Source organism: Leptodactylus fuscus, chromosome 7 (genome assembly GCF_031893055.1).
Source record: "Leptodactylus fuscus isolate aLepFus1 chromosome 7, aLepFus1.hap2, whole genome shotgun sequence".
NCBI lineage: Eukaryota > Metazoa > Chordata > Amphibia > Anura > Leptodactylidae > Leptodactylus > Leptodactylus fuscus.
This window is the reverse complement of record NC_134271.1, coordinates 18,217,069-18,505,426: the sequence shown is the minus strand read 5'-3', so window position 1 is coordinate 18,505,426 and position 288,358 is coordinate 18,217,069. Positions and strand designations below refer to the sequence as shown.

The 288,358-nt window shown below is 43.3% G+C and overlaps 3 protein-coding genes across 6 annotated transcripts; all 3 read right to left on the bottom strand.

Annotated features, from left to right (window-relative positions):
* Positions 1-90,099: 90,099 nt before the first annotated feature.
* On the bottom strand, positions 90,100-91,950 carry RASSF10 (Ras association domain family member 10). Its single transcript, XM_075281307.1, has one exon. The coding sequence runs from the start codon at positions 91,714-91,716 to the stop codon at positions 90,376-90,378; it is 1,341 nt and encodes a 446-aa protein (XP_075137408.1). The 5' UTR covers positions 91,717-91,950; the 3' UTR covers positions 90,100-90,375.
* A 24,227-nt stretch (positions 91,951-116,177) lies between these two features.
* Positions 116,178-120,378, bottom strand: LOC142213112 (alpha-1,6-mannosyl-glycoprotein 4-beta-N-acetylglucosaminyltransferase-like). Its single transcript, XM_075281306.1, has 3 exons — positions 120,251-120,378; positions 120,016-120,121; positions 116,178-117,559 (listed from the first exon to the last, which is right to left on the bottom strand). The coding sequence occupies exons 1-3, from the start codon at positions 120,371-120,373 to the stop codon at positions 116,367-116,369; spliced, it is 1,422 nt and encodes a 473-aa protein (XP_075137407.1). The 5' UTR covers positions 120,374-120,378; the 3' UTR covers positions 116,178-116,366.
* A 26,098-nt stretch (positions 120,379-146,476) lies between these two features.
* Positions 146,477-273,991, bottom strand: TEAD1 (TEA domain transcription factor 1). 4 transcript variants are annotated; one of them, XM_075281308.1, is made up of 15 exons: positions 273,796-273,991; positions 272,951-273,071; positions 230,477-230,730; positions 186,508-186,572; positions 182,122-182,184; positions 181,970-182,032; positions 177,700-177,711; positions 175,976-176,110; positions 174,872-174,918; positions 173,804-173,865; positions 172,553-172,677; positions 164,733-164,906; positions 156,796-156,936; positions 156,039-156,191; positions 146,477-154,560 (listed from the first exon to the last, which is right to left on the bottom strand). In XM_075281308.1, the coding sequence occupies exons 3-15, from the start codon at positions 230,622-230,624 to the stop codon at positions 154,447-154,449; spliced, it is 1,302 nt and encodes a 433-aa protein (XP_075137409.1). In that variant the 5' UTR covers positions 230,625-230,730; positions 272,951-273,071; positions 273,796-273,991; the 3' UTR covers positions 146,477-154,446. The 4 variants fall into 4 exon arrangements, with proteins under 4 accessions (XP_075137409.1, XP_075137410.1, XP_075137411.1 ...); XM_075281309.1 differs by lacking the exon at positions 177,700-177,711; XM_075281310.1 differs by lacking the exon at positions 182,122-182,184.
* Between the last annotated feature and the right edge of the window lie 14,367 nt (positions 273,992-288,358).

The window sequence follows — 288,358 nt, the reverse complement described above, 5'->3', positions numbered from 1 at the left end:
CTTAGGACTGGCAAAAATATCTGACCCGTCGGGGCTGAGCGTCGGTTTCTTCAGAGGTCCAGTGTACAACTGTTCTATACACGTCACAGGGCTGGAAATAGATAGCTCCAGGCTCGGTATAGTGGCGGGCTGGCGGTACTGCACCTCACCTCTCATTGACTTGAATGGAAACGGAGCTGCAGTACTGGCACACGACCACTAGATAGGGCATGGAGTCAACCACTTAGAGCGGCTCCGTATAGCTGATCGGCGCAGGGGCTGCCTATAGGCCCCTACCGATCAGATATTATCCTAAAGAATAAAAAAGTGTAGTACTGTAACTCTACAGCCTATACTGCTGCAGACATAAGAATTGCATGGTAAATTATACAATAATCCTCCCCTTCCCCTTAGTAATTACTGAAAACCGAAACTCTTTCTTCTAGGCATGATAACATTTTGCCGGCTGCACGCCCACTGTCCTGGAGATTAACAAACTAAGACACGTCTGTTTGTAAATGTGAGGCTTCACCTGACAGCCGGGCCTGTGAATGATCCTCTCCCAATCTTGTCATCAATCTTCCTATTAAAGCAACATAACCGAATTTATCAGCGATCCACACGGCATGTCATAGGTGTATAATCTCTAGGGTATCAACTGCGGAGACCTTCGATGATAAGGAAAACATGGATCCCCGAGTCCCTCATGTGAATGGACAAGGTGTGACCAGTCTCAACTTTTAGGGAATGGTCACTTCTAGCACTTCATCTGCCCCATAGAAGTGAATATTGCTAGTCACAGGGAAAGAAAATGAGAATACATCATATGCTATAACAATTCTGATTGGAAGCCGCACCCTAAAGGCATCATTTCCATTGGATGGAGCTTCGATTTAACTGATAAAATCGGTTACCATAAAGTAAATGGATGCTGTGAGGTCTAAAGATTTCACACATACTATGGAGCTTTGTGTCGTATCGTCCCTCCAGCTAGAATCAATCATCCCGACCCCCATAGGTTACTTAAGAATTGGAAGCTCATGAACAATAACGTGAAATCCTTAGTTTGTGGATCGTAACTAAATTCTACCACAACAATACAGTCATGAGAAAAGCAAAGTCCATCTTTAAATTTTATCGTTTTCCATATCAAGACATAATAAATTTATCTGGGCCTTGGGAGGTCTTAAAATTAGGTCAATACAACTACAGATGAGCAACAGCAGATGACAAATTCCTCCGCATTATTTGATCATCAGCAATGCGACCGGAGGACAGACATCAGCAATGATCTTAGGGAGCGTTCACACTACCATCTGTGTCCGACAGGTAGTGTCCGTTCAAAATCTGGCACGGTCATTAGGAGCGGACACTAGCTGTGTCCGTGACACCTGTCATTTATTTAAATGGCGATCGGGTGAGTTCTTTTGCACTCCGTGACCTTCCTTCAGTGTCCGCATGTAAAGATACCAATGAAAAAAGAAGAAAAAGTGTCCGGCAGCTCTCCGATAAAATATAACTTTTATTAGCGATTATTTTTAGGGGGTTTATGATTTCTTTTTCTTTGTTATGAAATTGTAACATCAATTTTTGGTCATTTTATGACGAATCGCTAATAAAATAATAATATATTTTATCGGAGAACTGCCGGACACTTTTTCTTCTTTTTTCATTGGAATTTGGACACAGACACTCATGGAGTAGAGTGTTTTACCGTGCACCCCGAACTAATGTGCGTTATAAAGCCGATGGAATCAAGCATCATATGGGTGAGCTGAACTTTTTCTTTTTTATATTATTGCGCATGTAAAGATGTCCGACTTTTCAAGCGGACAGAAAAACCCTTTACATGCGGACAGTGAAGGAAGGGCATGGAGTGCAAAAGAACGCACCCGATCGCCATTTAAATAAATGACAGGTGTCACGGACACAGCTAGTGTCCACTGCTGATGTCCGTGCCAGATTTTGAACGGACACTAGGAGCGGACACTACCTGTCGGACACAGACGGTAGTGTGAACGCCCCCTTAGAGAATTAATTGTTGCTGACCATCCAACTGGGAAGGGTTACAAGGCCATTTCCAAACAACATGAAGTCTGGAATATGACACTCCATGCAGCTCAATGTTTTTAGTGGTCAATAATGGTTCCATGCATAAGGACTAAAGGTGCCTATAAACTTTCAATAGCTTTCAGCCAAGCAAGCAGTTCTCCCTGGCTATTCCTCCTAGGTCAGATGGGATAGGTCTTTCTTTCTTTTGGAGGAACCACTAGGTTTCTGTAAAAGCAGGCATTGAGCCTTAAAGGGGTATTCCCACATCTCATACTCACCAGTTTTCGATCGGGAAATTCTTCTTTCTTCCGGCTTTGTTGCGTCATTGGTGGGCGGGGTTACATATGCAAAGCCAGCGGCGAGAAGTCGTCGCTTCTATGCCGCTAGCCCTGCGTGTGCGCTCCTGGACATACAGCCTTCACAATGCAATTTAGACCCGGCATCTGCTGTAATAGAGAGGCGGATGCCGGGGAGTGTTAGACGCCGGCACAGGTGCCTGCAACATCGCTACGCTCCTGCCCTGCATGAACCCAGTAGCGACAGGAGCGATGCTGCTATTCCGCTCCTCCTAAAGGGATTGTCCAGTCCCAAAATAATGTTTCATATTCATAACCTATCCACAGGATTGTTCATCCGTATGTGATCCGTGGGGGTCTGACACCCAGACCATGTACAGATCAACTGTACCAGCAATCTCCGGGCACAAGAAGTTATAAGAATAGACAGGAAGCGTGTACAGTTCTCTGCAATTCCCCTGGACCCATCACTACACAGTGGATGCTCCTACAGTGCTGCTCCTATTACTTTAATAGGTCATCAGTATGAAAAATTCTTTTGGGGTCAGAAAACCCATTTTAGCCCATTTTTGCCTTTAATTCTTATGATAGTATCCCACAGGGAATAAGTGGAAAAATATAAACCCTACAAATGCAAAGTGTAAACCTAAGTACATGTTCTCTGTTGTACGCTTCCTCCGCATCTTATCTCCTTAAGAAGTTCTATCAGTTATGACTTGATAATCCTCTTCACCTGCCGTGTGTTGTGATACTCTCACCAAACTCCTTGTATTGCCATAGACCGGCGGAACTCTAAGACGAGCTTTGCAGCTTGTCAGTAAAGTCGCCAAGAATTGAAGGATTTCCCCCAACTAAACCCTTTGAAGACGTCAAATTACAAATAAGTGTTTAGCATGTAAGTGAAGTCTTGTAATTGCACCCACAAGAGCTAATCCAGGTGCGCTTTGAAGGGGTCTTGTCTGGACTGAACATTATGGCTGGTTATAGGTTTAGGGCCCGGCCTAGTGCTGGAATGAAGCCTGCCACAATGATCCAGCTAGACAAACTTAACACCTTAATGAGATCATCCAGAATATATGTCACCTGCTCCTTTCCCAAGTGCAGACGAACAAGATAATAGCATCGGGGGTTAATTTCGGCTGTCTGTCATCCTAATAATACTCTCAGAATTTCACTGATTTTTCCACGCAACTACTTCCCTATTACAATCAATCCAAACGTCTGAGACATTTCTATGGCAACAATCGGATCTTGTCACTATGCTTCAAACTTCCACGACTGATACCAGCGCCGACGGGTTGTCACTTTCTACAAACCCAATATAACCATAATGGGGCAGATTTATTAAAGTGGTCTAAGGCCTCGTTTACATCTGCATCGGTAATCCATTCGGGGAGTCCCCCCAAACGGACCATCGAATGCATTGACAAGCGGTATGCAGTGAAAGCACACGGACCCCATTACAGTCTATGGGGTCGTGTGCTTTCACTGCATACCGCTTGTCAATGCTTCCCACAGGTCTCCGCACGGAACATGCGGACAGAAAAGTAGTTCACAATCTACTTTCCTGTCCTCATGACTTGTGCGTAGATCATGCGGAAAGCACAAGGACCCCATTATAATCTATGGGGTCCGTGTGCTTTCACTGCACACCCCTTGTTAATGCGTTCGATAGTCCATTCGGGGGATCCCCATGCGGACTCCCACGAATGGATTACCGACGCAGATGTGAACGCAGCCTAAGGCTTTATACACACAAACTACTTTGCAATCTGCGTTTTATCCGATATTTTGATTCCGATTTCATTTAGAATATTCAGATCCATATTCACGGACCTGAATCGCCTTTTCAAATCAATGTATGTTCAGGGCCCCATGTTGCAAAAATGCAACGTTTTGGCTGCCGCGGAAAGTCTGTAACAAAAAAATGCAGCGTTTTACAGTACCTGCAAACTGGATGTGATTCTCGCTAATCCCATCCACACAATGCAGAAAAAAAAAATGCAGCGGAAAAGCTGCGTTTTCAATTCTACATGTCATTTACACCTAAGGAAATGCTGGCGTTCACCGTTTAGGTATAATACAAGCAAAAAGTCTTCAGAGGAAAACTCTGCGCACTTTCTGTGCAAAATCACTGCGGAATAAAATAGCTTTGCATTTCCGCTCTCGTTGCTATTTGAGGCCTTAGCCTAAGGCTCTATTCCCACGGAGTAACGTGCCGCTCATTCTGACATGTAAACATGTGTCAAAGTGAGGCGCTTCAAAATAGATCCCATTGACTTCAATGGGTGCCGGCTTACACGTGCTACCCATTGAACTCAATGGGAGGATTTTTTACACGCGTATGACATTGAAACCAATAGGTAAAAAAGCCTCGCATTGAGTTCAATGGGTAGCACGTGTAAGACCGAACCCATTGAAGTCAATGGGATTCTGTTTTACTGTGCTCAGTCTAACACGTGTTTACGTGTCAGAATGAGCGGCGTGTTTCTCCATGTGACTGGAGCCTTAAAAGAAAGACTCTTGGATTACAAAACCTGCCATGTGAGTGAAGCCTTGAAGAGAAACTGTTTGTGTTACCCATATCAACCAATCACAGTGCAGCTTTCATTTTGTATTCTGTTCTTGAAAAATGAAAGCTGCACCCCGACAGGTTGCAATGGGCAACTACAACAGATCTACCCCAGTGGAGCAGATTTATGAAAAGTCTTTGTCTTGCCCATAGCAACCAATCACAGAGCAGCTTGCCTTCTTCAAATGCAGTATACAAAATGGAAGCTGTGTTGTGATAGGTCGTTATTGGCAACACAAACAGTTTTGCTATTAGACGGTTTGATAAGTTTACGCCATCTGTACATAAATCTGAATAAGAGTCTATTCACATGGCCAACCTTCATAGCTGAGTGCAGTCAATGGTCCATGAAAAAAATAGAGCATGCTCTTTTGCAAGCCCAATTCTCCCATTGAGGGATCAGAAGCTGTACAGAGCCAATATTTCACTAGATACTTGAGACCGAAACCAGCAGAGACAAGCCTCCCCTCCTTTATGGGATCTGTGTTTCTTACAAGGACTAGACAGATGGGGATGTTGAAAAGATGAAAAAATGTGCAGAAAAATGTAAATTGCCTGATCAAACAGAACTATGAGCTATAGATGAGATTTTTTTAGCGTCTATTGCCCATATACACCAGCAGGGGGCAGACTAGCACAGACCATGATGATACTTGTGTGTACAAGACATAATAAAAGTAACCAATTCAAAAGGAAAAAATGTAACCTAAAGGAGTTTTCCAGAGAAATTACATTTAAATGACTCCGGCAGTGGTCCCGTACAGTTTAATGTTCCCCAGCAGTGGCCCTGTACAGTTTAATGTCCCCAAGCAGTGATTGTGTACAGTCTAATGTCCCTTAGCATTGGCCCCATCCAGTCTAATGTCCCCCATAGTGGCCCCGTACAGTCTTTTGTCACCCAGCAGTGGCACCATACATTTTAATGTCCCCCAGCAGTGGCCACGTACAGTCTAATGTCCCCCAGCAGTGGCCCCGTACAGTCTCATGTCACCCAGCAGTGACGCCATACAGTTTAATGTCTCCCAGCAGTGGCCACGTACAGTCTAATGTCCCCCAGCAGTGGCCCCGTACAGTCTAATGCCCCCCATAGTGGCCCCGTACAGTCTCATGTCACCCAGCAGTGACGCCATACAGTTTAATGTCCCCCAGCAGTGGCCACGTACAGTCTAATGTCCCCCAGCAGTGGCCACGTACAGTCTAATGCCCCCCAGCAGTGGCCCCATACAGTCTAATGCCCCCCAGCAGTGGCTCTGTACAGTCTAATGTCCCCCAGCAGTGGCTCCGTACAGTCTAATGACCCCCAGCAGTGGCCACGTATGGTCTAATGTCCCCCAGCAGTGGCCACGTATGGTCTAATGTCCCCCAGCAGTGGCCACGTATGGTCTAATGTCCCCCAGCAGTGGCCACGTATGGTCTAATGCCCCCCATAGTGGCCCCGTACAGTCTAATGCCCCCCATAGTGGCCCCGTACAGTCTAATGTCCCCCAGCAGTGGCTCTGTACAGTCTAATGTCCCCCAGCAGTGGCCACATATGGTCTAATGTCCCCCAGCAGTGGCCACGTATGGTCTAATGTCCCCCAGCAGTGGCCACGTATTGTCTAAAGTCCCCCCAACACTGGCCCCATACAGTCTAATGTCCCCAGCAGTGGCCCCGTACAACCTCGTGTTCCCCAGCAGTGGCCCCACACAGTCTAATGTCTCCCAGAAGTGGCTCCGTACGGTCTAATTCCCCCCAGCAGTGGCCCCACACAGTCTAAAGTCCCCCAGCAGTGGCCCCGTTCAACCTAGTGTCCCCAGCAGCGGCCCCAAATAGGTTAATGACCCCATATGGTATAATGTTCTCCAGCTTTGGCCCTAAATAGGTTAATGGATGCAGCAATGACCCCATATAGTTTAATGTCCCCCCCCTAGTCCCACACTACATATATATATAACTGGTATTACCTCAGGTAGTTATTCCCTTCTATCTGAATACTCAGGGGCTTCTCCATCACTTTGGGGTCATGTGACCTCAGGACTTCACCTCAGGCCACAGACCCTTCTAGATGATTCGCACAGCATGGACTGTACCACATAGGCTGTCCACGGGGAGACACGATCTGCTATCACTAGCCACTGCTGATATAAAACGGCTCATGTTACACACCTATAATGGAGGAGCCTCCCTGACTGTAGATTTTTGGTTGCTTTGATTATTTAGGATAATATGTAAAGAAAAGGATAATTCCACTGACCCTCAGGTTCAGTGATGGTACAGTCCTGTAGCTAGTCAGGTAATGCTGTACTGAGGCATCATGGGATGGAGAGCAGAGCAAAGAGAGAAGAAATATGAAAACAAGATGGCGCCAGGACCTGAGGAGAAGCTGGACTGTAAGGATATGAGGGCAGAAAATATGGAGCAAGCCTGGAAGGTGACCAACAGTCAGGTGAGGGGGCCGGGGTGACAAAGGGTTTTGCCTGGAGGCCTGTTTGAGGGGTTTTCCAGGACTTATATATTGATATGAGATCATTGGGGGACACTCAGGACCCCCCCCCCCCAAACAGCTGCTAAAAGTGGTGAATACCAAGCACAGCGCCGTACATATGGCAGTGGTTGTGCTTGGTATTTCAGCTCAGCCCCATTCATTTGAATGGGACTGAGTAGCTGATGTACTATGTGACATGGAGGATGACGCCGCCATGGTGAGTGTGCCAGCTTCCCTAAACCGCTGATCTGTGGGGGTTCTAAGTTTATTGTTATCCATATGTAAGTCCTAATGCCCCATTAGGCGTTTCTGTAGATATAATGGACATGCTGCGATTTACAAAACCACGCCGGTTTTTGGAAATCGCAGCGTGTCCCTGCTGCGGTTTTAAACGCAAAGTAGGCATGGAATTCGCATGAATCCCATCCACTTTGGTAGTATTGTAAAACGCCATGACTGAATGAGTGAACCCGCTTGGATTGAACCAAATTTTCCAAAAGTTTTGGGTTCAACTCCAGGGTATCATAATTCATTATTATTTTATTAATTTTTGGGCTGAACCGTCCAAACCTGAAACAAATCTTCAGAGGTTCTCTACTCAGTGGCGATCCTACAGAGGTCTGTGCGCCACGGAATCTGTGTCAAAATATGGTATCGAGGAGGCCTAAAGACAATACATAGCACCCCTGGAGTTGAAAGAGTTAAAAAAAAAAAAAATTAAAGTGATTTTTAGAGTTGCCCTCCAGGCATCGTGTGCCTGCAGAGAATTGCATTCTGACCTCTACATTCTGGGGAGCTTCAGATGGCATTGTCCCCATTATAACACAATAAGATCTCCGCTCAGTGTCGATGAGATGCTTGAGCGACCTCAGACACAGGATCCTGGGTGGTAATTCCCTAAAAATAGGGATTTGTAACCATCTGAACTGCCGGCAAAGAAAATGCGGCCACTGCAATTATTCTGTGATGTGTTCTTGTCAAAGGAGATAACACAAAATTACAGGCGACTTTGTATTTAGCTGAAAGTGGAGAACAAATAATGAGCTAATGAAATTTGTCCCGTGGGCCCAGGCCACCCTGATACATGAGGGGGAGGATCTGTAGGAAGTCCTTGAGCCCCTATGCAAAATCTTTCCACTCCCCCCACGACCATTACATGTAATAGCGTGCTTTAAAAAAAGTATTTGATAAATTCTTCTATTTTTGCTGTTTTTGTTCTCTAAAGCTATTTTCACACTGGCTTTTCTTAGTCTGTTGTTCTGATCCGTCATAGTTGCACATTTTAATTTTAGCACATGGGACCTTGGAAGAGACGCGAGAATTCATGGCACAATTATTCAGGTGCATCTAGTGCCAGTGAGTGAATAAAGAGAGGCAGGGACTTATTTAGGTATATTTAGTATTCATTAGTCCTTATTATAGCTTCCCTGGGACCCTGAAAGACAAATCTGGAAAGGTATGGCACATTTATGTAAAAAGGGGTATGATATATTTAGGTAAATGTGTGATGTTACGCCGCTTTCCCAAAACCCTGAAAGGAAAATCTGGCATGGTTTCAGAGCAAGCAGGGGGATTTATTTGGGTATACTAGGTATATATAGAATTCAGTAGTCCCTATTACAGCATTACATTTTATTAGAGATGAGCGAACACTGGCCGGTCGGTGTCACAGGTGCTTCCATTCATTTCTATGGGTGCGCGCTGTTCGGATCGGCTGATCCGAACAGTGTTCGCTCCTCTCTACATTTTATGTTATCTAGCTTTCCTGGGATCCTGAAAGGTAAATATGACACAATTTTGTCACAAGAAGGGTAAGTGTTTAGGTAGATTGTGTATTCAGCAGTCCCAGCTACCCAGCTTTCCCTAAATACAATATTAAAAATTTGTCACTGCAGATTCATATCAATTCTTACACAGCTTTTCCAGGTTCCTGGATAAGAAATCAGGCAAGTTATTCTACAATATGAGAGCTAGTGATTCATCACTGTATAAGGATAGACAGTTCCGGTATTCCGCAGTCTGGGAAAGCTGGGTAACCATGTCAGCTGGGCTGTGTTGTTCTGTGCAGGTTGTCTAGTGCGGACACCCTACAGTGGACCTGTCCTATAGCCGTAGAATATGCAAACATAGATAAAACACACATATTTCGAGGGCCAACACTCTTTGGGGTTTTATGGTCATTCCTTAATCCAGAACATATAAGAATATTTCACATCTGGAACCTTCTGTTCCGCATAAGAGATGTATGCCATTATAGTGATCCAATATAAACTATGCCATGCGGCCCTGCCCTTGGCATGACTATCTGATAAGCCCATACACGAGTTCTTGCTGTATGTCTCATAGTCCTCGTGCGTTGTCTTTGGGAGTTTATAAAAACAGTCTTTGCACCTTCTTAAGATAAACTCAAATGACAGAATATTTATCATCTGTACACACAACAAAGGAAACTAGAACATGGTCACAAGTACATACCTGACTGAGCAAACACGCGGGAGCCCGGTGTATGATACACGTCTCTTCAGCTGAACTCTTACACTTTTTGATCTTGGGTAAAAACTTCATAAAAATAAAAATTTATTTTTTAAGAATTTTTTTTAAATAAAATTTCAGCTCTTGCTTCTTTTCCTATTGTAACTGGAAACAGGAAGTTGTAACTATTGTCGGCCATGTTGTGGTCCGTGGAGAGCTCCAGTTAGTCACATGGTCGCCCAACATTTATGAATGTACTAGCCTCTGCCCGCGACTTCATCTGCGTGTTGTTGGAGTAGATGATCCGCCTATGTTCAGCAAATTTCCGCCGGCGATGGTTTGCCTACTTCGGCGTTTTGGCAGCTCTTAAGCTGTCCTGCTGCTGAACTTGTTCCTCGCACTGTGCCTGTGATTGTTCCGGCATCTCAGTAGCTCGTGGGGACGCCATATAATGAGCGTGTTGTTGGCGTTGATGATCGGCATGCTCCGGCGTTTCAGCAATTCTCAAGCTGGCCTGGCGCTGAATTGGTTCCTTACACTGTGCCCATGATTGTTACGGCATCTCAGCAGTTCGCAGGGACGTCATATATTGAGCGTGTTGTTGGCATTGATGAACGGCATGCTCCGGCGTTTCGGCAACTCTCAAGCTGGACTGGCACTGAAGTTGTTCTTTGCACTGTGCCTGTAATTGTTCCGGCATCTCAGCAGCTCGCTGTAACACCATTTAATGCATGTGTTGTTGGCGTCGATGATCCCTGTCAGCTCCACTTATGGAGAGCTCTGTGACTTCTGTCTCCTTCATAGCTCTCCTTGTTTGCGACAAATTAGATTTTCTTTTTCCAGGCATGTTTAAAATTGACAAACTGCCAATTTGGATTAAAGGGGTTTGCCCATGTCAGTGTGTCAGTACTGCCTAGAGCAGATCTGATAATATGCAATTGTGTGTAGACAAACCACTGAAGGTTAGTGTGTGTTTACTCATAGCCCTGGGACCTGAGATAAGGCTGCTGCAGCAGCAGTGTAATATAGTATATGAACATAAATTCATAACAGTTGGGAAACCATGTAATTTACCGGGATAAAAAGTAGCCTATGTGTTAATCGAGGTTACAATCTATCTATATGCCAAATTTCATTCAAATCCGTTCGGCCGTTTTTGCGTGATTGACTAACTAATATTAGTTATTAGTAGGATAACAAAGATTGTAATGGGGCCAAGGGGCTGTAGGAACAAGGATGGAGGTTATATAGGGGTGAATATGTGTATATACTGGCTGTTTTATTCCATAAGAGGCTGTCATAAAAAACTGAAGAGTAGAGATGAGTGAACCAGTTTGTAATAATCTGAGTTTGTTACAAATTTTCTAAAAATTTCCAGTTCAGCCATTTGTAAATTTTAGAGGTTTGCCACTCACTAACCACTATTATACTTTGGGGTCACTACAGACCCCAGGATATAATAAGCCTAGGCCCAGGGATGGTGTGTTAAGAAGCCACATTATCACCCACCTACACCAGAAAATTGATGATAAATTCCCCCATTGTTTTCCAAAAATCCCTTATAGTAAAATAAATTTTTTTTAAAAAACCCCATCCCACGTAACGCTTTAACACGATCCTTGGAAACCAGTGAAGTAAGTTCCTCTCGTAAAGTAATTTTACAGCCGGACTTTGCTTTTAGAGAAACTGATCCTCCGAAACTGCCATTGGCCTTATTCTCACAAATCACAAAATTATTAATTTTCTTTGGCGAATGTTCACTGTAGAATTGGCAGAACCTTGCGTAAGTCAATTTCAGAGACCTGTGGCCATAAATCTGTTAACACATCGCCATGGATATTGAAGAATTTACACAAATAGTGAAATCTTATATGCGGCTTCCAGCATAATCCTGCAATATGAGAATCTGCCGAGAAGGATTCAGAAAAACGAAAAGGCGAAATGGCTGCAAGTCAGAAGGCTAGATAAATAATTGAGATAAAATGACATTGCTACGTCTCCATAAGTATGTGACCCCATGATGCTAGTAGGTCTAGCTAAGCTTAGCCTCTCCCAATGTCAAGTGTACTGCAAGGCAATCTCCATAGACAAACATTAGAAGGAGAGCTGGTTGTTCCAAAGAGCTTAAAAGGGTTCAATGTAGCATTATGTGCTGGCCTTAGGATCCGGCAACTGGCGCTTAAAAAAATAAAGGGAACACTTAAAGGGATCCTACCATTAAAATAAATTTTTTTGGTGATCACATGTAGGAATAGCCTTAAGAAAGGTTATTCTTCTCCTACCTTTAGATGCTTTCTCCGCGCCGCCGCAGAGCCGTCTCGGGCCGCTTACAAGAAAAATGGCCGCTTACACAGCAAGTAAGCAGCAATCTCTTCTTGTGACCTGTGGGCATGCACAGTCGCCTCTGCCCGAGTCCTAGAAGTTTGACCCCAGCGCTGGAAGAAGGCGCGTGAAGAGGCCGTTCCTGAAGAAGATGGAGGCGGCGCTAGAGATTACTTTCGCAGCAGTGGGGGCGCCCCCAGTGCTGCTAGAGAACTCATTTGCATACCGCCGAAAACCGGGATTTCTACTGAACGGCGGTGCGGAGAAGACCTCTAACGGTAGGAGAAGAATAGCCTTTCTTAAGGCTATTCCTACGTGTGATCGACAAAAATTCGATTTTAATGGTAGAATCCCTTTAAAGAGGACCTTTCATCAAATCGGGCACATGCAGTTTTATATACTGCTGGAAAGCTGACCGTGCGCTGAATTCAGCGCACTGTCAGCTTTCCCGATCTGTGCCCGGTGTAAAGCGCTATCGGTACCGTAGCGCTTTAGTGTCAGAAGGGCGTTTCTGACTGTTAGCCAGGAACGTCCTTCTGCCTCGCGGCGCCTATCGCGCTGTACTGTGGAGCGGGGAGGAACGCCCCCTCCCTCTCCTTATAATACTCGTCTATGGACGAGCACTGTGAGCAGAGGGAGGGGGCGTTCCTCCCCGCTCCACAGTACAGCGCGATAGGCGCCGCGAGGCAGAAGGACGTTCCTGGCTAACTGTCAGAAACGCCCTTCTGACACTAAAGCGCTACGGTCCCGGGACCGATAGCGCTTTACATCGGGCACGGATCGGGAGAGCCGACAGTGCGCTGAATTCAGTGCACTGTCAGCTTTCCAGCAGTATATAAAACTGCATGTGCCCGATTTGATGAAAGGTCCTCTTTAAGCAACACTGATTGATAATTTCACATACTGTTGTGCAAATGTAATAGTCAACAGAAATTATTGGCAACTATCGAGACACACTCAATAAAGGAGGGTTCCTGTAGGTGGGGACCACAGACCACATCTCAGTACCAATTCTTTCTGGCTGATGTTTTGGTAAATTTTGAATATTAGTATGCTACGACTAAGAGACACACAGTCTCGAAACGCGTTGGCATTATTTAGATTTTTAGATTTCTTTTTTCCTATGTTTGCATTTTTTTATTTTTTGAATATGGATTACAAGTTATATTTGAATACACTCAGTGAGATCCTGGATTTTTCCTGTTTGCATGCTACTACATTGTGCTTCAAGAGTCCAGAAGCAGCTTGTGCACCCTGAGGACGGTTATGGACGGTGAGCTTTGAAACTTTTTCTCTTTTTTTCTGTTGTTTGATAGCCGCTGTTCCTAGGCTACACGGCCTGGACTGAATATTATGTAGAAGGGGAAGGGAAAACAACAAAAACTATTCCGGAAAACGGCAAATACAGCAATTGTCCTCTGACCTTGTTTAGCTTTTACCAAGCTCATTTCCATAAGGCTCTGGACACACAGCTGTTATTGTAGCCCTCGTGTCTGTTCAATTTCCAAGAAACAACTACAAGTGCATGAGATGAGTCAGATAATATAGTCAGTGATCCTACGATTCTTGGGCAAGTAATACAGGGGGCATCTCTGTGAATGAAGATGACTGAGTGCCTTCTGCTTCTTCAATCCGTCATTTAGATACCCAGGCTTGAGAAAGTTAGATCTAGAGCCAAAATGGATTGCAGATCATTTATATTGGACAGAGAGAGGCAAGCGAACGCCAGCCAAAATATACCGATGCAAAGGTTTATGTAATTTACCAAAGATGTGGAGAAAATGCTGCAAGGTAAGAATGATCAGAAGCAGAAGGGTTAATAGTTTATTTTATGAAGTGAATGAAGAATAGAGAATGTAACTCCCATCAATATTTGGTGTGACCTTTGCCTTCTTTCAATTCTTCTTGGTACACTTGCAGACAGTTTTTTTGGCAGGTAGGCCATTCCTGCCGCCATCTTGGAGAACTAAGCACAGATCTTTTGTGGATGTAGACTTGCTCCAATCCGTCTGTCTCTTCATGTCATCCCAGACAGACTGAATGATCATGAGATCAGGGCTATATCTTTGGGGGCCATATCATCACTTCCAGGATTCCTCCTCCAAAGGGCAAAAATTATACCAATTATTGATGGCATTTATATTTCTCTTTTCTTCATTCACTTCATTTTGGGTAATTGATGAAAATGAACTATTAACCCTTCTATATCTGAAGCATTCTTGTAGCATTTTTTTACACACCTACCTATAGCTTTTGCACTGTACTGTATATGTGCATTGTCGAATGAGACTACTCTGCTTTTCTTTCCGACCTAATCTCTCACTTACGGTATATTTGCTGGCAGCGCTCGGTGAACAACAGCACATTCTAGAATCTCTTGCTTGGAGTTTAGGGAACAAGAGTCAGACAGGAGATCCCATCATCACTAAGAAGTGAGACCTTGTATGGAGAAAAGCCTCGGTATAAGGCAGATCTCTGCATGCATTTCCCAAGGCGTCCGTGACAATGGCCCCATTCACTGCACTCTCTGCACCTTCCTGCTGTTCAGCCTTTGTATAGAGAACGTTCTTGGGTTTCAGGCCTGTTGGAGAAGCCTGACTTGGCCGGGATGCAGGTATTTGAGACGTATGAGCAAGGCACATACATGTGAGCACCTGAATAGGCCGTCACCAGGTCTAAGATCTTGTGCAATGAAGAAGACTGGAAGAGAAATGAGTATTGGGAAGAATAAATATCCCTCCAGGATACAGAGTTATATACAGTATATATGTACTTTGTACTTCAGAGAAGAAATATTTGTGGGTTCTTATTGATACACCCATGAAGGTAACCCAAAAAGTATTGGAGGGAGTTGATACAACTACGTTGGTACTTTCTATCTCAACTAAAGTTGTTTCCAACATTTTATATTTTATCTCTACCTCTCCGTTTCTATGCTATCTATCTATACACAAAGGGTCAATCTATAGCTGCTATGGTGGTAGTTCCGCCACTGTGGTCCATACTATCACAGTATTTTTAGGTGGCCCATGCTCCTGCAGCATCCTTTAGGTGGACCATGCTCCCACAGCATGCTTTAGGTGGCCCATCCCTCCCGCAGCATCCTTAGGTGGCCCATTCCTCCCGCAGCATCCTTAGGTGGCCCATTCCTCCCGCAGCACCCTTAGGTGGCCCATTCCTCCCGCAGCACCCTTAGGTGGCCCATTCCTCCCGCAGCACCCTTAGGTGGCCCATTCCTCCCGCAGCACCCTTAGGTGGCCCATTCCTCCCGCAGCATCCTTAGGTGGCCCATGCCTCCCGCAGCATCCTTTAGGTGGCCCATGCCTCCCGCAGCATCCTTTAGGTGGCCCATGCCTCCCGCAGCATCCTTTAGGTGGCCCATGCCTCCCGCAGCATCCTTTAGGTGGCCCATGCCTCCCGCAGCATCCTTTAGGTGGCCCATGCCTCCCGCAGCATCCTTTAGGTGGCCCATGCCTCCCGCAGCATCCTTTAGGTGGCCCATGCCTCCCGCAGCATCCTTTAGGTGGCCCATGCCTCCCGCAGCATCCTTTAGGTGGCCCATGCCTCCCGCAGCATCCTTTAGGTGGCCCATGCCTCCCGCAGCATCCTTTAGGTGGCCCATGCCTCCCGCAGCATCCTTTAGGTGGCCCATGCCTCCCGCAGCATCCTTTAGGTGGCCCATGCCTCCCGCAGCATCCTTTAGGTGGCCCATGCCTCCCGCAGCATCCTTTAGGTGGCCCATGCCTCCCGCAGCATCCTTTAGGTGGCCCATGCCTCCCGCAGCATCCTTTAGGTGGCCCATGCCTCCCGCAGCATCCTTTAGGTGGCCCATGCCTCCCGCAGCATCCTTTAGGTGGCCCATGCCTCCCGCAGCATCCTTTAGGTGGACCATGCTCCCGCAGCATCCTTAGGTGGCCCATATTACCATATGCACAGGTGTATTCTCTCATAATAGGCTCAATACAAAGGACTGGAGGCATTTTCTTGCCATGATATAATATGACCACGAGCGTGAACAGATCACATTTCTCCATTTTCCAAATGGTGACAAATCCAGATCATTAGGAGAGGTCAAGCACTGGCACATTAATGGTCGCATTCTGCACTGAACAATAGACAGTCACCTGTGTGCGACGAAACGGAATGAATAGCAAAAAATACAGGGACCACTAAGAACGCGAGGACTGCCTGGCGCCTGCCAGGTGTCCCTTTACTAATACAATACCTCGTGTGTAAACCTGAGAAGACATGAATGGTTATTAGTGTATATATATAAATCTTACCTAATTCTGAGTCTGTAGTAAGTGTGCCTGACATATACCACTATAACTTGTTATAATATACATAAATTTTCTGCTCCTGGAAAAGCTGAACCATGATCAAACTGGCTAACAATACAGGACAGGCACCCAATATCCTTAGATTCTGGAATAGATAATCTGTCTCTGTATGATTTCCACCCAGCTTTTCCATAAATAGATGTAAATCGTGGCAAGCAGAGGGCGGCGATATCCTCTCAGAAGGAAAAGGATAAATTGATCTTTATAATCTAATCTAAACAGGAAACCCCTTTAAGTGTCTGATCGCTGGGGTTGCTTGAGAATGAGAACCTGCAAATGGGCGCTCTATGTGAATGGATCGGTGGCCACCTCTCCATTCATTTCTATTGGTCTGCCAGGATGGCGAACTCCGACCTAATCTCTACATTGTGAATACCTCTTTAATAAATCTCCACCCCAGTAAGAGAAACATTTACATAGAATTTTCAGAAACCAGGAAAAGGAAGAAAAAAGATCGTAACGCCCCAGGCTGCACTATATCTGCATTTCTATGGCAGTCCGAGGAGGACGGATTCTGTCTGTTTGCTTAAAACTATGAGACACGTTTAACTTTCTGCTCTGAAGATATTAACACCTTGGTTTTTTTTAGATTGTGCATATGTGTCAGGTAAAGAGTCTTACTGACAGGTAGTACTTGACAGACTCAACACCTCTCTCTACCAGGATACGCTTGAAGCCTTCATGTGGTTCCAGGAATCCACTGAGGCTGCTCTTGTGCAAGTGAAGAGCTCTGCAGTCTCTAACAATATCCAATACTAGCGTCATTCAGTACATTTACTGTGCGGACAAGGCTCATATACTTCTAGAGCGTATTGTTACTATGTAGCACCTTACAGCAGCAGGCGGTAGTGCAGTGAATACTGATCCCTCACCTACATTGTTACCAACGTTAACATTCTTGTCCTTCCATCCTAGTGCTGTGTTCACATATAGCGGAAATGTTGCAGATTTCTGTCTGGATTTGCAGGGAGATACACTTGCAGCAAAGCGGATTTTAAAAATACCCACTTGTAAAATGACACGAGGTGCAGATTTTATATCTTCAACTTCAAGTCTTTCCCCTTTGAATTCTGTGCACAATTTTGACCAAGTTATAGAAAATTCCAGCAGTATTTGCACCAAAATCCACAATAGATTTTTTTAATTTTTTTTGTCCAATGTTGATATACCCTATGTGCTGCTGTGGGATTAAAAAAAAGAGTTTCTATGTCATAATGGCTACATTCAGCATTCTGCTTGTTGCAGCATGGAATCTGTCAATAGTGTGCTGACAGATCTAACCCTACAAGCAGCTCTTTTCTCTCCGCATGTTTTGTGGGGAAACCACACGGACCCCATTATAGGCTATGGAGTCCTCAGGGTTTCCCATGTAACTGCTTTTTAATGCATATAGGTGTCCATTCGGGGGGTTCCCAAGCGGACTATCCAAACGGAAACCTGAACGCAGATGTGAACCGGGCCTTAAGGTTCTTTCTGCAGCGCTTTTAAGAGAAAGTTCAGAGTTTTCCTCCACGGACTTTCTCTTAACACTATAACTACGGGAAAGCCGCTGGTGTTTCTGTAGATATAATTGACATGCTGCGATTTGCAAAGCCGCTAAGGCTTTGCAAATCGTGGCATGTCCGCGCTGCGATTTCTTCTGCAAAGTCGGCATGGGATTTGCATGAATCCCATCCCCATTTGCTTGCACTGTACAACGCTGCGATTTTTCCCACAGCATCTCCGCTGCAGGCAAATGCGGTCCGTCCCATGGGGCCCCGCCTTATGTCTTTTTCACCTTTCCCTGTTGCCAAACCCACTCCTGGTTTTGGATCAGTAAAATCTGCAACAAAAAATTCAGCTTTTCTGGAACATGTGGCCTTAACCTAAAGGGGTCTTCCCATGTGGGCAGGTTACTCCCGCAGAATAGAAGATAACTTGTACCTTGGTGATACATTTATCAGGAGAATGGGGGGACACTCTTTGGGAAGATGGAGAAACCCTCTTTAATTTAACCCCCCCTCCACAAAAAAAAAACTGAATTCTGATTACAGCTCTGGAGGTGACTAAGGCAAACACGCTGCAAACCTATCTTTCCAGAGCGTGTGTGGCATATAAATGATGCCAAGGTATAACCACCTCTGGGTGTATCACCGACGCTGGTTATATAACTGCTGTATTAGTTGCTAGATCAGCATTTAATAACATTATATCAGCAGAACTTCCTGACAAGTTGTTATATTAACCCAAAGAGGAAACCGGGAGTAGGAAAAAATACAAGGAATAATATAACAGGTGGAGAATGAGGAAGGGCGGACAATGGTGATCACAGCGGGGGACTCGGTATCCATAGAAAGCTCCTCTGTCAAATGGCCTAAATTAGTGAGTAACATTTCTCTATAAAGTATATGCCCCCTTACATGTATGAGAAGGGTGACTGAGACTCGGCACCCCCTGATATCAGTGTATGTAGCACTATAAACTGTGAATATAGAACAGTCCCAATGTGTATACCCCCTTCATTCCCACTGCGTGAATTGCCACCTGGACAGAAGTCTCTACAGTAGAGTACAGTAAGTATAGCCATATATTGCAGTGCCTATAATGAAGCTCCTGGTTCCTAATACAAAATCTGTATGCTTTCTCCTGGTTGCTGGGGATCCATGATCCTCTGTCCTTTGGATAGGGAGTCGGTGTCATTGCAGTGGCACAATTCCTTTAAGCAATGAGCTCCCTCTAGTGGTGGCTTCAGGAAGATGGAATTTTATCATTTAACTCTGGAGCCTGTAACAAAAAATAATCGGCACAGAATTATGGACCTTTAGGTTACAAAATACAGTCAAGGTAATGTCCAAAGTTGGTCACGGACTATAAGTCATAGCGGATCCTTGTGTGCCCTGATGACTGAACATCTGTCCTGTCACATAGACCTCAGCAGTCAGTGCATCCTATTAGAGGTCCGTAGTATCTGTCCACCTATATAGTGTATATTCTATACCGCCTTGACTGGAGAATTATTGTGCAATATTTAGATGTGGCATAAAGTAAAACTATTCCTTTCAGCTCAGATCACTTTGGAATGCAAAGAAATGTCAAAGCCGACGGCAGAAGAAAATCGCTATCCACTTATTTCTGTCAAAACAGGTCATTTGCCTTATTCCACACAAACACGCAATATCGAGCTTCTGTTACATCTAGTATTTCGCGATGTCTTGATATACGATGCCGCAGACACGTATAGGGCTGTATTTTGTCTACAGCTCTGATAGGCAGAGCAATAATAACAAGGACAGAAGCCATACTCGCGTGCAGGGATTGAGAATATTCGGAGCCGCGCTGTTTACAAGCTTAGCCTGCTCTTAACTATGACTGAACCCAGCATTAGTCTCAATGGGCTCCGAGAAGCGGCCCTTTAATGGATGCGACTAGGGTGACGCATGTTATTCCAGACTCAGACACACGGCAAGAACAGGTTGTTACGACATGTAATGTACCAGCCAGAAGGACATCGCTTAACAAGGCCTGTCTAGTGGGTTAGTCAGAGATACCACAAATCAAGGCAGGCGTTGTTAGCGATGTTGGTGAAGTTTGCTGACACCCCTCTATTGTATATTCAGTATATACACAAACTGTGATGACATCACATTATACCTGTATACAGAATCTGCTCCCATTTAAATCAAGCGACATGCTCATTCTTTCAGGCGGATTCGCCTTGCGACATCCGCCTGAAGACACTCCCTCCCTTCCAGGCCCATTCATTTGCGCTTAATCCGGAGCAGAGTGCGCGACTGGAGGCCAGTGCACTGCACCGGCAACCAGTCGCAGCTTCCTGCATTTTGGTCCGGAACCTGAGGCGGCCTCCGCCTCAGGTTCCAGACGAAAAAACCTTGTGTGAACTTACCCTAACATTGCCTCTATGTTATACAGAATCTATCAGGGGACCCCAACGATGGAGAGGCGGACCTCTAAAACAGTGGTTACACACAGAGCCCAGTGGACTCCATTGACTATAATGAGGCGCTTTGGATGTCTGTTATTTATAAACTGAAACCGGCAGAGAAAAAATTGCTCTATGTAAGACTTTTTACCTGCATCAATTTTCGTTGGACACTGTGAGTCCCCAGATGTGAACACAGCCTTAGTGAAAAATTGCTAAATATAGTACTTTTTGAAAATATACATAGTGGCTTAGAATTTTTTTAAAAAATTCTTTAAAAATGGATTAAATATAAAAACTTAGGGTTTGTTCACACTTGCGCTCGGTGTCCGGTGTGTGCATTCCACCGGGCTTCCATCCTCAGCCCCGGCAAAAGTGGACAGAGGATGGAAACTTTCTTTTGCTAACCTTTGTTGAATTCTCTGCTGACCTAATCCTAGTATTTTGCTCAGCCATGCAGCTAAATGTGACCAGGCTCTTACAGCATATTTGAGGTTTGCGATAGGATCAGCCAGAGGCGTCCTAAGGACAGTCACCATAATTGGCAGGGATTACAGCGCAGGGCGTGATCCCAGGGAAAGGTCACGGCCTTACCTGTGCACATGCTGCAAATACTTTGTATTTGTCTACAAGAAATTTTACACTGTAAATAGCAACCTCGCATAATGGCGAGGATCAGCCGCTTGGCTCGAGCCAACGCTTCCATTTTTTTTTTTTATTATATCCTGTTTACCATGAGTTTCTGTATACCCAGGTGACAGATGTTGGCACGGGCGCAGGGCATTCTTTGGCTCTGAGAATGATCCACCTGTTTATAGTGCTACATTTGTATATACCTCTAGTAATATAGTAACGCGAGGTGTGTCTTTCTGCTTAGTCTTAGATGGATAGCTTGTATCCATTTATTGGCAGCTTCATTGTATATTTGACGTAGGCAGAAATTGGGCAAAGTGGAGCATTTTATGGCCAAAAAATTGTGACAAAAAAATGTACCACTTTCACACCAGAAAACTAACGTGAACATTTTAATAAATCAAGTTAAATCCTACATTGGCAGTGGCGTAACTAGTAATGGCGGGGCCCCGTGGCGAACTTTTGACATGCCCCCCCCCCCCCCCCCCCGACCGACACCGATGCTGAATACCTCGACCAACCCCCTCCTACACATTCCTGCGCGCTCTATTATGTCCCATAGCGGCCCCTACACACACTATTATGCTCCACTGTGGACACCCATAAACAATTATTATACTCTGGGGTCTTTTCAGACCCCAGAGTATAATAATCGGAGACTCGGGGGAGAAAAACATAAAAAAACACTTTACTCACCTATCTCCCAGATCTGCTGCAGGCCTCCGCTGTAGTCCATCTTCAATGACGTCAGACGTCACATGACCCGGGACGCAGGCCGGGGTCATCAGATGTCAAGCGACTAGGCCTGAAGCCTGCCTGGATCGTGGAGAGGTAAGTAACAATGTTTATGTATTTATGTTTCTTACCTCTCCCGGGCCTCCAATCATTATACTCGGGGGTCTGAAAAGACCCCCGAGTATAATGATAGTGTTTGTGGGGCACACGGTGTCACTTACCAATCCCGACCCCTGCCAGGATCGGTAAGTAAATAGGGCCCTTTACTGGCTGGAGTAAATCCAGCCGGTAACGACCTATTAAAAAAAAAAAAAAAATGCAGCGGTGGCGGCTGTCGCTGGGCCCCCTAATGTCCCAGGCCCTGTGGCAGCTGCCTCTGCTGCTATGCCGGTAGTTACGCCACTGATTTGAGGATTACATAATGTCATGCGCATGCACCAAAGGTATCAGGTATCCCTAGAACTCTACTTAAAGGGGTTGTCCAGGACCCAGTGCCGCAACCTAACGGAGAGAGAACAAGAGGATTGGAGTGGTAGTTGTGGTGGTGATATTACTGGTAGGCCAAAGACTCTCATTTGAATATTTGCAATATATAGCCATATAAATAGCAGGACGGTGGCCATGGAAGTCGGAATCCGCTAAGGAGTGTGTAACAACTCACCCGCTGAATCAACTCCCTGGTACTGGAGCTTTGGGACCATACCTGACTGTCACCGGCGATGAGCTACACCTGCAGGGGCTGGGCCACGACGAGTAGGAGGGCTGCCGTAGTTAGCATGGAAGCCCCAGGTGAGGGCCTGGACGAGGCCACCCCGGGTGCAGATCTTGGTGGTAGTAGAAAATATTCAAAGGAGAACATTAAAGGCCAAAGACTCTAGGTGACTTGTCTTCCCTCCGGGGGGAGAGGGACTCCTAGCAGTATAGTTATCTATGATACCATGAGTCCTGCCTCCCAGCGACATACGGTCTCGTACTCCAGATTCGATTTCCTGGCCCAAACTTGGCTGCGTGAAACCAGCCTAATACATTTGACCTTTACATTGTAGCAGAATTTTTAGTAATCCTTATTATTCTCACATGTTGTGAGTACCGCGCTGAAATTTTTTTTTTTTTTCTTTTTTTTTTCTACTTCGCATTTCTTGTATGGCATTAAAGTTTTACACACTCAGATCCAGTAATGAAAATAACTTAATAAGGATAAGTACACACTGCCAAGTCTGTAAACTGAGATATAATTATTACTTATAGCAAGAAATGCTGAGTTAAGTCATTGTAGGATTGAAGTTGTACGGCTGACGATCCTTCGCTTGCATTACGTCATTTAGTCATCTTATAGCCAAGCCAATGGCCCGCAGCTGGAAACATACCCAGTTGGCACTTTCTCTCTGGATCCAGGTTTCCCCCCCAGCTGCAGGTTACACATCCCCTGGAACAAAATTTTAAGATCTGGCATCCAATATCACAAAACAAGTTACAACAATCTGTGTATCCTACTAGATAATGAGAATTTTATGTCTTTTATTTTATTACGTTTTATCTATCTTTCATTAGGCGTGATCTTATTAAATATTGTCACAGTCATAAAGTTGAATGAAAAAAATTCTGCCTGTAACCACCCGGGGGGCAATTTTATAGGTTTATTGGGGGGAATTTAGGATCTGTAAGGTAGTAGCAAATGTTTTGCAACCCAGCATATCAAGCTAGAATTGCAAATAGGTTAGTGTCACCGGAACCAGTATATCACTCCAGTCCTGCAGATAGATAGGTTAGTGTCACCAGAACCAGCATATCACCCCAGCCCTGCAGCTAGATAGGTTAGTGTCACCAGAACCAGCATATCACCCCAGCCTTGCAGATAGATAGGTTAGTGTCACCGGAACCAGCATATCACTCCAGCCCTGCAGATACATATGTTAGGGTCACCAGAACCAGCATATCACCTCAGCACTACAGATAGATAGGTTAGTGTCACCAGATCCAGCATATCACCCCAGCCCTGCAGATAAATAGGTTACTGTCACCAGAACCAGCATATCACCCCAGCCCTGCAGATAGATAGGTTACTGTCACCAGAACCAGCATATTACTCCAGCCCTGCAGATAGATATGTTAGTGTCACCAGAACCCATCATATCACTCCATCATATGCTGTTTCTGGTGACACTAACCTATCTGTCTGTAGGACCACGATGATATACTGGGTTCTGGTGACAGACCCCCTTTAAATATAGCAGTTCATTGGTAGTATCTCTATCATTCATCCCTGTACTCTTTGCATTTGTCAGCAGCACATTGCCATATACGCTGACTACTATCTATCATTGTTTTTGTGACATAACCTATGGTAGCGTTTGCCCATTTCTCAGGTGATCTTTGGTATGGCTGTTCCTGATGGTTGCCACTAAAACTGCTCCATGCAACAGGGCAAACTTTTTTTGCAGTGGGAAAATCCCTGTAATGATTACCATTACATTTACGGCCACAGCTAATACGTTTCTTCCTTCTGTTTCTACCTACCATTCACCTGATCGTGATCCTTAACATTAGTATTTAGGCCAGCGGCCTCCTAATCCTCCATTGTGTAAACAGATGAAGGTGAGTAGACTTTACCTGTAGCAGATGGGTAATAATTGACGGAGAGTAATGAATGGTTTCTTTGATGGTATCGATATACAATGTAGGTCAGTAAACTCGGGAAATAAATGCAGCCTTCATTGTCTGCTGCCCCAGGATGTGCACTTGTATTCACTCCTGACATAGCTGCAAAACTAAAACTCACATTTCATTTTAATGGGTTAAAAATCCTCCCGTTGATTTCAATGTGTAGCGCCCGTAAGCCGACACACATTGAAGTCAATGGGACCTGTTTTGAAGCGTCTCGCTCTTACACGTTTACGCGTCTAAATGAGCGGCGTGTTACTCCGTGAGAACGAGGCCTTAGGGTGCATCAATATGTTCTACGCAAAATGGCCAATCCTGGTATGATTGTCATTGGTCACTGCTGACTTCTGGCTGCATGCAGAAGCCATAATGTGTAGACATGCCTTTAAAAGGTATGTACACTTTGCAAATATTTGTTATTTTATTTGCTATAAGTCATCCAAAGTTAGAAATAAACCAATTCTTCAATAGTCCAGATATCGAAATTTCCTCCTACTGTATGTTTACAGCTTCTATGCAGATCATTGTTTCTCCATGGTAAAGGACTACAAAACACCCCTGCGTGTAGTCTGATCCTGCAGTCGTGTTACTACATTTCTTCTGTCTTCTCAGAATAAAACACCCACACCATTTTGTTCTGCGTAATGTTGTGCGTTATTGCATTGGATTGACCTCAGCAAACCCCTTGGCAGCAGACCCCCCCTGCAACCTACTGAAGCCGACAGATCATCAGACAGATGTTGGTTGGCTTTTTGGATGTTTTAAGCAGGCATAAGATTACTTACTGGTGGGCAGCGCTGCCGACATGTCGGAACTGTATGGAGAATAAATGACGACGGTAGAAAATGATCCACCTCCATGGGGTTTGAGCAGACTGTGGAAATAAAGTTGCAATCCGTACCAGGCCATGGAGTCTGAGGGGGCACAGACTTCTCTGTAACATAAAACACAAGTATTATAAATAGTATAAGGTAAGTTGGGGCCCAATTACAAATTCTGCATTGGCAGGGGCTTCAAACTATAACTCTGTTGGTTATCCTGCTCGACAGACTGGAACACTTGACTTCGGGATCAGACTACATAAGATTTGTTTGTAGTCTGTCACAATGGCTACTCATGGGTCCTTATACAAGCTGTATATACTCTTTCTGTAGAATCAAATCAGTTAAACAGAAACCTAATAAATGGATGTGTATGACAGATATTGTCACCTATAACAAAAAAGTGTGGACGTGAGCCCGCTCAATTGCGCATAAATGAGCGTAGCAATTAATGGGGCGGTCATAGTTACCACACTATCCAGCCACATCTTCACGCATGGGTAAGACTAACTATATTCTGTTTCTTCTGTCTACAGAGTATTGAACTCACTCCGAATAACTCCTTAGTTAATAAAATAAAAAACAAAATCCAAAAATAGAATACGTGGAGAGAGCAGGCAAACAAAATAGCCAAATCATAAGGGTTGGGGCAACTTTATACAAATAAAAAATTCAATCATTGTGCAATAGAACATTCCGCAAATATCTAACGGAGTAACGCGCCGTGCATTCAGACACGTATTACACGTGTCAGAGTGTGAGCGCTCAAAACAGATCCCATTCACTTCAATGGGTGCCGGCTTACGGGCGCTACACATTGAAATCGATGGGAAGCTTTATAACCCATTGATTTCAATGTGTAGCGCGCATAAGCCGGCACCCATTGAAGTCAATGGGATCTGTTTTGAAGCGCCGCGCTCTGACACGTGTTTATGTGTCTAAATCAGTGGCATGTTACTCCGTGGGAACGGGGCCTAAGGTTGAGTCCACAAGGCACGCCAGTGGTTATCCCACTGTACCCACAAAATCTCATTGATGTGTTACATTAAAAATGTACAGCATGGTGTAGATTAGGTCAATTTAGGGTTTTTACAGCACTTTTTTTGTTTACGCTTTGCATTGCAAATATTAAAAGGAACAGGACACTTGCTACAATGACCCTAGGAGTTCTGTAGCAAAATCCACCCCATTTGCATTCAGAGGACTCCATTGAATGGAAAACCAGCAGCGAAGTCGTCCCAAGTAGATAAAGCGTAAAGTTCTCTGTAGCCATGGCGTATCTGTCTACTATGGCTCTGGATCAGTAATAAGACCTGTGGTGTTACATCTGGTTGCACATGAGTATAATAACTGGTCATCCAGTAAATTTATCTGCGTAATAATAGTGTTAATCTATGACCAGGTGAGAGCGCCGGAGAGAAAAGGATCTAAGGCTGAGTTCACATGGGGTATTTTGGTCAGGATTTTGAGGCTGTATCCACCTTAAAATCCTGACCAAAAAGACAGCTCCCATTGAAATCATTGGAGGCGCATACAGCTTCACCAACAATTCCAGCTTTGTATTCAATGACATAAAAGTCTGACCCCCAGGATTAGTTGTTGTCCTGGTGAAACTTTCTCAGTGCAATGATGATCTATAGAAGTGATATCAATATTGCAACCAGATGAGGATGAAGGTTACTGGGGAGAATTGGATGCAGACTCTAGGACCCTGTTGGCGTCTCTAGATTGGATACAAGATGAGATGCAGCAGGACATGGAGGTATACAGGTTCTGTATGGTATCCAGTGGCAAATTTACCCACATTTGTTACAGCTGGGCCTGTAGATCCTGCACACTGAGAACAGCTGTCCTCACAGTTGGTCTCATAAATGCTGGATTTGCAATAAAAATGGTGACCGGGCAGGTCAAGGAAGTGTTATCTGGTGGAGGGGGTGTAATGAAAGAGACGGGGTGTAATGACGAGACAGTGGGGTGAAATAAAGTCAGCCCGTGTCTAGATGGTAGACAAGGAAACTGTAGGGGCTGCTTGTTCTTGTTGTTGGTCTGTCTGGGCCAGGAAGGAGAAAAACATGGCTTCCCAAGGACACCGTCAAAGAAATGGCATGATAAATGTGAGCCCAATATTGGAACAAATCCAGTTGACCTCATCGCTGAACCACATAACTATAACATGTCCCTGGCATCTTCATCGCCGCTGTCTTGAATGCTGTTTAGTGACTTTTTTTTTTTTTTTGCTTTAGCATGGGCTGTATATTACCTGAATTAATAGATGGTCACTTTGACCCAGGATTAGGAAATGTTCTCACTCCCTGCATTCATGTGAATCCTCCCGTCCTCCTGCTGAGATCACTGTCTGTATAAATAAAGCTGGAACGTTCCTTTCGGGAGGGTTTGTTTTACTTCGTACGCCCTTTGGAACGTGCTGGGTATAATTTGACTCTCATAATGACTCTGGTGTTTTCTTGGATGTGATCATAGTTCTGGGTGATGGCGGCTCTGCGATAGCTCATCTGCAGGCTGTCTTGTTTTTTTTCGGAGGGGGCGAGCAGATACAAGACATTACTCCTTCATAACATCACATTGTATAACTTTGGAATTTAAAGGGACACGGGAAAGTAATATGCATGAATGCAGGAAAGGAGCAGGAAGTGATCACAAATGATCACTCCTAGGAACGGCCATTCCCGATTATTGTCTGTGCAATGGATTATTGTTAGAAAACATGTATAGGCTCGAAGCGCAATCTGAACACCTCCTTATATTGGACGTTACCCACATCTCGCAGACATTGTTATTACAGTAGACGATAATTACAGAGAAAATCATCTTCTTACTGTATGTGAGAACCTCCTGTGATCATCGCGCATGAATACTTAACCATTTCCTTACCATATTATCTACTAGCCTCTGCCCGCGACTTCATCTGCATGTTGTTGGCGTCGATGATCCGCCTATATTCAGCAAATTGCTGCCGTTGATGGTTTGCCTGCTCTGGCGTTTCAGCAGCTCTTCAGTTGTCCTGCTGCTGAACTTGTTCCTCACGCCGTGCCTGTGTTTGTTCCGGCATCTCAGCATCTCGCTGGGATGCCATATAATTATCGTGTTGTTGGTGTTGATAATCTGCATGCTCCGGCGTTTCAGTAGCTGTGAAGCTGGTCTGCCGCTGAACTTGTTCCTCACGCCGTGCCTGTGATTGTTCCAGCATTTCAGCAGCTCACTGGGATGCCATATAACGAGCGTGTTGTTGGTGCCAGTGATCCCCATCCGCTCCGCTTGAGGAGAACTCTGTTGAATTCTGGGTAACCTCATAGCTCTTGTTATTTAAGAATTTTGCAACAAATTAGATTTTTTTTTTTGTTAACACTTGGAATGTATAAACCTATGAAAATATGTTGGAATGGGTACAGGGGTGAGGTCAGCAGCGGTGGGGGTTAAAGCTGAGGCCAGCTAGCAGATATAATTCAGTTAGGACCATAGAGAGACAAAGCAAGGACTTAATCATCAGACTGGATAATGAGGAGCAAAGAAGGGAGAAGAACAGGTTAAAAGGTCAAGGAATCTCAGAACAGAAGCAGAAGGCACTAATGCTATCATTGGCACAGTCTCATTGACAAAGCTTAAAGAGGACCTTTCATGGTTTGGGGCACAGGCAGTTCCATATACTGCTGCAAAGCCGACAGTGTGCTGAATGTAGTGCACTGTCGGCTTTCCCGATCTGTGCCCCAGTTAAAGAGTTATTGGTTCCCGTACCGTAGCTCTTTACAGCCAGAAGGGCGTTCCTGACAGTCTGTCAAGTACGGCCTTCTTCAAAGCAGCGCCTATTACGCTGTACTGTATGAGCGAGGAGGAACGCCCCTTCCCCTCCTGATAATACTTGTCTATGGACGAGCACTGTGAGCAGAGGGAGGGGGGGGGGCGTTCCTCCCCGCTCACACTGTACAGTGCTATTGGAGCTGCTGTGAAGAAGGACGTACCTGACAGACTGTCAGAAACGCCCTTCTGACTGTAACGAGCTAGTTGAATTGAATGGTGGAGCAGGATGCCTTTAACTTCCTGCTCCACCATTCAGGCATTTGCTATTGATGTCTCAGTGGAGACCTGAAGCCACTGAGGGGAATTTTTAGGTGCCTGGGGAGCCGTATGCTGGGGCACCGTAGACCATGCTAGTATGTAAGGGTCAGTAAGGGATCATGGTAATAGTGTAAGAAGGGTGCTTTCGTACATTGCAGTTTTATTACAGTTCAAACAGCTTCAAAATTGCATTGGGGAAAAAAAAAGCATGCAGTTTTTATTTTTTGGTGAGATTTTGCAAGTAAAACAAAGGAATTTAACTTTCAGCTATAAATATAAAAAAACCTCTAAAACTATTTCATTGCGAAGCCAACAGAATTTATTTTATTAGAATTTATTTTCACTGGTATACAGGACGGTAGAGCTCCAAGGAAGCAGGGATACCTATCATCATATGCTTGGGGTCTGGGTTGCGGATAGCGAAATCTTGCCATAGTACAGACTGTATTTACCCGTATGCAGGAGGCCTTACAGAATCAGGTCCGCTTTGCAGTCTGCAGATTATAATATGACATTATAACTCTGTGGAATTGTTAGAAGTTCTCTATGTGATGGTCCCGGGAAGAAGGGCTCAGATAACGCTCTTCCATTTCCTTCCCACGACCTCTGACTGCATACTGTGTGATTTCAAGCAAGTCCCTGAATCGGCCCAGTGCTCTTGGCTCGGGGAAAGTCATTTATCAGAGATCATTTATTACAGGCTGCGTAGGTCCAGTGACAAACCGCTCCGCTCCTGCCAAGTCTCTCTGCTCACGTCTTATCAAGTTATTCGCTTCATGTCCTGACCGGCCTCATCATATCCATTTCACTGCTAATGAGTTAATGGTTACATATATGTATACTATGAGAAGATCGCTCGCAGGGTCCTGTACAAACCGCGGTTAATGGGGTATTTAGGAGCGGGATGACTTATTAAGGTGTCATGGACTTAAGTATTACTGTAAAGTGTTAATAGGTTTCCTTTAGATGTGTTATACTACTGTACTACTAAGTAATCTGAACTTTGTCACTAAATATTGGCCAGGATGGATCACTGAATTAAAGGAAATGTGTTACCAATTTTTATTTATTTATTTATTTATTTATTTAATTTAATAATTAAAGGGATTTTTTCGGGAATAAAAAAAAAATTCATTTTTCAAAAAAGGTCTGTCAGTGCTATTAATAGGTTAATAAGTGCACCCAAATACCTTTAGCAGTGTTTGAGTGATTTATTGGTTTCTCTGGGAGCTTCTGCATTTGTTTACTCTTTTTGATCTGTGTTCATACAACTACCATGATGCCTTAGGCTTCACTCAGAGCTGACTCCCCTCTCTCACTCACTGGGCAGGCTGATACCACCCAGTTGTCAATTTCCAGAGTATATAACAGAGGAACAGCAGAACAGAATTTGGGCAAATGCACTGTAGATGAACAGCAGACCTGACCTGTGTAGATGTACAACTACCATGATGCCTTAGGCTTCACTCAGAGCTGACTCCTCTCTCTCTCTCTCTCTCTCTCTCTCTCTCTCTCTCTCTCTCTCTCTCTCTCTCTCTCTCTCTCACTCTCTCACTCTCTCACTCTCTCACTCTCTCACTCTCTCACTCTCTCACTCTCTCACTCTCTCACTCTCTCACTCACTCTCTCACTTCCTCCATCTCTCACTCCCTCCATCTCTCACTCCCTCCACCTCCCTTTCTCAGTCACACCCCATCCCTGTTTCCCTAGCTAGCCTTCCCACTACTAGCCCTTCCTAACTAACTCAACCCCCCACACCACACCATCATACTTACCTGCCTTCTGGGCAAGATATTGTCGGCAAGGGACTTCACTTATTCTGAACTGGCCGCCCATGCCTGCACAGTAGAGATTTAGATTTATCCTGGACAACCCCTTTAAATCTAGATAGTGAAATCTATGATGTTATCTAGACAGGTGTTATTCCCATTGTAATTCTGTTTATGATGTAAATGATTGCTACACTATTGGCAAGTGTTAGGCTATTCGGCTTAATGTCGAGAGAATTTAGTAATTATTCTTAAATATATATATAGTGAAATGGAATTTTAATTTAAAAAAACAAACAAACAAAAAACTGACCCCCCCCCCTTGACAAGTGGGCTGGTACCACCCAGTAGGCAATTTCTAGGGTATAGCACAGAGGAACGGCACAACAAAATTCGGGCAAATGCGCTGCAGATCAACATCATACCTGACCTGTGTAGATGTACCCTTAGGGTATATTCACACACAGCAAGAATAGAACTAATTTTCAGTCACAAAAATGTCAAATCTGACATGTGTGAATACACCCTTAAAAAAAACATGCGCAACCCTGCACTTAAATACAGACATTGCAACGACCCATAGCAATAGGCAATTGGCTTCTGTCTATACTTGGAGGTCAATTTATGTTCGGTGGCCCAGTCTGGCACAAAGTAGATGGATGTCTTGAGATAACTACAGGCTGCGCAGACCTGAATACTTGCTTAGACATGTTTCAAAGTAAGTTTTCATTTTCCAATGCAAGCTTATTAAAATATGATGAAAGAGCGGAGATTATAGAGCGAGGTATATCACAAACCATCAAATTTATATTATTATACCATAAATAATCACCTTTAATATTCCAGTGCATTAAAAAAAGTCAAATGAAAGGCAATTTGTCACCAGAAAATGACTCTGGCCACTAAGCCAATTCAAGTCAATTGCACCAATGTGGAGGGTGGGGGGGTTCGACGATGGTGTAGAAAATCTGGGGTCAACCCTTGCAAAAATAACCTTTTGTCGGCAACACAAACTGTATGGGGACACGCCTCAGGAAAGTAACTTGAGGAGGGGCAGAGGTTGCAGTTGTATCTGAGATCAGGGGCCTTAGGTGGCCCAAAAGTTGTCTTTTCTAAATATTAGGAGACTAGTTCTATGAATGATACATTCTAGTTGGGGAGCCCTGTACGGTTTCTGCATTGGGGATCAAAAGCTTCATCTTATACCCTATCTATATGATATGATTTAGCAAGTGGATCAGCACTTGTTTTAGGCCTGATATTGTGTGAAAGGACCCTAAGGGCCGTAATCGCCTCAAAACCCTGACCAAAAAGACAGCTTCCATTAAAGTGAATGGGAGCCTCTCAGGACCTTTTTCCTGGAGCCGTTTATTCCGGCTCCCGGAAAAAAGAAGCCAAATGTTCATTGTTCAGGCCGAGTCGCCTGTTCAATGAGCCTAATCCGGAGAAGAGCGCGCGGCTGAATGCCGGTGCAGTGCATCGGCTTTCAGTCGCGGCGACCCGGCTTTTGGATTGGAACCTGAGGTGGAGGCCGCCTCAGGTTCCGATGCAAAAAACTACGTGTGCAGTTACACTTATAGTCGATGGACCCATAGTCTAAGCTCACACAGAGTTCTTTTTTTGGATCTGAACCTGAGACGTCCTCCGCCTCCAGGTTCGGATCCAAAAGCCGGGTTGCCACGACTGAAAGGGGCCTAGCTGGGAGGAGGGAGGGTCTTCAGGCGGATGTCACGATGCAAATCCGCCTGAAAGAATGAGCATGTCGCTTCTTTTCTCCGAGAGCAGGGAACAAACAGCTCCCGTAAAAAAAGAACTGACCCGTTCCAATTGATTTCAATGGGAGCTGTCTTTATGGTCAGAATTTTGAGGTGGATACAGCCTCAAAATCCTGACCAAAAAACCCTGTGTGAACATACCCTTAGCATTGCAGGTAAATCATGTTAGATAAATGTGTTTATCCATAAAATTAGGGCATTGTACAAAAACAGCTTCTTAACTGCATGATGTTTTTTTCAGATGCAGGTTTAAGTGCTCCAAATTGCACCATGTGAATGCACCCTTAATGTCAGCCAAAAAGTCATTGAGTGCACATTTATTTTGTTATTTTGACTTGTATGAAGTAGGTGTATGGATAGAATACACCCTGTTGTCAGGGATGATGTCACCATCTTGTAGATTACATTTACACTTTACTAACATTCCCATTTGCTGAATTAATTATTTCTCTTTGATTTCACCAGATGTATTTATAGTCTGTTTGTAGTTTGCAGCACTTCAGGATCCAGACCTCCCACTGCGGGAGCTTCCTTATCTGACAAATCTCCATGACACGTTTTCGGTCGCTCCTCTCAGATCTTGATTTACCATGTTTATGGGTGGGGTCCAATATATGAACATGTCCATACTGGTAGTATCTGAAAATGATGGAAAATAGTATGGGTGTTCTCATGATCCATCGCCTTACAAACGTTTTTGGTCATATAATACTAACTCATCAGCAATATTCTATCAGTTTAATTTGTCTCATCCACATCCATTTTGAACCCCTTCATTGCGGTTATGTGATCCCCTTCTGACCACTTGTACAAATCTTGCTCTCATGTGTAGACACAATGTTTTGCATAGTTGACTTCCTGTGAACTATGGGATTATATCAATATCTTTCATATCCCCTCCATGTTTGAGTGCTGTGTGCTGAATTTACAGTGTATTCTATGAGATTTAGCTTCAAACTGCTATCCTGCCTCCTAGTTGTAAGAGATAGACTCAGAGCAAAGCAGTGTGCTGAAGGGTTGCAGATAAGAGGAACTGTACGTTGTATTAGGAAAATGCTATCTGGGGGAAGCAGGAGCAGAGATTGTGGTCAGCCTAGAAACCTTACATCAACTTAAAGAGGTATACCAGGTATACCCAAGTTTTGCACAAATGCAGCAAAGATGTACCCATCTATTCCACATGACTGCTTCGGACAGTATTTTGCTGCAGAGTTATAAAACTCTCCCATTTACACTAACTCTTTGCTATTTGCAAGTGCTGTGTGCAGAATTTCCAGTGTATTCTGTAAGAAAGCTTCGCCCTGTTCCCCTGCCTCCTGGGACCTGATGTCATCGCTGGTTTGGATGGATGAGGGTAGGCTGCTGCTGGGACAGCACAATGAAGAAATGGAGGAACATTTTTTCATTTTAACCCATTGTTTGTTCTTAGCATATACACACACACACACACTAACTATATATATATATATATATATATATATATATATATATATATATATATATTTAATTTTTTTTTTTTTTTTCATGAAAAAGTATTACTTTTTAGAAGACTGAACTTGCTTCCTCAATATTAGACATGTGATAATGAGAACACGGAGCTGAATAACATTTAATGAGAGATATAATCCAGGCCCTCAGGTGCTTCCAGGTGGTTTAACGGATTACCATGCTACGCTATGTAGTGGATCCGTGACGTAACCTGCAGATCTAAAATCAATTAAGGTTTCCCGAAGGATAAAAAAAAATATTTATTTTTTATGAAGCTTAAGGTTAAATTATAGCTTTTACACCTATATCTGGCTTCCATCCTGGTATATAGACCTGCTTCAAAGTCATATGTCCAAGAAAGATGAATAAAATATACCACTGCCAGAAATGGAGTCATCACATTAAACATCAAATAGTGAATTAAATCTAATCATATGTTATGTTAACTAAAGGTACGTGTCCAATAAAGTCGTATACAAGTGTGTACTTAAGTTCAAACATATAGTTATGTAATAGCATCAAATGACAAGTCCTGTATACTCATACATGTGACATAATAAACGGCCAATTATACTATAAAGCTATAGGGAGATTATAACGTAGCCCACATGCGAGAGGATAAACACTTTGCACTCCTACCAACCATAAAGGGTTACCGCTGTAGGGAAATGATCACATAACTAGTAAGCAACCCAGTGATCAAGGGTATGTGGTCACTGTTTGGGTAGGTATAAATAGTAGTAATGCCCATGGATATAAATAAAATGGTATATAAAAAGAGAAAGCTCTTGAGACGATGATGAACAACGATTTGGCAAGTGGGAATGCCCAAAAAGTGATAGTGACCTGAATTGGCACCAGGTAGGAGGCTTTTGGAGTAGAAGGTGCAAGTCCTGTTATGCCTAGACATAGCGCTAAACAATTAAGAGTGGAAATAATAAAAAATGAAAAATAAATACAAAATAAATAACGTTCATAATAATCATAAATGTAGTCATCATAAATAATACATAACAAATATTTTAATAATTGTAATAATAATTACATAAATCATAATCAAAAAATAAAATAGAATTATACAATAATAGCAATGCTATTGACGGCAATGAAACTCTATTGTGTATCTCATTGAAATAAGTAAACTTGCCATTCAAAGGGGCTGTCCCGTCTACAAAATCCATAGTCCTCTTAATTAAGGAATTTCGAGTTAATAGAAGAGGATCTCTATTCAGGATTCTCAACTGTTTTTCAGAGAGGACATCAGTTGCAAAGAGAATCACCCGCTGGATTATTTTGCATTATGTAGGAAACTCATTAAGGGGGCGTTCACACTTGCACCCGAAACAATGCACAATGTTGAAATTCAACGTGCCTGATTCTTCTGCTGAGAGTTGGGGCACCACACACAGGAGAAAGATCCTACTAAATCTGATGGGATTGGACTAGAGATGAGCGAACACTGTTCGGATCAGCCAATCCGAACAGCACGCTCCCATAGAAATGAATGGAAGCACCTGTGACGCCGGCCGGCCGCCGGCAAAGTCAGCGTCACAGGTGCTTTCATTCATTTCTATGGGAGCGTGCTGTTCGGATCGGCTGATCCGAACAGTGTTCACTCATCTCTAGATTGGACATCCTTTACTCCACCAACTCAAACAGTTTTTTTCATCCTCCTATAGACACCGCTCCACAGATAACATCACAGTTAAAAAAAATTTTCTCTAGCCCCCACCATTCCAGATGAATCGTTAAGGTTAATTTTGGTGCCTGATCTACTAACTAGACTCCCTAGTGTCCTGAGGGTGGTGTCAGGCAGGAAAAGGGGAAACGGGGTGTGGCTAGGAACTGACAGTGCCTGCTTCTGATTGGAGCTCTGAGTCCCGCCCCCATTCCTGCTCCTGCCTGACAGCACCCTCTTAGCATTAGGGAGTCTAGTTATCATATCAAGCACCAAAACTAATTGCACTGACTGGTTGGAAATGGGGGGCTAGAGAGAAAATTCCAACTGTGCCGGAATCAGTGGAGCGGCGCCTATTAAAGGCTGGAAAGAGCTTGAGTTAGTGGAGGTGGTGAAAGGTCCTATTGTCGTTGATTTTAAGATCTTAGTTATTTTCAGTAAGATAACTGGAGACTTAATAGCAGCTAATGAATCTGTTGTGCCTTTGATCAGTGACCTGAATTAGAAGTGTCACTTGATAATGTATTAGTACAACGTAATCGCATTTCACTGGGCACATAATGTAATGTGTGCCTAAACACTGATAAAATTCTGATCTACTAAAGTTATCTCGGTTTCTTACTTTAGGCAGTTCATGGAAGGCAAATAAGAAGTAATAAAAAGAAATGAAAAGTTCTATTTCTCATCATCATATTAAAGGGGTAGTCCTGAATAAACTGTTTTTCCCATGCCGGGGAAGGTTATAACACCAAAAAACTATACTTGCCTGTCCCCGGTTCTTCGGTGATTTCACCTCGGGTCCCCCTTCTCCCAGTATAAGTCCTTGCTTCACGTGACCACTGAGGCTAATCAACAGGAATCGGGGTGCGGGGTGTCACTCATCTACGTCACCTGTAATGTTCCAGGTCCTTTCCTTAGGTCACTAAGGCCTTAGCAGACTCGTGTGGCGAGGACTTTGTCTAGAAGAAAACCCCAGGAGCAGCAGAAGTGGACTGCAGTGGGAGACACCAGAGCATCGGGGACATGTGAGTGTGGGTTTTCGGCTTTTTTCACCTTCCCTGGCCTCCTTGCCAAAAACTGTTTATTGTGGATAACCCCTTTAAATATTCCTGACTACTTAGGGCTTATTCACACATCCACATTTTGCAGAAGTGATGTCTGTTTAAGTCATGGACGGCATGATGTCCTTTTCATCAGTTACATGGTACAGTTGCAGCTTAGTCCCATTCAAGTATGTGGGGCTGAGCTGCAATACCAAGCACAGTGACTATGATAGGTATGGCACTGTGCTTGATATTCAGTAAAGAGGGTGCAGAAGTCACTCAAAAACATTAGCTTGTAACTAGCCGTTCAGTGGGGGTCCCCAATTGTATATTGATGCTTTCTCCTAAGTATGTAACTCCCCCCCCAAAAAAAAACAAAAAAAAAAACAAAAAAAAAACCCCAAAAACCTTTAAGAGTCGATATCCTCCTAGTGAGAAATACTCCTATGAGCATTGTACAGGACTTGCAGAATATCCCCTGTGATGACCAAATACGCTGTATACCAGACACCTGTGTCTCCGCTCTCCGCACCGTGGCTGGATTCACCATTTATTCTCAGCACCATTAAAGGAATTTGTCATCTAAAACCGCGTAACTGGAACTTCAGAAAACAAAAACCTCGGAGAGTTGGGAGGGCAGGGAACAAACTGAGAACTTGGCCGTAGGAGCCGTCGCACAGAAGCTGGATTGTCGGAGGTCATTTGAGACAAATGTCAACAGTTTCACACAATAAGAGCCAGGTATGAAGTATTACTGGTGCAGGTGACTCAGGGCACAACCTAAAAATACTCTCCGACTGCACAAACACAAATCACAGGCATGCACAAAGTAAGCAAGTCCACCAACCTGCCAGATTCAACGGGATGAACGTTGGTGCCTTTGGATATAGTGAAGTAAAGGGCACTGGAATACTTTACATGCCAGTCTACCTGCTGTGCCAGGGTGAGATGTAGGCGACATATTTGCTCTGCTTTATTGTTTTACAATTAGATTAGATGTAAATTATACTTTATTATTCTGTTATCAGTTATGTAAACATAGTCAAGGAATAGTACTGTAACGAATACTGAAAGATGGTAGTGCAAGCAACAGTTTCATTTTATTCCCTTCCCTCCAAGGCTTGGACTGTATCAGGGGGCGATATAGCATGTGGGGTTTCAGTAGATGCAAAGTTATACAGTGTAGGGACCCATATAGAGGGCTGTATACTGTTGCTGCAATATACTTTAAGGGGGTTAGTAAAGGGGACATTCTACTGTGTGGGGGCCAGGAAAGATGGAACGCGTTACGGTGATTAGTTTGATATTAGTTTCATGCTCACAGACTCGCTTTAAGTCTCTGTATATCAACAATATGTCTGAATGCCCTGAATGTGGTGCAGATCCAAAGGGTAAGTTCACACAGGGTTTTTTGGTCAGGATTTTGAGGCGGATAAAATGAAATCAATGGAAACCGCTCATTCTTTCAGGCGGATTCGACCTCGCGACCTCTGCCTGAAGACACTCCCTCTTCCCGACTAGGCCCATTCATTTGGGCCTAAACCAGAGTGGAGTGCGCGACTACCTGTATTTTGGTCCGCCTTAGGTTCCGGTCCAAGAAACCTTGTGTGAACTTACCCAAAAAGGGTGCTCTGTCTCAACTGAGGTGGGGACCATATAACAGTTTCCCTCCTAGTTTCTTTTTGCACACAACATACACAAAATGAGCAGGGATTTCTCCCATCTCCTGACCACAGAAGAACACAATGGCTGGCTTGAATTCAAACCAGTTTTTGCCGAAGTCCATTTGGACAAGGTCTAGGAGGTTGGATGTAGCAGTTGCTGTGGTCACAGTAGCAAGGATTTCTACCAGATCCCCCATTGCTCCTCAGGGCTGGTGCAGTACTGAAGGGATACATCCTAGTAGAAAGCCACTCTGAGCCCGATGGTTGTTGGAGTGCCCGTGATGGCATGTGTAGAATTAAGGAGACGGTTGCAAAATTCAAGATTTACTAGTGATTAAGAGCAAACTTCATCCATATGCTGGAAGCACAATACTTAGGGATACCTACTGCCAACAAACACATAAGGCAATACAATAAACTTTTGTAGTCTTTCACTGAGACATTTATGCACCATTACAGGACACATGTCTGATCCAGCATACAAAACTGGCGACTTTAACAAGGTGCCCCATTATGCCATGTCAAGGAGCTCTTTGAGTGCGGCGATGGCGACACATGTTTGTAAAGAAGGCGATTACACTTAGAGACTCGTAACGTTGACGCAGGTCCCTCGTAAAATGAATCATTACTATGAAGACTATTTGTAGGAACAATTGCTCAGTTTGTTTCCCATTCATACAAGAACCATAGTGACTCACCCCGGCGAAAAACCACCGGACCTAAAACAATTCATGATGAATTACAGCTTTATGGAAACTGGAGCCCGGCGCTTTAAAACGCCCCAGAGTGCCGCGCAAAACAGAAGCTACAGATGACTGAGCCGAGGAAAAGGAAAAGAAAAAAAGCAAATAATAACAAGCAAGAAACGTTAATCATTTAGCGAGCGACTCCGCAGCATTGTTACCTGCTGAAAGAAGAATAAATGTTTGGCAAGCGCCCCAGGAGGAGGAAAAATGTACCCAGGGGGCCGCGAGAGGCGTGTTGGTTTCACACTTGCTCCCCAAGTATATATCCATGAATACAATATTACAATATGCATATATAGTATTGTGCAAAAGTTTTAGGCAGGCATGAAATTCGACAGGTTTCTCCTGCTTGGAGAACTAAGCACAGATCTTCTGTGGGTGAAGGCTCGCTCCAATCCTTCTGCCTCTCCATATCATCCCAGACAGACTGGATGATGGTGAGATCAGGCTATAGCTGTGGGGGCCCTATCATCACTTCCAGGACTCCTCCTCCAAAGGGCAAGGGTCACACCAAATATTGATGGGATTTACTTTTCTCCTTTCTGTATTCACTTCATAAAATATATTAACCCTTCTATTTCTGAAAGCAAAATGACCGTGCAGTGTTTTTTCCCACATCGACTTCAGGGCTGCATTCACAATTCTGCATTTACAAGCCTGAGCTCTTCTAATGCAAACGGAAACATATTTTTATTACCCCTGTCCAGGAATGATAGATTTTGGCCAGGAGGCCAAGGAAGGTTAAAAATTAAAAAAAAACAAAAAAAACCTCTCCCCAATACTCCCCCCTGTCCAGTCCATGTGTCACTCACCTACGTCACCTGTGACATCTCAGTTCCTTAGGCCCGGTTCCATGCAATGAGGACTTCGTTTGGAACAAGGACAAAACATTGTGCAACATTGTTGCAAATTCCGACAACCTTGACCCAAGCATATCTGACTTTCCGATCAAATCTCCCCCATATGTTTTCTATACAGACAAGCGAAGTTCATTTCACTATGTGCGCCCTTAGGCCAAAAAGATTTGTGGTTTTTGAAGTTATGCGCTTGTTTGTTACACTGCTCAGATATTGTAGAAACCATTCCAGGGCTGTCAAACATTCACGTAGGTTGCGGTGGGAAAAGAACAGGGGCGCATTATGATGGAAAAGAGCAACAAAAGCCTCAATCTTATTAGTCGGTTCTAAATTTAGACCGCATGAAACTAGACAAGACAAGAAGAGACTGCTCCAATATTATCACATCTGGAGCACTGCGGACGACTTGTCATGTTTTCTTCCTTACACCACCCCTTGACTGCCCTATTATGTGATTTTTGTTGCTCCTTTTAGTCCCAACCCATATATTTAGACCCTTTCCAAAACATTGTACGAGGGGTAAAAAGTGTCTAAGGCTAAGTTCACATGGGCAGGTTTGGTTTATGAGATACAGAAAGTGTTTTTGTGGACAGAACACTGGACTGGAACCTGCACACCCATCAAATGTTTTACTACATTGACAATGACAAATATATAGCGTATTTTAAATGTCACATTTAGGCCCCGTTCCCACGGAGTAACGCGGCGCTCAATCTGACATGTAAACATGTGTCAGAGCGAGGTGCTTCAAAACGGAATCCCATTGACTTCAATGGGTTCCGTCTTACGCGCGCTACACATTGAAATCAATGGGAGGCTTTTTAACCCATTGATTTCAATTACGCACATTAAACGGAACCCATTGATCTGTTTTGAAGCACCTCGCTCTGACACATGTTTCTGTGTCAGATTGATCGCCACGTTACTCCGTGGGAACGGGACCACACAGTGGGAGCAGCCATCTTGGCTGAGCATCTCCTCTTCTCTGTTAACAGCATTTAGGGAGCATCATGGCCGTAGGCCGACTCATTGAAGTCTATGGGAGAGTTTTCTAGACTTATTCTGTGCAGGGGGGGGGGGGGATAATCTGTGACATCATCTATTGTCAGTAGTGATGTAATGATGGCTCAGTGGTGTTATCTATAGAGTTGTTATCTGATATTCTAATTCTCTTTGTGATGTAAATGAGGTCACTGCTGCAGAGAAAACCTCTACAGAATTAGCACGTGTCAGTCTATTATTAGGTTTAGTGGACAGAGCTAAAAATGTAGGATATTATGTTGTTTTTTTTTTTTATATAGATTGTGACATGGAAAATCAAATAAAATCATTAAAAATTCTTTAAAAATTAGTTTAAATAATCATTTTTGGTGACACATTGCCTTTACAGATTTTTATGTAGTTTTTACATGTTTTTTGCTTCTAATATTAAGAATTGCACAAAATCTCTTTTTAATTCTTTCTAATGCAGTTTTAACTGCATTATGTGAATGAGCCCTTGCCACGAGATTATGCTATTCCCCCATACAGACAGACAGGCGGCCGGGCCCCTCTGTGCACAGGTGGATCTTGTCATTCGGAGGGTGAAACTCTCCGCTCAGCTGTGTTTCATCTGATACGTTTTTGCGGTTATTGCAGTGCTCGGTTACGCTTGTCAGGCTGTTTATTCTTTCCATAGACGTCAGTCATTGAACCTTAAAGAAATGCAGTCTAAAAATCAGATTGTTTTTTTCTGCATGTGAAAAGTCTTGGCGTGCAGGTGTAGGGAACAGGTCAGCCGCCGCGTTTCATGCGTAAAATAAACATATGGCAGTATTTGCACGCTCCTATATAGACACTTAACCCTCACTATGGTTACCGATAACAATACCGCATAGAGGACTGTACACACTATGCCTGAGGCTTGTATGTCTTACTTCTGCAGTAGACATCCGACGTCCTCAATATCTAGGACAGGAAGTGGCGTGTCTGACAACTACCAACAATTAGCATTGTCAGACATGTTTATGACTTCCTTTCTGTCAGAATACTGGGGGTCATGGGAGTCGAATTTGATTCACTATATGTCACATCCCGACTTAGACTGGTGAAAACCTCCTGGCCCCGCGGGACAGAAACGCTGTGATTTGCCTGCGGTGGAAACACTGCGGGAAAAATTGAGGCGTTTTACATTAAGGGCACAGTGGATAGGATTCTAGTGAATAAAAACCGCAGTGCGGACACATTGCAATTTCCAAAACCGCCACAGTTTTAGAAATCACAACATGTCAATTATACCTACGGATACGCCAGCGATTTCCCCATAGGTATAATTGTAACAGAAAGTCCGCGGAGGAAAACTCTGTGAATTTTCTGTCTAAAGCACTGTGGGAAGAAGAACCGTGATGCGTTGCCGCTATGGGACGTCCTGTGGGGGCTTAGCATGATTGTGCATGGGACCTACCGTAGGCCACCAGAATTAAGAGCTAAAAGAGAATTGGGCCTGGACTGGCCCTAACACATCAGACATGGCACTGTACACAAGTCACCCCAACATTGGACATTACCTGGTTCAAGATGGCTCCATTCTTGGTCTGCAGCAGAGCTCGCCCTCTCATTCCTCATTCCTAGCATGACCCCAGCCCTCCTCTTTACTAGTCCCAGCACGATATTCTTTTAACAGTATCCTTCTCATTCTTAGACACCCCCCCCCCCCCCCTACAAGGCCGTCCTCTCATTCCTAGTTTCCTACATGGCCCTGTGTCAATCCTAGACCCCTATATGGCCACCATCTTATGCCTGGATCCTGACATGGATCCCCTCTCATTTGTAGACTCCTGCATGGACTCCTTATTCCTAGACTTATAAATGGCCATCCTTTCATTCCAATACTTCTCCACCCACTCGCTTATTTCAAGACACCTACATGGCCCCCCTCTCATTCCTGGATCCTGACAAGGTTCCCCTCTGATTCCTAGACCCCTACATGGCCCCCCTCTCATTACTGGATCCTGACATGCCCCCCTCTCATTCCTGGATCCCGACATGGCCCCCCTCTCATTCCTAGACCCCTACATGGCCCCCCTCTCATTCCTGGATCCTGACATGGTCCCCCTCTCATTCCTGGATCCTGACATGGTCCCCCTCTCATTCCTGGATCCCTACATGTCCCCCCTCTCATTCCTGGATCCTGACATGGTCCCCCTCTCATTCCTAGACCCCTACATGGCCCTCCTCTCATTCCTGGATCCTGACATGGCCCCCCTCTCATTCCTGGATCCCGACATGGTCCCCCTCTCATTCCTGGATCCTGACATGGTCCCCCTCTCATTCCTAGACCCCTACATGTCCCCCCCTCTCATTCCTAGATCCTGACATGGTCCCCTTCTCATTCCTGGATCCTGACATGGTCCCCCTCTCATTCCTGGATCCTGACATGGTCCCCCTCTCATTTCTAGACCCCTACATGTCCCCCCCTCTCATTCCTGGATCCTGACATGATCCCCCTCTCGTTCCTAGACCCCTACATGGCCCCCTCTCATTCCTGGATCCTGACATGGTCCCCTCTCATTCCTGGATCCTGACATGGTCCCCTTCTCATTCCTAGACCCCTACATGGTCCCCCTCTCATTCCTGGATCCTGACATGGTCCCCCTCTCATTCCTGGATCCTGACATGGTCCCCCTCTCATTCCTAGACCCCTACATGTCCCCCCCTCTCATTCCTGGATCCTGACATGATACCCCTCTCGTTCCTAGACCCCTACATGGCCCCCTCTCATTCCTGGATCCTGACATGGTCCCCTTCTCATTCCTAGACCCCTACATGTCCCCCTCTCATTCCTAGACCCCTACATGTCCCCCTCTCATTCCTAGACCCCTACATGGCCCCCTCTCATTCTTAGACCCCTACATGGCCCCCCTCTCATTCCTGGATCCTGACATGGCCCCTTCTCATTCCTACATGGTCCTCCTCTAATTCCTAGGTACTTACATGGCCCCCTCTCATTGCTAGACCCCCTACATGGCCCCCCTCTTATTCCTACATGGCTCATCTTTCCGTCCCCCACTTCACTACAAATCCAAAACCAGACTCCCCACATAGATTCTGTGCAGATATTTAGTGTGGTCATACACTTGTATGTGTTCCTGTACAATATGGTATTCCTGATGCCTGCACTTTGTTTTTGTTTCGTTACAGTGTGTCACGCGAATCACATTGGCCTCTACATGCCCCACCGTATCTTTTTATTAATTCTTCGCTTTGTTTTTCGTCCATTTACATAAGGACTTTTGTGTCTGTTTTTGTTGGCCGTAGATAAATAGAGCCAGGACGTTTTCTCTGTATTTGAGATCGGCTTTGTGCCTTATCCGGAGAAATAAAAATAAAATACCGACATACTAAATCTCGCCACCCTTTCCTTTCAATAGCAAATATTCACCGGTTGATGCGGTTACTGGTAAACATGCCTATGTATGTGCAAATGAGACCTGGGGGCAAGATTTATCAAAATGGTGCAGTTGCCCATACCAACCAGTGGTCACATGTAGTGGTCGCTGCTTTTCAGGGGCTAAATTTGCAGAAAATGTACTTTGATTTTAGTATAGACGCAGGGAACCTTGGTGCGGTTCGCAGGTTTGCGTATTCTGGCCAAAATGTTAACTAAGACCTTTTATAAAGGCAACATATACAGGTGATCACTCATAGATCCCCCTCTTTGTATTAATATATTATCATCTGGATGTTTTCCAATGGCTAAAAAGCGTTTCTGGGACTTGTAAACCTTGGAAATTATCCATTGGAGTCCAGCTTGGCCAGGACACTTGTCTTATGTATGTGGCTGCCGCACAGCTTGTCCTGGACCAGAGACCTGAGTGTTTGAATCATTCCAGAAAAACTTAATCCAGTCCATTGATTTATGGTTTGCATCGAGCACTTGGGATATTTCTAGACAGTTATTGTGGCTAAAAGCCCAAAACTTGTAGTTCTTTTTTATATACACTCACCGGCCACTTTATTAGGTACACCTGTCCAACTGCTCGTTAACACTTAATTTCTAATCAGCCAATCACATGGCGGCAACTCAGTGCATTTAGGCATGTAGACATGGTCAAGACAATCTCCTGCAGTTCATACCGAGCATCAGTATGGGGAAGAAAGGTGATTTGAGTGCCTTTGAACGTGGCATGGTTGTTGGTGCCAGAAGGGCTGGTCTGAGTATTTCAGAAACTGCTGATCTACTGGGATTTTCACGCACAACCATCTCTAGGGTTTACAGAGAATGGTCCGAAAAAGAAAAAACATCCAGTGAGCGGCAGTTCTGTGGGCGGAAATGCGTTGTTGATGCCAGAGGTCAGAGGAGAATGGCCAGACTGGTTCGAGCTGATAGAAAGGCAACAGTGACTCAAATAGCCACCCGTTACAACCAAGGTAGCCAGAAGAGCATCTCTGAACGCACAGTACGTCGAACTTTGAGGCAGATGAGCTACAACAGCAGAAGACCACACCGGGTGCCACTCCTTTCAGCTAAGAACAGGAAACTGAGGCTACAATTTGCACAAGCTCATCGAAATTGGACAATTGAAGATTGGAAAAACGTTGCCTGGTCTGATGAGTCTCGCTTTCTGCTGCGACATTCGGATGGTAGGGTCAGAATTTGGCGTCAACAACATGAAAGCATGGATCCATCCTGCCTTGTATCAACGGTTCAGGCTGGTGGTGGTGGTGTCATGGTGTGGGGAATATTTTCTTGGCACTCTTTGGACCCCTTGGTACCAATTGAGCATCGTTGCAACGCCAAAGCCTACCTGAGTATTGTTGCTGACCATGTCCATCCCTTTATGACCACAATGTACCCAACATCTGATGGCTACTTTCAGCAGGATAATGCGCCATGTCATAAAGCTGGAATCATCTCAGACTGGTTTCTTGAACATGACAATGAGTTCACTGTACTCCAATGGCCTCCACAGTCACCAGATCTCAACCCAATAGAGCATCTTTGGGATGTGGTGGAACGGGAGATTCGCATCATGGATGTGCAGCCGACAAATTTGCGGCAACTGTGTGATGCCATCATGTCAATATGGACCAAAATCTCTGAGGAATGCTTCCAGCACCTTGTTGAATCTATGCCACGAAGAATTGAGGCAGTTCTGAAGGCAAAAGGGGGTCCAACCCGTTACTAGCATGGTGTACCTAATAAAGTGGCTGGTGAGTGTAGTGTAGTTTATAAGAATCTGCACATGCTTTTTGAGCTTTGACCCTGCTCTACGTTGAAGCCACAGATTGCATAAAAGCTGCATTTTTGTGGTTCACCGTACGTCCTATATAGTACCCATTCCTTTTGTACACAATCTTGACTTCGGTTCAAAAAAGGTGCAACAAAATCCGCAACGCAAAAAATGCTGCGTTTCCAGAATGTGGGGCCCAAGCCTAAGGCAGCAAGCCTCACGTGGCGGAAATGCCGCATTTTGGCGACGGCGGAAATGCCTTGGCAAAAAAACAAAACATTTTACAGTCACTACATAGCGGATACCATCGACACATTGCAGAAAAACAGACGCAGCATAAATGTTGTGATTTCCCAAACCGTTTTTGGTTTTGGAAATCGTATCATGTCCATTATACCTACGGAAACAATGGCGGTTTTCTATAGGTATAATGGAAGCAAAAAGTCTGCATAGGTAACCTCTGCGGACTTTGTCTAAAAAGTGCTGCAAGAAAAACCATCATACGTTGCGACTGTGCTCTTTTTGCTGCAGCCTGCTACATGGGGCCTTAGGCCCTGTACCCACGGAGTAACGCGCCGCTCATTCTGACACGTAAACGTGTTAGAGTGAGCGCTGAAATCAATGGATTAAAAAGCCTCCCATTGATTTTGAATGTGTAGCGCACGTAAGACGGCAGCCATTGAAGTCAATGGGATTCTATTTTACAGCGCTCACTCTGACACGTGTTTACTTGTCAGAATGAGCGGCGTGTTACTCCGTGGGAATGGAGCCTTAGCTGAACAGGGTTAAGAGCATGTCTGTCTCATTTAAAGGCCTGTCTGTATATCAGATTGTCTTTGAAGGGGTTCGGTCATGGCTGCTTTCTTCTACAAATATCGCCACCCCTGTCAATGAGTTGCGTTTGGTATTGCAGATGGAGTCCATTGAAGTCAATGGGGCCGAGTTGCACGGTTGTATTCAGATGTTGCTTTCCTTCGTAAAAAGTCACATTTCTTTTGCCTAAAAAGGTGTCGCACACGTGCCCTTTAAAAAAATAAAATTGAAATGTTTTGCATGTGTTTTTTTTCCAATGCATTTTTAATGAATTTGAGGGGGAAAAAAAATATATAAATCTGTATACAATATAAAATATTTGTCTAGTGCTGGTAATGGAAGTCCACGGAGTCTTTAATCCGTCTCACTGTCTTCTTGTTTAGAAACACTTTCAATCCATCATCGCGGAGCTTTGTTTTCCATTTAGCCTCTTGTTTCTTACATGTTGGGCCCGGCACGCTCTGATGGATTTACCAGTGGAAATTGTGCAACACATTACTGGAATAAACAGCGTTGTATAAATCCAGAGATTTCCTCCTAGGAGTATAAAAATGGTTATTATTGTATATGCGGCTGCACAACAGGGCTTTCTGCTTTTCATGATTCCACAGTCAGACTGGCGAGTCGAGGTTCACTCATCTCCTGTACGTGTATAAATCCCCCCCCCCCCTGCGTACCTTACTTTGTATTCTCAGATTTGCAGTGAAAGTTGTTTTGTGTGTATCTACTTATTTATGCCAGTCTTTATGGCCCGGAGCCGGCGAAGAGCGAGCATCATGTAAGACGAGATGCACGCTTCCTCATAAGACTGGGATACCTTCCTCTGGGCTGTGCATACTCGTAGCTCGTGTACATTTACCCTAGCATGTATGCCAGATTTCTGGTTTGATGGGGCCGACAGCCCCGTCGTCCTCTATCTACCTTTTTGGGGGAAGTTGCAATGACAGTACAGAAATAAAAAATTCCTGTAGTATAATTTCCTTCTTAATGCCCCCGCACATAGTATAGTGACCCCCTAATGCCCCCGCACATAGTATAGTGACCCCCTAATGCCCCCACACATAGTATAGTGACCGCCTAATGCTCCCACACATAGTATAGTGACCCCCTAATGCCCCCACAGATAGTATAGTGACCCCCTAATGCTCCCACACATAGTATAGTGACTGCCTAATGCTCCCACACATAGTATAGTGACCACCCAATGCCCACACACATAGTATAGTGACCGCCTAATGCTCCCACACATAGTATAGTGACTCCCTAATGCCCCCACACATAGTATAGTGACCCCCTTAATGCCCCCAAACATAGTATAATGACCCCCTAATGCTCCCACACATAGTATAGTGACTGCCTAATGCCCCCACAGATAGTATAGTGACCGCCTAATGCCCCCCACACACAGTGGCCCCTATTTACTGTCTATGACCATGAGACCGCTGATGTAAAGAATATCACTAAATGCTGTTAAAATTTCACTCCTGTAGAACGCCCTGTGTTTGGCCATAATGCCTCATATCATATCTTTTTATTTAGTTACATTATTAACCCCGGGTAGATGAACTGCTTTCTGATTTCCTGTACAAACCTTCCTTTGCGCCAAACTATTCCACGTATTTCAGCCATTTTCCCAGTACAAATAAATGCGGCTTTCCAGCTGCTCTACTGACTCACACTAGATGTAAAGAATGTATCAATGTTATCGCGCGGCCTGAGATACAATACAATAGAAATACATGTTTACAAAGTGCATACTTCTGTGATACCACAAAGATTAGATACGCAGTCACAGCGATTTACCATCCACAATGTGGGCAAATGAGAATATTAATGCACAAACCGTAAAATCCTACAGCTAAGCAGGCAGGAGCAGACGGGGGATTACAGGGGCTAATGCAAAGGCAACCACCCGGGCTCCACACTCCAGAGTGTCAGAATTGACTTTACTAATACTCTGATAAAACATCTGCTGACTGACAGCTTCCCCTTCTTTATTGTGGTTACATCCCAGAAAACCGTAAGTCATCATTGTGAGTCTTCGTGTTTAGTGCTGAAACCACAACCAGACGAAAAGAGGTAAAAAGGCTGAAAGTGATAGATATAATATGCATATAAGCTGCTGGTGCAGTCACTGTGTACACACATTACATTACTTATCCTGTACTGATCCTGAGTTACATCCTGTATTATACTCCAGAGCTGCACTCACTATTCTGCTGGTACAGTCACTGTGTACATACATTATATTACTTATCCTGTACTGATCCTGAGTTACATCCTGTATTATACTCCAGAGCTGCACTCACTATTCTGCTGGTACAGTCACTGTGTACATACATTATATTACTTATCCTGTACTGATCCTGAGTTATATCCTGTATTATACTCCAGAGCTGCACTCACTATTCTGCTGGTACAGTCACTGTGTACATACATTACATTACTTATCCTGTACTGATCCTGAGTTACATCCTGTATTATACTCTAGAGCTGCGCTCACTATTCTGCTGGTACAGTCACTGTGTACATACATTACATTACTTATCCTGTATTATACTCCAGAGCCGCGCTCACTATTCTGCTGGTTCAGTCACTGTGTACATACATTACATTACTTATCCTGTACTGATCCTGAGTTACATCCTATATTATACTCCAGAGCTGCGCTCACTATTCTGCTGGTGCAATCACTGTGTACATACATTACATTACTTATCCTGTACTGATCCTGAGTTACATCCTGTATTATACTCTAGAGCTGCACCCACTATTCTGCTGGTTCAGTCACTGTGTACATACATTACATTACTTATCCTGTATTATACTCCAGAGCTGCACTCACTATTCTGCTGGTACAGTCACTGTGTACATACATTACATTACTTATCCTGTACTGATCCTGAGTTACATCCTGTATTATACTCTAGAGCTGCACTCACTATTCTGCTGGTACAGTCACTGTGTACATACATTACATTACTTATCCTGTACTGATCCTGAGTTACATCTTGTATTATACTCCAGAGCTGCACTCACTATTCTGCTGGTGCAGTCTCTGTGTACATACATTACATTACTTATCCTGTACTGATCCTGAGTTACATCCTATATTATACTCCAGAGCTGCACTCACTATTTTGCTGAGCTCCTATATGTACACGTTGACTCCAACAATAGAATAGTGAGTGCAGCTCTTGAGTAGAATGCAGCTCTTGAACATTGCAATATTATTCATGTAATGTATATGGAATTGTTTAGCATTTTATAATGGTTGATTTTTTTTTTCCTCATAATATCTATCTATCTATCTATCTATCTATCTATCTATCTATCTATCTATCTATCTATCTAGATATTATACAACGTAAACATGCTTTTAATAAGCTGTCATTTTCTGCTGATGCATGCCCTTACACAAGGATATACTTGGTGTAAGAGCACGCACGGTGTACATATATATGACATCAGAATGATTTTTCTACGTAAAGGACCTTGTAACCTTTTGTTCCGTAAATGGTTGTTTTGTATATTGAATGGGTGACAATGATCTGCATTGTAGTCCATGGCAGTAGTAACACCATCCAAGTGACACAACCACCGCACATTCCTCACATCTGTCACCGGCTGTTTCGTGTTCTCTCACGTCACATGTATAATATTTAACATCGCCTTTAAAATTGGGAGTTTGCCTTGAACTTCATAGCTGAGACCAAGACCTTTCTAGGGTGATGAAGTCCGCACATTGCGTAACGTACTCCAGCCTGTAACGTGCCCATCTTATAAAGTCAACACATATTGTGAAAGCAGAGGCTGCCGTGAGTAATGGTAAATATACAGAAGATCTATAAAAATCCGGGTGTTCCCTTTAGTGCTCTTATAATCCTCCTGTACTCGCTGATCTCCCACAGCGGAATATTCTGTGTGTTCTGTCATGAGACTTCATTGGGTTGATTCATAAAAGATGCATCTACTTGTAAAACCCTTTAGCCTTGATGTGAAGAGGTAGGGGAAAAGTGACGGGTCTGTGAGATCTGTGAGTTACTATTTCAATAGTGACTGTTTTTGGAAATCACTTCTGAAAAAAAATGCCAATTGGCGTAAACTGGTTAAGACTACTCATGGTCATTCTGGCGACGAGTTGGCGGTGCTCAATATGCTGCGGCTCGCACAGCGCACATGGGATTTCTGTGGATCTTTATCATGATCGTTGGGGATCCCAGTGGTCTGATCTGATAAGAGATAAGTTACACTTTATAGGCTGAGCTCAAATGTTGCAAAACGCTGTGTTTTCTTGTTGCAGATTCATTCTCGTCTTTAACGAAAAAAATTGCAGCAAAATCTGTACCAAAAAATGCAGCCTTTCTGCCATGTGTGACCTCAGCCTAAGAACAACAATACAAATCTCTAAACCTTGTGAGTCTGGGAATAGAGACGTTTCCACTGAAAATTTCTGAAACCCCTCCTGGCAGCTCTCCATGAAACCCTGAGTGTAGACAAGGACATGGAGACTCTATAAGTATACATCACTGACGTCCAGGACGCTGAGCCAAAATCTTCACAATTCTACTTTTCTTTTGGCCCTAGAAAAATATTTCTGAATTGAAGACAGCTGTTACTGCTCCGGGAATGCTGACCACAGAGAGGAAGCCGGGTCAGGCAGTCCAGATCAACCATTTTTCTTTCGTTGCTACATTTTGGGCTGGACGAGGAGCTGAACCCCATGTCATCTGGTAAAAGTGAGTGTCCTGCTATCTACATTACTATAGTGACCTGGAGCAAATGTTGAGGGTGTTACAAAGAGAACCTTTCATGTCCTCGCAGATCGGCGGAATTATATACATCTAGAATTCAGCGCACTGTTAGTATGCACCCGGCTGCCATGGATATCTATGCCTTTAGTTTTGGCACCAATATCCCTCCACTGTCAGAAAGACAGGCCCTGACTGTACAAGGCTATGGAAGAGTACTGCAAGGGGGCATTCATCACAGCCCAGAAATGACAATGAGCAATACGGCCTGCCTTTCTGACAGTGGAGGGATACTGGTGCCAAAAGTAAAGACACCGATGTCTGTGGCACCCGGGTGCATACTGGCAAAGCTGATAAGGAAAGCACGAAGGGGCGAATTCTCAGCAAATCTACGCCATCTAGATATATGATACTGTGTATCATTTTTGGCGCAAGGCAATACACCCCTTCCCACCCCACCTCCTGCACCCCCTCTCCTTAGCCCAATATATCTAATGTAATTTATGACAAATATAATACATGCCACTTCTTGACTGGTGTAAATTTCCATTCTAATCCACAAGCAGCTTCTTAGTAAATCGCGTCTTGCCCGTAAACTACGTAACGCCATTCTTAATAAATCTGCCCCAACGACGGTAAAATAAAGCTGTGTTAGTAAGTAGCACATACTCAGAAAATAGGAAAAAATAACATCTTTCATATATCCTGCGTACAATATGGAGTTAACCCTGAGACAACCTCGCAGATTAAATCAGATGGATTACTAATCCCATTTTCTCCTATTTAGCAGTAATTCTAGTTTGTAAGAGACGTAACGCACATAACATTTCCTTCTTTCTCTGTCCTAATAGATGAGGTCACGTACAGGGGATCTGCTGTCACACGACGGTCACTTTGAGGTCTGACTCCCCTCCTAGGTCACAGCCTGAGTGGTCGGACATAGATCTGTCTCCATTAGGACACGACTGTCGTTTCTTGCCCCTCTGCCCTAGATCTTCCGATATAGGCAAGTAGTATTATATTTACTCCATTACATTACATTCAGAGGCCATTGTTTCCCTTCGCCATTGTGACATCATCACGATTATTAACGTCTGCCCCTAGGCCGCCAGCTTCACCATTAACCATTGCTTGGAATTTTGATTTAGGACTCGACTAATTATAGTGTCGGCGCGTAATTACTATTTCAGAATTGCTGAGCAATTTTCTCATTGAGGAAGCAAATTTACTTTGGTGTAGACTGACATCTATATTCTAGGGATCTGGTGTAAGGAGAATAATTAAGTTTTATCTGGAAATTCATTTATTGAGCATTACTGTCTGAGCGAAGTACTGAGATTAGTCTTATGATTGTTCTGTGTCCTGCTCTACAACCATCACTATGAATATCACTTGTGGGTTTTGAAAGTTTACCTGTGTTAGATACAGTATCTAAACACCCTTTAAAGGGAACCTGTCACTAGAACAAGCATATCACCCCAGCCCTGCAGATAGATAGGTTAGTGTCACCAGAACCAGCATATCACCCCAGCCCTGCAGATAGATAGGTTAGTGTCACCAGACCCAGCATATGACCCCAGCCCTGCAGATAGATAGGTTAGTGTCACCAGACCCAGCATATGACCCCAGCCCTGCAGATAGATAGGTTAGTGTCACCAGAACCAGCATATGACCCCAGCCCTGCAGATAGATAGATTAGTGTCACCAGAACCAGCATATGACCCCAGCCCTGCAGATAGATAGGTTAGTGTCACCAGAACCAGCATATGACCCCAGCCCTGCAGATAGATAGGTTAGGGTCTCTAGAACCCAGCATTGAAAATAGATAGCTTAGGGCAGTGATGGCGAACCTATGGCACGCGTGCTACTGGTGGCACTGAGAGCCATCTCTGTGGGCACCCATCCGTGGAACAGATTATACTGTGTGTGGGTCATTGTGGAGCATATTGTACTGTGTTGGGTCCATTGTGGAGCAGATTGTACTGTGTGGGGGCCACTGTGGAGCAGATTGTACTGTGTGGGGGCCACTGTGGAGCAGATTGTACTGTGTGGGGGCCACTGTGGAGCAGATGGGACTGTGTGGGGGCCACTGTGGAGCAGATTGGACTGTGTCGGGGGCATATTCTTGTGGCCAGCGGGCATGCTCAGTCGGCTTTGCCTGAGGCCTAGAAGTTTGAAGCCAACCCCCGGAAGAAGACGCGTCAAGACTCCGTTCCTGAAGAAGATGGAGGTGGCTGTTTGAGCACTAGAGCCCGCCCCTAGTGCTGTGAGAGAACTCATTTGCATACCGGCGAAAACCAGGATTTCAAGTTAACGGCGGCCCGAAGAAGACATCTAAAGGTAGGAGACGAATAGCCTTTCTTAAGGCTTTCCTACGTGTCAACCAGAAAAAAAAAAAGTCTATGGGGTCTGTGTGCTTTTACTGCACAGCGCTTGCAATTGCGTTTGGTATTCCGTTTAGGGGGTCCCCATGTGGACTCCCCTGGACAGAATACCAACACAAATGTGAACCAAGTATAACACTGTTGTATCTTCAAGATAAGACTCTACTAGAGATGAGTGAATATACTTGTTCGAATACCTCTGTTGCATAGCTCCCGGTGCATAAACACTTCTGGGGCATCAAATTTTTACTGCCCCTCCCACCTTCCCTGGCGCCAGGAGCTATGCGTTGGAGGTATTCGATTGAGTATATTCGCTCATCTCTAGACTCTACCACTGCACAGATTGTGGAAATAAATCAATTAAGGCCTCCTCCTCCTCCCTCCCCTCTCCATAGAGTTCTGAGTGTGAAGTGAGAACAAAGATGGATATTTATTTTAAAAAAAAAAATAAAAAATAATAATGTAGCAAAGGTAAGAAAGCAGAGGGCGGCCTAATAGATAAAGAAACAGATTTCCTTAGTGATATATAATATATAATTCAAACCTTCTTATATTCACCCGTCCTATTCACATATAAAGTTGTCTTATAGTTGGAGGTGAACTTTAAGCTTTAGTAACATAAAATCCAAAAGCCACATTACTGTTCAGCCCTTCTTATTATTGAGCGTCTATATAACCAAAATATCAGAATATAAGAGGTTAAACTTGACATTCTTAAAATTATTAGTAATCGTCCTTCAAGAAAAAGACAAAACAATGGCAGGCTGAAGTGATAAAGACTTCTCCATCTGAAGACACAGTAACAAGGATGCGACTATAGAAGTGAATTTCCAATGTGAAGGTTCTAGATATTTTGATAAAAGTAATAGCACATGATGCCTGAGCTTCTCCTCTGCTCTGTTAACAGCATGTAGTGATCTGCTTTACAGCACAGACATGGCTGTAGGCGATAGACTTATTTAGGTTTGTGGGAGAGTTTTCTATATATGCTCTATGCTTTAAGGGGAGGAGATGAGCTGTGACATCATCTATGGTCAGTAGTGACGTCATGACGGGTTAGTGGTGCTATCTATAGAGGCGTTCTCTTCTATTGTAGTCCTGTTTGTGCTGGAATTGAGGCGACTGCAGCAAAGAAAACCGCAACAGAATTGGCAAGTGTCAGTCTTGTATTAGGATTAGTGACCAGAGTGAAAATTGCAGGATATAGGCCTTAAAAAAAATTTTTTTTTACACATATAACATTTATGAATACAACAGTTTGGCAGTGTTACAGGCTCCTTGTTCATTTGTCGGTGTTTTGCAGCACCCCGCCTATGGCCGCACATGTTATAGGCTTGTAACTATTAGGAGAGGGATAAGGTACGTTGTCTCTCCTTGATGCGTGGTTTCCTCGCTGTCGCTCAGACCTATGACACGTTTTGCTTGGTTCAGCAGATCTCTATAGCTCCACAGGCCTGCTCTCGGCAGGATCTAACTCTATGCCCTTAGAGTCATGTCTAGGCGCCTACTTAAGCAGCCATCTCACCAGGGTCTCACCCTTTTCAGCATGCACTCCCACCTCTTTCCTTTGTCTGCTTGTTACACGATTATAAGGGAACAAAAGCTTGAAAGAATTTTTCGGGACGACGAGGCATTCCGTCCACGCCACAGACCACAAGGAATCGCACCCTACTACTCATGCATATTTGTGGAATAAAGGATCTATAGGACTGCTTGCAAATTGATGTTGAATAGATGCCCACCTGCCCAGTGTATACAAGTTTATTCTGATATGTGTGTATATATAGGTTTGTAATAGTGACCATACAATACTATGAAAAATATTTTTAGAAATAGGATTATTAGTTTTATTTTTGTGAATGAAGAAAAGAGAACTGTAAATCCCATCACTATTTGGTGCGACCTTTGCCCAAATGTAAATTGTGTCACCTTTGCCCTTCAGCTTTTTTCTAGGTACAGACAGTTTTTGGCAGAACTCGGCAAGGAAGTTGTCCCTGCCGCCATCTTGGAGAACTAAGCACAGATCTTCTGTGGGTATAGGCTCGCTCCAATCCGTCTGTCTCTTCATGCCATCCCAGACAGACTGGACGATGCTGAGATCAGTGTTATATCTGTGCAGGCCATATCATCACCTCCAGGACTCCTCCTCCAAAGGGAAAAAGTCACACCAAATATTGATGGGATTTACACTTCCCTTTTTCATTCATTTTGCATAATAATTATCAATCCGTATGAAACCCTGGATCATTGTCTCTTCTCCAAAATTTGAATACCCATAACCTGGAATATTTTTCCTTTTAAGAAGGTATCCAGACCCCTCTTATATTTGTAAAATGAATCCCCCGCCACATACAGCAGCAGTGAGTTCCATGGTCTTACTGCTCTTTCAGTAAAGAATCCCTAGGTCTAACTTTGGCCTGGTTCATATCTGCATTCAATTTTCTCTCCGTATGATTCATGTGGACACCACACAGAAACCCCCCAGACCCCAATATAGTCTATGGGGTCCATGTGATTTCTCAGCTAACCACATTTTAATATGTTCATTATTCCATTCCCCAAGCGGACTCCCTAAACGGCATACCAAACGCAGATGTGAACCAGGCCGTATACATTTCCCTGCACTGATACATTGTAACAATCTTTCTCCAGGACTACAATATGGATCACATTAGGATAGGTCATCTGTATCAGATCAGTCCAGCACCTCACAGATCAGCAGATTGAAGGGGCTGCAGTTCACACAAGTGCTATGGCCTCTTCTTTGCTACCAAGCACAGCACCACACATTGTATAGTGACTATACTTGGTATTACAGCTCAGCCCCTTTATTTGAATGGAACTGAGCTGCAGCATAGTCATGTGACTGATGTACATGATGTCAAAGGAAGTGACGTCACTCAAGAGCTTCAAAAAGTAGATGGTGGGGGTCCCAGTTGTCCAATCTAATAGTGATAATCTGTCCTAAGTATAAGTCATCAAATACCCTAATCCCAGAAAAACCCTTAAAATCCACCATGCTGTATCCGAGTGACGTGCGCCGATCTGTTGCCGTCCTATAGTTGTTCTCACGGGGATGTTCCCCCTGTCGTTGTTGTTCGTGCCACCCAATGATCAGCAGTGGAGCTACCCAGATGAATGCCCCATTGTTGTTGTTATGGACAGACAGCTGTAGGCGAGCATGACGTAGCGGTAAACACTCCGTATCTTCCAAGGGTCTACAAGTCTAGGCTTCTTAATTCTTCAGAGGCTGTAATTATAAGACACAGAGCATTATTTCATTATACAGGAAAATTGCTCTGCATATACCTGCAGCATTGTTGGCTTGTCACATGTTTCTGTCATGACCTCACTCGCTAATTCCTCTCTGGGGTTTGGTGAATATTCCATCTGTGTTTCTACGTTGTGGGAGATTTTAAGGAAAAGTGGTGTTTCCCATTGTAATTAGTATTCAGTATGGTGGGGGGTGGAAATGTTGGATGTTCACTTGTTGCACCTGCGCAGGGGTCCTTTGGTGTATCTGCCCCTGCAAATGTTTCCCATTATATATGGACCATACACACACATAAACACAGCTATACCTGCACACACCAATATGTATGTATGTAACATGACTTACTCCTGACAAATTTTGCACAGGGGGTCGCCATCTCCTTTCTGCCATTTACAATATTTGTATACTTTGTCATAGGGAAATTTGGAGAAATATCCCCTATAGCTAATCCCCTTGAGAAGACTCATCAAAGAAGTCAAAAAAGCCATTGAACCCCATTAAGAGTCACATCAACTCTATGCCACAGGCCACAAGAAAATGGCCGCTTACTTACTGTATAAGCGGCCATTTTACTTGTGGCTGCAGGCATGTGCAGTAGGCTCTGCCCGAGGCCTACAAGTTTCAAAGCCTGCGCCGGAAGAAGATGGAGGCGGCACTGGAAAGTTCTCTGGCAGCATTGGTGACGCCCCTAGTGCTGTTTGAGCGCTGAGGTCCGCCTCCAGTCCTGCGGGAGAACTCATTTGCATACCAGCGAAAACTGGGATTTCTACAGAACGGCAAAGGTAGGAGAAGAATAGACTTTCTTAAGGCTATTCCGACGTGTTAGGGACAAAAAATGGCTTCCGAATGATAGGATATCTTTGAGGGTTTTTGTTTTCTTTGTTTGATATATAAAGTGGGGCAACTGAAAAGGGGCATGAAGCTGTGAGAGCAACTGGGGGGGGGGGGGGGCAATGAAACTGGGGAGGCAAGCTGGAGGGGAGACTTGAAACAGTGGGGGAAACTTGAAGCAGAGACTTGAAACTGTAGGGGCAACTCGAGTGGGATAGGTTAATGTGGGGGGCAAGTTAATGTGTGATGGGTCACTAAGGGGCGTTATATTGTATGGGGCCACTATGGAGACAGTGTGCTATGTGAGGGCCACTGAGGGGCATTATAATTTGGGTGAGTCAGGTATTTCTAAGTGGTGGTGCTGGGGACCCACTTATACACTGGGCCCACCTATGTGTTAAAACATCCCTGCTGAAGCCTTCCTAAAATTTAGTCTCTTGGCCCCTGTAGTGTCTGTAACACGCTTTACTGTAAAGCTGTCAAAATAAATGTCTGAATTGTATCAGGGTTTGGGTAGCTTTATGGGAATGGACGTCGACCATGGACAGAAAACATAATATTGTGTCCTCCTGGTAACTGATCTATAATATGGCGGCATCCTAATGGTATGAGCACGCTCGCTGACCTGTAATATCCTGACAGGCGGGAGTCTGGCGTGTGGTACAGAGCTCCCTAATCTGTCCTGGCAATCTGTTTCCGTCTATTACACGTCAATTTGTTCTGTATCATTTAGTTCCTGAAATTGTGCACTTGGAACATAATAATATCTACATGAGACACGTCAGGACACATTCACTACCTGGAGCCGCTCACTATAACATTAATGGGGGAAAAGGAACCGTATACAATATGATGGAGAGTGTCCGCAACCCTCAGCAAATAAAGATACTAAACCATCATGTAAATTATGTTCTAGATCTGATGTGTAATGTCTGGGGTATCAGTGTTATTACCAGGGTAGAGGGCATAGCAACTGCTGAGGGGCACAACTATGGGAGCTCATATCCATTGAAAACTATAGTACCATTACTGATGGCTATGGATGAAGGGAATGTGTAAAACTGACTGCACCACCATTACTATACTGCACGTGACATCATAATTATTATGTTGTGATGTCATAGTTAGTTATCTTTTTGTACTCTGATATGTACTGTGACATCACTGTGTGTATTATCCCTGTACTGTGACATCACTGTGTGTATTATCTCTGTACTGTGACATCACTGTGTGTATTATCCCTGTACTGTGACATCACTGTGTGTATTATCCCTGTACTGTGACATCACTGTGTATTATCCCTGTACTGTGACATCACTGTGTATTATCTCTGTACTGTGACATCACTGTGTGTATTATCCCTGTACTGTGACATCACTGTGTGTATTATCTCTGTACTGTGACATCACTGTGTGTATTATCCCTGTACTGTGACATCACTGTGTGTATTATCCCTGTACTGTGACATCACTGTGTATTATCCCTGTACTGTGACATCACTGTGTATTATCTCTGTACTGTGACATCACTGTGTGTATTATCCCTGTACTGTGACATCACTGTGTGTATTATCCCTGTACTGTGACATCACTGTGTGTATTATCCCTGTACTGTGACATCACTGTGTGTATTATCCCTGTACTGTGACATCACTGTGTGTATTATCTCTGTACTGTGACATCACTGTGTGTATTATCCCTGTACTGTGACATCACTGTGTGTATTATCTCTGTACTGTGACATCACTGTGTGTATTATCTCTGTACTGTGACATCACTGTGTGTATTATCCTGTACTGCGACATCACTGTGTGTATTATCCTGTACTGCGACATCACTGTGTGTATTATCTCTGTACTGTGACATCACTGTGTGTATTATCCCTGAACTGTGACATCACTGTGTGTATTATCTCTGTACTGTGACATCACTGTGTGTATTATCCTGTACTGTGACATCACTGTGTGTATTATCCCTGTACTGTGACATCACTGTGTGTATTATCCCTGTACTGTGACATCACTGTGTGTATTATCCCTGTACTGTGACATCACTGTGTGTATTATCCCTGTACTGTGACATCACTGTGTGTATTATCTCTGTACTGTGACATCACTGTGTGTATTATCCCTGTACTGTGACATCACTGTGTGTATTATCTCTGTACTGTGACATCACTGTGTGTATTATCTCTGTACTGTGACATCACTGTGTGTATTATCCCTGTACTGTGACATCACTGTGTGTATTATCTCTGTACTGTGACATCACTGTGTGTATTATCCCTGTACTGTGACATCACTGTGTGTATTATCTCTGTACTGTGACATCACTGTGTGTATTATCTCTGTACTGTGACATCACTGTGTGTATTATCTCTGTACTGCGACATCACTGTGTGTATTATCCTGTACTGCGACATCACTGTGTGTATTATCCTGTACTGCGACATCACTGTGTGTATTATCCCTGTGCTGTGACATCACTGTGTGTATTATCCCTGTGCTGTGACATCACTGTGTGTATTATCCTATACTGTGACATCACTGTGTGTATTATCCTGTACTGTGACATCACTGTGTGTATTATCCCTGTACTGTGACATCACTGTGTGTATTCTCCCTGTACTGTGACATCACTGTGTGTATTATCTCTGTACTGTGACATCACTGTGTGTATTATCTCTGTACTGTGACATCACTGTGTGTATTATCTCTGTACTGTGACATCACTGTGTGTATTATCCCTGTACTGTGACATCACTGTGTGTATTATCTCTGTACTGTGACATCACTGTGTGTATTATCCTGTACTGTGACATCACTGTGTGTATTATCTCTGTACTGTGACATCACTGTGTGTATTATCTCTGTACTGTGACATCACTGTGTGTATTATCTCTGTACTGTGACATCACTGTGTGTATTATCCCTGTGCTGTGTTCCAACTTTGGGTAAGGGCATAACCTGCCACCAGAATTTGCTCAAGAACAATGAGGATTGGGCATGCTGAAATCCAGCAGTCCAATCCATCTCTCCCAGATGGATAGATGTAAGCGGTATCGCCCCTGATATTCCATAGAAATCTATTAGTAGCGTGTCAGAGCTCTTCATTCTACAGTGATTGAGCTTTTATTTATATAGGACCCCCCCCCCCATAACATTTCTGTAAAGCCTATTTTTATCTGCTCCATTCCTACTTTTCACTAGTTACTGTTTATTTAGCTTTTCTGTTTCTTTTGCCCCTGTTTTCCTTAGCCATTGTGCGTCTGCTAGTTCTCTCCATCTTGCATACACATCCTCTTTACATACCTGAGTAGGAAGCGCGCTGTTTGCCCAGGTGATAATGGGAATCCCAGTGAATCTGAGATTAGGGGATTTGTAAAGCGAGCCGATGATGGGCGCAGGTCGTGTTATTCTTAGCCCTGGCTGCCTTGTTTTCATTCTATTTCTTGCTGTGATTTCAGCTTCCCCCATATCTGTCTGTGCACATCCCCTTGACAAACAATCCTCATCACCTCTGAGAAATTCCTGTATTTGTCTGGTTTCCGCCCACCTGTACGGATTACATGTTCATGTCACGCTTGGCTTCACCTCATTTCAGACTCCCACCAAAGAGCCATATCTGTGAACTTGGCTTATAAAAATACATTGGCTCATCTGTGATCTTGTGAGACAACGGGCCGGACAGGAGAAGCCATTAAGATATTTTTGAAAAAATTCAAAGGAACGTGCCGCCGTTTTTTTTTCTTTGTTAAAAGCCGATGGTAAAAAATCTCTCAATTTTGTAATCTGTTTTTATTTTTTGATTTGTATGTATATTTTTTTTTAATTCTATTTTAAGTCCATCATTATGATGGGGGTCATCTTGCCTGAGCTTCTCCTTTGCTCCGTTTACATCATTTAGTGATGTGCATGCCTCCCAACTTTTAAAGGACAGAAAGAAGGACAAAATGTGGGTGGGCTGTGGCAAATTTAGCCCCACCCACTTCTAAATTGACTCCACCCATTTATCATTGATTATCCTGCATGCCACATCTTTCCCCTCACAGTACACCCAAGCACCCCACAGTACACCCATACAACCCACATCTCCCTCACACAGTACACACTACACCCCACATCTCTCACCCCACAGTACACCCATGCACCCCACATTTCACCTCTAGCAGTCAACCTTGCACCCCACATCCCCACCACAGTACACCCTTCACCCCACAGTACATCCTGAACCCCACAAAAATAAAAATAAATACACGCTTCAAAAACAACTTTTTTGGAAACTTTTGGGTACCCCCTCGTAAACAAAACTCTTCAGAGGCAGAGAGGGACATGCGATAAGCCATGCAGGACTACGGGACAGGAGTTTAAAATCGGGACTGTCCCATGGAATGCGGGACGGTTGGGAGCTATGGATATGCTTTACAGAATAGTCATGGCAGTAGGCAGCAATAGTCTGGAGCCGACTCATTGAGGTGTATGAGAGAGTTTTCTAGATATGCTCTGTATCGGGAGGTGGGAGGGGATAAGCTGTGACCCTTATCTATTGTCAGTAGTGATGTAATGATGAGTCAGTGGTGTTATCTTCTATTGTAATCCTGTCTGTGATGTAAATGAGGCGACCATTGCAAAGAAAACCCCTACAGAATTTGCAATTAGATTTAGAGATCAGAGTGAAAATTGCAGAATATACTACATTCTTAAAAATCTAGATGATTTGACATATTCTTTAACATATATAATTAAAAATTCCTAAAAAATATGCTTAACCTAGAAATTTGGTTGAAAAATAGATCACTTTCTGGTGACCCATGAATAATATTCCCTTCTTCATTTATTGGGTTTTTCCTAGAGATGAGCGAACACTGTTCAGATCAGCCGATCCGAACAGCACGCACCCATAGAAATGAATGGAAGCACCTGGCACATACACTTTGCCGGCGGCCGGTCGCCGTGCCAGGTGCTTCCATTCATTTCTATGGGTGCGTGCTGTTCGGATCGGCTGATCCTCATCACTCATCTAACTTTTTCCTCCTCCTTTCAGTCACAGATTCTAATTTGTAATAGAACAAAGAAGTCTATGGATAGAAAAGGGGCGAGGAGGCGGTTGCTGTCATGTCATAGAGTATTCTCTAGATAGCACCAAAAGTGCGTGGTTACTGAGTGTAAGTATGTCTTTTCTGGCTCCCCCATAGATTTCTATGTGAGAAGTAACCTGGCCTGATAAATGGGGAAGAAAGCATTTTTCTTTAATAAGCTGTAATACAAAGATTCTTATATTCACCTGTACTGTTCTTTTATGACAAGTGGTTTTACTATTGGAGGTGCACTTTAAGATGTATATGAACAGGATTTGTTGTTATTGTGTTCCTTCTTGGAAAAAAAAAAAAAGGACTCTTGTCATCTCTGTAATTTGTTAATAAAGATTTGCCTGGGAGGTGCAGGGTATGGGACCTTCCAGTCCTGGAATGGGCACATGTAACATGAGCAGCAAGAGGAAGGTTTAGTAATGTATGTACAGTTCTTGGGAGCTGTGGGGGGGCTAGGTCATTAAATTGGGAGAAGACAAGTAGAGCGCCATAGCGCTATCAATCTAGCACTGCCTGCCAATGGAAGCGCAAAATGGTGTAATTGGCAAAAGTAGGATTCGAGGTCACGGAGGTCGTGCAGACACAAGCAGTGCATGGAGAACCAATAAATTACTAACCCACAATCCTTCATTCGTGCCCCATAATCCATGGTTTACACATTATAATTTTGCCCTCAATCTGGTCTAATCTAACCAATTACATACAGGGATAGGCTACAATTACAGGGACACTTTTTGCAGGATTGTACATCTTCCAACAAAATAACCAGCATCCTTTATATTGTGGTTTTCTGACCCAACCATAATGATATACTGTATATGCTCAACAACTGACCTGATCCAGTTCATCGGATTCCATAAAATGTGTGTGGGGGGGGGATATGGGGCCATAGGGCAATAGACTTGAACCGACTCAACAAGGTCATCTATTGCCAGTATGTACTGAGAGATCTGTGGTGTTATCTATAGAGGTGAGAGCTTCCATCTTAATTCCGTTTGTGATATAAATCAAGTGACTGCTGCGAAGAAAACCCCTACAGAAGTGGCAAGTGTCAGTCTATTATTAGGCTTAGTGGCTGCAGTGAATATTGCAGGGTATAGTCCTATTTTTATACATAGACGGTGACATGGAGAAGTTGGTTAACAAACATAACTTTTTGGTGACACTTTGTGCTTGTATTGGCATTATGTTTTATTTTTTTGAGGGGGATTTATTATCCTTTTTGACTGGTGACTCATTCCCTTTAAGGCTCGGAGATTCCTGCTTCCGGGCCGTCACTGTGGTGGTATCTTGTGGTCACGGATCGGAGCTGGGGCCATTACAGCTGAATTTATGTCCCTCAGTGTGTTCCCCGCCATATTGTCGCTGGGTGTGGCTGCTCATTGTGGTTCCCACGTTCTTCCGTATGTTTAAATGCAAATCTACGTATTTTTGTGACATCTGTGTTTGGCGGAGACTTTTCAATATGCTCCACCATCGGCTTGTCGTGTCAGATGTTCTGATCCCGGCTGACTGGACCTTTCATCCCATTGTGAAGTGAAGCGGCCGGTTTTATAGACATGGCAGGCATCAATATCGTGGTGAATCGCGTCTTTCATCCTCTTCATCCTCACGTTAAAGTGATTTGTGTCCGGCTTTTATACTCCTGGCAGAGGCTGCAAGTCCTTTTGTTGTTTTTATGGTGGGTAAAGCCTGCCCTGTGGTCCTGGGGCACACGAGCTGCCATTGAACCTCACTGAATCCCATCTTTTACATTTCTTTCTCTTTTTTTTAATGGCCTTAAATGCGTGAAAATCTGTTCCTAATCTTTTAGAAATGGTCCGGGAGGCAGATGCTGCAATATTCTGGTTTACCAGCGGCAATTTTACTGCTCCATGGAGACAAAACCTCAAACTATGGTAGAAGGTATAGGTAGCATATTGGAAAATCTCCAGAATGTGAAGGGATCTTTTGTGTATTATATCTGTGATTTAAAAACAGATACAAATTCTTCCAGGGAATACAAAACCTGCTACATACTGGATTGTCTTTTTGTACATTGTATCATTGTATTATCTCACACTCTGGAATATAACACAGAATGTAACCAGCAGAATAGTGAGCACAGCTCTGGAGTATAATACAGGATGTAACTCAGGATCAGTACAGGATAAGTAATGTATGTACACAGTGACTGCACCAGCAGAATAGTGAGCGCAGCTCTGGAATATAATACAGGATGTAACTCAGGATCAGTGCAGGATAAGTAATGTAATGTATGTACACAGTGACTGTACCAGCAGAATAGTGAGTGCAACTCTGGAGTATAATACAGGATGTAACTCAGGATCAGTACAGGATAAGTAATGTAATATATGTATACAGTGACTGTACCAGCAGAATAGTGAGTGCAGCTCTGGAGTATAATACAGGATGTAACTCAGGATCAGTACAGGATAAGTAATGTATGTACACAGTGACTGTACCAGCAGAATAGTGAGCGCAGCTCTGGGGTATAATACAGGATGTAACTCAGGATCAGTACAGGCTAAGTAATGTAATGTATGTACACAGTGACTGTACCAGCAGAATAGTGAGTGCAGCTCTGGAGTATAATACAGGATGTAACTCAGGATCAGTACAGGATAAGTAATGTATGTACACAGTGACTGTACCAGCAGAATAGTGAGTGCAGCTCTGGAGTATAATACAGGATATAAGATAAGATAATCCTTTAATAGTCCCACAGTGGGGAAATTTCAGTGTTTCAGCTGCATAGTAATACAGATACATGATAATACACAGTAATTATTTACAGAAGTAGTAGACACACATATGCTGAGAAAGATATACTAGGAGTCCTAAGGAACAGAGCAGCTATGGAACAGAGAAAAAAGGACATTCATAATCATTAGTTCTCTGTGCGGAGTGTCTCCGCTTGGTCTGATGTAGATTATACAGCCTGGTCGTGGTTGGAAGGAAGGACTTGCGATAGCGCTCCTTCTCACACTTGGGGTGAAGCAGACGGTCACTTACAGTGCTGCCAAGTGCCATCAAGGTCCCATACATGGAGTGGGATTTGTTCTCCCGCATGGAGGTCACCACGGACAGTATCCTTCTGTCACCCACCACCTGTACTGGGTCCAAGGGGCTCCCCAGGACAGAGCTGGCCCTCCTGATCAGCCTGTCAACTCAGTATCAGTACAGGATAAGTAATGTAATGTATGTACACAGTGACTGTACCAGCAGAATAGTGAGCGCAGCTCTGGAGTAAAATACAGAATTAACTCAGGATCTGTATGGGAGTCATGAAATAAATTGGGATTAGTAATGTTTCATGTCTTTGTAATTATTAAAATCTGTTAGATAGGATCTATTACACTTCTTTTCATTTGCACACTTATGCACACTCGCTCTGGTTTCTCCATCTATAGTATCTTTCGTTATTCTCCCTTTTTCTTATAGACTCACATTACATTTTTCCACATTCTTTTCTTATGGCTCAGTAACCTTTTGGAATGAGCTGATCCCAGTAGTTGGTGACTATAACAATCGGACAACGTGCTCGGGGGTGTCCATTTTCCACCAAGTATGTTCCATGATTTCATCTCCCGCTGACCCCAATTACTTAACCCCTTTACTTCTGGCAGACCTATAAAGAACAGTTGGAAGGAAGTGGCAATAATGGCAGTGGATGTGATAGCATTCATAGGCAGTGTGTCCCATCATATCCTGAATGGGCGCTATCTCAGGAAGCTCTCAGGATGTAGAGGCGTACGGTGAGCGGCGCTGCCCCCGATATCCACAGTCAGCACCTCATGACGAAAAAATGAAGATTTTACTAAGAGTGTAACAGAGTATATAAAGTACTGGAGGTGTCTGCTAAATATTCACATCTACTGCCGCACATGTATGAATTAGAACATAGCCCTATATTACTCCATCAGGCCAGTAATATCTACTTTTCTCTCTAACTTGTTTTCTCTCAGGAATCTTTTCTGGTCTTGGGCTCAGTCACAACATTCCCCTTATCTCTCTTACTGAAGCTTCTCTGTCTCTGACCTTGATAATGGAATTCTGTTTTCTTGTGAAAAAAATAAGAAATAGATGAAACTGGTCAAGGTTGAGATTTTACTGTAACTGGGGAAATGAGAAAGTTTCTTTATAATTTGTTCAGAAACTTATGGCAACCCCACAATACAGTGGCCGCCAATGGACTCACCAGTGTTTTGTGTCAAGAATTGTACACGGCCTTTAACTTTATTTCTTTGCCCTTCTATTCATTACAAAGACAAATGTCCAGATAAATGATGAGGTTTGTATAATGTTCTTCACAGCTTCGCATCATCACTGGGTGGTAAGGGACACCCTTCTGACAGTTCAGGGCTATGGACAAGTACTGTCAGGAGTTGCAGCCCAGCTAGACTGTCAGGAACGCCCTTCTGACAGTGGGCACACATTGGTAACGGCACTGATATATCTTGCCTGGGGCACATAACGGGAAAGCCGACATTGTGCTGAATTCAGCGACATGTGCCCGAGGACATGAAGGGTCCTCTTTAATCCTAGACAACCCCTTTAAAGGGATCCTATTATTGGATACCCCTTTTTTTTCTCAATAACTCGTAGGAATAGCCTTAAGAAAGGCTATTCTTCTCCTACTTTTAGATGTCTTCTCCACATTCGGGTAGAAATTCGGGTTTTCTTCTGTATGCAAATGAGTTCTCTTGCAGCACTGGGGGCGGTCCCAACGCTCAAACAGCACTGGGGTTGTCTCCAATGCTGCGAGCGAACTCTCCAGCGACACCTCTATCTTCTTTTGGATCAGCCTGTCCGTGTGTCTTCTTCCGTCCTGGGTTTCAATCTTCTAGGTCTCGGGCAGAGCCAACTGCGCATTCCCAGGCCACAAGAAAATGGCCACTTACAAAGTAAGCTGTTGTAAGCGGCCCAGGCATGCGCAGTTGGCTCTGCCCAAGGGCTACAAGAGTGAAACATAGGACGGAAGAAGAAACAGGGACAGGCCGTTCCAGAAGAAGATAGAGGCGTTGCTGGAGAGTTATCTCGCAGCTTTGGGACCACCCCCAGTGCTGCGAGAACTCATTTGCATTCAGAAGAAAACTCTGATTTCTACCAAACGGCGGCGCGGAGAAGATATCTACAGGTAGGAGAAGAATAGCCTTTCTTAAGGCTATTCCTACGTGTTATCGAGAATAAAAGGGTATCCAATGATAGGATCCCTTTAAATGACCTTCAATATTTACCTCCAAATAATTTTTAACGCCTTCACTGCTGGTTTGCTCTATTACACATGAGGCTTCATCCAGGTCGGTCATGTTCTTTCTTTGAGTAGTGTAATAGTTACCACAGAGTCCAGCAATGCACAGTAGACAGTATATAACACTTTATATAGCAATGTATAATTGGAAGCCGTACGAGGTGGGAAATTCCAGTGACTAATGTGCACCGGAGGCTTTTGTTTCTCGGAGGGGGGGAATGCCGCTTAATGTCAATTAAAAAGTGAACTTGTCGTTTCCAGGAAATGTGTATTCAGTGTGATTATTACATTTGTTTCCCTGTCCAGTGCCAGGATTAATTCTTCATCTACCATCGCGTCACTCCTGACAGAAATGCAAACTTTGTGCAATCGGTTCATGGCAGAGAAAATGGGAAATGGGCCTACAGTGGTCTACATAGATGACTTGGGGTATGTTCACATGGAGTTTTTGCAGGCAGATTTTGACACGGAATCCACCTGCAAAAATGTCTTCCGTTCATTTCTATGGGAGTCCCGCGCTTTTTTTCAGCTAGCAGGATAAAGAAGAGACTTGCTCTATCTTCCTGCAGATTCCACGGGAAGATCCCCACCAATCAGACTGTGGATAGGCGTTTATAGTGGAACAACCCCTTTAAGGGTCCCAGCAAAGACATTGGTAGCCTAGTCATAGGATATATCATAAAATGTGGTTGTCACATATAGACTGACATTTGCCCGATAAGGGACCAGATTTGAAGGACTCCCCTTTATGACACTGAACAGATGGCTGTCTTTTAAGTCCGACTAATGGAAACAATGCCAAGAACGTATGGTGGTCCTACTGCAACTCAGCATGGAGGCATGTTCCCTAATCCTCACCGCTCTTTACCAAATGCTCTGTAGGGATCACATTTCCATTTACCTGAATGATGTTGTGGTTGAATTGCAGTGAACATGGCTGTGGTCCTTGACATCAATATGGTGTGGGGGAGTCAATAGGAAAAACTGGGACCTACACTCACCGGCCACTTTATTAGGTACACCTGTCCAACTGCTCGTTAACACTTAATTTCTAATCAGCCAATCACATGGCGGCAACTCATTGCATTTAGGCATGTAGACATGGTCAAGACAATCTCCTGCAGTTTAAACCGAGCATCAGTATGGGGAAGAAAGGTGATTTGAGTGCCTTTGAACGTGGCATGGTTGTTGGTGCCAGAAGGGCTGGTCTGAGTATTTCAGAAACTGCTGATCTACTGGGATTTTCACGCACAACCATCTCTAGGGTTTACAGAGAATGGTCCGAAAAAGAAAAAACATCCAGTGAGCGGCAGTTCTGTGGGCGGAAATGCGTTGTTGATGCCAGAGGTCAGAGGAGAATGGCCAGACTGGTTCGAGCTGATAGAAAGGCAACAGTGACTCAAATAGCCACCCGTTACAACCAAGGTAGCCAGAAGAGCATCTCTGAACGCACAGTACGTCGAACATTGAGGCAGATGGGCTACAGCAGCAGAAGACCACACCGGGTACCACTCCTTTCAGCTAAGAACAGGAAACTGAGGCTACAATTTGCACAAGCTCATCGAAATTGGACAATTGAAGATTGGAAAAACGTTGCCTGGTCTGATGAGTCTCGATTTCTGCTGCGACATTCGGATGGTAGGGTCAGAATTTGGCGTCAACAACATGAAAGCATGGATCCATCCTGCCTTGTATCAAGGGTTCAGGCTGGTGGTGGTGGTGGTGTCATGGTGTGGGGAATATTTTCTTGGCACTCTTTGGGCCCCTTGGTACCAATTGAGCATCGTTGCAACGCCAAAGCCTACCTGAGTATTGTTGCTGACCATGTCCATCCCTTTATGACCACAATGTACCCAACATCTGATGGCTACTTTCAGCAGGATAATGCAATGCCATGTCATAAAGCTGGAATCATCTCAGACTGGTTTCTTGAACATGACAATGAGTTCACTGTACTCCAATGGCCTCCACAGTCACCAGATCTCAATCCAATAGAGCATCTTTGGAATGTGGTGGAACGGGAGATTCGCATCATGGATGTGCAGCCGACAAATCTGCGGCAACTGTGTGATGCCATCATGTCAATATGGACCAAAATCTCTGAGGAATGCTTCCAGCACCTTGTTGTATCTATGCCACGAAGAATTGAGGCAGTTCTGAAGGCAAAAGGGGGTCCAACCCGTTACTAGCATGGTGTACCTAATAAAGTGGCCGGTGAGTGTATTTACCCCTCCACACACAATGTTATGTTCCCTTTTACTTGCCCCAACACAGTGTAATGCTCGATTATATTGCCCCCTACCCAGTTTCTGGCCCCCACTGACTAACATTAGGATGCTACATACTGGATTATTCCAGCGGGTAATGGCCAATATTCACTTGCCCGTCCCGCTGATCCATGAAGCCCGGATGTTGTTCAGTATCGGTAGGTTATGTTCAGTCCCTTCTGGAGGCTGAAGAAGAGGAGGCCATGGGCAGAAGCCTGGAATAATCCAGTAGACCATGCCTGCCTACCTATCAGATGCTGCACCCCCTAATGTTGCACACCGCTATAGCTATTACAATGGTAGTTGTGCCACCCACTGTGCAGTCATTGGTATCTATAGATAAGCCCTTTTGAGTCTGAGACTATCACACCTACGTGAGTCTGGACATTTTTGTGTATTCAAGCAGAATAGTCTTTTTTTAGTTTGTTTTTTTTTCCATTGCAGATTCCTGGCCTGTAAATAATATCTATCGCTGCAGGCGGTTGGACAATAATTATTATATTACACATGAGCTTTTACTTGTTTTGCAGATTTTTGCGATGCTTTGTGCAGGTTTGATGTGACATTCGATCCGCTGTCCTGGCCAAATTGTTCAGGTGATCCTACTTGATGGATGACAGTAATTATTAACTCATTTGTCTCCAGTCCGTATAGTTTAGCTTTCCTAAACTACATCTGTAAAAAGCACAGATGGGACGCAGCTGACGGCTATGAGAAGTTGTACACCCCTGGCCCCCCTGTTATAACTGTGTGACGGTCACCTGTCTACTCATCAATAGAGATGAGCGAGTACTGTTCGGATCAGGCGATCCGAACAGCACGCACGCACGCATTGAAATGAATGGACGTAGCCGACACGCGGGGGGTTATGCGGCCAGCGTCAAAGCGGAAGTACCAGGTGCATCCATTCATTTCAATGTGTGCGTGCTGTTCGGATCGGCTGATCCGAACAGTACTCGCTCATCTTTACTCATCATCAGTAACTGTGATAAGAGTTTCTGACCACTTTGTATACATTCTTGCTATTTTCCATGCTCATCATATACTCATAGATTTACAGTAGGTAGAACAGTGTGTCACTAGACACAAATTCACATTATTACTTGCAACAGCCCTAGTCTGATAAATAGAGGTAAAAGTAAATAGAGACTGACACATGACATACTATAATAGAGCACGTGGAAAACTTTAGTTTGGGTGGAGTGTCCCTTTGCAGGCTCAGAAGCTCCTGCTCCTCTGTTATCATCTTAGTCAGAAGATGGAAAAACAATTTCCTTAATGGAGATGTTTATGTTTTCTTCGGTGTGTTCGGCCCCACTTAGGGGATGTTCGGTTTCTAGTCCTTTCTGAGTTTTAACAGGATCTGAATTGCTTTCCAAAGCTCTTAATCCGCACGGTGTACATTATAACGCTGTGTCATCCCGCCCGGCTGCGTGTTTTGCTGTAGATCAGACAATCGCCGAGCAGGGAGTTGCTTCAAAAACAATTCTGTTTATTTGGAAACGTAGATTGCGACTCTTCCAACCCTGCGAGATGCCGCCGCACAGGCCTGTACGATGAGGGGATTTATAGATCTAGCTATATACGTGTACAGTACATATAATTCAGTCTGATTCATACATTGAAAGGCCACCCTCTGAGCCTGCCCTTCCCCTAACCCCTAGATCATTGATACCAATATATGGGGTTTTTTAAAGCAAAACGCCGGTGTCCGTAAAGCTTTTTGCTTTAAAAACCCATAGAAATTAGTGGGTTTTTAGGCTAAGTCCCCACATTGTGGAAACACAGCTTTTTTGTTGCAGATTTAGCTGCGCTTTTTTTTCTTTTCTTTTTTGAGCCAAAACCAGGAGTGAATTGAGTAAAAGATAAAAGCATGATTATTAGAGATGAACAAACAGCGTTTGATCGAATATCAGGCTGTTCGAGATATTCGATTCCAATCGAATAGGACGCGGCAAACGCTGTAAAAATTCGTATCCCCCTCCCACCTTCTCTGGCGCTTTTTTTGCACCAATAACTGTGCAGGGGAGGTGGGACAGGAACTACGACAACATAGGCATTGAAAAAAAATTGGAAAAAGCCATTGGCTGCAGAAATCAGGTGATCTCCGATTCATAAGAATATTGTCAGCCATGTTTGTCTCATTTTTGTTTTGGAGAGATAGGGAGAGCTTGTTCTCAGGGTGAGAAACAGGTCTTAGCGTTTTCTAGGCAGAAAAACATTCTTATAAAACAGCTCTTTTCAGTGTTAAACTGCAGGAACAGTGTGCACATGCAGTGAACCTGCCAATCATGCAGCAGGGTATCAGCAGGGAACGTGGGCGAGGACGTGGATATCCAGCTGGGCATCCAGTCCACAGTCCAGGTACTGGAGAGGGGCTGCCAGCAGTGCCCCTCGACAGTAGCAGAAGGGGGCGAGGACGTGGACGTGGATATGCAGCTGGGTATCCAGTCCAGGTACTGGAGAGGGGCTGCCAGCACCCAATTCACTCCTCCTCCTCCTCCAATCCCAGCCCCTTCATCCTAATGTAATACTTAAAAAAAACTCATTAATTTTTTTAGGGCTCTCCCCCAAGGGCCTGCAATGCAATTTTTTAGGGCTCCCCCATAGGGGCCTGCAATTCAATGTTTTAGGGGGTCACCCAAGGGCCTAACACTCTGCTGCTACAAGGCTCAATTCACCATAAGGGCCTACCATTCTGCTGGTGCAAGGCTCAACTCACCCCAAGGGCCCAAAACACTGCTGGTTAAAGGCTCAACTCTCCCAAAGGGCCAAAAACTAAATCTCTGCTGGTTAAAGGCTCAACTCACCCAAAGGGCCTAACATTCTGCTGGTGCAATGCTCAACTCAATTAAAAGTGCAACGTTTAGATGGCTTCTTTCCAAACCGCGGGTGATTCCTTTCGGTAAGATGCGATGGCTGTTTCCAGCCCTGATTATCCTGGCACAGCTAAAGTTATATTAAACTACTCCCCAGTTTTAAAATAATACCCTAAAAAAGAATGTGATCAACTTACCCATCGTGCACTGTGGGCGGGCATTCAGGGTCCGCCGTCTTCTTCATCCATGCCTCCTCTTCCTGCGATGTCCTCCGGTCCCATCCTCCTCCGGCGCTTGCGAACTGACATTGCTAAAAAAAAAATGGTCTGGGTGCATGCGCAGTAGCCGTAGTAGAAGCAGCATGCTACTGCGCATGCGCCCAGGCCTTTTTTTTTTTTTTTTTTTTTTAGCAATGTCAGTTCGCAAGCGCCGGAGGAAGACGGGACCCGAGGACATCGCAGGAAGAGGAGGCGTGGATGAAGAAGACGGCGGACCCTGAATGCCCGCCCACCGTGCACGATGGGTAAGTTGATCACATTCTTTTTAGGGTATTATTTTAAAACTGGGGGGTAGTTTAATATAACTTTAGCGGTGCCTGAATAGCCTTTTTAAACGCTATTCACGCATATGTGGGGCTCTATCGGCATGATTTTGCTGATAGAGCCCCTTTAAGTAGCTGATGGCTGATCAACCTACTGTCACTGGGGGAAGCTGCAGCCTGCCGTAAAAGAGCTGCTGCCGAAAAATGTTGTACTCTGTCACTGAAGTGGATAGTTCTGCAACGGGCTTGGTCGGCTCTGACTCCTCCAAATGACGCCCTCTTCTATAAGGTTCATATGGACAGAGGTTGTCTTCACGACCCCCATAAACTATATGTTGGATATATAACCACAACTATTATGAGAGTCAGACAACATGACAGTTCTGTAAAGTATTTTCCCTTTAAGGTAGAAAATGTTTGCGGCATTGGGAAGCGACTTTATAAGATTGTCACGGCTGTTTTTCTATATTTTGCTTTCATGTTCCGCCCCCATTATCCGCAGCGCTAAGATATCTGTTGACACTTTATGAATATTAAGTCAAAAGATAAAACAGAACCTGTGAAAGAGAAGACTTTTATAACTTGTCAGCCGCCGCTTCCACGATCCTTTGCAGCATGTTTTCGATTTCTCTTTTAAGATGATGTGCACATAAAAGTGCCTCTCTCTCCTCGCGCACTTCACATCACTTACACTGCATTGTCTTCCTGACGCTTCCAAAGCTGTAATTTCACTCTATAGGGAAACCTTGATGGATTAATTATGGCGGATAATAAGAATATTCTATCATCTACAGGTGAATACCAGTCATTCCTGTCTGGGCAGGCAGCGCATATAGTGTAATAACACACCCAATTAATGCAGGAGGCAGAGGCAGGAACGATACTGGTTCTGCCATTTGTTGTGAACTTTCCCTTAACTTTTGCTGGGTGTAAACCTGCACCTGTAAAATAGATTTTTATTTTTTGTTTTGCCAAGAGATAGACCGGTCTTGGATTATTCTCAAAATAATTACACAGCAAAGAAGAGACTAATTAGTAATGTTTACTGGATGGGACATAGAAGCTTCTAGTTATGTCATTATGTATCAATCTTTGTGTAATTCTTTGTTTTATGCTTCACAGCTGCATTCATAATTCTGCAAGCTTCAGAATTGAAATTGCATGTACACAGTGACTGCATTAGTGGAATAGTGAGTGCAGCTCTGGAGTATAATACAGGATGTAACTCAGAATCAGTACAGGATAAGTAATGTAATGTATGTACACAGTGATTGTACCAGCAGAATAGTGAGCGCAGCTCTGGAGTATAATACAGGAAATGTAATGTATGTACACAGTGATTGTACCAGCAGAATAGTGAGCACAGCTCTGGAGTATAATACAGGATAAGTAATGTAATGTATGTACACAGTGATTGTACCAGCAGAATAGTGAGCGCAGCTCTGGAGTATAATACAGGATGTAACTCAGGATCAGTACAGGATAAGTTATGTAATGTATGTACACAGTGACTGTACCAGCAGAATAGTGAGTGCAGCTCTGGAGTATAATACAGGATGTAACTCAGGATCAGTACAGGATAAGTAATGTAATGTATGTACACAGTGACTGTACCAGCAGAATAGTGAGTGCAGCTCTGGAGTATAATACAGGATGTAACTCAGGATCAGTACAGGATAAGTAATGTAATGTATGTACACAGTGACTGTACCAGCAGAATAGTGAGTGCAGCTCTGGAGTATAATACAGGATATAACTCAGGATCAGTACAGGATAAGTAATGTAATGTATGTACACAGTGACTGCACCAGCAGAATAGAGAGCGCAGCTCTGGAGTATAATACAGGATGTAACTCAGGATCAGTACAGGATAAGTAATGTAATGTATGTACACAGTGACTGTACCAGCAGAATAGTGAGTGCAGCTCTGGAGTATAATACAGGATGTAACTCAGGATCAGTACAGGATAAGTAATGTAATGTATGTACACACTGACTAAACCAGCAGAATAGTGAGTGCAGCTCTGGAGTATAATACAGGATGTAACTCAGGATCAGTACAGGATAAGTAATGTAATGTATGTACACAGTGACTGTACCAGCAGAATAGTGAGTGCAGCTCTGGAGTATAATACAGGATGTAACTCAGGATCAGTACAGGATAAGTAATGTAATGTATGTACACAGTGACTGTACCAGCAGAATAGTGAGTGCAGCTCTGGAGTATAACTCAGGATCAGTACTCAGGTCTGTACTTTGCCTCCACAAGCACAAGGGTGAGTACATTGTACTTCAGTGATTATGATATAAATGAAATGTTTTCCTTGATCTATATTACACGACCCTTCCTTTACCTCCTGATCACTTCCTTGTCTGTCTCTAGTAATGTCACTGCTGGCCTTTCCTTATGGATATGCCCGGGGTTGTGTCTCTTGTGTTACATTATTAATGACTGACATCCCTGACCTTTCACTTTTTCCCCATTTACAGTAATAAATCCGATACGTTATGTCAGGTGTTTTACTTCATATATATTATAAATTTGCTTCTTTTGTTCCCATGATCTTTCAACTGAAATGAGAAAAATGTGTCACATAAGCAAATACAGTGTTGAATTATTGTGTCGCTTATCAAAGAGAAATCCTTTGCTCACGTGACATACAAGAAACTTAGGTATTACTATCTGTGTGCGCGCCGTGGGAAATACTTACAGTACACTTCAAAGCCATGTCATCTGGGCCGTGCGTTACAGATCTTCATATCCTTCTCTGTGATCAGTATTCATAATACAACTTTATTCAGTATTATATAGAAATATTTTGTCAGCAAATATTGATACAATGTACAGATATCTCAATTAACAGTAGATATCTTTCTAATAACTTTACACCTACGTCCTGTAACCATGATGAGGAGAATTCCTCTACATCTACAACTAAGGGTTTCATCATCGTCTTTGGCAAAGACGGGCTCTTTACTGTAAATCGGTGAGCCTATGGAACTCCATAGCGCAGGATATTGCGATGGTGGATTCATAATATGAGTTCCAAAAGGTCCTTATTAACATAATATTTTGCAATATTATGTTCATGTTACAATATAACAAAATATTGTAAGTTATTAGAACTAGATTTCTGAATATGGGACATTAATCCAAAAATGTATGCGTGGTTGCCCTTCTGCCATTTCTCTCTGCTCGGTGGAATGTTCATAAGGTTTCAATAGGGAGAAATTCTGGCAGCATTGAAAATCAATTGCCTGACCTTTCCCCAATAGCATCTACTGGGGGACGGTCCCCATACACAATACCTGTCCAGTCCTACTAAAATCGTTGGGTTCAGGCAACTTTACTCTAATGTGTATGGGGACTTCCTCCTTCAGAACTAATACTTGGATAACCCGGGTGTGCATGTGTATGGTGGGTGGTGAGGGAGTGCAGAGTTGGGGGAAAACCGTTTGTGACGAGCCGGGTTTGCTAAAAAATTTTCCCGATACCAAATTTTGAGGTTTGCTACTGATGAATAAGTTGATTTATACTTTGAGGCCTCTTCTGGCCCCAATTGGAGGCCAGGGAAGTTGTGTGTGTAAAGGGAGGGGGGAGAAGCATCCTCCAGACTTCTGATCTTCTTGGGCCATCCATCATCTCTTCTGATCCCATAGGTCCTGGGTTGATGGCTTGCAACTCAGTGGTCATGTGAGGGTGTATAGCTTTGGCTCCCAGGTCACCATTGAAGCCTGTGAAGAAGTCAATGCTGCCGATGTGTTTATGGGCCACAGTGGTGACCTGGCGGTTGGAAGGATTGCCATGTTGGAGCCCAGGAAAGGTAAGTGTGATTTATTATTTGATATAACATTCCTGGTCTCCGATTACTCTGAGGTCTGGAAGAGAACATGTCGTATATTACATATACATATATTATATTACATGACGTATATTACATATACATATATATTACATGACTTATTTTACATATACATATATTATATTACATGACGTACATTAGTGCCTCCTGAGTGTTGAACTGTAAAAGTTTTCAAAATTTTGGGAAAATTTGCAATGAATTAGACTTGTTACAATCCAGTTTGCGCGTCTTGAATAATCTCCTTGTCCACCTTAAGTTTTCTTCGTACAGGTATATTATGTAGCAGACGCTGGATGGCCTCTGAGGTCTACCTATGGCCGGCTCTCCGCCATGTTTTGTTACAGTGTAGCAGCTCACACATCAAACATTCTAATGACTCTCTGGTTATAAAATTGTAGGAATTTCTAAAATGATTTGTTAGCAGATGGAAGAGTCAATGCCCCTTTTGAGTTTCTTCTATAAGCTGCTTTTCCCACAAGCCTGGTGTAGCGGCTAAGCAGCTCCCGATGACAGATCGCTCTTTTATCTCTTCTGCTTCTTTCAATTTTCCACTTGTTTCAAAACTCCATCTACAAAGAGATGTGGAAATGCACATTCCTGTGGTCAGCAGAGCAGGTCCCCTCCACCGGCCCATGCAATAGGGTGCTATAGACACTGCCCCTCGATGTAATGGATGTAATGACCTATTGTGATCGCCTCGTACAAAAGAGGTCTCTGTGCAGTCCAGAATAGCACAGGTTACCGTAGAGAGCAAGGCAATGTCACCTACCTGTGGAACGCTGCCCGACCATGCTATAGGAGCCATGTGAGAAACATCAAAAGGGCCTTATGTAAAAATTAAAGGGGTTTTCTGGGATTGTCATATGGATGACCTGTCCTTAGGATAGGACATCATATGAGCAATGGATGTCAGACATCCAGGACCTCTACAGATCAGCATTCAGGTGAGCGCTGCAGTCTCTTCACTCAGTACAGAGCTTACATTGCTTAGTGGCTTAGCTTGGTATTGTATTCAAGTGAACGGGACTGAGCGGCATGCAAGCCACATGACAAATGAGTAAATCTGGAAGAGTCACCGGTGGAGAAGGGCCTGGGTGTACAACAGCACAATGTCATCTGCATCTAAGGCCAACAGGATATTGTCATGTATTAAAAGGGGCATAGACTGGAGGGACAGGAATGTGATATTACCACTTTATAAGTCAATAGGGCAGCCCCTTCTGGTATATGCGATTCACTTCTGGTTACCAATTCGAAGAAAATATGTCTTAGAGTTTGAGAAGGTTTAATGGATGGCCACAAAATTGATTAGGGGCTCACAAGATATCAGTGAGGGGAGAGTGAATTTTTTTTTTAAAGTCTTGAAAGAGGCATAAAATTAATGGCCCATACAAGAAATATAGGGAAAAGCTGTTCCATGTAAAATCCCCTCAAAAGAGTAGAGGCGACAAGTTTTTTCAATGTACGATCCATGAATCTGTGGAATAGCCTACCCCAGGAGCTGATTCTCTATTGTAAGAGCTGTCGATCTGGAGAATAGCCTACCACAGGAGCTGATTCTTTATTGTAAGAGCTGTCGATTTGGAGAATAGCCTACCGCAGGAGCTGATTCTTTATTGTAAGGGCTGTAGATCTGAGGAATAGCCTACCACAGGAGATCATTCTTTATTGTAAGGGCTGTCGATCTGGAGAATAGCCTACCACAGGAGATCATTCTTTATTGTAAGGGCTGTCGATCTGGAGAATAGCCTACCGCAGGAGCTGATTCTTTATTGTAAGAGCTATCGATCTGGGGAATAGCCTAACACAGGAGATCATTCTTTATTGTAAGGGCTGTGGATCTGGGGAATAGTCCACCCCAGGAGCTAGTTCTTTACTGTAATGGCTGTAAAGCTGTGGAGTAGCTTACCCAGGAGCTGGTTGTTTGCTATAAGAGATGTGAATCTGTGGAATATCCTACCCTAGTGGGGGGTCACATGGCCTATGAAGCAGTTGATTTGTGGAAGTCCTAAGTGTCAAACTCGCACATCAAATATTGATGACCTCTCAAGTCCATTACTAGGCTCACATTCTAGTGTATGAGGCTTTTGCTGTACCTATGTATGTCAGATATAATCAGAAAAGAAGTGCCATTCTCCTTTGACTGCATTGTATACTAACATATAAGGAAGCTTTCTATCAGTTTTTGTATGGGGTACAGAAGAAACCAGAGGAATCCCTTAAAAACACATGGAGAACATAAGGAAACTGGGCTTCCATCGTCGTTAGGTTGGCACCTTAGCCACCATGCTTTACATTTCCAAACATTACTTTTACCACCTAGAAATTCTGCCCTATATTCTCTGTAAGATGTCAGTGATCTGCTTTCTTACGGTCATGTGCGTCTGACTTGTGTGAGCAGAATTATCAGAATGACAACATGTAGGAGTTTTGCTCACTGCACCAGACCTGTGATCTGGTAATTACCCCCCTGGCTCCAGCACAATCCTCTGTAAGTATTTAACCATCACGTGGAACAAACCAGCAATTTCAGTGAGCTCAGCCATCCCACTTGTGTAGATGCGCTTACACACACTACTTAGACATCAGTCAGCTTTATACATCTATATAGACACAAGGTTTCCAAAAAAGCTGAACTTGACAAACTTGTACCAATATGATCTATATTCTGTAAATCGAGTGGTTGCAAAGAATGGCTCCTACTCTGGAGGACTTGTCCTGTCCTGTAATACAAGTACAGCCCATTAATGTGAATGGACATAGTGTAATACCCGGTATCCCCTGTGGGGGCATTGCAGAGAAACTAAACACTTGCTACCAGACTCTTCCACAGATTACAGCTGATTGCTTTGTGGTCAACTTATCATTGAACCCTTATAATAAGTAGAAGACCTCATAATCATGTGAATGCAAAAAAAATATGGCGCTATGCGTACAGGAAGTCAAAAACAAACACAAATATAAATTTTGATCTGACCTAAAAGAGTTAAAAAGGACCTTTAAAGAGAACCTTTCATCACTTGGGGCACATGCGGTTTTATATACTGCTAGAAAGCCAACAGTGCACTGAATTCAGCATACTGTCAGCTTTCCTGACTATGTCCCCAGTGAAGAGCTATCTGTGCCAGTACCGTAGCTCTTCACTGTCAGAAGGGCGTTCAGGAACGCCCTTCTTCACAGTAGCGCCTATAGCGCTGTACTGTGAGAGCGGGGTGGAACGCCCTCCCCCCTCCTGATAGTACTCATCCATAGACTAGGGGAGCCATTCCTCCCCGCTCTCACAGTACAGTGCTGTAGGCGCTACTGTAAAGAAGGGCGTTCCTGACTTACTGTCAGGAACGCCCTTCTGACGGTGAAGAGCTTGGTACCGGCACCGATAGCTCTTCAGCGGGGCCACAGATCGTGAAAGCAGAATTCAGCGCACTGTTGGCTTTCTAGCGGTATATAACACCGCATGTGCCCCAAGTGATCAAAGGTCCTCTTTAATCACAGTCATCATCTGAAACTGTTTCATTCAATGGTCGCCTCTCCACTGTTTCCAGCACAGTTGGAATTTTTTCTCTAGCCCTCACCGTTCCTGAGCAATCAGTGCTGTTAGTTTTATCACCCAATATTCTGCTTGGGCTCTCTACTGTCAGGTGGGCCGTCCCTGGTTATGTGTCCCAGTCTAGGACCGCCCTCCTCATAGTAGCAAGTCTGTAGATGTTGAAATATCACTGATTCCTCAGGAACTGTAGGGATTAGAGAAAAAAATTCCAACTGCATCAGAATCCATGGAGAGGCTCCTATTTAAGGATGGAAAGAGGTGGAGGTGATGAAAATCCCCTTTAAACTCATATGAAGCAGAAGAGATCTGGCCAAGATGGTTCACTGATGTCAATGAGCTGCTGGTAAAGCTGCACAATCTCTTCGCTCTATGACACAACCAAGGCCTGTGTAATACTGGCTTATACGGTGACACAGAGTCCTCGTATCAATAAAATCTAGCATAAAAGCAGTTTTATATGATGGGATGCGGCTTCGGGCATCATGAAACAGAATTATAGTTTACCATCCGTTATAAAACTAGAGAGCAGGGAGTTCCCAGGTGACGGGAGCCGCTCGTGTTATATAAAAGTACAGCGCGTTTCTTATAATGGATGTTTTACAACAGTCAGGGTTCGCTTATTTCCTTGTAAAGTTGGATTATCTGCATTTGTTATTTTACAGTAAAGTATTACGGATGATATCTCGGACTCATCAGTGTATTTTTGGGGACTTAAAGGGGTTGTCCCTTCACAAGGATCCTATCTATACTGCTTGTTAATGTGGATGTAAGACTTTTCCTAAATACATTGCTTCAGCAAAACTGCTTTGTTTGTCCACTATCTTACTTTATTCAATTCATTGTTGACACAGCCCTTGACTTATCTGCTCAAAAGTCAAGTGATGTATCTGCCTGCTCTCAGGGGGGAGGGAGGAGGGGCTAAGTGCAGGGAGCGAGCCTGTGTTTCTAGCTATTCCTGTGTCTACACCACATGACCTAGCTTCCTGCTATCAGATAGGGGAGAGGAGCTGCTTTCATTTCTGAACTCGTCTTCTGTTCTCCCAGTTATCAGGCTAGCTAATTCAATTGTGTTCATTATGGCAGAGACAGGCAGTCTCTGTATGTAACACAGAATGGAGTTGCTCCTGCCTGTACTTCATAGTCCAATATTGTGCATATGGTGTTGTTTGAGGACCTTTGATGACATCACAGGCCCTTCAGCCGCCCCATAGAATCACGCTATGTGGTGGGCGTAGCTACACACTAATTTGGGGGCGGAGAGAAATGGCAGGTTGCATGTGAAACCCCGCCCACCAAATGACACAAGAAACTAGGAAGAAAGAAGATTTTACAGCAGTGAAGACTGGTGAGTATGCGACGTGGGTTGTCCGGAATGATGATATTGGTCATTGCCCTAAGTGGGGGCCAGTTATACATATTGCATTGGGGCCCAGGAACTTCCAGTGACCCTCTGAACATCACTATGATATATGGAAAACATTGTGAGCGTTTATTTTCAGTATCTGGAATTGCTTTTGTGAATTTTTCACATTTTTCTGTAGTCAAGACAAGTGCAGAATTATTAGAATTTCTGGATTTTTCAGAAATCTCAGAGATTGACCACCAGTGAGCGCTAAGGGAGGAAGGTGGAAGATTATGTGGGTGACCAGGTGACAGAAAAGCAGCCCCATAAAGGCAAATATGGCCGACGGTAAATAACTGTTACACATCTACCTTCTCTTAGTTATCTTTAGCTAAGGGAGACCTCAGACCTGCCCCTTATACTTTCTAAATTCCGTGTCTTCACCATTCTATAAGGAGACGCTGGATGAACGATGTTTTTCCAGTATCGATAATTACCGAAATCTGTTTTGGCTCCTGTCACCGCCGCCTTCCTTCAACATTCTCTGTACAAAACCTGTTTACTAGAAGCGCCGAGCTTGTACCTACCGCTGACAGCCGGGTGTCAGGTCGATTACTTTGTTCGGTATACTTGACATGTTTTCATGAGGGTGAATTATTTAAGATGACATCATACGATCCCAACATGCAAAGGATTTCTACACGCTGCAATGCTTTGAAGTGCTTGTCTACAACTGCGGAGATGTAAAGTGGTGAATCCGAGCTCCAGGAGGACAATTATCTCCCGATTATATTAAACCACATTCCAGGGCGGACGGATCCAAGGTCTGCGCTACTATAAGAGACAAAACACCTGGCTTCCCCAAAGCTGTCTGTGGACCAGAAGACATCCTTGAACTGAAACATTGGAACAATAGTTGTAAAATATTGCTGACCTATCCTACGGTTAGATCACTATGAGATCGGTAAGGGTCTGACACCGGACACCCCCTCTCCCAATCTCTGATACACAGAGAATGCAGCAGGAAACAGACAGTGACGTTCCCTATGTAGTGGCCAGACCTGGTACTGCAGATTTGCTGTCCTTCTATTGAATGGAAGCTAAACTGCAGTAACCTGGTTTGTCCACTACACAGAGAACAGCGCTATATGCTTCCTGTTCCATTTTCTGTTTGACAGCTGCCCAGAACAACTGACTAGCAAGAACCTCTGCTTTGAGATTTCCATTGATTTGATATTGATGAACTATCCTAAGGATAGATCACCAATATTTTTAGCCTGGAAACACCTATTTAAGGCTTATTAACACATCCACATCCCAGCTTTCCAAAACTACTGAAAATCTGAAAAAGAAGTGACTGATGGCATTTCCCATTCAGAAGCTTGGTGTGCCCACCTCCAGTAGAAGCCGTAAAGGCAGTCATCTTGATTTGCCCCAGGACAAGTGAGCGATAATGAATAGATATGTGTCAGCTGGGGTATAGACAGCATGTATTACACGCTCTGTATCCGGCGAGGCTGTAGTCAGACTGATAACCTCCTCTCCGGAACATAATAATAGCGTATGGCTCCTAGCAGAACGGTATCTAGACAAAAATGTGCTGCTGACACGGCTGAAGCAGATCGTTCTGCGCTTGTCTTCACATGGGCTAAAACAATAGACTTACAATGGAACACGTATCAACAAGTGGCGAATACAGGCGCGCCACAAACACTGCAGGAATGTCAACCGAAAACTGGAATTCTGCTGAGCTGGTCCTGGGGTCCGGATACTGATCCATTGTTATCCTCAAGGAGAGCGGTGCCGATGCTGCAGGTGACATGGAGTACTGAGCGAGTATTTCCAGTGACTATTCTCTGCAATAGAGGAAAATCCAAATTGGGGTCTCAGACCCTACCCTTCATGACTTCTAAATGCTACAGCCCCCCCCAATCCTTTAGGCAGTCTGTCTCCCGAAAATTCAGTATGAAACCAGTCACAGAACACTATACCTAGGACCATCCAGCCTCTAGATAGTACAATAGATGCACCAACCAAATATGCAAATGAGGCTCAAGTGTAAGAGGGCGTGGCTTAGTCTAAAAGGGCTCCAACCTGGAAACTCTTGGCGCATATGTGGGAATTCAACAAGTGGGCCATAGCTGCAGGACAGGGAGAAGTTGTCAATCAGGTGTACAGGGTTGGCTATTCAAATCTGTAGATGGAATCCTTGGAGTCTTTGGCGTCTGGCACGCCCCCATTGCACTTGAGCCTCATTTGCATATATCTAAATGACTTTTCCAAGGAAATCAAGGGAATTCTTCACCTGTTGCTGGGGTCGATTTATCATTTACAAGCGTGGTTTTTGTAGATTTTTTTTTGTTGTTTTTTTCAAAATGTATCATGCCGGTTCATAAGTTTTTGTTGGATCTCTAGCAGGATGGCTTCAGAGTTCACTAAGGATTTTGGGTACCTTTTGTGAAGCCAAGTTAGAAGCGCAGTGTGTTTGTACAAAAATTTTGCAACTTTTTTAAAAAAGTTGCATATAACAAATTTGGGGTATAACTATGCACCTTCGAAACCACACCCACTTAACCGGTCACTTTTGTGAATAGGTTCACCGGGTCAAAGACAGTAGAAAAATGGTGCACATTGCTATATAAAGTAGGTGCAAACTAATAAAAGGGATGCAAAATATTCACCAGAATTCTGGTGCAAACCCAGTAGTGTATCGGCTCGGATGTCGGATTATTTGCACGTTGCGATGTGATGTAACACACAGGTCTCTATGGGGTAAGATTCCTTTATGTTTAAATCTAGTGGTAATGCCAAAAAGTTTAAAGGGGCTCTGGACCCGTCGTCTTCCGTACTCTTGGCCCACATTGGGTCCCACATGAGCAACCAACGTCTGTGACTGATATCATCTACTGTACTATTATAAGCTTTGTAATCTGTAACATAAGCATAAAGTGCAGCAAAGAAGTCGCCCTGACGTGCGCAGAGTAATTTTACTTGTTGGGAAACCGGAATAAGTATGTTAACCCTTCTGATCCCATGGAAACCTCCAAAGCTCATAATAAGTAACTGGGCTGAAGCCAAGCAAAAACCCGTCACGCTCCATCACAGGCACATTGTACGGCTACAATGCAAACAGCACCTTCCAGCCAGGCCAAATTCTCGGGCCTAATATCTTGAACCTTTGCAAACAATGTGTGTTTACTAAGAATTTAGCAAATCTTTGGAGATTGTATTGTCCAGTCCTGATTTATTAGTAAAACAAGGCTGAGCAAATACAAGGGGGGTGGGGGAGGAAGGGGCAGGTAGCCGAAATGTCTGGGACTGCTGAGAGAAGGACTTTTTGGGAAGTGTTAACTATGGACTTTAATTGGTTTTGTCTTTCTGGTTGTGGAAAATAAAAATACCTGTGGCCTGACTGAATCTGGAAATTTGGCAAATATTGGCCTATAGGTCTCTGACCGAAGGCCACCATTAAAAGTAATTGGCCAGATCCTCACCAACTCCCCATTGTGCCCATTCCAACACTTTTGGGTTCCATGCAAACTGCAAACATCCTGGTCCAAATTGGGGGCAGGAAATGGCTGCTCAATGGTCACCTTATTTGTTAGGATGTATTGACCAGTGGGAAGCGTTGGCATGGGAGGAGAAGTATTGTCAAGGTAAGTATTACTACTTTTGTCTTTATTCCATTGTGACCCCTTTTAAAGTGTAACTCCTATTATACAACAGCTTTGTATAAATGAACAGAACAGGTGAATCTAAGAAGTTTTATCAAATATTTTATTAAAGAAATCTGTTTCCTTCTCCGCTTATCAAGAGTTACTTTTAACATTGAAGTCTATGGAGAGGGGAGGGTGGAAAAGATATACTGTGAGAGCTTTGCTGACTCTGCTGTATCTTCAAGATAAGACAATACCACTGCATAGAATGAGGCAATAAATCAATCAATAGGCTCCTCCCACCTCTCCATAGACTTCTATGTAAAAACCGATAAGTGGAGAAGGATACAGATTTCTTTAGTAAGATATATTACAAAGTTTTTTTTTTATATTCACCTGTATTATTCATTTACGTAAAGTTGTTTTAGAATTGTAGGTGCCCTTTAAGTTCACTGTCACACACTGAACTTATTGTAGACGCTTAGGGCTTATTCACTTGACCATGTTCTGTGCATCGTCATCTTCTGGACCCACCATGGTCATGTGAACTCCTAGGGCTTTACGATGCAGTGAGGTCCTGAATGGCTGGAGCACTATTGTAACAAACCCTCAGCTTTATGTCAGTTCAGTACTATAATGCTCCAGCCATTCAGGAGGTCTCTGCATCATAACTCGGTATGAGATCACATGGCCATGGTCAGCCTAGGAAGTGGGCTAGAACCACAGATGCAACACTAGCATGTGAATAGGACATAAATGTACACAGAAATGGTAAGAAAATAGGACAATAACAGGTTAATGCCACGTCATGTAAACGGGCCTTTAAATACAGGAAGCTGGATACCTGTATCTACATGTATGTGAACTTAAAGGAGTGGAATCAATGAATATTGAGAAGTTCAGCAAGTCTGCTGTCAAGGAAACCTGGTTACATTAATACTGTGTCTGGGGATTCCTGGCTAGTTCCAACCCGGGGTCACATGATCAGATACATCAGACGCAACATTTGGCCCCGAGTCGCTCCACTGCCTCCCTACTATTCCTCTTTTGAGGTAACCCAGGCCCAGCATCAGAAAAGCCCTGGAACATAGGATCCCCTGGACAACCCCTTTAAGACCTTATTCACATTTCAGTGCTTTGCATGAGAGTATGGATGCCAAGACCAGAGACTACACAGAAATAAGGTATAATGTGATGATTTACATATGTTCTGGGTTTTCGGCCCTCCACAGGTTTCCGTCTATAAACTTTCAATGTAAAACACTGATGTGTGAATAAGGCCTTAGGCACAGATACTGAATCCAACTTTTAATGGTTTCTATCACATGCAAGTGAATGGGGGTTTGTATACTCTGGGATAAATCTGCCTGGAAAGGTTGGGGATTAGCCCTATTACTGTAAATGGATCATGTGAACCCACTGGTACAGATCCTCGTGTAAATCAATGCAAAACCAAGACATGAGCATGCCCTAATACAGTAATCTTATAGCTGAGAAATGAAACTTATAATGTTCTACTTGGGATATTTTTGTTGACCCGCACAGGGGGTCCTACAGCAGCAAGCATCCCTCAGGAGGACCAAAGACTGTTACAGATTTTGTTATGGGGCCCAGGAGCTGAAAATCTGGACCCAATTGAGTTGTGTCATAATATAATGCAACAAATGGTAACATAATTCAGGCATATGTTACTAAACCAGATGAGGTCAGGCACCGTCTGCAGCACTGAGCGGGTTAAATGTGAGTAATGTTGAATGATTTCAGAAGAGTGGGGTCAGCACTGTGCTTTCCTGACCTTGCATTCATGCAGCTAATCTATGGGATGAGCTTTGCACACTCAGAGCCCTGGAATTTTCATTTATTGCATATGGTCAGATCTGCGCTATCCCAATGACCCCTTTCATTGCTAAGCCCTGTGAAACAAAGTCTAGCACCGAGCAGGAGGACTGCAACAGGAACAAAGGGCTCCACTCCCAAACTGTCACATTACACACCGCCAACGTGCCGGACCACCCAAACACTTCACCATTATCTGTGCATAGACCCCCTTCTCCCTGCAGTACAACAGGCACAACACTCAGGACAACCACCAGGAGGCCCCAATTATTTAGAGCAAAGTCTTTGGCCACAGGGGTTAATAAGTTACCAATTGGCTTACATGTTTTATATACACACAAGCAACGCACCAGGGTCACAACAGTATATACACTAACGTAATACAACACAAAACACTGCAACAATGCAAGCGACGCCATTATCCTGCCTCCCATATCACGGGTTGTTCTATGGTGCCCCGACCAGGACTCACGTCTTGTGCAATGAAAAGTAAGCGACACATAATATATAGCAGTCTGGGGTGTGCAATGTAACAAATTCGGGGTACATGGACACATCTTTAGGTTCTCTGAGCAAAAAAATTACACAAAAAAAAGTAGGTTTTTAAATAAGTCATATATTAAGAATAGCAGCCAAGGCCACTTTGTCAATGACAGTACATGCAAAAATATTCCATACACTTTCAAATAGAGACGGTTGCCACACTGTAACTACAATATCATATCCAGGGCAGGGTAATAAACATTGGCTCCGGCACCAGAGTCTTATTCTCGAAACCAAGATCCTTAACTTGCTGGAACAAACAGAGCTTGTAACTTGGAGACTAACAAGACAGGTAACTAAAGGAATAAGGTCGTCTTTATCTTGGCTGAAGGGCTTTGCAGAGCTCAGGGCAGACTGACCTGGAAACGTTGCATGGAGTTTTGATCCAATTTCTTCATTTTACAGGTGATATTTGTTCGATAAATGTCTGTAAAATGAAGAAACTGCTGCATTAACTGAACCATATATATATTTGCACCCCTAGGACATTGCCCTTTAGTCAATTGCAACATAATTTCAAGTGCAAAAATAAAAATGCAAGTGCTGGGTGCAAATTTTTTTACCCATACCAAGTGTATAGAAGAGTCTAGGGGCCCAATCACTCACTCCAGCCCTCGTGGTCCTTACCTTGCCCATTAGAATTAATAGCACATTCACATAACTAAAAACTTTGCAAATATTTATTTTAAAAAAATAATTTTTCAGAGAATACCAGGTTTTCCCTCGGGCCCGTCAGAGCCAGCCTTGCATTTTGTGAGGCTTGTGCAACAAAGAGTGTGTGGGACCTTTACAATACAACTTAAACACAATCCGAGAGGAGAGTTGCAGGGGTCTGTAGGATGTGTCGGCCTCTGATGTGCAAATAGAAAAAGTGATAAATATTGGAAAGTTTACATCGTGATAAGGATCTGGTGATAAAGAGCAGGGGCCCTTGTAACAATAGGCCCTAGTGAGCATCTGTGAACCCTGAGCATGGCCTTTAGGAAAGGGCAGCTATACCAAGGACTCGCAGACTGGTGTGGAGTCAGAGTCCTGGCTGTGCATAGAGCTTAACCCCGTGTCCGAGTCCTCATCGTTGCCCTCACAGTTGGTACATCGGTTCACGTCCTTTTCAACCCAAACTGATGACCCCTCGGTACATGTCCTCTCTACCACCTGTGAGCAACCAGGCCTGAGCTCCTCACACGTCTCCTGAGACTCTGACACTTCCAAGTCACCAAGGCTGTCCAAGAGACTTTGCAATTCACTCTCCTTTTCATTCCATACTTGTTGGGAATAATCCAAATCCGCCTTAATAGCCTCCAGGTCTGTGTTCAGCCTCAGTCCTATGTAGAGACTGGCACTGAGCTCAGTTTTAACCCTTTCTTGCTCAAGGAGCAATTCGCTTTCACATTCCCCTTCCTCTGCAGTGGTCTCAGTAGGGTCTTGGTCCTTGGAGGACAACTCCTCCTGACGCCTGTCCATCCACCTTTTATTCAGTTCCTCTTGGATCTGGGTGGTAATCTGGTCAATCAGAGCCTCCTGTTGGGTTATTTGATCTTGCAGCAATAAGATCCCCTCACATTTCCGTGCATAGTCCTCAAAGTCTACAAATATTTCTTCTTCGGGACATTTGTCTTCTGCATTGCTGTCACCACCAACCTTGTCCCCGACCATTCCAACCAAATATGTGTCTTGGACATAATTCACACCATGTCTTTTCATTCTGTCAAAGTGAATTTTAGCCTCATACCTCTCAATGTCTCTGTCCAGGTCCTTAATCCTCTGCACCTGTTGTCGGATGGTGTGATCCTGGGACAGGACCAGATGGACCAAGGTCTCCATCTTCTCCACTGCGGTGGACTCTCTGGACAAACTCTCTTCCCTCTTCTTGTTCATCTTGGCCAACTTTCTGAAAGCTTTTCTCACCACCCTGCGCTGTTTCTCATGTGTTAGGGCCATGGTGGCTTTGGTGGCCCCTCTGAAGGGACAAGGGCTTTCCCTGCTGAGGACCACCTTAGCTTCAGCACTTCTAGGTCCAATATTGGGTAGAGAAGCTTCATTCCTGACCAGCACAAACCGCACATTCTCCTGCTCCTCACCCCAAGCTGTCCAGAGCCTCAGAATTTTGGTTTTGTTTGGAAGAATCCTCTCAAAGCCCCTCCACTTTTCCACAATGCAGTAAGACTGTGGTGGTCCCAGCATCATGGACCCCTCAGCGCTTTGCTTCTGGTTATGATCGTCCAGCAGGACCTTAACCACATCTGCACAAGTTGTGCGCCTGGTGAGTCCAGAAACAAGTTTCTCCTCTTCGCAAAGCCAGACAGAAATCTTCCACTCCTCCTCACTCTCCATCTCTCGGGTCAGATCACAACTTGGAGGAGAAGTCAACTATAATCCATAGAGTTTAGGACAGTCGCACAATAAAGTCCACCAAGACCCCTGGATGATACAGTCGGACTACTAATTCCACAAGTGTGCTTGATGTCAGATGATGTGCGCCCCTGGGATAAGCAGCGACGTCTTTGTCCTTGCCCTGCCAGGACAACTTTTTGTGCTCATCCAAAACAGCAGAGTAGGTACAAGTCACTTGTGCGGCGAGTCTTGTGTGACTTCTATGCTCTGAGCACCAGCAGCACCCGCACTGACTCCCTCTGAGCTAGCACAGCTCAGTCTGCTGCTTTTCCTCCAGACACACACAGCTATCCCCGCCCCTACATAGGGATCAGCCAACTCCAGCACAGACAATAAGTCCCTGCCTCATACTATTGTGGAGATCCCAGAGTCACAGGCAGGTAAGGGGAGCCTATAAACTACAAACATGCAGAACTGTTACGCTCCTTCACCTCATTTTCTCTGTTTCTACTTTAGTCCCTTATGTACCGATTAAATTTTTATTTTTGTGTTGTTTTATCATCCACACATTCCAAGTACTTTATTATTATTATTTACATTTTTTATTTTGTTTCATGGAATATGAGCTGGGTCTCTAGACATCCTATTATGTTTAATATATTATCCCCTTCTTGACAACCGCCATCATCATCATCATTAATATATATATATATATATATATATATATATATATATATATATATAACCATTAATTAAATGATGCTGTACAATATTATATATATTCCACGGTGCTGTACATTAATATATTAATCTCATGGTGCTGTACATTATTATATTCCATGGTGCTGTAAATTATTATATTAATCCCATGGGGCTGTACATTATTATATTCCAAGGTGCTGTGCATTATTATATTAATTCCATGGTGCTGTACATTATTATATTAATTCCATGGTGCTGTACATTATATTAATTCCATGGTGCTGTACATTATTATATTCCATGGTGCTGTACATTATTATATTAATCCCATGGTGCTGTACATTATTGTATTAATCCCATGGTGCTGTACATTATTATATTAATCCCATGGTGCTTTACATTATTATATTAATTCCATGGTGCTGTACATTATATTAATTCCATGGTGCTGTACATTATTATATTCCATGTTGCTGTACATTATTATATTCCATGGTGCTGTACATTATTATATTAATCCCATGGTGCTGTACATTATTATATTCCATGGTGCTGTACATTATTATATTCCATGGTGCTGTACATTATTATATTAATCCCATGGTGCTGTACATTATTGTATTAATCCCATGGTGCTGTACATTATTATATTAATCCCATGGTGCTTTACATTATTATATTAATTCCATGGTGCTGTACATTATATTAATTCCATGGTGCTGTACATTATATTAATTCCATGGTGCTGTACATTATTATATTCCATGGTGCTGTACATTATTATATTAATCCCATGGTGCTGTACATTATTATATTAATCCCATGGTGCTGTACATTATTATATTCCATGGTGCTGTACATTATTATATTCCATGGTGCTGTACATTATTATATTAATACCATGGTGCTGTACATTATTATATTCCATGTTGTTGTACATTATTATATTCCGTGGTGGTGTACATAATTATATTTAAGTCCATAGTGCTGTACATTATTATATTAATTCCATGGTGCTGTACATTATATTAATTCCATGGTGCTGTACATTATTATATTCCATGTTGCTGTACATTATTATATTCCATGGTGCTGTACATTATTATATTAATCCCATGGTGCTGTACATTATTATATTAATCCCATGGTGCTGTACATTATTATATTAATCCCATGGTGCTGTACATTATTATATTCCATGGTGCTGTACATTATTATATTAATACCATGGTGCTGTACATTATTATATTCCATGTTGTTGTACATTATTATATTCCGTGGTGGTGTACATAATTATATTTAAGTCCATAGTGCTGTACGTTATTAATTCCATATTGCTGTACATTATTATATTTCATGGTGTTGTACATTATTATATTAATTCCATATATTATCTCTCTATCTATCTATCTATCTATCTTATATCATATCATAACTACATATATGTGATACTCACCAAGAGGTCAAGTATGGGGGATATATTACTTATGTACTAAAGTACTTGTAATGGTGACCACTGTAAGCCGATGGCTGGTCAGGTAATGGAGGGGGCGAAAATGGAGATGAGAAAACTCCAGAAGGATTGTTTGTTCTCAGCAGACAACTTTCATCTGCTGAGCATTGTGGTAAATGCTCAGTATTGGGCTGGATTTTTAGGAATGGCGGGCAGGTTGGTAGTGGGACCTGTCATTCCACCCCCCTCCAGTCCACACTTTGGGGATGTTCCGGCAGCGACTCGGCTGCAGAGAGTCTCCTCATCAAGGAGGCTTAAGAAGTTGCTCCAGCAGCAGACTGGGGGCAGAGCTTGGCTGGAGAGCCAAAGAGAGAGGTCATATTTTTGGAGCTGTGTCCTGAATGATTCTACTGGCTTTTGGATTTCTGTGATTCTAGGTGAGGTAACCTATTCTATGTTTAGTTAGAGCCTAGCCGGGCAGGGATTTATTTTTGTATTCTTTCCTTTTGTTGCTGCACTGCCTTTTTGAGTGAAAATAAAACTCTATCTTTGTTTTGGACTTGTGTGTCTATGCCACCCCACCTAGCAGCCCCAGACCCTGACACCACCAATATATCAGGCGGCAAACACAATAATCCTCTGAATATTCAGTCATACAGGTAACATTGTATCAGCAGCTTCTACTGTATAATTCCTACACAACTGCAATCTGTGCAATATCCCCATAGTGCTTCAATGCATCTCAGGTTTCAGAAATAGATTCCAATTATAGCAATAGATTATAGATTGTACAAATACATAACTCTGATATAATCCATTTATGTCAACATTTCTTATGGCAAGTAGATTATATAGACTTTTACAGCTCCTCAGACCAGTTCAGGTTACCAGTAGACTCAGGTTACAATATATACAACGTACTTTCGATCTACAATGATTGTTCTGGATCAGATTAATATTGTAACCTGTTATTGTTTCCATCTGAGATCAGCGGCGCCAGCAGCGTCCAGTGGCCACTTACCGGGCCTAAGGGATCTTTTATTGAATGCGCACATTTGCTTCAGATTTATTGTGAGTCATTGTGATAGTATAAATGTTTGTAAGAATGTGCACATACAATTATGTTACATTGTAGCATGGCTTATATAATGGAGCAGATCACAATGTTGCATTTCTCCTACTTATCGATCCCTGTTCTTCTCCTTTTCTAGACTCCCAGCAGACGTTCACTCTTCGGTCCTGGATAAGATCCTGTCTCTACCTCCAGGTGAAATCCAGTAACGTGTTATTAAGTTGTCAAGATCTAATTATTGCATCACCAATATAGAGAAAATATTAATTCATTTGTATGATATATTTGTGAATGGGAATCTACACAGCGGCAGGTAAGTAGGTCATATAAGCTGCCCTACAATTATGTCACATGGATACATCAACCACCTATATATTAGCACTGTGTTTCTATAAGGGTGAGGACAAACTTATGTATCAAATGCAAAATTTACTGCAGGGAAATTCTGTAGCGTGTTCTAATGCAAGTTTTCCAGAACTTACATATTGATAGATTAGGGGGTCTGACAGCTGGGACCTCTGCAGATCAGCTCGTAAAAGAAGCCATTGCACCCTCATGCTCTGTGACCTCTTCCCTGTGCTGATGTCAAGTTCACCGGTCACGTGGTACAGCAGCAGCTCAGTCCCATTCAAGTGAATAGGGCTGAGCTGCAATGCCGAGCACAGCCACTACAATATGTACGGTGTTGATAGATGGTGATCGGACCTCCACGGGTCACATATTGGTCAACAATCCTAAGAGTAAGTCATCAGTATGTAGGTCCTGAAAATATCCCTTTAAGTGGACGTGCTCTGGGTTGAAAATCTGGAGCGCAGGTCATTTTGCTCTGAAGTTGCACAGTAGTTTCAGGTCTCTTGCAATCTGCTCATACTGTACATTACAGGCCTGTGGCAACTAATCCACTGCAACCATGTCTTGTGGGAACCTTGCCTTAGGGTTCCTTAAACCACAGCAACAGTAAAGTATCATTGTGTGTCAGATGAAGTCGTACCCTCTGACCTAACTAATTTTCACCTTTACACCTCTTGGGCACTGTCACAATAATACACTGGGCTCTTAACTATGTAGAGGTCACCAGAGAGGAGGCCGAACATTGGGCTTTAAAGAGACAAAAGCCGAAATATTTTCTATAACCTACAATTAGTGGATGAAGAAAAACAGAAGATTAGAAAAAACTCTTATTTTCATTCCTTGCGTGTTTCTATTGTATTATGAGGCAGATGTTGTAGCGGAAAATTACTTGACGTGTTGGACTGGCCTGACTGGGTTACGTTGCGGGTGGGAGCGCGCCGGGTCATCGGCTTGATAGATTATAAAGAGGATTATACTATCAGCAAAAAAGATGTTCATTCTATAATGCAGTAATGAAATGTTCCAGAATATGCTCTCTATTAATCCCCCATGTGTTTCAAGACCTTGGCTTGCTGTCATGTAATTGGAGACTGTGTGTATTATCCTGTACTGTGACATCACACTGTGTATTATCCCTGTACTGTGACATCACTGTGTGTATTATCCCTGTACTGTGACATCACTGTGTGTATTTTCCCTGTCCTGTGACATCACTGCGTATATTGTCTCTATATTATGACCTCACTGCTTTTCATGCCCTGCATATGCTCCTGAAGGCAGTTTTCCTATAGTGGGGTCACCTTACAAGTTTTGCTATGTTGCCCCATGGCTGTATTTTCGGATACTCCCACTATTCCTATAAACTCTAGCTCTAATTTATTCCTCCGAGCCGCCAGGACTGCGCTGCCAGCAGACAAGGTTAACCAGTTGTGTAATTATACAGAGCTCTGTACCCAGTATCTGTGATGTTGAAAGCGCGGACAGATCCGGTGACTCGTCGGGGGCCCTGAACTTGCTTTAACCACAAAGCTGATCAGGTGAAATTTCACTTGCAGTCCAGTTCATGAATATTTGATGGCTGTGAATAACACATGATCCTCCCTATCAAATATAGTCCTGTGCATCCTGGCAGCCATCACCAAGTCCTCCAGGATGAATATGACGACTTGTTAATCTTCTAGAAGTCTTTACTTGAGTTTTAGTCATTCAGATTTGTCTGATCACCTGGGCTGGACAAAAGAAGTAAATGTTACATCTGGGATGGACGGGGTTACACACGATTTCTCAGAAGTCTGTAAATTCTCCTGGAGTTACATTGTGTGTTTATGAGATGGTCACACAGAAAACACCTCTATGGTCACCCAGGGCTGATACATAGTGGACAGAAGGACTCTTAAGGGGAATGTGTCACCAGCGTATTTTATTCAAGTTTTTGTGTTTAAACTGGCTTCTGATAACTTTTTTTTTTTTTTAAGTCCTATATCCAGCAATTTTCACTCTGGCCACTAAGCCTAATAATTCTGACAATAAATGATGTCACAACTTATCCCCTCCCCCTCCCTACACAGATCGTGTCTGAAAACTCTAGCGTAGACTTCAATGAGCTGGTTCCAGGCTATTTCATCCATGGCTTTGACTGTGCTGTAAAGCAGATCACTAAATGCTTTTAACAAAGCGGAGGAGAAGCTCAGGCAAGATGGCCACCCCTATAATCATGGACAGAAAATAGAATTTAAAAAAATCTTCAATCAGAAAATTCAAAAATAACAGGTTTCATTATATATAATGAAGTATATGCAAGTGCTACGGTTTATGGAAAAATCTTATTAATCCTAAAGCCCATCCTATATGTCCCCAGCTGCATCCTACTATTATATGGAAATATTTGGCAGCGATGCTCTGAATAATATGGGGCTACTTCTTTTTTCCAGGGCTGCTGGGACTCTTAAGTATCTGTATAACAAAAGACTCAGTTGCAGGTAATAGAGAGAGGGTCTCAGTAGTTATACCCGGCTCTACCATTAGTCTATAGTGGCGCTGTCTTGGACACAGAGAACAGTATTCTGCAGTGCAGTTGGGAATCCCCACTGATCTGATATTGAGGATCTGAGGCCATCGATATAAAGGACCTGTATATCCCTTTGAAAGTCCATATATATACCATCTACATTGCCACATTGGCACACACAGTGCTTTCAACCTATATTATAGACCCAAGGGCAAAGCTATGTCTCTGCGGCGCCCCCTAAATAAACTCATATCATGCCCCCTTTTTATAGCCTCACCCAGCATAACATTCCTTTTACTGCCCACACACAATATAATGCACGCTTTAAGGCAGTAAAATGCCTGTTCTACCTCCCCCCCCCCCCCCCCACAATACAGTAAATTGCCCCTGTTTATTCGCCCTCACACCCAGGGGACTCCCCAAATGAAATACCAAATGCAGATGTGAACTGGGCCTTATACATCCAACTAATATTATAAATGTGAAAGTTTGTGTGTTTGGATATTTGTTACTCAATTATACAAAGACGGCTGAATGGATTTGGATGAAATTTGGCACATAGATAGTTTGTAACATCGATTAACACATCGGCTACGTTTTATCCTGTTAAATGACATTGCTTCACGACTGTTATGAATTTATGTTCACATGCTATATTGCATTGCTCTTGCTGCCAGGACTATCAGCTAATTGCAGTTTGCTGATAAAGCCAGGTCTGTTATCTGACTATGTAAACACACAGATAACGCTGAGTCCATTGTGTACAGTCATATGCATATTATCTGATCTGCTCCAGTGCTGAGACACGGACATGGGAAAACCACCTTTTTATCCAAATGGTCAGTTTGCCAATTTTGTGGCAAAATTCTAAAACCACGAGAGCTATGAAGGCAGCCAGAAGTCACAGACTTCTCCTCAAGCGGAGCTCAGGGGGATTGAGCAAGCTAGACATCAAGCGGCTCTTAGAGCAGGCTCATCATGGACTCCAACAACACACTCATTATATGGCGTCCCAGCCAGCTCCTGTGATGCCGGAAAAATCACAGGCACGGCGCGAGGAAGTTCAGCAGCAGGCCAGTTTGACAGCTGCTGAAACGCTGGAGCAGGCAGATCATCAACGCCAGTAACAGTTGGGCCCCTGAACATCCCAATCAGGCCTCTGACCAATGCATTTGCATTTGCAAAATAAGGATTATTAGTCAGGCTCGGGGCCCACCGGGGGATTCACCGTTTCCCGGTGAGCCAGTCTATATTGCACTCTTTTTTTTTTTTTTTTTTTTGATAAGTCTCCCTTTACTTGCCCCCCATACAGTGACAATAGGCCGCTACCTTTAGGATTATTTGGCTAGGTAGCAGCTTCTACGCATCAATCCCCACTCCTGCACAGACCCAGCAGGGAGCACTAAGGATTATGTTTTGATGCAACATGTCCTGTGTACAACACTGCAGAATATGTTGGCACCGTATACATTACTAACAACTGGTCCCGTTGGACCCGCTTGAAAAAATGTTGAGAGAAAAGTCCTACAAGCAGGACTATTCTCTCTACTTTTTTTCGGGCGTAAACCTAGCAGACCCCACAGGTAACCGCTTTATAAGGAGGCTAGCTTTCCTTTTTTCAGGTCCACTTGGGAGCGGAAAGCCGAACGCTAGTGTGAACCAAACATAATGCTGCAGTGTATTTGGGTCCTGATGTGTAGTTTTTCGCCTCTATCACTTCTCTAGTAGGTTTTCAGTATCTTCTACCACGTGTCTGCAGTATGACCGGTCTGTGAACTCCTTTATGGTCGGGAGCAATAGTCTGAATAGTTTCGTCACCTTTTATCTGAATGTTTTCACAGCTTCATTCCAGCAATGGGTTTTCCTTCCTATTGCAGACATGTTACCGGCGGTCATAAGTGTTGGTCTGATACTAATATGTCTTATATCTGATACTAATATGTCTTATATCTGATACTAATATGTCTTATATCTGATACTAATATGTCTTATATCTGATACTAATATGTCTATATACCTGATACTAATAAGTCTATATAGCCAATACCAGTATATCTATATCTACTACTGATACTAATATGGGCAGGTTATTCATATATAATGGAGAGAATGAGGCTGAGCTCAGTTACCATACAATATGGCGGAGGATGGTATTTTCTGTATTGCCTCTTCACATATATAGGCCTCACTATTGTAAAGTGGGACTAAGGGGGCATCACTATTGTGAGGGGGGGAATGAGGGGGTCTCCTTACTGTATGGGGGAGAGACTAGGGTACATGACTGTTGTGAGGTGGCATTAAAGGGGCATCACTGTTGTGAAGAGGGCATCCTTATTGTGTGGGGAGAGTCGATAATTGCATAAGAACTTTGAGGAAGGCACAAAGGGGGTACCACTATTTTGGTGGGGGTATTTCTCTTGTGTGGAGAGACACTTTGGGGCATCACAACTGAACAGGGCTTAAATTGGCATCACTATGGTAAGGAGGGCATCCTTACTGTGTGGAGAGAAACCTGTAGGCCATCTATATACTGTGTAGCGCCACTATGGGGGTATCGTTGCTGTGAGGGAGCAGTTGGACTGCTTTATCCATGTGTGGGGTCACTTACTGTATGCCAAATAAAGGACATTGCTACTGTGTAGGGGCACAGAGGGGGCACCATTACTGTACAAAGTAGTGCATTGTCACTATTTTGGATTACAAAGGGGACAGGACAGAATTGTGCAGGGATTGGAAAGGGTTAACAATTTATTCTCATCTGCAATCATTGCAGGGTCTGTGACTGTTTTACAAGGTAAGTGCCCATTATGCACCAAGATTACCTAAATTCACCCTGCTGATCCCATTCAATTTCTTGGTGGTAAACATTTCCTCGGACCCCCTACTGCTACCAGTCCTAATCTCTCCAGCCAGCTTACTTGTACATTATCTCCCCATTTTGCATCTTCTGCCCCTGTACTTGTAGGGTTACCCGCGGGCCCCATACACCTGTTAACTCTACAAGACATGAATGCATGTGAGACACGGCCAGCCTGCTAATAGGATCCATTACAGGTCCTTTGTGGCGTTGGCCCGTCTCTTAAGCTATTTACGCAGTGAAGAGGCCACTTGAAATGACAAATCTCCTTTTCACATGTAGAATTTTATAGATGGGGTAATGGCCGGCTGTAATGAGGGTCTCCTGAAATCCACCTCTCATTGATGCGGCCTCGTCTCGATTGCGGAGACCGTCGGACGTTTTAACACTGGTATCTAAATTGTGCTTCTTTTCTGGGTTTGATGGTGGAACAAAGACGTCTTTTTGGAGCGTCTTGTATAACATGCTCTCTCCCTCTCTCTGGTGGATACTCCTCATAAAACCAGGGCTTTGGCAGCGGCTCTAAAGTGGGTAACTTAATCTTCGACAAAAGTCAAAGGGCCGGTAACCGGCAGAGGAAACGTCCCATTAGAAATGTGTTTTACTTCAACTGCAAAGTGTCTCCGTGTTGGGTATTGGGTGATTCTAAAATTGCTGAGATCTGGTTCATCTGTCAACTTCCACTCTGTGGGATGTTTGTCTATTATTTCCGAGCTTCGCTGTGCATACAATGCTGCTCTGTTATGGGACGTGGGCTTAGTACCGGATCTGTCAGCCTCATATGCTGCCCTGTTATGGGACGTGGGCTTAGTACCGGATCTGTCAGCCTCATATGCTGCCCTGTTATGGGACGTGGGCTTAGTACCGGATCTGTCAGCCTCATATGCTGCCCTGTTATGGGACGTGGGCTTAGTACCGGATCTGTCAGCCTCATATGCTGCCCTGTTATGGGACGTGGGCTTAGTACCGGATCTGTCAGCCTCATATGCTGCCCTGTTATGGGATGTGGGATTAGTTCTGGATCTGTCAAAATAATAGGCTGTCCTGTTGTGGGATGTAGGTTTAGTACCAGATCTGTCCGCTTCATATGAGGCCCTGTTATGGGATGTGGGTGTAGTACCGGATCTGTCAGAATGATATGCTGCCTCGTTGTGGGACGTAGGCTTAGTACTGGATCTGTCAGAATAATACGCTGCCCTGTTATAGGACATAGGCTTGGTAGTACTGGATGTGTCAGAATAATAGGCTGCCCTGTTGTGGGATGTAGGCTTAGTACCGGATCTGTCAGCCTCATATGCTGCCCTGTTATGGGATGTTAGCTTAGTACCGGATCGGTCAGAATAATACGCTGCCCTGTTATAGGACATAGGCTTAGTACCGGATCTATCAGAATAATACGCTGCCCTGTTATAGGACCTAGGCTTAGTACCGGATCTATCAGAATAATACGCTGCCCTGTTATAGGACCTAGGCTTGGTAGTACTGGATCCGTCAGATTAATACGCTGCCCAGTTATGGGACGTAGGCAAGAGGGCGCAGCTACAGACAGTTGGTGTTTGCTGCCTGTCTGAGCTCAGTCCCATTGAGTGGGGGGTCTTAGAACATGTCACATGACACAGCGACCTTTCCTTTGCAGATCTTGGTGCTTGCAGGGGGAATGCAAACGAAACGTCAGATGTGGTCATGTGACCTAAAGATAAAGTATCTAAACGGTGCATAATTTTAATGTAATGTATGCTAGTTATTTAATTATTTTTTAGATTGAAGAATCCTGTCCTTTGAGCTACAATTTTTATAAACTGGATAACCCCTTTAAGACGCCATTCTAGCTGCCTGCCACCACCAGTAGAGGGAGCTCAGGAACCTATTGCTGAACGTCAGAGACTGTCAAAAAGCAAGTGATAACATTCTACCTATGGAAGGCAATTGATCCAATCTCTATAGAAATAAATAAATGTAGTGTAGATGTAGAATAAATGTAGAACATTAGACCTACAGTAACATTAAGCCAAATTTCCAGTAATGTAAATAAATGAATACTAACCGGGGTAAAGTCTCCGGGGACTGAAGACGAGCAATCTGAGCTTTTCACTGTGCAGAGGAATGTGGAACGTGGCATTACTGTTGTGTAGCGGGACAATGGCATGTACACCGGGGGAACAATGGCGGGGACTCTCATACACAGTAACCCAAACCCTGCCAGATCAGACTGCGTGTTGTGTGATACTAAATGTCATCTTAGTAAATTCATCCTGGATTTTCCATATCAAGGATTTATGGCGTAAGCGTTCTCATACTTACGATTACAATTTGCATCATGTTTCAGGCCACAGTAAATGCGATTGTTCTCTGACGCATCATCTTCAGACTTGTTCCAAGTATGAGGAGTACCGTAATAATGTTGCATGTACAATGTATATGACTACAGTATATATGTTACATTTGCACCATTTTGCTCTGTATTTGGACCTAGATTTTTATCTATAAGCAAGTTTAAGGTTTATAAGGAGAGCAGACCATCAAACACTGGGTCAGTGGTCACGTTGGACTCGACACCATCATGATGTCATGAGACCCGAAGGCCTGCACCAGGTCCTTTCTGATTACCTTTTATGGCTACTGACGGTAAATTTATTCCCCCTGCCCTCTGGTGCTCTGAAGGAAGAAGATTTAATACACAGCCCGCCACTGTCAGACAGGAGAGCATAACCTTTTCATGCCAAAACAGCAGTCAGTCATCTCCATATAGTCAAAAAGGGATTCAATGGGGGGGCTGCGACACAAAAAGGAGGCATTTTTACCACTGGGGGCAATGACATGGGGATGATGGGACGCTTGTGTGCACTGACATGGTATGAGCATGTCTTCATGGCGGTCTGGGCCGGATAGAGAAGAAAAGGGAAATACTGGTAAAATGTACAAATGGGACATTTTGTGACTGTTGTGTAAAGAAGGGGCACACGCTGTGTTTTTGCACCTCAGTGTAAGACTTCATACATTCACATCGAGCTACCGGTGTCATTCAGCCCGTAAAACTATACGGATTCCTTTGGGATAAATCTACACCTGGAGGGAAGCAGGAACTAGCGCGCCGAGCCCCGGTTATCTTTTCATTGCTTTCTATCTGGGACACACATTTTTTCATGTGAATAATACACAAAGGCGGCTTTTCTTGTTAGTGAATTGGGCACAGAGCCCACGTAAACCGCACGCTGTGTCAGATTGTTGCCCTTATATGTGTAATAAAGTATCAGTATTTTTTAATTAACTTCTCCCATTAACTGGAATAATGTTCCCCAGGGCAGGAAAAAAAACCTCAACTCAATGTATCAAGTGTTTATTACTGAATGTAACCAGTAAAGCCAAAGAGTCCGCGTCTGAGCCACACGAGGCCTTATAGCGAGGCGCGGCATTATGGCTACAGCCAACTGAGGGTATTGTTCACTGCTCCACAAATACGTATATTGCTTTAATGTATCTATGGGATCAAATGAAGCAACGTGAAAAAAAATAATTTTTGACAACCTTTGGGTTAATGCAGACTGAGCTGCGCTGTCTGAATATGTCAAAGTTCACACATGGCAGCTTTGTTGTAGAAAATCAGTTTGGGTTCTTTGTGCAGCAGGTGCCCGGTCTTCTACAACCCCATTGCATCAAATCTGCTGTACGTGACTACACCCTTAAAGGTACCGAGACATTCCCTGCATTGATATATTGTTGCTTGTAGTAGATGGTCCTCTCCTTTACTGGGCAGCATCATGAATTAGGATACACCTATGTCTTCCTACCTGATGAACTGTATACACCCATCGTCCTATATACTCTGTGTTGTGTATACACCCATCGTCCTATATATGCTATGTGTTGTGTATACACCCAACGTCCTATATATGCTATGTGTTGTGTATACACCCATGGTTCTATATACTGTGTGTTCTGTATATACCCGTCCTCCTGTGTACTGTATGTGTTGTGTATACCTTCATCATTAGGGTTGAGTGATTGGGAAAGATCGGATCCCGATCGGCGATCGAGCAAATTTCACAATTGGGATCGGCTGGAAAATGATCGAAAATCTGATTTTAAAAACAATCCTGAAATCTCAAGATAGGCTCAGCCCTACTCTTCATCCTATGTACTGTGTGTCCTGTATACACTCTTCATCCTATATACTGTGTCCTGCATACACTCATCATCCTATATACTGTGTGTCCTGTATACACTCTTCATCCTATATACTGTGTGTCCTGTATACACTCTTCATCCTATATACTGTGTCCTGCATACACTCATCATCCTATATACTGTGTGTCCTGTATACACTCATCGTCCTATATACCATGTGTCCTGTATACACTCATCATCCTATATACTGTGTGTCCTGTATACACTCATCATCCTATATACTGTGTGTCCTGTATACACTCTTCATCCTATATACTGTGTCCTGTATACACTCTTCATCCTATATACTGTGTCCTGCATACACTCATCATCCTATATACTGTGTGTCCTGTATACACTCATCATCCTATATACCGTTTGTCCTGTATACACTCATCATCCTATATACTGTGTGTCCTGTATACGCTCATCATCCTATATACCGTGTGTCCTGTATACACTCATCATCCTATATACCGTTTGTCCTGTATACACTCATCATCCTATATACCGTGTCCTGTATACACTCATCATCCTTCATACTGTGTGTCCTGTATACACTCATCATCCTATATACTGTGTGTCCTGTATACACCCTTCCTTCTATGTATTGTATGTGTTACAGGGGGTTTAGTGATAGAAATCTTTCATTACACCCTATTAGGACGGATCTGTCAGCACTCCCAGTATTGGATCCATGGCGTGTGACAGTGCTGACAGCGCCATCCTCATAGTCATCTCGTAATTGCTGTTTATGATGCTTAGGAGCTGTAGTCACCGTGTCAGTGTCCTAACCCCAGTGCCATTCACCCTATGAGGGTAAGGACACATGTTCAGTTTTTATGATGGAGTTTTTGATGTAAATTAAGCTTTTCTTTTGCTCCGCTCCTGTTTTTGGCTTTAAACACAAAAAACGTGAACAAGTCTCTTTAGCTACAATAATAATAATAATTTCACGTGGCATAAAAGCTTGTTGTTTTTTTTTGCAGATTTTTCTGTGTTTATCAGGGGGAAGAACTAGAAGAGCCCGCTATATATTCCCCATTCCTTTTGTAGCCACTCTTGGGTTTGGCCTTAAACCCCCCCCAAAAAAACGCAAAATCTGCACCAAAAAATCAGCTTTTCTATAATGTGTGACCTCCGCTGTGAATACCATGGATACTGATGTGAATAATGGGATTAACTACCCCATAGTCCCATGTATGGCGCTATGTCGGCAGATTCTGTCAGGACGTAGGTGCCGAATCCCTGCTAAAATCTTGATGTAATCTTCAGTTTGTGAACGTGGCCACATGTTAGTACTTATCAACGCCAAATTCTTGGCACGTCTTGTACTGCCAGTGTCGCCCGCTGCCCGGATTTGTGTGTCCTCTGGTTAATAATTTTAGAGCAATCTGCGGGTCCTTTAAGGTGAAGTGGATTTCAGTCTGGTGTGATCCAGGAAGATCAGGAAGTCTTGAAGGATATATAGTATATCAAACTTGAAAGCTATTGGTCCCCTATTTAAGTAAGTTAGGGCCTGTGCACATGACAGTACTGTCCAGGTTTTTCCCGGATCGCACACTGACCTGTTCAGAGGTTGGGAGGTTTTCAATTATACCAAACCACCCGCTGTAAGAAGTATTTGGTCATTAGGTCTGTACATGGTATTTAATCAAACAAGACTTATTCCTATTTACTGGCCATTCAGGCATCTAGGAAAGTTGAATCCCCGTGGAAGTTGAACTAGTCGCTACAGATATCAATCACCCAACTTTCCCAGATACAAGCTGTTCTACAGACTCAGGTGAGAACGATTATCCCAGGTTCGTTCCTCGTCGGCCTTGATGATAAGAACAACATTTGTCATTGATTCCTATAAAAGCCATTAATCCGCAGCAGGGGCCGGGCGATGATAAATGACTGACAACACAGGTTGTTACGGGTGCAGTAGTGATGAACATGGATGGCGGCATGTAATGGATGGATCACTAGTGATAGACCTATCAACATTTGATGAGTTGAACACTATTGATAGACAGGGCAGTGCGTAATGGGTTAAGCATCGGTGATAGACACGGACAGTGGGATGTAATGGGTTAATCACTAGTGAAAGAGCAGCGTATAATGTGGCATGTAATGGGTTAAGCTCTAGTGATGGATACAACAGTATATAATGGGTTAAGCACTAGTGGTAGACACGGACGGCAGCATGTAAAGAGTTAAGCACTAGTGAGAACAGCATGTAATGGGTTAAGCAGTATAATGTGGCATGTAATGGGTTAAGCAGTACAATGTGGCATGTAATGGGTTAAGCACTAGTGATGGGCTCCATTCACCCCGATTATTGTCACCGCCGCGGCTTTCGCCATGAGCTCGGCTTACACATTAACATCTGTATAATAGGCAGTTTATCCCTCCGTGTCATTCAGCCAAGAAATCCGCCATCCATCACCGCTCAATGTGGCCGAGCGCCGGCTCATCCTGGCAGCCCTGTGTGCACAGGAGGAAAGGGGATTGTGAGTGGGTGGGAGCCATCTCTATGGGTAGTCAGACCTCTCTGTGGGTAGTCGGACCTCTCTGTGGGTAGTCAGACCCTTCCTGCCTCCTGTCAAGGGCTGGGACAGTCACCTGAATGGCAGTGAATACTCTCTAAAGACGCACTGTCACTAGGCCTTTTATGTCAGATCTGGAGGGGGCCTTTGTGCTTCCTGGATCACGAATAGAATGCAAGAACTGTCAGAAGTACTGACACTGAGCAGGAGCAGAATAGGGGTTGTGGGGGGTAACTTTTTTTGCTAAAATAAAGCATAAGGCTTCAAATTCAAGCTCCTGAAATATCAGGTCTATCCATAATGTGGCCCCTGGGGATAAGCCAGTTTTAAGGGGCCACACTCCTGGATATTGGCTGAATCCCTAAGCGAGGGTTCACACATTTCAGGTTTTTAGATCCAGTTTTTAAAGCCAAAATTAGGCGTGAATCCTAAAAGTATAGAGAGCAGGTGTTACTTCTATGGTTTTGGCTTCAAAAACTGCATCTGAAATCCTGAATGTGTGAAATCACCCAAAAAAGTTATCTGGACTATTATCACTACTTACCCAGCACAGCGCCACATTTATATAGTGGCTGTACTTGGTATTGCAGTTCGGCCCTATTCATTTGAAGAGAAGAGAAGGCGCTCACTATCCTATAGCATGGACGTCCCCTGCAGAGCCAGGCTGCTCCACCTAATACAGGGGCACTCCAACTCCCACTATTTGCTTTAATCGGCCTAAATGACTGTAATGGGGTATATGGAAAGGGGTCACCACAATGCTAGCTGTCCATTTTATTGGCGTTTATTTCTGCTTCCAATATTTCATCAAGCAGATCCATATGGCAGGACACGAGTCTTCCCTAGTATGGAATCACAAGGCCCCTGGAGGATACCATACAGGCCCTGTCAGGTGTCATATACTGTCAGCAGCGCTGTGTGCATGATGCCTGAATCGCTGCTTGTGCAACCAGTGCTGGTGATGTTACAGGCTGATCTCTGCCGCCATCTACTGGAAATGTAAGGTTATGGTACCTGCTGACCTCTCCGTATTATGGAGACAACAAACTTTAACAAAATTTATTGGAGATCATAAACTGTTCACTGTAATGTAAGTGTCATGACATCGGCCCTATCACAGGCCTCAGCAGAGACCCCAGGGTCAAAGACATCACAAAGGAGTCCAGAAGAGGAGCCCCCAGGGGAGTGCAAGTACATCTAGGAGTGGTGAGGACAGATTAGTATAACTCTTCTGTTTCTGTACCTCCCCTGCGCCTTATTATGGTCTGGGGTCTGAAGAGACCTCAGAATATAATCGTTGCACTTCCAGTTTGCAGGTGACAAACCCCCAAAGTTTTGGGTCGAACCTGTAACTTCTGGAAAATTCTTGCAAAACCTGGTTGTAGTTTTATTTTGGTATCATTTCCTGGTATGTACAACTTTGTGATAATTTGGTATTGCTATTTAGATTTAACTTTTGTGTTTTCTACAGTGGGACTTGAACCTGGGATCTCTTGATCCCCTGTACAATGTACTGCAATACTTCTGCATTATAGTACATTGCAAATAGATTTCCTTTGTCTTATAGGGGAAGGCAGGCAAGAAGACCTTGCAACCTTGGGGGACCCAAGGGGAGCGCTGTTACCCCCTAACCACCCAGGGGCGGTAATAGCTTTTAACGCCTGCCTGCTACACTGGGTGTATAACACCTACCTGCTACATCAGGGTGTATAACACCTGCCTGCTACACTGGGTGTGTAACACCTGCCTGCTACACTGGGTGTGTAACACCTGCCTGCTACACCGGATGTATAACACCTGCCTGCTACACCGGATGTATAACACCAGCCTGCTACACCGGATGTATAACACCTGCCTGCTACACTGGGTGTATAACACCAGCCTGCTACACCGGGTGTATAACACCAGCCTGCTACACCGGGTGTATAACACCTGCCTGCTACACCGGGTGTATAACACCAGCCTGCTACACCGGGTGTATAACACCAGCCTGCTACACCGGGTGTATAACACCTGCCTGCTACACCGGGTGTATAACACCTGCCTGCTACACCGGGTGTATAACACCTGCCTGCTACACCGGGTGTATAACACCTGCCTGCTACATCGGGTGTATAACACCTGCCTGCTACACCGGGTGTATAACACCTGCCTGCTACACCGGGTGTATAACACCTGCCTGCTACACCGGGTGTATAACACCTGCCTGCTACACCGGGTGTATAACACCTGCCTGCTACATCGGGTGTATAACACCTGCCTGCTACACCGGGTGTATAACACCTGACTGCTACACCAGATGTATAACATCTGCCTGCTACAGAACTGCACCAAACTATTACAGTACAAGCATTAACTAAAAACTCAGAGCGACATAATAGTACCGCACAGAGTGGGAAGGGGTTAAAGATACATAATCAGCAAATTCCAAAAAAATTTGTACCACCTCTAGACCCACAGTGCACAGTAGTCATAGCACATGTACGTCAATTTATGCTGCAGATTTTACAATACGCAACAATTGTGCACCAACAAATAAGCAAATGTGGCACAAGTTCATGTTTTTGCCGCAGTGCAGCATATTGTAGTTTTTTTTTGTTTTTTTTTGTTTTGTTTTTTTTTGGGGGGGGGGGTTGAAAGGGGGGATGTTGTAACATAAGTGTGCACACATGTATCCGATATTCTGGGCTGCTAGAGAAGGAGCATGAAATTCATTTAAAAAATTTGAAAAGTTACCGTATATACTCAAGTATAAGCTGACTTTTTCAGCACCGTTTTTATGCTTATACTCGAGTCAGGTTCCAACTCAGCACAGGAATGCAAGGACCTGCATAAATTAAGTGAAGGGGGAGTGTCCTTCAGTGGTTGCTACAGTAATGATACAGGACACGCCCCCCTTCATTTAATTTATACAAGTCCTTGCAGTCCTGTGCTGCTTGACTCCATACTTCCCTGGCCTTCTGTCTGCATCGAGGGGAACTGAAAGTGAAAGTAAAACACACAGGTACATACTGGAATTACAATTCCTATTAATGTCAGGCATTTGGGGTTATTAATTTAGTTTCAGTAACTCCATGTGCCTCAAATGCATAGCAGTTAACCCCATCATGTCCCTCATATTAACCCCTGTGTGCCACCTATAAGGGTTACTAATATGTGAGACATATGGGGGTAATAATAAAGTGCCTTAATAATGTTTAATGTAACAATTACCTCCATGTCTCTCACATATCAGTAACTCTTATATGAGGCCCACAGGGGGTTAATGTGAGGAACATGATGGGGTTAACTGCTATTACTATGATCCCCATGGAGTTACAAAGCTGTAATGCACATGGCCAGACTTTATCTGCAATGGTGGATTTCCTCCCCCTAGGCTTATACTCGAGTCAATAAGTTTTCCCAGTTTTTTTGTGGTAAAATTAGGGGCCTCGGCTTATATTCGGGTCGGCTTATACTCAAGTATATACGGTAATTAAAAAAACAGAACACAAATGTTCAAAAAAATATTTTATGATGTAAATCTACTTTACAAAACATTTGTACATTCACAGTAAAAGGTCGGTTCTGACAACAGCTGATCGCCAGGAAGTGATAGACTCCGGACCCTGGGTGGTCCTATGGCTTGGTGTATGTCTCACAGCCGCCTGTGTGTGTTACATTCACACGTGGTCACACAGCAGTGCATAGATATAGCAATAAAATAGAATAATAATCTCTACTGGCCCAAAAGATACAATTCATACAATGAATCTGTTAAAAATGCACTTGTCAAATTACTGTACAGCACCTGGGGTCGAGGTCACTTCTCAGAATGTAAATAGGAGACTGCAAGCTCAGGCGTCTCCGTCCTTCAGACCCCATTGGCTATAATGGGGGTCCACCAAGCGGTGGTGAGAAAAGTCCTCAGTGCAGGTTTCTGCATAGATGTGAGCAAAACTAAGGGAATGTGAGAAGATGTCAGCTCTGCAGGATTGTGAATGCAGCTCTGGAGTATAATACAGAAGATACATCAGGCTCATGTTGACTATTGCAATATACAGAGTAATTCTACCTTTTATGTAGATTATTAATTAATATAGTTATACTAAAATTATGTACAAGGGTCAGTATTGTAAAAGATGGGGAAGGGACAAAGTAACAGCCTGAGAGATAGATTTTAGATTTCTTCAAGAACCAACAGTGCAGCTAAGGTTCGGTTTCACACATCCCCAAATCCGCTTGAAAAATGTGGAGAGAAAAGTCCCTGAAGCAGCACTTTTTTTCTCTCCACGTTTTTCAGGCAGAATCCCGGTAAACACCATAATAGTCTATGTGGTCCTTGGGTAACCACTTTTTAAACAGATTGGGTTTTAGAATTTATCATAATCTGGAGTCACTGAACAAGAGACAAAACAGAGGAATCAATGTAGGGTTGTGTAATGTGTAGTGGCCCTTTAAGATTGTGAAACCACCACTATATCTACTCACTGAACTGTGATATAGCTGCTCATACAGATCACTTATATAGGTAAATATGTTCAGGATGTGCTAACATATCTACCACATCGAGCACTTATCTGTATCCATACTGTCATTATATAGGAGTAGAAGAGACAAGTTAGACATCAGACCTGTTCAGATTCATATTCTTATTCATAGGCGCAGTATTATAGTAGATATATTCTTGTACATAGGAGGCAGTATTATAGTAGTTATATTCTTGTACATAGGAGGTAGTATTATAGTAGTTATATTCTTGTACATAGGAGTAGTATTATAGTAGTTATATTCTTGTAAATAGGAGGTAGTATTATAGTAGTTATATTCTTGTACATAGGAGCAGTATTATAGTAGTTATATTCTTGTACATAGGGGCAGTATTATAGTAGTTATATTCTTGTACATAGGAGCAGTATTATAGTAGTTATATTCTTGTACATAGGGGCAGTATTATAGTAGTAGTTATATTCTTGTACATAGGGGGCAGTATTATAGTAGTTATATTCTTGTACATAGGAGCAGTATTATAGTAGTTATATTCTTGTACATAGGGGCAGTATTATAGTAGTTATATCCTTGTACATAGGGGCAGTATTATAGTAGTAGTTATATTCTTGTACATAGGGGACAGTATTATAGTAGTTATATTCTTGTACATAGGAGCAGTATTATAGTAGTTATATTCTTGTACATAGGGGCAGTATTATAGTAGTTATATCCTTGTACATAGGGGCAGTATTATAGTAGTAGTTATATTCTTGTACATAGGGGGCAGTATTATAGTAGTTATATTCTTGTACATAGGAGCAGTATTATAGTAGTTATATTCTTGTACATAGGGGCAGTATTATAGTAGTTATATCCTTGTACATAGGGGCAGTATTATAGTAGTAGTTATATTCTTGTACATAGGGGGCAGTATTATAGTAGTTATATTCTTGTACATAGGAGCAGTATTATAGTAGTTATATTCTTGTACATAAGGGCAGTATTATAGTAGTTATATTCTTGTACATAAGGGCAGTATTATAGTAGTTATATTCTTGTATATAGGGGTAGTATTATAGTAGTTATATTCTTGTACATAAGGGCAGTATTATAGTAGTTATCGTCTTGTACATTGGGGTAGTATTATAGTAGTTATATTCTTGTACATAGGAGCAGTATTATAGTAGTTATCATCTTGTACATTGGGGCAGTATTATAGTAGTTATATTCTTGTACATAGGAGCAGTATTATAGTAGTTATATTCTTGTACATAGGAGCAGTATTATAGTAGTTATATTCTTGTACATAGGGGGCAGTATTATAGTGGTTATATTCTTGTACATAGGAGGTAGTATTATAGTAGTTATATTCTTGTACATAGGAGTAGTATTATAGTTGCTATATTCTTGTACATGGGAGCAGTATTATAGTAGTTATATTCTTGTACATAGAGGCAGTATTATAGTAGTTATATTCTTGTACATTGGAGGTAGTATTATAGTAGTTATATTCTTGTACATAGGAGGTAGTATTATAGTAGTTATATTCTTGTACATAGGAGTAGTATTATAGTAGTTATATTCTTGTACATAGGGGCAGTATTATAGTTGTTATATTCTTGTACATGGGAGCAGTATTATAGTAGTTATATTCTTGTACATAGGAGTAGTATTATAGTAGTTATATTCTTGTACATAGGGGCAGTATTATAGTAGTTATATTCTTGTACATAGGGGCAGTATTATAGTAGTTATATCCTTACACATTAGGCAGTATTATAGTAGTTATATTCTTGTACATAGGAGCAGTATTATAGTAGTTATATTCTTGTACATAGGAGCAGTATTATAGTAGTTATATTCTTGTACATAGGAGCAGTATTATAGTAGTTATATTCCTGTACATAGGAGCAGTATTATAGTAGTTATATTCCTGTACATAGGAGGCAGTATTATAGTAGTTATATTCTTGTACATAGGAGCAGTATTATAGTAGTTATATTCCTGTACATAGGAGTAGTATTATAGTAGTTATATTCTTGTACATAGGAGCAGTATTATAGTAGTTATATTCTTGTACATAGGAGCAGTATTATAGTAGTTATATTCTTGTACATAGGAGCAGTATTATAGTAGTTATATTCTTGTACATAGGAGCAGTATTATAGTAGTTATATTCCTGTACATAGGAGCAGTATTATAGTAGTTATATTCCTGTACATAGGAGGCAGTATTATAGTAGTTATATTCTTGTACATAGGAGCAGTATTATAGTAGTTATATTCCTGTACATAGGAGTAGTATTATAGTAGTTATATTCTTGTACATAGGAGCAGTATTATAGTAGTTATATTCTTGTACATAGGAGCAGTATTATAGTAGTTATATTCTTGTACATAGGAGCAGTATTATAGTAGTTATATTCTTGTACATAGGAGCAGTATTATAGTAGTTATATTCTTGTACATAAGGGCAGTATTATAGTAGTTATATTCTTGTACATAAGGGCAGTATTATAGTAGTTATATTCTTGTACATAGGGGTAGTATTATAGTAGTTATATTCTTGTACATAAGGGCAGTATTATAGTAGTTATCGTCTTGTACATTGGGGTAGTATTATAGTAGTTATATTCTTGTACATAGGAGCAGTATTATAGTAGTTATCATCTTGTACATTGGGGCAGTATTATAGTAGTTATATTCTTGTACATAGGAGCAGTATTATAGTAGTTATATTCTTGTACATAGGAGCAGTATTATAGTAGTTATATTCTTGTACATAGGGGCAGTATTATAGTGGTTATATTCTTGTACATAGGAGGTAGTATTATAGTAGTTATATTCTTGTACATAGGAGTAGTATTATAGTTGCTATATTCTTGTACATGGGAGCAGTATTATAGTAGTTATATTCTTGTACATAGAGGCAGTATTATAGTAGTTATATTCTTGTACATTGGAGGTAGTATTATAGTAGTTATATTCTTGTACATAGGAGGTAGTATTATAGTAGTTATATTCTTGTACATAGGAGTAGTATTATAGTAGTTATATTCTTGTACATAGGGGCAGTATTATAGTCGTTATATTCTTGTACATGGGAGCAGTATTATAGTAGTTATATTCTTGTACATAGGAGTAGTATTATAGTAGTTATATTCTTGTACATAGGGGCAGTATTATAGTAGTTATATTCTTGTACATAGGGGCAGTATTATAGTAGTTATATCCTTACACATTAGGCAGTATTATAGTAGTTATATTCTTGTACATAGGAGCAGTATTATAGTAGTTATATTCTTGTACATAGGAGCAGTATTATAGTAGTTATATTCTTGTACATAGGAGCAGTATTATAGTAGTTATATTCTTGTACATAGGAGCAGTATTATAGTAGTTATATTCCTGTACATAGGAGCAGTATTATAGTAGTTATATTCTTGTACATAGGAGCAGTATTATAGTAGTTATATTCCTGTACATAGGAGCAGTATTATAGTAGTTATATTCCTGTACATAGGAGGCAGTATTATAGTAGTTATATTCTTGTACATAGGAGCAGTATTATAGTAGTTATATTCCTGTACATAGGAGTAGTATTATAGTAGTTATATTCTTGTACATAGGAGCAGTATTATAGTAGTTATATTCTTGTACATAGGAGCAGTATTATAGTAGTTATATTCTTGTACATAGGAGCAGTATTATAGTAGTTATATTCTTGTACATAGGGGGCAGTATTATAGTGGTTATATTATAGTAGTTATATCCCTACACATAGGGCAGTATTATAGTAGTTATATTCTTGTACATAGGAGTAGTATTATAGTAGTTATATCCTTACACATGGGGCAGTATTATAGTAGTTATAGTCTATCATGGAGGGTAGTCCAATAGTTATTTGTAACTAACTTTAATTTTGTGAGCTGGACATACCAATTGCTGAACAGGCTTTCATTGCGATATCCATTTTTATAATACAGAAAACTGCTCAGAGCAGTTGTCCCTTCCCTTCCCTTTTCAAGTCATCTTGTACAATACACGCTATTTGGCGGATAAAACCAGGAGCCCAGATAACGGCTCCTACCACCAGGAAATAAAATCTACACAGACATGACAGGAGTGACATTTAGAATCATATAAATTAATAAATTAGCAAGAACTTTTACAATATCTTCACAATGTATCAGTTTTGGTACCGTATATCCAGTGTACAGTATTATCACATCGTTACAATGTATCTTTATGTCTATCTAGTACAGACTTGCTCTTTATCTCTATAGGGATTAGCGATCCCATAATGAGCTTATGAAAGCCACAGAAAAAAAACAAGTTATTTTCCTTCAAGTAAACCAAAAAAAATTTGTCCTTTTCTTTAAAATTACAGTTGATTTGTTTAAAATACAAAATGATTACCCGCGGGTTACTTCTATCTCGATGCCGACCATGTCGTGGAGCGCACAATCATATGACTGCTATAGAAATAATGGAGGGGTTTTGTGAAAAGAATGATACAAAAGAGATCAATCACCGTCTTCAAACGGGCAACCTGTAGCTCGACACAACATGAGATGAGGTGCCATTATGTATCGTCTCCTTCCTAACCCAAATACCTACTTTTTGTATTATAAGCCAGTTATCCTGGGGTGCGGAAACCTGAATTTTAAGGCAGTCTATCGCTGTCCCTGTGGTGGGGTCTATATTATCAAGTAAAAAAGTCCCATTTTGAAACTCTCCAATTTTTGTAAACGTATTGCAGGTTTTTCTATTCCGCTCCTTTTGTCTCCCTATATGCACGTTACCCGATTTCAGGATATCAGTGGGATGTTCTCCGGTTCCCGTAAGGATACCAATTTTATGAATGTTGGTGGGTTTATGGAAAACCATTGTGAAATGGTTACCAGAGTTTATTTGCTTTCCCCAAAAGAAGCTGGGACCCGCAAAACAGGCGTTATCTGGAGTGTTGCCTTTGTAGACCGTAATATCGGTAAAGCAAGACGCCAGTGGATGATCTCCGTACAACTCTACAACTTCGACAAAGTCTTTGTCTAGTAACTTATTGAAATTGCCCAGGAATGAGGAATATCTTCCAATGTGTTGGAATAGAGATGGTTGAAATCGGATAATATCCTTCTGAGCTTTGGATTTATAAAATAAGTCTAAGAGCCAATCACATGGCATCTCGTCGTAAAAGAGGAGCAAGAAGCGGGACAATTTTGGAAGGTCTTCGCTATGGTAAAGCTTTCCAATGTATCCCAAGTTGGAAAAGGCCATGGTTGTCCAAGGTAAGCGATACTCCTCAATGTATTTCTTAATCGATGTAAGGAAGTTCATAGAAGAAGTCACATCGTCCTCTAACATCAAGTAATACCGAGACAGGTTGGCACAAAAGTTGACCAGGAAGGCGTAGTCCACGTTCTGCTTTGATCGAAACGTTACTCTATTGGGAGCGTCATCATAGTTCCTTTTTAAGCCAACCAGAGGTGGATAGGCATTGATGTAGCTGCTGATGACCAGGAGTTGACCCCTGGCGATCTCCGAAGGGAAATGCTTTGCTATTTCCTTTGCGGTGTCCTGGTTATCGGAGTGTTTTGTATTGGCCAGGTAGATGACTATCACCAATTCATTCAGCTCATCCTGGTTGCAGTGGCTGAAGATGGACTGGATCGTGGTCATCAGATAATTCTCTTTCTTTCTCTTCACAGAAGATATACCAATCGATAAGTATCCTTAGTAAAAGAAACAAAAAAAAGATATTAATACAATGGGCATTGGATTCCTCTTGGTGCTGAGGATGAAGGGTTTCTTTGGGTTTGGTGCCACTTTTCATAGTGATGACCTATTTTCAAGTGAATGGGAACAGACCTGCCATGCCTTGGCACAACGGCTATACAGAAGACTGAGACTAAAGCTTCCATTTTCGGTTTGGAATAGCTGATCTGTGGGGGGTCCAGGTATCAGACTCCGACCAATCTGACACTGAAGATATATACTCAGTATCAAATAGCCCTCAGTCCAGAAAACTTGTTTCACCTGGATGAAGACCCATTGGGACATCTTTCCTACTTTATTATTCATCGCACAGATCTGCTGTGCTACAGCTCACCTGGAGTTATAGACTATAAGAAAACTAACCTGCTAATAGTGATGTGTACTGCTCTGATGCAAAATATGGGGGCTGGAGGCTCAGAGGATGAGAAAAAAAAATTGCATTATACAGTAACCTGTGCTGTTGATTTTCAGTGTGTCAATTTATAATTCACTAACTTGTATTTGAGTAAAGCACTTGGGGCTATGATAGCAACTTCCTATTTAGCTTCAGCATCAAGTCTGTGTGTCTGCTGCTTCCTTAGTTCCTGCTCACTTGTTTCAACCTATACAATACAAAGGTTAGAGAGACACAATGATTTTTTTTAGCAGATGCAAAATTTCAGAAATTCCAGCCATACAGGCCAAGTGAATGCTAGCAGAGTTGCTGTACCCTAGCACAGCTGCTATACAGTAGGACAGAGACTAAAGCTTCCATTTCCACTTTGGAATAGCTGATCTGTGGGGGGTCTGAATATCAGACTCCCACCAATCTGACACTGAAGACATATACTCTTAGTATCAAATAGCCCCCAGCCCAGAAAACTCTGTAACCTGTGGATGAAAGACCCATTGGGACATTTGTCATTCAAAGCACAGATTTGCTGTACTACAGTTCACCTGGCCTTAGAGTTATAGAGGGTGAAACAAGTGAGCAGGAACGGAGGAAGAAAACAGCAGACACACGGACTGTATGCTGATGCTGAAGTTAAATAGGAAGTTGCTATCACAGCCCAAGTGCTTTATTCAAATACAAATTAATGTATTATAAATTGACACACTGAAAATCAACAGCACAGGTTACTTTGGACTGCATTTTTTTTTTCTCATCTTCTGAGCTCCAGCCCCCATATTTAGCATTTTTTTGCCAACCAAACCAAGGCCAAGAAAACCACTTTAGGTCTTGGTCCCCATGTGGCGTAAACGTCTCAGGGTTGTCTGTGGTGGAAACAGTCACCGCAAAGTTGGTGAGATTCCAGTGAATCCCATCCCCAATTCGCGGTAAAAAAATACGTGCAATGGACATGTAGCGATTGGCAAAAATGTTGCAAATCGCATGTCAGTTATAACTACTGGCAGTTTCCCTATAGGTATAATTGAAGCAGAAAGTTTGCCGAGTAAACCTCTTTGTACTCTCTGTATAATGCACTGTGGGAAAAACCGCTGTGGTTATTATTTGCAGTTTCATTCAGTTCGGACACAACCAAACCAAAATTGTTGTTATTATATGGGGAGGTCTCTTCAGTCTCCAGAGTATAAATGGAGACCCATTGGAGGTGAGGAAACATAAACAAAACCCTGTTTCTCACCTCTCCCGTGTGCTGCCCTGCTGTCTTCAGCACTTCCGGTTGATGTCACTTGGCGTTGCGATGCTTATGTCTATGTGTCATGATTCCATATGAAGTTAAGGCCCAATCAGTGGTCCCTACCGTCAGGCAGGAGCACCGCAGATAGAAGGGAGTTGCGCCTGAACCCAGGAGAGGTGAGTAACACAGTTTTTTTTATGTTCTCTCCCCTCCCCTGGCTATCTGATCATTATACTCTGGGGTCTGAAGATGCCCCACAGTATAACAACAGTTTTGGTCTGGCCTGTATAAGGGGCGTAGTTTAAAAAGGCGTGACTTAAATAATCGCCATTAATCCTAATGGAGGTAAGATGCCTGATTAATCGCAGTTTTGATTTAGGTCATTACCCTAAGTGAAGATCAGTTTGGCAAGGAAGGAGAGCAAGAAGAACAGTCTGATAAATAGAGAAGTATTGCTCTCTAAGGCCTGGTTCACATGTGTGCACGGGTTCCCGTTCGGGGGGTTCGCTTAGAGACCCCCCGAATGGAAACCTAATCCGCACAAAACAATGGTTACCTGGGAAACCTGCGGACCCCATAGACTATAATGGGATACATGTGGTTTCCGTTCGGTTTCCGCCCGAAAAGGGCGAGAAATTCGGAGGGGAAAGGAATCCCCGTACATAACCGGGCACACATTTGAGCCGAGCCTTAGATCAATGACGTTTCTTAAATTCCTCTCTACTGTTGAGTTATGCAAATTGTGTTAAAATGACAGTGACCACTTAAAGGGACGTTACAGATATACTCACTTTTTGCCCCAGACGGTGAACCCAGCATATATTTATAAGGGATGTCAAAACTTTTTAAGGCGTCTTGGTTCACATCAAACAAATGCTTGACTTGAAGTTCTTGTCTCTGTAAACCAAGAAATAGTAGTAAATGGAAACATCTTGAGTCTTGTACAGGCGGACTCGCAGAATTTAATAATGTATGTATGTATGTATTGATCGTGCTGGGGATTTACAGATTTCCTTCATCCATTACCTGAAGATAAGGATCAGAAGGGTCTGGGCACTCTACATCAGCCGGGCCGCGGGTGATCACAACCAAGACACAAAGGCCAAGACACATAACAGAGAGAACTTTCCAGAATTGGGACCTTCTCATCTTCTGGAACCACTAGTGTTCTGTGCTTAGACTAAAAGAGAGACATCCTATTAGATACACACTGATACTGTGAGATACATCTTATGTACATACTATTACATGTGTGTGTATGTATGTGTGTGTGTGTATATATATATATATATATATATATATATATATATATATATATATATATATATACACTCACCGGCCACTTTATTAGGTACACCTGTCCAACTGCTCGTTAACACTTAATTTCTAATCAGCCAATCACATGGCGGCAACTCAGTGCATTTAGGCATGTAGACATGGTCAAGACAATCTCCTGCAGTTCAAACCGAGCATCAGTATGGGGAAGAAAGGTGATTTGAGTGCCTTTGAACGTGGCATGGTTGTTGGTGCCAGAAGGGCTGGTCTGAGTATTTCAGAAACTGCTGATCTACTGGGATTTTCACGCACAACCATCTCTAGGGTTTACAGAGAATGGTCCGAAAAAGAAAAAACATCCAGTGAGCGGCAGTTCTGTGGGCGGAAATGCGTTGTTGATGCCAGAGGTCAGAGGAGAATGGCCAGACTGGTTCGAGCTGATAGAAAGGCAACAGTGACTCAAATAGCCACCCGTTACAACCAAGGTAGCCAGAAGAGCATCTCTGAACGCCGCACAGTACGTCCAACTTTGAGGCAGATGGGCTACAGCAGCAGAAGACCACACCGGGTACCACTCCTTTCAGCTAAGAACAGGAAACTGAAGCTACAATTTGCACAAGCTCATCGAAATTGGACAATTGAAGATTGGAAAAACGTTGCCTGGTCTGATGAGTCTCGATTTCTGCTGCGACATTCGGATGGTAGGGTCAGAATTTGGCGTCAACAACATGAAAGCATGGATCCATCCTGCCTTGTATCGGTAACGGTTCAGGCTGGTGGTGGTGGTGTCATGGTGTGGGGAATATTTTCTTGGCACTCTTTGGGCCCCTTGGTACCAATTGAGCATCGTTGCAACGCCAAAGCCTACCTGAGTATTGTTGCTGACCATGTCCATCCCTTTATGACCACAATGTACCCAACATCTGATGGCTACTTTCAGCAGGATAATGCAATGCCATGTCATAAAGCTGGAATCATCTCAGACTGGTTTCTTGAACATGACAATGAGTTCACTGTACTCCAATGGCCTCCACAGTCACCAGATCTCAATCCAATAGAGCATCTTTGGGATGTGGTGGAACGGGAGATTCGCATCATGGATGTGCAGCCGACAAATCTGCGGCAACTGTGTGATGCCATCATGTCAATATGGACCAAAATCTCTGAGGAATGCTTCCAGCACCTTGTTGAATATATGCCACGAAGAATTGAGGCAGTTCTGAAGGCAAAAGGGGGTCCAACCCGTTACTAGCATGGTGTACCTAATAAAGTGGCCGGTGAGTGTGTGTGTGTGTATGTATATATATATATATATATATATATATATATATATATATATATATATATATATATATATACATTCTATTACTGTCATACATCTAACGCACATACTGTTACTGTCTATACACACACTATTACTGTTATTATTAGTCATATACAGATTAACCTCAACTTCTGCAATTGGTTAAACTTCTGCAGTGTTCTATCTTATCATAGACCACTAAAGCCAATGAAAAGTCATGTATGGACTTGACTGGTTATGTTGTGTTCTGTGATAAGATGTCACACTGTGTCAGTTTAACCAATTGCAGAATTTCAGGTTCTCTCTGCTACGTCTGTACGTACTGTTACATGTATATACATCCTATTTTGTACTATCACATACATACTGTTACTCTTGTATATAATGTTGTTACATCTTAATATATACATATACTATTACTCTTGGATACATATTGTTAATGTTAGAGACCACTTGTGATATACTGTTATAGCTATATATACTATTAATGTCAGCTACATTGTGTTATACATGCTGTTACTGTGAGAGGCGTCCTGTTATAGTTACATATACTATGAGATACTTACTATTACTGTGAAATACATCTTGTTACATTTATATACCTACTATTACTGTGAGAGTTCCAGTTATGCTATTGGTTACATACGTACTATTACTGTTGTATACATACTATAGTGCAGAAAAGCACGATCCAAGACTACGATGTTTGCGGCCCGGGAGCGCACGTCCTCCTGAGATTATGACAAATTTTTATAACTTCTTTGGTGATGTGGTTCTCTGAGACCTTATCGCACAATAGACTTTAATACACCAGATAATATCAGAGAATCACATGATAAGCTTGGATACACCAACTCATCTCACACTGCAACAGGTGGTCGTAACTCAAGTGATGGTCTTAGATACACCATCCCTTGCTATTACAGATTTTAGATACACCTCCATAGCAGATAGTATCACAAGTGATAGGCTTAGATACACCATTTCAGCAGGTAATTGAACATCAGGATGGTCTTTATAGGAGGAGGACTTTATAGGAGGTACAGCCAGGGGCTACAGCTTGGTTTTTATTACCCTCATGTAGTATTAGGACTACATCAGATATCCTCTTCATCTCCATTCACACTGCAGGTGGTTTATACCAATAGAAGGTTTTATGGAGAGAATGATGGAGGGGGGTTGTGCCAAGTTAATAACTTACCACTTGTTCTGTGTATAGGTGATAAGTGACTGATGGGTGTGGGTTTGACCACTAGGACCCCCACTGATCACTAGAATGGGAGTCGCTAGGACCCCTGTGATGTGGGCACATTGTTGCCCCTGCTCCATTCATCTCTGCCGGAGTTAGCCGAACACTGAGCTCCTGCAAGTCCCAGAGAGATGAATGGAGAGGCAGCCGCCATGATGATGATGATGGACACAAAACAGAATCACAATAGAAGCTAAAAACCTGTTCTATAGGTACATGTGTGGTTACAATGTATCAGTGCAATGAACCCTGCAGATAGACCAGATGGATAGGATTCTAAAACTGATTTACTGAACCCACAGAATTAGGAGTCCAGAATAGAACCGCCCACTGGACTCCTAATGATAGAAAGGGCAGAGAGTATTGTCAATAAGTGTCAGGAAAAAGCCCGGTCATGAGGGGGTTAATCAATAACCACAAACAAAGATCATGATATTGATGCGCAAAACAGGTCGAACTTTACACTTCACATACAGACGGAAACCCCCCCCCCCTTAAATTTGCAGCATATCCTGTGTGTATATAGATATATAATGTATACTCACAAGTCTGTAACCAGCAGAGACATCAGTCTAGTGTACAATGTGGTGTCCTACATTGAGAAAGTCGTTCTGAGAAGAGGAAGTCGCCTTTTACATGTAATATTTACCATGAAAGGAAGCAGAAGCGCCCGTGTGACATCAGAGCAGCGACCACAGTTATAGCGAACATCAGAAAAGCTTTTATCCGTGACTCATGTTCTCCTCTTATCGGTCTGGTCCGACTATCTCTGTAGATAAATGTACCTATTCTTCATGGTAATATCTAAAGGGGCTGGACATGGAATGTGTGGAATTTCACACCCAGTTTTATGTCAGAAATATATATTTTTTTTTTGTTAAATATATATATATATATATATATATATATATATATATATACTGTGTGTGTGTATATATATATATATATATATATATATATATATATATATATATAATCATTACATCACTACTGACCATAGATGATGTCACAGCTTATCTGTTCCCCAGTGGTGTAACTAGAAATGGCAGGACCCCGTGGCGAACTTTTGACATGGCCTTCCCCCCAACCAACACAGATGCTGAAGACCTTGACTCGTCCCTGCACACAGTATTATATCCCAAAGTGGCCCCTGCACACAGTATTATGTCCCATAGTGGCCCCTGCACACAGTATTATATCCCAAAGTGGCCCCTGCACACAGTATTATGCCCCATAGTGGCCCCTGCACACAGTATTATGCCCCATAGTGGCCCCTGCACACAGTATTATGCCCCATAGTGGAGCAGACAGTATTATGTACAGACACAGTATAATCCCCCAAAGTGGCCCCTGTAGACACTATTATGCCCCATAGTGTCCCCTGCACACACTATTATGCCCCATAGTGGCCCCTGCACACACTATTATGCCCCATAGTGGCCCCTGCACACACTATTATGCCCCATAGTGGCCCCTGCACACACTATTATGCCCCATAGTGGCCCCTGCACACACTATTATGCCCCATAGTGGCCCCAGTACACAGTATTATGCCCCATCAGATACGTCACACAACTTGGCCGAAGCTTGTGTTGAGCGCGGAGAGATAAGAAACACTGTTTTTTATGTTCTCTTACCTTTCCCGGGCCTCTGATCATTATACTTGGGGATCTGAAAAGACCCCAAGTATAATAAGACTGTTTGTGGGGCCCGCGGTGTCACTTACCGATCCCGGCCCCTGCCAGAATCAGTAAGTAAATAGGGCTGTTACCGGCTAGATAACTCCAGCCGGTAATGGTCTATTAAGAAAAAAAAAACCTGCAGCGATAGCGGCTGTCACCGGGCCCCCTAATGTCCCGGGTCCTGTGGCAGCTGCTCCCCCAGTAGTTACGCCCCTGCTCCTCCCCCACCCGGCACAAAGCATGTCTAGAAACCGCTCCCATAAAGCTGGGATACCTGGTTATATATGGACAAGTTGTGGTCTCCCTGAATTAATAGAGCCGATGTTCCTGTATATATACCGTATTTATTCTGCACTTGGCGCCGCTTTCAGTACATGTAATTTATGTTTTAGGCTCGTGTAAAGGATTTGACATTAGACTGATCTATAGGCCTTCATTTGCCAGATGGGATGTCAAAAGAGTTTTCTTTTGACCTCCGTTGGGTCTATAGGCATCGGTGTATCATATAGGACTAGTTTAGCAGTGCGCCACCTGCTGGAGATGTAACTCCTCCATATATTCTGGAATTGTCCCTTGATACGTGGTTACTGGAGGGAAGTCTAGGCTATTACTGATGCCCTCTTTATACTCCGGGTACCGCTGGACCCCTTCACCCATCTACTTAATCTTCCCTCGAGAAAGATGGGGAAGAAATCATCTAAACTTTTTCCTATATCTCTGCACAGCAGCTAAATCCCTCACAGCCTTGCACTGGAAGTCTGTTATCCCCCCCCCCCCTCCCCCTTCCTTTCCATTCCTGACCGCATAGCCCAAGTCAAAGACTTCTGGAATTTAGAGAACCTGGCGGCAAGCCTCAATGATATGGTGGTGGCCTTTGACACAATTTGGGCTCCATGGGATGCATACCGCACCTTGCAGAATCTTTGACCTACCTCCTCGCCTCTTTTTCTTGCACTTTCCTTCCTTTTGTTTGTTCCCCTTATCCTAGTGTTTTATTTCTTATGCCTCTTGTTTTATTGGTTTCTACTATGTTGCTACCCTTATGGCTTAGTCATTCTCCAAAGTTTTATACCATTGCAAATTTTAATAAATGTTACAGTTAAAAAAAAAAATAGTACGGCAGACTGAAGCTTCCAATTAAAAAAAAAAAAAAATACTGCAGACTTGTTGTACTAGTAATAGTACGGCGGATGTTGGGTATATAAATATGGCGGCGGCTCAGAAGCATTATACAGCAGAGACGCAGTGATAATGTCTGCGATCAGTGCACTAACCCCAAAACGAGATCTGGGGTTGGCTTCCCGTTGGCACAACAGCCAGGACCCTATGGAAGGCCCCCAGGTCTGTCTACCGTTCATTTGTATGACGCTACGCTACCAATACAACCCCCACCCCATCATATGTATCCATCTTGCTGTCCAGGTGTTCTAGGCATGAAATGTCACTTCCTTCAAGGAGGTCGGCCTCCCACGCCTGCACAATAATGCCGGCATGCTGCCACTCCTTATTTATTGCACAGGAGATGGAAGACTTGAACAGGAGAAGGAGCCAACCCATTAGGGACAGAGGTGTAAATTCTGGTGGCACACAGAGTACTGTTGCACCCGGGCCCAGGAGCACATAAAGTGCTTCTTCTCAATATGAGGAAACCAGTACTATGAACAATACATTGTAGTTGGCGGGCCCGGTACAAATTTTACATTAGGGCCCAAGAGCCTTGTGTTCTGCTAAGGGATCCTTATTAACTATCCATATCATTAAAATGTTTTTATTTTTGGGTTTTTTTCTGACTAACACGTAGGAATAACCCTTAACAAAGGTTATTCTTCTCCTACCTTTAGATGTCTTCTCCGCACCGCCGTTTGGTAGAAATCCCGATTTTATTCTGTATGCAAATGAGTTCTCTCGCAGCACTGGGGGTGGTCCCCTGTGCTCAAACAGCACTGGGGGCGTCCCGAATGCTACGAGAGAACTCTCCAGCAATGCCTGTATCATCTTCTGGAACGGCCTCTCCCCGCACCTTCTTCCGGCATTGGGGATCAAACTTCTATGCATGCGCAGTCGACTCTGCTTAAGTGGCCACAAAAAAATGGCTGCGCACATGTGCGGTCGGCAGTGCTCAAGGCCAATGGCAGAGCCGACTGCATATGCGTGGAAGTTTGACCCCCAGCGCCAGAAGACACTGCGAGAGGCTGTTCCAGAAGACGATACAGGCATCGCTGGAGAATTCTCTCGCCGCATTGTGGAAGCCCCTAGTGCTGTGAGAGAACTGATTTGCATGCCGAACAAAACCAGGATATCTATCGAACAGCGGCGCAGAGAAGACATCTAAAGGTAGGAGAAGGATAACCTTTCTTAAGGCTATTCCTACAAGTCAACGAGAAAAAAATTAGATTTTAATGGTAGAATCCCTTTTAAGGCTATTTCTACGTGTTAGTCAGAAAAAAAAACAACAAAAAAAAAACATTTTATTGATAGGACCCCTTTAAGGACCTCTGATGTCACCAAAATCATTTAGCAACCAGATATCTGTTTACTGAGTGGTACAAGTTCTCGCTAGTGGCAGGCATTGGAATATTTTAAGTATTTCTTCTATTACCTTATGTAAAATTAAACAAAAAAAATTCTCCAAATTTGCATATTATCAAACAGTAATTGTCATTAATGGGATAAAAGTTGCCTTTTTTGATGACACAATAGCACTCAATCTCTGGCTGGTTCGCAGCTTTTATCACAGCATAAGGCCTGGTTCACATCTACAGTTGAGTTTCCCGAGTTTCCACTGGGGGGGGGGGGGGGTCCGCTTGGGGACCTCCTGAATGGAAATTCTGTTCTGCATAAAAAAGCATTTATCTTAGGAACCCCATAGACTATAATGGGGTCCATCTGGTTTCCGCCCGATAAGGGCGAAAAATGTGGCGAGGGGAATGGGATTCCTGAATGCAGTGTCCAGCGTCACACATCTACCAACAATGTATCAGCCAGCAAGCTATAGGTTTGCAAATCGCATTGCATTTAAGGAGGTCTCTCACCCATTGTCCTATATGAGGAGATAACGTTACCTTCACCTTCGTTTGTGCAGCCACAACCCCCTCCCCACCTTCATCACACAAAGTGTTATAAGAGACAAAAATGAGGAAAGACCATTCTAATTTCTTCATATTATGTATCAAAGATCAGAATTAGGACTAATGTATGTAAGGGGGCTGGGGAAATACTGATGTAAATCCCCTCAATATTTGGTGTGACCTTTACCCCATGCCACCTTCTAGGTGCAGACAGTTTTGGAAAGACCTGGGCAGGGAGGTTTTTCCTGCCGCCATCTTGGAGAACTAAGCCCAGATCTTCTGTAGATGTTGCTTACTCCAATCCTTCTGCCTCTTCATGCCAACCCAGACAGACTGGAGGATAATGAGATCAGGGCTATATCTGTGGGGGCCGTATTATCACTCCCAGGACTCCTCCTCCAAAGGGCAAAGGTCACACCAAATATTAATGGGGTTTACATTTCTTTTTTCTTCAAAATAAGTAAACTATTAACCCTTCTATTCCTGAAAGCATTCTTACTCTACAACTTATACCTAGTATGGTGAATGGCGTGCCCGAGCTCCTCTTGTCAGCCTGGAGTCACCTGAAGAATCTAGGCCAGGACCCAAGTCATTTATGGGCATACATGCTGTTACCTGCTATTAATCTCTTGGTCCCTGTTCAGACATCTATTTAGTAGGAGTGTCCTGTTGGCAGAATCTCTTTTTCTACCCTATAAAATACAGATTCTGGGAATGTACAGTTACTCACCGTTTCCTTTGTTACCTCCTTTCTTAGAGGTGTATCGCACGGAGTGGTGAAGAATACATCGTAGGATAATATCTGGGCTTCATACTTTTAATCATTTACTATTGAGAAGGCAGGTGACGGGGAGGGGAGGGGGTGGCAGGGCTGGAGGTGGGGGCAGGGGCTGGGGTGTCACTCTCCGTAAATCCTAGCACAGACTGACACCTGCTGTTGAATGTTAACCTGTCCAAAATCGCTCGCACGTCACGCCAAGTCCCTCTGTGCCGGCCCTGGCTCTGCTTCAGACAAGCTCTTTCTATAACTTCTCAATGAATGACATGGGGCTCATAAATATAAATATTCTATTTTGGAGCATTTTCACAGTACAGCCTGCAGTGTAAAGAATGGAGGTTTTCATTATTGGTATAACAGATACAACCGACTGTCCATGATCTCTCCTGTAACTTTGTTGCTGTAGGGAGCAACCACATGGTACAGAGGGGCGCACCCAATCTGCATCAGTATAGCGGTCTTGGAGTTTCAGTGCAGTTTTTGAGTTGAAACCTGTTAATGTGTTATTCATATAGATAAGTGTACATTCACACAGTGCAGTTGGGTGCAGTTAAAACAGCACTGAAAAAGTGTATGCAGTTTTGATACAATTTTTGGTGCAGTTTCTTAGAGGAGTTAGGGCGGATTCACACCTGCGCCCGGTCTCTGCTTTCAGGTTTCTGTCCTCTGCCCAAGATACTGGACAGGAGACTGAAGCCGGCAGTCCGTTTTCAAACCCATTCATTTGAATGGGTTTGCCAAGTGTCCGCCCGTGAGCGTCTTCTGCCGGGTTTCCGTCTCCTGTCAGCAGAAGACGGAAACCCCCAAAGTGAAGACCGGGCGCAGGTGTGAAACCTTTATCAGGTTTTTAAGATTTTTGATGTGTTCTCAGGATAGATCATCAATATTAGATGGGGGTCCGATAACCGGGACCCCTGGAGATCGCTGGCACCGAGGAAGTGCGGGAGAGCTAAATCTGTAGTGGCGAGTGTAGGTACTGCAGCATTGCCCCATTGAAGCTCTCTCACGCTGCCTTGGTACCGGTGGTCTGTGAGGGTCTTCCCTGCCGAGTTCTGCAAAAAACTGTCTGTACCTAGAAGAAGGCAAAGGTCACTCCAAATATTGCTAGGAGTTGCATATCTCTTTCCTTCATTTACAACAACACTTGCGTCTTTGTCCGTCCACCGTGTTTCCATCCTAATCCCTGGAGAGACTAGATAGGAGACGGCTTGCCGACTGTCATTCATTTGAATGGGTTCTTAATGCAAACTGCCCGGGTCCATATTTGGCCTCTCCACGGTGAAAGCGTTTTTTTTGCACGGACACAGTCAGACATGCAGGACTTTGTGTCCGTCCAAGAAAAATGGCTGCATACAGACACCGGCGGTTTGCTTTAGGATGGAAATATGGCGGTTGGACAGGGGCGTCCCTTTTCGCCTTTGCAATCATTTAATTGAGCTCCAATGACACAAAAATAAGACAAAGAAACTTTGCAGATATTCCTGGAGTGATAAGTCTCACCGATTTGTATTGACTGTTTCTGTGCCCACGTAACCTATGTAATATCCTGCAAACAGATGGACGGGAGTGAGGCAAAAGTCAAGCTCAGACTGCACAGGATTTGTTTGTAGTCTGTAACCATGGAGAGAGAAAGGTCTGGAGCTGCTGACGCTTGTGCATATTTATTTAGTTACTTTGCTTAATTTTATAGCACCAACATATTCCGCAGCGCGTTACAGATCAGTCACTGCTCCATATAGGGCTTATATCTATATTTCTGGAGTGTGGGAGTAAGGGTAAGTTCACACAGAGTTTTTTGGTCAGGGTTTTGAGGCCGTATTCGCCTCAAAACCCTGACCAAAAAGACGGCTATCATTGAAATCAATGGGAGCCGCTCAGGACTTTTTTCCGGGAGCCGCTTCTTCTGACTCCCAGAAAAACAAAAGAAGCGACCTGCTCATTCTTCAGGCCGAGTCGCCTCGCGATTCAGCCTGAAGACACTCCCTCCTCCGGACTGGGCCCATTCAGGCCTAATCCAGAGCAGAGTGCGCAGCTGGATGCCGGTGCAGTGCACTGGCTCTCGCTCACGGCTACCCGGTTTTTGGATCGGAACCTGAAGTACCTAATCCGGAGAACCTGGAGGAAACCCACAACGACACAGCGAGAATATACAAACTCCTTGCAGATGTTTGCAAAGCTACATTGTTAACCATTGAGCCACTGTGCTTGCCCTATATGTAGTGCTAACCACCGAGCCACCCTATATTCAGTGCTAACCACTGAGCTGCCCTATATGCAGTCCTAACCACCGAGCTGCCCTATATGCAGTCCTAACCACTGAGCTGCCCTATATACAGTGCTAACCACTGAGCTGCCCTATATACAGTGCTAACCACTGAGCTGCCCTATATGTAGTGCTAACCACCGAGCTGCCCTATATACAGTGCTAACCACCGAGCTGCCCTATATACAGTGCTAACCACCGAGCTGCCCTATATGCAGTCCTAACCACCGAGCCACCTTGCTGCCCTATATGCAGTGCTAACCACCGAGCTGCCCTATATACAGTGCTAACCACCGAGCTGCCCTATATACAGTGCTAACCACTGAGCTGCCCTATATACAGTGCTAACCACTGAGCTGCCCTATATGCAGTGCTAACCACTGAGCTGCCCTATATACAGTGCTAACCACTGAGCTGCCCTATATACAGTGCTAACCACTGAGCTGCCCTATATACAGTGCTAACCACTGAGCTGCCCTATATGCAGTGCTAACCACTGAGCTGCCCTATATACAGTGCTAACCACTGAGCTGCCCTATATGCAGTCCTAACCACTGAGCTGCCCTATATACAGTGCTAACCACTGAGCTGCCCTATATACAGTGCTAACCACTGAGCTGCCCTATATACAGTGCTAACCACTGAGCTGCCCTATATGCAGTGCTAACCACTGAGCTGCCCTATATACAGTGCTAACCACTGAGCTGCCCTATATGCAGTGCTAACCACCGAGCTGCCCTATATACAGTGCTAACCACTGAGCTGCCCTATATACAGTGCTAACCACTGAGCCCCTGTGCTGCTCAGAGCTACTATTTGAGTTGTGTCAAGACAATGGCCAAAAATCTAAGTTCCTACACAGCGATTGGAGCAAGGCAGGAATCCAGGAAGGCCGGGGGGCACCCAATCCTTCCAAATAACTAGTGAGTTCTACCATAAATCTACGCCTTTTCCTCTCAGCAATTCTGGTGAATTCGGGGCCTGTCAGGGAATTCATAAGAACTCCCCCTACTTATATGTGTACTCCTTACAGATGTGTACAAATAAGCCCCAGGTTTTGTGTATACAGCTCCTCGCAGACCCTCGTAGCTCCATGGTTACAGGCTACAAACCAATCCTATGTAGTCTGATCTTACAAACCACCTTGCTATCTATTACACATGCTGATCGCCCAGATCCGGGTGCCCGTGGAGGTGACAGGCGTATTCCTGTCTCCGCTAGCCCATTGGGTGCGGCTCCTCTTTCTGCCACATCTTTTATGATCTGGAATCTTTTATAGAGATTCTTTTTAGACCATTTGTTTTATACCGTGTATTTGTAGAAACCGTCTCACCAGATTGTGTTTAGTCAGTTATTAATCACGAAGATGGCGACTTTATAACACTAAAGAGGGGGCAACCGCTTACTGTCAGAGACTAAGGTAGAAGAGGGCGTGATACAAAAGGGGAACCCTAACCCTATAACAACATCCTTGCAATAACCTACAAATGCAACATCCCCCAACCATGTTCTATATTGTTCTATACATGGATACAATGATTCAGAATTGCTTATTATTTATGTACTTAAAGGGATTTCCAGGTAATCTATCATTAGGATGAGGGGGCAACACCTGGAATCCCCAACAATTTGCCATTCTGAAGAGTCCGCAGTGTTGAGGTGCGGCCCCATCACTCAAAATCAACCATACATTGTGTGGTGCCCGTGCTTGGTATTGTAACTCAGCTCATTCACTTGACTGGGACTGAGCTGCACATAGACGTGTGACTGATGAACATGACGTTACAGCAGTGCTTAGCTCTACTACTGCTTCAAAGAGCTGACACAAGGAGGTCCCGGGGGTCACGTCCATTGATAAACCAAGGGTAGGTTTAGAGGATTGACCTGAGCGGTCATTTGCATAAATCCCCTGCAGAAAGATAATTTGCATATTGTGAAATGAGGCTCTGAAACTAAAACTGCACCTGTAATATAAGGTTACAACACTTCCACTTATGTCTCAAGCTGGACAGGTTGTACAGACACACCATGTCAACAGTGAAACAAGACCGTGCCGACACCTTGTCTACCTACAAATATAGTCAAACTTTTATCACAGAGGTATAGGGAAGATTTTCTACATCACTAAAGTACTATATAGGACGGGGGTTTTTTTTCACTCTGACAACTAAACCTAATAATAGACTGCTACTTGTCAACTCTGTAAGGGTTTTCTTTGCGGCAGTCACCTTTCTCTGTTGTACTTTTTGTACTATGTTGTACTTTGATGTAAAGCAGCTCACTAAATGCTGTTTACAGAGCAGAAGAGAAGCTCAGGCAAGATGGCCGCCCCCATCATCAAGGATAGATTTCAACAAATCCCATCCACATACTGCAGAAATAACCCTCAGCACAATGTGTTTTGCTCTGGAGGTTTGGAACCGACAGCATGGCAAGTATTGCTGCCGTTCATGGAGGGGTTTTCAAGCTTTGCAAAGACACAAAGGTTAAACTCACAGCTAAAATCCAGATGGATTTTGCAATAGGTGGGTCTGCTGTGGGATATCCTGTTGGAACCGCTACTTATTACAGATCACTTTCCTGTTACTCAGTCACCAGTAGTTACCCTAACAAGAGCTGCGCACTCGTGAAATCCTCTGTACTCCTGGAAGGAGTCTGCACTCGGTCCGACTACTGTCTTGGATCAGCCCTCTCCCACCAGGGGGATGAGATCTCGGAGTCTCTCATTTTCTTACAAGTGTTGGCCACTTTGGGGCCCAGGTATTCCTGTGCCCCAGAGAGACTTGTTGGTGGCCCAGCCCTGCATACTCAGCTCGACTATGTTCTATCTCTGCACTGACACATTTTGTGACAATGTCTCTTGTGTATGTGTAGTACAGCATTGGGGTACACCAAAAAGAAGCAGAGTGGACACTGAACCACAGCGACTACAATTAAAAACATATAATGGTAGAAAAACAACTCTGTATGGTAACAAATCCCATCGTGACTACTGATCTCGTGACTCTTGCTTTTATATAGTAAATTGGTTTGTGAACTAAGGCTTACCATCCAACCGTCCCAGATTTAGTAGGACAGTCCTGTCCCGTGATCCTAGTTGACGGGAGGTACAGCCCAGATTCAACTCATCTACATCTGGAGAGGACACAGATGAGTTGAATACAGTGGTGAAGCAGGAGGAGACAGCCCCCGCCTCACCACTGTGCTCTGGCTCCAGGAGCTGTCGGCGCAATGTGATGACATCACTCACATCGCACCTGCATCTCCCGGGACAAGAGACTGTAGACTGCACAAGTCCTGCATGTTTGGTGCGGAAACCACACGGACCCCATTATAATCTATGGGGTCCGCGGGTTTCCTTAGGTAACCGCTTTTTTATGAGCATAGGCTTTTGTTGGGGGGTCCTCAAGTGGACTCCCCGAGCGCAGATGTGAACCCGGGCCTTACACTTGTGTTCTACTTCTTCGTACTGCTACATCCGCTCCTGGCCAGGGAAGTAAATTCATCAGCGTATCTTCCATTGCAGCCCAGGGACACTGCACCCGGCCCCTCGTGCTGTATCTCGGCTCCTTGGACTTTAGACTTAGTGATTAGAAGGAAAGGAGCCGGAGATTGGAGTGACGAAACCTTTATGTCACTTATGTCTCCTGCTTTATGACTCTTCTGTATGTCTAGTTGTAACTAGATAAAGAAAGGGTGAACTTTATACCGGGGTAATGGCTTGTGCCTGCCGCTCCGCCTGAATGTTTTGGTGGTTTCTGGGATAATGATATTGCGTTTTTATTCCCATTAATTTTTCATGTTTTAAAGCGATCGGAGCTTTTATACTCTTTTATTTGATGCATTTTCAGTTCTGGCTCAATCACTTTGTGCTTTTCTAAAAGCCATCAGGGTTCAGAAGAGCGGAAGAACAATGAGCTCGCACATTACACAACCCTTAGATGGTTAATACGGGAGTCATTGAGGTTAAGGCAACAATGCCAACAACACCCAAAAACTGTCGCCTTGTGTCACCAATGTAAGTGACCGGAGTCAAATTGCAACCCTGAGGGACCTGCAACGTCTGGGAAGAAGAAAAGAATCAGGTGGTGCTGGATTTTTTGCAACTGGAAGCCCCAGTGACAGCAGCCTCAGGGTTGCAACATAATTCCATGCCCTTACAATAGCAAAGGAGTCACATTAATACTTGTACCAAATCTGTAATCCTGCACCCTACATTTCTGATATTGTAATATCATAAAGTGTAGCGGATACTATCACAGGCCGGGGGGCTCGTGGTGTAAACCGCTTCATTTTACAGTCTAGGAAATCCACTCCACACATTGTGGGAAAATACGCACAACGGACACGCTGCGATTCCCAAAACCATTGTGGCATGTCACTTATACCTACAGAATTGCCGGCGGGTTCCCTATAGGTGTAATGGAAGCAGAAAGTCTGCAGAGGAAAACTTGGCGGACTTTTGGGGAAAAATCGTGATGCGTTTCCGACCTGGTTTTCTCACAGCGCTTTTTATTTTTTTGCAGGGCCTTCACCACATAGGGGGAGAATTAGAAGAGCGAAACACAAGATGGGACAGACTGGATATATATAATAATTTTTCATGAGGTTGGAAGGAAATAATATAATATAATAATAGTAATAATATTATAGGATACAATAGTAGTAATGGTAGGAGTTATACTAATAATTATAAGGTTGTTATAATACAATGTAACAATGGTTCTAGTGATAAAGTAAAGGTAGTAATAATAATATACAATTAAACAAAATAATAATAACACCCGTACACTGCCTATGGTGGTCTGAGTTCTCACAACCATCAAAAAAAGGATCAAAAACACAAACTTTTTGGGACCTTCCAGGTTATCCCAACACCCCTGAGGTGCAGACGAGGACACATAAGGGCATCGCACACTCCTTAGGCCCTGGTGGTGATCGGCCTGTGCAGGGAGTCTAATACCACCAATAATGAAGATATTACACATTCATTCCACAATCACCGACACAGAAACTTTGTGAAGTTCTATTCAGCATTACCCAGCACTAGGTGTGACACAAAGCTGGAAGTATCCGCCTTGGACACATCGATCTGCTATAGACACGACCATCACAGGGATCAGATACAATGAATCCTTCATGCCATAGCCTGGCAGGTCTGACACAATGTACTCACCATGCGGCAGATACAATGTAACGCTGCGATCCTCAGACAGGATGACAGACACTGAACCCGCTGGTGAAGGAGCTGTGTACAATAGTAAGCGGCCACTCCCTGCTCATTAATACATCTGCTTACTAAATACTCTGCTGGCTGAAGCTCTGGGTTACCGATCGTCAAGTGGTGCCAGTGTATATAGTGTATATAGCCTGACACATGTAGTGGGTGATGAGCAAGTTGTGTTTATTCATAGCGTAATATTTTATACAAGAAAGTAATTTGTGTCCATTATCTAAGACCTCACGATAGGGGCGATCTAAAGTTTAGGAATATCCAACAGAGGGTTTTATTGGGATATCTGTGTGACGCGATCCTACAGACATACTGTATGACAAGTAAGATGCTTCATCAGTATCTCGTATTATTTGAACACTTTAGACCACGAGATTCAAAGCAAAATCTATTTCAACACTTCTCTATATCTAAGGAGGCTTTTGCACAAAATGAATCCCCTTCTGATTTTTATGGTATATCATCTCTTCTGTCTGCCAATTTCTCAATTGACTTTTCCTTCCCATGTTCTGGGTGTGGTAGAGCAGAATCCGTATCTAAAACTACAATTATGAGAAGTCCAATTATCAAAACGAGTTCCTCCACTATCCCAGCTTGGGCACGGTCCATCTACACATGTTATTATTAGTCTCTGCCCGCGACTCTGCAGGATGTTGGCATCGATGATCCGCCTATATTCAGCAAATTGCTGCTGTCAATGGTTTGCCTGCTCCAGCGTTTCAGCAGCTCTCAAGCTGTCCAGCTACTGAACTTGTTCCTCACACCGTGCCTGTGATTGTTCCGGCATCTCAGCAGCTCGCTGTGACACCATATAATGAGTGTGTTGTTGGTGTTGATGAACCAACTGCTCCGGCATTTCAACAGCTGTCAAGCTGGCCTGTCGCTGAACGTGTTCCTCGCGCTGTGCCTGTGATTGTTCCGGCATCTCAGCAGCTTGCTGGGTTGCCATATAATGAGTGTGTTATTGGCGTTGATGATCCACATGTTCCGTCATTTTGGCAGCTCTCAAGCTGGCCTGTTGCTGAATTCATTTGTAGCGCTGTGCCCGAGCTTGTTCTGGCATTTCAGCAGTTCGCTGGGAAGCCATATAATGAGTGTGTTGTTTGCGTTGTCGATCCACATGCTCTGGCGTTTCGGCAACTCTCAAACTGGCCTGCCGCTGAACTCGTTCCTTGCACTGTGCCCGTGATTGTTGCAGCATCTCAGCAGCTCGCTGGGACGCCATATTATGAGCATGTTGTTTGCGTTGTTGATCCGCATGCTCCGGCGTTTCGGCAACTCTCAAACTGGCCTGCCGCTGAACTTGTTCCTCGCACCGTGCCTGTAATTGTTCCAGCATATCAGCAGCTCGCTGCGACGCCATATGTTGAGTGTGTTGTTGGCGTCGATAATCCCCCTCAGCTCCATTTGAGGAGAACTGTATGACTTTTGGCTACCTTCATGGTTTGTGACAAATTAGATTCTCTTTTTCCAGGCATGTTTAAAATTGACAAACTGCCAATTTGGATTAAAGCTGTTTGCCTGTGTCAGTTTTTCTGCACTGGAGCAGATCAGATAATATGCAAATGTGTGTAGACAATCCACTGAGGGTTAGCGTGTGTTTACACGGAGAGATAACAGAGCTGGGACCTGAGATAATCTGCTGCTGCAAGAGCAGTGTAATATAGTATGTGAACATAAATTCATAACAGTAATGAAGCCATGTCATTTACCGGGATAAAAAGTAGCCTATGTGTTAATCGAGATTACAATCTATCTATGTGTCAAATTTCATTCAAATCAGTTCAGCCATTTTTGCGTGATTGAGGAACAAACATCCAAACTTCCCCATTTATAATTTTAGTAGGATAGGATTTTAGTAGGATTATTATTGATGCAAACATGGCGTTTATCAAAAACAAGGATCTTTAACAACCATTTGTTGTGCTCGTCACCTTTTCCACCTGACAATTTTTTTTTTTTTTCAACTGAAAACTTGAAGACTTAACACAAAACCCTTGTTGGCGCGCAGCAGTCAGACGTGTTTTTTTGTAGTTGATAAGGTTTGTGCATATGTCAGGAGGAATTTTGGTTCGCTCCTCTTTGTATATCATCTCTAATTCATTCAGACTTCATAGATTGTAAGCCCTCGCAGGCAGGGCCCTCTACCCCACTGTGCCAGTCGGTCACTGTTAGTATTATATCTGCCTGTATATTTTGTGTACTGTATGTAACCCCCATGGAATTAATAGTGCTATATAAATAAACTATAATAATCATTCAGACTTTGAGGTTGTCACTTGGCAACTTGGAGCTTCAGATCCCTCCATAGGTTTTCTATGGGATTAAGGTCTGAAGACTGTCTAGGCCACTCCATGACTTTCATGTTCTGCTTTTTGAGCCAATCCATTGTTGCCTTATTTGTAGGTTTTGGGTAATTGTCCTGCTAGAAGATCCAGCCACGACCCATTTTTAATGTCACACCCGTGTTGGAGTCTCCATAGGAGACACCGTCACAGGATCAAGAAGGATTTTTCTCTCTCCGCTGATTTCAGTATAAAACGTGTGGAAACCTAGTGGACCCTATTATAGTCTATGGGGACCATGGGAAACAGTTTCTTAAGCAGACAGGGTCTCAGCCTTTCGGGTCCCCATGCAGACCCAAACACTAGTGTGAACCTAACGTTACAACTGCAACGGCCCTTCAGCTGTGAGAGGTTTTAGAACTTGTAGTCTGCTGTACTGTGTATCCATAGATTGCTATACCGTGTATCTTTCTCCTTGTAGTCTGGTGTACGCTGTATCCATAGATTGCTATACCGTGTATCTTTCTCCTTGTAGTCTGGTGTACGCTGTATCCATAGATTGCTATACCGTGTATCTTTCTCCTTGTAGTCTGGTGTACTGTGTATCCATAGATTGCTATACCGTGTATCTTTCTCCTTGTAGTCTGGTGTACGCTGTATCCATAGATTGCTATATTGTGTATCTTTCTCCTTGTAGTCTGGTGTACGCTGTATCCATAGATTGCTATACCATGTATCTTTCTCCTTGTAGTCTGGTGTACTATATATCCATAGATTGCTATACCGTGTATCTTTCTCCTTGTAATCAGTGTACTATGTTCACCATATGGCATATCACACCGCCATCGTCTCCATACAGTACTCTACATAGAAACCTTTCTACATACCGTAGCTCAGACTTTAGGTTTATTCAGGTCACACAGCCCTTTACTGGCCTGGCCCGTCTGTTCTGATGTTTTTTATATTGCAGTAATATTGGAGAAGTCTATGCTATGCTGTGACTCCTCTATACTGGCATTTACACCTAGGCGTCTACTGTTGAGTTATAGCTTATGCTCTAGTCACAACCAAAGCTGTAGTCAGAATTCTGATGGGTGCATCTTAGAATGCAGAATCAGCAGGTTACCGAACACCCCACATTGACCCTGTTGAATTCACCGATATTGTATTCTGAGTCCAAGCGAAGAAGCTCAGGTGGCCACCGCAGCCAATCACTGGCCTCATTGGTCACATGTTGGATACCGGTAATGTCACCAGTAACCAACATGTGACCACTGAGGTCAGTGACTGGTCGCTGTCATCGGAGCCGCTCCTCTTTGACCCAAGCCAGTGCATGTAGGTAAAGGAACAGGAGAGCCATTGCTGGAAAGTAGGATGAGAGACAGATTTGCCTGTCTTATATCTACCTATCATTATCTATAGAGGTGTTACCTTCTATTGTGATCCTGTCCGTGATGTAAATGAGGTGACTGCTGCAAAGAAAACCCCTACAGAATTAGCAAGTATTTGTCTATTGTTAGGCTTAGTGGCCAGATTATGGCGGGAATAGATCTGCAACTTCTCGTTGTAAATAGTCAGATCTGGGCATTCAAGGACATCCATTGCCTCCCGTGCCGATCTCATGTACACATCATGTGTTTGCATAAGGTGGAAGAATCTGAGTCCTTTGTTATGTCCAGACATGTTAATAAGACAAACTTTTTATCAGAGTCCTGTAAATATTGGGATTTCCCCCCCCCCCCCCCCCCCAACGAGGAAAATCCTTTTCTTACTTAATAGTAATCCTTCTCCACGATGTCCAGGGTAAGATGTCACAAGTGACCAGGCTGTAACTTTATTACTTTCTGCAACCTTGTTATGGGTTAAATGAGTTGCGACACAAAGCTCCATTGTTATCTAAGGTCTTGTTCACCTGGTCTATTGTCTTCTGTGTATGGTGACAATCCTTGTATGCCTGACAGGAAGGTTTACATGAAGGACGGCAAGAATAGAGAGTTGCTCAACCTCAAAACTGGTAAGGCATGGTTCACATGTGTGTTCGGGGCGTTCCCACCCACCCCAAATGGAAACCTATACGCATTAGCTAAGAAGGACTGCTTGCAGGACAGAAATAGACTTGACAGGCTGATCAGAAGGGTCGTCTCTGTCTTGGGGAGACCCTGGACCCAGTACAGGTGGTGGGTGACAGAAGGACAATGTCCGTGGTGAGCGCCATGATGGAGAACAACTCCCATCCCATGTATGAGACTGTGATAACACTTGGCAGTACTGTCAGTGATCGACTGGTTCACCCCAAGTGTGAGAAGGAGCTATCGGGGATCCTTCCTCCCAACCATGGTCAGGCTGTATAATCAACATCAGATTAAGCGAAGATCACTCCGCACAGAGAACTAAATGATCCTGAGTCCTTATTTTTCTTCTTAGTTGCTAGGACTCCTAGTATCTTCTCCATCTGCTATTCTGAGCTTGTATGAGTCTTTCTTGTAATATATTACTGTATTATCCATGCTGCGATAACACACTGAATTTCCCCATGGTGGGACCATTTAAAGGATTATCTTATCTTAAAAGAGCGCAGGAAAAAAAAAAACTGCAACAACAAAAGAAAGTAGCTTTTCCTGAGGTTGGCTGCACACCAGCTTGTTTACCTGACATCAATCCTTCTTCCTGCTCCATACACATGCAGGCTTAGCCAAGTGTGCAGGCGTTGGTTAAAGGTTATTCCCTTCTTAGCAAATTGCTGCCAAGATGAGAATAACTGCAGACAAGTCGCAGTGACCAGGGCAAGACTTAAGGAAGGGCTGAACACGTTCTGTAACTTTCATGGGGGTGTATGGGAGCTCATTCATCCCATAACCGTATAGCTCAGCTGCGCTGTACGGTTTCTATCGCCCCCATTCACTTCAATTGGAGTGATAGAAACAGTGTGACACTGCCGGGCTGTTTCCATAAGTCAATCAATGAATGGCAAACTTGCAACCTGAGAAGTACATGACAGGGCAGATCTTCAGTTCTGCAGAACCGCTTCTGTCACATTGCAGAGAGCATTGTTATTACTGAAAGCAATGAAGTTTATTAGGATTGTTATATAGGTGGTGTCCGGAAACATGGATAAGACGAAACCTCTCTCCCCCACATGCTGGTTCTCTAGAGCTGGTGTGTACGGGAGATGTGTCAGGATGCACATGAAGGTGTCGCTCAGCCTGGATGGCGGCATGTATCTTGTATTTTTCTACCACTGACCCTACACCGTAGGTGGAATTTAGTAACACTGCTCGGCTAGACAATTGGCATAGTCCAGGTACAGCTTAAACTGAAGTGAGCCCAAGAGTCGCCCTATCAGCAGATTTCAGCCCCGCTTACCACTTAATAAGACGTAGGCAGAATGAGAAGAAGACACCTTGGCTCGTCACATTTACATAACAGACTCCAAAAAATGGGCCCAAGTTATACCACAGGATAGGCCATCAGTGTATGATCTATTGGGGTCTGAAACCTGGATCCCATACAGATCAGCTGTTGCAGTAGCCTCCAAGTATATTCCGTCCGGGGGGTGTCCATGTGGACAAGACCCTTATTTCATTTCAGGCTTACAGGACCTCCTGAAATGCCTCAGAACTATTAAAGTGGGTTCTAGAGGGAGCAATAATAGTTTACCAGTGTATTCCTTACACAGCTAGCTTTATTACTAATCTATATAGGTAGGTCCCTGGGGCCCGAGTGCTGTGGGGGGCAAGAAGTCTGGCCCTCTCTGATGTCACCAATTCTGCTCTATCCTGGCCATAGAACAGAGCAGTCATGTGACCAAGAGTTGGAACATCAGCAGGGGAGACAGAAGAACGAAACGTCTGACCTGCAAAGGTAATAGATGGGGCTACAGGGGGGGCTGCATGTATTAGCAGTAATGATTATCCAGTACAGGGAATGCATTCATGAGCTTTAGGTTTCCCTACATAAACCCTTTAAGAGGCCGAAGCCTCTTATTCCATTCCCCTGCAAGATGCATTAGAATTATTAAGATTTGTGCACAGAACGCCAGTGTGTGCGTTGTCTGTAACAGTGTGATCTAAACCCTATACACATCCTATAATCCGCATCTCATTCAGTAAGTGAGGCCCCACGTTGCGGAAACGCAGCTTTTCTTTTGTTGTTGCAGATTTTGCTGCGGTTTTTTGAGCCAAAGCCAAGAGCGGATTGAGCAGAAGGGAGAAGTATAAGAACTTCCTATACATTGATCATTCCTTTTGTAGCCATTCTTGGCTTTGGCTCCAAAAACCGCAGCAAAATCTGCAACGAGGTGGAGCTTCAGCCTAAAACAACCTCCAAAATGTGACATACAAGACACCAGTCTCCTCCATCTATGCAGAGAGTACCTGTCAGCAGTCCAGGAGCGTCCTTCACCTTGTTGCTGGCGTTCCATCTAAACTGACTCCTTAAATTCCAGTTGCTTCTTCCAAAAATTTCTCCGGAGACTTGTATCTTCGCATTGTAAGACATGGCAGTAACGAGCTATTGTCAGAAGCGAAGGACTTGTCGTAGTCGCTGAACGTTAAACACAGCGCTGCCTCATACCGTTTATGGTAAGAGTGTTCTGATATTCTCGGAGCAATGAGAACAAGATTCCTGTTTACATAAAATTGGCTTTTATCCTGCAGAAAGAACTAAACATAGAGCAGGAGCTGCTGAAGGCCGAGGCCTCGCCTGGTGGAAAAGATGCAATTTTTGTAGATTTTGCTGGCGGGAGAGATGTATAAGTAGTATATAGTACGTGGAAATGGACAAGTAGAAAGAAAATCACAGATTCTTAAGCGTTTCTTATATAAAAGGCCAATTTTGGTGACACATTCCCTTTAACATCTTCCTAATAACATCCAATTTAGTCTGAACGATGGCTAAGGGGACGGGGGTAAGTGTTAAAATTGGCCGCTCTTTGACTCCTAGTCTGAAAGACCATTCTCTAGTCTTTAGTTTATCCGCCACAGGCTCTTTATTAATCCTGTTTTTACCACCTTCAAAAAGTCTGTATGATCTTGTTTTTCGCGCATGGGTTGCTGTGCAAACAGAAGATCTCTTGGCTGTCTCCAGCTATTATTAAGGACTACCCTGTGACCCATGTTTCTGTCCTGGTTCTGCAAACTTGCCTCCCTGCTCTTCCTCTACCGGTCACATAATCTACAGAGCTACAGCTTTCCGCCAGGGTTCTCAGATGAATGGGACTGATCAGCCGACGGCCTAGTGCTATTTGGTCTGGGGCTGATCAGCAGTGGAGTCCCTGACAAAACAGAGCAAGATGCTTTTGTTTTTCAGTTTCCTGCTTCAGTCTCAATTTCTTATTGAATATAATAGACAGAATTGACATCAAAATTAGCACCAAATTCTCACATGTGAACATACCCCAAGGGCCCCATCAGATGACAAAGAGCCATTCACTGTACAGTCCGAACCCACTGAAACGGACCAGAAAATGAGGAAGGAATCGGAGATTACCGTATATACTCATGTATAAGCCTATTTTTTCAGCAGTTTTTGTGCTGAAAAAGCCCCTCTCGGCTTATACTCGAGTAGAATCTCCCATAAAATAGTGGGGGAAAAAAAGCTATAAAAAAAATAAAAGTTGTAAATCCCTCCTTTCCCTAGAATACATATGAAGAGCTCAACGGAAAAATGGCCTAAGTCCACATTTTGTCATATTTCAAATTATTACCTAGAAAGCTTCTTTGTACCTCGTTCTATGCATTGGGTTTACAAGGTACCTAGGATTAATGACCTAAGTCCATATATTTCAATGCAGAAGAATTTACATTCAATGGAATAATGGCCTAAGTCCAATACAAACTTACTTACTTCACTCTCGTTGGTCATTTTTTCATTGAAATCGTGACTTCCGGTCTGTTGTTTATATTAGTGTAAAAACTTTATCTTATTGTTTAAAAGGCTCTAAATCGACTTTTGCACATATTTAGTGCCGAAAAGGGAGGCAGGTCATTATTATTCTTCATCGTTTAATAATTTTTACGGTATATTTGACGATATTAGCATAAGATTGCACTTAAGCCGACTGCTGCGGCAACCATAAAGATATGTGTGCTGTAGCGCCTTCGATGTGTAAGCCATATTTAAGATGTGCCTTTATTTCTGTTATGCAATTATTATTATTATATAATAATAAATAATGGTAGTAATTAATTAATAATATTAAATAAATAATATATATATATATATATATATATATATATATATATATATATATATATTATACATGAAGCTGCAATTTTTTAAATAAATACAATTTATGATTAGGATTAACGGTGTTCATTAGCTGATTACATTGGATAGATATATTCCACAATAATGCCAGTTTGCTTTAGGCTAAAACTTTAAATTTCGTTTTTCTCACAATATTGATTTTTGGACTTAGGCCATTTTTCCGTTGAGCTCTTCATATAAAAGTAGAAAGTGACTGTGAAACACAAACACATTAGGTATCCCTGTGTCTACTGAATATAGGGGATCTGCAGTGCTCCTATTCCGTCAGGAAGGAGTTAATAGGAGCACTGCAGATCCCCTATATTCAGCCAGGGAAAAAAAAAAAACCCAGTCCTCAGGCTCAGGGAAGGGGCAGACAGACAACCAAAATACCCCCTCCCCTTCCCCAGCATCTACTGCACCCAAAAACTCCGACCATTTTAATTTTTGAAATTTTCCAGTAGCTGCTGCATTTCCCCCCCCCCTCGGCTTATACTCGAGTCAATACAATTTTGTAGTTTTTTGTGGTAAAATTAGAGGCCTCGGCTTATATTCGGGTCGGCTTATCCTCGAGTATATACGGTACATCAGACTGCTCAGTGATGTTGTTTGGGCCTTAGTTTATCATACCTGCTCCCTTTATAGATTGGTCTTCTGCCCTTACAACTCCATGAATAGGAAGCCATCATGGCAGTCAGAGCTTTCCATCCGCCTCTTCCCACCCACATTTCATATATTTCTCTGTCCGGATCGTACTCTACTCTATAGGTGATCATCCTGGATTTTCTATATCTTATTTATCGGATATTAAAGGCGGGGGCAGGAAACCAAAGCCATACAGGTAATAAGACTTCACTGACCTGTCTGTTCCATCTCCCAGACCAGTCCTGGACCTGACAAACATAGAAAGCTTACCATAAAGTAATATGTAAGCCCCCTCCATCTCCCAGGATAGCACAGCTCCATTGTCCCCATCATCTGCTTCTTCATTTACTTGTACATTGTAGTTACCAGGTAGTGTCTGTATATCTACTACCAGCATCTTACAGTAATTGTCCAGGACTGTATTGAGTTCCACTTCAATTCTCAGGCCTCACGTCCATTGATCACATGAACATGCAGCAGTAGCAGCTCACTCCTGTTGTGCTGAACTGCAATACCAAGCACAGCCACTATACAAAAAATGGCGCTGTTCTTAGTACATAGTGAAGAGACCACACCAATCATAGTCCTGAATAACCCCTTTACAGGGGCTCCAGATCTGTTGCCATATAACATAGACCTTGCGAATATTTTGCATATTTCCAAGATCAATGATAATAGCCTGCAGAGTAGAGAATGGAGGTTTTCATTGGCTGTCATGGCAGTATGCTGCCTATAGTTACATGTAATACATCCTGAACACAATCCATGGTCAGATACAAAACCTCCTTTCTTTACACTGCAGCTGCGTCCAGAGAATTGAGAAACTATAATACAATAGAATAGAACCTGTGATATTGGTGTCACGTCTGCAACTTTTTCCATTTACCGGACTGCAGGACTTGGTGGTTCCCATACACAGCGATTGGGATACTAATAAACCCCCTCGCCTGTTCCTGCCAGTCAGCACCCACCAGATATCAGACAACCTAAATAGCATACTAGGCACCATTGTTACTCAGGAGTGGCGGGGGCTAGAGAGCAAATTCCAGGAACGGTGGAGGGACACCTATGCAGAGTGCTGGACTTAGAGGAGGTGGTGTACCCGAACCCCCGACCCCCACGGAAACCAATGAACTTGGGCCTCGTAGGCCGATATTTCAAGAGAAAGAGGTGTCGGAGGGAATAACTCGACAAAGACAAAAAAACAAACAATTTAATGGTCTTTTTATTTTCAATTGATACTGTATGAATACAAAGTTTCTAAAAAGCTACAAAAAGTCTACCACTGTCAAGAAGGCATCAAAATCTGTCACTTTGCAAAGACATTAAAACACCTGCAGTAACCGACACAAAAATAGCATTTTAGAGTGATGAAATAATTGCACTTAACTGTCATAGATATTAAATCACACATGTACCGCCAGAAAAGCTAGAATACTATTTTTTTTATTTTTTATATTTTTTTTTAATTCCTTAAACAAAGCACCGTTTAAAAAAAAAAAAAAAAAATCTCCGCACACAAACCCTATAATTTCATATTAACTATCTCTCTAAAAAGATAAAATTCACTTTAAAGCCAACACGTCTTTTTACTTTTTTTTTTTTTTTTCTTTAAAACAATAAAAAGGTACCAGTACCTACACAAAGACGACGACAGACCGGGAAAAAAAACAAAAAAATAAAATTAAAAAATAAAATAAAAATATTGAACTGCTATAAAGGCTTTGACGGATATCGGCGGAAATTTGAGAATGGTACAAAAAACATTGGAAAAAAAAACAAACAAAAAAACAGCTCGGTGTCGTAAATTATTAGGATAAAACGTAGGGCGACAAGGCAGCTTCTTCTTCAACAAAACCGGCAGCAGTAACAACATTGACCACTGACCATATATGAATATGCAGAAATCACACAACCAGTCTTTTTTTTTTAGTTTTTTTTTTTTTTACATTACACAAGGTGAAATTTTTTTTTTTGTATTTTCTTAGAACTCTTCTACAAGGTGAACATATTCTTATGGCAAAACAGGTTTGTTTTTTTATTCTTTAAACACACAACATAGTGAAGCAGTAAAGGCTATCAGGTTTGAAAGTTTTTATAAATTTTTGACTTTTTTCAGGCACATTTTTGAATTTTTTTTAGGATTAAACCCCTCCCCCCTCCAGCCCCCCCCCGGTCTAGCAGAGTCAGGGGGGAGATGCAGCTGTAACCTATACATGAGACCCCCCTGCCCCCTTTTTTTTTTTTTTTTTTTAGTTTAGGGGAAAGGGGAGGGACTAAATAAAATACAGAACATACCAAGTGTCTGTGGTCAGCCGTTTCGTTCCCCTGACTGAGAAGGAATATTTGACCCTGGGATTTGGGAGTCAGTAAGGTCAATTTGTACAAATAGTCCATTACCGCAGGGTGTCCATACTCCATTAATAACCATTGACCCTAAACCTGTATCTGCACAACATCTTATTACAACAGAAATTACTTCCATAGGAAGAATCTCAACTACTATTTTTTATATATTTTTTTTCGCTTTAACATCACAGTATATATGTTTCCTCTAGTCATTCGCACGTAGTGACATTGTAAACCTTCATTCTTGGATAGAGTGGGTGCAAAGGAAATGGTTTATGAAATGTTTCACCAGTTAGGAAAAAAAATTTCCAAAAAATAAAATATTTTGCCAGACAGTCCCTCAGGCCGTTGTGGATATAGTGAAGGGTTTGCAGTCAGTAGAAGTTCTAGAGTCGTCCTCTTTATGGTAGAAATTCTAATCCACATGTAACTTGGCAATAGATGGGCCCAGGGTTAATTTTGGCAGTCAATTCTTTCATTGTATTCTATGGCTTAGCACATCCAAAAAAATCAAGGCTCATCTCTATTCGTGCATGACTCTTCCCACCTTGCCTCTCAGTAGTGTCTTGCACACCAGGCACAGTAGTACAAGTCACCCAGATATGTGAGAATCTCCAATGAATGAGTCTGCTTATTTATACAGTGTTATTGTATCACAACCTAGTCACTGTGTAACCAGGCAGATCTGCTATCTAGGATATTAGGTAAACAGAGGGACAGCCAACAAGTGACCTAAGAACTTCTAGCAACGTGGAAGAGGACGACTCGAGCACATATCTACTGCCATTTTTTCCCCAGGGGTTGTCCAACATGGAGGTCGTCAGTATCTATTTTTCCTATCCATACAATGGTCGGAGTCTGGGTGCTGATCAGCTGTTTTGGCCACAGGAAACCCTATAGAAGGTATATATGACCAGAAGTGTCTCTTAAGTAATGTACACAATGACTGCACCAGAAGAATAGTGAGTGCAGCTCTGGAGTATAATACAAGTGAATGAGAACTGAGCTGCAATTCCAGACAGATCTCTGTGCATTGTAGTGTTGGCGCCTGGAACTAGGACTAAAGTTATAACTAGTTAGTGGCTGAAACAGCTGATCAGCATAGGACCCGAGTGTCGGACCCTGACCAATCTGATGCCGACTGCCTCTCCTGTGGATAGGGCATCAGTATCCGCTTTTGCTACGTCTTGGACAACCCCTTTCATGTAGTGTTATCAGTCTGGAAAAAGAGATTTTTAGGAAAAAAATAAAATAAAATTCTACCCTTTGTCAATTTTTCTGTAACTGTGCCAGGGTGACTTTAAGACGCCGCCCATGGAAAGGCAACTAGTTTGTACATTGATGAAAAGGCATCAGCTTATAGATAGAAATATATCACTGATATCGGTAGGCTGTAGATATCCCAACACCCCGGGGTGTCGGACAAGTCACTGATAATGTAAGGCAATCTGTAAAGCATGGCCGAGTGTTCACAGCTGGTCGGCGCAACCAACGTAGAACTTAGGTTTCTTCCCCGATAGGTCAACCGTGACTCTAAAGCCCCTAAACTTACCCCCCGCCAAAAAAACCTACAGCAGTGGCGTCCATCCTAACCTGGTCACGGCGTGAACGCTATAACCTCTTAATATACCGTATGACTGTCTTAATCCATCCAACCAAAAGGCATTATGGTGATCTGCGAGTCATTTTTGGTCTTTTACAAATTTGTATAACTTTTTATTTATTTATTTATTTATTTTTACAGCGCTTTTATAAGCTGGAACGTCCAAAAAAATCAAAGGCACATTCAGTCTAGGTTGCAAAAATCTTTTGGTCAGAAAGCAGCTACAGATCATCTACAAAACCCCCCTTTTTTAAGTTTTTGTCGGGATGGAGGGATGGTTTATTCTTGGCCGATGTGAATGGCTGTATCAGAAAGACTGAAGTTCTTGTAGTAAAAAAAGAGAAGTGTCAAGTATAAAAGGAAGTTGTACGAGAAGTGTAAGAAGTGATAGAAGGGGAAAATATATAAGAAGATATGCAATAAGGAACCCATAAGGTCAAGGGTGCGTCGCCAGAGCCCTGCAAAGTGATTTGGTTGACCCTAGCCTATCTTTTCCCCCTTGTGAATCGCTGCCTTGGTTGTCGATGGGTAAATGAGTTTTTGGGAGCAACTATCACCTTACCATTGCTCCAAATAGATCATTTGCTACCTCAGCAATGGAGGAGATTCACAAGGAGGACAACTCAGTAAGGTTAGGGCAGGGGTGATTTGCTTCAGGTGACACACACCCTTAGGGACATGCTACAAGTTATTACAGAGCAGATTAGTGGCTGTATATTCTATACAAGGACAGGCTATGTACAGAGGATAAAACAGCAGCATTTATAATATCAATGAGACTCGTGTAGTGTTATGATCCTGTGTTATACTCTGGAGCTGCACTCACTATATGCTACTTAAAGGGGTTATCCGGGAATTGGTCAAACACTCATTTATAACCTCGGGTGTTGGTTCAGATCATACAACCCTGAGTCAGAAAGCTGACCCGCTACCTCTTCTGGGTTCGCGGTTAGTTACCTGTACTATGGGGTGCTGGCTTAGCCCCCATAGTATAAGTCATACTAGTGAAGATGGTTCCAATAAGGCCGGGTTCACACTGAGTTTTTTGGTCTGGATTCTGAGGCAGAGGCAGCCTCAGGTTCAAAATACGGGTAACCGTGACTGAATGTAGGTGCAGTGCCACACTCCGCTCTGGATTTGGCCCAAATGAATGGACCTAGTGGGGAAGAGGGAGAGTCTTCAGGCGAATGTCGTGAGGCAAATCCGCCTGAGAGAATGAGCATGTCGCTTCTTTTTCCAGGAGCCGGAACAAATGGCTCCCGGAAAAAAGAACTGACCAACTCTCATTGATTTCAATGGGAGCCATCATTTTGGTCAGGATTTTGGAACCAGCCGAGGATCGGCTGATATAGAAGTGAAGTACATTTTTGAACCATCTTGTGGCTAGTGCGGATACTGATCCCTGAATTTCTCCTATAGAATCAGAAACTGATCTGAACAGGTGATTCAAGGGAAATAAAGCCGCTCAATGTTTTATGTAGGACTCAATTATATACACACTATTTATAGTCTCATTTGTAGGGATTCATAAGCTTATAGTCTATAAATGCTGCAAGTTTTATCTCCTGCTTTAGGTAAGGGGAACACACCAGAAAACCTACCAATGTATAGCAAGAAGTAACAAAAAACTCGTACAAAATGTTGACAAATGGTCTATAGATATATATATTTTCCTACGCGCTAAGGCACTGCATTTGGAAATGCTTTGGCAGCTGTGAATAACAATCTCTAAGATACAGTTACAGCGGATAGATAGATAGCATTAGATAGAGATATTAGATAAATAGGATAGGTAGATATTAGATAGATAGATCGATAGATAGTTAGATATGAGATAGATACTGAAGATAGATACCGTATATACTCAAGTATAAGTTTTTGTGCTGAAAAAGCCCCCTCGGCTTATACTTGAGTCAGCAAAAAAAAAAAAAAATTCATTTTTTTTTTTTTTTTTTGGAGGGGGTGTCTATGACCAGCCAATGATATCAATGTATAGAATCTTCCATAAAATAGTGTAAAAAAAATAAATAATAAAAAAAAAAGTTCTAAATCCCTCCTTTCCCTAGAATACATACAAAAGTAGAAAATGACTGTGATACACATACACATTAGGTATCCCTGTGTCTGACAGTGCCCGGTCTACTGAATATAGGGTCTGCAGTGCTCCTCTTCTGCCAGGAAGGGGTTAATAGGAGCACTGCAGATCCCCTATATTCAGCCAGACTGAACTCCAAGTGGGGGAAGAAAAATCAGTCCTCAAGCTCAGGGAAGGGGCAGACAGACAACCAAAACACCCCCTCCCCTTCCCCAGCACCTACTGCACCCAAAAACTCCGACCATTTTAATTTTTGAAATTTTCCAGTAGCTGCTGCATTTCCCCCCCTCGGCTTATACTCGAGTCAATAAGTTTTCCCAGTTTTTTGTGGTAAAAATTAGGGGCCTCGGCTTATACTTGGGTCGGCTTATACTCGAGTATATACGGTAGATAGATAGATATGAGATATTAGATAGAGAGATAGATAGATATTAGATAGGACGAGCTTCTTCCAGCTTATAAAAGCGCTCACAGTTACAGGATACTTTCAGGAACGTGAGAGAGAATTTAAGGCTGTCCCAGAACTGACTACAGGCTGTAATAGGCCATTTACAAATACTTTATATCACAAAAAAGAAAAGTCGCCCCTTTCCCTTTTAGAACTGTGTACAAAGAACGAGAACCCGAAGGGCGGCAGACGCACAATGCACCCGAGTTTTGTTGCTTTTCTGGATAATTTTTTTTTTAATGCTTCAACCAGTAAATCTGATGAGAAAGGTCATCGATACATAACATAGAAAACAGCTCTCCAAAAAGTAGTGTCTCAAAAAATACAAGTGCTTGAAAGAATCAGGAACAAACCCTAAAAACATTGACTTATTTTTTTAGTACAAAGGATTACAGGTATCTCAGAGTCGGGTGTTAGTGTCCAACCTCAAAGCAAAAGGGATTCAGAGATGGAGTGAAATTATTCTACTCACGTGGGAGGGATTAAAAAGTGATAAACACTACGATAGAAATTCCTTATTAGTGTTAAAGACCCCGCAATGCTCGATAGGGACCAGTAGGTAGCGTAACACTGTAATAGAACTACACTAGGCCCCTTATAATTCACCTGATGGTCAGTGACTTTGGCTCACACATACTATGGCAAAACTGTATGGTAAAGCCAGAAATGCGTGGGAAACAAAAAACCACCCAACACTGTGTGTGCCATATTTCTGTACAAAAGCAGTGTGCATGAACCCTTAAAGGGGTTGGACTAGGATATAGAGTTTAACGTCCATTGGTCACATGGACATGCTGCAGCTCAGCCCCATTTAAATAAATGGGGCTGAGCTGCAATACCAAGCACAGCCACTATACAATGTACGGCGCTGTACTTATTAAGTAGTGAAGAGGGCGCAGCGATCCATATTAAGTGATTCAAATAACCCCTTTAAGTTGGCCATACACACATTAGATTAGTGTTTATTTTGCAGGACCACCCGACCATATAATGTGCATGGCGGGGTCCTGATTTTACCCCAATGGGGCGTTAAGTTGCATTTCAACATACTGATCCTTCCTTGGGGCAATATATCACCGCCATAGGTTTCTTGGCAGCGGCTTGCTCCCCCTCCTCATGTATGTGTATGGGAGTGTTACAAGAGATCGCCGAATGTTTGCCCCAAACTCTGACTCCCTTTTCATACATTGTGTTTAAAGGGGTCGTTCAGGACGAAGACATTGAGCTATGAAGTCACTGCTTCTGAAAAAGGTGAGTTGTAATACCAAGAACAGCCACCATACAACATCCGGCGCTGTGCTGGATACGTCATGAAGAGGTCACAGCTAGGGTTGAGCAATCGGGATTGGAAAAGATCGACTTCCAATTCGGATCTTTTCCCCGAGGAATCGAGGTTGGAGGCTACTGGCCAATCATTGTGGGAAAAGCTAACAATGATTGGCCAGTACCCAAGCATTGTGGGAAATGACCTCCAACCTCGATCCCACGGGAAAAGGTCCAAATCTGATCTTTTCCGATCCCGATTGCTCAACCCTAATCACAGTGATCAATATCAGAGCCCTGGACAACCCCTTTAACAACCTCTCCACGTGCCGCACTATAATAAAACACTATAAACAACATTGTGCCATTTTTCCCCCCCATCCTCTCCCTGTAGTGTTAACGCTCTCAGTCAGCAGATATAATTTCACTCCATTCTGACCAATACGAGGTTTGTATAAAAAAATATATCTAAAAGACGAGAAAAAAAAGGACAATTTTTTGCAAGTTAACATAAAAAAAACAAAATAAAAAAAAATTATTGCAAAATAAGCCATCTTTTTTTTACTAAACTAACTCTTTGTATTAGTACAGTACATTTGTTTTCTTTAAATACACTAGATATGTTCCTTACAAGGGCTGGTTTATAGACCGCAGTACCGATTTTTTGATTTTATGTATTTTTTTTTAAATAGTGTTCTGGACTAAAAAGATTAGATAAAACAGGAAAATAAAATAAAAAAAAATTAAAAAAAATAAAATAAAAAAATTGTAGAAAACCTCCCGCCTCATTTCAGGCACATCTGAAGAAATATATCATTTGGTTTTGAACAGAAAAAAAAAATTTAATTTTTTTTTCTTCTTCTTTAAATAATTTAGGTTCTTACATTCGTCCTTCCGCGTCTCCCTCAGGTAGTTAGCAAGGTTAACATTGTAATGTCAGGTTACATTCATACATTCTAATGTAAATCCTTTAAAGGCTCTAGATTTTTTTTTGTTTTTTTCCAATGAATTTTTTTTTTCTTAAAATTCCTTTATCATCTCGAACAATTCCCCCTCAGACGCCTACTTTAAGTAGCTGTGGCACCGTGTACTAGGTCACTGCTGTGCGTTCGCTCTGCAAGGCAACAGCAAAGTCTTCCTCGCGCCGGAGTTCGACTTTTGTTTTTATTTTTTTCTCCCCTCGCTTATTTTTTTTCTCTTTTTTTTTTTTTTTTGTTTTCTTTAAGAAATCTTTACAAACTGTAATGTTTCACAGATACGATTAATTTATAAACATATTAGAAATGACGTCACGGAAATAAAACAGAGCGGAGAGACGCTGGGTGGCCGTAGGCGCTGCCACTAGTGTTTGAGGTTTAGTCAGTGTCCGTTGTGAAGTTTTTTGTTTTTTAGTGTGTGTCTAGACATGTTGTACGGAGTGAAGGGCAGAGTCTACATTCATTCCTTTACCAGCCTGTAGATATGATGTTGTGCTCCGTGTTCGCTGTTTGACACTTCGAATACACAGGCCATACACAGTAGGGTTTCCTGCGTATCCCTGTTCGTTACCACCTGGAATTGTACAAGAAAGAGGAACACAAAATTATTATAAAACGGAATCAGAACTGGATACTGGATAGGTCTTAGGTCTTGAAGAAATGTTACCAGTGTGAACAACAGATCCTATTTCACAGATTAAAGGGATTCTATCATTAAAACCATGTAGGAATAGCATTAAGAAAGGCGATTCTTCTCCTACCTTTAGATGTCTTCTACGCACCGCTGTTCAGTAAAAATCCGGGTTTTCTTCTGTATGCAAATGAGTTCTCTCGCAGCACTGGGGGCGTCCCCAATGCTGTGAGAAATCTCCAGCGCCGCCTCCATCTTCTTCAGGAATGGCCTCTCCCTGTGTCTTCTTCCGTCCGTCCGTTTCAATCTGCTAGGCCTCGGTCAGAGCCGACTGCGCATGCTGGGAGCCACAAGAGAAATGGCCGCTGTGTAAGCGGCCATTTTCTTGTGGCCTGTGGGCATGCGCAGTCGGCTCTGACCGAGGCCCAATGGCAGAATTGACTGCCCATGCGTAGAAGTTTGAACCCAGCGCCGGAAGAAGACGCGCAGAGAGGCCATTCTTGAAGAAGATAGAGGTGTCGCTGGAGAGTTCTCTTGCAGCATTGGGGACACCCCCAGTGCTGCGAGAGAACACATTTGCATACCGGTGAAAACCGGGATTTCAAGCAAATGGTGGTGTGGAGAAGACATTTAAAGGTAGGAGAAGAATAGTCTTTCTTAAGGCTATTCTTACGTGTTAGGGACATAAAATTGAGTTTTCATGATCGGATCCCTTTAATTTCTACTGGTGAGTAACAAACTGTATTGTGTTCTTACAAAGTGACTCCTCTTTCTATGTCAATCTAGAAGGTTGTATTGAAAAGTAGGACAACCTGGAACTAGCCCTGGGCCCATCTATTGCCAAGTTACATGTGGACTAGAATTTCTAACATAAAGAGGACGACTCCAGAACTTCTACTGACTGGAAACCCTTTACTACACTTTCTTAAGGCTATTCCTACGTGTTATAGAGAAAAAAAATGTGATTTTAATGATAGAATCCCTTTATAGGTATGTGTGATGGAGTCTATGGGATCCATGGGTATCTGCTTATTTAGCTGACAGACTCTCTTTTTGGGTCCCCATGCAGACTTGCGCAACAGAGTCAAACCCTAGTGTTATACTAGCATTAATCTGATCTGCTACTTACAGTAGTATAAATGGTGAATCAGAATATATATATACATATACACACACACACATATACACGCGCACACTCACCATCCCTCTCTTAAATAGTACAGCATGAGCCTATGGGTCTGCTCCCCTATAGATACACCACAGTCTGACAAACTGGACTGCACTGATTACATTAAATATTATTTTGCCCTCTAGTGGCTGTGTGTGAGAAGTGTCAGCCGCTTACAACTTGCCTATGCTGCACCCGCTTCTATCTCCGTAGTACTAGACAATGTCCGCATCTGTATAAAGATCATACATACCAACAATATAGTGAAGTTTTCCAATACGCTATTCATCATGTACTTCTCCGGTAAGTGCTTCAGTTTGTGGATAAAGTTAATCATATATTCACACATCGGAGAGCGGTTTATCCTATACACAAATCGACCATTCTCAAACCTTGCGTATTCCGTCTGCAGAGGAGAAGCGACACGTTGTAAGGTTTGCATAGTTTTACGCTTACAGTTCCATAGTCACATATGACATACATGTAGGGCGGATGTGCACAGCAATAGGACAGGGAAATAGGATCTATTTAACCCCTCAGATGCCAGTCACTTAGCACCTGAACCGCAGGGTGCCAGGGGGTTGGTGTACAAGCCTGGGGGTTCTAGTGATGGCTCCTATGTCTGTCTGATAGTAGGAGAACTCCATAGTGGTACTAACAGGACGATACTGCTGGTGTAATACACTGAATACAGACGTACCATAGAAGCGGGGTTCACATAATAAAATAGTGAGAGGTCCTGTACTAGTTTGGACTATATATGCAGAGATGGCTTCCTAGCCCGCCTCTATACTCTGTTCCATGGGGACAATATACTTCTTACTATAGTTTATTTTACAACTGCTGAATGCTGATAGTGCTCACTACTGCCCCCACCTGGTGGTGTAAGTCATACCATGACATGAGAAGGGGCAGGCCCAGCCATTTTACCACAGATGAGATACTGACATCTGATATTATAGTACAGTTTATTACATTGGATCTGACAGACGTCGGACCCTCGCTCTCACCTCCACTTTTTCCACCACTTGTTTCCCGAATGAACAGACTTTTGTAGAACACGTGATGGTCATGTTCTCGGAGCTTTCATACTGACTGGTAACTCCATAAAACGCCCCGGCATCATCCTGGATATTGCAGTTAAGGTCAGCCTGGGAATAAAGCAAGAATCTAGACTGAGACTTCTAGGATGACAGACGTGAGAGAGATGTTGTAGCATATACAGTGAATGTGTGATCTCCTATACGTGACACCTACTGGTGTATACAGCAAGGACTCTCCATAAGACCACCAGTATAATAATAATAATAATATACAGAATTACTAACGGGAGCTGTCAAAACCACAGAAACCCCAATTAGTCAAATGAGAATTACAGAACAAACGCCGAGCGGCGCCGGAACTAATAGGTTATTACTAATTCTAGGAAGGAAGGGTTAATTTAGGACACGTCCGCTGCGTCACTACTATCAGGAGCAACGCACACCACAATAGTTGGGCTGAGGCTGGGTCACACAGGCAGGTTGTTGTGCAGTTTTTTTGACCCAAAAGAAGAAGTGGATTAAAGGGATTTCCCAGGATTTATGATTCGGTAGGGCTCAGACACCAGGTGAGGCAAGTACTGCGGCCTCTTCAGTACTAAATATAGCGCCATACATTGTATATTGGCTGTCCTCAATATCACAGCTCGGCTCATTCACTTGAATGGGACTGAGCTGCCACTCTGAACTGCTGATCCACAGGGGTTCCTGGTGTTGGATTCCCACAGATCTTCATTTGACAACCTACCCTAAGGATAAGTCATCAATTTATATGTCCTAGAAACCTCTTTAACCCCTTAACGCTAAATCACGTACCTGTACGTCAGGGAATGTGGTTAGTTCCCGCATTCCCACGTACCTGTACGTGATTGAGATTGCACGGGCTCAGAAGCAGAGCCCGTGCGATCTCCACGGGAGGCCGGCTGTATCTGACAGCAGGGACGGTGATTGCACTGACACCACCCCCCCCCCTGTTTAACCCTTAAGGTGCCATGATCCATAGTGATCATGGCACCCTAGGGGTTTGGCCGGGCTATAAAGCAGTCTGCCGGCAGCATCAGGAGTCTGTGTGAGCTGTAATTTACAGCTAAACGCTGCTCCTTAATCCCTCCCCCCATCGGAGTGATCTCCGATGGGGGGAGGGTTAACCCCTTGGATGCCAGGACGAGTGGAAGCTAGTCTATGCATCTGCATAGCTAGCTTCCTCTATAGACTGCAATACACGTGTATTGCAAGTCTATAGTTAGTATAGAACCAGTGATCCTCTCTGATCGCAGGTTCTAGTGTGCTTACAGCACAAATGTAAAGTTTTTAAAAAAAAAATAAATAATAAAGTGTGTAAAACAAACAAACAAAAAACAAACAGTTACATTTCTTGTAAATCTGGAAAATCGCTGTTACACTTGTAAGCCTTGTAACGTTCAAGATAAATTAAAATGCAATCAAAAGATGATGCCGATATAAAGCAGGGATATGGGAGATAATATTTATTAATGTATTTGGGTGGTATGGTTATCTGCCTGAAAAGCAGAGAATATCACATTTTGAAAATTGCAATTTTTTCCAAATTTCCATCAAATTTCCTATTTTTTTAGTGTAAGTATAATGTGTTACGAGAAAACATTCTCAAAATCACTTGTGTAAGTTAAAGCGTCTCAAAGTTATTGCCATTTAAAGTGACACATGTCAATTTTGAAAAACAGGCCTGGTCCTTAACATACTTTTGGGCTGTGTCCTTAAGGGGTTAAGGCTAAGGCCCCACATTGTAGAGACGCAGCTTTTTTTGTTGCAGATTTTGTTGCGGTTTTTTTAGCCAAAGCCAGGAGTGGATTCAGCAGAAGGTAGATGTTTAAGAACATCCTATATACTTCCCATTCCATCTGTAGCCATTCTTGGCTTTGGCTTAAAAATCTGCAACAAAAAAAGCTGCATTTCCGCATCGTGGGGCCTCAGACTAAGGCTGCAGGCGCTGCCAAAAAGTGCTGCAGGAAAAACTGCAGCGGAAACTCATCCTGTTTTTTTTTTTTTCCTGCAGCACTTTCACAGTTTGCAGCGTTTATCTCTGGGGACTTGCTGCTTTAATTATAGGGAAACCCATCGGCATTTCTGCAGTTATAATTGACATACCGCGATTTCTAAAAATGAAATATTTTCGGAGATTGCAGCATTTTTGTTGTGGGTATTTTCCCACTATATGTGGATGGGATTTACTTTGCAGGGACTGTAAACGCAGCGTTTTTTCCCTACCGCGTTTCCGCCACATGAACATAAACAACATAAAAACATGGTAAATCTTTCTTATATATCCTCACTTAATCCAGTTCTGATACTGGTTTCAAAAATTGCACCTAAACCGTGTTCACACATTATTATATGTTATCCTGGTTCCGGCCGGGCAGTTTTGCAGATTTACCCCCAAGTAACAAGCGATAATTAATAGATTGTAAGCCCTTGTCAGCAGGGCCCTCAGTCTCAGTGTGTGAAGTGACTATTTCTTTGTAATGTATCTTTCTGTCTGTATTTGAACCGTACAAATTGAACAGCGCTGCGGAATATGTTGGCGCTATATAAATAAAAAATTTTATTATTATTATGTAAGTAAAATCCACAGCAGCCAGCACTACATCAAGCACAACCTCTCTATAGGTCACAAAAAATAGTATTCCTCAACTCTGTCCAGCAGGGGGCGCTGAAGGTCTTTACAAGGAAGCAGGTGCATTAGAATACAGCATGTACTGCGTATACAGAGACTGCTACGGATCACAATGACCTAAAATGTATCTACACAGCCCGACTGACTATCATAAACGACAACCACGGTCAGACACGAGGTAAAGCTCCTCATTCACAAAGAGCCACTGACTAGAATATAATGAATAATATTGTAGCATTAGATACAGAGTTTGTTACATAGTTACCGTCATAGGAATCAATTACTGGATTATAAATATTACAAAATTATTCGGCAAGGGGGTGTTACTGAGCCAATGGGAGCTCAATGAGTCACATCTCCATGATACCAATCCCCTGACATTAGGGAATATAGTTATGTCAGCAACAAAACTAGCTGCACTGACTGCTCAGGAACGGTGGGGGCTAAGGAAAAAAATCCAGCTGTGCCAGAATCATTGGAGGGGATATTCAAGGCTACGGAGAGGTGAGAAAGGTTCTTTAAGTGACCTCAATAGCATCTTTACGTAAATTGAGCAAATAAGCACCTATTGTTCTGAATGGGAACAATAGGTTCTATTGGAACTAGATATTTTTGTAATTTTCACTGTGGCCACTAAGCCTAATAGACTGGCACTCACTAATTCTGTCAATTTTATTTTTGTGGCAGTCACCTCATTCCCATCACAGACAGCATTACAATAGAAGAGAACACCCCTATAGCTAACACCACTACTGACAATAGAGGATGTCACAGCTCATCTCTCCCAACTCCGGGCACTGGGCTTGTCTACAAAGCTCTCCCATAGACCTCAATGAGTTGCCTACAGCCATGGCTGTGCTGTAAAGCAGATCACTAAATGCTGTTACCAGAGCAGAGGAGAAGCTCAGGCAAGATGGCCGCCCCATACTCATGGACACAAATTAGAATTTGAAAAAAATAAATCTACAACCAGAAAATTAAAAAAATAAAAATAAAAATTGATTTCGCCATCTAGTTTTAATAAATTATTAAAAAAAAAAAAAGTTGCCATATGTTCGTTACAACAGATGCGTTTCCAATCTAAGCAATGAGGAAAACAAATTAAAAAGAAAATCTCCATGACATAATGTCGTATAGACTACGCTCATATATCCCACCGATACAATACCTATATACCGTCTGTATATTTGTGTGTATAGGTCGTTTCTTTCCCTCGGAGACAAATCTTTCTTCTTCTCCTCCCAGACACAAAAGCGTAACTGGGCTGCAATCCATGGCGTTGCCTGTAAGTAGTTTGTGGGCTTTTGCATGCTGTGCGGAGAGGCAGGGAGTGTATGAATGTGATGCAGAAGGCGCGGGGCCGGTGAGGCTCGAGGCTGCACGTCTCACCTATGGCCCAATTACTCTTCTCTGTGATTACCGGGTAATTGCAGGAAGGCACATCTCCCATTTCTTTTGATACTAAGACACTTTACGCGGGGATTGGTGATGGCCAATTTATACAGAGAGAAATGGAACACCATTTAAAATGTGTCAGATTCTTCCATGCTTAAGACATATTGATTGATGGGGCTGCCTATGGTGCTAAGAAAACACACATCTGGTAACCTGTAGAGTGTCGCCGAGCGGGGAAGAATCGGGTGATAATGACTGTTCTAACAGAGAAACAGGACATAACAGGCCCCGCACAAGTTACTCTGCCGGCAATCAACTTCTCCGCTCTTCTCAGACACTTAAAGGGGCGCCAACATGTTCTTTTTTTATTTTTAAAAAATACAGAGTTCATAAAGATCTAGAACCTGTAGGGAATACTATTAGCATCACTATATAACTAACCTAGGTAAGAAAACACATCTTCAGGTGATTGCATTGAAAAAAAAACACACATCAGAATATAGAGCGCTCCCTAGTGGTGGCAGCATGCACCTGAAATTTAGACTGTAAAATGGGATTAATAGTAACAATGGTTTTCTGCTCAGTGGCCCAGGTCACACATCATATGACATGGCTCACCCTGTACTGGGCTGTGCGCCTGGAGGAAATGTGCACAGCCCAGTATATAACTAGTATACATATACATCAGATTTGGCAGGACCAATGTCCCCTCCTCTGTAAGTCATCGCCAGCCTCAATTTTAAAAATCAATTAAAAAAAAAAAAAAATTTGTGCCTTATAGACCAGGCCTAGCAAATGTGCAAGAATCAAGTAAATAACTAGTAAAAATTACAATGATTTGTTACTAGGCAGAAAATGCTATACCCCCCCCCCCCCAATACTTATATTATAGGGGTTACCAGACTGTACTGATGGATGACCTATCCCATCAGAGACACCCCTTCCCCCCCCCCCCATGGATCGGTTATATGAAGCACTAGCAGAGCTCCTACTCCATAATACATTTCAATTAACGTGAAAAGCATCAGTCACGTGGCCTTTTCGCAACTCAGTCCCATTCTAGCACCGCTCACCAAAACAGCTGATCAGGGGTCGGGGTGCGTGACCCCCAGAGATTCTAATGACTGGTCCTCCATTATGAAGCCTGGAAACCCTTTAAATCCCAGCACCCCTGGCATCTAGGTTCCCGTGCTCCCTGCCAATCTCTAGCTTGGGAGCCTTGTGGCTACAGTGGTGGCTTATTTACTAGCCAAGTACTTTTTTTTTTCTTCTTTCTTGGCCTCCTTTAATTATGGCTGATTAAAATTCTACATGAAGCAGATCCGACGTTCCTTCGGCTGTTTTGGAGCGATGGCCACTTACCACACTCGCTCCCGTCTACCAATCTGATTACTCCTTTGTTCCTATAATAATAATGCACCTGAGGCGTCTTTCACAAAAAGGTTATATATTCTTCCCCCCCCCCCCCCCTATATTCCCAGAATTGTATATGTACCCCCCCTCTCATAAAGCTCTCAGCGTTGCCCTGTATCCCTTTCCCTCTAAGCCCGGCGTCCATCACAAGCAATCATCAATGGAAGCGGCTCCTTGTCTAAATCCCGTTTCATAAATAGGCGCTACGACATCAAAAGAATGTCCTGGCCTTGTTCTGATTACAAGAGGCCGCGCTCGCACAAGCTGCCCCGTTTGCAATGCAAATTTCTGCAAAACAAAGGCGCGCCACTCTATCCGATACTGAACCCTGCGCCATTGTCTTCAGATCAGGTGCTTACCCCCAAATCTATTACTACGGGGTGTCAGCTGCTGGAGACCGGCACAAGTTGTTGCATTTGATGTGTTTGGCTTCTTTTCTATTACGTGGCCTCCAGTACAGGCCCTGATCCTACATATACGTATAGCCTCTCTATTACACACTGTAGTCACGCCGCGGCGATGAAGCAAAGACTCCACAAGAGGACAGCGAACCACAAGGAATAGCCCGCGTGTGTGAAGAAGCCTCTACAATGGCAAATGACTGTCGTGTTTTACAGCTCCCTACAATATCCCTTTGATGCGGCTTCACTAGATGAGTAGTATTCGCTCCGCTTACGGCACATAGGTTTTCTGGCAACTTGATCAATGAGCAGCCATACTGGAAGCGTAGCGTGCAATCGTCAATTTGTTCCAGCATAAACAAGAACAATGGGGATATTGAGCAAGGATCAATACTGAATATGTCAATGTACGGCAAAGTATCAATCGTGCAGTCTGCATAGTGCGGTTTTCCATTACATATTTTTAGGGAAGCAGGATTGGTCATCCGCATCAGATGGATCAGGATCCGACACCCAGACCCCATCCTGATCAGCTTTTTCACCACCAGAAGCCATATACTACATACATGGGTGGAAGCAGGCCTTTTGCTATTCAAGTGAATAGGAATGGGACTGCGATAACAAGCACGGACGCTACAGCGTCCAGTCAGTACACTATAGCCGTAACGCCTGGAACCACAGCTCCACTGCTATTCACTTATACAGGAGCGGAGCTGCATTCGGCAGTGAATGTGATTAAACCGGTGTCCAAGTGTTGGACCTTGACTGATCCAATAGGGCTGGCCTGCAGGTCCTGGACAACCAATTTTAGCTGAATCTGTCAATGATCTGCAGATAAATGTCTTATGTGTATGACCACCAGAGACATCAGATTCTTGGCAAACTTCACCTCATTTTACCAGGATCTGCCAAAGGTCTACAGATAAGATATCTTATGTGTATGGACAGCTTTAAGACAGTCTGAAAATACATCAGATTTATCATCTAGTACTGGCCACGGTGATAAATCTAGTGGATTTTCAGTCTGCCTAAAAGTTAGATCGGATTAGAAAATCTCGAAACCATTTTAGGATTTGCTACACAATTTGCAAACTGTGACTTGCAGACATTGCAAAATCCAAAAAGCAAATGTGCAGACTGAGTGAAGCAATACATACATATGAGTGGTCGCTATATAGGGGCCTGGATGATCTTAAACATTCTAGACCAGGGGTAGGGAGCGTACGGATCTCCAGCTGTTGTAAGACTACAACTCCCAGCATGCATATTTGCTCTACTGTTCTTAGAACTCCCATGGAAGTGAATGGAGCATGTTGGGAGTTGTAGTTTCACAGCAGCTGGAGAGCCTAAAGTTCCCTACCCCTTCTAGACTATACCATCAATGTCTGATCAGAGGGTCCACACAGAGATCCCCACTGACCACAAGAAAGAAGCCATTGCGGATAAGCTACATTCATTTGCCATGTTAGACCATGTTAGTGCATGGACCACAGCCTAATAAAACTTCAGAAGGGGTTGCAGTCACACCCATCATTCATGCGATCAGAGGGGGGTCTAACGGATCCCTCCATGTCTGTTCACACTTCATTCCCTTGTATGGTTTCATCTAGCTGCACTTATTACATTAGAAACAGCTGAAATCTTCCGTTTTTGCAGCATATTTTTCCTTTCACTGACCCTAGTGGGACTTTTGCATTCATGAACAATAGGGGTCCCACCATCGGACCCCAACCAGACACATACTGACATAATCAGGGACCACTAGGATATGTATGGTATTGTGCTTTGTATTCATAGTATCACCCCAATGCTGATCAGTGGGGGTCCCAGGTATCAGACCCCCCCCCTTCCTTCCACTGACCATAAATTGATTATGACCTGTCCTAAGTATAAAGCATCAATATACAAATACAGGAAACCCCTTTAAATCTCTTTAAGAAGAATAACCTCCTGTACATAGAACTCCGTGTGACACATGACAATCTGGTGTAAATGCACACACATCTTACATAGGAAAATAAAAATAGAGAGAGCGATCAACTTACCCAGAATTTTACTAAGAAAAATGCATTTTGTGGCCCTTTTCCAAAGAGTTCCTTTAAGCCCCCTTTCTTTTCTGGAAACTTGTCATAAATTTGGCGGATGTCTACGGGTTCGAGCAGAGGGTCGCTGTACGAGTGATTGGCTTGTCCAATGTGCACAAAGAGGTGTTTGTTGTACTGTAAGAGATAAGAGGAGTTGTCAGAGGCCGCAGCACTGCCGTGCCAGTTATTACACATCACAACGTTACAGAATGGATAAAAGCACCAGATTACGCCGGGACAGTCCTAGAATAACACGTCAGGTACTTGTGACTACAGATGAGCGAGTACTGTTCGGATCAGCCAATCCGAACAGCACGCTCGCATAGAAATGAATGGACGTAGCCGGCACGCGGGGGGTTAAGTGGCCGGCCGCCGTCAAAGCGGAAGTAGCAGGTGCATCCATTCATTTCTATGGAGCGTGCTGTTCGGATCAGCTGATACGAACAGTACTCGCTCATCTCTACTTGTGACATCTCAGTACTCAACATGGTAAGGTCAATGATTGGCCGCAGAGGTCACTTCAGGCCTGGCCAATGGCGGCAGTAGAACAGGAGATGTGAGGGGAGGCGAGTATCACGGATATTTTACCCCACCCGAAGTCCCCCCTGGGATTTCCAGTTTCCTTTTAAACATTTGCCATGCCACTATCTAGATCCTGACTTATTGCTGCCTACATCAGGCTGACACTCCCTGCTCTGTAGAAATCACTTCTTAGCAGTCATCTCTCCAGAGGTGTAACAACCAAGAAACCAGAGGGAAGGCGGCCCTGTTGATGGCCAGTATAGATATCAACTGTATCTGCTTCTTTAGGGTGCGGGTCCAGCTGACATTGCCCTCCGGCCTCCACTTACTCCGGTAAACCACAGGCAGCTTTAGGTAGGTTGGGAGCCCAGAGAGAAGGTCGGGGACCGGCAGGACGATGAGGGTCACTGCCATGACACAGCCTGACCCAAGACCACAGATAACAGGAAGAAGAACCGACTGTTTGTCGTGGGAAATAAGGAGATTTTAAATTTTTTATTTGGTACAAAGTGGCAGGAGAGTGTATGGGGGTACAAAAGAGGGAAAGCTGCTGTGGTGGGGGCGGGGGAGGAACATAAAATAAACAGGATACACATGAGTCTCTGGTTTTTAGTAGTAAATACTGTGTGCAGATAAGAGTGACTTCTCCCATGTACCCCACTGCACGGCCGCTCTTACACCCAGGGTGATTTTACCATTAACACATTAACTCCAGTACACGGAGATCCATGGTGAAGCTGCGCCCTGCGGACAATTCCCAGGAATCCAGTACAAATCCTTGTGGTTTATGGATTAGCTGCAGTGCGGAGCCGGGTTAGAGGCATGACTGAGACCCTAAATGAGCCATTTTCACAGCTCCTCCTCCATCTGCTGCTCCTGTTATATAGCAAAAATCAATTGGACTTGCTTAATATGATCTTTCACTAGGAAATCCATGGCTCCTCTGTGTATACTAAGCCTGAAACCAACAACAACATAAGGCCCAATACAGGAGACGTCTAAGTAATGGCGACTGATAAATACTCCGTATAGGACAGAAGACGCGTGTCCAACCAGAAATGGATTTTATATAAATGATTGCAAATTCTGTTCCCCATTTCATATTGGAGTGGTCTTAGTTGTTTTTCTGATACAAAACTCCAAATCCCCTGCACAGCCATAGGATGAAGTAATAAATCTGACAGCCTGCCTCCACTAGGGGGAGCTCACTGTATACAGATTTATATAGCTACCATTGACAAGCCTGTATTCCATAAGTTCCTTCCATCCACCACCAGTTATGTGGTTTTTCACAAGAAAGTCGCCAATAACTGAGTATTCACCAAATGGGAACCGGTCACCTAAGAAATTACCTGTGCTTCAAATCACATTTTTCTATTAAACATATTTTTTTAAGAATTTTGGTGATGTTTTTAAATTTTTATGTTATCTGTGTTAAAAAAAACAAAAAAAAACAACAACTTGCAATTCCAACTCCTGCCACTAAGCCTAAGTTTGTGACTTTCTATTTTGCAGAAATGGACTACTGGCCGTAGACAGAGTGGTCTGGAGCAGACCCTATTGACTTCTATGAGAGAATATTCTAGGTTTGCTCTGTGACCGTCATTGTTTACAGGGGAGTAGATAAGATGTAACATCACCTATTATTTAAGCTAAAATTCTGGCAAATTTAAGCAAATCCCATCATGTGTTTCTATCTTCCTATTATGACAAGTGCTACAGTGTGAATACATACGTAAATTCCCATTTTAGCAGAGTATACAATAAGTGTTGTTGTACTCTACAGGCTATGGGGGCGTCAGTGGGAACGGCTGGATGACCGGAAAATGTGTGAAAGTCAATGTTGACAGCAAGCTTAAGTAATGCTCAATGTCAGTCAGCAGCTGCAGAGGCCAGTAAGACAATATGTGCAGCATGGAGTGACAGACTGTCAGAGCCCATACATGTGAGTATGTCATATGTAATGATACATGGAAGCAAAAGACTGCAACATCATTACCAGGAGAGCCTGTATGTACCGCGTGGAGCACATGCCTACTATGTGGAGCATGGGGCTACCATGCGGAGTGCGGGGCTACTGTGCATAGTTCTACAAATACACTTCTTGACATCAAGTCAGGTAATCTGGGTTGCTGGCGTGCAACTTGCTGACTATTTCCAGTATTTTTGTTCTCTCCAAATCTTTATGCAAGATTGGTACTTACAGTGGGGCAAAAAAGTATTTAGTCAGTCACCAATAGTGCAAGTTCCACCACTTAAAAAGATGAGGCGTCTGTAATTTACACCATAGGTAGACCTCAACTATGAGAGACAAAATGAGAAAACAAATCCAGAAAATCACATTGTCTGATTTTGTAAGAATTTATTTGCAAATTATGGTGGAAAATAAGTATTTGGTCAGTAACAAAATTTCATCTCAATACTTTGTTATATATCCTTTGTTGGCAATGACAGAGGTCAAACGTTTTCTGTAAGTCTTCACAAGGTTGGCACACACTGTTGTTGGTATGTTGGCCCATTCCTCCATGCAGATCTCCTCTAGAGCAGTGATGTTTTGGGGCTGTCGCTTGGCAACACGGACTTTCAACTCCCTCCAAAGATTTTCTATAGGGTTGAGATCTGGAGACTGGCTAGGCCACTCCAGGACCTTGAAATGCTTCTTACAAAGCCACTCCTTCGTTGCCCTGGCGGTGTGCTTTGGATCATTGTCATGTTGAAAGACCCAGCCACGTTTCATCTTCAATGCCCTTGCTGATGGAAGGAGGTTTGCACTCAAAATCTCACGATACATGGCCCCATTCATTCTTTCATGTACCCGGATCAGTCGTCCTGGCCCCTTTGCAGAGAAACAGCCCCAAAGCATGATGTTTCCACCCCCATGCTTTACAGTAGGTATGGTGTTTGATGGATGCAACTCAGTATTCTTTTTCCTCCAAACACGTAAAGTTGTGTTTCTACCAAACAGTTCCAGTTTGGTTTCATCAGACCATAGGACATTCTCCCAATACTCTTCTGGCTCATCCAAATGCTTTCTAGCAAACTTCAGACGGGCCCGGACATGTACTGGCTTAAGCAGTGGGACACGTCTGGCACTGCAGGATCTGAGTCCCTGGCGGCGTAGTGTGTTACTGATGGTAGGCTTTGTTACATTGGTCCCAGCTCTCTGCAGTTCATTCACTAGGTGCCCCCCGCGTGGTTCTGGGATTTTTGCTCGCCGTTCTTGTGATCATTTTGACCCCACGGGGTGAGATTTTGCGTGGAGCCCCAGATCGAGGGAGATTATCAGTGTTCTTGTATGTCTTCCATTTTCTAATTATTGCTCCCACAGTTGATTTCTTCAATCCAAGCTGGTTGCCTATTGCAGATTCAGTCTTCCCAGCCTGGTGCAGGGCTACAATTTTGTTTCTGGTGTCCTTTGACAGCTCTTTGGTCTTCACCATAGTGGAGTTTGGAGTCTGGCTGTTTGAGGGTGTGCACAGGTGTCTTTTTATACCGATAAGTTTAAACTGGTGCCATTACTACAGGTAATGAGTGGACGAAAGAGGAGACTCTTAAAGAAGAAGTTACAGGTCTGAGAGCCAGAAATCTTGATTGTTTGTAGGTGACCAAATACTTATTTTCCACCATAATTTACAAATAAATTCTTACAAAATCAGACAATGTGATTTTCTGGATTTGTTTTCTCATTTTGTCTCTCATAGTTGAGGTCTACCTATGATGTAAATTACAGACGCCTCTCATCTTTTTAAGTGGTGGAACTTGCACTATTGGTGACTGACTAAATACTTTTTTGCCCCACTGTATATTGTAATGTGTGTATGGGAACATACAGCGTTGTGCAAAAATTTTAGGCATGCATGGAAAAAGTGTTGCAAAGCAAGAATGCTTTCAGAAATAGAAGGGTTAATAGTTTATGAAATGATTGAAGAAAAAAAAAAGTAAATCCTATCAATTTTGGTGTGACCTTTGCCCTCTGGAGGAAGAGTCCTGGAAGTGATGATACGGCCCCCGCAGATATAGCCCTGATCTCATCATTACCCAGTCTGTCTGGGATGACATGAAGAGACAGACGGACTGGAGCGAGCCTACATCCACAAAAGATCTGGGCTTAGTTCTCCAAGATGGCGGCAGGAACAACCTCCCTGCTGAGTACTGCCAACAGCTGTCTGCAAGTACTGAGAAGAACTGATGGAAGGGAAAGGGCAAAGGTCACACCGAATATTAATGGGATTTACTCTTTATTCACAAAAACAAACTCTTAACCCTTCCATTTCTGGAAGCATTTTTACGATACAAGTTTTAGGCAGTAGTAGAAACCCCGCTGCCTATATAGAAGGTCCTGAGACTAGGCCGAGCACCAGAAAGAAGGGAGACGTGAGCGCTGCCCACTGAGGCATGAAGGCATTTAATAAATATACGATTCCAGGATGAGACACAACAGATCCATGACCCTGACAGACAAGGCAAGTAAAGGAGTGTCAGATATCCCGGCCTTGCATGTGACTAATCCCACCTCTCTCAAAATAGCTGAGCATGAGTCCAGGCCATTTAAAATAGTTGTTATATAAAGGCAGACTTGTCCTACTATGGCCCTATGGGGGGCTGCAGCCTCACGCCCCGGCCACTGTCTGAAGGAGTACTGACAGCTCACTTTACATGATGGCCGAGGACCAGGATTACTGTGCAGAGAAAGGCGGCAGGCATAGGGTTAAAATTAAACACCGACCATCATCTGATGGAGGAAGATAATGACATTACCTGCTTTGGAAGTAAAATAGTAAATACGGATCCGTCATGTAATATTAAGTGTAAACTAAGCCCAGGGTTATATAAAGCTTGTCAAGGAACCCAACAAGGCACGACACCCGCTCAAATGTTCAAGGGCATCGAGGGCTACAAGACAGCGGGCACAGAGGACAGGCCGAGACACTCTGGAGGGCGATACATAAGAAAAAGTGTCTAAGACGGGAGGTAAATGTCAGGGCAGAGAAGGGCTGGGCATGTTGGGTTTCAACATGCCCAATCCTTTGCTACCGCAGGAAATAAACTGATGCCAAGGGGGGTCTGGCAGAGTCTTCTTCCCCTCTCTCCAGTATACAGACATGTTTGGCCGACAGTGTATCTCCATTTATAGTATATACCATGAGCCCTGTACCTGGGCACATTTACTGCAGGGGGTAAAATACTGGGGAAACCACTTATAAGCATTTAAAGGGAATTTTAATTTCTGTAAAATATATAAATGGTGCAACTTGTAAAACTAATGATGTAGAAATGAGATGAATCCGAAGGGTGAAGGTTTTCTTGGTAGGTTTACATGGTACCTCCAGTTACGCCGCTGAACATGTTCCCATGATAGTGGGAAATGATATTTTTGCACGGTCCCTTAGACAATTGGCGTCGTCGTGCAGCTCACCATCTCCTTTTAGAATATTGTTCTATTTTGTGTGTTTTTGCCACTGGTCAGTATTCTAGGGGTTGTCCAGGATCTACACTAATGATGGCGCCTGGAACCCAATATCAATAGAGATGAGGGATTTTACAATGGAACAATAGAACTGCTATGGTGAGCCTTTGCACCATTTTGCTTTACAGCCACCATTACCAGGGATCTTGTTAAATGTTGTGGTACGTTGGGTATGTATACACAGTGGCGTAACTACCGCCGTAGCAGCAGAGGCAGCTGCCACAGGGCCCGGGACATTAGGGGCCCAGTGACAGACGCTACCGCTGCTATCATTATATTCGGGGGTCTTTTTGGACCCCCGAATATAATGATCAGTGGCCCGGGAGAGGTAAGAAACATAAAAAACACTGTTACGTACCTCTCCACGATCCGGGCAGGCTTCAGCCTTGTCGTCTGACGTCTCATGACCCCGGCCTGTGTCCCGGGTCATGGGACGTCTGACGTCATTGAAGATGGACTACAGCGGAGGCCGACAGCGTAGGGAATGGGAGATAGGGGAGTAACAGTTTTTGTTAAGGTTTTTTCCCCCTGGGTCTCCGATTATTATACTCTGGGGTCTGAAAAGACCCCAGAGGATAATAATTGTTTATGGGTGTCCACAGTGGGGCATAATATTGTGTGCAGGGGCCACTATGGGGATAATACTGTGTGCAGGGGACACTATGGGGGATAATACTGTGTGCAGGGGCCACAATGGGGGATAATACTGTGTGCAGGGGCCACAATGGGGGATAATACTGTGTGCAGGGGCCACTACGGGGGATAATACTGTGTGCAGGGGCCACTACGGGGGATAATACTGTGTGCAGGGGCCACTACGGGGGATAATACTGTGTGCAGGGGCCACTACGGGGGATAAAACTGTGTGCAGGGGCCACTATGGGGCATAATACTGTGTGCAGGGGCCACTACGGGGGATAATACTGTGTGCAGGGGCCACTACGGGGGATAATACTGTGTGCAGGGGCCACTACGGGGGATAATACTGTGTGCAGGGGCCACTACAGGGGATAATACTGTGTGCAGGGGCCACTATGGGGATAATACTGTGTGGAGGGACCACTATGGGGCATAATAGAGCGCGCAGGAATGCGTAGGAGGGGGTCGGTCGAGGTCTTCGGTGTCGGTTGGGGGGGCATGTTAAAAGTTCACCACAGGGCCCCGCCATTCCTAGTTACACCACTGCATATACATTAAACTTAACCGCACATAAAATAGACTGGACATCCCACACACTCTCCATTTCTGTAGTTTACCATGCTGGCTGGATGAGTTTTGGAGACGCACATTAGAATATTAAAAGAAAAAAAAAAAAAAAGGGTTTTGCGATGACAAGAAGAGACGTGTCAGCAGATGATGGACAGGACTCCTAGGAATGCTCCTGGAATGAGATATTCTATATGCCATCTACACTAGCATACCTAAAGACAGCTCTTAGATCACGCTGCAGCTGCCGGCCAAGCCTGCCAAAAAGACAGGTGCCTGCACACAGCTTTCCCCACGCAGGAATCCGGCTTCTCAGAAAAGAAGAATGAGTCAAATAGGCGGCATGACCCCCGACTAACAGGACAGAGACAAAGCAGGTAGTATGTGAACACGGACTAACGTTACAAGACCCTTAAGACTCCCTTGTTAGAGAAGATCATGGATTAGATCATTTAAAAAAAAGTTACTTTATTTACTTTCCAACTTTTTTTTTTTTTTCTTGTTTAATTCAGTGAATCCCCCTTGTAGTATAACTGGTGGCGGTAAACACGGCCCCCCAATTATACGGCACATGGCGTCCACTTACTGCATCTGGGTCCCGCTGCTGTTCTTGAAATGCTGAGAATTCCACCAATCGAAGCTTTGTTGTGCCGATGGAACGTCCTTGCCATGCAGGGACTGAGGAGGCAGGGGGTGCAGTGGGCTCGAACCCTACAAGGAAACATATATACCAGTCATCAGCAGGAAAGAGATGTACACAGCCAAAAAACTGGGAACACTTCTCGTACAAGCGGGCACTAGAGGAGCCAATGTGGGGAGACAACATTATGTGTGTTAATGGGAAGGAGTAAAATACAGGATCAGCCTAAATCATAGGGAGTCTGTTCATGTTCTTGTCATGACCTGTTATCAAGTGGCCTAATTTTTATTTTATTTTTTTTTAAATGCACTGAAACAATAGAAAAAGTATATATACGAGAAGACCTGATGGACTTTGCAGCTGGAACGGATTAAGATTAGCATGAGCCCTGGGCTATATGAAGATTGTGATTCCAGCTAAACCACCACCTTGCTTAAGTTTGCAGGGCCAAGATTGCAGAAATCCAAGTCCTTGTCACCAATGCATACCTATTTAGATGTTCTGAGATGACGAAAAATTTCTGCAACACATCTATTGTATCCATCCTGCAGTCCCTTATGGTATACTTATATTGTAACTATACAATCTTACATGAATGCAGCCCATTCTTCCCTCCTTAGATACATTGTAGCATGCACCCTGTGTTCTGGATAGACTCCCCCCTAGAACAAGGCGCCATAAAGAGACCTCACTTTCCAGCACAGCGTGCATACAGGTCAGCGATGACCAGGCAGATGGTTTTTGGCTCAAAGACAGGTAATTTTTGAGCAGACTTCCCTCTAATGCTTCCAGCCAGGACTGCACTAATATAGTTATGTTATCCTGGATATCAAAGCGTCCAGTCATTGTGAGGAGGAGAGAGCGCCAGGCATGTCTCTGCCTTCAGCATAATGTTTTACCCTAGCGGCTTAATTACATTTTCTTGGAGACACACCTGTGCTCCGCGTCCCCGGAGGAAACCAGGAGGAATTTAAGCTTTTCTTGAAATGACTACACTCAAAGGAAAAATATTTCATCAAGAATTCTCTTCGGTACAAGCCATGTTTACAGTCAGCGGGATTAGAAATAATCTCTTGTATGTGAATCAGCAGAGTATCAGTCACCGCCTCCTGGATTTTTTACACATTTACTCCTTTAAATTCCCAAATAGTGACGTCCTATGATCACAGAGCTGGAGATGTACTGCGCAGGACTCACCTGTAAGAGGCGCTGTGACTGCTGGCTGGATGGGATAGGTTTGCTGAACAAATGGCTTGACGCTAAAAAGAAACGAGAGATATTAATATCAGTTTATAGATTTGTTGTCAGTAAACACGTTATACTTTGCACAATAATCTGGTGCATTCATGCTTTTCAATGTCTCCTCTTGCAATAGGGATCTACCTTATTTACTAGCAGGGGGATTAAAAATCGGTCCTGGTCATTTGTATGGCTCCTTACAGGACTGGACTCCAAGGCTAGTCTTACATGACAGTAAGTTTAGTCCGCAATTGAGGGTTCTCAAACGCAGATACATTGTATTCAGTGCGGCCTCTTACACCACCAGATATTTTATCCTTGTGTGCTGTGCCATGACCGAGATCCGCACGGAATACCGCAGGTCTGCAAAGTCACTGACATCACGGCACGGCCTGTCCCACTCTATGGGCGCGTGCGGATGGACACGGACGTCTGTGGAATGACTTTTTGGGAGTGAAATTTAGTGTTGCTGATCTGCAAAAACCACTACGGTCTTGTAAGACCAGCCTAAGGGGGCATTCACATGGAGCAGTCAGAAAAAAGGAAGTTTTCATGGCGGCATTACAGCTACACCATAGAAAAACCTAACTTTAGACAACCCCTTTATCACTTCTGGGATAAAGGGGTTATGATATTGTAAAGGACTCCCTTTACAATATCATCCCCACAGTCTCTGGTTGGTTAATGTGGACGAGACTGAACAGGAGTATACATGACCTCCACTGCTATCAATATGGTGGTTATAATTTCCATCTGTGATATCAATATTTTGTGACCTTGGTCCTTTGTCACCACTGTGCTGTTTGTATATGGACCCAGGCGATGTAGCAGAACTGGTATATGGACTCCACCATGTTCTGTTTGCCACCTTATATGTATTCTATGTACTTTACAATAAACCATTTGAAACAAAAAACTTAACCCCTTTATTTCTAAAAGACTTATTACTTTGCAGTAAAACATCTGCACAGTTGTGTACAAGTGTGAGACATAAAGCTTAGTCTAACCCCTATTCCATGGACTTACTCTTGTGAAGAGCCCGGCTGCCCCGTCTGAAGCATTCCTGGCCAGTACTGGAAATAAATGAAAGAGAACTCAGAAGAAAGGTCGCGTCGTTGTTACACTTTGTTACAGTAGTAAGTTTATTCTGACATACGATAACTTAGACACTGGCTGCAGACACAAAATGTTATGAGATTTTGTAACTCAAAATAGTTTACAAAGTTCAATTTTCTTTATTATTTTTATATGGTTTTTCCAGGCTTTGCTCATTTATGAACTTTCCTTAGGATAGGATAGCAATTGAAGATCATTGGCGTGTCTGATACTTGTTGTGACCACCACGGAGCTCTAGACCCAGTCTCTGAGCGCTGCTTCCACTTCTTAGACCATGTGACATCACTTTCATGAGTCATATGGCCTTCAAGTGAATGGGGCTGAGCTGCAATACCAAGTACAGCCACTATATAAAAGAATGGCGCTGTGCTTGTTTTTCTATGTAGAGGCTGCAGATCTCTCCTGTACATTGCGGCCTAAGGTAAGGTCATCAAGTAGGATAGGTCATGAATCAGTAAGCCTGGAAACCCCTTTAAGACTGAGGCCCCACATTGCGGAAACAGCTTTTTTGTTGCAGATTTTGCTGCGGTTTTTTGAGCCAAAGCGAAGATTGAGCAGAAGGGAAAAGTATAAGAACTTCCTATATATTTCCAATTCCTTATGTAGCCATGCTCGACTTTGGCTCAACATAAAATCTGCAGAAAATTTATTAAGAAAATGGAGATCACACAGAAAAATGTGACAAACAAGAAACCGAAGGGGAAAAGATCATGAGAAGCCAAGTACAATATTCCTATGATAGTAAAAACTGAAGAAGAGCTCTCGTATTTTCATCATCATTGGGCGGCAGTGATCATATAAATCCAGAATATTTCCAAATTTATGGTTAAATATTCTGATAAAATGAATAGATGAAAGATATTTTCTGATAATAACCAGTTCTCTAATATTTTAGGAGTTTCACACTAGAATCCTGGTAGGTTGTGGACGTTCTTAAGATGCTGTGACAGCACAACTCCCAGCATGCCCTATGGAAAGCCACCTATGGCAGACCACTGACTGGTACTCACTTACCCCGGGTGCAGTAGGAAAGGCCGGACGAGGAATTCCTGGTAATCCCAGCTTGTTGTGAATGGCGGTGGCGGACACAATCTGAGCAGAGGACATGGCTGCCATGTGTTGCAATGCTTTGTCCTTGGCGGTTTGATCCTTTAATATAACAGTTGGCATGCGGTTATTGAACTCTGGGCGGACAGTCGGTGGTTGTGCAGCTACAAGCGTGAGTATTAAACATAAGAAGCCTGGACGGGGGTGTTGTGATGCCAGCATGCAGCTACGCGGACCCTAATGTCAGTGTCACTACCCATCATCTGACCGTGTAGAAAATCCAGCCATTAAAGGGGTTTTCTAAAGCATTACACAGGGTTTATGATGGTCACATGACATGGGGCTGGTCGTATATTAGAGCAGGGGTAGGGAACGTACGGCTCTCCAGCTGTTGCAAAACTACAACTCCCAGCATGCACACTTGCTCTGCTGTTCTTGGAACTCCCATGGAAGTGAATGGAGCATGATGGGAGTTGTAGTTTCACAGCAGCTGGAGAGCCAAAGGTTCCCTATCCCTGTATTAGAGGGTTTGCTGCTTTTGGACCCCAGTTAAACCTTGTGCAATAAGTCAGAAAAAACCTTGAAGCTTGTGCCGTCCGTCTGCTAGAGGTCATACTGAGGAACCTGTCACTGCGGGACTAGATTTTTACTGGGTCCCTATATTTCATCTGTCAAGATTCCTACTCATGGTTAATAGTGCAGGGACCGGTGTGATCTAAGGGTCACGGCTTCAGGTATACCTAAAACAGCTGGTCTGTGACGGTCCCAAGAGTCAGACCCCACCAGACTGAAAACTGATGGTCTATCCTTAAACTAGGCCAATGTATAAAAGTGACTTGCAGCGTTTCATCCTTACGGACACGCGGTTTTGCAGGTTACCGCTCGGCCAATAGTAATGGGAAATCGGCAATCCAAGTGGATGTGGTGCGCCCGGGACACTATGGCAGCACCGTATTGTATATAAAGGACTTTGCATTCATCTATAGGTGAATGTGAAAGAGGCATCAAACATCTCCCAACTAGCAGAAATGCAAATTTGCACTAGAGATTGAGGACCTGGTACAATTTCCATAGATTTATACTGTGAGATGTTCAGGACAGAAGCGCTGTGATGAGGGAGCCCTGTCTATAATAACATTATAAGTTAGTTCTGACAATTTGTATAGATTTGCCATCATTCCCCCTTGAACGTGAACATGAAAGCAACATGGAGTCAGAGGTCAGAATAAAGTCTCCTTTTCATGAAATCTGCAGATCTGCTACGTGGAGAGAGAGGAATGCCGGATTAAAATTCCACTATAGCCGGAGTCACCCCTATAATAGTCTATCCATATTGTGGCCTAGCACTGGCGTGTTTTCTTGTGTCAGACGGTGCTACGCTATCTCTAATCCCTGCGGCTGGCGTCTGTGGCTGGGACACTGGCACATGATGGCGGACACGTCATAGCAGTCATTAGCGGTCTGACTCTCAGGCGGGTTGTACACATGCAGGCAAGGCCTTCATGCTATTAGCCCTATTCACTGCCTTACAGACTGGTCAGGGAATAGGCCGGTCACCCCCAGGGGTCTTCATATCTACCCAGTGTGGGGGTAAAACAGCACAAGCTGGGAACACAAGTCAAAGCAAACAGCCAAACACTGTGCAAAAGCCAAACTGGAGTCACAGGTCATGAGCTGGGCCGTTCACTTACCATATTTGTCACCTGGATACAATACAAATAATGTGTTAAAAAGTTTGGCCGAAAGCAAAAAATAACTAAACACCACACACAACGATTTACCAAGGACATAGAAAGCAGCTGGACGAACACCGCCATGAAGGGGATGTTCACACAGGGCGGGTTACTTGCAGGCATTTCTACAACGGAAATTAGGCACCATACATGTGAATGGGTCTGCTTCGGCAGCAGGTGCATCGTGGACTGCAAACCCTATTCAGATGAACTGGACCGGTGCAAACGTTTCTGCAAGAAAGCTGCTAGATGTGAACATAACCTTACAGGAGACTGATAGAAATGCACAGCTAAAGATATATATATGTATTGTTGGTCCAGTAGATGTGTAATGTGCAATCTCTTTGGGTCGCTATGGAAAAAAATACAAGAGAGCTACTAATTCTGGAAATTTCAAGATTTAGAGGAACCCTCCAGGATAACTTTATATATGGTTGTGCAGGGCCTGGGGGTGTGGAGCTATAATACTCCTCCTCTCAGGGCATTAGGACCCATGCACACAGGGGAATGTGGTGCCAGGGCCACAGCTATACTTTCTGTATTATATACGGTAGGCAGCGCCCCCTAGCATACAAGGAATCCCGGTCTCCGCACTGCATTCAGTCCAGGATATGTGAAAATATACATTGTGGATTTCTCAGATCACATTTGCCCCAGTATATGGTGCCTATTACATTAATGCTCCATAGGCAACAACCAAGACTGATTCTGCCTCTTAGCACTGATGTTAACCCTTTGTGACGACTCTGCGGACATGGGCGCCTTCCCTGGGGCTGTGCATTTCTATTAGACCCTTCTGTGCACATAGAAAGCAATGTGGGAAATAAACCATAATGCATAAGACTATACAAGTTTCTACAAACTGCTTTGTATCCTCCTTGTAAAGAGTTAAACGTCTACCGATTTAGCGCACATTACTGAATCATTGACAACACAAAATCCAGACAAGACACTGGAGCGTTGGGGAGGAGGGGACAAAAAAAACAAAAATACAAAAAACACAAAAACAGCAGGACACAGACGTGAAGATACGAGCCGGATACAGTTTCTTAATACCTTTGGGTGTAAACCATTAAATCCCAGTCTCACTGTGCAGACTATTATATAAAAGGGAAATTTAATGGGATTTAACCCTTCAGATTCCAGGAGTAACGTCTGCAGGTGATTAATGCGGCTATAGGAGAAGCTACGTATTACGCTGCTGCTGCTGCTATAGGTCGGGGTTACCTTTAAATGCATTGATCCCAACGCGGGACTAGTTATGTCCGGTCTGATATTAACTGGAGCCGCCCGGCACGTTGTCATTGTGGCGGTCACCAGGAGCGGGCTATGGTACGGCTTTACTTGCCACAAAGGCTCAGCTCCTGGACCTCGCTCGCTGCTCTATTAACAAGGCTGAATTAAGTAACAAAAGGTGACTATTTCATCCCGGCAATGGCCCTGGCGTTGGGAAGGACGCACATTCAGAGGTGCCCCGACTCGCTGCCTAATGAGGAGTAATTAATCCATCTAGGATTTTTTTTTTTTTTTTTTGTGCGTTTCAAAAAAATGCTGAAGACTTCATTGACATCAAAAGGAATTTTTTTTTCTTTTTTTCAAAGCTTTCAACCATTGCTCATTGAACAGGAAACTGAAAGAGCTGGACTATATTTAGCTTTCGGAGACTAGTCATCAACATTTCTTTTGCTTGGCTACAGATTATGAATCTAGAACATTTCCAGGGGAGTCATCTGGTGCATGTCTACCGAACAAGCAAAGAGAGGAAAGGGGAGGGGGGGGCACAGAACAAGCCATTCATTCCTGTTGCAGTTTGCTGGTGAGAAAGGGGTTAAACACGGCTATCTGTAGTCCCAGCAGCCCTTTTATCTGTTTAGTTTTGCAACATGCTGAGGCGTCCATGCAGCTGGTACATTAGATGTGTAAAATAGCTGCGACCCATCGCATTTCATTTTGTCCTGCAGTTACGGGGAAAGCAAAAGGGGATGGCGCCTGCCAACAGGACTGCGAGACTTGTTAACAAAAAAAAGAGAGGCCGCATTCGGTGTTATCAAAAGGACGCTTGTCTACTAAATCCAACTGCTCAGCCAGTGCAGCTACAAGTCCAAGCCAGCCACCAAGCAGCAACGCCCAGCATGCTGCGCAGCACATGTGGGCACAATCCTGCAAGCCCTTCACTGCTGAGGACAGCTGGCACAGTGGGGTTAGTATAGAGGGTGGCACAATACACTATCCTATAGGGCCGACTGAATTGTACTAGAAAGGATTTACTAACCAGCACATCTGTTACCGGGAGCTTAGATTAGATTACCAAAGAGGAATCTGAAGGGTGAAGTATGTGAAAGGGGTTTTCTGGTTCTGAGCAAGTTTATTACTGAAAAGTTTTGCAACTTTATAAAAGATACAGGTTTCAATTCATCACCATTTGTAAGATCTCTGCTCGCTGTTGACTAAATAAGAACGTGCTACAATTGTATCCAGTTTATTGTAACCTCAATAATCTGCACTACAGGATGATACATTGTAAGCGACACTGATACATTGCAGCAAACTCTAAGGCCCGGTTCACATCTGCTTTTGGGATTCTAATTGGAGAGTTCACTTGGATGGAAAGCTATACAAATAGAAAAAGCGGATACATGGGAAGACACATGGACCCCATAGACTATGATGGGGTCCATGAGGTTTCCGGTCGATTTCCACATGAATCATGTAGAGAAGTGCTGCTTGCAGGACTTTTCTCCCCACATGTTTCGTGCAGAAACCACACAGATCCCATTATATAGTGTATGTATGTTTTCCCATGTAACCACTTTTCTATGCCTATAGGTTTCTGTTTGTGGGGTCCCCAAGCGGAAACCCGAAGGCAGGTGTGAACTGGTCCTTAAAGTATGTTCGCTCAGAGGAATTAGGCGCTGAATTTGAGATCAATTCCACCTCAAAATCAGCTCCAAATTCAGTCTGAAACCCGTCTTCATTCATTTCAATGGGAGTCAGATGATGATTCGTCCTCTAGCGGATTTTTCCAGCTAGTGGAAACATACATGCTTGATATTCAGGCAGATTCTGCCTCATAACTCCTATTGAAATTAATACCACCTGGCAGGTGTGGATTTTGAAATGGATTTTTGACAAGCAGAAAATTCTAAATTTTCCACCATGTCAACAACCGTAAGGTTGAGTTGTCACAGAGTTTTTTTTGTCAGGAATTTGGTCAGGAATCAGCCTCCAAATGGAACTCTATTGGGGGGGGCTTTTTTGTAGGCTGATTTTGAGGCGGATTCCTAACCAAAAATCTCTGTGTGAACTCAGCCTTAGTGTAGGAGAGATCTAGACTGGATAACTGTACGGATATGTTCACACAGAAGAAGGAGAAGAAGAACTTAAGGAAGTCTACTACTTCATATTCCTCTTCCATTCCCCCCCCCCCCCAGGCACCCTGCTGAACCGAATCGGGCCCAAACAGTGCCCCAGCTTTCAGATCAATGGGCCTAGTCAGTGGCTCGGTCAGTCACAGAATACATGGCCTTATAGGGAAACTTCAGCCTTTCCGCAGATCTTATACACACGCTGCGTTCTTCAGAAACTGGTGTGTTTTTGAAAACTCAACTTTTTTTGCAGTGGTTTTCTTCTGCAATGTGTGAAAAAAAAAAATTAAAAAAAAAATCTCTCCTGAGGATGTAAACAAGACTTTTCCTAGTCATTGCAGAAACCTTAAATATGGTGAAGAATTGAAACACAGTTTGTTAGAAAGTTGCTGAATTTTATTATTCAATTCAAAACTGAGATGTAAACTAGGGAAGCCATTGTGGATGTAAGTGCCTTCATGTCATGATGCAAAGTAGTGGGTTTTTTTTTTTTGTTATATTCATTTTGTTTTTGTTTTTTTTAGAGACTTGTGATACCACAAGTCAGCCATTGGCACTATTTCGGGCTCTCCTTACAGACGGCCCATTGAGCTTCGGCCTGTATGTAGTCAGACGGGGCCTGGCCGAGGACTGTGGTTACTCCAGCACTACTGGAGCAGCGCTAGGTATCTGTACAGGATATTCACAGTGACTGCTTGCAGAGAAATAGCAGAGCGGGTATTAAGAAATGTAAACAGCTCTCACATGCAGCAAGAAAACTAGGTTACAAGGATCGCAGCAGCACAAAGCATTCACCGGTCACCATGGGAAACAGGAAGTGAGATGCGTAGCCACCACAAGCCCAAAAGCAGAGAAGCGCATACCTTCAGCTTGGAATGAAAATCACGAGATTTCCTTCTGGCAAGAACCTGAATGTGACTAGACACCTGCAGGGTAGGGGGAGGGAGGAAAACAAAGGAAAAAGCCTGTAACCATGGAGATGAAAAGCCCCTACAACTGGGCAAGCCAGACGTACCTTAATGGCGGCTTGGATTTCTCGAACTTTCTTTCTTGCTAAGACCTGTATGTGACTAGACACCTACGGGGTTCAGATTTAAAATAAAAATAAAAAAATAATAGGGGAAAAAAAAAAAAAAAAAGGAAATATTTAATTTTTTATTATTTTTTTTTTAATTTGTTTTGGAGAAGGGTTTATGTTTTTTTTTTTAGGGATAGCTCAACGCTTAAGCCCAGGTGGTACAAAGAAAAAAAAAAATTAGGAAAAAAATGAGAATTAAAAAAAAACAATTTAAAAAGAATTTTAAGGGGATAAAAAAAAATTTTAAAAAAAAAATTCCTAATCTAATATAATCTATCAGGTTGGTATTAAAATTTTTACATTTTCTCAGGACGGTCTTAAAAAAAAAAAAAAAAAAAAGTTAAAGTCCATATATACATAGACTATTAATGAAATAATCTGGACAGAATATTAAATAAATTAAAAAAAAAAAGTTAAGGACTATAAAGCCTCAGGCCGGGCACTTAGGACCTGAGCAATGGCCGGATATTCACTACAAGGCTTTGGTGACCTCACAGGGGAAACTTTCCAACTACAACATCGCTCTAAATCTCCTGAAGAATAAGAAAGTAAAAACTAAAATATTCCACAAGAAGTTACAAGATAAGAAACATTTCACAGTTTTCCTTAGACATGACGCCACTTCTACCTCTCAGGATGTATTTGCAGTAAATCATGTGTTTTAGTTACTTGTATGGGGCCCTCTCCTCTTGTGCTGACACTATTTGGGAGGAGCGCTACTAGCCCCTACTTACTATACGCCAGCGAGATGAATACATTGTAGCCAGGCACAATCTAAGCTTTCTCTCTGCTGACTCAGAGGCTTTTCTTGCGGCTCCTGTCACATTCTATGCGTGCCAATGTAAGTGGGCCATTGTTCCTGGATGACAAGCCCCTGTAAACACCAGACTTCTAAGGGGGTCTGAGCCGCTGCCGGCAGGTAAAGCTAAATGTTAATTAACACGGATAAAAAGGGGCTCACAAGTCAAAGTGGATTTTTTTTTTTAGGCAGCGCATACACAGGGGGGTTGTAGTTTACTGCTTACAGGGCCATAAAAGACTTGGCTGAGACGCCTTGTCCTGCCATTCTAGGTCAGACTATAGTAGGCAACTGCAAAGGGGGAAATTGTAGGAATAAGGGGTTTCCAATGATACCCATAGACAATCCAATATGATCTATAAACCCGTAGCCATTGCATATACTGTCAGGAATGTAGGCTGTTACTTATATAACAATATAGGGATACTCTAATCATCTGCACACACACAAATACATATAATGGACATCTGTAACTATCTCTGTCCAGATAAGTCATTCTGAAATAGGATAGGAGCAGAAATCACAAACTGAAGTGGATTCACACCATAGTGACAAATGTACATGACAATTTACTCGGTGAGTGTTGAATACACCAAATGTATGGAGGAAAATAAGGCAGAAATCTGTAAGAGCTATATCACTGTGCTGGAAGTATATATAACAGAGAAGACTGCAATAATGTAATGTACTAATGGTCTAAGTGTATAATATTGATGCATATACATCTATTGTATACCATATTCTGCACCAGCAGAATAGTGAGCGCAGCTCTGGAGTATAATACAGGATGTAACTCAGGATCAATACAGGATAAGTAATGTAATGTATGTACACAGTGACTGCACCAGCAGAATAGTGAGCGCAGCTCTGGAGTATAATACAGGATGTAACTCAGGATCAATACAGGATAAGTAATGTAATGTATGTACACAGTGACTGTACCAGCAGAATAGTGAGCGCAGCTCTGGAGTATAATACAGGATAAGTAATGTAATGTATGTACACAGTGACTGTACCAGCAGAATAGTGAGCGCAGCTCTGGAGTATAATACAGGATAAGTAATGTAATGTATGTACACAGTGACTGTACCAGCAGAATAGGGAGCGCAGCTCTGGAGTATAATACAGGATGTAACTCAGGATCAGTACAGGATAAATGTAAAGGCTCAGTTCATGTGAATCCTCTTCAGTTGCATTGACCGCTTTGTTCCACTATAATACATTAGTATAACTGTAAGGTTTCTTTTGTGTTTATTCTGGGGGGACAGTACTGCACTAACCATTGTCATACCCATTATATGTATTTTATCAGACAACACATAGTACATTGCAGCTTTAACATGACTTAGAGACATTGTAATCTAGTTCTTCAGATTAATCCGATAATGGCGTACAACCACAAGCTTTCACTTTTATTAATTTTTCAATCCTCATCTTAAGTTGTAGAAGCCAACAAGTGTCTCATGTGCATGTTCATATTCCGGCTGTTTATAGGGTAAGGCCGCACTGTCCTGCCAGGCATCTAAAGAGTTAAGTGCTGCATACAATGGACTGACTAATAGGAGGTTAATCAGGATGACAATATAATACATAACAATCAGTTTAATGCTCTCTACTAGTCTTTATGTAACCATGAACAAAACAGCGGGGATTGCTTTACTGTCAGTCATTTCTTGCAGCTTAGCGGTAAAGAAAGTCCTTAAGTCTCCTTAAAGGAAAACAGTCACAAGGCTAACAAGTGTTATAACTACCGTATTTTTCGGACTATAAGACGCACCTAGGTTTTAGAGGAGGAAAATAGGGAAAAAAAATTTTGAAGCAAAAACTGGTAAAATATTTAATATATGGGAGTTGTAGTTTTGCAACAGCTGCAAGGCCACATTGACAGGTGACCCTGCAGCTGTACGGGGATGCATAGAGCGTTTTTTTTTTGCGGGGCCAGCTGTACTTTTTAGTTATACCATTTTGGGGGATATCTATTGCTTAGATCACCTTGTATTGAAAAAAAAAAACAGGAGGTGATTTAGAACTTTTATTTATTTCATATTTTTAAAGCTTTTTTTTTTTTTTTTTTTTTTTTTAACTATTTTATTCCCCCCCGGGGGCTTGAACCTGCAGTCACTTGATCGCAAGTCCCATAGACGGCAATACAACTGTATTGCCGTCTATGGGACATTCTGTGTATTAGTATTGCAGCTGGTCATAGAGACCAGCCGCAATACTAATATATAGCCGTGACAGGCCGGGGAGCCTCATTAGGCTCCCGGCTGTCACCCGGACAGGACGGCTCCTGCGATATCGCCGCGCAGGAGCCGGCCTGCAACCTCACAGGTACGGGGCCGGTGGGGACCGGCCCCGGGGGAGAAGGGGCCACGGATAATGACCCGGCATCCGCTGTACTAAAGAGGCGGATGCCGGGGAGGGATAGACACCGGGGCCTGAGACATCGCTACGATCCTCTGCCCTTCATGAAGCCAGCAGCGGGGGGACGGAGGAGCCCTTGCCGCTGCCTGGCTTCATGCAGGGCAGAGGAAAGCAGCGATGTCTCAGGCCCCGGCACCTGTAATGGCGTCTATCACTTGCCGGCTTCCGCCTCTCTATTACAGCGGATGCCAGGCGCCACCTTCAGACTATAAGACGCACCCTTCTTTTCCCCAAAAATTTTGGGGAAAAAAAGTGCGTCTTATAGTCCGAAAAATACGGTAAATTACCAGAGAGGAGTCCTGTATTCACACCTGACGGCTCCTGACTTGTGCACAAGGTGTAATGACCTTCAACAATGTAATGTGCCTGCGTCAGGAGCCACCAGAGAAGAATCTAGAACTTCTTCTCTAGCAAATTAAAGGGATTGCCCAGAACTATGATGAGTGATCTCCACTGCCTCCTTTCAGACCACTAACATCCCATGTCCATGATGAAGCTCAAATGAGCTGCAATACCAAGCATAGCCACTATACAATGTGTGGCGCTGTGAAGAGGCCATCGCGATTAATAAAGCTTGTGCAGGAAATTATTATATTTGGGGTCCTAAACAGGATACACTAGTATTTTAGGGGCTTCAAACCTGGTAGGTTCACTTTCATAATGCCATATAAAGTTATACATACTGTGATTTTTTGGGGGGGCGGTGGACAATCTATGAGAGAGGTGAATAATCTACTGCTCCCTGTAATCCGACCATTTCAGGCTAGGGATGACATGATTGTAGTGTTACTCTACAGAGACTTCCCTGTCTCACATGATCTCTATTTCGTCATATATGTGCAATGCTGAGAATCCTCACAGCCATTTACATACACATATGTGACCGCTATCAGGAGGACTATGGGGTTAGTGGTCCTTTATTTTAGACTCTGGCAGTAGAGGACATGTTTGGCCCCAGGAGCCGGCCGTGCACATTGGTGAGATTACCACTTGCGGCAGAACATTACCAATTTTCATGCATTTGATCAGAGTTGATAAACAGAACAATTTCGCAGCGTCCACCGCGTGACAAGAAGTGTAGAGAGAACGAAATGAATTACCTGCTTTCTGGTCCGCGTCTTCCCTGTCCGTAACTTGATGTATCGCGCTATCAATTCATTCCTACCTGAAATAACAAGCAGAAAAGTCAGTATACAGTGTGCAACCTAAGGGAAACATGAAATGGGCAGATGCAGCAACTGACTGCCTATACATATATACAATATATAAATATATAATGACACTGAACACAGAGAAGTGACACAAGGTAGCGACAAAGCCAACAAGTGTGGAAAAGCTATAAGAGGACAGTAACAATGTTGACACGGAATAATAGGCAGTTATTAGACGTCTTGGTCACGGTTCGCACGCTCCTTAGCTCGCAGTCTACGTCCCTGTAAGACGTGTGTGTTGTGTGATCAAGGTCTTGTCATTCTGAATATCTTTGGCTACTTAGTGGCCGTACAATAGAGTCCAGATATTACACATGGCAGGCGGGATGTCAAGGTTTGTTGTCCCGCTCACCTGTGACACGGCGAGTAAACATCAGCGCGTCTACCTACCTGGAATGCCGAGAATTTCTCGTCACCTTAGAGAGTAAATATGGAAGGAGTTCACAGACATAACACGCGCTGCTATCCAGAAACCTATCTAGGGATTGCAGAATGACCTAAAACTCCCATGGTACAGAGTACAAACATTGATCTGGCGGTGTGGCAATGCGTAAGCGGATACAGCGTTACATAACAACACTCCAGCACAAACAATGGGGGCAGGTACAGAACCTATATACCTATATACCAGAACAGCCACGGCCTAGAAGGGAACCAGAATCTGATCTCCTGTCACTATTACTACTGAAGACATACGGTGTACTGTATACAGCATTGTGTGAGTTATCTTCTATATTTGCCTGTATAAGTTTCCAGAGGATTTCTGGTATATTCCCATATGTCTTAGGCCTTATTCACATGACATGAAAAACAGATGCCTGGTCAATTCTGTCCTTATTCACATGACCGTAAAAAAAACGGCCATCATGCTGTCGTTTTAAAACCCCTATCCATCAAAATGGGCAAAATGTGTTGGGTTTTGGACAGACGTGTAAAATATTGGACATGCCTTGTACATACAGTCACTCATGGTTTTAAAAAAACGGCTGTGTGAAGGATTTGGGGGCGGCCATCTTGTCTGAGCTTCTCCTCTTCTCTCCGAACAGCATTTAGTGATCTGCTTTACGGCACAGTCATGGCCATAGGCAGCAATAGTCTGGAGCCGACTCCTTGAAATCTATGCTCTGTGTGAGGAGGGGGAGGGGTAATCTGTGTCATCATCTATTGTCATTAGTGATGTAATGATGGCTCAGTGGTGTTATCTATAGAGGTGTTATCGCCTATTGTAATGCTGCTTGTGATGTAAATGAAGTAACTGCTGCAAAAGAAAACCTCTACCGAATTAGCAAGTGTCAGTTTATAAGGTCATGTCCATTTCTCGGCCATGAAAAATTGAGGAATCTGTTCATTTTAATGGCAATTTTGCATCTGTTTTGTGTCCATTTTTGACAGTGGAGTGTCACCTCTGTTGCATCTGTTTTTAATGGACAAAAAAATAAATAAAATTTGGTCTTTTATTTTTAACCCATCCCACAGACCTGCTTTTAACATAACTCAGATGTCAATCTGAGTTAAAGTATGAATAAGTACTTAGGCTTAGTGGCCAGAGTGAACATTTTTTAAAGATAAAATAGATGGTGATGGAATATTAAAAAAAAAAAAAAACACATTAAAAGGAAAAAAAAATACCAATTTTTTAGACCAAGTCTATGTTTATTTTCTGGTGCACATTCCCTTTAAACACATCCCCCCCATAATTTTATTATAGATTTGAGGATAGAAATTTTCGCCGTTCTGCTTGCCGCTTGCTTCTCTCTGACTCGAATCTCCCGCCTCACCCGCCCTATAAAGGCCATTGGGCACACTTCTCAAAGCTTTGCCTCCACTTTACTATGAAATCCGCTTAGTCACGAAAGCCTGCGAGCCCAAAAAACACAAAAGGAGGTGGGGGTGGGCGAGTCAACCACGAGTTAAGTAGTTGCAGGCAGTAAGTCGGGTGCACAATAAGAAAAGAATTGTGAAAATATTACAAGCAGGTGCTTAGGAGGGAGCGCACACAGTGGTGTATGGGAGGGGAGGGCCGGCGGCGGGCCGAGGGGGCTTTACTGCAGGAGGTCACGTGACGGGGGCCAATAAACAGCATCTGGGGACTTTCAATTACAGCCCTCACCCAGCATGCCTGCACTGTAATCTCTACCAGATGAGGCTCGGGCCTGACTATTTTCAATAATTCACACACTGTGTACACATAACATGACAATAAGGGCATTCATGCTGCCGCCTGATTCGCAGATCAAAGCTCCCAAATGGGCGGCTGTAGGCATGCTTACTGCTGAATTATTCATTCTTTACACAGGCTTGGAAAAAAAAAAAAAAAAGAAGAAGCGCTCAGCAGGACTCGGCCGCTCCAGGCCCTTTCCTCAACTTAAAATCTGCCGCCCTCTACAGTGCTGGAACAACCAACCCACCAAATAGAGATTAACACCCGCTACAAATAATACAAAACCTCCCCCAAGAGCCAGCGGCTACGGAGGGGGAAAAGGACCCAAAACAGCAGCCATTAAGGAGTGGGCACAACAACAGGGCGCGGGTCTATAGGGCCAGGCGGGCTGAAAGGTTATGGCCACTGAAAAGATATGGTTTATTCATTTTATATTCAATATTTTTAATATAAAACATATCATACAAAGTGTCAATCCAGGACTCAAATAAAAATCATCATCAGAAACTGACACATACATCTACGGAGAAATATCCACTAGATCTTATAAAATATGACACTATATATATATATATATATATATATATATATATATATATATATATATATATATATAAATAATTGGCTTATTGGAAAATTCCAGCTATTATGTTTATGTGTCCATTGTGACGGCTACCAGAATGGATTATCTCCTGAGCGCTGGTTCTTACACACAGACCCAACGGGGGAGAGTTATCCTGCATTATATAACTTGTCCGGTGTACAAGGGTTAAACAAGTGTCACTTTTGCACAGATTGGGGCCTTGCACAACAATTTGTCATTTCTTCAACTTTTTTTGCCGCTCTCGCCACTCCCCAGTAAGGTGTAGGATCATTGATACCATTTTGCAACATGTAAACCCTGATCCCCGGGGTGCAAGCAGGGTTAATATTCACTCCACAGTCGCTCTTTCCTTATAAAAATCTGCGTATATGCGGGGATACTGGTGCAGATTTTTATACATTTACATGAGTTTTGGTGGAATATTTTAACAGGTTATAGATTATATAACATGCACCAGAGATTAGATCCCTATTGAAAAAAAAAAAAAATCTGCATTTTGGGCAAATTTCTCATTGACTATAATGCCACTAGCATTGAAATCCGCACGTGATCGTGTACATGTATGCTGCATAGAGTCTGTCCTGATGTATACAGTGCTGCCTATGTACAGCATATAGATACGTATACACACACAACCATACGCACATACACACACCTGCCGCAACATCCTTCTTGTATCTGCTGTTGTGTTTCCACCTGTTGCACCCCAGGATAAAGCAATGCATTGATGAACTACAATAATCCGCCGCTCCGCCTATTTCTTCCCCTTCATTTATAAGACAGAAATTGAAACGCGCTTTTGTAGGTTACAAGTGCTTTTGTTGAATTATATTGGAGTTTCATGGCCGTCAATCAGCAGCGAAACAGCAGGATGAACTAGGTGTGACCTCCCCTTGTAGTGAGCGCCTGCTGCTAACCAGCTGTGCACGCCATCCTCTCCGCGCTCCTCAATGCTTCCCTCCAAATCACAATGATCTCTGCAACTTCTAAAAACCCACCAATTGTTATTGAAACGCTGCCTACAAAGGGCGAGCGCGGCGGCCATTGTGGACCCGTCTTGCGGCAGCTGACACTTTATTCACTGACAAATCCAATTTAGCAGCTACAAGACTCTTCAGGGGGAGGATTCTCTAAAGATGGCCGCTCTGCTGGAAACTAGGGTCAATAGGAATCCGATACCTGCAGAGACCAAGCGGGAACCTGTTCATATGAATATTCACAGAATGTCACCCGGGATTGTCAGGGCGGACGCCACACGGGCATTGTGCTAGGAGAGGACGGAGGTTCAGGATTAGATACACCATCTAGGCATCACAGGACACAACTAAAGATCTGATAGTCCGGCTCTGGGGTGCAGAACGGAGTCGGGGGTCAGTCTTACTGGCTCCAAAATAAAAATTATATAAATATATATGTCTCAGTGAACCAGAGGATGGCTCAGTGGTTAGCACTGCAGCCTTGCAGCTCTGGAGTCTTGGGTTCGAACCCTGCAAAGCACAATAAGAACAAGGAGTTTTGAGGCAGAATATGATATGATAATAAATCCATTCTGCTGCCTACAGACTCCTTCACAAATGGCTGACAGCCATGGACAGCGTTGGAGTTCGTATGTGGAAAAATAAGAGTTGGAAATTTGGTCTACTGACCCACAGCGCTGGGGAACCTTCCCTGATACACATTGAGGAAGGTTTACTTAGGATTGGCCAGTGTCTAACAACCGGACCCCCTCCCAATGAGCCGCCTCGGCCACTGGAAGTTGTATAGAAGGTATACAGCCAAAAGAAGCTCTACTCCTATTCAAGTGATAGGGAGCGGGGCTGCAATTCCCTGTGTCACTGCTATACTGTACTGACCAGAACCTGTATACAGTGTACAGAGCTCTGAACCTTACAGTCCTGCTTCTGGCTGTATACCTTATACATGGCTTCCAATGACCGCCTTATAGCAGAACACTCTGGCGTCCACATATTGGATCTGACACGGATGACCTATCCTGTGGATAGTATCAAATATATTCAAATCCTGGACAACCCCCTTTAAAACAGATTCAGGTTAGATCTATACAATGACTTTGGCCACAACTCCTGTTGTGTGATCATAGTTATTGTCATTCTGCAAAGCCGTCCAATGTAAGTGAATAGAGTAGCGCTGACGCCAAAGGGACCATGTCTGAACACTGCGCAATACAAAACAGAGAGTATAAGTCTCAGCCATACTTACCCTGGTCCGCCATTTGTTATCTGGGTCGATGTCAATCCTACCAGGTATGACCCATTTAATGCTCAGGCATAGATGCTAACAACTCTGCAGAGAATGCATCTATATCAAGGTGGTCGCTGACACCAGATCTGCTCGCAGTTACTAGGGCGGATATTAGTAATTCATCCCTTTAACAGATAAGTAACAGAGTGAAAAAAGAAAGAATCTATTTGTACATTTTATCTATTTTTTTCATTCCTGACAAATATTTTGTGTTGGACGTCTTCCCATGTTTTCTGGTTGTGTGACCACAGGGGCGCAATTACAACAATGTCAAAACACAGCTGCAAGTCCGCACAGGCTGCCATAGCCTATAGGTAAGAGGAGAACATCTCAGCAATGCTCCCTATTCTGCTTCCTTTCCATTTTTAGTTATACGCAGGAATCCTCTGAACGCGCCAGCATACCAGTGATCCTCCTCGCAGAAAGTTCCCAGACTTGGGGCGAGGAGCAGGAGGGGCGTCCTACAGGTTATAAGCATGGAAAAATAAGCAGGAAACATCAGCTTTATTCCTATTATTTTAATATATTTTACTAGCAGAAGAACAGAAGTAACCTCACTTGTGTCACATGACCCCTGGCGGAGGTCAGCAGTTATGTCCCATCTGTGATAGCTGACCACTGAAACCCATCACAGGCCCCGGGGATCAAGTAAGCTTGTCTATAGACAACTAGTAACCTAATGTAATGTATGTACACAGTGACTGCACCAGCAGAACAATGAGCACAGCTCTGGAGTATAATACAGGATGTAACTCAGGATCAGTACAGGATAAGTAATGTAATGTATGTACACAGTGACTGTACCAGCAGAATAGTGAGTGCAGCTCTGGAATATAATACAGGATGTAACTCAGGATCAGTACAGGATAAGTAATGTAATGTATGTACACAGTGACTGTACCAGCAGAATGGTGAGCGCAGCTCTGGAGTATAATACAGGATGTAACTCAGGATCAGTACAGGATAAGTAATGTAATGTATGTACACAGTGACTGTACCAGCAGAATGGTGAGTGCAGCTCTGGAGTATAATACAGGATAAGTAATGTAATGTATGTACACAGTGACTGCACCAGCAGAATAGTGAGCGCAGCTCTGGAGTATAATACAGGATGTAACTCAGGATCAGTACAGGATAAGTAATGTAATGTATGTACACAGTGACTGCACCAGCAGAATAGTGAGCGCAGCTCTGGAGTATAATACAGGATAAGTAATGTAATGTATGTACACAGTGACTGCACCAGCAGAATAGTGAGCGCAGCTCTGGAGTATAATACAGGATGTAACTCAGGATCAGTACAGGATAAGTAATGTAATGTATGTACACGGTGACTGTACCAGCAGAATAGTGAGAGCAGCTCTGGAGTATAATACAGGATGTAACTCAGGATCAGTACAGGATAAGTAATGTAATGTATGTACACAGTGACTGCACCAGCAGAATAGTGAGCGCAGCTCTGGAGTATAATACAGGATAAGTAATGTAATGTATGTACACAGTGACTGCACCAGCAGAATAGTGAGCGCAGCTCTGGAGTATAATACAGGATGTAACTCAGGATCAGTACAGGATAAGTAATGTAATGTATGTACACAGTGACTGTACCAGCAGAATAGTGAGCGCAGCTCTGGAGTATAATACAGGATGTAACTCAGGATCAGTACAGGATAAGTAATGTAATGTATGTACACAGTGACTGCACCAGCAGAATAGTGAGTGCAGCTCTGGAGTATAATACAGGATGTAACTCAGGATCAGTACAGATAAGTAATGTAATGTATGTACACAGTGACTGCACCAGCAGAATAGTGAGCACAGCTCTGGAGTATAATACAGGATAAGTAATGTAATGTATGTACACAGTGACTGTACCAGCAGAATAGTGAGCGCAGCTCTGGAGTATAATACAGGATAAGTAATGTAATGTATGTACACAGTGACTGTACCAGCAGAAGCCCCCTGCATTCAGTAAGTGACATCTATGTTGCTTATAGCCGTCTCATACAACATTTTTGGGGCTTCACAAGTCTCTTCCCCAGACCACTGTAGTAAGTAACATACAAGTACTTTTTCTTCCACATCTCTTCTATTTGTAAGTAAGGATAAGAGCTGTATCATAAATGACTCTCTTAGAGCCATACTTCACATTAGGTCTGTGCGGTCTTGGCTTTATCTGACTTTCTGTACAGATGGTAAAGCTGCGATATATGAACATTTCTATATAACAAATGAAATAAATAATAGCTGAACAATAAGAACCAAGGACACGAGCGTCTGCCCCAGCGACTACAAGAAAACACATTTGGTTATATAATTACAATTTTCCCTTTCACGTGTTACAAAGTTGTCGCTTAAACAAAACTGTATGAATATAAATAGGCACAAAAGCTTCTTATCCGACATCCCCCGCCCCAAACCTCTCCTCATTCACCAGGTAAGATATACAAATACTAAAAGTAACACTGCAGATAAATGGATTAATCTTGGGACAGAATAACATGGAGTATCTATGGTGGTGGCGGCGGCAGACAGTCCTGACAACCAGAAACTACTGACACTAGTACACTACTTTCATCACATGACAGTATATATATCACATGACCATGGACGGCAAATCACATGACCACGGAGTGTATATCACATGACCACAGACTGATTATTATCCGCTGGGAGTAAGCATAATGACCGACAGCAAGCAGAGATTTAATCTGTGAGGAATTGATACAGGAAGTATATTGGGAAACTGTACTTTTCATTACACAGACAATAACACTTGTCTCTCAATATCGGTCCGAAAATGGACAATCCCTTTAAATCTGCAATACAAATCATCATTACAAATTGTCACACTAATGGATTAAAGCACAAATAAATGTTGTCGCCCTCTGGTGCTGAGGGCTGGTGCTGTGATAAACCTCAGGGTCTTGCGTCCACTTGGCCAATAATATTCAGACGCCAGCGCGGCCTCTTCCTACTGCACAGGATGAAGCGGTTTATTTTACAAGCCCCTACTTGTCACAACATGTCAATGTAACACGTGCAGACTGCGCTGCTACCAGTTCCAGGTAGTAAGAGGTTAGATTTGTCGCCTTTGATCACATTTCCAGGTTTTATTCTTCCCGATGCAGACACCAATAACTTCTAATATTTTAATACCACAATAATACTTTATAATCCTAATAAAGGAGGTGTAAATCATGGACCTGCCAGAGATGTCAGTCCGCACAGCTCTCGCTAGTAAGGGATCCGTCATAACAGCGCATGTACCAGAACCTAATATCAAGTGGGTGGTGGCAGGCAGAAAGGAGCAGGGGGTGTGGTTCTGAACGGGCACAGTCCAGCTTTGACCACGCCCACTTCTTTTACATGATACCACCCTCTTGACATTAGGGAGTCTAGATAAGGAGACCCAATGAAGTGCACAAAGCTCCCTGCATTGGTTCTCCTTATCTAGACTCCCTAATGTCAAGAGGGTGGTATCATGTAGAAGATGGGGGCGTGGTCAAAGCTGGACAGTGTCAGTTCGGAACCACACCCCCTGCTCCTTTCTGCCTGCCACCAACCACTTGATATTAGGGAGTCTAGTTAGCATATTTGATACTGAAATGAACAGCACTGATTGCTCGGGAATGGTGGGGGCTAGACAAAAAATTCCAACCGTACTGGAATCAGAGGAAAAGAAACTACTGAAGGATGAATAAAAGGTGGAGGTGGTGAAAGGTCATTTTTAACAGACAGGATGATAAGGGTCACAAGCTTTTCTCTAGATCAGGCCCAGACAAGCACATTACATTATACTTCGGAGAAGAAAATCCGGTTGGTTTGTGCTATATATATGTTTTCGATTCTAAGTTTCCTCTACTCCTGTTCCTCCAATTCGTGTGTCCTGCCAAAACACCAAGAGCAATTTATAAGTAATTAGAATTCCAGGGTGCTGTATGTTAATGATCCTCCCCGCCAGCTCAGGGCGGTATTTTAAGAATAAGAAGACAATGAGGAGCTGCATCAGCCATTGCCCAATCCAGGAGACAATTAGATTTAGGCTTCTCATTCTCTCGTACTTGAACTTGTATAGCCAGAGGTGCCACATACAGAACCAGGCGAGGAGCGGTATATAACAATATACACAGTAACACCATTGTTGAGCACAAAGACAACCAGATTACTCTGACATGTGTAAAGGATTATGTGCTCCATATATACATGGAGCGTGCAGAAGATAAATATGTGTGTCCCTGTACTAGTGGGGGTCTATGGGACTAGAAGTAAGTGTGTGTTTTTCTTAAGTAATAGCGCCACTCAGGCCCATGGGCTGTGTCTGGTATTGCAGCTGAGTTGAAGTCAAGTGGAAACTGATTAACTGTGAAAGGACATAAGGGAGGGGAAAAAATAAACGCAGTCTTCCTTCTTACAAACCCGTACATACACAATGAATTAAGGTTTGGGTTTTTTTTGCAGGACTTTGGTCATCATTGTGCGATCGGCAGCGGTTCAATACCCAAGATGCCTACAGTTCAGCTTTCAGGTGAGCGCGGCAGTCTCTACTGAACACCAACATTGCACAATGGCTGACCTTGGCACTGCGCCTCACTGTACCCCGAGATCAATGAAGATGACATCATTGTTGCAGGGAAGCTGCTGAAATGCTCATGAGGGGTCCCAGGTGTCAGACCCCACACTCGTTATCAATTCAAGTCTCTGAAAAAAAAAATCCCTGCTAGGCTGAGGCCCCACGTTGTGGAAACACAGCATTTTTTTGTTGTAGATTTTGTTGAGGTTTTTTTGAGCCAAAGGCAGGTGTGGATTGACCAAAAGGGAGAAGTGTAAGAACTTCCTATATATTTCCCATTCATTTCGTAGTGAATTCCTGGCTTTGGTTCAAAAAACTGCAGCAAAATCTACAACAACAAAAAAGCTGCACAATGTGGGGCCTCAGCTTTAAAAGGGAAAACTCAATTCTGTTGACTTGTGGAAATGTGTAACCAATCCTAATCACATCTACCCAAAAGAGAGGCAGCATGGCGGCTCAGTGCTTAGCAATGCAACCATGCAGCGCTGGAGTCCTGGGTTCGAATCCTTCAAGGACAACATCTGCAAGGCGTTTGTACGTTTTCCTCGTGTTTGCGTGGGTTTCCTCCCGCACTCCATAGACATACTGATGGGGGAAAGGAGAAAAACAATCTATGGAGATCTACAGACATTTGTATCATGAAAAACATTGCCAACAATAATATTGCAATATAAAAAAAGCATTTGTTGTAATATTTATTATAATGGAGACTGTCCAGGTTATTGCCTTCTTTCTGGCCGCCATCTTCGGCTTGTAAGGTCGCCATGACAAACGATTTTAATTCTTCCCACCCACCTCCCGCTCTAATGACAGAGAGTGGCGCGGTAGTCACATCTCGGGCCCGGGCTATTGATGCTCTCCAGTCGTTTGTAAAGATCTGTGGCTTCGCTCATCGGGAAGCGCCTGCCGCATACTGCCAGATTCTCCCCGCGCTTCCAGCAGCAGCTGATCACGGAAGAATTACTTTCAGCCCGGAGCATAGTGTTACGTGCCGACTCCTTTTTAACAAATAATAATAAGTTTGACTTTTCATTTGCACATTCTGCCAATCGCTAACAAGTTTCCATCTTGCTCAAACACCAGATTGATTGTAAGAAATTGAAAATATTGATTTAACCCTCTGCCTGATCCGCGCGGCGGAGCCCTGCTAGTCCAGGCTTAGCACATTACAATTGGTTGGCTGTAATTCCTCAGGGCCTCAATAATAACTACCTCACTTTGTCTTCTTATCTACTGAAATTATGCTGCCAGTTGTCAGAGTCAATTTTGTATCATTGGAAACCGCTCTCCATCAAGATACGCGGCTAATAGAGGATGACACAGCAAGACAGGAGTTAATAGACAGACCGATCGGCGGTATAATGAATGGTGTTAATTGTTCCCCGGTGTCAGGACAATAATTGACTGGACACCATCGAGCACATTAGGTTCTCATTGACAAGGAGTGAAGCGAGGTGGGGGGGGGGTGAATGTCATTGACAAAGGCGCGTTAATATATAAAGTATATATATATCAGAGAAAGGCCACCTGGAAACGGTAATTACTAGGTGGAGGTAATGGCCGATCGCGGATGAACGCAACGCAGTCACAGGGTCATGTGTGATTGGCCCCTGAACAGTAATAAGGAACTATTGACGAGGTGAAGTGTTCATGGTACACAGGCTATGGACTAATATTACGAAAGGGAGGTTCTCCGAAATGAATGGACACGTGCCTGAAAGCTCAATGATCCCCATTCATTATTAGTCTCATACAGGTGACAACAGGAAGAGCATCTTAAAGGGGCCAGATGGAGATTAACCCTCTCTGCATTGTACTTACTGCATAATGTGAGGAGACTTGGGCTATATGGACAGTAGGGATGGGCAATTCATGGAAAAATAACCAAAACAGACCAACGATCCAGATATCAGACGTCATTCTGTGCATCAGAAGAGGTAGGGAGAGCGCCGGTCCAAAATCAAATCCATTATTTCTTTGGATTAACATACAACGCATTTTGGGATGAACTCCCTTTCTCAAGTGTGATTCTGTGCTAGTCATCGGATCAGTTATTACAGTATTCAGAGACGTTACCCTGCAGTTTTGTTTGGACCGAAAAAACTTCTGAAGCAGGACTGCTATTCTTCTCTGGTTCAGTCATATTCTACTCTCTTCAGACCCCTGAGAATACTGATCAGAGGCCCATGAGAGGTGAAGAAACATAAAACACAATGATACTTACCTCCCCTGGGCTCCGGCCCTGGACTTTGGCCACTTCAGGCCTCCTGAATGATATCAGGGACCGATGAGTCCTGCGCTTAGGCCTCAGCAGTCACGTGGGGGTTTACAAGACAGACACAAGCATGACAACACTGTGTGACCACTCAGGAGGACGGGGAGAAGTGCAGGAACACAGGGGAGGTAAGTAAGGTCCCTTGAAGACGACCTTGGTGTGGGTCTGTGTGCTGTGTATTTCATGGATGGCACACTGACCATTCTGTTCTATGGACCCATACACACGACTGAATTTCACAGTCCAGCTGCAAAATATAGAACAGGTATTTTGCTGCCCGTGCTTCTGTGGCTCCTATTCATTTAATGAAAGAAGCCGCGGACACACGGCCCCGTGCATGGGCAGAACATGGGGAACATTCCCTTGTCCCCCTTGTGCAACCCGTGCTTTTAATTCATGGCCGGCCGGTTGCAGCACGGTCATCTGTAACCGGCCTAACACTGTTTTTTTTCTGTTTGCTCACCTCCCCTGGGCCTCCACTCATTATACTCTGGGGTCTGAAGAGACATCAGAATAGAATAGCAGTTCTGGTTCAGGCGTGTGACGAAACTGCCAAGTGAATCTTGTGAGACGAATCACACGATGTGAGCCCAACAGACACACACTTAAAAACTTCAAGGTCAAAACTGTCTGGTCCTAATTGTCAGTGGGCTAGCCAACTTTTTCACGGCTAGCCCACTGACTCATAATATCCAAATAGCCCTATACACATTTAGGGTAGGTTCACATCTGCGCCCTGGTCTCCGTTATGCAGGTTTCTGTTTCCTGCCCGAAACTGGGCAGGAGATGGAAACCTGCAGTCGTTTTTTAAACCCATTCATTCGAATGGGTTTGTAAAGTGTCCGGCGGTGAGCGCCTGTGAGCGTTTGGTGCTCTCCACGGTGGAAGTTTTATTTATTTTTTTATTTTTTTAACTGGCCACAAAGTCTGACATGCAGGACTTTGTGTCTGGGTAAAAAAAAAAAAAAAAAAAAAAAAACAGAACGGTTTCGCTGCGGAGAGCACAAAACGCTCACGGCCGGACACTGTCTGCCGGGTTTCCGTCTTCTGCCGACTGAAAACGGACTTCGAGCACTGGTGTGAACCCGCCACTACCTGTATCATGGATCCATGTAGGGGCCTAGGAAGCTAATTTCATATACCCAAAATGTAAAAATGAGAGAAACAAGATTCTGGGATTTATATCATTAAGATTACAAAGTGAGAAAGCGCATTTACAAATTGTATTTTGGCGCATAATCCTTTGAAATACAGACATCGAAAACCAAAAGAAATAAAAGCCCTCATCCTCATTATAGAGAGGTGACATTGTTTTATTGGATCCTCCATTGACATTAGGTGATCGGCACATCTGCTAAATTCTCCTATAGAAGTGGCTGCAGGAGATGTATCAAGTCTCTCGCTCCTTATTTCTTACTTACTGCTTTGCACTGTGTGCACAGGATTTAATCTTCTATTTCCGTTCCATCACTTTGGGTCGGGTTTATACGGACTGACATTTCAGGCTGCATTTATAACATCCCTATTTGTTGCACTGGCAGCAGAGGAGCCAGATCTGCAATAAGTGCCAGTAAACCAGATCTGTGATACTAGGTGCGGGATTCTAGTATATGACAAAGTGGTACAAACAAGGGCCTGCACTAAAGCTGCGCCACATTCATATGGCATAAATACTTGGCCAACCCTGCAATATGTTTTAGTAACAAACCTATAAAGATCATCTAATATCGGTTCTAGACTTTGGTTGGCATGGACTCCCGCCCTTCGTTATAAGCAGTTGCCTGACTCGTTTCCCCATTATTGTTAAACTTTCGCCGCTCCGTAGTAACCCTAAGACGTTTTGATGGTTGTACATTTTCTTGCTCCGTTCCTTCTCACGTCGCCGCAAGCACAGAAGCGGTTAATATCATGCCTTTAGTACCTGAAGTAAGGATTATTATAATTATTAGGTGCACTGAGAACTATTTGCTTAACACAACATTGGCATGACCTTGGGGGTGCAAAACAAGGCATTACCGTTTGAGCCTTTAAGTACCCACTAATATACTGCTATTTTAGTTATAGCTAAAATCTCTTAATGCAACATATTTGTTCGGAGAAATTCAATACGCTTTCACAGCGTGAACCCGGGGCTCTGACTGCTAATGCAGAGCGTTCTGCTACGTGCCTTTAAATCAGCTTTATAGGAAAGCACAAAGCGCAGCGCTGAGTTATTCAATGGTGAAAGAAATAACCAACATTAGTATTTTTTTGGGGAGGGGGGGGCAGGCTTTTAAAACAAATAAAACAATATTTAATATTACATCAAAACGCAATTGTCAGTAAATACAAACAAGTGGGTGAAAGTTTTAATCTTTAAATGTGAGGTTTTTGTTGCCGCTGCCTAAGTCTTTGGCTTGGCAAGTAACAGCTAGGTGGCATCAAAATACCAAACCAAGAAGTGTAAAACAGAATCAGGGAGGTCAGACCCCGAAAAGTGAAGGGTCAGAGTCTGAGGAAGAAAAAATTAGAATTTCTAGTATACAATAATTACTAGTATCGATCTCATTGGCTTATAGGAGTTGTATGATAACATGTATGGCTGCTTGAGGAATTAGAACAAGTTACAAATGTATCAGGGAGCTATAGAATATTACTGCTACACAGATGTGCGGGGAATACCTGCAGCAGCGCTACATTACTGGCAGAATATTACTAATGCTCAGGTACAGATCATATTAGGGAATAGCAACTCTGAAGACACATCCACACACTCTGACCCTCCCATGAACATAACAGCACAATCCAATATACCATGCAGTAAAGGTAAGAATGCTACATGATGTATTATATATGTATTATACTCCAGAGCTGCGCTCACTATTCTGCTGGTGCAGTCACTGTGTACATACATTACTTATCCTGTACTGATCCTGAGTTATACCCTGTATTATACTCCAGAGCTGCGCTCACTATTCTGCTGGTGCAGTCACTGTGTACATACATTACATTACTTATCCTGTACTGATCCTGAGTTACATCCTGTATTATACTCCAGAGCTGCACTCACTATTCTGCTGGTACAGTCACTGTGTACATACATTACATTACTTATCCTGTACTGATCCTGAGTTACATCCTGTATTATACTCCAGAGCTGCGCTCACTATTCTGCTGGTGCAGTCACTGTGTACATACATTACATTACTTATCCTGTACTGATCCTGAGTTACATCCTGTATTATACTCCAGAGCTGCACTCACTATTCTGCTGGTGCAGTCACTGTGTACATACATTACATTACTTATCCTGTACTGATCCTGAGTTACATCCTGTATTATACCCCAGAGCTGTGCTCACTATTCTGCTGGTGCAGTCACTGTGTACATACATTACTTATCCTGTACTGATCCTGAGTTACATCCTGTATTATACTCCAGAGCTGCGCTCACTATTCTGCTGGTACAGTCACTGTGTACATACATTACATTACTTATCCTGTACTGATCCTGAGTTACATCCTGTATTATACTCCAGAGCTGCGCTCACTATTCTGCTGGTACAGTCACTGTGTACATACATTACATTACTTATCCTGTACTGATCCTGAGTTACATCCTGTATTATATTCCAGAGCTGCACTCACTATTCTGCTGGTTGTTATTGGAAACAGTCAATATTTGTAGACATAGAAAAAGCTTTAACATCTCATCAAAAATTCTTAAAAATATGGCTTAAATAGGTAATTGGCCATGTTTGATGATCCATTTAGGTTGCAGGACAATGAGGGTATCATATATGATGGGGTAGTACAAACTATGAAAGGGAAAGGAATAGACTATATAATGTATATAGGACATGGACATTGGTCATACACGCTGGGCCTCACACCTGTTGTGCTGGAGCTAGAGGACGTTTCTGTATTGAATGGAGACATTAAGATGTAAAACAAATGGAGAAAACCCATAGCGATCACTAGCACTGCGTAGATTTCTGGGGTAATACATGCACTGATCCTTGTATCCATGAGGTCTCGCCCAGTGCAGAGAACCAAGCCCTCCAGTAACCTCTAGACACTAAGCAGATAAAGCCTTTCAGTAACAGGTTCTGCAGGTTATCATGAATGCACAGATTTTGCACAACCTATTTTTACAGTTCATTAACCCTGAAGTTACCAGTGACAGACTCCCTGCCCGGTGACAGGCCATCACATCAGTGTGCACACTCGGACAGCAGCAGAAAACATTAGACATGTGACCATGTTTCAAGCTGCAGATCAGTCTGCCCTCACGGAGACAGGGGCAGAAAAAGCAGGTGCGAGCCCAGAAATTTCTAAGGAACGGTCATCTAAAAGAACATGCCCTTAAAGCATAACTAACCTTTCGGAGAACTTGATTTTCTGGAAGTTGTTGTGTACATTACAAAAATTTATTTAAATTTTGGATCCTACATTTTTCTCACCCTTTCCCTTGTAGCTGTTCTACCTCGCGCTGCATGTTACGTTGTACGGGAGTAGGGGGCTGTGTAAGGCGAAATGGAAATGATGGGGGGAGAGATATCACTGGTTGATTGGGATGTTAGGTTGCTAACACCGCAACCTCCATTACACTGTCCCAGGTATGGACCGACAGTCCGGGCTGCAAAATATGGAACATGTCCTATCTCTGTCCGATTTTGCGGCACATCGGTCAGTGTAGTTCCCATTTAAGATCACAAAACACACTGGGCAGGGGCCGCTCACATTCTCTGTTCCTTCCAAATGTAGAAAATCATCTTTGACAGCAGTAATATTTATGGTGTATGTCAAAAATGGGTGGGACGGAGGGCCCCCGGGGCCATTCACATTCCTGAGAACAAACAATGAACCTTGACAGTTATTTGGAGGGGTTGTTGTCGTCCTTGAGAATGAAGTTCCAGGCCTGCATGTAGTCTGTCATAATACATGGGTGTGTAAACACACCACAGGTGCAAGAGCGCACCAGACATGGACAGAACAAACAATCACTCTCCAAATAAAATATCGCTGCTGCCTCTCTGGACACTGAAACAACCAGAGATCACAAAACCACCATGTAAAAAATATAGCCAAAAAGATAAAATGATTGAGTCAAATATAGTGAGAAAGGGCCCAACCATCAGATTGGCACCTCAATGAGAAGAAGTGCAATAGCTGATCGGCAGGGGTCCTGGGTGTCAGACCTAACCAATATCTGACCTAGCAAAGGTCACCAATCTATAAGCCTGGAAACCCCTTTAGACCAAGAATGGGTCCACACAATGACCTGATATGGTGACATGTTGGTATACAATGGTAAAAACGTCACATAGCGAAGACTGCACAAAGCCTAAGGAGACATCAGATGCCTCGTACCGTGGTGTCTACAGTAAGATCCTAGGACACTTATTTGTTCTTGCTTCAGACCGGGCACTAGTAGCATAAATTGTCATTTGTTATTTAATTCCTGGTCATCCTGGCCTAAGGTTCCTGTCTCATATCTATGTGGGTACAATGATACAGGGCAAGCGGTCACCTACTGAGACCATTCGACATCCATGCAGAAAAACAATGAATAAAACAATCTTTTCCCACAAAATTGTAGATCTTCTCAGCTACTGCAGGACACAATGTCCATAGATGGCTCAGCATTTCCAACCTGAGGGGTTCCCCTTTAGATACCTATTATACAGGGACACTACATCCCTAAGAATGACATGGTGGACAGATAGGAGCGGCACACTCGGGTCCTGTGGATGTTCTATCACCTGCTCCTACCTGGCAATTGGCAGCTCTCAAAGAGATCACATTAAACAATCCTGACTCATTTTTCTAAGGATTGTGAAGTTATGATACGGAGCTCATCAGAGAGATTATGTGAGGTCTTCTGTCACCCAACACAACTGGCAAATGCTTCATTTTCAGCTCGCCATCCCCCATTTTGTGCATGGAATTGTATCCTATGTAAGACTATTACAGTCTCGTGTCACACCGCTGACTTTTAGATAAATTGTTCCGTCCTCCAGCAGTTGAATAAGCCCCATTATGTCGGCATTTTAGTACTACAAGCTAAATATACACAAAACTATAAAATATGTGAATGGTCCAGACTATCAGACAGTTACATCACCGGCCAGAGAACCACTGTAGACAGTCCAGGCTTGATAATAGTTCTACAAATGAAGAGGAATATGAGGGCATACCTCCCAACTTTTGAAGAACCGAAAGAGGGACAAAATGTGCGGCGCGCATAGCGCGCCGCGACAAATTTAGCCTTGCCCGCTTTTGTGTTGACCCCGCCCACTCGTTAATTTTTCATGTGCCCGCACACAGTATAATCCTCCTACAGTCACCTGTAAATTATATGTCCCCCCTCTATCTCTCCCCCAGTTTCATATACACCCTTCATCTGCCCCCAGTTTCATGTCCCTCTTCCAGCTCTGCCTCCAGATTCATGTCCCTCCATCTCTGCCCCCAGATTCATGTCCTCTCCATCTCTGCCCCCAGATTCATGTCCCACATCTCTGCCCCCAGATTCATGTCCCTCCATCTCTGCCCCCAGATTCATGTCCCCTCCATCTCTGCCCCCAGATTCATGTCCTCTCCATCTCTGCCCCCAGATTCATGTCCTCTCCATCTCTGCCCCCAGATTCATGTCCCCTCCATCTCTGCCCCCAGTTTCATGTCCACTCCATCTCTGCCCCCAGATTCATGTCCCTCCATCTCTGCCCCCAGATTAATGTCCCTCCATCTCTGCCCCCAGATTCATGTCCCTCCATCTCTGCCCCCAGATTCATGTCCTCTCCATCTCTGCCCCCAGTGTCATGCCGTCCTCTCCTTCATCTGCCCCCAGATTCACGTTCCACCTCCACATTAAACTTACCTTCTCCTCCGCTCCCTCGCCGCTCTCTGCCCGCCTCTCTCCCTGACACACGCGGCTGAAGCTGCTCGCGTGCTCGCTTCGCCGCTGTGTCTCTCTCTCGCTGACACATGCGGCTGAAGCGAGGAGCTGACCTGTGTCAGCTCCTCGCTTCGCTGCTGCCGCCGGCTCCTGGCTTGTACATCGCGTCTACAAGCCAGGAGCCGGCGGCAGCAGTGAAGCGAGGAGCTGACACAGGTCAGCTCCTCGCTTCAGCCGCATGTGTCAGCGAGAGAGAGAGACGCAGCGGCGAAGCGAGCACGCGAGCAGCTTCAGCCGCGTGTGTCAGGGAGAGAGGCGGGCAGCGGCGAAGCGAGGAGCTGACCTGTGTCAGCTCCTTGCTTCAGCCGCATATGTGTTCAACTCAGATCTGCGTCCTCTGGACCTCAGTTGCGAAACCCCCTCCCATTCCAATCTGCTCAGGTTGCATTCATTCTTAGGACATCATTTCATTAGGAATCGGCCTCCTCTGCAAGTATTTTAGGATTTTTATGACTTGTTGTGCTTAAGTATAAGATTGGATTTTCCTGCATATTGTGCTTGCTCATTGAAATAAAAGGCTAATCCTCTATCTCAGGACCCAGGACCAGGACAGAGGCTTTTGCTTCAGAGTCAATCCCTCCTAACAATGGTGAGCATCAGAGTGGCCGGGGAAGAAAGCGGCTGCAATAAATACACTGTACAAGAGTGCTCGGCGCAGCGGAGACATTTCACCATTTAGAAGGGGAGAAAGAAATGTGCATTAAATTTATTGCCGCTTGCACAGTGAGAGAACATCTTGTGAGTCCTTTTGTCACATACAGGGTGCAGTTTATTGACATTTAAGAACATAAATCATGTAACTATGAACAAGTGAAAGCTTTGTTTGCGGCTAATAATTACAATGCGTGGGTAAAAAACAAGTGCGGAGCAAACCTCGCAAAACAAGGGCTTATTGTGACCATTAAAAGTATTACAATCAGGAGCGAGCCCCAGTTTTGTCATGCAATGCACTCACTTAGCAGCCAACACAATGGACCACTGAGATTTTCTACACTGTGACATTTTCAAAAGACTTTTTGTAAGTTTCCTCCCTTTACTGAAAATACAACAGATTAAGGCAAAAGCGCCACTTGAAAGCACATTTGCCTTAGTGATTTTTTACTTATACGGAGAAGTCTGTTCTACATCCAAAATGTTATATATTCAACAATCCTTGGACTGTCAGAAGGCGACGCTAGAAATACATACCGCACAATATTTCATGGCTCTTGTTTTATGTTTGACTTTATTGCATGTCCATACTGTAAATTCTAATCTCATAGTATGCTTAGAAGGCTCTTCCAGACCTATACTGGCCTATAGGGGACAGACATAGTAGGTATATACCTATACCAAGGGAGCACTATTATAGTACTTATATTCTTGTACATATGGGGCAGTATTATAGGAGCTATATTCTTGTACATAGGGGGCAGTATTATAGTAGTTATATTCTTGTACATAGGGGGTAGTATTATAGTAGTTATATTCTTGTACATAGGAGTAGTAGTATTATAGTAGTTATATTCTTGTACATAGGAGTAGTAGTATTATAGTAGTTATATTCTTGTACATAGGGGCAGTATTATAGTAGTTATATTCTTGTACATAGGAGCAGTATTATAGTAGTTATATTCTTGTACATAGGAGCAGTATTATAGTAGTTATATTCTTGTACATAGGAGGCAGTATTATAGTAGTTATATTCTTGTACATAGGAGTAGTATTATAGTAGTTATATTCTTGTACATAGGAGGTAGTATTATAGTAGTTATATTCTTGTACATAGGAGTAGTATTATAGTAGTTATATTCTTGTACATAGGAGCTAGTATTATAGCAGTTATATTCTTGTACATAGGAGCAGTATTATAGTAGTTATATTCTTGTACATAGGAGTAGTATTATAGTAGTTATATTCTTGTACATAGGAGGTAGTATTATAGCAGTTATATTCTTGTACATAGGAGCAGTATTATAGTAGTTATATTCTTGTACATAGGGAGCAGTATTATAGTAGTTATATTCTTGTACATAGGAGCAGTATTATAGTAGTTATATTCTTGTACATAGGGGACAGTATTATAGTAGTTATATTCTTGTACATAGGGGACAGTATTATAGTAGTTATATTCTTGTACATAGGGGGCAGTATTATAGTAGTTATATTCTTGTACATAGGGGGCAGTATTATAGTAGTTATATTCTTGTACATAGGGAGCAGTATTATAGTAGTTATATTCTTGTACATAGGAGTAGTATTATAGTAGTTATATTCTTGTACATAGGGGGCAGTATTATAGTAGTTATATTCTTGTACATAGGAGCAGTATTATAGTAGTTATATTCTTGTACATAGGAGCAGTATTATAGTAGTTATATTCTTGTACATAGGATGCAGTATTATAGTTGTTATATTCTTGTACATAGGGGCAGTATTATAGTAGTTATATTCTTGTACATAGGAACAGTATTATAGTAGTTATATTCTTGTACATAGGAACAGTATTATAGTAGTTATATTCTTGTACATAGGAGTAGTATTATAGTAGTTATATTCTGTACATAGGGGCAGTATTATAGTAGTTATATTCTTGTACATAGGAGCGGTATTATAGTAGTTATATTCTGTACATAGGGGCAGTATTATAGTAGTTATATTCTTGTACATAGGAGTAGTATTATAGTAGTTATATTCTTGTACATAGGGGGCAGTATCACCCAAGTACCAATCAGGACCATACCATATCCTTGGTCACCCTCCTGCAGTTGTCAGATCTACACGACGTGTTACCATAGCAGTATCATTGTAAATTATACAAGCCTATGATAGTGGGAAGTCTGACAACTCATTAAACAAGTCACATGTAAGAAACATATCCTGCACACAAAGGTTTCCAGGCTGGACACGGATCATTATGATGCAGACCCCTCACAATTACCGCATTGTGCTCCGTTTTAATGGCATTTCATTTAATAACCTAAACTAAATACAAAAATAAAAGCAGAAACTTGTGAACTTCAAAGCGGCTCGCATCATATTTACCCAACATTATCTTCATGTAATGCCTTCAAATTTAATAGTTTAATTTAATTTCACTCAGGATAATTTTTCTCCTAATCCGATAATGCGGTTAGCGTCTGACAGAGCTGTGGTTAAAAACCTACCGCACTGCCATCTTCTTGTCCCAGAACATACAGCGGGAGAGCCGAGGAAACCCATTTATACAAGGTGGCACAAAAATAATGCAGCTGCGTGACATACAACAGACCCCTATCCCCCTAGCTTTATACAACACGCTGCCCAAATTCTGCACCAAGACCTCTGACTGGTGTCCGCGAATGGAGACGTTCAGCTCAATGAGCAAGTTAAAATTCACGTTTTTTGTTTTTTTTTATGTAGTAAACAAATGTTCCCTTCACTTATAGCCAGAAAGAGTATCAATCGATAATCAGCAGAAATCCTTACCAAAGCACAGTGTTGTGCAAAAGTTTTAGGCAGGTGTGGATAAAATGCTGCAAATTAAGAATGTTTTTGGACATGGAAGGGTTAATAGTTTTTTTTGTTTGTTTTTTTTTTTTTTTTTTTTTTGGGGGGGGGGTTATGAAGTAAATGACAAACAAGGAGAGAAATGTAAATCCCATCAATATTTGGTGTGACCTTTGCCCTTTAGAGGACCTAGAAGTGATGATACGGCCCGTACAGATCTAGTACTGATCTCAATATTGTCCAGTCTGTCTTGAATGACAATGAGGCAGAAGGACTGGAGGAAGCCGACATCCACAGATGTCCATGATTATGGGGGCAACCATTTTGCTTCTGCTCTGTTAACGGCATTTAGTGATACGCTTTACAGTACCATCATGGTCATAGGTAGTAATAGTCTGGAGCCGACTCATTGAGGCCTATGGGATTGTTTTATAGACCTGCTCTGTTCAAGGAGGAAATACGCTTTGACATCATCTGTTGTCATTAGTGATGACAAAGTGGTGTTATCTATAGAGGTGTTATCTTCTATTGTAATCCTGTCCTGTGATGTAAATGAGGTGACTGCTGCAAAGAAAACCCATACAGCATTAGCAAGTGTCAATGTTAGGGCGGGTTCACACCTGCGCCCGGTCTCCGATTTCAGGTTTTTGTCTTCTGCCCGAGAAACTGGACAGGAGACAGAAACCCGGCAGTCAGTGTCCGCCCGAGAGCGTCTTCTGCTCTCCGCGGCGAAACAGTTTTTTGAGGGGTTTTTTACCCAACACAAAGTCCTGCATGTCCGACTTTGTGTCTGGTAAAAGAAAAAAACAAACAAAAAAAAAACGGTTTCGCCGCGGAGAGACAGAAGATGTTCAGGGGCCTGGTTTCTATCTCCTATCCAGTTTCTCGGGCAGGAGATTGAAACCTGCAAAGCGGAGACCGGGTGCAGGTGTGAACCCGCCCTAAATGAGGTGACTGCTGCAAAGAAAAACCCATATGGAATTATCAAGTGTCAGTGTATTTTTAGGCTTAGTGGCCAGAGTGAACATTGCAGGATATATGATTTATTTATTTATTTTAATGAACACTTTTAAATAATTTATTACTTTTTTTTTTTCCATGTTACTATCTGTCTACAATTTCTTAAAAATAATGCTGACCGAGTGGTGGTCTGTGTTAAATCGTATCCTAAGACCTGATGGAAATAACTGAAATCCTTGCAGTCGGGGGAGAAGAATCTCCTCCGTACCAGGAGAGTCTTCTATAACTGAATTAGAGAGAAAAAAAATATCTATTAAATGGCTTCATACAGGGGGAAACATCAATCCTAGAATTTTAGAATTGTAGTTGCAAGTGCTTTGTCATGCAAACAAGCGAAGACTATCCGAAAAAAAAAAAAAGTGTAAGTTATTCCATATTAACCCAAACATTGCGCCTCCACCTTACATTTGAAAGGTTTTTGTAAAACATTTGCATGTGATTCAAGGTCATCCAAACAAGGAGCAGACTAGTAAGGGCCCTTCAGGTAACACACGGTGATAAAGCGAAGCGCGCGCATGAAATACACCGCGTTTTAGACGATGAGGCAGTTGCTATAGAGACAGAAGCTAATTAACTGTATTGGGCTCTGAGAAGAAGATGCCGCGGGGCAGACAACACTGTATCTCAGATCAAGAAACGCAGAACATTTCATGCAATCTCCAAACATCTCTCATATCTGGAATACCTGAGTATTCGCTTAGCTTGCAGAGCCCTCAGGAAAAACAACAATGTATTTTATTAATTTTGATCCAGCAACACTTTAATAGCATCAGCGAGACGACAGCTCATTGTCTGCGCCCAGGAAATAGAATGAAATCATTTGTACACCAGTGGAAGAAGTCCGCTCCAAATAAGATTACCGCCAAGTCTGAGCCCAACGCAGTTTTGATCCCTTAGAAATCTTTGATATATTTACTGCACTTCTATTACCATAAGCCAAACCAGTTTCTCTTGGTGAATCAGGGACAAGGAACAGAAAAGACAAAAAAAGAAACGGCAGAAGCCGCGACAGTCCAAAATGTGTTTTTAACACAGTCAATAGACGGAGAATCTTACAGGGATTTTCTGAGATGAATCGTTGTATAAGTAAGAGTTCACCAACTTCCTTATAGACTTTGTATTTCCACTCTCCAGCTTGGTGGCAGTGAGTGGGGTCATTCTTGCTTATATACAGACCTGAAAATTCCCAAATTCTGACCCTCCTTTATTTCATTGGATAACAGATTCAGATTTTTCCTCTAGTCCGGGGGTCAGCAATAGAGATGAGCGAACACTAAAATGTTCAAGGTTCGAAATTCGATTCGAACAGCCGCTCAATGTTCGTGTGTTCGAACGGGTTTCGAACCCCATTATAGTCTATGGGGAACAGATACTCGTTAAGGGGGAAACCCAAATCCGTGTCTGGAGGGTCACCAAGTCCACTATGACACCCCAGGAAATGATGCCAACACCTCTGGAATGACACTGGGACAGCAGGGGAAGCATGTCTGGGGGCATCTAACACACCAAAGACCCTCTATTACCCCAACATCACAGCCTAACAACTACACACTTTACACACTCAATACCACCTCTCTGACAGTAGGAAAACACCTTGAAACATGTGTATTTGGCACTTGCAGTGAGGAGAGCTTGTCACCAGCAGTGAATTTGGCCCTTGTAGTAAGTTGAGGTTGGCACCAACATTTGTTTTGAAAATCAGGGTGGATTGAGCCTCTAACCAGCAGAGTTTGGGCAAATTCATGGTGGAGGGAGCCTCTAAAAACCCCAGTTTGGACCAATTCATGGTGGAGGGAGCCTCTAAAAACCCCAGTTTGGGCAAATTCATGGTGGAGGGAGCCTCTAAAAACCCCAGTTTGGACCAATTCATGGTGGAGGGAGCCTCTAACCAGCCCAGTGTGGGCAAATTCATGGTGGAGGGAGCCTCTAAAAAACCCAGTTTGGACCAATTCATGGTGGAGGGAGCCTCTAACCAGCCCAGTTTGGGCAAATTCATGGTGGAGGGAGCCTCTAAAAAACCCAGTTTGGACCAATTCATGGTGGAGGGAGCCTCTAACCAGCCCAGTTTGGGCAAATTCATGGTGGAGGGAGCCTCTAAAAACCCCAGTTTGGACCAATTCATGGTGGAGGGAGCCTCTAACCAGCCCAGTTTGGGCAAATTCATGGTGGAGGGAGCCTCTAAACAGCCCAGTTTGGGCAAATTCATGGTGGAGGGAGCCTCTAACCAGCCCAGTTTGGACCAATTAATGGTGGAGGGAGCCTCTAACCAGCCCAGTTTGGACCAATTAATGGTGGAGGGAGCCTCTAACCACCCCAGTTTGGACCAATTCATGGTGGAGGGAGCCTCTAAACAGCCAAGTTTGGACCAATTCATGGTGGAGGGAGCCTCTAAAAACCCCAGTTTGGACCAATTCATGGTGGAGGGAGCCTCTAACCAGCCCAGTTTGGGCAAATTCATGGTGGAGGGAGCCTCTAAACAGCCCAGTTTGGGCAAATTCATGGTGGAGGAGCCTCTAACCAGCCCAGTTTGGACCAATTAATGGTGGAGGGAGCCTCTAAACAGCCCAGTTTGGGCAAATTCATGGTGGAGGGAGCCTCTAAACAGCCCAGTTTGGGCAAATTCATGGTGGAGGGAGCCTCTAACCAGCCCAGTTTGGACCAATTCATGGTGGAGGGAGCCTCTAAACAGCCCAGTTTGGGCAAATTCATGGTGGAGGGAGCCTCTAAAAAACCCAGTTTGGACCAATTCATGGTGGAGGGAGCCTCTAACCAGCCCAGTTTGGACCAATTAATGGTGGAGGGAGCCTCTAAACAGCCAAGTTTGGACCAATTCATGGTGGAGGGAGCCTCTAACCAGCCCAGTTTGGACCAATTAATGGTGGAGGGAGCCTCTAAACAGCCAAGTTTTGGGAAATTCATGGTGGAGGGAGCCTCTAACCAGCCCAGTTTGGACCAATTCATGGTGGAGGGAGCCTCTAAACAGCCCAGTTTGGGCAAATTCATGGTGGAGGGAGCCTCTAAAAAACCCAGTTTGGACCAATTCATGGTGGAGGGAGCCTCTAACCAGCCCAGTTTGGACCAATTAATGGTGGAGGGAGCCTCTAAACAGCCAAGTTTGGACCAATTCATGGTGGAGGGAGCCTCTAAAAACCCCAGTTTGGACCAATTCATGGTGGAGGGAGCCTCTAACCAGCCCAGTTTGGACCAATTAATGGTGGAGGGAGCCTCTAACCAGCCCAGTTTGGACCAATTAATGGTGGAGGGAGCCTCTAACCACCCCAGTTTGGACCAATTCATGGTGGAGGGAGCCTCTAACCAGCCCAGTTTGGACCAATTAATGGTGGAGGGAGCCTCTAAACAGCCAAGTTTGGACCAATTCATGGTGGAGGGAGCCTCTAAAAACCCCAGTTTGGACCAATTCATGGTGGAGGGAGCCTCTAACCAGCCCAGTTTGGACCAATTCATGGTGGAGGGAGCCTCTAAACAGCCCAGTTTGGGCAAATTCATGGTGGAGGGAGCCTCTAACCAGCAGAGTTGTGGGAAAGCAGGGTGGAGGGAGCCTCTAACCAGCAGAGTTGGTGGAAATCAGGGTGGAGGGAGCCTCTAACCAGCAGAGTTGGGGGAAATCATGTTGGAGGGAGCCTAGTATTAGCAGAATTGTGCAACGCTTATGGTGGATGAGTATGAGGATGCGGAGGAATTGGAGAGGTTGAGTACAGACATGGAGTTTCATGTTGGGGTGCTTTACACAGGTGGGCACAAAAATGAAGGCTCTATCCAGTGGTGGTTCATTTTTATCAAAGTGAGCCGGTCGGCACTCTCAGCTGACAGACGGGTGCGCTTGTCAGTGATGATGCCACCGGCTGCACTGAACACCCTCTCAGATAGGACGCTGGCGGCAGGACAGGACAGCACCTCCAAGGCATATAGGGCAAGTTCAAGCCACAGGTCCAACTTCGACACCCAATACGTGTAGGGCGCAGAGGGGTCGGAGAGGACAGGGCTGTGGTCGGAAAGGTATTCCCGCAACATGCGCCTATACTTCTCACGCCTGGTGACACTAGGACCCTCCGTGGCGGCACTTTGGCGAGGGGGTGCCATCAAGGTGTCCCAGACCTTAGACAGTGTGCCCCTCGTTTGTGTGGACCGGTGAGAACTTGGTTGCCTACTGGAGGAACTGCCCTCCCTGCCGCCAACGTCACATGCTGGAAACATCTCCATCATATTCTGCACCAATTGCCTGTGGCAAGCATTGATGCGATTGGCCCTCCCCTCTACCGGAATAAAAGACGAGATGTTGTTTTTATACCGGGGGTCAAGGATAGCAAAGATCCAGTACTGGTTGTCCTCCATGATTTTGACAATACGCTTGTCGGTTGTAAAGCACCCCAACATGAACTCAGCCATGTCTGCCACAGTGTTAGTTGGCATGACTCCTCTGGCCCCACCGGAAAGTTCAATCTCCATTTCCTCCTCATCCTCCATGTCTACCCATCCGCGCTGCAACAATGGGACGATTCGAAGTTGCCCGGAAGCCTCCTGTATCACCATCACATCATCGGACAACTCTTCTTCCTCCTCCTCCTCCTCCTCCTCCTCCTCCATTAAACGCAGTGAAGCGGACAGATGTGTGGACCTACTCTCCAGCTGTGATGGATCGGATGCTATCCCTAACTCCTCTGTGTGATCTGAGTTATCCCTGATGTCAATCAGGGATTCTCTCAGAACACACAAGAGCGGGATTGTAAGGCTCACCATCGCATCCTCAGAGCTCACCCTCCTTGTGGACTCCTCAAAGACCCGTAGGATGTCACAAAGGTCTCTCATCCATGGCCACTCATGGATGTGAAACTGAGGCAGCTGACTTTGTGGCACCCTAGGGTTTTGTAGCTGGTATTCCATCAAAGGTCTCTGCTGCTCAACCACTCTATTCAACATCTGAAACGTTGAGTTCCAGCGTGTGGGGACGTCGCACAAAAGCCGGTGTTGTGGCACATGCAGGCGTTGCTGGAGAGATTTTAAGCTAGCAGCGGCTACTGTCGACTTGCGAAAGTGGGCGCACATGCGCCGCACTTTCACCAGTAGCTCTGGAACATTGGGGTAGCTCTTTAGGAAACGTTGCACCACTAGGTTGAAGACGTGGGCCAGGCATGGAACATGTTGGAGTCCGGCAAGCTCCAGAGCTGCTACCAGGTTCCGGCCGTTATCACAAACGACCATGCCTGGGCCCAGGTGCAGCGGCTCAAACCATATTGCCGTCTCATCGAGGAGGGCATCCCTCACCTCGGAGGCAGTGTGCTGTCTGTCCCCCAAGCTGATCAGCTTCAGCACAGCCTGCTGACGTCTACCAACGCCAGTGCTGCAACGTTTCCAACTCGTAGCTGGGGTCAATCTAACAGCGGAGGAGGAGGCGGTGGCGGAGGAGGAGGCGGAGGAGGAGGCGGTAGAGGAGGAGGAGGAGGGGGGTGTTCTTCTCGTGTCCCTGCCAGGAATGTTAGGCGGGGAGACGAGGTACACCGGGCCAGTTTGGGAAGCAGTCCCAGCCTCAACTACATTCACCCAGTGTGCCGTCAGTGAAATGTAGCGTCCCTGTCCGCATGCACTTGTCCACGCGTCGGTGGTCAAGTGGACCTTTGTGCAAAGCGCGGAACTAAGGGCCCGCCTGATGTTGAGTGACACGTGCTGGTGCAAGGCGGGGACGGCACACCGGGAGAAGTAGTGACGGCTAGGGACGGCATAGCGAGGTGCCGCAGTTGCCATCAGGTCCAGGAAGGCGGGAGTTTCAACAAGCCGGAACGCCAACATCTCCTGGGCCAGCAGTTTAGCGATGTTGGCGTTCAAGGCTTGCGCGTGTGGGTGGTTAGCAGTGTATTTCTGCCGCCGCTCCAATGTCTGAGAGATGGTGGGTTGTTGTAAAGAAACGCCTGATGGTGCCTTTGATGGTGCAGGAGAAGGAGATAAGACAGGACCAGGGGAGGATGAGGTAGAAGTCAACAAAGTGGCGGAGGCAGATGAAGTGGTGTCCTGGCTCGTCCTCTGGAGTGCATCGCCAGCACAGTCAGCAGTGGCAGAGGCAGTGGCAGAGGCAGTGGCAGTGGCGTGAACGGCAGGCGGCCTTTGTCCTGCCGTTGCTGCCTGCCACTGATTCCAGTGCTTGGATTCCAAATGACGGCGCATTGAAGTGGTGGACAGGTTGCTCTTCTCAGAGCCCCTAATCAATTTCGAGAGGCAAATTGTGCAGACAACACTATATCTGTCTTCGGCGCATTCCTTGAAAAAACTCCACACCTTCGAGAAACGTGCCCTCGAGGTGGGAGTTTTTCGGGGCTGGGTACGAACTGGAACATCTTGGGAGATTCCGGGTGTGGCCTGGCTTCGCCTAAGCTGCTGACCTCTGCCTCTGCCTCTAGCTACCCTTTTTGGTGCTGCACCTGCCTCAACATCCACACTACTTTCCCCGCTTGACATCCCCCCTGTCCAGGTCGGGTCAGTGTCCTCATCATCCACCACTTCCTCTTCCAACTCCTGTCTCATCTTCTCCTCCCGCACAATGCGCCGGTCAACTGGATGCCCTGACGGCAACTGCGTCACATCATCGTCGATGAGGGTGGGTTGCTGGTCATCCACCACCAAATCGAACGGAGATGGAGGAGACTCTAGTGTTTGAGCATCTGGACACAGATGCTCCTCTGTTAGGTTCGTGGAATCGTGACGTGGAGAGGCAGGTTGAGGGACAATGAAAGGAGCGGAGAACAGCTCTGGGGAGCAGGGACAGTTTGGGTTATTGTTCTGTAAAGCTTCGGAATTTTGGGAGGAAGGAAGACAAGACTGTTGGGTAATAGGAGGAGAGGAGGCAGAGTCTGACTGGCTGCTGGACAATGTGCTGTAAGCGTTCTCTGACAGCCATTGCAAGACCTGTTCCTGGTTCTCGGGCCTACTAAGGTTTGTACCCTGCAGTTTAGTTAATGTGGCAAGCAACCCTGGCACTGTGGAGTGGCGCAATGCTTGCTGCCCCACAGGAGTAGGCACGGGACGCCCTGTGGCTTCACTGCTACCTTGCTCCCCAGAACCATTCCCCCGACCTCGCCCACGGCCTCGTCCACGTCCCTTTCCGGGAGCCTTGCGCATTTTGAATTCCTAGTTAGAAATTGGCACTGTATACCAGTAGTAAAAATTGTGGGTGCACGTAACCCCAATATATTCTTTGAATTCCCAGTCAGACACTGGCACTATATGGCAGTAGCAAGAAATGAGGGTATTTGTATTCCCAATATATTCTTTGAATTCCCAGTCAGACAATGGCACTGTATACCAGTAGTAAAAATTGTGGGTGCACGTAACCCCAATATATTCTTTGAATTCCCAGTCAGACACTGGCACTATATGGCAGTAGCAAGAAATGAGGGTATTTGTATTCCCAATATATTCTTTGAATTCCCAGTCAGACAATGGCACTGTATACCAGTAGTAAAAATTGTGGGTGCACGTAACCCCAATATATTCTTTGAATTCCCAGTCAGACACTGGCACTATATGGCAGTAGCAAGAAATGAGGGTATTTATAACCCCAATATATTCTTTGAATTCCCAGTCAGACACTGGCACTATATGGCAGTAGCAAGAAATGAGGGTATTTGTATTCCCAATATATTCTTTGAATTCCCAGTCAGACAATGGCACTGTATACCAGTAGTAAAAATTGTGGGTGCACGTAACCCCAATATATTCTTTGAATTCCCAGTCAGACACTGGCACTATATGGCAGTAGCAAGAAATGAGGGTATTTGTATTCCCAATATATTCTTTGAATTCCCAGTCAGACAATGGCACTGTATACCAGTAGTAAAAATTGTGGGTGCACGTAACCCCAATATAGTCTTTGAATTCCCAGTCAGACACTGGCACTATATGGCAGTAGCAAGAAATGAGGGTATTTGTATTCCCAATATATTCTTTGAATTCCCAGTCAGACAATGGCACTGTATACCAGTAGTAAAAATTGTGGGTGTATATAGCCCCAATTCTATTGCTAGGGGACTTGCAGGGTATTTCTGGGGTGAAGGTGGGGGGGCACACCGTTGGAACGGGTATCGGGGTATATATCGGGTATACGGGAATACACTGACAGTGTATTCCATTCAGGATCCTGGGAAAGCTGGGTTGCGGCGATTGAGCCCGTCAGTGCCACGTTACACTGACAAGCTTCTCCCTGGAATTTAGCTCTTATAAGAGCTGTTGGTTGTCTTCTCCTTCCTATCCTAGCCTGTCCCTGCCTACCCAGAATCTAAGCCCTAGCTAGCTGGACGGAAACCTCCGTCCTCGGTGAATTGCAAGCTCAGAATGACGCAAACCTGGGCGGCGCTGTTCTTTTAAATTAGAGGTCACATGTTTTCGGCAGCCAATGGGTTTTGCCTACTTTTTTCAACGTCACCGGTGTCGTAGTTCCTGTCCCACCTACCCTGCGCTGTTATTGGAGCAAAAAAGGCGCCAGGGAAGGTGGGAGGGGAATCGAGTAATGGCGCACTTTACCACGCGGTGTTCGATTCGATTCGAACATGCCGAACAGCCTAATATCCGATCGAACATGAGTTCGATAGAACACTGTTCGCTCATCTCTAGTCAGCAACCTTCGGCACTCCAGTTGATGTGAAACTACAACTCCCAACATGCTTCATTCACTTCCATGGGAGTTCAAAGAACAACAGAGCAAGTATGCATGCTGGGAGTTGTAGTTTTACAACAGCTGGAAGGTTGTCTACCCCTGGCCAACTGGGAAAAAAATAAACATCACAATCGATCATAACTTTGATGTGAAAGGGAGTCGGAAAAATACCAGTGGCCAGTTCAGAATTTGCAAATTCCACAATGGATTCCACAGCAGAATTTGGTCCAATCCAGCTTCAGATTCCAAATGTGTCCAGTTGGGGCCCTATACTCCTTTAGGCCGGGGTCCCACACGGCGATTTACAGTTCTAGTGAACCCCAGGCCCACTTTGCAGTTAAAAAAAAAAAAAAAAAAAAAAAAAAAACCGCTGCCGTTTCCCCATAGGTATAATTGAAACAAAGTCTGCAGAAGAAATCTCTGCAAACTTTCTGTCTAAAGCGCTGCAGGAAGAACCGCGATGTGGTGCCACATGGGACCTTAGCCTTCATTTTTTGAGCCAAAGCCATGAGAAGTACAAGACCTTCCTATATATTTCCCATCCTTTTTGAAGCCGCATTGCAAAATCTGCAACAAAATAAGCTGCGTTTCCACAATGTGGGGCCTCTCCCTTTTCACACCATACCGCTTAGAGGTTGGAGTCTCAGCGCACCAAACTAAATTCCTAAAACTCCCACATATCATAACCTTAAATGAAATTTTTCATGCACTATTAGTCACTAAGAGTGTCAGAAGTTCTCCTCCGGCGACGGTAAGTTGTTACGTGTGAATTCAGGGATAGTTACACGTCATAGACTCTATAAAAGCTTCCTGGTAATACCGGATTAGTTCTGGAGAACACGGTGCGGCCCTGCTGGGGTTTCGGATGATGTTCACCTTGTGCGTGCGTGTTTTCTCTCTCTCGAACACGAATGCTGCTGCCAAGTAAATAAATAATAAAAAGACAAGCACACACCTTCAGTAACCTGAGCCGAAGTTGCCAAATACTAAAAGCCTCTTTAATCTCAGCAGTGCCGGAGGGCTACACAAGGTGCTCCTGTCCCTCTGGCAAAGCTGCTGAAAACTGATTTCTCAGATCATGTCAGATTAGAAAGGTCCACACCTTGTCATAAGGAAGCAAAAACAATTCTCCCCATCTGTCACACAGCTTGCAAAACACCTTTCTCTGTCACTTACATAAGGTACATAGCTATAGACACAATCTTCCTTTACTGTATGTACAGTATGGGGGCTAATCTATCAAGACTGGATTTACACGATGGTCTTGATCCAATGCAGCAGTGCACAAGGCCAAGCGACAAATGCAGCCGTGTAAAGCACAAGGCCAAGCGTCAAATGCAGCAGAGCAATGCACAAGGCCAAGCGTCAAATGCAGCCGTGTAAAGCACAAGGCCAAGCGTCAAATGCAGCCGTGTAAAGCACAAGGTCAGACATCATATGCAATGGTGCAATGCACAAGGCCAAGTGACAAACGTAGCCATGTAAAGCACAAGGTCAAGCGTCAAATGTGGCAGAGCAATGCACAAGGCCAAGCGTCAAATGCAGCCGTGTAAAGCACAAGGCCAGACATCATATGCAATGGTGCACTGCACAAGGCCACCACTGGACTCTGGAAACATGTTCTGAGCAGTGACCAGTCACACTTCTCTATCTGGCAGTCTAATGGACCAGTCTGGGTTTGGCGATTGCCAAGAGAACATTACCTAACTGACTGCATTGTGCCAGCTGTAAGGTTCGGTGTTGGAGGCATAGCGCTTTGGAGTTATGTTTAAGGGTCTGGCCTAGGACCCTTTAAACAAGGTATATAAGAGTCAGACATGAATACAATTATATTATTCCCTGGAAAAATAAAATATTCCATCCCACGTGACCCAATTGTTGGATGTGACTCAATGCATATCTGTCATACTCTATATGCATACAACATTACAACCCCTAACATGACCATGTACAGCGTATAAGATAATTCTATTCTAGTCATGTCCAGTGGTCAGGGCATGTTGGGAGGTGTAGTATGCCATGTCTACAGTAATTGTATTGTTATGTACAGGGGTTGTAGTCAGCCATGTATAAAGAATGATGGAATTGTATTATAGTCATGTCCAGTGGTCAGATCATGTTGTGGGTTGTAACTGGCCATGTATAGAGAATAATAGAGTTGTATTATATTCATGTTCTGCGGTCAAGAAATGTTGGAGATTATATATCATCATATATTGCCATAGCCCATGGTAAGGTCCGGCCTTTAGTTATTAGACAGTTCTGCTTTATTATAAGGCATTGAACAGATAAAACCAGGACTAGGTCAGTGCCGGGCACTGTCTTATAGAATAGCTAACAATTCACATAACCTGATGAAGTGTGTGAGGACAGATCTTCAGAGGGATGAAGGGTCTCGCAGAGGTGACAACGTCCAGTACTAACCCGATACTAGACAGGACCAGGCTCACAGTGTGACGCTGCCGGCGAGGACCATTACTCAGTATAATACGCAGCACCGGGGGCAGACAGAGCAGAGAGTAAAGTGACGTGTAAAAGGCGACATCCGGAGCGGCGGTGGTCCGACTCGCAGTTTGTAAATTAGGAAAGTATTTCACAGGGTGACTGAGCCCATGTCGCAAGTGAGAAACACAAACCAAAATCCTATTACATTCCCTGCAGCTTCCACTTCATATCTCTTGTCAATTCTACGGCTCTAAAATGAAGTTACCAACTGGAACATCACTCTCATAAACACAATATATCTCCATAGAAGTCAGGAGCCAACGTGACCTCCCTAATAAAAAGCCTCATCCATCCTATACTGCATACAAGGTCTGCCGACTGGGAAACTGATTATATAGAGTGTATGACCAAATACAGGTCCCTGTACATAGGGAATACACCTATCCTGTGTATCTACTGGCAAGAATACAGTCAGACAATCTCCATAGACTTCGATTATCCAACCAATAATGTCCATGCTGAGGCAAGATCTTACATGAAAGTGGCAACGTCTATAATACGAAGTCACACGAGTTCAATGCAGAAGAGATTCATCCCAGCTTATGATATTCAAAGCCCCAAGGATATATAGATAGAAGTATATAGATAGAATTATATAGATAGAAGTCTTACAGTTAACATGCGGTCAAAAATCTCATGATTTTCTGCCTTCATCTATAGACCCAAAGGTCACAATGTGAGTTTTCATCTACTGCTATTGACTGGAAAAATAAAGGTAGGCCAGGGCCCCACGAGACATGCCCACGGCGGTAAAAATCACGTCGTTTTACAGTCAGGGCAAAGTTTCCGCTTTGCGGTAGAAAATGAAACGCGAACACGCCGCAATTTCCAAAACTGGCACGGTTTTGGAAATCGCAGCATGTCCATTATACCTATGGAAACGTCGGCAATTTCCCCATAGGTATAATTGTAGCAGAAAGTCTGCAGAGGAAATCTTGGGAAACTGTCTAAAGCGCTGCGGTAAGAACCGCGATGCATTACTATTGCGGTTTTTCCTACAGCGCTTTTTTGCTGCAGGCGCCAAGTGGGGCAGTTTAGGTCTCCGCACAGGTGTCAGGCCTAATCTTACAGACAGCATGTGCCGCTCTTCGTATCCATGTAAGAGGAGCGGTGCGGCATCTTGTTCAGCATCCTATGACTAATGTACGGGAAGTAACATTGTAATTTGTATCATTTATCTGTTAGATACTATCACAAGCGATATCTCATTGATTTGTACAAACTAAGCAGAAAATTGGCTAAAACCATTGACTGATATTTTTTCTTACGATGTTAAGACACAGTTTATGCATCTTTATGTAATCTTCGCTCTTGTAAAAGCGTCAAACGCCAAAAAGTCACCCGTAAATACAAGACAGTAAAACAGATCCGAGGAGCAGAAATTTGCTAGTAAAACGTCAAAGTAATGGAATGTGACCAGACGGGAAGTTTTTGTAGGGACGTTACACGCACCTCAGTGTTACAGGTGAATGAGTGACATGTATTGTTCACATGTAAAGGCTTCAGAACCTGCCGTAGTTTTAAGGACCAGTAGGTCCGTCTTAAGAGTTAGGGATTCACAAGCGAGATCTACAAAAAGTCCAAAGTTCTCCATCGTCGTTCACTTTAATGTTATGACATATCAGTCTGGGTTATTTTTTGCATCCAAAAAACTGATCCGTGAAGGAGGGCTCATTCACACGGGAGGCGGTGGGGCGGATTTTGGCACCAAGAGTGACGCGGGGAGCCACGTTACTCTCAGGTCAAAACCCGCCTGCCACGACCGTCGTGGTTTCCCCCCCCCCCCGGAGTCGGCTCAAATGAATGGGACGACTTTGGAGGTCGCTGCCGCCAGAAGAAAGGGCAGCCCGCTAGTGGTCTCCATAGACCACCATTGTATGGAAGCAGATTTTGAAGCAAAATCCGCTGTCAAAAGCCGCCTCCTTGCCCCCATGTGAACTAGCCCGTGTTAGAAGAGCTTTTCCAGGCTTATCAATAGATGACCTGTCTTTAAGACTAGTGGGATCCAGCACCCGAGCCCCATCCCGATCAGATGTTTGAAGAGACTGGAGCATTGGGAGGGCACTGTGACCTCTTCACAGAAAACTAAGCAAAGTATTGTACATTGTATAGTGACCGTACTTGATATGGCAGCTCAGCCCATACACTTGAATGAGACTGAACTGAGAACAAGCCATGTGACGAACGAACATCGCATGGCCTGTGAAACAGAAGGAGCCACTGCCACATCAAACAGCTGATCTGCAGAGGTCCTGAGTGTCAGACCAACACTATCTTCAATTGATGAATAAATATATATATATATATATATATATATATATATATATATATATATATATACACACACACACACATATACATATATATATATATTTATTTATTAGTGGAAAAGAAATGGATCCAACTGAAGAAGCAGAAAAACAGAAGGGACTGGCAGTGTGAACATGCCCTTACACATTGGATTTTGTTATGAAGGCCCGCCATACTCTACAGGTGGATCTCCAGAAATTGGGGGAAATAAAGATCTAATAGGTTAGATTTATTTTCCATGGGCGATGACCGGCAGCTGTTCTGTCTATGTAAAGAGCATGGCTACTGCTGTATAAGGAAGAGAGGAAAATTACTTAAATAGAATATTTTGCTTTAGCCTCTTTATTGCCCTGCACTTTCCCGCAGGCTGGTAACTCACCTACCTAAGGGTACAAGGTAAAATTTGGAAGGCATGAGGGATAAGAACCTGGATCTGAGCTACAATTATAGAGGTGATAGACTTTAGCTGTAGTTTCCCTTTAAATCCAGTCTTTATGACGTATTATATAATATACGCTTCTTCCATACTGTATACATTTCCTAGGGTAAACGTCTAGGGCAGAACCAGGCTCTGTTTTCGGGAAATTCTCCTTGCAGAGAGACTTCAAAGTCACCATTCTAGTTAAAGGTGGCGTTCTGATGTTTCCAGCGGACAGGCTGTGCTCATCTCCGGTTACATCTAATCCTCCTCACCTTTATATTTAGTATTATTAAGTTCTCCGCGTTTCCCTCCCATCTTTTTCATGGCTCTGATAAACACATCTCTGACTTATTTTCTTTGCTGACAATTGCTGCGCCCTATACTGTTTCGGCCTGCACAGATCAGGTGTCCGCGCTACAACTTGTAGGAGGTTGCTGAGAGACCCAGAAGACAATAAGAAATCTGCGGACGGTGATTACAATAACAGATGAAGCCGCCAGCAATGCGATACCTCACATCTGGTATTTGCTTACACAAAGACATTTTTAATGCTCAATATCCTGGAATATTTCAGGGTTATAAATGCCCTTCATGCATTGCAGAAAAAAAAAGAAAAAAAGATGGAGAATTCACCGTTTAACGGAAAGCTTTTTGCAACCTATAACTTATCTCTATGACATGGTTGATGTGACTACAGATGTAAGATTCAATACAAATGCATAACCCAAAAAAGGTAGCGCTGCGACTACTACGACCGGGGGAATGCAAGGAGACATTTTGTTTTCCAGGGATTGCATTGCCTAGTGGGGTTGCACCATGAATCCAATTTTCAGTTTGGATGAGATTAGGGAGTCATCCATTTTCCCCCCACTATCTATCTATCCATCTATCTATGTATCCATCCATCCATCCATCCATCCATCTATCCATCCATCTCATATCTATCTATCTACGTACCAAAGTATTGGTTTGGTATTGAGACTCAACACTACACTTGGGCTCAGTTCACATTTGCGTTCAGTCCATTCCGTTCCCCTCTCCGTCCTGCAAAAAGCTCTTTGCATTTTTCATGCGGAAACCACATGGACCCCATTATAGTCTACTGGGCCGCGAGTTTCCTAAGGTAACTTTTTTTATATGCAGATTACGTTTCCATTTGGGTGTGGGGTCTCAAAGTGAACTCCCCAAATGGAAACCCATGCGTAGATGTGAACCAGGCCTTAGTATAGGTATACAAAAAATCTGGTACAGGGACAAGTGTACTGCCGAGCAACCACCATCAGAGTGAAGGCAATACTAGGCAGCATATCCTTAGTAACAGCTGAAGTTTGATTTCCACAAGGCAGAATTTACCTCTATTCCTTCCTGCAATTATAACTATTAAAGGTCATTAGAAGTGGAAAATCCCTTTTAGCTAATTAATTCTATTTAATGAAAAACCACAAGACCAATGAGGAGACACATGTCAAACATCTGTCCAGCACTGGAGAACACAATTTTGACAAGTAAGTGCCATGTCCTATAGCAAAGCACAGGGCCGGGCTGAGGAGTGTCACCAGATTATCAATAACCCTATTGAACCAAAACCTATAAACTCACTGATAGGAATAGTTTCAGTTCAGTAATTTACCGACATTTGCAGCTGATATACAAGCTATGGCTATGCTGCTTATAAGGATACCCATATGGCCACAGCCTCAAGGAATCTCCGGCGTCTTCCTTGAAGGAGTTTAATATACTAGTTATAATAAGCATTAAGTCAGAGGTAAATCCAAGGGCAGAGAGGATCCTCTAGCAAGAAAAAAAAATCCATATATTGCCCCTGCCAGTATAAGACATCACACCCCACTTGAAAAAGTCAAGAATAGCATTGAAGCCATTTTTCATCAGAAGATTATATCGTAGAGGTCGAAAATCACTGGAGAAAAAAAGTGCTGCAAACCCACCTTTGTTGTTCGAAACGACGGACATTAATGGATCCCATTTTAGTCAATGGTGTCTGCTGTTGAGCAATCTGTGTATCCATTGTTCTAGCCCAGGGGTAGGGAACCTTCGGCTCTCCAGCTGCTGTGAAACTACAACTCCCAGCATGCTCCATTCACTTCCATGGGAGTTCCAAGAACAGCAGAGCCAGTATGCATGCTGGGAGTTGTAGTTTTGCGACAGCTGGAGAGCCGTACGTTCCCTACCCCTGTTCTAGCCTTTTGATGGATCAGAACAACAGACACCGTGCACAGAGCCGAACATGGAGTTGCTATCTCCCTCTCAATATGTGACATACTACTGTGCTTGTAAAGAAGGTAACATTATTAACCAAGGGTCCCCATTAACGTTACATTCCTGTCACCCACAAAAAATGGTATACAGCATAGACTATACTCACACTGGTAGCAGCATGTCTAAGCGTCCTTTGATGGATCAGAACAACAGACATTCTGCCAGCAGTGTGAACAGCCTTCCGCTCCTTGCTCGAGACCATAGGACCTGTGGAAAACACTTTACGTCATCTGTGGTTTTCACAAACCTATACACTTGAATGAATGTGTCCAAACTAAGAAAGGGACAGTAATAGGATCTGCTCCATAGTTTTGCAGTTTGTGTTCACAGCCCAATGAAAAACACGCCGTGTGTATGGGGTCATAGAAATGAATGGGTCTATACATTATACACGAATATGGAACATGTATGCAAAATAAATATGGTCATGTGTACGGTTGAGCAATCGGAAAAGATCAGCGATCAAGCAAATTTCACAATTGGGATCGGCTGGAAAATGATCGGAAATCAGATTTTGAAATCTCAAGATCGGCTCAACCCCATGGTATATATAATATACAATTAGGGTTAAGCGATCAGGATCGGACGGAAAATGATCGGAAATCGGATTTTAAAATCGATCCTGAAATCTCAAGATCGGCTCAACGCTAGTCACGTGTATGAAGTCTTAGTCTGAAGTGGAGCCCCGATAGAAGTTACATGAACCCTTTGGTTAAACCTTGGACTCTTGCAAGGCCCTTGTACAATGTTGGCGAGTGAATCCTCTGACAACAGCCAATTGTTTCTTCTTTCTAAGCAGTTCCTTTAAGCTTCTCCAGAGCCTGTCATGTTTCGCTGGATCTATGTTCGGGCATCGGTGCGGTTCTGCTCGATTTTAATCATGAATCAAAACGTGGAAGAGCAGAGATCGGTTAATCTCCAGACCTTGCAATCCGGCAGGAAACCAGGGCCTACAAACTTTCTGCCAGGAGCAGCTGAGAAGCATCAGCACAGGGCAATTTTTTTTTTCCAGACATTATGTTCCATTTGGCTGCTGAGGTCACATGACAGCTGCAAACTAAAAGCCTGGAGGATTGCTGCTGCTTCCAGTCTACACTGACAGCCTGGAAGAGACTGCACACCAAAGCAGGGAAGGAAAAGGGGGGGGGGGGGGGTCGGTCTTTCCATTACATCATCCAGCCAGCACTGGGGAGGGGGGGGGGAGCACAGCTGGTGGCAGCCGCAGTACCATCTGCTTTCCCCCTTACACTCTGTGCTAGTTTTCTCTTCAATCTCCTACTGTTACTTATTGAGGAGCTAAAACTACATGCAGAATGGAGAGAGTCCGTGCAAGGGCGGTAGAATTAATTAGTACGAGATGGGAGGATTTACAAAGAGCGTAAGGTGCTGGATGGAAGCAACGCCCCTAATAAACTGTACCCCGACCACCAAACCCACTACTGTATGTACCTGAAGAGCTCGCCATGCCACTAATGGGATACTATTGGGATACTAATTGGGATACTAATGGGATACTATTTGACAGTACTAGTAACAACGTATCAGAACGCATCTTCTGATCTGACAATAGTTTCTAAAGCAAAATTGCTATAATAGCTTACTATACAAGTAAGCAAAACAGATAAATAATAGTCACGTGTGACTATACTCCAGGTTCCTCCCACAGACCAAAGACGCACTGATAGGATATTAAGATTCTGTAAAATGCTGCGGGACATGAGGGCGCTATATAAGGTAATAAATCGTATTAATTGTTATTACGACACATTCATCCTTTTAGCTATGACCCCACATATCCTGGAGCAGACTTGTATCAGGTCTGGACAAGGCAGAGGGAGTCTACGATCGCCATAGGATGTAGCACCACTGCTTAGATGTGGACACCCAGTCCCTAAATTCGGCATCAATAGGAATGCCAGCAATGGGGCTCGTGATCGGTTTAATGATGAAATGTTGTCATACCCATGTGCCAACCATTCCATCAGTAAAAGGGAGGGTGGACGGGGAAAGGATCAATGCATTGATGGATTTGTCACCGCGCATATTTAGCATTGCTGCAGATAATGACAATGCAACAATACAGGGGATCAGGAAGCCGATATGGGGCATTGCTGGTGGGCTATACCCTACATTGTAGAAACGCATCTGACATGTAAGTGCAAGAGGTCATGAACCAATGAAATAGAAGTGAATAGGATCAAAGCTGTATATACTGTATACAAATTCCAGCAACTGGATCAGCTGATCGATGTGGTCCCCGTGTTGGACCCACTGATACACAGGATAGGTCAAAACACATCCAAAGCATCCAAAACACTTGGCATCTTGGACAACCCCTTTAAATACATGCACACGCACTTGCACCTGACCATAACCAATTGGTTACATGATGCCTTAAGCTTACGAAGTGCTTCTACCCGCACACAATGTAATAATTTTAGGATGTAAATTTAACAATAGCCGTGTAGGCAGCTCCTCCGCTCCAGCAGGTCTTATTTATTACCGACAAGCTGCGACGAGTCTTCCTTTATTAAAGATGACCGCCTGCGTCACACAGTCTGCAGCGAGTAGTGAACGCACGTGGCAGCAGATGTGACATTTTACTACTGTGATAGTAAAGACTTCTCGCCTGGCACAACACCGGCTCATAGCGAGGACACTTACAATACCAGTGCAATAACCTGCAGAGCTTTCTAGTAACTTCCACCACAATACTTTGTTTATGACACACTTTGTCACGTTACTGTCGGATTTCAGTATTTTATCTCTGTCCTCCCAGAACGTTGCACTATGCTCTGCAGCAGTCTGGGAAATATAAAGTGCACCTTATTTTTCTACTGTTTGACAGATAATAATGTCTTACCGAGAGCAGATGGAGACTCTCTGCACATAGAAGCACTCACTCTGCTTTCCATATACCCTGAATGGTTCAAAATTTTGCAAAGAACTCAAAGATCTGCGCAGAACTTTGTGCACAAAGTCAAATGTGAATTATATAGATGCATGCAGACCTTGGACATTTTGATGGGATCCAACAACAACAGTCGGAGCCTTGTCTTCCACATGACAGCTGTTAGACTGCAGCATGCCACATGGAGAGATGTGCACAGCAAAATTACACATTGTCCTCCACGTGTGAAGTACATAATATGTGTGGCAAACGGTGTATATTTATACCTGTGCACTACTGCCCTGTAACCACCACCTGAAAACCAAGCTTAACATGGAGGGAACAATAGTATGCTCATTGTCTTCTAGAACCAAAGTCAAACACGTTGGTTTTTACCCACTCACTCTGTATGTCCAAGCAGATGAGCTGCAACAGATGTATCCGACAGCTGCTTATTGCCTCTTCCATTCTAGAAGCTTTCTTAGGCGCGAGTCTGCTATCTTAAAGGGGTTTGGGGCGCTTTTTAATTAATTTTTTTTTTAAATACTGTTGACCCATCAACAAAACAGACCATCAGTACCCAATCAGTGGGAGTCCAAGACCTGGACCCTGCTGACTTCTGATGTTAAAAGCAGCGCTGGACCTATTAGCGGAGACGCTGGGGTACTGCGACTCTGTGCCTGTGGTCTAACTAGTAGCAGAGCTGCTTCAGACCCCCTCTAGTGCCAAGAGGCGCAGGGCCTGGGTGTTTGACCTCCAATATTCGGATACTGATCTACCCTTTAAATCTACAGCCTGCTTACATTTTCTGAAGAGCCTTCAATCTCAAGACACACTTTTTAGAATTTGTCACTACTTATATACCTTCGCAACACAGCATGGGACTGGCCACCACTGGACCACCCAGCAGTGCCAAGTTTTGAGGTGGTAACTGGGGCAAATCAATACAAAACCCAATACTCAAGGTTTGACCCATGGGTCAAACATCAGACCAAGCGAAGATCACTCCGTACAGAGAACTAAGTGACCCTGAAGTCTTCCTTCTTTCTTCTCTTACTTGGCTGCTATGGACTCCTAGTATATCTTCTTTTTCTCAGCATGTGTGTGTCTACGTCTGTATTATATTACTGTGTATTATCCTGTATCTGTATTACTAGGCTGCTGTAACATACTGAAATTTCCCCACTGTGGGACTATTAATGGACTATCTTATCTGAATTTTAACAACAGAGTTTACAAATGGACATATGTCCTGTATAACCAAGGTGGTCCTCCAGAATCAAGTAGTAAAGGCGCAAGGTCTCTAAATCCGATTGCTTCTCCCAATGACTTTGGTAAACCATTACATGACCGGGCCCAATATCGCACCCCAAGCAACCCATGAGGATTCGGTATATATTTTTCATTACTCAGCGTGATTTGTTGAAATACATTTTTTTCCATCAGGGCGCACACAATATCTGGCAATGATGTTGATGGCAGCTGGCGACTTACCATACATTTTGCCTTCATCTGACAGTATAATTTTCCTTCTCCCACATGGTGGGTAGATAGCGAGCGCTTCCTGAAAGCTCTGCTCAATATCCGGGCTCCAGACACCTTCTGCATCATTGTCTATGGGTTTATCAGCAGAATCGCTCATTCTTTCAATATCTTCGGCAGGACTTTCGCTGCCGCTCCAACTACTGGGCTCAATGGTGGCGGTTGGGTACTCCAAGCCGAAGCCTGGACGCTGGACAAAGAAAAACCTGGAACAGAGAGGACAGGATATTAAAATACATTGTGGGCATATCACCCTCATGTTAATCTGCAAGCAGAGCAAGCCAGTAATCTTACAAAGAAATAAGAGCTTTTTTTACTTCCACATTTCCATTCAGATGCCCGTTTCTATCTCTCCTGCCAATTTGCAGGATTTCAGTTTTTCCTTTTTTCAATACAGACAATTTTTTGGTTTAAGTTAAAATTTAAATGGGTCGACGCCTTTGTGCATTTTTTTTTTTTTGCAGATGTTTTACAATTCGTGAGCTCGAGTCACTGTCCAGAAAAATACAATTATTTATTAAGTATAATCATTCACAGGCAACCAAGATATTCCTTGGAGGGAGAAAATTCAGGAGGATGTTGTGATATGAACAAGTAACCCATGATTTCGTGATCGGAGGGTCAAATACTGGTTTACCATGGGAGTCTATAGAACAAGTCTTATTGTTGAGCGATCGGGAAAGATCGGATCCCGATCGGCGATTGAGCAAGTTTTCACGATCGCGTGGAAAATGATCCGAAATCGGATTTTGAAAATCGATCCTGAAATCTCAAGATCTGCTCAACCCTAGCTGGTATAAGACTGGGGTTGAGCCGATCTTGAGATTTCATGATCGATTTTAAAATATGATTTCATTTTCATATCATTTTCCAGCCGATCCTGATCGTGAAATTTGCTCGATCGCCAATTGGGATCCAATCTTTCCCGATCGCAAAACTCTAATTGTATATTATATATACAGTGGGGTTGAGCCGATCTTGAAATTTCAAAATCCGATTTCCGATTATTTTCCAGCCGATCATGATTGTGAAATTTGCTCAATCGCCGATCGGGATCCGACCCTTACCGATCCCTCAACCCTAATACCAGTGTGACATTGGGCAGTCTATGCAGATACTATGCTGTGATCTCCACAATGAAATATAATATAATAATGATTATATATATATATATATATATATATATATATATATATATATATATATATATATTATTATATCCGGTATATATTCTAGAAGAAGTGACACTGTGGTGGAGTTGGCTGACTCCATTGCACCAGAATCACCAACAAACAGTTGTGAGTGACAGTGACTGCGGAGCCAACAATCCAGCCGCGCCGGTGACATATGTTCAGATGTGGAGCAGCAGCATGAACAGGAGCAGTCTGCTGTGAAATCAGGAGATGGGTCGGCCCCCGGAGCGAAGGGTCTCCAATCTCCTGAGCTCTGGTCAAATATAAGCCTCTTGAACAACCTCCTCCAGCCGAGAGCAAACACTGATCCTTCATGGACTAGGAGGCAGACTCCATGGCCTATGTATTTAACCCTCTTTAACCCTTTCACCATTGTGTGGATAAGTCACATAACTGTGGCAGGTAAAATACAGCGCTAATCTAAGAAATTTACTAACCAGGGCCATTCACAGGTGGATTATACGCTACTGTTTGTGCCCACAGACAGGAACATAGACTGAATACCCCACTAGGATGGGCAATGCATTTTATGTACAGTGTGAAGGGAAAATAAAATGGGAAATAAATGGTCACTACTATTAACATGGTCAGAATTCACTACAGGAATAAACATACCATACAATGATTTACTATTTCTGTTCTATGAGCGATCGGTGGCTTTCCGAATAATGGGGACTGTAGGTTAATAGGGTAGTCTCAGCTATGGCCATATGTCCTAGTGGGGTTATACTGCAGGATGTACGAGGTCTTTGGTGAAAGGACACAGGATGTCCAACACTAAACTTAATCCGAGAGTCATGCCAACCTGCTGTATGCCCTCTGCAGCACCTGTCCCTGTCACTTGCCGGGCGAGAGATAGATCTGAACAGTCAATGGCAAATGTGTTCAAGCAGCAACCAGTCTAACATTTCCCCTATTATATGTAAACTAGCTGGTACCCGCAACTTCGTCTGCGGTGATTGTAGCAGTGGGTATATACAGGCATGGGTAAGGTTTTCGTACTGTGTATACGGTATGGGATATGAAATGTAACTTTGTCACTTGTTTTTGCTGTAATTCAGAGAATACGTGAGACTTTAGTGTTGTAGTTACTTTGTATTAGAGCTGCTATATATACGGTGTTGTGAGAAACTTTACATAGTGACTTTGGGACAGAAGTATTTGAAGTTAACCCATTCCCGCCGATGGCATTTTTTGATTTTCGTTTTTGACTCCCCTCCCTCTAAACCTCATAACTTTTTTATTTCTCCGCTCCCAGAGCCATATGAGGTCTTAATTTTTCCTGGGACAAATTTTTCTTCATGATGCCACCATTATTTATTCTATATAATGTACTGGGAAGCAGGGAAAAAATTCAGAATGGGGTGGATTTGAAGAAAAAATGCATTTCTGCGACTTTCTTACAGGCTTTGTTTTTACGGCGTTCACTGTGCAACCAAAATGACATGTCCCCTGTATTCTGTGTTTCCTTACGATTCTGGGGATACCAAATTTATATGGTTTTATTTACATTTTGACCCCTTAAAAAAAATCCAAAACTGTGTTTAAATTTTTTTTTTTGAAAAGTCGCCATATTCCGACAGCCGTAACTTTTTATAAGTGCGTATACGGGGATGTTTAGGGCGTCATTTTTTGCGTGACCGGGTGTACTTTGTAGTTCTAACATTTTCGGGAAATGTTATTGCTTTGATCACTTTTTATTCAAATTTTTATCAGAATCAAAACAGTGAAAAAACAGCGGTTTGGCACTTTTGACCATTTTTCCCGCTACAGCGTTTACCGAACAGGAAAAATATTTGTATAGCTTTGTAGAGCGGGCGATTTCGGACGTGGGGATACCTAATATGTATGTGTTTCACAGTTGTTAAGTACTTTTATATGTGTTCTAGAGAAAAGGGGGTGATTTGAATTTTTAATCCTTTTTATTTATTTTTTATCTTTTTTTAAAAAAAAAAAATTTTGCATTTTTTTAGACCGCCTAGGGGTATTGACATGGGTGGGGGGTGTCGCGGATTGTCAGAGCGGTGGGGGTCGGCAAACACGGCTGCTCTGGAGCGTTAAAGAGCGCCTCCTGGAGTATCGTTAAGGTGAGGGTGAAAGTGGTAAAGTATATGTATATGTGATTGTGTGGGGTTAGGGGCAAGGCTGTAGAGGGCAATAGGAATTTTGTGGCTTGCTATGGTCCAAAGTGTGTGAGATTGCAGAGATGGTGGTGTGAGTTTGGGTTTTGTGGGGGTCCTGGCACAAACGTATGTGCGCTATTGTGACGAAAAGTAGCCTATTGTTTAATCGGGTGTATTAACTATGTTTGTGGAAAATTTCAGCCGAATCGGTCGAGCGGTTTTTCCGTGATTGAGGAACAAACATCCGAACATGCAAACATCCAAACACACAAACCCACAAACTTTCACATTTATAATATTAATAGGATTGTGCTCAATGCACAGGTGTACGCTAGGTGTTCCCTGGAGGATCATATCCTCAAGACTGCAAGAGTCCCGGTACGAGGCCATGAGCACCCTATGGATCACATGAAAATTTACACGCAACCTGCGCCATGTTGCATGCACAGTACTATCCAACAGGTAGGCATTGGCATCAGTATAATAATGTACATGCTGCAAATGTGAAATGTCAGTGCAGGACAGCGCTTAAGTCTTCAACCGAGGCCAAGGTGTGGAACAGGGTTTTGATTGCGAGATTTAAGCACTTGCAAGATTTAGGAGGAAGAAGTGAAGACTTACAAGGGTACATTGACACGAGACCGTTTTGAGTGGTTATAAAATCAGATCTGACATTGCGAATAACATTCTGCAGTGGGGCAGCACGGTGGCTCAGTGGTTAGCACTGTGGCCTTGCAGCGCTGGAGTCCTGGGTTTGAATCCCGCCAGGAACAACATCTGCTAGGAGTTTGTATGTTCTTCTTGCAAGGATTTCCTCCCATACTCCAAAGACATACGGATAGGAAAAAAAAAAAAAAAAGTACATTGTGATCCCTAAATGGGGCTCACAATCTACATAAAAAACTAGAAAACAACATTCTGCAGCTTGCTAGGTAGCGCACCATATGCAAGCTATAGCCAAATGGTGCAACATTTTTAATACAAAAAAAACAAAAAAAAAAAAAAACAAAAAAACCTATAAAAATTTTTTAGTTCCCCCAAAATACACGTATCTCAATGAAGATTTGAAGTTGTCATCCATTAGCCTCAAGCAAGCAACAAGTCCCAAATCACATTTTCAACAAGGTCGAAATCGTAGTTTTTATAAAAGCAAAGGCCATGGAATAAAATTCTTGCTTGCCTATTGGGTTTTTGGAGCGTGCGGTTACCTACGGCGCAGTGAACCTTACTACATCTATGCAATGTATGTCACAGTTCCATAGACGATGATGCCCCCTATATAAATAGGGTTTCCACGTGACGAGATAGTTGTATGTTAGAGATGCCACAAAGTAACAATATCCTAAATCTCAAAAAAAAGAAAGCCGTCTTTGTTACATCCTTCTTGTCCTCCCTTTCATAATATTGCAGCCGCAGGATTAATTTATTTGTTCTGTCCGACATGAAATCAATGAGAGGCCACTTGCCATACAATGCAGCATCACTACACGGCAACTTTGATTGGGGGTGGAGGGGGAATAAAAGCCTCCGGGAGATAAGGTTTCCTAGCCAACGCTCGAAACGCAGAAAACGATTTTAGCAAATTAGCAGAAACACTGTAGCCTGCGAAGAATGATCGGCAGGTAAATAGGACATAGGTATTTTAATTAACACATCTGATTTCCTGGCTTAACAACACGGCAGAAGAGGCCTCATTAACACCTTGAGTACTGAAGATTACTTTAATGACCACAGAAATACAGACCCAAGATCTATAAATATCACAAGAGATTAGGTTTTACATGGAGAGAAATTCTGTGTCACAAAAAAAAATAAATAAATAAATAAAAAGACATGCTTTTTGTACATAAGACAACCAGAAGGAAAGGCTTAAAGACGGCGCTAGAAAAACTACAGATAAACCACATTATGGAAAATTTTACCAGAATACAAATAAAAGTACATCCCAAAGACACCAATATAAGTTACAGGAGACTACAATGTAGCCACAGACTAAAGTATTACATTGTATACTAAGGGAAAGCAACAAAAAAGTGTTAGTCTAAATATACTGTAGGTATAAAACAGTGGATAAGGTTAGATCAAGACATTTCCACCAAGTCTAAATTATATATACATTAGGGTTGAGCCGATCTTGAGATGTCAGGATTGATTTTAAAATCTGATTTCTGATCATTTTCCAGTCAATCGCGATAGTTGCATGATCGGCGATCGGGATCCGATCTTTCCCAATTGCTCAACCCCAGTCAATGCTTCACTATGGGAAAAGTCACTTTTAGGGTTGAACCGATCTTGAGATTTCAGGATCGATTTCAAAATCAAATCAATTTCCGATAATTTTACAGCCGATCCCGATCGTGAAATTTGCTCGATCGCCGATCGGGATCTGATCTTTTCCGATCCCTCTACCCTAATATACATACATTCTCTACACATCTCTGGCTAGGATCACATTTGCACTCTGGTCTCTGTTGTTTGGGTCCACCAGAGGACCAGAAGGACGAATAGCCAGAGGGCTAAAAAAGTAGTTACCAGTGGACCTCAAAGACTATTTAATGGGGTCTGCCAGGTGTCCATCGTTTTTAGACTGAAACTGGTGGAGAGAAAAGTCATCCGTTCAGGCAGAGACTCCAACAGAGACTTATCTGTCCAGGACTTTTCTCTCTGCTGTTTTGCGACAGAGACTGCGACAGACTGCGACTCTAGCCTATAAAATGTATAGACATGTACACAATCTACACACAGGTTGGAAGAATATGTCACACAGCTGAAAATCAGTTCTGTGTGTGTCAAGGTGGTTGTGTCTACAGATGTACAGATTTATGTTCTATCCAGAAAGGGAAACTTGCAAAAATGTATTACAATAGCAATAAATCTGCTGTATGTAAACATGCCCGAAGGTCAGGACAAAAGTTCTGCAACTGAATCAGTTTCATTCATCTGAATATGGGGCAATAAAAACACCTTCACAAATTTTTTTCACTTTATTCTGGAGTGCTGCCTGCTTTTTTGTTAAATATATTGGTGGGACAAAGCCATTTCCCTGAGGTGAGCAACCATACTGGTTCGATCTAAAATCTTTTTGGACTGGATGGATAGATGGATGGATGGATGGATGGATGGATGGATAGATGGATGGATGGCAATTTAGCACAAATGTATCAAGAGATAACCCATGCCACGTATGATACATTTCTTGAAGCCACCATATTTTGGCTTCTATATGCAACTGGGAGGGGTACTGTAATAGTTTTATATCAACCCTTCTCTGCAGTAAAATTTACACAAAACCGTTCACAATTCATAAATCTGTTCATAAACACTCCCACAATGGCATAGAGGAACAAAGAGAATGAGAGGAACATAATTCTCTAAAACAGGCCCAAAGCACTTCATAAGGTTCCTTCCTTTTGAACCAGCTTTAGGTCTATAAACTGCTGCAGAATATGCAGATTTTTCTGCAACGTGATGGACTTAAGTGTTAGTAACAAATCAATGTATGCAATAGAAAGGGAGCAACTACAACGACTATTTGATAATGACGCTACATTCACATTTGTATTGGCCTATTCATACTTCTAGTCCAGGGGTCAGCAACCTTCGGCTCTCCAGCTGCTGTGAAACTACAACTCCCATCATGCTCCATTCACTTCTATAGGAGTTCCAAGACCAGCAGAGCAAGTATGCATGCTGGGAGTTGTAGTTTTATAACAGCTGGGGTGCCGAAAGTTGCCGACCCCTGTTCTAGTCTATTGCAGGACCAGAAAAACAGACAGCAATGGATCCCGGAAATGACAAGATAGTAACGGATCCAGAGGGACCCCACTGATTTGAATTGGGTCTGTCGGGCGTCATTTTTACCCGAAATCACTGAACGAAAAAGTGGAGCTTGCAGGACTTGTGTCTCCGGGGACACTGCAATGGTCAGGTCATAAATATCCTGGACATGGACCCAACACTTGATCAGTGAAAGGTCAGAATTTTTTGGTGCACAAGAGAACATAAAATTTTTACACCATTACTTAAATACATCTACAAAACTCTCCTTTGAATAAACGTGCCTCATAGTCTATAGAGGATGTCTGAAAATTACATTAAAAAACCCCAAACCTTGAATTTTATCTAATAAAAGAAGGAAATAAGAGATTCAGGGAGTATTTGGTTTGTGAGCACACCATCCAAGGTTTGTCATTATGCAAGCCTTATTTTAATTTCCTTGCTTCTCTGGTTTTAATGGCAGGCTATGGATTAAGCACGGTTCTGGAATTTATCCACCAAATGTATTAACCCGGCAGGAAAGCAAAATAACTACCATTCTAGGCAACTATAACAATGAAACAATGATTACTTAGACTTCAATTATTACCAGTAGGTGCTTTCAGACACAATATTAAAAAGGGGAAGAAAAAGAAAAAAAAAAGTTTAGAAGTCGTCACATTCAATTTAAGCCAAGATAATAAGCCGGAGCTCGGGGGATAAATTGGAGACAAGTCAAGGAACAATCAATGGTGTCCAATTAATCTGCAAAATGCATTGGTTAAACTATTGAGGGGACACCTTCAATTATTTCAAGGGGGTGGGATGTGATGAACAGCTGGGCAGATGCGTGGAGGCGGATGGATTTGGCGCTTTGTTTCCAAGTTTCAATGGTGGTGAATGTGGGATTACATCTTAGGGTAATATAGGGCAAATAAAACGCACTTGGGTAACTCGGGTAGGAACATTCATATTGGAGGCTTTAGTAGTCAACACTCATGTCCTTCCCCCATAGTTAGAGGGCCTCAGCAGCGGCTATGGCCTTGGTTGCAATAGGGGCTCTCAAAAAAAGTTTGTCATTCATGGCCCCATGCTTTACACTGCAGCTCTACTTGACTAGGAGCAGAACAGCACATCCAGAATTAATTCCGAAAGATCATTAAGACCCCACGTTGCATTTTTTTGTTGCAGATTTTGCTGCATCTTCTTGAGCCAAAGCCAAACGAGGATTGAGCAAACGGTAGAAGTACAAGAAGCTTCATATACACTTCTGATTATTTTTTTTTTAAACAAAACCAAAAACGCAGTAAAATCTGCAACAAAAAAGCTGTGTTTCTGCAATTTGGGGCCTTAGGCCCAAATTGGTTTCTTCATACTGATGGCCTCTCCATAGGATACACCATCAGTATGTGATCTGTCGGGGTCTGACACCCAACCATACACAGATCAACTGTTACAGCAACGTCTGGGTGCCAGAGGCGGATCATGGACGAGAGGCGAATGCAGCACCACTTCCTACAGTACCAGGTGCGGTACAACAGCTCCGTCCACTGTATAGTGGTGGTTCTGGGGAATTGCAGCATCGTTACCATTACGTGAATAGGACTGATGCTATGTGCAACTCTGAGTGCCCCAGCAGCTTTTTCCAATGGATAATTGTTTTTTATTTTTATTTTTTTTTAGGGATCACAAGGTACATTTTTTTTTCCTATCAGTATGTCTTTGTAGAATGGGAAGAAATCCACACAAACACGGGGAGAACATACAAACTCCTTGCAGATGTTGTTCCAGACGGGATTCAAACCCAGGACTCCAGTGCTGCAAGGCCGCAGTGCTAAACACTGAGCCACCATGTTACCCCTTTTCCAATGGCTAATCTGTGCAGCCATTGGAAGACGTTTGGGGCTGGAAACCCCCCCTTTAATGGAGCTTTTGGATCACAAGGCCAAACCATAGACCCCGTCACCTATTTTTCTATGACCTGACTCTAACTCCTACATAAATAGCCGACAGCCATGATCAGGCAGAAGCAATGAGACCCTTTAATTCATTAATAAACTAGTGATTAATTCATATAAAACGTAACATAATAATTGTATAATATTACAAAAACAATAAAAAAAAAAATTAGCAGTCATTTTATTTTTAGGCCAGAGAAACTAAAAGGAAGGGGAAAAAAAAAAATACTAGCAACAGAAAGAAAGTGGAGAATGGATAAGGGAAGAGGAGAGAGCCGGCCGGCCTGGGGTCATTAAGTCCACAAAAATATTAAACATAAAAAAGGGAGGGAGTAAGTAACGGCTCACACACTGACATGGGGACATGAAAAGCCGCTCTAATTACAGACTAAGCCTAAACAGAACATTTTTTCCTTGCAGCGGTGGCGGAGATGTCTGGGTCAGGTCACAGATGAAATACAACAACATAACGGAGGAGATGTGGCCTGAATGAGAACCACTTACTGCACACACCAGGAATGGACGTCATTAAAGGAGGCTTTGTCACAGCGGCCATCCCGGTCACAGAGGTCACTGCACCATTCAGGCCTTCGTCCTTCTAGATTATTTTCATATCGTGAATGTCGCACATTGCATTGGTCATGTTAACCGTAACCTTAGAGTGTAGGGCGTTAAATGCCACAGGGCAAGAGACACTAAGGTATGTTGGCAAAACGAGAAATACATGCGATTCTGTACAAGAAGTGTAATACATCAGGGTGGAAAAATGTCCAATATGCTTCTATAGGAACAGCTGGAGTACACAGCTCAGCATCTGTCCTGTCTTCGCTATTACTAAAGGTATCATTATGGGCACGGGCAGTGAAAAGCGCCATAATGCCAGCGAGCCAAAGTAGGGTGACCCCACATAGCATTGCACTGGGCCCGCACGAGCTTCAATAAAGCAGTCTGGTTCATGGACAATGTTTTATTATATCACAAGGTCTGCGGTTACAGGAATGACATTTGGATAATTTGACAGAGAAAACTCTCCACCAGGGGTCTATGGGCAAGTAGGGCAACTGTATCTACCTATCTATCTATACGTAAAAGGAATAGAATCACACATTATTATTTAATTTATTAAACAGATAACTTTTTACTAAACTGTTTTCTGATTGTAACTTTACAGTTTATTCTCTTTCTGTACATGGTTATGGGGCGGCCATCTTGCCTGAGCTTCTCCTCTGCTTTACAGTACAGTCGTGGTCATAGGGATTAGTAGTCTGGAAGTGACCCACTGAGATCTATGGAAGAGTCTTCTAGACATGCTCAGTGCAGGGAGGGGGAGGAGACGAGCTGTGACATCATCTATTGTCAGTAGTGATGTCATGATGGCTCAGTGGAGTTATCTTCTCCTGCCTATGATGTCAATGAGGTTCTCTACAGAATATGAATGAATATGTGTGTAATATCTGTGTGTGTGTGTGTGTGTGTGTGTGTGTGTGTGTGTGTGTGTGTGTGTGTGTGTGTGTATTATTTTTTTTATTTTTTTGGACAGAAAATGAAAAAAAAATCTAAAAAGTTACTTTTTTTTTAAAGTTACTTAAATCTATATTTTATTTTAATCTAAATGAACAAACCAACATACAACACTGGTAAATTTTGCATTCATAATATCCAATAGATATGGGATTGTTAAAGAACAGAAAATTATGGGACAGAAAAAAAAGAAAAGAAATGGGTCCTTAATGAAATACAATTCCATATTTTAATAAGAGTTCACGCACCACCATATCTACACATATACAACCCGCCAAAAAAAATTGCAAAAATTTCATGGGGAAAAAAAAAAAAAATGAAGCTTATGAGCAGAGATGTAAATCTGCACAGTAAGTGTACAACTTGCATTTTTTGTGAAAGAAATTAATAACCTTTTATGTTGAGATGTATCCCATTGTCAGAGAGATGATTCACCAGTAAGTCCTGGCACCGCGCCAGGGCCCTGCCCCGTGTGTACGACAACACAAGAACAAGCTCCTGGTGCAGAAATCCGCCTACACAGACCTCAGGGATACATGAACTGTATATAGCCCCAGATAAAGCTGTGGGGGCGCGACGCTTCATCACGTATCATCATCATCCCAAACACAAGGTGGCGGTGGTGGAGGAATCAAACATGCAAAGTTACCGGTCATCCTATCGCTGCAACATTGGCTGTGGCTTACTTTTTCAATACCGCCATTGCAATGGAAAAACATATGCAGATCTATAGTTAAGGGGTTGCAAAATGTAGCATTTGGGGTGTTCATCCCATTTTGCTGAGGCAAGTTGTGGCCAGACAAATCTAACCTTGGCAGTCACTCTAGTATTACATGGCAGTCATTCCAAAGACTATGGCGCCATGTAATAAAAGGAAGACTAAGTTTGCCAAAACAGGAGCAGTTTGTACAGAGACGTTCTCTGGTTTGGTGCATAAACGGGGGTTCTGAATAGGGGACCCCCCCATTTGTATAAGACATCTGCCCTAAGGACATGGCACAAAAGCATAAACTGGACACATCAAGGTAAAGCTCTAACACTAAGTGCATAAAATACAGGCAAAATATACAAGAGGTAACCAAGTAAATAATTCTACACTTGTCCAATCATGGCAGTAATGGGATTCTAAAAAGTTCTGAATTTTTTTTTCTTTTTTGTGGGGTTGTAGAGTGGCGGGTGTCAATTCCAAACAATAGGGGACAAATAAAGATTAGACAATCTGAATAAGCAGAACCCTTGATAAGAAAGGCTGCCGATCTCAGACTACCGTAGGTTCCCATAGACAATGCACAGACAACAAGGAGTCACAGATAGAAGCAGCGCCCCCTGTAGTATAAAGGATGGGAAGAGAAAGCGTAGCACCCTTCTGTTTTTAACAGCGTCTCCTCCAGATGTTACACGGAGGACAATTACGGACTACATTCTGTAGCATTTACCGCTTGCAAATCTTCCTGCAACCTATTGGCAATAAATACAAATAGGAATGCAAAAAGCAAATGTATATGCTTAGTTTCCATGTGAAATAAATAGAAAAGTTCTAATAATAAAATATACCGAAACTTTGTGGGCACTTTCCGCATCAACAGTCGGAAGCTTGTGTGTACATAGACTAAATGTGAATAAATACTAAGACTATATTCACATCTGCTTCAGAAAGTCCGGCACAGAATCCCTTTGTGGACGAAAAAGTCTTTGTCTGGCCATGTGATGACGAAAACAACGGATGTCCAACTAACCCCATTATAGTCAACGGGGGTCGGTGGGGACCCATTTTAATGTATAATCCTTTGCAAGATGGGGCAAGGGACCTTACCACCAAACCTATCAATTGTGTTACTGCTCCTGATCTGTTGCGGCCATTAAACCATGACTAGGGATCTGTAATTTTTTTGCGATCTCATTCTCCCAGCTGAAGTTCACACATGTGTCAGGGTTACGTGAATAGGCGGGAAAGAAAATACACGCATTCTCTGACTTCGAGGCCAACTTGGCTGCCCAGAACTAGCGCACTTTCTGGAATGCTTGTCATCTCTGCTATGAGAGAGTTTTTCAAGACCAACTTGAAAATCAAGTTTAATCCTCCAGGTAGTTCGCCAGAAGCAACAAGCACACCCTCATCACACTTCACCGCCATCCTGTTTGCTCAGGCTTGATAATGAGAAGACGGTCCTGTGAACCTTATGTCTGAACCAAGGCTGAGACTTCTTTAACTCTTTCCTGGTAGGGGACATCATATTTAACAAGATGTATATTAATAGACGCTACGTGTACTCCACAGGCTTGAAGGGGTTTTACTATGGACATAAGATTTACATTTGTAGACCATTAAAAGTAAAAACGTTTTTGCAAAATTTAAATGAAAAATTTTGCAGAATTTAAACATTTTCTCTACCATCTCAGTGGTGACATCTGTTGTCTTGATTGGTTGCCAATGGATATAACCATGAATGCAGGAACTTTAGGGTCATTATTGTGGTTAGGTTATCTTCTCACACATGTAGTGTCCTGATAACCAGCCATGATGTCCTTATTGTGGTCGGGTTATCTTCTCATACATGTAGCGTCCTGATAACCAGCCATGATGTCCTTATTGTGGTCGGGTTATCTTCTCATACATGTAGTGTCCTCCTGATAACCAGTGGTCAGGTTATCTTCTCATACATGTAGTGTCCTCCTGATAACCAGCCATGATGTCCTTATTGTGGTTGGGTTATCTTCTCATACATGTAGCGTCCTGATAACCAGCCATGATGTCCTTATTGTGGTCGGGTTATCTTCTCATACATGTAGTGTCCTCCTGATAACCAGCCATGATGTCCTTATTGTGGTCGGGTTATCTTCTCATACATGTAGTGTCCTCCTGATAACCAGCCATGGTGTCCTTATTGTGGTCGGGTTATCTTCTCATACATGTAGTGTCCTCCTGATAGCCAGCCATGATGTCCTTATTGTGGCCAGGTTATCTTCTCCTACATGTAGTGCCCCTTGTGAGTCTACCCTAAGGACATCATGGCTGGGTTATTAGGAGGGACACTACATTTATAAGACTACATGTATGGCTGGGTTTCTGACAAGTTCCAGACTATATAAATTTCCTGCATTCATGGTCATATCCATTGGGAACGTTTCAAAAGAACAGACTGTCACCACTGAGGGGGTTAGAGTAAATTAGAAATTTTACAGACCTTTAACGAATTATAATTGCAGAAAGGTTTAGTTATGACCATTAGAAGTTAATGTCTTCACAACAGTGTACATAGGAGTCATCATCCAATGCTGAGGATCGCAAATCTGCCCATAAACATTACATTTTAATTCACATAGAGTAAGGGGCCATCTATAGAGACCTTCATGCAATCTGCAATATCTAACCATATCTTAGATCTTTGCTTTACCGCAACAATAGGCAGTCTCCAAGTAGTATGATAATGGAGAGTGTGGAGGTGACAGCGGCTGGCAGAATGATTTCTATTTATCTAAGGTTGACTTGAGCCCTGGTGAATATTTCCAGAGCAAAGTTAGAACTGACCGCTCCATAGTCAGATGCCCTGCTTTCCCTGTCGTAACCCATACCTGCGGCAGAGAAGTGAATTGCAGCAATAATACTGGAACCCTGGACCCACAGAGCCGTCTCCTGCCGTGAGCTGCATTAACTTCACATCAGGTTATTATAAGCCCCAGCAGGGAGGTGTACAATACTCTACAGGGAAACACCACAGAGGCACTTTCAGGAACATCATGTTGCACAATATTCCTTTATGGCAAAACAAGCAGCAGCAGAGGAGAAGCTACAGGGAGCGCAGAGGTTACAACTGTACTGACACTCTAGTGCCTGGAGAGACCCATACTGTAAGGGGACCGCAGCCCTACACGGGAACTACAGCTGGAGCCATCCTGATATAACAAAGAATAGTTCACCTTTACAGTTTATGTAGATCATGTGAGAACCTGCAAATGAAAGCAAGTTGGAGAGGGGATATCAAATCTGCAATGTGCTGCGACACTACGAGTTTCATCAGAATTTCTATCAAGCGCTATCTCTAATGAAAAGGCTGACAGGTCCTGATATAAGGGGACCATAGACTAAATGGATGCTCTGTATAGTAGCCAGGCAGCTCAGTGCGCACTGACGTCTGCATTGATCGGCACCAGGGAGATCTACAGTGGACGGAGCTTTCTGCTTCCAGTGCTGTATAGTGTATAGGACGGGAACCATTAGTGGCTTTATATAGCGGATAGCCACCCCCCCTCTCCCGAGGACAGGCCCACCATAGCTTGAAACCTGGATAACTTCTCAGATTAATGCAGTGAGGCCCCATGCATGCCACCGTAGATATGTGTGGGTAATATACAGACCTATTTATTCCTATGACCCCATACACACCCCATAGTTTAAAACCATGCACAAAATATGGATAAGACCCTAGTCCTCAAGTGTAGGGGATCATAAGTCTATTTGCACATCTGCAGATGACATACTCCTGCGATGGGAACGTGTTTATTCCCGATCAAAGTCTTTCACTATACCGTCGCACAACCTATAAGATATTTAGAAGTGATTTTATTGCAAGTAACTTCCGTTAAAGTAATGCACAGCCGTAATGAACACTATATAAGAAGCAGATCAGCCTCCGAGGCTCCATCCAGATAACAAGCCCTGTGCGACAGCCCATTTTTATTACTCAAGTTCAAGTTCCCCGTCTGGTTTATCTGCTTTTAGGACGAATCACCTGGAGTTCAACTATAAGGTGTCCCAACCTGCGGCACCTCAGACCTCCCTGTGAGTCACGTCTTACACAATCACAGCTTTATACAAAGGCATCAAAATGTAAATCCCCGAGGCAAAGCTCCTGGGCCCTAATGTAGATGCATCATGCCTAACATACCACCCCATCTACACCATTTATACCACTGTCATCCTCCTATGGACCTGGGTGTGAAGCCGTCTCTGCACCCCAAGAGCTACTTTATACCAAATCCACCTAATGACCCCCCTTCCAAAGTCTCTACACCCCAATGAGGAGGTCTACTGTACCTAACACACAATGCACTAAGGCCACATTACACAGTACAATCCTGCCTTCAGTTTAACCTTTCCTAACCGCATACTGAATTATTAATCCCCCCCTTTATTTATTCCTCCAACTCCTACTTTACCTTTTTCGAAGCCATTTTCCCCATCTTGTGTCGTGCATGCATAAACGGGTGAGCTTTGAAGTTAGGCCTGAATAAAAGGTAACGCAAACTTCAAAGTGCACCAAGAGATGCATTATACATGAGCACGCAGCTGCACAAGGCCTCCTTTCTATGGATGTCTGAAGAGGCGCCCATGTTCATGTACACACACAAGGGGAACTATTATCTTGTCTTGTCGCATCTCTCATACCTGGATTTTTAATCCTCCGTATAGAGGATTGTTGAGAAACCATGGGCTTTATATCTGAATAATTATATGTATGACCTAGGCTTGGGATAGCTCATCATTTACTTATTTTATTCGCTTATCTTCATTGTATAGCACCAGTAAATTCTGCAGCGCTTTATAGACATTGTCCCATGTAAGGGACATTTCCCGTCAGTAGGGAAGAGACCAGAGTACCTGGAGGAAACCAAGGGGGGGGGGGGGGACATACAAACTCCTTGCAGATGTGGTCCTTATTCGGATTTGAACCTGGGACTTCCACGTTGCAAGAATAAATCATTAACAAGTGAGCCATTGTGCTAATTGGTGATCGGTGGGGTCCTATACCCAGAGACCCCTGGATCAACTGGTTTCCTTACAGCAGCTGCTGAGAAACAGAGAGCGCTGTTCTCTATATAATGGCTGTGCTGAGTTACTGCAGCTCAGACCCTATACAAGTGAAGGCCTCGATACAGAGAACCCCTGTCACGGTTCTCCATAGAGCGTCTCCTGATAACAGTTGATCCATGAGTGTCCTGGGTGTGGACCCCCCACCATTCTGATACTGCTGAGCTACAATAATGATAGGTCATCAATAGCTTTTGCCAAAAAAAAAAACCTTTATCCAAAAAGATACTCTTGTCCAACGATTTCAATTAAAAAAAACAAGATTGGCTATCCAATGGACCTCATTAAAGATCTCAGTGTTCCATTGGTGTTCGCCATCTTAGCAGTCCGTTTTTCTGGTCCTTTGACTGTACCCAGGCGCTTGTGTGAACAGAGCGTTCGCTTGTTATTCTCATACATTTAGGATAGCATTGTGTCTTGCAGGAAAGCAGCATGTGTACAACAGACAGTTTTCAGAGGGGCCTTCAGAACTGCTGCCAGAGCCGCTCCCTACAAGGGAATATTCACACAATGCAGACAGATTTCTGTCAGTCTCATTCCACATCCATCTTATTGAACGGGCCATACAGAAATACATGCAGGCAGAAATAAACCCATTCAGGTGATTGGGAGAGGTTTTTGGTTACAGAAGCTGACACGTGCCTGAGTAACCCTATCTCACTGGACTAATAATTTTGGCAGACTGGCCATAAACCTCAGGGCATGCAAAATGGGGAAAGAATTCAAAATCCTCAGCAACTGTAATTTTTTGGCATTGCTATGACCGGTCATATATATATATATATATATATATATATATATATATATATATATATGCTGTCCTACGTGGGGTAGTCTCTCCCTTTGCCTTGGATTAGATACCGAGACAACACAGGTCTCTTCAATCAATCCTATCCTACTACCTACTATGTTTGGATGTTTGTTCCTCAATCACGCAAAAATGGCTGAACTGATTTGAATGAAATTTGGCACATAGATAGTTTGTAACCTCGATTAAAACATAGGCTACTTTTTATCCCGGTAAATGACACGGCTTCATGACTGTTATGAATTTATGTTCACATACTATATTACACTGCTCTTGCAGCAGCTTATCTCAGGTCTGTTACCTCTCTATGTAAACACTCAGCTAACCCTCAGTGGATTGTGTACATGCATTTGCATATTATCTGATCTGCTCCAGGCAGTACTGACACACTGGATGGGAAAACACCTTTAATCCATATTGGAGTTTGCTACTTTTAAACATGCTGGGAAAAAGGAAAATCTATTTTGTTGCAAAAGCCTAAAAGAAAAGCTATGAAGGAAACCAGAAGTCACAGAGTCCTCCTCAAGCAGAACTGATGGGGATCATTGGAACCAACAGCACACTCATTATATGGCGTCCCAGCGAGCTTCTGAGATGCCGGAACAATGACAGGCACAATGTGAGGAATGAGTTTAGCGGCAGGCCAGCTTGACAGCTGCCGAAACAACGGAGCATGCGGATCATCAACAACACACTTATTTTATGGCGTCCCAGCGAGCTGTTGCGATGCCAGAACAATCACAGGCACGGCGTCAGGAACAAGTTCAGCTGCAGGACAGCTTAAGAGCTGCCAAAATGCCAGAGCAGACAAACCATCGATGGCAGCAATTTGCTGAATATAGGCGGATCATTGACGCCAACAACACACAGACGAAGTCACGGGCAAAGGCTAGTATACAATACAATTGTATTTTTGTATGGGATTTTTACTAAGACATTGCACATAAGAAACGATTTGGGTTCCTGATGGTCACATGTTTTTGTGAATGAAGCGGCTATAATATAATCAGCACATCCATATTACTTATTTATTTCACAAGAGGAAAGTTTAGCAATAATGATCTTGAAAAAAAACCAAACAAAAACTGAATCCAGGGAGCCAAAACCTGGCCACAGAATTATGGCTCCAGGACTCCTCCTTCTCAATCACAGCAGTTCTTAGCCAGCATGGATATGGCCGCCGGTAGAGAGCGCGTCTTCCGATAACACACCAATGAGGTCATCCTGGTGCCGTGCCAAGCTCCACAGACGTCTTTTACTCTATTCCCTCTTGCTGCTCTTGAACTTTAAATATAAACTAAGTAGAAATAGGATCCTGTGAAGCTTTTCGCTGCTGGATTTCCTTTATTTTTTTTCTTACCCCCTTGCATTTCTCTTCCAGATTTGCTGCTTTGCAAGAATTAGCACGCAGATGCGGATGTATAAACACTCCGAGCCACAAACAAAATAATGCCAATCCTAGCTGACCTCATAGAGGGGAAGGACGGCTGGAGGAACAATAGAACGTGGGAGCTATTGATGTGCGCCACTAAATGAGAACATTATGTAAGTTACAAGAAAAGATGAGACAAGGTTGTTAGTAACATTAGAAGTGTTCAGGGCACATTGTTCTAATCCTTCCCGAAACGTGGAGCAACTTCATTACTTAACATAGTATGATGTATATTACCTATTCTGAATTATTTATATGCCGTCAACAGAATACACAGTATGTTAACGTTCACACTATAAAAGATGGGGAAAAAAAGTAGTAATAGGACATTGTTTTCATTGTAACCTTCAAACAAACCTTGCAAATATCAATAGTACAAGAGATAAGAATAAGTAAAATACTGCAGAAAAATGCTCCTTTCTCCACTTATTGCACACACTAATCACAATGCATTGAGTGGAAGAATTCGCCTTGAGAGAAGAGAGGAAAGAGATTTCAGTTTCACTAACCCATCAGACTACAACTTTAAGGCCCCACGTTCCAGAAAAGTTGCTTTTTTGGTGTGTGTTTTTTTCAAGCCAAACCCAACAGTGGATACAAAGGGAATGGGAAATATATAGGAAGGTCTTAGACCTGGTTCACACCCGTGTTCGGGCCATTCCGATCCCCACTCTGCATTTTTTGTCCGGAAACCACACAGGCCCCATTATAGTCTAAGGGCTCCGCCGGTTTCCTTTTACGCGGATTAGAAACCCATGCACAGATGTGAACCAGGCCTTATACTTCTTTTATGCTCAAAAAACTGCAACAAAATCTGCAAAAAAAAAAAAAAAAAAAAAAAGAGAAGTAAAAAAAAAAAATTATATATATATATATATATATATATATATATATATATATATATATATATATATACATATATATATATATCTTTGATTGTAATGGCTTCTTTACTTTAGTCCTCAGGCAAACACTTCTGGTCCAAGCAATAGCTTATATTAGCATTGACACTGAGACATCAATGTGTAAATCAAAAACACTCACATAAACCTCCCCTACGTACACACCAGATAAGACTTAGCGGACATTGATGTCCATAGTGATTGGATCTATACAATGTCCTGAGCACAAGGTTAACTCAGGAACAAGTGCAAAGGCGGAAAGTGTTGTCAGGAGGTGCAAAGTAACTGCAGACGACAATGCTGTAAAAACGAGTCACTTATTTACAGACGACCATATACATTAGACCCAGGTAGGTAAACAATAGAGTTGAACGAGTAGTATTCGATCGAATACCTCACTCCCATAGGAATGTGTGTAAGCGGCCGAACACCAAGGGGTTAAGCGCATCGAATATTCAATGCGCTTAACCCCTTGGTGTTCGGCCGCTTACACGCATTCCTATGGGAGCGAGGTATTTGATCGAATACGACTCGCTCATCTCTAGTAAACAAGCGCTGTCCTTGGTCATTTCTCAGATGCAGCCATACACATTGTAGTCCACGTTGCCAATAAGACAGTCAAACTGGTCATAAAAGTTCAATGGGCAACCAAAAATGTAACAAATGTTCAATCAATAGACAAATAATCCACTTTTAGCAACTGTAGTTTAATGTGTATGATGCACCTTAATACACCTGTGTTGGGTTTCCATTCTTCAGGACCATTTGGATACCTGAAAAACAGGAACCTGATTCACTTACAAAGTGGTTATCTGCGACTGTAATGGGTCTGCCGGGTTTCCACCCAAAAAATGCATAGATGGAGGATGAAATCCCCAAATGGGCAACGAGCACCGGTGTATATTCAGCCTTACTAGTGGGAATAACAAGTATTTCTTGCAGTCCGTGCACTAGAATATGAAATATACGCCAGCTTAGTGATAGTTTCTGACAGATTCTAATAAATCCGCCATGCCCTCTAAGTTGTTGAAAAGTTGTAATTTACCATGGCTTATTTATTTTACTGACAAAATAAATTATAAAATTTCACACATAGTTTGTTTCTCTAGATATGCTACAAGCCTCTACTCATTGATAGAAAACATTATAACATTAACCAATGGAGCATAAAGGGGTTGTCCATCTTATTTACTGATTTTGCCTATCCTTAGGTCATCAATAAGATCACTGGGGTCCTGCACAAAGAACCTCAACTTATTCAGCTGTTTGGGTTGTGACTTCTGTAGCCTCAATTTAACCCCAAGACTGCAGATGACTCTTCAGGTGTTCTCTTCTATTGTAATCCTGTCTGATGTAACAGAGGAGAAAATTCCTAAGGAATTGACAAGTGTTTGCATACAACTAGGCTTAGCGGCCAGAGTGAAATTTGCACTCCTCAATGTCAAGATGTTACAAGGCTAGGACTACATGTCAACTTTAGCTGCAACTCCCATTGTGCAACCAAGGATCTAACCCTCTCGAGTGACTCCTTTTCTAAGGAAAGAGAATGGAGTCACTATGACTGTGACAAACTTCTAGTGGCAAAGAAATTCAGTTGTGTTTTTGTCACAGCACCATTGGGGTCACTATGCAACTCCATTCACTTTCATTGGAGAAGGAGTCATAGGACAACATGGCAGTGTTTGCTTGCAAACGGGAGCCACAGCCAGTTTGCCCTGTAGTCCTAAGAAGATGAATTCCTTAAAGTGTCATGGCACTGAGGAGGTGGGATGAAGCTGGACTCCACATGCTTAAGCTCAGGCCCGGTTCGCCTATGAATTCGGGTTTCCGTTTAACAAGTCCATGTTGGAAAAGTATCCGCATAAAAAGCGGTTACCTATGGAAACACACGGACCCCATAAACTAGAATGGGGTCCGTGTGGTTTCCACTCGAAGAATAGGGATATATATTTGTGGATTAGGGAAACGGAATGGCCTGAACACAGATGTGAACCGGACCTCATATGATTGTGGGACGGTTACAGAACGTAAAGCTTAATATGAAGCTTATTGTAACTTCCATGTGCTGAGGTATAGCAGGTATTACTCCTGAATGATAGCAGATGGTTGATAAATCTGTATGCTTCTTCTGTGTGTAGACTGTGGCTGAAAGGAACATTTTATGATTGAATCTCGCCTTACAGGCCACAGACGTTTCTTGAGAAATATCTTGTTAACATTTGTATCTATGTAAAAGACTCCAGGTTCACGGTTCTAGTAGTGAAATCACTTACAGCTACCTTGTGGCGGCTTCCTTATGTATCTGGATACATGTCTATTACGTTATAGAAGAAATAGAGCCAACCAAGACTGTTTTGTGTCATGTATCTTCTTTTAATACTATGATATCACAGGAGATCTTACAGGGGTTTTCCAGATTTCAACAAGAGGTTATAAGTTAGTCATGAATCTACAGTAAATACTGTATATCCCGTTTCTTTCTCAAAAGAATGTGCCAAATATCCATGAAGCTTTATGGACAAGAGAATAGACTACAGATGTGGACCTATTCCCGAGGCGTGCAACTGTGCAAGGTCAATGCACAAAGCCAAGTCTCAAAAAAAATTTAAAAAAAGTCAGTGACCAGCTTGACAAATCCATCCTGATTCACACAGCAGATCTGTTGCAGAAATTCCCATTCATCTGTAGGAGACGGTTCTCATGGCAAGCACATGGATTTGTGCAAAACCTTCCTGATGAATGGGACAGTCAAAGAATTTACTGCCACGTGTGAGAATACCCCTAAGGTGTTTAGCACTTCCAAGCGGCTCGCCTTCCTTCCCTGTGGACTTGAGGGTGATGAGAAATAAGAGAGCGAGGCCATCTGTGTTAGGGATCGAGTCCTGTGACTGTACATTGACAATATAGGCAGTCAAAAAAAAAAAAAAAATTCCTACTATATTGTGCACACAGCCCCTATGCAGTCCTATAGGTGCAGAGTTAATGCAGCTGCCGTTTCATTTTTACTCTTCTACACAAATCCTGTATATACAGTTATATATATACAGTATATACGGATCCTGCAGTTGTGTAGTAGTTCCTCACTTCTTGCTAACCTCTTCCTGAGCATCTGTGGTGTCCCTGACCTTTACAATGAGGTTTCTCACATAAATCACTGACATGTCAGTATGCAGGAGGGATATAGGAGCATAAGTTACAGCACTGAGGGAAGGTAGGACCGTCCGAATCCTATCACAGGGAAAGCCCACTGAAAGCTCAGCCTGCAGCTGCACAAACAGATACCGCTACATGCACATGAATGGGCTCATAGCAGGAAATCAATGGGCTCTGTGGGACAGCGGCATCCATGTGCTGTCTGTGCGGACCCCTTCATTCCTGTCCTGAGTTTTGCCGCAGGTATACAGCGTGCTATAGGGACCCGTCATAATACACATGAATGTGAATGAAGCCATAGAAGAGAGAATACAGCTCGCACACTGACCTATTAACGGCAAAGCACAATATTGTTTCAATGGATCCCTAAAGTTATAGGCAAGTTTGGAAAATATGCTGTGCGGTAAGAATGGTTTCAGAAATACAAGGGTTAATCATTCATTTTTGTTAATTACCGAAATGGCGTGAATGAAGAGAAATGTAAATCCATCAATATTTGGCATTATATTTGGCCTTTGCCTTCTTCTAGCTTCAGGCAGTTTTTGTCGCCATCTTGGAGAACTAAGCCCAGATCTTCTGTGGATGTTGCTCGCTCCAATCCTTCTGTCTCTTCAGCCATCCCAGACAGACTGGACATTGTTGAGATCAAGGCTATATCTGTGGGGGCCATATCATCACTTCCAGGATTCCTCTTCCAAAGGGCAAAGGTCACACCAAATATTGATGGGATTTACATTTCTCTTCTGTCCAATCGTTTCATAAATACGCTATTAACCCTTCTATTTCTAAAAGCATTCTTACTTTGAAGCAGTTTATCCAATGCTGCCTATAACTTTTGCACATATTAAAACATTCTCTTCTTGGATAAAAAGGTGCGCCCGCTTATGCCCCATTCTTTTAGAGCCACAGAAAACAGGTAGACGTTTGGCTGTTGCTTCCAACAAGCGGCTAGGTCGTAGGACATCTGCAATAGAACATGACCTGCCTCACTACGAGTCACTATCACATACAGAATTGGTGGAATATATATTCGTAGACATTTTAGGATTCTTTAGAATCCTTTCCTTAGGGCTGTGCCTCGCCTCTGATCGCTCCGTCCGTCATTCCTATTCTTGTAGGTTAACCGTTGCTGTTTATCAACAAAAAAGGCAAAAATTGTCCACATTCAATTAAAGCTGATCGGAGGGTTTAGCAGATGAAAGGCATTCACTGGCATTCTCTTTATACTAATTTATACATCTAATCACGTCGTAAACAAATGATTTCCACACAAGACGGCTTCCAAGTGTATTCAAATTGTCTCTGGATCCGCGACTACTCATTATTCGGACCAAAGACACAAAAGATTGCTTATTCCATATTAACACAGTCTAGCTTACAAATTCTACTTAATTGAGCTTGATGGGTGCACTAAAGTGTTCAACAAAGGCGTGGGGGGGGGGGGGGGATCATCCGTAGTGCTCAGCCCCGTCCCCCATGTTATAACATGGAGTCACAGCATACCTTACCATAATTACATTCATTAACATGAATAAAGTGACAACACAAACGCTACATATGGAACAATTAGTAATCCTTGGTGGATACACAAACATGCCAGTGTGAAGAAAACACATTACAGCCGCAGCCGTCCTCTAGAAACTTTTTGCATTTCATTAAATTGATTTTTCCTCGAGGATGGGCAAGGGAATTGAGGAGGCATTGTAAGTAAAAATATGGCAAGGAATATCTGCCGAGACAATCCCTCTAGACTTCGGGAAGGCTGAAAACATGGTGCAATAGGCTGCAATACTAGAAGAACAGGTTAAAAGCGGGAAGGGGAATAAGGAATCTTCGGAGGTGTGTGAAGCGCTTCATAAAAGGAAAGAGGCGGCAGACTTCAAATAGGACCGGCTGAGAAGTCTATGGGTATAGTAACCTACGTGTCCACCCACACCTGGAAGATTTGTCAGCAGCTGCAGATATAACTTTTTGGATACCAAAACCTCATGCAATGCAAAAAGTCTGTGGCAGAAATAAAAATAAAGAAATTGACAGTCTCCTAAACTATGAGGCCCAATTCACATCTGTGCATGGAAACCTAATCCACGTAAAAAGCGGTTACCATAGGAAACCCACGGACCCCATATACTATAATGGGGTCCGTGTGGTTTCCGCACGAAAAAAGTGCTGATTGCAGGATTTTCTCTCTGCATTTTTCATGTGGAGAGGTGACCGGAATGACCTGTACATAGATGTGACCCGGGCTTTACAATGACAGACATTTCTAATGTGTTTTTCTCATGGGGACTCTCAGTGAAGGGAGTGTTGGTTAGTTAGTGGCTGCTACTCATTGACAACACCCACAAGGGTCCATTTTTACAGAAAGCTTAAACTACAACATGGGGTTCCCATTAAACTTTATATGGCTGGTGGACTCTCAGTATATTTGATAGGTTCTAAATTCTGCATCAAAATTCCACCAAGTGAACTTCACTTTGCTCAATGGATTTTGTCAAGGCTTCAGAGAAATATCCAGAGTGGAAAGTTTGTCAGTGTAGACTTACTCGTACACAAAGCCTTGTTTTTTGCAATGACCCTGTGTTACGCTAGTGTTATTAGGTCGTATTCACATGATCTAGGTAAAAATGGCAGTAAATAAGATTATGGGGACACCTGAACCTCACACAGAAGCGGCTAGTGGAAGGCGGAAAATGCAGCAACACTATTCAAGTAATATGAGCGGTACTGCAGTTCCACGGAAACATCATTATGTAGTAGGTTTGGCTGCCTGTGCCTATTACTTAAGAGCAGCACGCCATGTCTGTCCACTAGCAGCTTCCAATACTCAGGGGCTTCCGATGATCTGTGTGGGGGTTGGAATCAGATCCCAAGAGATCACATGTTCTAAGGGTAAGTTCACACAGGGTTTCCGGCCCAGAACCTGAGGCCGCCTCAGGATCCGGCCCAAAATACGGGTAGCTGCGACAAGATGCCGATGCAGTGCACCAGCATCCAGTCACGCACTCCGCTCTGGATTAGGCCCAAATGAATGCGCCTAGTCAGGAGGAGGGAGTGTCTTCAGACCCAATGGTGAGGCGAATCCGCCTGAAAGAATGAACATGTCTCTTTTTTTTTTCCAGGAGCCGAAACAAAACAAAGAACTGACCGGCTCCCATTGATTTCAATGGGAGCCAGCTTTTTGGTCAGGATTTTGAGGCGAATACGGCCTCAGAATCCTAACCAAAAAACCCTGTGTGAACTTACCCTTATAGATTTTCAACATTCTGACCACATGACATTGGTCTCAGGTAAGAAACTACCCATGTCAGGTGAACTCATTTTTTAGGAGTCAACTTCTAGGATGTACTAGTGACTTGGACAGGCTGGTTCACCACGCAGATCAGACGGTGGACCCAAAAAGCAGATCGGAAAATCCGAAACATTACAATATCACAACTTTGTGTACAAAAAAAATGGATTCCATATATTTCCTGCAGGCCAACATGTGGCTTTTATACAAGAACCCTGCTACATAAGAAGGTCAGAGCAACGCCTATAACCAATTTGCTCCTTGACATGAGAACCTACAGATGATCTAGCACTGCAGCCTACAAACAGATTTGTACGCCTTTGTTTTTTAAGCATTCAGGTCCGCTTTGAACAGCAGCCTATACACTAACCGCTAACACTTCCATAAGCAGTTCTCGGAGAGGAAGTCATTGAATCCTGGATTTCCTGCTTGAGGGCTCAGCCAAGAACTTCAAGACGTGCAGCGGTTTCAGGAACTGACTCACAGTGATTCATGGGTAACCTACTGGTTGCTGTCATCTATTCCTGATCAGAGAAAGTGGACGGAGAAACCGCTTGTGCCGCTACATCTCGGAAAAGTACATTAAAAAGTCCCCCTCCTGGATGACCCAGACGTCTCCCTAAAGAGACGAGTACAACTTCTCCATCGTTGCACACCTATATAAGCTGATATATAGAAGTCAGGTCATTACATTACAATTACTTGTACTAACCAACTCATAATGATGACAGAATATTCTGTCATCATTATGAGTTAGCCATTAAAAAAGGTATCACCTACTGAAGACTTAAAAAGTTTTTTTGTTTTTTTTCATATTTCATAACCACTGGCTAACACGGTACCAAAACAAACATTTTCCTTGTACTAACCATTCAGACATAGAAGTGAATACATCACTAAAGGACACAAATCAATGACGGCGGGAAACAGTGTGGGGACACAACACTTCACAAGCAGTTTTGTAAAAAAATAAGATTACATTATTTTCCGATGCATAGATGGCTAACCGCGAAAATACATTAGACTTGGCCGCTATCCATGGTGAAGTTTAAGGGGTATTCCAAGACTTGAATACGGACCTTAGCACAGTAAATAGGTTATTGGTGGGGCCTAACATCTGTGACCCCTAAGGATCAGCTGTTTTAGGAGGCCGAAGTTCCTACTCGGTGCTTATGACATGTTCAATTACAAGGTACCGCAGCAGCTCAGTCCCATTTTAGTGAATGGAGCTGAGATGTAATACCAAGCAACTACGATATGTACACCGCGCGAGATTCAGAGAAGTGGCCCCTGACGCTGCAGCCTTCTCAACCAGCTGACTGTCAGCCGTCCCAGGAGATTACATATTGATAACCAATTATCCAAAATATAAGTCCCACGAAACCCTTTTAATAGTGCCCTTACCCTTCCGCTGTGTCTGCAGGGTGCTGGTGGGAAATACCCTCCAAAATCTTAGTTCTGCCTTTAAACAGAAAATAAATCTAAAAATTACATATTCGGGATTGGAGATCTGAGGGGTTTTTTTCTTCAAAATTTAAGTTGCTATTTCTAGCTCCTACTATTGAGCTGCTTATTTGGTCCAAGAGCAAATTTTATAATTATAAAGTTATATTTTACTTCAAAAAACAGTAAAATTCTTAGGCCTTATTCACACGATAGAGCCATCACAACCATGAAAACAGTTGTGTCGGTCCATTCAGGTGACTAAGGCTTCGTTCACATCTGCATAGGAGACTCCACTAAAATCAGCAGAGAGAAAAGTCCTGCAAGAAGTCCTGCAAAATACACGTGTAAAAATAAGACTCCCATTGACTTCAATGACATTTTACAGGCGTATTTTTACACGTGTAAAAAATATCATTGAAGTCAATGGGAGTCTTATTTTTACACGCGTATTTTGCAAAAATACACGCGCGTTTACTCCGTGTGAAGGCTCCCTAGACATACAATGGTTGCTCCAGTATTAAACCAAGACAAAAACCACCAAATGACTGCAAATGGTAAAAACCTATAGCAGAGTTTGAGATGCTAAGGCTCAAAAACTTTCACCGCAGATCCATTTCAACAGAGTATGGAGGGTTTTTGTTTCTATGTTTGTTTGTTTGTTTTTTTAATTCACCCACTTTGTTATTGTACTTTGCATGGGATGGAAAGAGAACATTAGAATTTCTATGGTTATTCTGAATGAATACTATGGCTCCAAATAGTGCACATGTGAGCTGGCCATGGGTGTGTTGGGATAAGCTGTTATATTAGAAACAAAAACACTGTGACTATAAAATCTATACAGCCCACGGCGCCAAGAGGCCATGATATCACCAGTATATATATATATATATATATATATATATATATATATATATATATATACACACACACACACACATTATTACAAGATATTACTCGGCAGTAGCTCCGGACCTATACTAGCCACCAACTACCATAATCGATAACCATATGGAAAAACATCATACATGCGTTGCATCATATGGGGCTGATCATCAGAAGATGGAGGCCAACAGCGCCAAGTCTGGAGCACGTGGAGGGTTTTTATTCATCTGCGGATTTAGAAGGAAACTGACTCACAAAAAAAGAAGGCTGCAGTCATTTCTTGGCACATTGGCTACCCAATTCCTGAGAACTGTCCAGACCCCAGACTTCTAGGACATGATACAGTTACAAGGCTTTCACAATTTACTCTTACACTAGAAGCCAATTTAGCAAATTAAAGGTGTTTTAAGGGCTCATTGTATCAGATGGTGCTGGGCGGATAAGTGCAAGTCACAGATCGGATTAAAGATTTCATAGGTCATTTCAATTTCAAGATACTTCACAATGTGAGTAATGCAAGAATGGAAAAGACCGTGAGGAAAAGCATTGCCGAATATTACCGGAAAGCATTAAATTCATCTCTTGTAGACCTGGGAGAGCTGTAACCGCTACAATGGCATGGCAGGTGGGATTGCGTTTCCACGCCATAATGACAGCCTTCTACAGACAAGAAACGCCAGCAGTGTTTTAATCAACCGCCGAGTGCGGCGCCGGCGCTGCTGATCTCCATTATTTAGAAATTAATGTATAATTTGGAGCAAACTGTGACAAATAAGGGAATGTGTACATTACAGGAAATCTACACAGCTAAGGCACCGATAGACTGTACGTCTGACTGACAAATGATAGCAACACTCGCAGCTTCGGCAGATTTGTCAGGGCAATTTTTACTAATTGTACAGACTGGAACACATTTGAGAACACCAAGATATTAATAACCCATGAAAAGGCATCACTTTCCATTAACATGCACACGGCAGCCTTTAAGTAGTCCACCTGCCCCGTGTATGGGAACCATAACAATACTTACGTGTCCACACATCACAAATCCTTTAGCCTGTACGCCATCTTTTGCCATACAAACCTTATTACCTATTGTAATATTGTGCCTGCTACATTATAACTATTTAAGAAGTGGCTGAATGTTGGGGTGCAGTTAGGTTCCCAAAATTTTCACAATGTGTATGTTTGTTTTACATGCTATAGTTATTCTATGTAATAGACTAGGGTATAAAAAACCACTATTAGAACAAAATACCTTTAGTGTAACATCCCACTGTCTACCTCCAGGTCTGTGATGGATTAATGCTGTTATACTACTGGTAATGTAAGCGCATACTGGGAATAAGTGTTATAACACCTGGGGGGGGGCCTCAAGCATTGGTCAGCCTTAGGGCTAGTTCCCACGGGTCAAGTTGGCAGCGGATTTTGACGCGGAATCCACATCCAAAAATGGCTCCCATTGACTTCAATGGGAGATGCTTGCTTGCTACTATGTAAGGATTGGGGACAACTGCTTCTGGCTCTGTTTAGTGTGTAAGACGGGTGTCCAAAATGGCCCCGTGCAGCTGAGCTGTGTGAGAACCAGTATATACATCTCATGCGCATAGTACCATTACCATGGGTCTGTATGCTATTATTACAGATATAACAACAGATATCTAACAGACCAAATGTGCAGCTATGTTCAGGAGCCCCATACGCACACGACTGTGTATTTCCAGGAGCCCGGGGAAAAGCTCAAACACAGGTCCTATTACTGTCCATTTTGTAGCCCATGCTCACTGACATCATTGAATGGAGCCGTGGTGGAAACACAGAGAAGTTATCCATGTCCCGTCCGTGCTGTTTAATTATAACCAGACTAAACGGTTGTGGGCCTGTCTTATATTATGTTCACATCTGCATCCAGGTGTCTGTTGTTCTGATCTGTCAGAGGACCAGTACAATGGACACGTGGACCGATAAAACAGTGAACAGCAACAGCGTTTGACAGATCTCACTGACTAATCTGATCTGTCAGGTATCCATTGTTTTGTTTTTGTTTTTAAATGTCGGGCTTACGGTACATTTTCATCCGGTGATTTCACGCGGTAATTGCGATGAAGTCTCCAAAAAATAGAAGACAATACACAACAGTGATGTGAACTTATTAGCTGCAAGGAAATATAAGGTGTGTGCAGGGTTTCAACCTCTGGATGTAACACAATAAATGTTTCGATGGCAGACTCTAAAGATATATAGCAATAAACTGTAATGATAACTACAAGCAAACAACGCTTTATTTAGGCGCAAGTATCCCAACAAGAATAAGGAGTTAATACTGAAGAGGAAGAGGTCAAAGTGCACTTGGCAGGAGGCCCTTTTCATGGCTCCTCTCCTATGGCAGCCACTTGCTTGTGACGTCAGTGGCTCGGGTCCAGCCTTTCCTTCGGCTTCTATTTACCACGAAAACTTCCAATATGCCGCAGACTGGAATCAAAATTCCCTTTACAAGTCAGACAAGCAGCAGCAGACTGGCCGGCATATGATGAAGTGTTCACCGTGTACAGTTCATCTGGAAATCAATACTATCAAGTGCTGGACCATCATTCACAGACATACAGTTTAAAGGAGACCGCACACTAAATAAAAGAGCTGCTACAACGTTACACAGCTTTTAGATTTTGTATCAGATTTATACAATTTGTACTTTTCACACCTTTTCTTAAACTCATAAGCTTATAAATAAATTCCATTAGAGCCAAACATACGGAAGTCTCTAAGGAATAGTTTTAGAGGTTTACATCAACACTATCGCTTTCCTCCCACATTTATATCCATAAACGCTGCTCATACAACGCTTTTATAATATCAGGACTACAGGGAACAGCACCAGAAGACGAGGGGGATAACTTATAGGAGAAAATTCAGGTTAATTATGAATAGGGGCGGCTGGATAGTAACACCCCGGCTAGGTCGGTGCTTGGGATCTAGTGTAAGGTGTTAAGTAATAGACTTTTAAATTCTTCTAGTTTGTACACGATGTAGGCTCATATAGTACCACCTCTCTGACAACGCTTGACATAGGCACAGTTAGTGCTGCCTTCCTTAGCACAATTGATAAACCCTGTGAGGCCCGATTCACATCTGAGTTCAGGCTATTCCGTTCCACTCTCCACATGAAAAATGCAGAGAAAAAAGTCCTGCATGCAACACTTTTCTCTCTGCATTTTTCGTGCGGAAACCGCACATTATAGTCTATGAGGTCCGCGGGTTTCCTTAGGTACCCACTAGAGATGAGCGAGTACTGTTCAGATCAGCTGATCCGAACAGCACGCTCCATAGAAATGAATGGATGCACCTGGTACTTCCACTTTGACGGCGGCCGCTTAACCCCCCGCGTGCCGGCTACGTCCATTCATTTCTATGCGAGCGTGCTGTTCGGATCGGATCGGTTTTTGTTCAGGGGGGCTCCCCGAACGCAGAAGTGAACCGGGCCTTAGAGCTGCATTTCTGTCTCTTCCTATACATCACCTAGGCAGATACCTAGATAGCACTGCTTCCTCTCCTCTACCTATAAATGATATAAGTACAGATAGTGCTGCCTACCTGTTTCTTCCCATACAAGATATAGCCATACATAGTACTAGCACCCTATAAATTAATACAGACATGGACAGCACTACCTTCTTTCATCTTTCTATAAAAATAATCTAGAAATAGACTGTACGTTCTCCTGGTCATTCTACCTAAGAATGATATAGGCAAAGATAGTACTGCTTCCCTGTCTCTCCCTATAAATAATATAGGCATAGAAAGCGATAGTCTCCACATTACTTCACATTAAATAGTACTGCCTCCTTGATTCAGTCTATAAAGTGATACAGATAGTACTGCCATCCTGTCTCTTTCTATGTGGTGAATAGTGCTGTAGCCTCATGAGAACCTTTATGGTAGGGTTCACACTATCGTTAGTGTCCGCTCAGAAGGTGTCAATCACAACAAAAAAATGGACACCTATCATAACGGATACAAATGAACAGTAACTGATAGCAATCAGTTACTGCCTGATATATATCCATTGCCCATAGACCTCAATGTTAAAAAAAAAAAAAACAGACACTTACTGTCCATTTTTTCAAATGGACAGTAAAGTCCTGCATGTAGGATTTTTTTGTCCGCTTGAAAAAAAAAATGGACATTGTAAACAGACACTGAAGGACACAAAATAAAATCCCCTTGAATTGAATGGAAATTGCAAACAGACCTGCTAGTGTCCATTGCTAAAATCTTGTACGGACAATAACCACGGACACCAACGGTAGTGTGAACGCCCCCTAGACAGAGAAGCCAGAAGGAGTTTACTACAGGTAAATATCAACATGTGATTAAATTGCCAGACTCAGTGGGGAATATGGGGAGGGAGGGCCGATATTCTTCTGTGTAATGTCCTTTAATGTATTACAGCTATGCACAGACAGGTCTCCACCATGAACACACCGTAGTACAGTAGTAAGTGACCCCGTCCCCTGCTCTATTGTATATACTGCTTGGATATTATGTATCACAAGCTTCATTGTGATGTCTTGTAGCACTCTGCATGTCTGACAGCCATTCATGATGCAAGGCTAGGCGGCATAGTCTGAAACACATCAGCTTTGTTCCCTGGGAGAGATAACTGCACGGTTTATCTTAGATTAGTAAAATAAAGTGCTGGCAGGTGAAGTATAATAAACAGAGTCTTGCTCATTTATAGCACACCTACCGCGTGTGCCTACACCAACAATCATTAGTCACAAATGCAATCTGTAGCCCTGGCCAGTATGTAAACATTGAGTGCGAGTATAACCTCGCCAGATGGTACAAAATATTTTATTTTATTTTAAGAGCATGCTCCATGCATTCACAGTCCTGCATAAATCGGAAATTTAATCATAGTACATGGGTAGACTATAAGGGGCCAAGTAAATCTGACCTGACGTCAAGCTTGGTGTTTCTCTTGGCTTTCGTCGCGCGCTTTGGTGTGCCCATATATTTCTGGGTAAGCTTCTCAGGCCAAGAGTTATTTCCTGAACAAGTGACCCATCAATGCCACACAAAGCCATGGGACAGCGGTAGAAACTGCACTATAGCCCGAGGGTTGGTAAGGTCTGACAGTAAACTCTGCAATAAAGATCTTCTGTACCTTGTGGAAGGATCTAAGAAGTCACATTAATAAATCTAAGTACATACGTTCTATATAGACAACATCATGCTCTTATAGGACACGTATGGTAGGTGAAATGCTGGCCATCTACTGGGCAGGTCGGGACGGCTCGTTGCATTGTCCATACCACTCAGTGAAAAAGGTTTTAGGCTGAACAGATGCAGATGTGACCATTATTCAGCATAGACACTGAAGTATGTTTTCCTTTATTGAACAGGCCCCATACACAGTGAAAGACAAATACACTTATAAAAATACTGAAGACAGATAAGTAGGTAGACAAACTGGTTAGACCTAGAAGCGATTGTACCAATGTCCAATAAAACGTTACTACAACCAGACCATCCTGTCTGTATCCATGTCAGGTTATATTGTATTTTCTTTTACCGTTCCCCATGATTTCTATAGTGACAACATTGTAGCGCTAAACATTCCACATCCATCCCTGTCCCCAAGTGCTCGCAATCTAATCCTCTTCTCATATAGTATTGTATAGGAGTCTGAAGAAGCCCATGGGGGAAGCCGCACCATCTCCATGCCAGTGTGGCCTCTGATCACAATGCAGATTGATGGCTGCCCCCTATAAATTTACAGCATTCTCAGTAGTGTGAGAAGCTGAATGGAAGCAAGTACAAGGTCAGAAAGCGGTAAAAAAAAAACCTCCAGCAGCCCGTACAGGAAAAATGCCCCCAGGAGATGGAGAGGAGAGACCTGAATGAGACATGGAATTCTTGTAAAACAGATGTCACAGTTATGGAAACTCGCAGGAGCCCATGCCCAGAAATGGTAAACTGTTTAATAGACACACGCGAAAAGTAGGTTTCTCCCGGGTGAAAAGAAGGGGGTCGGTTGAGCAAAGAATGGAAATGAAGGTTCCCAACATGAGGGAGACGAAATTTTCTTCGTCTTGAAGTGGATATTGCATTCACATCAGGACAGAAATGTCCCCACCCAAACCTATTACATAACCTATCATTCATTTTATATATATATATATATATATATATATATACACAAAATCTGGTCTGTCAGCAACTTGTATGGATGGAAAATGTCCTTTTATTGGAAAATACAGTACACCACGTATCGGTCCACACTGGGGCAAAGTCTGAACAAAGCTATATATATATATATATATATATATATATATATATATATATATATGGCCGTCATTTCTCAGTGCATGCTCAGCTAGCAGCCAATGAACACGATTACACATTATAAATAATGCAATCATTGCATACAGCTAAATGAACACGCACCCTCAGCCCTGAAACACAAGAAAGGACTTGTTGGACACCAAACACTTCATGTCAGAATAATTTCAATTAGCACAAAGTTTCAGTATCAATTTATTCCATTTAGGGCACTACCATACACCATTATCCAGGGCAGTAGAGTCGGTAGGCCAAACCACCAACTCCAGCTACTCTATTTTTCCGCAACCAACTCCTGCATGAAGAACTGTTCTCTGCAAAATTCAGTATACCCCATTATAGTCTATGGGGTCCATGGGTACCCCCTGTTTTAGCGGTCCGGCTCTGTTGTTCAGGTTCCTCTGCAGACTCAAAAGTCGAAGACCCGTGAGCAGTTGTGAACGTAGCCCAACTCCAAAATTACAGTTTTTAAAGCCAAAAACAGGGGTTAATCAGATAGAGAGCAAATCATAGAGAATAGGGGCTACTAGTATCCCTTCTATTCTTGGCTTTGACTTCAAGAACTGCATCTGAAAACCTGAACATGTAAACACACCCTTACAAGCTTTGGTGGACGTTACCATCTAGTGAGATCTATTAGCAGAGGCAGAACCTGTTGATCTAATGTTTGTGTCATGTGGGAGACACAAGTGAATGAAAAACCCAGCTGTAAACATAGTAAATCCTCTAGTCTTCTGCTGAATACTCAGAGGGACCTGCTTGTCCTCCCCACTTCACTTCCACCACTCCCATCCGATCAATGGAAAACGCAACAACTAACTGTAGTTCTTAAGTATTCAAGTAATGCGCACAGGAAAAGCTCACAGCTTGTGTGGTTACCGGGAATATTGCATATTAACAAGGAGTAGCAGGAACCAAGGCCTGCTGCACACAAATGGAGTGGTTGTTACGGTCCACAAAAAAAAAAAAAAAATTATATATATATATATATATATATATATATATACTCTGTATATATCAGTACATCATCTGCAAAAAGACTAGTATAATCTCCTACAATTGTATGTGCCGCAAAGGCGAGCAAAAATAAGACATGATTAATAATTTGCGGTCCTTGCATACGGCACGGACACGCAGCTGCGAAAACTACGGCCATGTGTATGGGCCCATAGAAATAAAGGAGTACGTACTTCTATCTGCAGATGTGTTGTCATGTGCACAAGGCCTTACTCCATATTCACTTCTGTGAATCATAAAAATGGAAAACAGACCTCAAAAAATAGCAAACACGGAACCAGGAGAACCCTGTTGACTATTATGGGGTCCGCTGGGTGTTCAGGTTTTTTTTTGGGGGGGGGGGTTTATTAAATGAAATTACCAGGCATGAAGCTCTGCACAGATGTGAACAAAACCTTACCAGAATAATAAAAGGAAAGGATGGCATACATTCCTTAAAGATACTAATTATTTACATGTCTCCGCCATTACGGTCACATGTATACTAGTACTAGCCACTAGTTTGCACTGCAGCGCATTCTTGTCTAATAAAGGCTGTTCATCCAGAGCCTCCTGGTCCAAGGACTGAACTATAGTAAAGACATGCAGGCAGTAGGAAAGAGTTAGAGCGTTAGGTATAGTGTATGCACTACCTGGGGGGGTCTTAGGAAAGCTGGGTTGTAACCTTTGACAAGCACTTGCCAACTGTGCATGTGTGATGCCTGTGTATGAAGATGGTTTGTGGAAAAAGAATGGAGAAAGGTTTGATTTTGGTCTGTTTTGTGGACTACAGATACTAAATTATGGTCTACAGGATGAAGTATAACACACAAATGACACTTGTTTTCTGTCCATATTTTACTGCCTCAAACAGCGAGAGAGAGAAAAAAGTTGGACTGCATATGACCCAAAAAGGAGCTGGATAATGTACGGTCTATGATTAACACAGACATCACATCAGCTAAAAAGGGGGGTGTAAATGAGGCCCAATTGTTACAGGTACAACCTGAACCAGGGCTGTGGAGTCGGGAGACCAAACCACTGACTGACATATTTAGCCACACGCCGACTCCAACTCCTTCGCAAAGAGCCAAAAGCAGTAAAGCATCTATAATTTATGAGAAATATGAAAGTAAATATGTAAAATTATATAAAATACTAGAATAAAAAAAAAAAAATCATTTTATTTTGAAGCCAGAGTAACTTTTTTCCCTCCCAACTCCAGCCAAAATTGGTCCTGACTCAAAACTGGAGCCAACTCAAGATTATGTACATTACAAGTAACACTTCCAAGAATAAATCCTGGTCATACCAAATAAACACACACCCACTGTGCTAGAATAAACTTTTATTTCCTGATAGAGAAAAGAAAGGATAAAAATCCTTAAAAAAATTTAAAAAAAATCCCAAGGCAACATTCTGTGAATCTGATTTTGACATTGAAATGGTAAAGAAATAGCTGAAATTCCAATGTAAAATCTACACAAGCCGTGGATTTTCTAAGCATACTTGAACAAGAGGCAACGTAGAGTGAACTCTGTGGCTGGTGACACAACAATCCACCCTATCAGTAAGCTCATAATTATCCGATAACTTATCAGCGGCGTATAGTGAGCATATGGTGACATGGCCTCCGAGGCCTGTTGCTAGCCTAACAATAGAGAAGTGGAGCAGTCGACCAAGAGCCCCTGTTGGACAAACTGTCAGCGGCATTTTTTCAGAGCACTGGGGCGATGGAAAGCCTCTTGTATTTGCATTTTCTTTTACAGGTGAAGAAAGAGCAACCAGATGTCTGCTTCAGAATTGAGACGTCCGCTATGGCAGATTTAACTCTTTGCGGGGCAGAGGTAATTGCAGCCCGCCAAGCACTATACCCCTAACCGTGTAGCTTAAAATGTGTCAGCAATAAGAATCCCACCCCTACCATGTGTACCCCTTCCCACACGAAGGTATGTCCTTCCCTCCTTAGAGGCTGAATGTTAGATGGTTACTGACCGCGCGGGGGGCCACGAATGGGTTACACCAAGCCTATAAAGCCCTTTGAGAAAAGTTTGCCAGGCTGCAGCAGTACATCCAAAATACAGTGCACAATTCCAGCGATTGTCTTGCAAGACAGAACATTTGAGTCACAATGTTAACAAGAGCCTGGCAGAAACCCCTCTGTTATCTGCTGCATAGAGATTTAGCAGCCCCCCCTTTAGTCTGTGTGCAGGCAAACCAGACTGAAAAGAGAACATCTCACACGGAAAAGGAACAGGAAACTTTGCAGAAACGTATAGAGCAAGAGACTGCTCAAATAGCAATTCCTTAATATAATGTACTCAATGGAATGACTGCCGTTATCTGCAGAAATAGTGAGCAGAAATGTTTAACTCCTCAGAGGTTTACAGGAGAATATGACAGCATGTTATAGATAACAGGTTATGACAGCACAGTCTGCTGAGAGAATTGAATCTCTGCAGTCGTCTTGGATTCCGCCTGTACATAAAGGAAATAAAATCCATTCACATTACATTAGGGAACTAATATATAAGTGCTCCCTTGACATAGCCTATGCTAAAAGTTTTGTCAATTCTACACAGATGATAACATTGTCAGCCGTGATATTAGAATAAATTACACATCAACAAAGAGATTGGCAACATTTTTGCAAATTTGCACGAGAAATATGTAACATTTATCAACTACGTCAACAAGTCTATAGTTTCTTTAGCCAAAACAGAACCCTTTCAGCGTACAATGGATCAGCCTTTCCTTATGGCTAGGGTAAAGGTTTGCTACACATTTCATACTCGCCTTGCAATGAAGAATTCTGCAGTAAAACTTTGCGGCAAATCTGCAACTTATAGGAAAATCCGCAGAACGCTGGAATGGGCACATCAACATATATTGCTAAGGTTAATGATTCATAACACAGTGGTACAGAGTGGTAACGCGACTGTCATTGGGTTTTCAGTGGCTTTTGGTGCCTGAGATAGGATATCACAGAGCAGAAAGTCAAGTTAAACAGTGCTGTGTGTATATACAGATAGATAGATATATTATTATTTTTAATAGGGACAAGTATTGATGTGAGCAATGACAACCCACCCAGTTCAGTCTACAGTTGATGTTATATAACGTAACAGACAAGTAACTCTCTGCGGCCATTGTCGGACAACGACGTGCTCCGTGTTGTGGGTAGAAACCCAGTGCCCAGCCATGAAAGGGTTAATAAATTTAAGCTGTCCTGCCAGAGTTTGGCTCTACACAATGAGTGTGCCTGCCTAGAGGGGGGGGGGGGGCATGCTTCAAAACACCTGGCCTTTTTTTTTTTTTTTTTTTTTATTCCTACAGCTTCCAAGTGCCAGCACAAATCATGTCATTTTATGCTATCTCTCCTTACCAAAATAAAAACAAAAAAATAAAAAAATAAATGAAAAAAGGGGCCTGTCTCTGTATAAGGCCTGTGTCACGACGACACAAATATACAGAAAAAATGCAAAAAAAAAAAAAAAAAAAAGGTAAAAAAAATGTTAGACATCTCCACGTTAATTACAATGCCTTGTGCCACACAGCCTTGGAACTGACAACACGGAAATGACAGCATTATTTCGGCAATTAGAGTCTGAATCATTAATAAACAAGAGCTTTCCCAATTTAGTTGAAAAGAAGGCCTGAAAGACAGCCAAAGCACGGAGGCAGGCCATCAAGTGGACTTTTAGCAGTCTGGAGAAAAACATGCACGATTTTTCTAAACCTCCTTACGTCAATATCCATCAAGTGAGGATGAAATGAAAACAATGCGAGATACAACCTAAGCTTTGTATCATTCACTAGGGTATACGCCAAAAGTAAAACTAAATCACATTCGGACAATAAAGGGATTTTTATGTAAACATGCTGTTTTACTAAAAAAAAACAAATGCGATTGTGTCGTCTCATCTGACGACACCATTTATAGATTTGACTTTGACCAAGAGCAGTGGCATTGTAGGGGGTCACCCCCTTAAAGAATAAGAGGAAGAGGGAGGAGCAAAGCAGTCATCGCTGCAAAAAGTCCAAATTTTGCAAATCATCTAAAGCAAAGGCCTGAGCCCCTTACTGTCTCTGTGTACTCAGTGGGTTAATAGTCTGATTTTAGTCTATGTTTTCTGTTCTCATAAGCACTACGCAGCCCTCCAGCTTTCACCCATCTTGAAAAGTACTCTCAATGCGTGTACGATGCTTTTAAACATTCCAGTCAGAAGACGACTAGCTGGTCAATACATGTAGACAAAAAAATAAAAAAAGCAAAAATAAATCTACAAAATCCCCCTTTTTTTTTTTTAAATCATCGCCATTCGGTGCCACATTCCATGAATACTGGTACCGCGTCCATGTCCAATCGTATTAAATATAAAGAATTTTCAGACTACGTGCATAGCAGAAGTCTAGTGGTAAAGCAATACCCTTAGGGATAAAGTAACCTCACCCAGGTCTCAGCTATTATATTTTATATATTTTAAGTCATTTTAGGGATCATTTCTTAATATAAAGTGAGAAACTCATGAAAAAAACACAAAGTTAAAAAAAAAAAAATGCTGAAAAATTGTCAAACATCCTATAAAGTGAAACGACACAGAAAAACAAAAACAATCCAATATCTATAGAACAATATCTATATCCAATCCAATATCTATATCCGATCCGATATCTATAGAACCAATCATGCAAATCAACCTGAAGCAAGTAACAGAATAAAAAAGAGAAACGTGTAAAGAAAAATTATTAAACCCGGGCCAGGATTTGTCAAACAAACACATACTAATGCGAATGCTAATAAAACTAAACAAACAGAACGAATAAATTATATTAGTGGAAAGGCAACAACTTCTTGTACGGCTCCTCAGTGAAAGCAGGTTTCTGTGCAAAGGTTTAACCAACCCCTCAGGCTCGGTGCTTATGGGATTTACAGTGCATTATTTCATCATTAAAATAGCTTCCAGTCTCTCGCGGGAAACATATGCAGCAGACACATCTAAATAGAAGTTCTCCATCCCTAAACACATTCCACACAGCCATAATTAATGGTATCTAAGAGATTAAAGCACGTTCACAAGCCGTTCTACAAACCTAAACCCACAAAACATCAAGCTCCGCAAATAGGAAAGATTTACCAAAAAAAAGAAAAAAAAAAACATTCTAAAAATGATAGAGCTTGTAAAAATATTATAGTGGAACTGTAGGCAGGACCTGAGCGTCCAACGTCACATTTACAGAAAGCTCACAGTATTCAGAGCGGGAGTGAGCCAAGTTTCGGAGTCGCCTCCCCTTTCTTTTCAATTTTAAAATTACATGGGCCCGCATGGAACAAGTAGGAACATGTGGAAGGCAGTCAGCTGCGCCCCCTGAGAATGTAAGCGCCCACCTGCAAGAGCCAGAAGCTCTTTACATACCCCTGATCTACACACTGAATTACCCACTTGTCACATCACAAGGCTCTCAAAAGCAAGCGGAAAGGTATTTAACCCTTTCCTAGCAATGCAGCAAAATGTGGGATTATATATAAACATATATATATATATATATATATATATATATATATATATACACACACACACACACTATACCACTGACCAGTAACATTACACGAATGCTAAAACATGTGAGAAAAAAAAACAAACATAATAAAATCTCTTTAAATCGTCATCTGATATCCTGTTTAGTTTTTAGCACCAAGTATCCTGATAATCCAGAATACAGATGTTGACATCTGCATAGAAGTCCAACAAAAAAAAAAAAAAAATTGTACAAATTTTCCTTGGTGACATAGGGGACGTCTGGATGCCTATGAACAGACCCTATTCTAAGTCAGCGCTGTCCGTCAGGCGCCATTGGTGCCCGTCATGTGATGGATCAGTCCCTGGCATGAGTGTGTTTTTCTATGTCAAAATAGAAAACGGAGACGAAGATGTGAATTTAGCCTGAGGGCGCTTTCACATGGACGTAATATGGACGTTTCATTTTTTTTTTTTAATACAAGAAGCTTCTATGGTGCGCTAAGTCATGATCAAAGTGACATGAGGTGATAACAATGAAAAAGTATTCTGTGTGTGTGTGTGTCTGTGTGTGTCTCTGTGTGTATGTATATATATATATATATATATATATATATATATATATATAAAAACACACACACATATATATATACACATTTTTAGTGCAACATGTCAACTTCATGCACCAAAATTGAAATATCCGAACACCAATAATCAACTAATGTTGCCATGACATTCACTAATTTGTATATTTATGTATATCTCAGACACGCACGTGCCGCCAGCCTGTATCCTCTACAAGGAGTAAACTGTTTATGTCCAAAGATGGCATCTAAAATTCAGTTGATCAGATTAAACTAAAATTTTTAAAAATTTATTCAACTTCTATATTTTGCATTAAATTCTATTACTATGCGTTTTGTTTTTTTTCTCCAATTCATTTTTTTTTTTTTTTATCCAAGATTGAGCACCTCTATCAATGACCTGCTCCCAAGAGCTTGCACTCTATGTAAGGTATGTGGACGGCAGCCCTATAAGCTTTTATTTTTTTATTTTTTTTCTGGGATTTTCATTTTTCCTGCTTGTCCGCCCCCCCTTGTAGGAGTGTGCTTAAGTGGGTACATGACTGCAGAATATGTTTGCACTTCACAAATAAAAGGACAGATGATCACACACATCACCAAGGCAGCGGCCGCCTGTGCTCAGATCTGCACCTCTACAGCACAGGCGGCAGCGCCAGGGAGCAACAGATTACAGGAGGAGGAGGGGGGGGGGTGCGTTTTCCTACCAGAAGGGAAGTTTGCAGGGAGGAATCCTGTAGGATTTGCTCGGAGCTTTCTGCGCTCTTCTCTGGGATTCCGCTGACTCCAGACACTTTGTCACTTGAACTTGGAGGGAGAGGAGCAGCCCTGGAAGAAAGGGGGGGGGAAACAAAAAACATTTTTGACTTTCATGTCTCTCTAGGCAGCGGACATGACCGAGAAGGAGGGGGGGGGGGTGTCTGCTGCGGGATGGGGAAGGGGGGACGGTTTCCCTTTCCCAAGCGTCTTGCAAACTTCTTCCTTCTTGTGGAAAAATGTGAAAAATTTCTTTTTCATCTCTGAGCGAGTCCTGACGACGACCGTGCACCCCGACATCAGACCCCCGCAAACTTTACAACACCCCATAATTCCACATATTGTCCCTCTACCCCTGACTTACAGCAAGTACCCCTACCAAAATTACAACTCATGTCATTTCACACACCCCTGATCTAGTCACGTACCCCCCCCAAAAAAAAAAAAAAATAAATCACTGCAAAAAAAAATCTAAGAGTCTAAACTTTTTAGTTCCGACACCCCAATATACGACAAAGCCCCCCAAAGTAGTCGTAAACCCCAAAAGTGCAAGGAATGAGTGTTCGGCCTGCACCCCCAAAACTGCACAGGGACCCCCAAAACTTCAGAGTTTGGCAAAGGCTTAGGAGCACCCCCTAAACTCTGTGGCCTGGGCCTCCCCACCCCTCGGTACCCCTTGTTGTAGTGAACCTCCCCCTGTGACTGATGCCCCCCCCCCTCTCCCGGCTTTCTCCTGACAGACTCCCTGTAGACAACCCCCCCCCCCTCTTTCCTCACACACACACAGAGAACTTACCCCGGCGGGCGGGCGACTGAGGACACCCCACAAAGCTGAGCAGCAGCAACTTCTCCCACTCTGCCTATTGTCCGCGGAGCTGCTGTCGGGGGGGGGGGGGCACCCCGGGGAGGGCCGAACACGGTGAGGGGAGCGAAGACTCGGCGCGAGCGATGCGAGGAATGCTCGGAATGAGGACAGGAATGAAATGAACGTCAGGACCGAACCAGCGGAGGAGGCGTGACCTGGGTGACGTCATGCTCCTCCCTCCCACCGCCCCGGGGGCTGAGCCCTGACGTCACGGGGAAGTCCGGAGTGGGCGGGAATTAAGGGGAAAAAAAAAAGTCAGTCAGCTCTGCCCATCTGTAGCCGTCCCCACTTTCCCGCCCCTCTGAGGGAGGTCACGTGATGCGGGATTGAGCGGGAGTTGCCTGAGGGGATTGAGCTTGTGTTTGTGAGGAGATGTCATGGCCGCTGATCTACCTCAGTGTGTTAGAGAGATGGGGAAACCTGTCAGAGGGGACATTGGCGAAGTCTCTGCTAATTCTGCCCCTTGTCAGAGTTTTATGCTGTGTGGGAAAGATTTATCATGTGTTTGGGCTTAGTTGGAAAGATTTCACACAAGGTTTGTCATTTTGGTTTTTGTGTTGGGAGAGGGGTTGTAGTCTGTGGTAATGGTTTATGGTGGAAATGTGCAAAAAAAAGAGAATAAGCTGCACTACAGTACATGTATGCCTCCCACTCCCCGCCAGTGGCCCTCAAAGTGTCGCTACCCTCCGATTGTCCCCAAAGTATAAAGTCACCCCCCACAGTATAATGTCCCCCTCCAGCTGCCCCCACAGTATAATGTCCCCCTCCAGCTGCCCCCACAGTATAATGTCCCCCTCCAGCTGCCCCCACAGTATAATGTCCCCCTCCAGCTGCCCCCACAGTATAATGTCCCTCAATAGCTGCCCCCACAGTATAATGCCCCTCTCCAGCTGCCCCCACAGTATAATGCCCCTCTCCAGCTGCCCCCACAGTATAATGTCCCCCTCCATCTGCCCCCACAGTATAATGTCCCCCTCCATCTGCCCCCACAGTATAATGTCCCCCTCCATCTGCCCCCACAGTATAATGTCCCCCTCCAGCTGCCCCCACAGTATAATGTCCCCCTCCAGCTGCCCCCACAGTATAATGTCCCCCTCCAGCTGCCCCCACAGTATAATGTCCCCCTCCAGCTACCCCACAGTATAATGTCCCCCTCCAGCTGCCCCCACAGTATAATGTCCCCCTCCAGCTACCCCACAGTATAATGTCCCCCTCCAGCTGCCCCCACAGTATAATGTCCCCCTCCATCTGCCCCCACAGTATAATGTCCCCCTCCATCTGCCCCCACAGTATAATGTCCCCCTCCAGCTGCCCCCACAGTATAATGTCCCCCTCCAGCTGCCCCCACAGTATAATGTCCCCCTCCAGCTGCCCCCACAGTATAATGTCCCCCTCCAGCTGCCCCCACAGTATAATGTCCCCTCTCCAGCTGCCCCCACAGTATAATGCTCCCCTCCATCTGCCCCCACAGTATAATGTCCCCCTCCATCTGCCCCCACAGTATAATGTCCCCCTCCATCTGCCCCCACAGTATGTCCCCCTCCAGCTGCCCCCACAGTATAATGCCCCTCTCCATCTGCCCCCACAGTATAATGCCACTCTCCAGCTGCCCCCACAGTATAATGCCTCTCTCTAGCTACCCCTACAGTATAATGTCCCCCTCCAGCTACCCCACAGTATAATGTCCCCCTCCATCTGCCCCCACAGTATAATGTCCCCCTCCATCTGCCCCCACAGTATAATGTCCCCCTCCATCTGCCCCCACAGTATAATGTCCCCCTCCATCTGCCCCCACAGTATGTCCCCCTCCAGCTGCCCCCACAGTATAATGCCCCTCTCCATCTGCCCCCACAGTATAATGCCACTCTCCAGCTGCCCCCACAGTATAATGCCTCTCTCTAGCTACCCCTACAGTATAATGCCCCTCTCCAGCTGCCCCTACAGTATAATGCCCCTCAACAGCTGCCCCCATAGTATAATGCCCCTTTCCAGCTGCCTCCACAGTATAATGCCTCTCTCCAGCTACCCCTACAGTATAATGCCTCTCTCCAGCTACCCCTACAGTATAATGCCTCTCTCCAGCGACCCCTACAGTATAATGCCCCCCTCCAGCGACCCCTACAGCTTAAAGGGGCTCTGTTAGCAAAATTATGCTGTATGAGCCCCACATATGCGTCAATAGCCTTTAAAAAGGCTATTCAGGCACCGCTAATCTTATTTTAACCCCCCCCCCATTTTAAAATAAAAACATGTATGCAAATTATACTTATCGTGGGCGGTCATGCACGATCCGACGTCATCTTCTGGTACACCTTCCTCTTGTTTCTTCTTCTTTCGGCGACGCCCTCCGGTCCTGTCTCTTCCCCGGCTTCATCGTCCTCTTCTTCCGGAGTGATTGGTTCAAATCTGGCACGTGCGCAGTAGTGCTCCCTCCCGAGCTATTGCGTATGCTCCGGCACGATTTTTCTCAATGGCAGTACACTTGCATCCTTGAGGAAAGCTGCTACTGGAAGAAGAGGACGATGAAGCCGGGGAAGAGAAAGGACCGGAGGGCGTCGCCAAAAGAAGAGGAAGGCGTACCAGAAGATGATGTCAGACCGTTCATGACCACCCACCGTGCACGATAAGTATAATTTACATATATGTTTTTGTGGTTTTATTTTAAAACGGGGGGGGGGGGGGGGGGGAAATAAGATTAGCGGTGCCTGAATAGCCTTTTTAAAGGCTATTCGCACATATGTGGGGTTTATACAGCATAATTTTGCTAATAGCGCGCCCTTTAACATACCCTCCAATTGCCCTCACAGTATTTTGTCCCTCTTCAGCTACCCCACGGTATAGTATTTCCCTCCACCTGCCCCCATAGTATAATGTTCCTGTCAAGCTGCCCCGACAATATAATGTCCCCCTCCAACTGCCCCCCAGTATAATGTCCCCTAAAAGCTAGCCCCATGGTATAATATTACCTGCTCTCATTTTAATATCCTCCTCTAGCTACACCCATGGTTTTATGTCTCCCTCTCAGTTGTCCCCACAGTTAAATGTCCCTTTCCAGCTGCTCCCCCAATTTAAAATCCCCCTACAGTTTCTCCCACAATATGTCCCTTTCCTGATTCCAAAGAAACAGAATTAAAAAATCTCATACTAACTTCTCTGTTCCCCTGCTATTCTCTTTGCTGTCTCTGTTGACTTCAGGTGCAGACATGATATAAGTGATGTCACTATATCGCACCTACCACTTCTGGACCAGAGACAGGGGCACCATGGTGAAGCAGGGAGCAGATGGCTCCCTGCTTCACCATTCTTTTATTTATTTCCTCTGTGTCCTCAGCACCCAGGACAGCTCCTGGACTCCCGGGACTGCCCACTGATGTTAGTTTCACACTAGCGTTCAGGTTTCCGTTCTTTGGGACTCAAAATGCGGAAACCCTATTTCCTGAAAAAGCGGAGTTGGAGGACTGTTCTCTCCATTTATTTTAAGAGGAATGGGGGACGGAGTCCTGGAATGCTAATGTGAACCAAACCCGGAATCTGGGATGGTTGGGTGGTATGGTACATGGACTGTGTAAGGGTATGCTCACATTGAGTTTCTTGCAGGTGGATTTTAAGCTGAAAAAATCAGCTAAAAAAAACAAATCTAAGGTTTTTGAGGCGGATTCTTACCCTAAACAATCTGAAATTGTTTGAGAGGAGAAGAATCAGGATTTCCTTAAAGGGGTTATCTACTTTCTAATAATGTCTTTAGGATAAGTTATCAATCTTAGATTTGTGACGGTCCGACACCCAGGATCCCGCAGATCAGCTGCTCTGAGACAGTGCGGCTCCCAGTAATATTTACCTCCTGTGTTGCTCACTCTCTGTACAAAGTGTAGTGGTGGCTTTGGGTACTGCAGTTCTGACCTAAAGGTGTCAGTGAGACAGCACTGCAGTACCTAAAGCCACCACTACACATTGTAAGGCAATGTAGACATTACTCCATAGCAGCTGATCTGTGAAAGTCTTTTGCATTTGTTTAACAGGTTGACAGCTGGAAATTTTTACACTAATACTAGAGATGGCCAAATCTGTTCCTACCAAACCAGATTCAACCTGAATATTCCAAATTGTTTGGTTTTTGAAAAAAATGAACAATTTGGATTAGTCTTGAACAAACTAAAATGACCACTGTGATGTGTTGAAGTAAAGTATTATATTCTGGTTTCTCTTTAGAGTATAATAGGTGGAGGTCCAGGGGAGGTGACAACAAAAAGAACATTTTAAGGCCTGGTTTACATCTGCGTTCGGGCCATTCCGTTACCCTCTCCACACGAAAAATGCAAGCAGCACTTTCCTCTCCACATTTTTCGTGTGGAAACCACACAGACACCATGCCCATTATAGTCTATGGGGTCCATGGGTTTCCTTAGGTAACCGCTTTTTTACGCGGATTACGTTTCCGTTCAGGGGGTTCTCAAGCGGATTCCCTGAATGGAAACCCATGCGCAGATGTGAACCGGGCCATACTCGCCTACTGTTACCTCTTTTGGGCCTCCTTGCAGCGTCCGATGCGCTAGCTTAAAGCAGCTGGATTCAACGCTGTGATTGGGTCTCAGCAGTGACAGGCGCACCCCAAGTGTGACTCCTTCCAACAAGTTTGTACTAAAATGAACATGAGGATCGCGCTGTCCAAACCTGGTATGAAATTACAGGATCATCCATCTCTAACTGCTGCCCAGGGTTGTGGAGTCAGAAGAAAAGTTACTGACTCCGATTTCAAAATAAAATTACTTATTATTCCTAATAACATTGATATTGTATCATTAATTAGATTCATAGTCATTACATATTTACTTTTATAAGAATTCAGGCACCAGCTGAGTCAGACCAGGAGTTGTACTGTGGAAACATAGAGGAGTCTGAATCAGTGGTTTGGCTTAATGCAAAATAGGCGTAATTTTTCGAAGTCATTGGGCAGACATCCCATCGTTTATGGCATACACTACAAGTCATCTGACAAAAATCACTTTCCCTTTAAAGATAGTTAAAAAATATATACAGTGTGAAGGCCTCGCTATAAATTTGTTACGTTTTTACCAAAAAGTGAAAATGAAGTCTATGCTTGTAGAAGCAGGTGTAGATTTGCATAAAAATTTGTGCTATTTACATTTATTCCCAGTCAATATACAATATGTGACCTAAACTAAGTAAATGTCACACATCCTCACTTGTGTAAACTGCTTATAGACAGTCTTCCACCTGCAAAATCTCTACTTGTATGCTCTTGAAGGGGTGGTTACACCTCAATGAAAGAGACATCATTGTAAGGCTACTTGCACATGAATCTGTGTGTCGTAGGGTCTGTGGGAAACCCACATAGATCACATCTATGTGCTGTCTGCGCCCATTAATCTCCAGCAGCGAGCCTGGGGCCACAAAAAGACATTTATGGGACCTGTCCTGAGTTTTGGACCAGGCTCATGGACCAGTTAAAAACACAGCACAAAGACACAGCATTGGTTCATGCACATGGGCCTTACTCATATCGCAGGGTAGGAGGCTCTAGTTACCTGATGTGAGGTGGATTACAGCAGAATGCAGACAGACCCAAGTGGTATATGATGGAAATTGCATCACACACCTACAATCTATGGTGGGGCAAGCCTAGTAATGCAAATACCCACAGATAAGGCTTCTTAAGACCAGGCACTTGGGCATATACAGTCTGGAAATTTGTTTTGCACATTTCCTGGACTTAATGTGGTCCAGAGTCTGTGACTTCTTGTATTATATTGATGTATGAACTAGATTTTCCGGTCATTATTCACCCGTGTGCCGGAGGCCATAGGTGCCAGTCACGTGATAATATGAAGTTGACCAGAAATCCATGCGCAGATGTGAACATATCTTCTCAGTGCACCCAGGACATGGCTGAGTCTTCTAGAGGACTCATTTACACCTATGGCCATAACACATTGGCCTCTGTAATTCTTTCGGGAGTAAGGTGGTGTTGGGTGGCGACTATAGGTGTAAATGGGAGTTCTGGCAGGTTCGGGTGCACTTGTTTATTTGCGTAAGATTGCAATTGACAAAAAAAGGGTTATGTTCAGTATGCCAAAAACTGCCTCAAACAGTGGTTTAAAAGGAAACACTCCACTGAAAAAATGTGGAGTTACAGTGGGGCAAAAAAGTATTTAGTCAGTCACCAATAGTGCAAGTTCCACCACTTAAAAAGATGAGAGGCGTCTGTAATTTACACCATAGGTAGACCTCAACTATGAGAGACAAAATGAGAAAACAAATCCAGAAAATCACATTGTCTGATTTTGTAAGAATTTATTTGCAAATTATGGTGGAAAATAAGTATTTGGTCAGTAACAAAATTTCATCTCAATACTTTGTTATATATCCTTTGTTGGCAATGACAGAGGTCAAACGTTTTCTGTAAGTCTTCACAAGGTTGGCACACACTGTTGTTGGTATGTTGGCCCATTCCTCCATGCAGATCTCCTCTAGAGCAGTGATGTTTTGGGGCTGTCGCTTGGCAACACGGACTTTCAACTCCCTCCAAAGGTTTTCTATAGGGTTGAGATCTGGAGACTGGCTAGGCCACTCCAGGACCTTGAAATGCTTCTTACAAAGTCACTCCTTCGTTGCCCTGGCGGTGTGCTTTGGATCATTGTCATGTTGAAAGACCCAGCCACGTTTCATCTTCAATGCCCTTGCTGATGGAAGGAGGTTTGCACTCAAAATCTCACGATACATGGCCCCATTCATTCTTTCATGTACCCGGATCAGTCGTCCTGGCCCCTTTGCAGAGAAACAGCCCCAAAGCATGATGTTTCCACCCCCATGCTTTACAGTAGGTATGGTGTTTGTTGGATGCAACTCAGTATTCTTTTACCTCCAAACACGAAAAGTTGTGTTTCTACCAAACAGTTCCAGTTTGGTTTCATCAGACCATAGGACATTCTCCCAATACTCTTCTGGCTCATCCAAATGCTCTCTAGCAAACTTCAGACGGGCCCGGACATGTACTGGCTTAAGCAGTGGGACACGTCTGGCACTGCAGGATCTGAGTCCCTGGCGGCGTAGTGTGTTACTGATGGTAGGCTTTGTTACATTGGTCCCAGCTCTCTGCAGTTCATTCATTAGGTGCCCCCCGCGTGGTTCTGGGATTTTTGCTCGCCGTTCTTGTGATCATTTTGCCCCCACGGGGTGAGATTTTGCGTGGAGCCCCAGATCGAGGGAGATTATCAGTGTTCTTGTATGTCTTCCATTTTCTAATTATTGCTCCCACAGTTGATTTCTTCAATCCAAGCTGGTTGCCTATTGCAGATTCAGTCTTCCCAGCCTGGTGCAGGGCTACAGTTTTGTTTCTGGTGTCCTTTGACAGCTCTTTGGTCTTCACCATAGTGGAGTTTGGAGTCTGACTGTTTGAGGGTGTGCACAGGTGTCTTTTTATACTGATAACAAGTTTAAACAGGTGCCATTACTACAGGTAATGAGTGGACGAAAGAGGAGACTCTTAAAGAAGAAGTTACAGGTCTGTGAGAGCCAGAAATCTTGATTGTTTGTAGGTGACCAAATACTTATTTTCCACCATAATTTGCAAATAAATTCTTACAAAATCAGACAATGTGATTTTCTGGATTTGTTTTCTCATTTTGTCTCTCATAGTTGAGGTCTACCTATGATGTAAATTACAGACGCCTCTCATCTTTTTAAGTGGTGGAACTCGCACTATTGGTGACTGACTAAATACTTTTTTGCCCCACTGTATGTGTTCCTCTCTAAAGACTGCTGTGTAGTATGCCACTCTTAATGAGGTTATCCAGGATTTTTTTTTTTATGTATGGCCTATCCTTGGGGTAGGCTATCAATATCTGATCGATAGGGGGCCAACTGCTGATCCCCACACAAATTAGTTGTTTGGGGATATGTCTAGTCCCCATACTATACAGTGCGTGGAGGTAGATGGCTCTGTGCCCTATATAGCCTATATAGTGGATGGACTCTTTTACTGCGCCTCAGCTCCCATTGAGCACCAATCAGAATTTTTGGACAACATATTCTGCAGGTGGAAGACTGTGAGCAGTGTACACAAGTGAAGATGTGTGACATTTACTTAGTTTAGGTCACATATTGTAAATTGACTGTGAATGAATGTAAATAGCACAAATTTTCGTGCAAATCTACACCTGCTTCTCACAAGCATAGATTTCATTTTTGCTTTTTGGTGAAAACGTAACAAACTATAGTGAGGTATTTAACCCCTTAGCGACCCTTGACGTAACTGTACGTCATGGGTCGCATGGGGATGTATGGAGCGAGCTCACACGCTGAGCTCGCTCCATACACGGCAGATGCCGGCTGTATAATACAGCCAGGACCTGCCACTAACAGCAGCGGTCGGTGCCCGAGCCGATCGCTGCTGTTAACCCTTTACACACTGCGGTCAAACGTGACCGCAGTGTGTAAACGGCGCCGGCGGCATGGGCGCCGCCATGTTTCGCCGATCGCCGCCCTCCTGAACGTCACATGAGGGCGGTGATCGGTTGCCATGACAGCCGGAAGCCTATTGAAGGCTTCCAGGCTTGTCTCTGCCCGAGATCTATTAGACGATGCCAGAGGCCAGAGGCTCGTCTAATAGAAGTGCTGCGATTTTCCTATTCACTGCAATACTGTAGTATTGCAGTGAATAGTATGAGCGATCAGACCCCTAGGTTTCAAGGTACCTAAGGGGTCTGATCATAAATGTAACAGAAGAAAAAAAAAAGTTTTTAAAAGTATTAAAAAAATATAAAAGTTCAAATCACCCCCCTTTCCCTAGATTAGCTATAAAAGTAATTAAAGAACATTAAACATAAACATATTAGGTATCCCTGCGCTCCAAAATGCCTGAACTATTAGAATATTAAAACATTTATCCCGTACTGCGAACGGCGTAGCGGCAAAAAAAATAAAAACAGCCAAAAAGCGTTTTTTTCAACACTTTGCCTCCTATAAAAAATTGAATAAAAAGTGATCAAACCATCGGATCTTTCCCCAAATGGTATCAATAGAAACGTCATCTTGTCCCGCATAAAAAGACACCACAACCAGCTCCATATATGGAAATATGAAAAAGTTACAGGTGTTAGAACATGATGACACAATTTTTTTTTTCTATTTTGCAAAGTTTTTCATTTTTTTAAAAGTATCAAAAAATTTCAAATACTATATAAATTTGGTATCACCGCGTTTGTACTGACACGTAGAACACAGGTAACATGTCATTTGTACCAAACAGTGAATGCTGTAAAAATTAAACCCATAAGAAAATGGCGCAAATGCATTTTTTTCTCCAATTGCGCCTCATTCTGAATTTTTTCCCAGCTTCCCAGTACATTGCACAGCATATTGAATGGTGCCATTACAAAGTACAATTTGTCCCGCAAACAATAAGCTATCATGTGACTCTGTGAACTGAAAAATGAAAAAGTTATGGCTCTTGAAATGTGAGGAGGGAAAAACGAAAATGCGAAACCAAAAAATGGCCTGGTCCTTAAGGGGTTAATAATCAGCTTAGTAGGAGCGAGATGTAAGAGAGTTCACTGTGACACTGTCCAATGAATGGCACACAGTGTCAGATTTCTGAATCATACCCCCTTTGGCCCAGTATCACCCACTTGACAGCACAGAGCCTAATTAGCATATTGGGTGCTAAAACTACAGGACAACTTAACTAATGTTGAGTGGAGTCGCATTGTGACCCCATGAGTGCCACAACCATAATTTGTAGTCATAAACAAATAGAGCAATGTTCAATCATTTTTGCTAAGTAGCCCCAGCCAAACTGCACTGATTGTTCGGGAACAGTGGAGGCTAGAGAAAAAACTCCCATCTGTGCCAGAATCAGTGGACAGTGCCTATTAGAGGATGCAAAGAGCTGGAGTTGGTGCCCATGGTGAAAGGAAAGGTCCTCTTTAAAGCCAACCCTGTCTATGGCCCCATTCACATCTGTGTTCGGGTTTCCGTTTGGGGAGTCCGCTTGAGGACCCCCAAAACAGAAACCTACATGCATAAAAAAGTGGTTACCTGGTAAACTTGCGGAGCCCATAGACTATAATGGGATCCTTTTGGTTTCCTCTCGGATTCCGACGGAAACGAGGAGAGAAAAGTCCTGCAAGCGGAGCTTCGTGTGTTTCTTAGCTAACCGCTTTTTAATGTGTATAGGTTTTTTGTTCGGGGGTCCCCAAGCGGGCTCCCCGAATGCAGATGTGAAGGTGGCCTATATGATAGTGGGGGTAAAGGGTCATTCCTTCTATGAGCTCAAAATTCTATTCTCCAATATAGGGGTTGTTGTAGGTAGTACAGATCTTATTTAAAATATATTATAAGGTGTTTACTGATATCATAGAAGTCTGGTACTCTATGTAAGGACATGATCTATCACCAGGGGGAGCTCTAAAAGGAAGATTTCTCTAATTTGCAACACCTGCATCCTTTCCATGTACATCACTGACTTTTATTACCTTAGGTTGGTCTTCATTTTGAAGACAATGGTGGTCAGGTAGCATTCTCCATCCAACCTTTTTACTCCCAGAGGGGCTATTCAGACGGGTGTGATAAACATATTCCATGTGACAGCTGCATTGCCCTTACTAACCACAACTTGCCTAAACTAAGCGCACAGTGATGTATGGTGCTGAACTGCTGTGTCTCTGCTGGCCTTTGCTCAATGGATGTGACTGTCAGTCTGGGAAATTGGGTTCAATGCAAATTCTGTGTGCCAGTAACATTCACTATGTAAGTGAATCATTATATTATTACTATTATGACCATATTACCATGATTGTACCTTCAATTTCCAGTGGGAAAAGTGTTATCCAACATGGATAGATGTGTTGCAAGGTTACTTTATGGCTTTTTTCCCCATTAGGGAATAATAGAAGGTATATTACAATAATCCTGCAATTTTACTGTAGTTTGCAGGTGACACTGTGGAGCCCTAGTCTTATGCCTGTTGTGTATATAGTACCGTATATGACAGAGGTACCTCCATTATGAGTATGTATTGTAAAAGCAAAGTCTGAACAAATTTGATTATTTTTGGAGATCATATGTATGATAAGTCTGTGACCTGTGAAAATAGATTAAATAACCTCCTCTGTCATTGTAGAGATAAAGAGAGGTCAAGTCGTTGAGGAAAAGTAATTTCCTTGGATGCTTAGATTATAAGGATGTAGGATGTGAACTGGCGGGACAAATGTCTGCTGCAACTTACATCTATATGAGAATATGTCCCTTTCTACATCCTGCTATGCTAGGACGCAACATCCCGAGTGAAAGGATTTCTAAAGGTCAATAGTTGTTCCAAATTCACTTATACCTGTGCTCCGTTTTGTAACTTTGGGATACAAAGACTTGCTGTGCTATTTTTTTTACATACGGTAGATTTATTTAATAGAAACTACACACATTGCGTGCTATTTACAGATTTGATGCTCATGTAGAATCAATGTTGGTGTTAATAGGGAAATTACGATATAATGTAGTTATGTATCCATGACATCCAAGTGAATAAACCTGAATAAAAAATACCTTATTTCTTTTCCTTATTTAATTGTAAGTCATACTTCTTATCATTGCAGGGTAGGACTCCCTCTTGACCTCAGTTCTAGCACCATCTCCTCAGCGGAGTCAAGCATCATCCAGGCGTTGGATAGGTTCTTTCTCTTCTATAAGGCAAGGATAATAAAGGTCTTTCTCAACAGCTTTCAACTCTCTTGGAATTTACAGCTTCGATGCTGCTCACATCTGCAAGGAATTCTCACTGAAATAAGGTAATGAAAACTATATCAAGACTGTACAATACATAAATCGTATACAAATGTCCTAGGTTTGGTCCAGAGTGTCATTCACAACTCTGCAGGCTCCAGAGCTGTAATTTCCCTGCCGTCTCTGCTTGTTCGGCGTCTGCACAGTGCTTGCTTTTTGTATCGAAGAAGTGTCCTAGCAAGGTAAAGTCATCCCTTGTAGGAATGACTACCATCTTGCACTGCTCTTGGCTCGTTCACATCTGCACCCGGTATCCGTCTGTCGGGTTTTCGTCTTCTGCAGACAGAAGACGGAAACCCGACAGACAAAGTCATGAGTGCCCGTGAGCGTTTTATGCTCTCCGCGGCTGAACCGTTTTGTTTTTTTTTTTTAAACTGGACACAGAGTACTGCATGTCCGACTTTGTGTCCAGTAAAACGCTCACGGGCGCTCACGGACGGACACTTTTCAAACCCATTCAAATGAAAGGGCTTGAAAAATGACTGCAGATTTCCGTCTCCTGTCCAGTTTCGGGCAGGAAACAGAAACCTGCAAAACAGAGGCCAGGATGCAGATGTGAACCCGGCTTTAGCCGTTAGGGGTGTATCTGTCAGCAGACATGCTGTCAGTTTCCAATAGAAACCAACCAAAGTGTCAATGAAGCTTAACTTAATCTTCCTGAATCATAAAACAATACCATAACGTTGATTTAGGCTGAGGCCCCATGTTGTGGAAACACCAGGAGTGAATTGAGCAGAAGGCAGAAGTATAAGAACTTCCAATAGATCTCCCATTCCTTCTGTAGCCATTCTTGGCTTTGGCTCAAAAAAATGCAGCAAAATCTGCAACAAAAAAAGCTGTGTTTCCACAACATGGGGCCTCAGCCTTAAAGAGACACAAAGGTAGATCACTATATTAGATGAGAAGTAAGGCTGATAACAATGGTCCTAGGAAAGTTCCTTGTGAGCCCTTATAGGTACTTTAATGCTTGTCACTAGTGTTTATTAACAAATTAACTAGTGAATTCTTGCTTCATAGTCACCTTGTCCAGTTATTTTACCAGTTAGCATTTCCTTGAAATCAGACACCGCCGGCTTTCTAATCCCTTCCATCACCAGGATTAAACTAAGCTGATTGAAACTACTCCGCATCCAAACTCAGAGGTGATATTTTAGAATCTTGTTGTAAATTCAGTATAATTATCAGTGACAGGTTCTCACTACCATTACATCAGAAAACCTCTCACACCCATAAAGCTGTGAATATACAGACTTTTGTTGCTCAGAAGCTTCATCATGAGGTTTGTACAGCAGTGGCTACTTGTTACTTGTATGTGACTTTTCCACAGTGATATATTAGTCATACAAAAGATGCATAAAGATTTCGGTTACTTGCACTTGTGGTTCAGTATATGTCTATGGACCGAAATTGTGATGGAACTGTTGCTACTATAATAGTGTTATTTGGAAAATGTATGTGTAGATCTGGGCTTAAAGGGGGGGGGGTGCCTCTGAATAATATATACAGTTTATATAGAAATATAATCTATTTAAAGGTGTAACCAAAGAATAATACCAAGTGCATTCCAAACACTGGTAAAACTTTACTACTAAAGGGCATATCAAGACCAGCACTGAAATGATAAATCCACCACAGTGACTGCAACAGCAGAATAGTGAGCGCAGCTCTGGTGTATAATACAGGATGTAACTCAGGATCAGTACAGGATAAGTAATGTATGTACACAGTGCCTGCACCAGCAGAATAGTGAGCACAGCTCTGGAGTATAATACAGGATGTGACTCAGGATCAGTACAGGATAAGTAATGTAATGTATGTACACAGTGACTGTACCAGCAGAATAGTGAGCGCAGCTCTGGAGTATAATACAGGATATAACTCAGGATCAGTACAGGATAAGTAATGTAATGTATGTACACAGTGACTGCAACAGCAGAATAGTGAGCGCAGCTCTGGAGTATAATACAGGATGTAACTAAGGATCAGTACAGGATAAGTAATGTAATGTATATACACAGTGCCTGCACCAGCAGAATAGTGAGCACAGCTCTGGAGTATAATACAGGATATAACTCAGGATCAGTACAGGATAAGTAATGTAATGTATGTACACAGTGACTGTACCAGCAGAATAGTGAGCACAGCTCTGGAGTATAATACAGGATGTAACTCAGGATCAGTACAGGATAAGTAATGTAATGTATGTACACAGTGACTGTACCAGCAGAATAGTGAGCGCAGCTCTGGAGTATAATACAGGATGTAACTCAGGATCAGTACAGGATAAGTAATGTAATGTATGTACACAGTGACTGTACCAGCAGAATAGTGAGGGCAGCTCTGGAGTATAATACAGGATATAACTCAGGATCAGTACAGGATAAGTAATGTAATGTATGTACACAGTGACTGTACCAGCAGAATAGTGAGCGCAGCTCTGGAGTATAATACAGGATGTAACTCAGGATCAGTACAGGATAAGTAATGTAATGTATGTACACAGTGACTGCAACAGCAGAATAGTGAGCGCAGCTCTGGAGTATAATACAGGATGTAACTAAGGATCAGTACAGGATAAGTAATGTAATGTATATACACAGTGCCTGCACCAGCAGAATAGTGAGCACAGCTCTGGAGTATAATACAGGATATAACTCAGGATCAGTACAGGATAAGTAATGTAATGTATGTACAC

Bases quoted from the DNA above. Each gene is read 5' to 3' on its own strand.
- RASSF10 (XM_075281307.1), bottom strand. From the start codon at position 91,716: ATGGAGAGTGAGGAGGAGTGGAAGATTTCTGTCTGGCTTTGCGAAGAG.
- TEAD1 (XM_075281308.1), bottom strand. From the start codon at position 230,624: ATGAGCGATTCTGCTGATAAACCCATAGACAATGATGCAGAAGGTGTC. The intron at 186,573-230,476 runs GTAAGTCGCCAG...TTGTTATTTCAG, and splicing joins AGATGAAGGCAAAATGTATG to GTAGGAATGAATTGATAGCG. The intron at 154,561-156,038 runs GTATGTATGATC...GTACAATTCCAG, and splicing joins AAAACTTCACTATATTGTTG to GTGGTAACGAACAGGGATAC.
- LOC142213112 (XM_075281306.1), bottom strand. From the start codon at position 120,373: ATGAGAAGGTCCCAATTCTGGAAAGTTCTCTCTGTTATGTGTCTTGGC. The intron at 120,122-120,250 runs GTAATGGATGAA...CTTGGTTTACAG, and splicing joins CTTCTGATCCTTATCTTCAG to AGACAAGAACTTCAAGTCAA. The intron at 117,560-120,015 runs GTGAGTATATCT...TCTTTTACTAAG, and splicing joins TTCACCGTCTGGGGCAAAAA to GATACTTATCGATTGGTATA.